General features: G+C 36.7%; 10 protein-coding genes and 2 long non-coding RNA genes across 24 annotated transcripts; 5 read left to right on the forward strand and 7 right to left on the reverse strand.

The window, feature by feature from the left end:
- Positions 1–5,061: 5,061 nt before the first annotated feature.
- On the reverse strand, positions 5,062–42,796 carry xxylt1 (xyloside xylosyltransferase 1). Of its 2 annotated transcripts, none has more exons than XM_026221566.1 (5): positions 42,602–42,796; positions 41,624–42,119; positions 34,891–35,038; positions 24,514–24,646; positions 5,062–8,016 (listed from the first exon to the last, which is right to left on the reverse strand). In XM_026221566.1, the coding sequence occupies exons 2-5, from the start codon at positions 42,107–42,109 to the stop codon at positions 7,620–7,622; spliced, it is 1,164 nt and encodes a 387-aa protein (XP_026077351.1). In that variant the 5' UTR covers positions 42,110–42,119; positions 42,602–42,796; the 3' UTR covers positions 5,062–7,619. The 2 variants fall into 2 exon arrangements, with proteins under 2 accessions (XP_026077351.1, XP_026077350.1); XM_026221565.1 differs by having other exon boundaries at positions 41,624–42,170.
- A 179-nt stretch (positions 42,797–42,975) lies between these two features.
- Positions 42,976–62,089, reverse strand: LOC113055327 (phosphatidylinositol 4,5-bisphosphate 3-kinase catalytic subunit alpha isoform-like). 5 transcript variants are annotated; one of them, XR_003277514.1, is made up of 22 exons: positions 61,754–62,089; positions 60,841–60,949; positions 59,204–59,615; positions 58,668–58,877; positions 56,411–56,661; positions 55,768–56,013; positions 55,483–55,568; positions 54,804–54,909; positions 53,326–53,478; positions 52,865–52,999; positions 51,556–51,680; positions 51,218–51,464; positions 51,032–51,135; positions 50,732–50,903; positions 49,916–50,022; positions 49,356–49,477; positions 49,192–49,270; positions 48,882–49,052; positions 48,660–48,777; positions 48,415–48,569; positions 46,648–47,432; positions 42,976–45,950 (listed from the first exon to the last, which is right to left on the reverse strand). XR_003277514.1 is itself a non-coding variant. In XM_026221562.1 (22 exons), the coding sequence occupies exons 4-22, from the start codon at positions 59,553–59,555 to the stop codon at positions 47,162–47,164; spliced, it is 3,210 nt and encodes a 1,069-aa protein (XP_026077347.1). In that variant the 5' UTR covers positions 59,556–59,615; positions 59,734–59,790; positions 60,841–60,949; positions 61,754–62,089; the 3' UTR covers positions 42,976–47,161. The 5 variants fall into 5 exon arrangements, 4 of the variants coding, with proteins under 4 accessions (XP_026077347.1, XP_026077345.1, XP_026077348.1 ...); XM_026221562.1 differs by adding an exon at positions 59,734–59,790 and having other exon boundaries at positions 42,976–47,432; XM_026221560.1 differs by having other exon boundaries at positions 42,976–47,432.
- Positions 62,090–63,232: 1,143 nt separating this feature from the next.
- zmat3 (zinc finger, matrin-type 3) lies at positions 63,233–76,602 on the forward strand. Its single transcript, XM_026221568.1, has 6 exons — positions 63,233–63,388; positions 65,675–66,030; positions 66,262–66,408; positions 69,633–69,799; positions 71,853–71,938; positions 73,533–76,602. The coding sequence occupies exons 1-6, from the start codon at positions 63,271–63,273 to the stop codon at positions 73,739–73,741; spliced, it is 1,083 nt and encodes a 360-aa protein (XP_026077353.1). The 5' UTR covers positions 63,233–63,270; the 3' UTR covers positions 73,742–76,602.
- A 3,435-nt stretch (positions 76,603–80,037) lies between these two features.
- On the reverse strand, positions 80,038–93,074 carry pfkfb4a (6-phosphofructo-2-kinase/fructose-2,6-biphosphatase 4a). Of its 4 annotated transcripts, none has more exons than XM_026221571.1 (14): positions 92,922–93,074; positions 88,532–88,648; positions 88,307–88,403; positions 88,135–88,201; positions 87,906–87,980; positions 87,768–87,824; positions 87,565–87,686; positions 87,275–87,482; positions 86,815–86,961; positions 86,629–86,733; positions 84,501–84,630; positions 84,308–84,370; positions 84,158–84,222; positions 80,038–81,477 (listed from the first exon to the last, which is right to left on the reverse strand). In XM_026221571.1, the coding sequence occupies exons 1-14, from the start codon at positions 92,968–92,970 to the stop codon at positions 81,418–81,420; spliced, it is 1,362 nt and encodes a 453-aa protein (XP_026077356.1). In that variant the 5' UTR covers positions 92,971–93,074; the 3' UTR covers positions 80,038–81,417. The 4 variants fall into 4 exon arrangements, with proteins under 4 accessions (XP_026077356.1, XP_026077354.1, XP_026077357.1 ...); XM_026221569.1 differs by lacking the exon at positions 92,922–93,074 and adding an exon at positions 89,477–90,257; XM_026221572.1 differs by lacking the exon at positions 80,038–81,477 and adding an exon at positions 82,195–82,941.
- A 3,260-nt stretch (positions 93,075–96,334) lies between these two features.
- LOC113055334 (MAP kinase-activated protein kinase 2-like) lies at positions 96,335–108,858 on the reverse strand. The gene is made up of 10 exons (XM_026221574.1): positions 108,158–108,858; positions 101,726–101,865; positions 100,692–100,756; positions 100,048–100,127; positions 99,789–99,915; positions 99,546–99,621; positions 99,311–99,435; positions 98,468–98,553; positions 98,299–98,379; positions 96,335–97,339 (listed from the first exon to the last, which is right to left on the reverse strand). The coding sequence occupies exons 1-10, from the start codon at positions 108,452–108,454 to the stop codon at positions 97,184–97,186; spliced, it is 1,233 nt and encodes a 410-aa protein (XP_026077359.1). The 5' UTR covers positions 108,455–108,858; the 3' UTR covers positions 96,335–97,183.
- A 5,716-nt stretch (positions 108,859–114,574) lies between these two features.
- Positions 114,575–122,016, reverse strand: LOC113055336 (uncharacterized). Of its 2 annotated transcripts, XR_003277519.1 has the most exons (5): positions 121,927–122,016; positions 115,482–115,592; positions 115,225–115,389; positions 114,966–115,115; positions 114,575–114,791 (listed from the first exon to the last, which is right to left on the reverse strand). It is a non-coding gene; the product is annotated as an uncharacterized LOC113055336 (long non-coding RNA). The 2 variants fall into 2 exon arrangements; XR_003277518.1 differs by having other exon boundaries at positions 114,575–115,115.
- On the reverse strand, positions 119,799–121,764 carry LOC113055335 (uncharacterized). Its single transcript, XR_003277517.1, has 4 exons — positions 121,646–121,764; positions 120,936–121,107; positions 120,552–120,850; positions 119,799–120,366 (listed from the first exon to the last, which is right to left on the reverse strand). It is a non-coding gene; the product is annotated as an uncharacterized LOC113055335 (long non-coding RNA).
- Positions 122,017–145,699: 23,683 nt separating the features above from the next.
- LOC113055338 (netrin-4-like) lies at positions 145,700–153,547 on the forward strand. Its single transcript, XM_026221577.1, has 10 exons — positions 145,700–146,251; positions 146,625–147,085; positions 147,625–147,933; positions 148,154–148,280; positions 148,899–149,087; positions 149,909–150,125; positions 150,570–150,697; positions 151,405–151,473; positions 151,582–151,752; positions 151,840–153,547. The coding sequence occupies exons 1-10, from the start codon at positions 146,164–146,166 to the stop codon at positions 151,974–151,976; spliced, it is 1,896 nt and encodes a 631-aa protein (XP_026077362.1). The 5' UTR covers positions 145,700–146,163; the 3' UTR covers positions 151,977–153,547.
- On the reverse strand, positions 152,549–154,846 carry LOC113055337 (mitochondrial intermembrane space import and assembly protein 40-like). Its single transcript, XM_026221575.1, has 3 exons — positions 154,677–154,846; positions 153,972–154,070; positions 152,549–153,895 (listed from the first exon to the last, which is right to left on the reverse strand). The coding sequence occupies exons 1-3, from the start codon at positions 154,696–154,698 to the stop codon at positions 153,567–153,569; spliced, it is 450 nt and encodes a 149-aa protein (XP_026077360.1). The 5' UTR covers positions 154,699–154,846; the 3' UTR covers positions 152,549–153,566.
- A 10,565-nt stretch (positions 154,847–165,411) lies between these two features.
- Positions 165,412–206,953, forward strand: LOC113055339 (sodium-coupled neutral amino acid transporter 3). Of its 2 annotated transcripts, XM_026221578.1 has the most exons (17): positions 165,412–165,753; positions 180,604–180,789; positions 181,753–181,785; positions 181,947–182,043; positions 182,157–182,272; positions 187,697–187,770; positions 188,371–188,463; positions 189,312–189,393; positions 193,496–193,578; positions 193,769–193,827; positions 195,768–195,932; positions 197,155–197,234; positions 199,405–199,505; positions 201,568–201,692; positions 201,857–202,001; positions 202,600–202,703; positions 203,601–206,953. In XM_026221578.1, exons 2-17 carry the CDS (start codon positions 180,686–180,688, stop codon positions 203,703–203,705), a joined length of 1,566 nt encoding a protein of 521 aa, XP_026077363.1. In that variant the 5' UTR covers positions 165,412–165,753; positions 180,604–180,685; the 3' UTR covers positions 203,706–206,953. The 2 variants fall into 2 exon arrangements, with proteins under 2 accessions (XP_026077363.1, XP_026077364.1); XM_026221579.1 differs by lacking the exon at positions 181,753–181,785 and having other exon boundaries at positions 165,413–165,753.
- Positions 206,954–208,912: 1,959 nt separating this feature from the next.
- LOC113055340 (guanine nucleotide-binding protein G(i) subunit alpha-2-like) lies at positions 208,913–261,308 on the forward strand. Of its 3 annotated transcripts, XM_026221582.1 has the most exons (11): positions 208,913–209,166; positions 209,246–209,330; positions 209,503–209,755; positions 248,970–249,012; positions 250,726–250,867; positions 253,862–254,022; positions 256,386–256,514; positions 257,957–258,086; positions 258,412–258,565; positions 260,130–260,347; positions 260,439–261,308. In XM_026221582.1, the coding sequence occupies exons 3-10, from the start codon at positions 209,638–209,640 to the stop codon at positions 260,318–260,320; spliced, it is 1,068 nt and encodes a 355-aa protein (XP_026077367.1). In that variant the 5' UTR covers positions 208,913–209,166; positions 209,246–209,330; positions 209,503–209,637; the 3' UTR covers positions 260,321–260,347; positions 260,439–261,308. The 3 variants fall into 3 exon arrangements, with proteins under 3 accessions (XP_026077367.1, XP_026077366.1, XP_026077365.1); XM_026221581.1 differs by having other exon boundaries at positions 208,913–209,330; XM_026221580.1 differs by having other exon boundaries at positions 209,246–209,755.
- Positions 261,309–266,813: 5,505 nt separating this feature from the next.
- On the forward strand, positions 266,814–270,303 carry inka1a (inka box actin regulator 1a). Its single transcript, XM_026221583.1, has 3 exons — positions 266,814–266,916; positions 267,096–267,141; positions 269,282–270,303. Exons 2-3 carry the CDS (start codon positions 267,139–267,141, stop codon positions 270,203–270,205), a joined length of 927 nt encoding a protein of 308 aa, XP_026077368.1. The 5' UTR covers positions 266,814–266,916; positions 267,096–267,138; the 3' UTR covers positions 270,206–270,303.
- The last annotated feature ends 18,055 nt before the right edge of the window (positions 270,304–288,358 follow it).

Below are 288,358 nucleotides of genomic sequence, written 5' to 3' on the forward strand. Positions count from 1 at the left end.
AAAGTGCGACTTACAGTCCGGAAAATACGGTAGTTCAAGCTGATGTTAAATGGGAAAACTGGTAGGAGAATCTGGAAAACCTTGACACACATATCCAACCACAATTGTAACCAGCGTGGTTTTAAAATATAGAGTCCCATAGACCATTATGCACTCAGAACTGACTTCGCCCCATTTACTCCAGTCTGCATCTACTTCAGGGAACATTTCCCATCTCCATTACCAACAACATGTGTCCCTGGTCTGTAAGATCAGCCATTAGTCTCTTGTGATTTGTCTCTACTAACTTTGCACAACTAGACTTTACATTCACTTTCTCTCCTTTTTTTGTTGCTCAGTTTTGCTGTTTGCTTTGGGTCATTGTCATGTTGGAAGGCAAACCTTCTTCACACTGACAACTCTCTGGCAGAGGGCAGCAGATTTTCCTCAAGAATTCGACGGTATTGTGCCCCATCCATTTTTCCCATCTTGACAAGTGCTCCAGCCCCTGCTGCAGAGAAACACTCCCATAACAGGATACCTCCACCTCCATGCTTTAATGAAGGAATGCTGTAATTTGGATGTTGAGCTGTACTGGATTTCCGCCAGACACACTGTTTGGTGTTGTGGCTAAATAATTCAATTTTAGTCTTATCTCATTTAAAATCTTCAATGTTGTTTTTCGCAAAGCTCAGTTGTGACTGCATGGCACCAATGCAAGCCACATCTGTGGAGAATCTGTGATATTGTTGTCCCATGCATACAATAACGTTCTTTGCCATAAATTCCAAAAAACACTGATAAAGCAATTACACAAGATCATTAAATGTACCTTAAGATGTTTGTTCATGCTTATTTCATGCTGTAACTCCTACTAAATGGTAGTAAAGTGGAAGGGATGACCGCTTTTAAACATGCACTGCGTTGCCGCTTGAACTGAGGCACCTACACATGTCAAAATGGCATTTATTATTTGAATTTCCAGATACAATTGACAGAATTTGAAAGATGAGACTTTTGTTTGTTTCAGTGCATCAAAACAGAGCTTATTATGATTATTTGTGATTAAAACTTGAAAAAAATAACACTGTATTCGTCATGTACACATGTGTATCGAGCTGAAAGACACATACCGAAAATCTGAGGTATCTTACTGCCTTCAAACTTTTGAATGGCACTATATTACATAAAGAGACCATTTTTTCCCAAATCTAGTTTAGGCGGACATTATTTAGTTGGACATCCCGTTTCAATCTGCAATATATTACATTATATTGTAAGGCTTTAATTTGTCCATCAGTCTGAGTTTTTCAGTTGTCTTACTTACAAACAAAAAACCATATAATGTTCACAGAGACTGTGCAAGAACAGTAAATCCCTGCATTAATTTATCGATGATCACACTGCTGTCATCTCAACCCAATCAGTATGTCGCATAAATCAGGCCAAGAATCGCCCATAAAAGGTGAAAACTGTGCTGAAGGGCACTTTGTTAAAGAGTTAAAAGAAAGAAAAGCAGAAAAATCTATTTCAACTGCCAGGGAAGATCAATTGCAGACATCAATATTTCATTAATATTTCATCTCATATGGCGATCACTCTTCACCTCAAGGCTGCAGCGCAATAAAGAATAATTATTTGAAGATTGCTGTGTTATTTTTCCACACATTAAGTTTTTAGAAAGCTGTGTGTGATGGTGCCTTATGAGACCTGCAGTTCCGGCAGCGTTTCTCAGTGATGGGAAGATTATGAAACCTACATAACAGAAACACCTTAATTTGTTGACCTTTAAAGGTCAGAGAAACTGAGATATCTGTACCTGAAATATGGCGTTTATATGTGAAAATCAAGGACATCCAAATACCCTTTAAATGTCCGGACTGAGATCCATCTGAGGGTATATGAGTATAGACGTGATACTTCTGTCACCATGTTCCCATTTCCTCCTCCATACGGACATGGCAACAGACCGTCAGCGTTCAGTCATTATGGTGAGCGGTGACTCAACAAGCTAAAGGCACATGTGTGAGAACAGCAGGCTATTGATAACACACACATTCATCAGCTCAAGTCTCTTCTCCAAAGCCAAACCAATTTACTTAACTGTTTGAAAGTATAGGGGGAGTATGATTTTTATGCTCTTATGCTCATCAAGCATTATTCCTATGATTCAAAGCTACATTTTCAGTATCATTAATCCAGTTTTCAGTGTCACAAGATACTTTAGAAATCATTATAATATGCTGATAAAAAAATAAAAATTCATTATGAATGTCAGTTTGGTCAATGTAATAAGTCTTTGCTGAAGTAGTAATTTGTTTCTAATAATACTGTCAATCACCAGACTGCCATATTTAAAAAATCAGGCTTTGTCTTAAGACGGCACAGAATGACTTCCATCATTGGCTGGGCATAAAGTTCATGGAAGCATATCACACCTGGGTCATTTAACATCATTACCCTGGACCATCATTTTTGAAACTCAGTTTCAGGCTGAATGCAGAGCTTTCATTTCATCAGGCAGAAATCCAATGATATCTATCACCTACATTTCACATGGCTAACTGACTTCTGGAGAAAAAAAAAATAAGACTGCTGAATTTGCCCTCAGATTTCCTGAAAACATGTACCAAATATGTTAAAACATACATAAGACACATGCATCATTGCATTACAAATTAGATGTTAACATTTTGTTTGAAAAAAGTTCAAGTCTATGATAATGTGGTCCCTAAATATGTTCAAAAGAGCACATTTTGTCTTCATAACATTCTGGTGCCTAGTCTGAATTCAGTAAAAAAAAGTCAGACCACTCTTAGAAGAATAATAGCACACAATTTGATATCTAATATCTTATATATTGTCCTACTCACTTTCTGTTCAAACCTTGTCTACCAATTCTCAATGGGACACATCCTGTCTTTTCTTACCTCCCCAGGTTTTTAGGTAGTGCTGCAATTCAATAAGATTTCATCAGGACATTTCTGATGAGATCTTATACCCCACAGCACTTCTGCCAACAACCAGAGATCTAAGGAGAATAAAACGAAAGATGTGAAATTATGTTAATTTGGGTGCATTTCAATTTCACAGGTCCCCAATGTTCAGAACAGTGAGTTACAGCACCAGTCTGAATGTGTCCCATCAAATAATAGAACTAAAGTAAATTGGATGTCCAATGTTCTGCCAATTCCAATCTGTAGGATAATAACATTATATGAAAAATCATAAATTAGCTCATGCAAAAATGAAAATTCTGTCATTATTTATCTTCCATTATGTCAATTCAAATCTGTAAGACTCACTTTCTTTCATCTGTATTTTGAAGAATGTTTTGTAGACTACAAACACTGTTTGAAACAAAAACAGGCATAAATTCAAATATGCATGCAATGGACATCATGTTGAATAAGTAACTGGTAAAAATGGTATGAATGTCTTGAGAGCTAAATAGTGTATATTTAGTTCTAAAGAATCATACTAACACTTGCAGGATCATTCATTTTATAATAACACACCTGCACACAATTTTATATAACTCACTTCCAGATTTATAGGACAAACAAACAAAAGATGCACCTGGTGCTTCCATGACAATAAGGAAACAAAAATATCAGGATTCAATTTTAGGAGTAGAAAAATAGGTTAGTGTGCTACATTAATGTAGGTCAGTGCTGCCCTCACCTGCAGTTTTCTGAGTGTGAGCAAAGCCCAAATGACCGACATCTTACTGACAACTGAGGGCCTGAGGAGACGGGGGACAAAACACATCATTTAATCCAGCTGAAATGGAGGACTCGGCTCTGTTCATGCCCCTTACAGGCTTTAAAAATGTCATCCGTGACGTTATTCAGCTTATTGAGTTACACAGAGCAGTGCACGAGTGTCATGGCGACATATAAGCTTTAAATTATGGGTAATTAATGATATATTGAATGGGACGAGGTGCACGAGTCTGACCCACATTGGCTGCAGTTTGCTCCGAGTGAATGTATTTACCCAAAAAGCTGGCATCCATCAAGATAAGAGTTTACACCGCAAACACCTCAGTACAGAAATTATTTACGGTTTAATGACAAAGATGCATTTGTGTTGATCAACTAATAACCAGCAATATGTGAACTAAAACATGACTTTTGCTAGGGTTAAAGTTTAAGGATTTAAAGTAATTGTTCACACTAATGATTTGCTATGCCAAACTGAAATAATGTTATTAAATTTCAATAAACGTTGAATGAGGGATGCACAGATCGAAAATGTGGTCAATACAGATCATTTTGATTGGTTTTATTTTAAAGCTGATAATGGGCCAATAAATGCCCATTATATACAAAATTGTATCTGAATTAATTAAAAATAAAACAATTTAAATCAATAGTTTTAAAAACAAAAAGAAAATCTAAGCATCGCAACACTATAATGTAATTACACTATAAAAAATACACATTACATTTGTTTTGATTTGTTGAATGAAGATTGCTACCATTCTAAAGATTGCAGTCAGAAAAAAAAAATATTATTATTATTTTTTTTGTCATTTATGATCATCAAGGCTGACTTCATTTGAAATACAGTAAAAACAATGAAATATCACTGCAATTTAAAACGAATCACCTATTTTGAGAAAAATTATTTCCTGTGATGGCAATGCTGAATTTCTTTTCCAGTAAATGTTACTCCAGTTTTCAGTGTCACATGATCCTACATGATACATAAATCGTGTACATACAGGTCTCCAAAAAACAACTCTAGGGCATAAGAAACACAGAGCAATGGGACAAAAGATGATTCTCTGAAGCAGCTGACAAACAAGAAGAAAAAGCATGATTCTGTTGTGAGGCGACAGAATTTAGGTCACAACACTGTTTTGATTTCTTCGACGCTCATGCTGCAAAACATTGCCAGCTCAGACAATGCTGTGAAAATTGGGAGCTGAAAGTGGGATAAAGGACACAGGCCTCCGCACAACACATAAGGACGCTTGATCAAATAACCAAAACACAACCTGGATATTCAACTGGAGAGCCATCTAACAATTGTGAGAGCTCCACTTCAGAAAGAAACTGCTACAACAAGCAAAAACATGTCGACTACTGCTCATTTTTAATGCATAAAGAAAGAGAAATGTAATAGGAGCTTAAGAAAAAGAAGGAATTTTATTCAGACCACCAATACATTTGAATGGAGAGAATGATATATTAGATATATTACAAATGTGATTTTCCTTCACTTCTGGAATTCTGTTCATTCGTTTTAATACATTCAATTTCTATGACACAACATTTATTACAAAACAAGTGTGTTTTTTACATTCAACACTCAAATTTGTACGACAAACAGATGGATCTTTAGAAAGAAAAACCTGCACTATAAAAAAAAAATTAAAATTTCCTTCTACTAAAACTTGTTTTGTTCCATCAATATTCCCTGAGAGATTCCTTTGGGGGGGGGATGTTCATGGAAAACAAGGTAAACAAAATACACGTTCATACTGTACCGACTGTTGCTGTGAATTGAATGCAACAATTTAGTCTTTGTGAGCCTATCGTTCAAAATACGGGGTGAGTAAGATTTAATTTTTTTAGAAATCCATACATTTATTCAGAAAGGATGCATCAAAAGTGAATTTCAAATTTCAAATAAATGCTGCTCTTTCTATTCATTAAATAATCCTACAAAATCGTACCAGTTTCCACCAAAAATATTAAGCAAAACATAATAATAAGAAATGTTTCTACGTTTTAAAATACATTCAAAGAGTAAACTGTTCTTTTAAATTGTAATCATATTTTACAATATTACTGTTTTACTGATCAATAAATGCACCCCGGTGAGCATAAGAGACTTCCCTCAAAAACATTACAAATCGTTTCTACCCCCAACTTTTAAATCGATAACGTACAAATTACACTTTACAGAGAAATGTGCCTTTGCACATCTTTCAGGAATGGGATCCAATGAAAATGAATACATAAGAAAGAAAACAGGAAAAAGTGTGAATACTTCATGTGACTGCACTAGCAAATTAAAGGTTAACTAGTTAAACATTTTGCTTTAACTTGATCAGGCAAAAGCTAGTGTAAAATGGTTAGACAAAACATGACCGCACTCCCAACAAAGCAAAAAACGAATTCTTTGAAAATCCCAAAGACACGCAGTCCTTAACCTCACAAAACTGGACCAAGAAGAGCTTGAAGTGGGATTTCATGGCTGCCTGCCAACACATGTGAGGCCTCATTATCAGTTCTTTCTCTCCGTCTGTTGATTTGACATTGCACAGGTTATAGCGAGCGTTTCACACAATCCCACAGAGCTTCGCCAACAGCAACATCGCTCAAAAAATGCCAGCCAACCACAACAGCTAGTGCTCTGCCTTCAAAATATAGCGTATATCCCCTTCAAGCCAGAGGCTGTTCCCTTTGGAATTCTCCAGCAAATCCCACTTCCCCATTTCTCAGGCGGATCAGAGCACCTCAGCAAGAATGTTTTCTAGATGAGACCACTGATCAGATGTTCTAGATGCTATCTTGGCTGTTCTAAGGCGATTCAGTTGCACATCACAGAGAAAACGGATTTCCAACATCAGCGCATAAAAACTTAGGAAAGTGGGTCAACAACCCTTTCCACCCTGCTTTCATCACTGCATAAAAGCAGAGGAACGAAGGATTGCATTGAAAATATAACCAGTAAAAATATACGCATCAGCTCTGTCCACTTTTTAAAGCATGCATTCGGAAGATAAGTGGCACCTCAATGTGACTGCAAGAGTGCAACTGCACCTGCAAACAAGAAAAGACTCTCTGATTGGCTCCTTCTCTGCTGTCTAAGAGCGATTTGATGAGACTCTTGCATGAGGAAATTCAGACTACTGAGAGTCAAAGCCGCACTGCATTATTTAAACAGAGAAAAGCAACTGGTATTTAAAGGGATAGTCCACCCAAAAATGAAAATTACCCCAAGATCTACTCACCCTCAAGCCATCCTAGGTGTATATGACTTTCTTCTTTCAGACGAATACAGAGTTATATTACTAAATATCCTGGCTCTTCCCAGCTTTATAACTGCAGTGAATGGGGGTCGAGATTTTTTAAGTCCAAAAAAGTGCATCCATCCGTCATATAAAGTGCTCCCCATGGCTCTGTGGGGTTAATAAAGGTCTTCTGAAATGAAGCGATGTATTTGTGTACAAAAAAAATATCAGTAACGTTATAAACTGTAATCTCTAGTTTTCGCTAACTGTCGTACTGTGCACACGTTCACGAGAGAGTGGCATTCCAGCGGATGACGTAGGACATTTTTTACATAACTCTGATTGTGTTTGTCTAAAAGAAGAAAGACATAAAAAACCTAAGACGGCTTGAGGGTGAGTAAATCATGGGGCAATTTTCATTTTTGGAGTCAGAGACTTTTAGTAAGTTTGGAAAGGCTTCAACAGCCTCAGCGGTGTTAAATGAATGATTCATGTGGTAATGGCTGGGTTATACTGTGTAAATGTGATTAGTCATGGGAATGCTGCATTATAAGCACCTCTAACAACAAGCGCCTTTTTCCTTTCAGGCCACTTGATTTAAAATTTGTTCAAGATGTGCAACCAAAAGAATTTAATCGAAAAGTTAGCATTCAAAGACGCAGTTTGAACCTCAGTCATCAGGTATGGGAGTGTTGCAATTGCCGTGGTAGATGTGCACCGGCCCATCGCAGTGATAGTACAGCTGGAAGACGTCACCATACCCGTGTTCCCTCCACCATGTGCAAAGCTGTCGGTTCCAGCCACAGGAAAGTGGGTAAAAGAGTTCCCTGTGCTCCATCCCGATCATTGTGAAGAAATCCTGATCGCCCAGGTGCCCCCGAAAGTGGTATTTCTCCGCAAGGCGAGCCACCCGCTCGGGCTCCAGAAGCTGGTTGTATAAGGTAGAGTGACGCATGGCTTCAAGGTTCAGAAGCATTACACCGCTGTTGAAGCCAGGCAGACCATCTGGTGGAGGGTCACCCACATAGGACTTGGGGTTCTCTTTGCGGTACTGCCAGAAAGTGTGCCTACAACACACAGAGAAGACAATGCAAAGAAGAATTTAAGAGTGTTACTATCATACCTAGGTTTACAGATGTGAACAAACCCATAATTTGACCATGTAACCCATCCCACATTCAAGGCAAAAAATGACACATTAACTCATGCAGCTGGTTGAGGAGAGGTCTGCTATTACTTCAAGTGATCAGACTGATGAGTCCACCTTTTGGATAGATCAATAAATAAATAAAACCATTAAATTAAATAATGAAACTATTCTAATAAAGTAGAAGAAATGTAAGTGAAATTTTTTAAATTGTAAAAAAAAAAAAAAATCTATTAAATTAATATTTCACCTTTTGCAACAAAAAAAATATTAAAATTAAATAAAGTATAAAATGTATAATAATAATAATTATAATAAAACAGTGGCACTTGCAATGGAGGAAAAAAAAATAATAATAATATTATTTTTGACATCTAGCAACGACCCAAGACATAGAAACCACCTAGCAATGCAATTAATACCATTGACAACATTTCTGCAAAAGCATAATATAGGACTATAGGTACAACATTTCTGGACAAAAATATGATTCTGCTCATGTTTTTGTTCTCAAGCTCAATATTTTTGCAAACAGAGCTGTTTCTAGCTAAAGTATTAATAACCAGCGCGACAGACAGTACAGCTGTTTCAGACAGTAGAGACTTGTGAAAAATAGAGAAGCTTTAAAAACAATAAATAAATAAATAGAATACAAAATTCAAAAGAACACAGAAAACAGCAGAAGAACTATAGTTAAGGTCTAGGATGCATAAATAAAAAAAAGTAAAAGCAAGCATGAAAGCCTAACAATGTTTATTCATAATAACTCTGAAATATGTAGACAGTCAAGTTGGAAACAGAAAAATGAAGTCTTGAGACTTGAACATGAGATTGATTGACCCAAGGCTGTAAGCCTGAGGCGAACTCAACCTATAGACTGAGGCATGTGGAAAATCAGCATGCAGACTGGTTTAAGTCCAAGACCATGCACTGCTCATAACGAAAAACCGTGGACTGCTGAAACCAAGCTTATTCAAAGCAGCTTTGATCCATCAAGTCAATGCCCCCTGCAGGGAGTTCCTCAGAGGTTCCCCTGAAGTTCATAGATGCTCTCTTGCGTTAAAAAAGCCCAAGCTGGGAAGGAAACAACAAAGAGATTTGTGAAGCTGCTGCTCCTGGACTGTTCATTTGACAGCAGGAGAACAGACCCAGACAGGATGACACAATCTTAAAGCTTTTATCTTTCTCCCAGAGACTCCAATTTAGTGCAACTCCAGTCCATGGGAGCATTTCAGAGAGAACGCTTGCTGGAATCAACAGGGGCACAGGTAAACAAGAACATGACTGCAACATGAACTCAGAGCGCCCTACCAGCGCTTTGATGGAGCTGCTCAAAGAGCTTCATGAGATTCCTGTTCTCCAAGAAGTCTTTCAAATAAAGCTGAGGTACAAAGTTAGCATTATGTGCATTTTTTTATATAAAGGACTTGTTCTGCTTTTTTTTTTAATGCAGACAACATAAATTTACATGTGAATTAAATTATGTCAGATAAGGGACAAAGAAGTACGCTTTTTGTAGAAGCAATTCACAACCAACGAGTAAAAATTTGGTCACCGTTTGCTTACCATCATGTCATTCCACACTTGAATTTCTTTCTAAAGTGGAACAATCTGAGAAATCTGAGAAATCCAAAAGCTCCAAAAAAAACAAACAGAAAAAAAACAAACAATATAACAGTATGGCTGCAACTAACAATTATTTGTATATTTAATGAATCATAAATCATATATATATTTTGTGTGTGTGTGTGTGGATTTGAGAGCAATAACAGATTTTCAGTAAAAAATAAAAATAAAAAAAAATAAATAAATAAACACTTCTCCATGTGTTCATGGGTTAAATGGAATATTTGTCCTTGCTTACTGATTTTTGATTGGAAAAGAGCAGCAAAATAATTCTTCACATACTTAAAGTTCCACAGAAAAAAGTCATACTGGACTGCAATGACAAGAGAAAATTACGATTATCATTTCGGGGTGAGCTATTACTTAGATTAAGATGAATGCAACCTCAGTGCAAACACTATAAACAGCAAGAAGAAGAGTGCTCAAACATTCCGTGCATCTCTTTCCCTTTAATTCCAGCACCTGAGGATCTGAGGTGGCATGACACAGAATATTTAGGCCACCCTCTGCGAGTCTTCTTCTAATGAAATATTGATGAGATACAGCACGCTGAAAAACGCTGCATGTCAGATGTAAGGGCATGGCTGAGGCACTCTGGGTCATGATGAACATGTGACTGTGCCATCCTTAACGAATGAAGCAAAAGAAAGATCCCAATTATAGCTGCGTTATTCAGTCTTTAAATGGGATTGGTGAAGTCAGAGTTGAAAACAGCAGGTGTCATCACCACGCAAAAGCGCATGAACAGCGTGGGTTGAGACAGCAGAATTGCAACTTCCTGTGCTGTCATTTCAGTCCAGCATCGGCACTTTAACACAAACAACTTTTCCCTGCTGTTTAACAGCCTCCTCCATTAACTCCAGAGGAATGTCACACGGCACTTCCACATTTCATGTCTAGTTTTAGTGTCTTTTTTTACAAGTGGGAAAGACTTTGTCTGTTTGAGAGGATGTACGTGCTCTGCAGCACAAATCTAGGAGAATTCATCACCATTAACAACTGGATGGCATTTTTCTGTACGTGTGACTCAGGAAAGGAAATGAGTATTGGCCATATGCAAACAAGTAAACCATACAGTGGTATTTTACCAACTAAAAAAATGTCAAGTTTTCAAATAAAGCAATCTGATTGGCTGCAGCTTTAGGGGTGCTTTACAGTTAGGGCAGGCTGTTATGAAATGTTTGAGGCAGCTTTTTTTTTTTCATCACTTCATCTTTTTTTGCCATTCGTCCTCAGTCATTTCTCTCACCGTTCAGCACACACCTGCCACTGGGAGATGACCTGCTATTTGCCTCAAGCAAAGAAAGTCAAGCACCCATTTGAAATATGTCAAATAGCAGCTCTCGAAAAAAATGAAAGAACAATCTGTGCCAAGCTGTGTTTTACGCGAAAAAAAAAACAACAAAAAAAACACACATTGTAAATTAAACAATTTAAATTATGTATAAAGTGTATAAAAAAATTATACATAAAATATGTAAAATATGCTTTTATATGAGAAACGAATTTAATGCAGTACTGAAATCTATCAGTACAAATTGTGTAGTGCAATAAAATATTTTATTCAATTTTTGCATATGCTTTAAGCTACGAATGATCAAATTCAATTATGTGTATTATGTGTATCAGTATGAGTTGCTTCTTATATCAAATGCCCCAAATTGGCAACTTACATATTTCCTTAACCATTAGGATGCTGCCTTATAAGTTAGCTCACAAAGCTACACTCCAAAACATATTTAGACATTAGACAAACTCAAACAATGGTACCAAAGGGATAAGAATAATGAAGTCCTCTGGGAACAGGGACCAAAGTTCAAAAGTTTACTGCCGGCTGACCGTGCAACTTTTAATCTCAACAAAGCCCTTGCTAAAGTTCAAAGCTGAATACGGTTATCTGATCTGCGATGATCTATGATACAGACACAAGAAGCTGATATTCGATCAGCGTCATCATGAGCATCCCAATGACTATAAACTCAAGTACAATGATTAACTTACTCCTACAACTACAAGTCTCAAGAGAACCTACAAAACAACAACAACAGAATATCAAACACAAAAGATGCTTTTACTATTAAATCGGTGTGGTAAGTGGAGATAAGAGTGGATGGTATTCCCAGTGAAGCATGCGAACAGAAGAAGGAAGAGGAATCTTATGCAACAGGTTTGTGAATTATTAAACACCGCACTCTGAGAAGCCAGTTGAATTTTAATGCATCATCAAAGATGAGCATTTCATCGGTGTTGGCAACCGCTGAACGAGGCCACGGGAAGCCCTATCCATCAACGCTCAGCTCTAGATGTCAGAAACTAACTGGGATGGAGGAAAAGAATGATTGGAGGTAGAGAACAGACAGGAAAGAAACAAGCCTGATGGAGGGAAAAATGGGAAATAAATCCTTGTGAAAACCTAAATGAGTTCTGGCAAAAAAAAATCGGAGATCTTTTTTGATCGGAGAAAAAACAAGATCAGATTTTTGGTCGGATGGTATTTCCATAATAACACTCTTTGAATGCAAGTGGATCATAATTGAATAACATACCAAATAACAAAAAAACGAAATCTCTCTTGTTCATAGATTCCCATGATGCAGAAAATTTGGACAGAATCGCTGAATCAAGTAAAAAAAAAATCTATTTCTGTGAATAATAAATACAAAAACACATTTTGTTGTTATGTTACACCCCACCGAAATTACATTTGGGTTTAACTTGAAGAAACGACAGAAATATTTTGCTACTTCACAGTACAATGTACTTCACAAAATATGTATTACATCATAAAATACAGAATCCAGAAACACTGAAGAAAAAAAAAAGCTCATTTTATATAGATTACTATTATTATGTTAAAATTTCAGATTGATGAATTCAACTGTCTAGACGTACTTCCTGATTATTTAAATATTATACCTTTAAAATTGAATCCAGAAATATTAAGATGGAAAACACAGGATGTGGGAAGAAATAACATTTCATGAATGTATTTCATTGGACCCCATGTTCCCTGATGGCACAGCACTAGCTTCTCTGTAAAATCTCTGCTTAAATGCAAACACAATTCATCAAAAGTCCTGACATGATGTTTATGCCAGGCCAACTGGTTCAGAGAGCAAGAGTACCTTCCAAACAATGTTAAAGCTCAGAGCAGAGAAAGAACAGAGAGAGAAAAACTGGGGGAAGAAAAAAAAAAAGCAGCGGTAATGACGTGGTGCCAAATACAGTAAGTGAGAGCAGGATGGGCACAGATGCAGTAAGTGACGTAGATCCGGAGCCGGACTGTTTACGGACTGGACACGGCTCTTAATTTGCAGACCCTGAGGCTGGACAAAGCCCTCTGGTTACATGGGAGTACTGATAGAAATCTGTTTGTATAGACTGGAGTACTCTCAGCACTACCACAAGGCTCGGCTGTTTCTGCAATCACTTCCTGTCCTGAAAGAAAAAAGCCTGGCATGAGCTCAAAAAAATAACTGGAACATATTAACGACTGGTATGGCTCTCCAATGAATGTTCTCACATCATCAAAACCCTGATACTGGAAAAATAAAGCTTCTGATCTCTTTATATTTCACATGGAAGTAGGTTTGACAGACTGACTGGAAATTGAGTAAGACCTCAACAGAAAAACAACAAAACACACAGCCCAGTGTAGTAAGTAGATTCCCGCGGCCCATAAAAACAGTCACTAATGAGGAACGTCTCTCAAAGCCGTGATTCCCACTTACTTCCATTATATGACTGACAGACTACAGCAGTTTGAGTTAAAAATCTTTGTTTGTGTTCTTTTGAAGAAAGAAAGTCACCTACGTATTGGATTTTTGAGGGAACTATCCCTTTAAGTCAAAACGGAGACAAAAATATTTAATAATTTTGACAAGAGATTCCAATTTATATTTGTGATAAAAAGTCAAAATGATGAGATTCTAATTCATGAATTATTTTTTACATCAGTATTTACCTCAGAATTGTAACTTTTATGTATACTTTAGTGTAAAAACATAAGTCTCGTGACTGTCATAATTACAAATGCATGATTATTTTTTCTTATGTGGTGGAAATGTGTTTCAATACAGTGTATATACACATGCATCCAAGGAAAAGTCTATAATTTATAATAATTACCCTGGTAAAAAGTGATTTCCTTTATAGGTGGCTCATATTTTATCTTAGCTCTTTGGTGACACTGCTGTCTAAGCAAACAAGTACAATACAAAAAAGTATTAAAGTTGTTTGTAGTAGAAATAGAAATAGAGACAGAGAAATAGAAATAGAGACAGTCACTGTTTGTGTAACAATGTCTATAAATAATTTTCACGCAAAGAAAAAATGTAAATTCCTTTGTAATTCACGCTCTCTTTAGATTTTCATAGCTTAAAAAATAATGATTTAAAAAATGTGCAATGTGACCATAAAAAAAAAAATAATAATAATAATAATATATATATATATATATTATATTAGTGCTGTCAAAATTAGCGCGTTAACGCATTCGATTAATTTGAAATATTTAACGCGTTAAAAAAAAATAACGCAATTAGCGCGGTTGCAGTTTTTTTTTTATTTCCAGTTGTGGCCTATGTGTGTTCAACGTGCAAAGAAATATGGATAAGACCAAGGAAGGACTTTTAGACGGAAAGTTTCAGTATAAAACTCTGCCGGATTACTCTTCAGTCTGCCACAAGAAACATTACTCTTCATTTATTCTGCCACAAGAAACAGCAACATTAAAATCATGAACTCAAATGTCATTGTTTAAAAAAAACAAAAAAAACAATGACTGTAACAGTGCGTTAATCAGACCTTTCTGTAACGCTAACGTTAATAAGCTTAAACGAAATAACGAAATAATTGTGTAGCGGAGTATTTTTTGTACACAGTGCCGCGAACTGTCAATCACTCCTGTGCGCGTGCATCACTGTCCTCCTCAGCTGCAGCAACTTGCGCTCTCTCTCTTCATCAAGCTTTAAAACAAAAAGGGGACAAAAAGATCATATTGTCTTTGTGCATAGGCTATAGATTAATTAGATAAATGAATATCTAAATTTGTGCCTTGCCGTCTATGGTATTTTTTTAGAACTTAGAAAAAAGATGCTGCAGCCAATGAACAGCCAGCGGGGGCTGCAGGACGATTCAACCTCCGCAGACAGTTTTTAATGTTTATCAGACAATACATACTCAAGATTTTGCTTTAGTATAACTCACAAAGAGTTTCACACACCTTCTCCGGCCACGTTGAGTTGTTGACACTTAACAGTGGGAAAAGCGACACATGCGCTATTCACTTGTATAACTTAAGGGTGAATGGGTAATGTAGTTTCTGCTCTGGGTGGGATGAATTAGGAAGCTCGCATTGTGAAGGGCGCTCTGAAAATCGGCAGTGCAGGTAAAAGATTAAAACCTCTATTAAAACAGATGTCCAAATGAGCGTACCGGTACGCTACAAGCACGTTCTGGGCGCACGGAGAGGTGGCGGTACGCTCAAGAGCTATATTTGGAAGTGGCGGTACTGAGTACTGGTGCGTACCGGCCCACTTAAAGCACTGGCAATGACTATACTTTGGAATTTTTTTGCAGTCCACTTAGAATTCAACATGGAAATCATTTTTGTTTTTTATTGGCATTGATTGTTTTGAAATTCAAATGGTACTTACATGCCTGTGTTTTTATTTCTGTAATAAATATGGCTTTCAAGCCAACAGTTAATTTGGAGAATATTGATGGTTTAGTTAAACAAAAATTCCAATAAACAATCATATTTTGAATTTAAATAGTTTCTTTGTCTTGAGATTACATTAATTATTTACATTTTACATTTACATATCCAAAAAGTTTCAGTCTTTTAATTGCGATTAATCGCGATTAATTTTAAAAAATTGTGCGATTAATTAGTTAATTTTTTTTAATCGATTGACAGCACTAATATATATATATATATTTTTTTTTTTTCAGGGAAAGCTTCATCATCAGACAAGCAGGAATTCCAGATATCCTGTGAGCACACAGACTGCCAAATCTGCACATGCCAAGATTACTGACAAACTACGTCCAGCTGGAGCATTGAGCAAACATTGCAAAATTCTTCAGTCTAATGAACAATCTGTAGTCACAGTGATTGAGAAGACATAAACATATAGGCTATGAAGCTGAGAGAGGTTTAAGTGTGTAATGACTGAACATGTGTAAAGTAAAACAAGACTGACAGCGCTGTAATTAATGCAGACAGCAGACAGACAGTTGACGGCTCACATCAGAGATAATGACACAAAAACACTGCTTAAACGATAGACACTGGACAAGTGCTCAGCAACAATACACCAGACAAGCATGCACACACAGCAAAAGAACATCAACAACAGAGAACACTGGCACAAAAACAGTTAAAAAAAGTACACTGTCAGTCAAGACCGAACACACTGGACATCACAAACCATTGCTGGCAGGACATGTGGCACCATCTACTAGAAAGTCTGCTTGGCCATAGAGTTAATAAAAAAGAAAGAATGAAAAAAAAATGCTAGCATTGTTTTATAAAATGAATTTTACACAGTAGGAATGCCAAAGTTAAAAGGAGAAACTTGAATGAAAAATGTATTAAAGGAGCATTCCGTAGGTTCTGAAATTTCTAACCGTTACTGACACCATTGGCCGTTAGAGGAACTGCAGCCAGTCTCATGCTCGTTCTCAGTGCGCAGAGGAGCAGGCTCTTTTTTTTTTTTTTTTTTTTTTTTTTTTTTTACTTTGAGGAGTGTCCGTGGGTGTCTGAATTGTGCTGGAGGCTGGTCACTTCTTTCCATCCGCAGAGTCCATTTGAAAACACTATTGCCGCTGTTTACTATAAGGGCTGGCGTGCCGTACGGTTGTAAGCCCAAATAGACAAGAACGCGCATGACTTCACATTTTGTGAATTTTCACGCCAATTCGGGCCCGACTGCTCCACACACAATTGAGCCTACAGGCTGATAGAGGCAACCGTAGTGGACAGTCGAGGTGTCATTCTCTTTTTACATCATGGTTGGCTCATACATGTACAATTGAAAACTCTATCTCAAAGATTTTTTTAAGTAAAAACCTCCACATAGCTCCTTTAATATAATGTAACACAGCAATTTAATGAATTTGATAGCTTTACGTATTTGATAGTTTTATTTCTATTTCTACTGTTGGAAAAGTTGTTAATTATGGGATTCAGCTCTAGCTCTAAACAAAAAACGGGAGATAATCACATAAATGTTATTATTAATATCAAACACTACTGTTTAGCAACAGCAATAATTTCTTTTAAAAAATCTTATTTTTATCTAGCAAGGATGCATTAAATTAACCACAAGCAACTTCAGGTCATTTAGAATTTTCCAAAATATTTCAAATAAATGCTGTTCTTTTTAATTGTATTATTCTATTCATTAAAGAATCCCAAAAAAAGTATCAGAATTAACTAAAATAAAACAAAAGATACTTTACATTGCCAAAATATTTCACAATATCAATATTTTACTGTATTTTGATCAAATGCAGCCTTGGGGAGAACAACAAGCTTCTTTAAAAATAATTAATTATAAAAATAAAATAAAAATTATTTTTCCCCTTACTTTTGAACCATACTGCACATGCATATTTGTGTAACACAATCTTGGTATCAAACGGCATCATATAAACTATTCCTTGAATCAAAAGGATGGTCCTTAATGAATCCGTTTAGTAAAATACAATTTGAATGGATATTTGTGTCCTTATATATATGCTGTGATAACATTCAAAAAGGCACATAAGGTGGTGCTATATTATAAATCCTCCGTGTAACACCACTCTTCAGCCATGACTATAAACTGCAACAAATACAACCAAGAGCTCAAAGCCAGCTGTCTGGGTTCACATCCTTCTTTCTCTGTCACAGATGCAGGAATACCAGCATAAAGCAGAGCTGCCCTGTGCTTTGTTTGCATACAGATCTGCTGTGCTCAAACCACGCTGTCAAGCATTCTAGTGCACGTTCAGCACGAGGCATCATGCTTCCCATTAGACGCTTGCTTACAAACAGCCTTGAGGTCCTGACCTGTCGTGTTTGTGTTTTGAATAGGATGTACGCACAATGAGGGTGGAAAAAATGCCGTCTGTCAGACATGAAGGTCTCAGAGTATCCTCAATATCTAAAGCTACTGTACTAATCACTGACTTACGGTAATCAAAACCCTTCTAGCCAAAATGACTAGAGATATGGATGTATGATTAATTGTATTTATTCAACATTAAAAAATAATGGCAGCACTGAATAATTAATCATGAAAACCTAAGAAAATGTGTCAAAATTCTGGCTAGTAATACCAATGAGCCAATTTCATGTTATAGCCAATAAGCAATATTTTAAATAAAAATAATTTTATGCAAGTACATAGTAGTTATATATATAGTGTTGGACCAATTCATGTTTTAAAAGATGAACTCTAAAGTCACATTTCAAATTATTTCAACATAAAAAATAATTCAGAGATATCTTGAACATTGGCTGGTGGACAATATGGAATCCAAAAACCTGATACTACACAAATTTACTTTAAAGACACAATGGTAACGGTGCAGTAACTTAGATCAGTTTGTTTGAATAGATTTTAATATTCAAATATTTCACTTTGTGTCAAATTAGGGGATTTACGTTTCAGGAGCAAATGGTGCAATTTAATATGCATTCATAATGTGAAATCTGCGTGTGTGGAACGTGCAGTGAAACCAGCACCCACAGCTGGAGGAAGACCTTTGGTTACAGAGATAGATGTCTACAGACCTCGTCAGTGGTCGAAAGAAACCACATATCAACAAGATCAAAACATGACCTTGCAATGTTGCAAACTTGCACCAAATCGTAAGCAGCCTAAAAAAGACAGCAGTATCAAGGCAGTCTCAAAACTGCAAAGGTCTTCCCGGATCATTTACAAGAGACTTCTCTGCTCGGAACAACTAATCTCCATGCAGGCCTTACGAAAACTGCTCATCAGGCCAAGCAATAAATAAATAAACATAAGCGAATCACCATTTATGTCTGAGCTCCACAGGGAGGCAAAGGGTGTGTATAATTGCTGACATATTGAAGCTCTCAATCCGATTAGTGAATTCCCAGCTCGGTGTTTGCACTCAGACCACTGGCACGCTGCCATGCACCATTGGGTGTCCTGGTCGGAACAGAGGCCGCTGGAAGGGAGAGGCTCACAGCTGAGATACGAGGGCTCCAGTGAGCCTTCAGATTCACTCAGCTTTTCTGTCCTGCTTCGTGCATTACATACAGGCAACAAAAATGAGTCAAATATGATAAATCTCCACAGTAGTGTTAATTTTATTTTTATTTGAAAAAGATGTTTCAGAAGATTCTGGGATGGCGTGGCTATCTGACTTCATGCTGGTATTAAATGTCCAACATTAATGAACCCCATCAATTCCCAATGGATATAAATAATATATAAGTAAATATATAGTAAGTTCTTGTTTGTCTAATTGAATATCTCATGTTCAAAATTATGCAAGAATAATGCATTGCAAATAACGTCTCATGCTGACTTTTGAAGGTCTGAGACAGCAACCAAAAGGTTGTAGGTTCAATCCCATTGGAAGCATGAAGCCAGGTACTGCTTTTACACAGCATATAAAAGATACAAAAAACAAAAAATAAAAACAACAAAAAATACACATTAACTTGAAAAGCAAGTTACTTTCGTAGAATATACAGTATATGGAATTTATTTATTATTTTGTAATATTTTATATAAATTTAAACAAACATCTGTGAGATTTAAGCTTAGAGAAATAAAAATATGACTCAATATCATATACAATTTTGCTTCTCAACAAGATTTGATATTTTCACTGGCCAAGAAAGAAAAAATTATCTGTAAATGAATTTTGCTGAAATAGTTCTATTTTTAAGCAATAAATATATAATCTAAATAATATAATAGTAAATATAATGTATATTGCATAAAATAATATAACATTTCTTAATTTCAAATATTATATTAAACCTTCAAATCTTAAAAGTAATGCATCTCTAACTATGTTTTAAAGAGCCACACAGATGGGAAATCAAAAATTACCTGTATTACAGTGTATGATGTAGCTGTCCATCAGTGTAAACAATGTGCAAAGTAATCAAACCAAAAAGTACACGATTTATAAATTTATTGGCTTCATAAGTAAGGAGTTGACTCTGAATCGCTGAAACGAGTCGTTATAGATTTCAAATCTTTTGCCCATCTCTATGTACGTCACTAGGAGAACTTTGCATAATAATCTCCGCCTACCGTCTTGGGAGAAACGAACTCTGACCTGCCCCACCCCCCACACAGACGCTCTGGTTGGTGTGATAGCATCATGTCGAGGAGACAGATTTTCAAAGCGTTTGGCCATAAAAGAGGGTTCATTACCAACTTTATTTAGAACAACGAGCATCTCCGAATCACAACGTGAAGTATGATTATGAAGTTATGTGTTTGTTTTCTCCCGAGCGTCTTATCAGTATGTGTGCTGTCTGCAGCCTGTCTGCGCTGATCTTCATTTACAAACACGTCATTAAAATGAAGTGTAACTCCGTGAATACTCAACGAAGAGACATGAGAGAGATATCTATAGAAAGCTTGACATGTCTACTTTAAAACTAAACAAGTGCTGCCGAACAGATATTCTTTGATAAAGTAATCCATATGAAAACAACGCTATGTCTGTTTTTCATGTCTCCCTTCGTTATATGTGACCACGCCCCCGCGCTGAACGCGCTATTCAGATTCAGATTCAAACTGAAGCGCGCGGTTTGAATACACCCACACAGAAGAAAAAGCAGCGAGACTGTTCAAGTTTTTTTATTTTACTGTTTGCTTCAGATGAGAGGAATAAGACATAATTCACCCCAAACAGATGCTAACACATAGTTTATCGTGGAGGTGTGTGCGGAACAACCAATCAAACCTGACTATGTCAGTTGACCAATCAGAACACAGTATGCTACCGAAAGGTGGGGTTTAAGGAAACTGAATCTTTTAAACAGCTTCGCGAGAACCGTTTGGGGATCTCTGAGAATTGAGGTAATTTTAAAATGATATTTTGACAAAATGACAATGTTTTTTAACCTTGGATGGATTTAAACCTAATGTACAGGACTTATAAACAGTGATAGGAAGCTTAGAATTTTCATCTTACTGGCTCTTTAAATAATCTATATTTGAGAAAAACTTTCAGAAGGGGAACCCAAAAAAGTTAAACCCACCACAGCAGAAGATTCTGGCTTATCATTTGTTTCTAAAGTCTCACTTCATTAGCTAAAATGCACATTAGATAAAATAACTCTAAACGAGCTAAAGAAGATCTCTGAAGAAAAACAGCGGTCTCTATCTTCAGTTCTGCTGTGTGTTCTTGCAGAAAGACTAATGAAACAACACCGAAAGAACCACGCACCTCAGAGCCAGGAGACGTCTAAACATCCCGCATCAGTGGAAACAAGAGCTCTCTGGGAGCCTAGGGAGCATCGCAAACAAAGTGTAAGGCCTCTGCCAGTCAGGGAGAAGGCTTGGAAAAGAGTTCAAAGTTAATTACAGTGGCCTAGTGGGTCTTTGTGATGGCACAGGTGTTAGATGTTGCCACGCTGCTGCTGCTACTTACACACCACTGACTTCTCAATGGTTGATCATGCTCTTTTTCTCCTCAGTTGTTTATGTAGTTCTGTCTGAATGAAGTCAGAGAACTGTCGTGGAAAACCTGCACTCTGTTGAGGAGAAAAAACACTCACAGGGACTCACAGGGTCTATTTTAATACTCTCACAGGGACTGTTTTTCTTTTATCCAGAAACGATGTTAGCTCTTCACACAGAAGAGCACCTGATCACTTCCCTGACCCTCTTAACTTCAAAACGGTGAACAGACAGATGAAAATTCACGTGAAAACATGATGAGATGTTAGTTAGTAATGCTTGTATGGGTGAATGAAAAAAATTGAGAACTTACGACACTAGGTTAGGAAAGGTCACATCAACTACACTACTCAAAATTTATACCGCTCTTTGGAATCCTTGATTGTGATTGGTTGAAATAAAACTTGATATAAATCACACTAAATTATATAATCATTCAAGACAACTGACCACAGCTCTAACCAATGTTTGGTATTGGTAAGATTTTTAAAGAAGCTTCTTATGCTCAACGAGGGCTGAATTTATTTGATAAAAAAAAAAGTTTTTTCACTACAATGAATTTTTAGTAGTACTACAATAGGTTAACACAAAATATTTCAAAATGTAAATTTATTCCTGTGTTGACATTACTCAATATTCCAGTCTTCAGGGTCACGTGATCCTTCAGAAATCATTCTAACATGCTGATTTGCTGCTCAAGAAACATTTCTTATTATTATGCATGTTGAAAATAGCTGTGCTACTTTAATATTTTTGTAGAGCCCATTACACTTTTTTTCAGGTTTCTATCATGAATAGAAAGTTGTATAGAAAAATTAAAGGCATTTATAAATTGAAATAGAACTCTTCTTCAACATTTTAAATGTCTTAAGTATCATTTTCGATCAATTTAATGCACTCTTGCAGAATAAAATTTCCAAAAAAAAAAAAAGGTTTGACTGACCCCCAAACTTTTAAATGTCTAGTTTTTTTTATTAACTTTAACTTTATTTTGTAAGAAGAAAGAATGTGTAATGTAAGTAGTTTCCCATTTGGTTCCTCACCATGCACTCGGTGTTTATTTGATAAACAGCTGACTGTACAGAACTTTTCGTTGTTGTTGTTACTTAGAAGAAACTTTTTAAAAATAAAAAAAAACTTAATGTGTACTTTTCTCTCATTTTTTGGTGATTACCATCCAATTATGTTTTCGATGAAGGCTAAACTACAGGCTGAAACAACAATGGAGTGAGTAAAACATCAAGGTTTTCAGTTCTGGGTGAAGTATTCTTTTAACATAGAGATGTACTTGCTACGACTTGCTGGTTTCTTATATAAGGACTTGGCTTGTGGCCCTCACTGAGGTGAGGCAGGTCTGATGGGAATATTTATGGGAAGCCTCATTCAACAAGGGACCAGTGCTGACAACAGCGCAATCTACTTTCATACTGTGAAGTACAATGGTAAATTGCTCATTAATCAACATCAACATTAATCTGATCTAATAATTTGATTAAAACATGTCTGTATGCTCAATCATGCAAATCTTGACACTTTTCGGTTAAAGATCCTGGTAATTAAAGCCGTTTAAGCACGTTTGTGCCTGTATAAGTAAGCCGAAAAGTGTATCAACTATGAAAAAGTCGGTTTAAACAAGACCGGCTTGCTTCAAAGAAGACACAACAACACTGTAGGGTTTGTGTTTTTTTTTTTTAAGGCCACAAGCCCCTACAGTCTCTCTCTCACACAGAGAAATCACACAAACAAAGCAACCAGAAAAAACAGCCTACTTTGTGAATTCTTATCACCAATCTGAGAATCCTCCTCATGTTTCGGTGTCTAAACACTGGAGCTATTAGAAACGGTTTCCTGAAAGCTCTAGTCACACGATGGTTCTTGGAAAAAACTGTGAAAAGAATTCCACCTCTATTCAGTTCCCAGTTTCATGCCCAGCTTGATTTTGCCAGGCCACAAGACAGATCAGACCATTTCGACATTCTGTTGAGTATGCGATGTGAACCAAGACGACAGGTTGTCCAAAGACTCTTTCAGATTATGGAAAAGCTGTTTTGATCAAACTGTACAGTAGAACTTTGCCAATCTCATCCATTTTGCAAAATCAAAGTGCACCTCTATTTTATTTCCATGTTATATACAGTATAAATGATATACGGTATAGATCATACTAGCTTAATGACACAAAACAGTACCGTGATGATACCATGGTAATGTATCAGATGGGAACACTATGACATTTTGATATATACCATGAGGCTAAATGATCATGGACCTCCATTTTTACATTGTTCTTCAAAGAATACCATTGTACTACCATCATGTTGTACAAAACAATGTGATATTATAGTACTTTTTATATGGAAAGTATTTGTAATGTTAACTGAAACTATAAAAAAATATAGCTGAAATGAAATATAAAAATTTTATTAAAAAAGTTGCATTGGCAGCTAACACTTAAGCTTAATAAACCTACTAAAAATACTTAAGCTTGAACTGAAATAAAGTTACAAAGAAATATTTTAAAAAAATATCTAATTTCAAAAGCACATAAAATTACTAAAACTAGAATTAAATTGAAAATTTGAATTCACTGCAAGTCGCTTCGGATAAGTGTCTGCCAAATAAATAAATGTACATGCAAATGTAAAATATAAAAAAATACTATTATAGAAAATAAATAATACTAAAATAACACTGAAATGCATTGCATGTTAAAATTAGTTTCAAGTTATAATTATAGTTATATTATTTTCACATATTTAAAATATATTTTCTTTTTTAATTATATTTTCTCAAAAACAACATTATAATGCACAGTATGAAAAAAAAACATTTAAAGACTCCTTTTAAATGTAACTACTATAGATTCATAATGTTTTTAAAGATTTATTTTAGGCTAATATTAGATGATGGCAAAAGTAATCTAAAATGTATACATTGGGGAAATGAGCATGTACAATTAAATATCAACATCAGCCGTTAACCGATATGGTACCGATATATTGTACAGCACTTTTTTCCTACTTTCTGGTATGAATGCAGCAGATTTATTGGTAAGGATCATATAAATGTGAAAACTGTGGACGCAATTACTTTTCTGTATGCAGAGCTATGTCAGATACCTGTAAACTGGCTGCATTTCACGTGCAATTCCAATGACAGCCTCCACAGGGAAATGGTTAAACTCTTGGAAGAGGTCTCTGATGTTGTTTCTGAATTTGAGGTCCAGGTCCAACTGAACAATGTGCTTCAGTTCTAGGGGGCGAAAGAAAGAGAAAGTAAAGCAAATCTGTATGAAATTAATGAACACCAAAATAATCACATCATACAAGTTGTGAGCAGTGTTCCATGTGGTAAATCAGATATACAATATTGTTAATATTGCAGAAAACCCATAACTTGAATGAACAAATGATGGAACATCATCATCCGGAGGGGTTTTCTCACGTCGGATGGCCTCATGTGAGCACACTGAACAACAAAGCCCTCAAGACAACATTCTGGATGCACTATTGTGGAGAAGAGGCCACACACACAATGACATACATTCAGAAAGCAAAACATAGGAGGCCAAAACTATGCTTGTTGTAATTAGAACAATGAAAAGAGAGCGGCCAGCCGAAGCTGTTTAGTTGGTCAGGCATTTCACCCTGACATCTCTCCAAACAATCACCGGAAACTGGACGAATCAATATGAACGATCTCAGCACTCCCCTCCAAACACACAGGCTGACTACAAAACACTTCATGAGCAATGCTAAAATCACGACAAGGGCTGAATTTGTATGAAACAGGAAGCAAATCTATAGTGTATGGAGATCAAAAACTTAAAACTTAAATGTAACTTTTTTATAATGTTCAAATCATTTATCCCATCCCAGTTTAATGAGCTGTGTTAAGAACTCTTTTTTCAGGGCTCCTAAACATTTTCCATTTCAAAATTCCGTACTTTTCCAAAATCAAATTTCCAAACCTCTTCATAGATTTTCAGATCATATTTAACATAAATGGTTCATAGAGCATTTAGCAGTCATCTGTAAATATTTTTATTTTTTCAGTGGTTTTTTCATAGATTTTCTCAAAGTGATTACATACAGAATCCCTTATATAAAAAATTATAATTAAATAAATTTTTTACATGCTTTTACATGCACAAAAAAAAAAATTGCCTTTGAGATACTTCATATGCACATGGGAATATTTTGCATGCGTACGCATTACAATTTCTAGTTTTATATAACTTAATTCCTTTGTGTATCACTGCCATCTTATTATGAATAAAACGAAAGCATGGATGCACATAAATTAACAGATATACCTGCTCAAAATGTTGCTTTTGTTATGGTAGTACCTATAATATAAAGGCCTAACATCCAATTTAACACCTGCTCTGTGGTGGTGGAGAAACCATGACACGAAACAGGTTGATGGCATAACTTTTACCAAGTTTAGGGTCTATAAAAAAAGAAAAAGTTTTTATGATTTGGCTTTCATTGGGCCAAGATTTCCATAACCAAGGCCTCAGGTCTCCTCAATGCATAGTCTGTGGCGACCAAGAAACCATCCTGTGTTTTTTTTTTTTTTTTGACTAGTCAACTTGAAAATGTAATTACAACATGATTCAAGTAGCTTTTTCTTTACTAAACCTCTAATTAAAGAAAATTCTATTCCAAGCGCACAAACTTGTCTTATACATATTATGTGTTCAGAAATAATACTGTAAAAACAATGAACAGCAGCTTTCAGACTGATGTCATCATGATGCAAACATGAAATATCAGACATGCAGAAGCAGTTTTTTACAGGCTTTCATTTGATTGCACTGCTTTTCCGGAGTTTATCCTGCTCTTGTGTCTCTTGCATCGTCTCATGCATGAAACCCACTCTAAAAACACGCCGCTCAAGTTAAAGGAAGTTTAACCCCCATCTTCCTGCATTTTTTTTTCTATGCAACTGCCTGTATCACATCTTTGTCAACACAAAAGTGCATTCTGTGTGAATGGCGCTTAGGGCTATATTTATGGTCCTTCACAGTGCGCATCACATGTGCTCTGACATCGTTCTTTTCTCTTTATTGTTAACATTGACATTCCTTGATTTCTAAAAAATGTAATTGGCAAAACATTAAATTCAAATTAATCCATAAAATGGGAAAATCACACAGCCCTACTTCTAACCTATATTTTGCATAATAAAAATTGCACCTTGAATTCATTCAGTCATATTTAGCGATCACAGAGGAATAAAAAAAAAAAAACAGCCATGAAACCTCACTTCTTGTACAATAAATTTATTTTCATTAATTTCCAGTATTAAAAAAAAAGTCTGGAAACACTTTTATTTTTCCATACTCTGCTTTCTTTTTTCCATACTTTTCCAGACCAGGAAAATACTTAAAACAAATTCCATACTTTTCCAAACCCCGTATGAAGCCTGTTTTTTTATTAGGCTAATACTTTTCAGTAAGGATGCATCAAATTGATCAGAAGTAACAGTAAAGACATTTAGAATGTTATGAAAGATTCAAATAAATGCTATACTTTTTAGGGGTGCTCCGATCACGATCGGCCGATCGTTATGCGCATCTCGTCAGTAAAGCCGGTTCTCTAATCAGCCGTTAATTCCATCAGGTGCCTGATTTCACATAGAGCAGCTGTTACTACACAGAGCCGTTGTTAATAGAGAAGATGCGCAAATCACGTTAATTTTCAGCGTTTATTGGCGCATCTGTGTAGTAACAGCTGCTCTATGTGAAATCACGCACCTGATGGAATTAACCGTTGATTAGAGAACCGGCTTTACTGACGAGATGCGCATAACGATCGGCCGATCGTGATCGGAGCACCCCTAATACTTTTGATTGTTCAATTCATTAAATAATCCTGAAAAAACTATCACAGTTTTCACACAAAAAGCAGCACAACTGTTTTCAACATTGATAATAATAATAAAAAATGTCTCTTGAGCAAATCAGTGTATTAGAAAGATTTCTGAAGAATCACATGAAGACTGGAGTAATGATGCTGAAAAGCTTTACCAGCACAGCAATAAATTACATTTTACAATATATTGAAAAAAAAAAAAGTAAATTGGAAAATTATTTACATTTTCTTTTATAAAATGCAGCCTTGATAAGCAAATTATCTGTTAACATGAGCTAATGCACTGTGAACTAACATGAACAACGAAAAATTGCATGTCTTAAAGATGAAAAATGCTGTAAAAAAGTTAGTTCTGCATTGCTAATGCATCAACTAATGTTAAGAAAAAAGAACTTACTGTTAACCATAATGATTTTTTCTATTGTACATTATTTTGTTCTGACATGACTATATTTAGCAGAGCACTATTAAAATCAACAACAAAAACAGGCAGTGTAGCCTTATAATATTGTGATGTTACTTATTTGCCATAATAAAAATAATTATCAGCTATTATCACCATCCAAAATTTTTATAACAAAGTCTGGCAGTTGTAAATAGTATTCAGTTTGGTGCCAAAAGTAGTGCTGAAACTTCTGAAATTGAAAAACCAATGAAATGATCAAATCCCAAAGGCCAAACTCAACTCGCAGTTTGAACAAGGACCATTTTTACCATCCAAAACAGAGTTGCTTACAAACTCCAAAAAACAAAATCCATGCGTCACAGTATACCAGATCAAAAGAGGAACAATCGCTTTGGGCAGGATGAGCCACAGAGGCTTGGTGTGCACTGGAGGGCATGTCAGCAAGCAGGTTAAAATGCGCCTTTGAAGCATTAACCACTGCACTAATTCATCTCATTGGGCCTCTGCAGCCTGAAGCCATAATGCCTTTCAAGGAACGGGTCCACATTAAGTTCACCAGCTCCATCATGGCCCAGGGTGCTGGAGATATGCCTATTGAGCCTCATAAACACATTTTCTAGTTTTAGCGGAGTACATACACATCTAGGACATTCACAGCAGGTTTACAGGCAAGGGAAAACACAGTTGAACATGCTCAAAAATAGCCTAGTCATCTAAAATGACTAGGGGCGCCAAAGCTTGACATACTTTTAAAAGAGTGGCTGTGTTTTACAGAGGTAAGACTTTTGTACTAGCTTTTAACAGCATCATCTTGGGAGATATTTGACTCTTTCGGGTTTTTCCTTATTTTTAGATATAATCCTCTTGCAAATGTACTGTGTATTCACAATTTGAAACCCTATTAAGGTGAATAACAAGTAATCCAAGTAATCTACTTTACTTTCCTCACTAAAAGTATGGAGCAGGTGGAATTCCATCTGTTCTCTGTGGATTATGGCTTTGTCGTCTTTCTCAGTGAAAACAACATCATGTGATATAGCCTGATAGAGGTCAACCTCTTTTTGAGATTAAAACCTGGTTTTATCTGGACATTCTCCATCAGCAAGGAAATTTCTCAAGTGGTAAAAGAATACAGGTGCATCTGAATAAATTAGAATATCGTGGAAAAGTTCATTTCAGTAATTCAACTTAAATTGTGAAACTTGAATATTAAATAAATTCAGTGCACACAGACTGAAGTATTCTAATTCTATGGTTCTTTTAATTGTGATGATTTTGGCTCACATTTAACAAAAAAACCCCAATTCAATTCATCTCAGCAAATTAGAATATGGTGACATGCCAATCAACTATTCAACTCAAAACACATGCAAAGGTTTCCTGAGCCCTCAAAATGGTCTCTCAGTTTGGTTCAGTAGGTTACACAATCATGGGGAAGACTGCTGATCTGACAGTTGTCCAGAAGACGATCATTGACTCCCTTCAGAAGAAGGGTAAGCCACAAACATTCATTGCCAAAGAAGCTGGCTATTCACAGAGTGCTGTATCCAAGCATGTTAACAGAAAGTTGAGTGGAATGAAAAAGTGTGGAAGAAAAAGATGCACAACCAACCAAGAGAACCACAGCCTTATGAGGATTGTCAAAGCAAAGTCGATTCAAGAATTTGAGTTAACTTCACAAGGAATGGACTGAGGCTGGGGTCAAGGCATCAAAGGCCACCACACACAGACGTGTCAAGGAATTTGCTGAACCTCAGTCAATGTCAGAGGTGTCTTACCTGGGCTAAGGAGAAGAAGAACTGGACTGTCGCCCATTGGTCCAAAGTCCTCTTTTCAGGGGAGAGCAAGTTTTGTATTTCATTTAGAAACCAAGGTCCTAGACTCTGGAGGAAGGGTTGAGAAGCTCATAGCCCAAGTTGCTTGAAGTCCCGTGTTAACTTTCCACAGTCTGTGATGATCTAGGGTGCAATGTCATCTGTTGGTGTTGGTCCATTGTGTTTTTTGAAATCCAAAGTCACTGCACCCGCTTACCAAGAAATTTTGGAACATTTTATGCTTCCTTCTACTGACCAGATTTTTGAAGATGCTGATTTCTTTTTTTAAAAGCACCAAAAGTTGGTTAAATGACCATGGTTTTGGTGTGCTTGACTAACAAGCAAACTCACCAGATCTGAACCCCATGAAGAATCTATGGGGCATTTTCAAGAGGAAAATAAGAAACAAAAGATCAACAAAATGAAGATGAGCTGAAGGCCACTGTCAAAGAAACCTTGGCGTCCATACCACCTCTAATAACTTAACCTAAAAATTTAAATGAAAACTGAAAATATAAAAATTAAAAACTGATTATTAATATTAATAAATACTATAAATACTGAATGTTATTTTAAAAATAAAACAAATCTATTAAGATATTTTGTAAATTTCCCACTGTAAATAAAACAAAACTTAATTTTTGATTAGTGATATGCATTGCTAATAATTCATTTGGACAACTTCAAAGGCGATTTTCTCAGTATTTTGATTTTTTTTTGCACCCTCAGATTCCAGCTTTCCAAATAGTTATATCTCTGCCAAATATTGTCTGATCCTAATAAACCATACATCAATGGAAATCTTGCTTATTCAGGGTTCAGGGTCACAAATATATTTTATCTCTGTGGTGACGTGCCAGACAGCCCTTTCAACACTAAAATGTCACTGGACCTCACCTTATGTATTTTTAAAAAAAAGTTTTGAATCATCTCTCACAACCATAAAAAGCTGCAGTCTAATAAATGTTTGCTATGGCTCAAAAACAGGCAGAGCTGTTCTGATTTGTTTTGTGATTGATAGGCATTCTTGTTATTTCATGTCTGGTTAGTAAACAGTTTTAACCTGTATAGCAGCTTGTGTTGAAACCTCCAATAGATCAATGGCATCAAGAACATGACATCACTGGGAATAAACATTTAAATATCTACCTTTAGATGTTCTTGTTGATCTGTTTACCACACTCTAAAAAATGCTTGGTTGTTTCAACCCAACTTTGGGTCAAATTTAATTTCAAAATTTAACTCAACAGCTGGGTTAGTCCATATTTGACCCAAAGTTGTGTTGAAACAACCCAACATTTTATCTGAGTGGTGACAGACACAATAAAAACAACTGCTAAGAACCCCAAAGTAGCAGACTTTGTTGACAAACACATTGTTCTTGAAACAGCGAAAGAGTTTTAAAACATAGGCTTTCTGTTCCCTCACGAGCTGCCGAACACATGCCACTGCTTCACAATAAAAGAAGATTCATAGCCACTTGAAACAAGGGCCAATTATTTTCACAGCTCCTGTTGTCACTTGGGCTATGCAGTTAATATACCAGCTCGCCTTTAGGCACAATGTTCCTTTAATGAACAGCAAAATCCCTCACAGCAATATGACAGAACATAAAACTAGAGCATTTATTTTTAATAACCGCAACCAGGTTTCAGAAGAACAAAGAAAAAAAAAGTCATTAAAAAAAAAAAAAAAAAAAAAACTAATCTTGCTCCGTTAGACCTCATTTTTGCTCAGTAGGTCAGTGGTCTTCCAGGGATCACGGTCTAAAGTGAGACGGATGGTGTCAGTCTATTCCTCAGGGCTCACTTATGCAGCCTCTCAGCGGGCTGGTATTGACCGCCCTGTTGCTAAAGAGTCGATGACCGGAATAAGCCTGGCGGGAGAGACGGGGGGAGAGAGACAGACCTCCTCCGGATGTACAGAGAAATCAGAGTAATCAGGATGAAATTCCTTAAGGTGGGTTTGAGTAGCTAGTCAGCGGGTCAAAGTGAATAAAAAGTCACCAAAAACCATGAACACTTTTAATCTGTCTGTGGAACACACAAGGTGAACAGCCATGGTCATTCTGAACTACTACTGTATGGAAAGTGAAGAGCTTTCAAAATAACTTCCACAATTATTTTCATATGGGCTTGGAACAAAATAAGAGTTAATAATTAGTGAATTTAATGCAGAGATTTATTTCGAAGTACAATATGAACAACAAACCATTAAAGAAGATTCAGACGAACAACAAAGCAAAAATGTAGATGGCATAAAACATTTAAAAAAGTGAAATGGTAGCACTTTATAATTAGGTTCTCCATTGGTTAATGCATTAGGTAACTAACACCACACAACCATTTTTATTCAAAAGTAACAGTAAATGTCACTCACTAAAGATTTACATTTCAAATAAATGTCGTACTTTTGAACTTTACTCAAAGAATGATAACTAATAAGAAGAAATCCTCTGTAAGCAGCAAATCAGCATATTAGAATGATTTCTGAAGGACGATGCTAAAAATTCAGCATTGTCAAAGCAATGAATTACATTTTAAAATATATTAAAATAGAAAACAGTTACTTTAAATTCTAATAACTGTTTTACTGTATTGAGCAAATGAATACAGCCTTTATGAGCATTAGGGACTTGTTTCAAAAACATATTTAAAAATCTGACTCACCACAATCGTTAAAAGTGTTTTGTAAATAGTTAAGTTACTAGTGAGATATTTTCTTGATAAATGTTTACAAGATGCTGAATGTGAATTTGCCTGATTGGATCAATGCATTTATGCCTTATCGGATCAAAGAAACAGAAGGGTACATAAAAAAAAAGAGACCGTACTGACAAACTGCACAAACTGTATCTAAACTTTCTGAACGTGCGTTGCTTATCCAATTGTGAGGACTTGAATCAATACGGAGAGTATTCATATACACACCTGGCTAATTTCCATTTCAATGACCTACAGGAGAACAAAGTGAGATGACCTACTTCCAGTCAACCTCCAAACTGTTTGTCTCTCTCAGAAATTCAAAACGTGCAAGTAACAACTCAATCATAAAAAAGTCCAAGACACATTCTCGCCACAGGCCACGCTCTCAACTCCCTTTCAAGCTTCCACACACAAACAAACGCACACGTCATTTCGACAGCATGTTTTAGCACCCCTGCAGATATAAATGGCTCAATTCTGAAATCACAGGCTCTACACGACCCACTGAATCAAGCTGAAAAGTGTACAACTCAGGAGAGAGTTTCTGACCAAGTAGATGCACATATTAAACACGCACACATTCAAAGGGTACTGACTTTAAAAGGAACAAAAACTCCACGATTGAGCAACAAGCTATCGATTTCCGAATCTTACGTTTCTAAAGCATTTCATTTCAGATATCTTCTCAGTGAGAATGGACTCAAAGGCCAGACAGAAATTCGCAAACAAATCGACCCGAACATCCCTGGTGGCCTTACTAAAGTGCTGGCAGCGGTTTTCAGTGAATCTCAGTTCGCAGAATGTGCATTCATTCTAAACGTTCCAATTCCCAGGGTCCACTATAGGTTCAGAGAGTTGTTGCTAGTTCAGACTTTTTATTTTCCACAGGTGGCATCTGACATCTTTAAGGCATTCTGGTGCAGTGGTGACTGAGGTGAGTGAACTCATGCGTAGTGTCTCCAAAGGTCACTGGCCAAAGAAAACTATTTCAGAGCAACAAGTTGAACAACAAGGGAGAGACTATAAGCTGTATTATAATTTTAGAATTAAATTTAATCACTTAAAATGCTTTTGAATTCCATTTAGACCTTTCAGTAAAAAATAACTGACTATAGCTTTAATAAATAAATAAACAATGCTTACTAAAGATGCAAAGCACTTAGCATTCAGTTTGGGTGTGCATTGATTTTAACACTAATGTCTGTTAATCTAAATCAAGAACATAATACTGTATAGAAGTAAAAAATATATATATTTATTGAACTTGTATAATTAAATATTTGCTAATATTTGATTTAATCTTTTTAATATGAATTTATTTAAATAGAATCAGCGTAAATCTGTTATTTGGATGTTTCTCAAATCACGCTAATAAAATGTAAAAAAAAATTGCACAATAGAAGCATTTTCAGACTTTTGGCTTAAAAGGACAGTTTAAAATATTTTTATCGTCAATGAAGAAAAGATACTGCAGAGTGATGCAAGAAACATAAGCTAGCACCGCTATGTAGAAAATTTGTCAGATATCCACTTTAATGTTCATTATGAAAAAATCTCAAATGGATACCCATTTGTTTTAGCGTGAGAAAGAGTGAGAGATTGAGTGGCCGATGGCTATGTGTGCGAGAAGCAGCAGTGTCACAGAGGACGATCGACTGAACCGTCCCGCCCCGTCCTGCCCCCCTCCCTCCATCCTCTCTGCCCAGCACCGTGCCATGTGCCAATTCAGCACCTGTGAGTGAGTCGGCACATCTGACACCATCAGCGGCCTCGTTTCCAAATCCATTCACGGCCTGACTTATTGAGGGCCGCTTTCAGATGGCCGGATGTACTGACCTTTAGAATACATGGTTAAAATGTGAGGAGGAAGTGTGAAGGGGAAGTTTACATGAACACCGAATGTTCTGCAGCTGCCACTTTTGAAATGGAAAAGTTGGGTCACAATACATTTAAGAAAAAGTGGCTTAGTCCTAATTTAATCAGGATAATAATTATGACTTTATAAACAGACAGATTATAACTTGTAAACATAAACTGGAAGTGCTAAAGGTGACAAAATCAAAATTGCATGAAAAGTTTAAACAAAACAAATTTGTCTATTCACTTAAAAATATATGATTTAATAGAGCACTTAGAAATGAGCAAGAGTTATACACTATACACGAAAAATAAAATAAAAAATACACCAAAATAATAATTAAATGTTATTATTAAAGTATTAATTTGAGTATACTTGTTGAGTATATCTGTTTTTAATTACATTTAAATTTTAAATTATTAATTTTTTTTATCAATAATCATAATAGAGTATAATTTAGCTTGATTTTAAAAGTTTTATTTAATAACCTGCTTTCTCAAGGTTTAAAAAAAATTGAAGAAAAAAAAACTATACTACTACTAATAAAAGTATAATTTTTGGTTTGATTTTTGGTATAATCATTAAAAACATGTCTTCTCAACAATTAAAACAAAGAACAAAAAACCACATAAAAATCATGGCCTTTATGTGGTTCGATGTCTTTATTATTGCAATTTCGTTTTTTGAACCTTTTATTGTCGACAAAGCTGAAATTTGTCACGACTCTACCATACAATATAAGCTCAGCATAACAAAAATCAACAGCAAACCAAAAGTTTCGATTGCTTTTCTTATGCCTATTAACAACTCAACACATCAAGTCACGCAGCTCACCTGCAGGCATGATGCGATGCATGGCCACCGACAGGAAGAAGATGGCGTCACTATAGTACGCGCCAGAACCTGCACTAAAGTGTTTCTGCATGGCCTCCACGATGGGGAATAATTTCTCAGTAAGGGCATCTACATTGTGAAACACCACCTGGAATAGACAACAGACAATATCTGTGTTAAACAAGGGTATTTTTGTGACCCTAGTGAAACTGACACTACATATTTGTAGATTTGTGCATGGAAGAACGGGAGTGAGCTGTATTTCTACCCTTCGCTGGGGTTTTGGCACTAAGATTTCATTCTAAGGTGTTCACTATTTGGCTCAGTGAACCTTGACAGGTGTCTTTTACTGTTCCTTTCATTGAAAACACACAATACCAGTGTTTGTCTGCAGTGAAATCGGCCCCCCAATCCTGCTCTGCAATGCAAGGCTTTGGCGTCGACTCAATTCGTACAATCAGATAATGTGTATCTAATGCTAAGTTGCACAAAGAGGATTGATGTGGCGGGGTGAGGGGGGCTGTTCATTCATCACAGATTTCCCATTAAGGTTTTGATTCCAAAGGTAATATGTTTCTGCCATAGAATTAGAATTCCACCTTCAGTTGGCGAAACAAAAGCACTAATTCAGCACAAGCTCAAATTCAAGAAACACATTCGATACTACAACAAAGTTTAGTCTCATTTGTGTGGAAGAAAGTGCAAAAGTACAGTTACACAAATATTTGTTGTATATAAAAGGCAGATTTTCTCCGAAACACAGTTTCTTCAAAAAGTCCGAAATTTTTGAAAAATAAAAGCGACCTCACATTGTCATGTCACGTCATGCTTACACACTGCCTCCAAAACTTTCATCCATCAAAAAAATTCAGATCAAGGTTACATTTTTTGCATTTTCGCATCCGTAGCATGCATTTTGATAGAAAAGAATGGTGAATACAAAAAAACGAAAAACACATGCAAAAGACCTTAAATCTTTAGTTTTTTTACTTACAGAATGTGCTTCTCTTTTCAGTCAAAAGATATGATCCAATGTAATAAAATATCTGTTGCAAACTCAAAAATTCCAAATAGAATTAGAGAATGTCAATAAAGAATGTCATTCAAAAGTTTGGGATTCCTGAAAGAACCAAAGACACATTCAATTGTTCAAAAATGACAGCAAAACATTTTTAAGGTTAAAAAATATTTTTACTTTCCATTCATCATAAAAACCTGAAAAAAAAAGTATCTCAGTTTCCACAAAAACAGAAGCACAATGTTTTCAACAATGAAAACTAAAAATAAATGTTTCTTAAGCAGCAAATCAGTATATTAGAATGATTTCTGAAGAAGCATATATTACTGAAGACTGGAGTAATGCAAAAAGCTCAACATTTAGTTTTGTCATATAGGAATAAATTACATTTTAAAATAGATTTAAATACAAAACTTATTTAAAATTACAAATATATATATATATATATATATATATATATATATATATATATATATATATATTTATTTATTTATTTATTTCACAATACTATTGTTTTTACTGTATTTTCTATCAAATAAATACAGTCTTTGTGAGTATAATACATTTTAAAAAACAAATGCTCAAATATCAAGTTTGGGAGCAACGCATTTAATATTCTATCACAGTTTATTTGTGATATCACCTTTAAAGCCACTGGTAAATAATGCAGAAGCAGTTAGAAATAACAGGAAACTTGTTTATAAGAACTTCAAAGAGGACTGATTCATTCATTTCAGTTCCAATAAAACTGCCATTTCACTTCAAGAGAAGTAATAAATAGGAACTGAAACTAAACCAGTAAATGCTATGCTCATTTTATAGATTGAGTAACTGCAGGAATCGACTAACTCTTCCAGGAATTTGTATGAGTTTCAGAGTGTAGCCGCAGACAGAGCTCAGTGTAATCTCTATTACTAGCACATGAACTACTGTGCAATATTCATTTAAAGGCTTCTGACAGTGTTAAAGGGTTAGTTCACCCAAAAATTTAAATAAGGCCATAAATTACTCACCTAGAAGTCTTCCTAGGTGTATATGACAGAATCTTTTAGACGAATTCAGTCAGAGCTATTTTTAAAATTGTCTTTGATCTTTCAAGCTGTTTGATGCCAATCAGCAGATGTTGCACTGCATAATTTCAAGAGAAGTTTAATAAAAAGCGCATCTTTAAAAAAAAAAGTGCCTCACAAGGCCCCCGGGGGCTGAACCTCCGACATTCTTCTTTACAAAAATTTACTTCTCTAGTTTTGTACTTCTAAAGGGGCGGTCACACTAGCCTTTGAACGTGCGAAATTATTTCGGACACCGCTGCGAATATGGGCGGGAGGAAGATATAACGGTCCCCCCTCAGTTATCACAACATGGATTAATATTTGCTTGTACTGTGTCTTTTGCAACGGCGTCGAAAGCGTCTTATTATATTGTACTCTCTGTCTCTCTCGCTCTCTATATAAGTATATACACACTAAACAATAAATTTTTTTAAATAAAATGAGCACTTCCTTCATTTTTTTATTTCTGTACAGAGAGGTCACGCAGTGAGATATCGATCATCTACTGGTCACACGACTTCACGTGATGCGAATTCGCAGGTCAGAGTTCACCAAGCTTGAACTTTCGAACGCAGTGAAAGGCGAAATTTTTCGCATGAGCCTGCTTTTCTGGTCTGACGCATTCCCATGCGTATGAATGGAAGTCAATGAAACGAAAAGTGCAGTGTGACCGCCACTTAAGTAGTGACCATATATCTGTGGTCATATATCTTTAAAGGCAAAAAATCAGTTAGACCAGATAGTAAAATGGTCTGGCCGTTTGATAGGTGAGTCTAAACCAGGAGTGGCTTCCCTGTATACCAAACAGTTACAAAGGATGGCCTTCTCAATCCTAGATGATGACTCTCACCCCCTGCACAGTTTCAGTTATTGCCGTCTGCGAGGAGGTATAAAGTCCCAAGGTGTAGAACAAAAAGATATAAGAGCAGCTTCGTACCAAATGTGATTAATATGATCAACAAAGTGTAGAGGTGGTTCTTAGAAATGTTGTACTAGGGTTTTATGAATTTTATCTTTTTTTTTTTTTTTTGAGAGCACTTTACTCAGTATGAGTATTTACTTATTTGTCCCTATGTGTTGTGGAGTGTTCTGTGTTGTGTGTTTTTGTATTGGATGCCACAGTTATTGCACTGTAAAACAAATTTACCTACGTGTACAATAAAAGTAACCTAACCTAACTATTGTTTTGTTTTGATCTCTCCCCTGCATTTCTGCATGCATCACTTCTGAGCGATGAATGCGCAAAGCCGAACTCCTACGTCATCCGCCTGGAGCTGCTTCCGTCTACAGCATGTGAGGGCAAGCTACATTAAAGTGATTATTACGTTCTGAATATGGATGTTTTTCTGAATTTTCTGAGTTGAATTGATTCACTACAAGACAAGACACTTTTTTTTTTTTAACGGATGTGCTTTTTATCAAACTTCTCTTGGACCGATACAGCGCAACACCCACTGAGTGGCAACCAACAGCTTGAAAGATTTAAAAAAAAAAAATTTTTTACTCTGATTGGATTCGTCTAAAAAAAGAAAAGTCATATGCACCTAGGTTGACTTCAGGGTGAGTTGGCTTAATTCTCATTTTGGGGTGAACTAACCCTTTAATGCCCATGGGGACTCGGAGCAGAGCCTGATGGTCATTTTATGCGTTTCTAACTTTCCAAATAGTTCTGGAGGTGTGATCTATAAAAAAGTTAGACTGTGTATGCATAAATATCACTGACAATCTGAATGTTCCGTGAAGGGATTCTAACATCATAGTCATTGAGAATATGTTCGCCATATCTAAACTAAAAAGCACCATGTCAAAGTGAAGTTATCAAATAGAATGAACAACATCACTTCAATATACTTCATAGAATACCATGATACTACTATGGTAAACCATGCTTTAAATCAGTTTAGCATGATGGCCATTTTAAAATGCAATATGTGACCACCATCTACCTCTATCTGCCAGTGCAGTAAACACCAACAGTCAAAGAATGCAACACTTAAATCATTAAGCTTTCACACGCTTCTTTCAGTTTCCCTTAGAGAGCTCAAAGAATGACCCCTAATGATCCCCAGAAGAAGCTGATGGTGCCTACATCCCTTCCTCGAGAACACATGTCTGATGAACTCATTCTGGTTCCCTCTCATGTCATGAGACTGTGTGGGAGTCTGGGAGCCTACAGTTACAGTGGAACTTTCCACACGCTCTGTGTCTGCCCAGTTCAGTTTTAAAAGCGAGACCAGGTTCAGTCTATAGCCCGCAGACAAAGACAGTCTGCCCTATAAACCACATGCTGCCCCAACCACATAATTATATCTAAAATAACTATATGCTTGTGAATGGATTATTATTAATGTTATTATTGTATATACATTGTATGTCGGCACATCTAATAATCTAATCTAATATAATACAATAAAATCAAATAATTTTTAGTTTTACATTAGTTTTGAACCATTATAAAAAATGATTATTATTATTATTATTGCTACTACTACAATTACCGTATTTTTCGGACTATAAGTCGCACCTGAGTATAAGTCGCATCAGTCCAGAACTACGTCATGATGAGGAAAAAAACATATATAAGTCGCACTGGACTATAAGTCGCATTTATTTAAAACCAAGCACCAAGAGAAAACATTACTGTCTAGAGCCGCGAGAGGGCGCTCTATGCTGCTCATTGGTAGGCTACAGGAGCAATCAGCAGCATAGAGCGCTCTCTAGCGGCTGTAGATGGTAATGTTTTCTCTCGGTTCATTACTCTTGGTTCATGTCAAATTAATTTTGATAAGTCGCACCTGACTATAAGTCGCAGGACCAGCCAAACTATGAAGAAAAGTGTGACTTATAGTCCGGAAAATACGGTAGTGCTGTATTTAAGTTTTCATTCAGTTTCACTCGATAATCATAAAACTTGCTCATAGTATGAATTATTATGCGCTGCTGTAATTTAGATAAAAATGCTTTCTCTTACATAATGCTTTTGGCAGCAATAAAAACAATTAATTGTCACTAAAAACAGAATGCCGTCTTATTTGTAATTCCAAAACATCTATATAAACTGCTGTTTTGTGAATCTGCGTGCATATGTGTGTGTAAACGGTTTTAATCGAAATGTTACAGCACATGTTGGGGTGGGTAGTAATGATGATTATAGGATGTTGCATTAAGCCAAATACTCATTATCTCATTGTGTGCATGTGTGTGTGTATTGAAAAGAGTCAGGATTAAAGGAAGGTAATCTGAACCTCAGTCTCACAGCATCCCTGCTGCTAAACTGAGCTACTGTCCATCCGCCTGTCCAGGACAGAGGATCAGCCTCCACTAATGCCCGGCAACAGGGCCGTTGCTAGGCAGAAACACTGCTGTCTGCTCACTACATGAACCAGATCGATCTAATCAATCATATGAGAAAAAAAATCTGAAACTCAAAAAGTCCGGTGACAACCTGACCAACTATCTCTCTGAACTAGGCCAAGTTTACTTAATGGTAATAAAGACAAATCCTCTACGGCAGGATCAGAACAAAGATCCTGAAGCTCAAAGAGGAATCACAAAAAGCCATTGTGGTAGAGTAACACTGCCCCCGTGTAACCGACATACAGCCATTTCTCTGAAAACCCTCAAAAAAAAAAATACTTCAGTTACTAAAACATGATTTATTGTACCATTAGGGTCAGTAAATTGTCAAAGCATTTTCATTTTTTTGTGTTCAAATGTACCATAATTTTGTGAAAAGAAAATGATTTCCATCTTTTAGAGTGTAAATCACATTTACAATGACTTTTAAGTAGCAAATTATGCTTATCTCAAAAATATCCACAAAAAATAAAGACATTCTCAATGTCATAATATTTACGTGCTCACAGAATGACCCTAGTTGTTATGATGAACTAAAAGATCAGTTCCAGAGCGTGAGCGGCCCTGAGGGAGCACTGCTGTATGAGAGCTGCGTGTTGTTCTTCTGTGAGCTGATCTAAAGGAAAAGTCTGCTGCGTGACCTCTAGTCCTGTGGATGATGTGTGCAAAGCAACTGTCTGAGTTCAGCTTTCCTGCACTGCCATCTGCTGTGCTTAGAAAACGCAGAAAATGTCTTCATGCATAAAAAAAAAATAAAAATAAAAAAAGGGTCCAAATTTAAGGTTACAAACCAAACCTCTTGTTGGCAACTTAAACTAAAACATACAGTACTGAATATTATTTTATATTATATTATATTATGTATAGTATGTCTATATAATAAAGAAATAACTACTGTAATACTAATAATAAACCAACAACAGTATATGCATACTGGTTTTTGAATTTGTTTTTTATCTATTTATTTGTAAAGATATATGTATTATGTAAAGTATGTTTATTTTATATAATATAATAAAACAATATTATAAATAACTAATGAAAATAATACTTATTTTGTGTTTTCTATTATTATTTCCTATTATTATTATTACACACAATTTACAGCATGTTTTATGTAATCTAACATAATAATTATAATATAAATGTATCAGAAGGGGATTATTGCAAGTACTACTACTACTCTAAATAACAACAACACATTGTTATTATCATTGAAATCTATTTTAAAGACATCAAAACATGAGATAAACACACTGAAAAACATGAAGCACACTGAAAAACATGATAGGGTCACTGTACATACCTCGTACCGGAAAGTTGCATCCAGGAGAAGTTCAGGAAGCATCTTCTCCCCCAGCTCCTGACTACCTACATCAGAGACGTAATGGAGAACCAGCATCTCGTCCTCCAGGAAGCGTCCGTGTTTGACCATGGAGCGCATGGCCACCTGGAACTTCTTCTGCAAGCTCAAGCTCTTGTAAACCTTGGTGAACATCATGAGAGCATGAAATCGTGATGGCTTTCCATCCAGGTCATCTCCAGTTCCAGTTCTGCTTTCTGAACGTCCAGACCGGATGTCAATGGAAAGATCTGCATCATCACGGTTGCTGTTGTGGCTTGCTTGTGTTTCCTTGATCCGTTTTGTGGTGCTCGAGAAGTTCTGCTTTTCGGAGCCAAAGTAGTAGAAGGCCACCACTGCCAAGGCTGCAGCAAAGAGCAGCATGATCTGATAAGACCTAAATGTGCTGATCCTTCCCATGGTGACTGACAGCACCCGCAGGACACCCATGGATCCACTTCTACATGCACAAAATAGATCTTATTGACAGTTCCTAGACTCCGATTACACCCTTAGTGCAAGAAACAAGAATTAATCAATGACATTTTCTAAAGATTCATCTAATGACACCATATTTGTTTTGAGAGGTTAAAGCAAAGAGGATACAGCCTGTTCATCACAGAAATCTGTCAAATGACTTCAGAAGATTTATAATAATTATTATAAATCATATATGACAGCTTTATATAATAACATATAACGATATGGGCACATTTCATGAAATTTTTTGTGTTGTTGTCAGACCGATAGAACATCACGTAGAGCAAATTGAGACATAATTAGGAGGACAGCTTCAAACAAAAAATCTTCAAAAGTGTCAGGTCTGCTGAAGTCAGTAGCGGAGCGTTTTAGGTTTGCAGATCCATACATGTATATCTATTCAGCTCGCTGCAGGATGGCATGTAAACAAGTTACTGAACATGATGGCACGGAGTCACTTACCGCCGTCACGTGACGCGTTCAGCAACGCGCGACAACATCAGAGTCCTTCACTACTGCCGGAAGCAAGCGGTCTAGCAGTCGATCACCAAAGAACGAAGGTACAAATACATTGGCAAAGACAGAGGAAATGTGCAGACAGGAGACATATAAACACTTGCGCGTCTTACACAACCGGAAGTCAATTAGTTCATAATAAAAGTCTCGCAGTCACGTGATAACGTTATACAGTCTATGGGTACATCCAGAGCCATACACATATATATCTATGGGGTACATCAAACTCCTTTTTTATTTTTGATATTGTTTTCCTGTTATTAAAACAAAAATACATGGACATGTATATAATCAGACAGATCCACACACAAAAAAAAAAATCTTGAAATACGTTTATTTGTACATAGTCACATTACACTCAAAATATTGAAGACAGACTGGATACAAAGCTACTTTTGAATTGAGGTGCACAATGAAACCGAATAGAAATGAAGATGAGGCTTTGTAACTGACGGCAGTTTATAGATGGTTTCAACTGAGTGCAGTCATAGGCCAAAAATCCCTTATATCTACCAAAAAAAAAAAAAAAAAAAATTATAATAATAATCCAAGGGCAATTTTTTCAACTTTTCTCTTTTTTCTATTTTTCCCCCCACTTTTTCATGCAAGGAAGAAAGGAGGTAAAGAAAGTATTTTGCCCTCTATATATAATTTTCTAATAGTGATAGTAAAGAAAATCATATATTTATGACATCATAATTCAACACATAAATGAGTAAAATGCGACAGCAATACAGAGAGAAATGTAAACACTCAAAGCATAAAAAAATAACAAATAAAACACGCTTTGACCTTCCATTAAATAGAATTTTCTATATCTTCCATCTTTTACACTTCACATAATAGCAAACAAATTTAAACGTTTGTTTTTCTTTGAATTTAAATGGTATTTTTTTCTCTCTTTTTATTGGTGCAGTGGAGTTTCTAACTGTAGAGAGACTCCAACCCAAACCATGGAAACATTCACAATCGGTATGAAATTGCCTATGCAAGTAAACCTTCAGTGCTATGAAACATTGACGGCATCGTAGTCGACACAAAGACCGCTCCAAGCGATGATTTTCAAGTACAACAAATAAACATTTTGTCGTTTAACTCCTTTTTTTTCTCATTTTCCTTTGTAATACAAAAGACTTCAGAATTTCTGCATCTCAATAGTTTGTTTGAAAGTCATTAAAATTATTAAAAAGTAAATTACAAAGCTACTGATCACATTAGACGTTTGTGAATGGGCTTTTAAGCGGGTCCAGCCCAAGTAGATCTGTAACCTGTACAGACAAAAACACGTAGTGAAAAGAACCATGCAATAAATGGCTTTAGGAGAGCTAACATAAGGCTGCTTACTATGACTAAGCTCTAATGTAACGGATCTCAGTTAAATGAGCACATAGGTTTAAAAACACATGCAGGAGACTAAAGCATCCCTTGGGAGCGAAGGCAAAGAGAGAAAGAACAGAGGAATACAAAGTGCTAGAACCACTTGCAAACATCAGCCTGACACCCAAGTGTATACCTGTTCATTTGTTTTCTGCATATAAGTTACAACTGTAAAAAAAAAAAATAATAATAAAAAATAGTAAGTACTCAGGACACTATTTTAAACTTAAAAGCAGTACAAAAACAAACCATCTTTCATCATGATTTGCACTGTTTGATGCTGCCCAATATTCAAGCTGAATTCCGGCTCTGGAAAGACCTCATCAAACTGTAATGTGGAAATGAGCATATGTCGTTTCCTTAAGTTCCTACGTCGACCAATCAGATCTTCATCTGATCATTTAGATCTCAGGTGGTTATGAAAGTAAGATCACTGCTTTTCCTTTCGAGGAAAACACAAGAATAATAGTGCCTTTTCACAGCTTTAAAAGTAATGCATGACAGGGGCTTGGATTAACTGACCAAAAAAATAAAAATAAATTAGATTTGTGTCCAATGAGATAATTCCGCCTAAAAAGAAAACAGTCACCATTTACTCACCCTCACGTCACTTCAAACACAAATGGAAGTAAATATTTACTTTTTCCAATAAAATTCAATTAGGTCCAACGTTGCATTAAAATATCTTTATAGAGTTCCAAAGAAAATAGAAAAAGGTTTGGAAAAGCATGAGCGTGAGTAAATGTTGTTTTTTTTGGGGTGTGATAATTATATTGGATACGATCGGTTCTTGAATCTCACATCACAATCTGGTTCAAGACGGCGAAACTAAAGTGTTATTGGGATTCAAAAAGCTGGCCAATCAACAGGACGAAGGGAGCAGGTTGAACGTAACACTGCTATCACGGCCTCTTGCAAGGCACTTAACCTGACTCAAGAGGATGCTCCTTAGTTCATTTGAAAAGAACAAATAAATAAAAAAAATACCCTTACTTCCTCTTCTTTAGTTTGCTCAGCCCTGTAAGACCACATCTGAGACATCTGCACCATGAAACATTCATGGCACATTGCCTTCACTAATGAAAAAAAGAGACAATGAGGGGAAACAGTGCATGTATATATACACATATATATCTGTATATAAATGTATCTGTTCTGTTCTAATGCACTGTACTGTCATCGTAAATTATTTTACCAGTCATCCATTTAAAGCTTCTAAAAGCCATTGATCTAAAACATCCATTTCGTCCAAAAATCTTTCAACATAATGTTTAACTACATAGCACCATTTGTTTTAAAGAAACAGTCCAGCCCAAAATAACCCTTATTTCATTCAAAACCTGTATGACTAACTTTCTCTGTGAAACACAAAAAAAATTTTTGAAGAATGATGAAAACTAGTGTCAGTTTCCATTGACTTCAGTGGTATTTTTCTTTGTCCATTCTTTAGAAGTCAATTTTGGTTTAGATCCCAACATTTACAGTAAATAAAATAATTTTCTTTTTTGGGTGGACTATCCCTTTAATGCTTCGTGCACAATATACAGGTGGCATCTGTTTAAAAGAAAAAAAGGCAGGCTAAAAAGGAAAGGCCTAGCCAGCTTTAGTGTAGTAGAATAAATTACCCAGAGTCAACGGAAGGGGAGAAGAAGCGGTGGTTTTGTCTTTCCTAACTACCCAGTGTCAAAGCACCAACAAGTGTTTGCTTTCCTGTGGCATGCAAGGACACGTGGAGAAGAATATCCATGCATACTAAGCGATTGTATTAAGGCTTCATATCTGCACGCTGCCAGGGCATCTGATAGGACAATCGTTATTCTGCGCTGCTCAATCGCACTGGACAACCGAGAAAACACAGAGACGATAACCTGGATTCCCTTGATGTTTCACACACTGGCACTGGAAAAACATCATTGATCTGTAAGGAATAAAAATAAAGATATTTGTCCTGATTAGTGATAAACTGATACATTTCCAGCCAGGCTGATTCATTTGCCAATATATGACTATTACTATAACCCATCGGTATTGGCTGACAGTGAAAATAAACACTACGTAATTTGCTTCAAACTGAATACTCGGGGGTATATAGTGTGTAAAATAAGGGAAATACTTAATCAGCACTTATCTGCTTATATATCACCATCAGTACTAGCCATATAAAAAAAAAAAAAAAAATGTAGAGCTAAAATGAATATTTCTTTCTATCATGGAGGGTCTGCACGGTTATTGTCTAGTGAGTTACGTGCATATCGAGAACACAAACCATGTCTCTGAAAAGTCCGTATAAGGAGTACAAGACTCGTGTAGTGCTACGGTGAGGCCAAAATGTGAGTTCATAATAAAAAGGAAATAAAAAAATATTCACATCCAGTGCATAATAAGGTATTCAGGCTATCATTTTAGCTCACTGTGCATATAAGGAAGAAAAGAGAACGAAACCTTATCATCTGTCTATTACAAAAACCTGTGTGGCCAACTGAACTCAAAGAACAGGAACGCAATTTGAAAATCAGCACCATCAGATTCGTACTGCTATGCCTCGGCTGCCTTTCAGGGGATTTAGAGTCGCTTTTGAGAGGAAAGGCCAGGTAGCAGACCAGAAAGTTTCATACCCTGTTTTTCTAGTGTTCTCAGAGGTTCCGTGCATATTAGAAGGCATTTGTAGTTTTAAACAGGAAGACATGAACATCCCCACAAAAGCTCCTGAAGAGTGCAGAACGTTTTTTTTTTTTTTTTTTTGTCTTTGAAGGTTTGTTTTCCGCAGAACAATTGTAAGAAGTAATAATAATAAGAAGAATTTAATCTCCAGGAGAAGAGCAGCACAATGGGGAGAGAAAAAAAAAAAAAAAAACTGTAGGACAAAACCCCAGCTCTATTATACAACCACTCTGGACAATGATGGGCAGGAGTTGCCTCATATAAGGTAAAACACAAACAAAAACCAAGAGGAGGACAAAAAACATGTCCTTCCAGGTTGTTTTAGTGCTCTGAAGGTCATTTGTACATGAGGTTTGGGTGCTATGATTCTTCATGGCATAAAACAGGCAGTGCTTCCTACAAAAAGGGTTTTGTTTCTGCCCTGTTATCCTGCCCCAAATTCCACCAGGGGCTGGGATCGGTGTCGGCTCAGTTTTGGGCATGGTGCCGGATGGTGTGAAAGATCCAGTCCATCTTGGTGGTCCATCCACCATGGTGAGCGTCATTCATCTGCTTCATGAAATAGTCTAAGGCCTCTTGCTCTGTTTTGTCCAGTGCCAGGGTCTTTCGGATATAAGCGATGTCGTCAAAGGACTGCAGCTCTGGCATGCCTGAGCCCAGCATCATGGAGAAGAGATTTATGAAAAGGTTGGCATGCTGTCTGATAGCCAAGTAAGCCTTGTAGCACATCTCCTGGAACCTACAGGGGGAGACAGTGAGATGTTCAGCTACCCTGCTGCATGTAAATAAAGTCCAAAAACACAGAAAGGAGTACTGGGATTATTAAATGAGTTTTTGGTTAAATTCCATAAATGAGGTCTGTGGCTAACACAAGCTCAAAGTCCAATAGCTCAATTTATTTTTATTCTACAAATTAAATTACACCACGTTAGTGATTTCTTAAAACGTTAAGGTTTATTGAAAAAGCCAGTAGCTAAGGCTACGTCCCCACAAAGCCAGAGCTTAGCCCAATCCAATCTTTTTTCCCCTCGTTCTAAAAAACAAATCCCGTCCACACGACGTCGCATCAAGAAATATCTGCGTACCCAAAAAAACAGTTTAATCGACAGAAAACGATGAAGTATACTTATGCCAGATCAGGATGTGGCGCTGCATTTTTGCCACAGAGATACACTAAAAAACTTTTTTTGCAGTGGGCCGCGCAAACATATGTGTTTGGTTGTGTGGGCAGCGAGTTGAAAAAGGTTGTGAACCACTGCTCTACATTAAAAAAATATAAATAAACAAAATTTTGATGAGCTCAAAACCTGTTTTTAAAGGCACTTTCAAAGCCTGTCCTTCCATTAGACTATTTCATCATTGGGTTATTTCACTGCTACTCCTCTGACACACACTGATACAAATCCTGCTTCTTTTTTTTTTTAAGCCTACTTTGAGTCCCAAATGAAGCGGAGATTTGTAAGAAAGAGGAAGTCTGGAGAAGTGGCAGGAAACTTGGCAGCCGGCTTGCTGTCAGAGTATTGTTGGAGGAGGAAAGGCTGCTGGGATGGAGGCCCAGGAGGCCCATTTTGAAAGCCTCTATTGTTCAACTCAATCTCTAACTGTCTCGGATAGTTAGCTGCCTGCCAGTTACTATGTTAATGTTGAAACACAAACGATTTGTTTCTGCTAAGCTAACACTGGAAAATAATGTGTAATGCTTCCAACACACACATACGCACCTCTCAAACTCTCTGGTTTTAGTGCACTCTTGGGTCCCTCCTTTGCTGATCACAATTAAGAAATCTTGAGTTAACACAAACGGCACTCGCTCTCGCTTGTAACCAAACTTCTTCTTCTTGTGGTCCAAAAAGTGACCAAAATCTATATGAAACAGCTGCAGGAACACAAGCAAAAGGTCAATATGAGGATACTGATCATGAAAATGTTTCATTGGCATTAAGGGATCTAAAGATCAAGTTTATACCTGCCCATCATCCTTCACCATGATGTTACTGTTGTGTCTGTCACCGATGCCCAGAATGAAAGTAGCCACACAATAGCCAGCGCACGATCGTGTAAACAAGTCGATGGCCATGTCGTACCTATTAACACAGATCAATCCGTTACTAGATATTTGAATACTAGCTATTTGAATCTAATTTTCTATTTAATAGTGAAAATAATTATTCAAATATTTGCCACTCACATCTCGCCCCTATTCTTGTCCTTCAGCCACTGATGCAATGTTGAACTGTTAAACTGAAGCGCACCTTTTAGACCTCCTTTACACTGAATCTGCATGATGGTGTGGGAACTTCTAACCACCTCAATGAGACCCACGCAGTCTCCAATAGACAAGCAGCCATAGGGGAGCATTCTGGGATAATAGAGTTAATAGAAAATCTTTTCAAAATCACTCATGACAAATTAAGATTAATAATCTGGTAACTACTATTTATATGACTGAACAATGTTTTGGTTACCAGGCAAGAGGTTTAAACCCTTTGCCCACATACCTCAGGTCCAGCCCCTGATTTTGCCAAATGTTCTCCATTATTCTGATGATCTGTAGTGTCAGCATGTCTTGCCGCAGGTCTGAGGAAAGGAAAAGTTTACCATACAAAATAAAGACATCCATACTAAAAAAAGATTTTTATTCTTGTGTATTTTTTCTTCTGACCATCCCCATTCTTAAAGATGATCTCATTGTTTTGGAAGAGCAGTTCGGACATGATGTCAGGATTTTCCCAGTTCAGCCAGAGCGGTCTCTTGGCAGAGGACATAATTCTGCAGTCTTCAAGTCTAACAGGCAAACAGAAAAACAAGTCAGCAATCAAACAGACTACGGTTCAGAAGCATGTGGTCAGTTTAATTTTTTGCTCACCAAGACTGCATTTATCCACTCAAAAATTCAGTAATATTGTGAAATTTGATTCAAATTTCAAAAAACTGTTTTCTATTTTAATATATTTTAAAATGTTATTTATTCCTGTGATTTTTCAGAAATCATTCTAATAAGCTAATTTGCTATTCAAGAAACATTTATTAATATCAATGTTGAAAACGGTAACCGGTTCTAAACCGTAGGAAATTCAAAAGAACAGCACTGATTAGAAAAAGACCATTTAGTAACATTATAAATGTCTTGACTGCCATGCTTAATGTTGCCGTAAAACTGACATGTCTGCTAAATGAAAATACATTCTCTCAGCAGTAAATACTGCACAGTGCGGGACTCACCGTAGATTACCCAGCTGGTGGGCGGGGTTGAGCGGAGAGGTGAAATTTTGGAGGGCATCCATGAAGTCTGGTCGCTTCATCTGCTCCACCAGGAACTTCATTTGCACCTGAAAAACCAAAACAAATACACTTTAAAATAAAAGTCAGTCGATAGATAAAAATATCATTCTAAAGTCAACATCAGAGCAATGGATGATCTTAGATTTTTCGTTAATATTATTGATTTTTCTATTTTCTACTGCCCTATTATCGATTTGCCACTACACCAGGAGGCAGGTGCAATAAAAAAATAAAAATAAAAATGCATTTATCGATAGTTTTATCACATATTAAAAATGACTACTTCTTGATCATTTTTGTTCCATAATTAATAACTACAAGTTTTTAATTTTAATTGTTATAATTTTTTTTTTTTTTTTTATATCAAACTGCAGATTCATGAATCTTTTTATCCACATGCCAACAGCTGCTTACTTGATTTATTTTTTTCAATTTATTTATACATTTCCCAGTTGTTTTCCTTATTCCTTAACTGATTTTTCAATGAAATAATTGATTTGAGCCCCCATTAGATCAAAAGAGCTTATCCAACCTTATTCACAACAAATGCAAAACAACTTAATTGGCTAATGAACTTAAGGCTTAACTACTTAACATCAAGTGGGATGTTTATTTTAATGCCTGAATGCTTTTTAAAGATCACCTCACAGAATAGACATTGTATGCTCCATAAAGACTCCTAATATAACCTCACATGCCCATGCAACTATCTACGGTACTTTTAGGTGAGGTGAGAAGGTCAAGGGCTGAGTTTACCTTCTGGGTTTCATCCTTCTTCTCCTGTTTGAGAATGTCTGTGAGGTTGATGAGCTTCTCCATGGCTTCCACCTGTCTGCTCAGGTGCTTCAGGTACATGCCACATGCCCGACAGTATGACTCCAGCAGCAGACCAAACCGCTGACTCACGGTTTTATTGTGCATTTCTGACCTGCAACCGCACAAGATAGGTTACAACTTTGAACTTCATTTGGAACTTCAGAAACATGGTCATGATGTTTAGGTCATTGTACGTAAAAACCCTGATAGAAAAGAGAACAAAAAGAGGAAATCTCTTACTTTAAATGCCAAAAGAAGAAGTGCCCAATCCTCTGGTTGGTAAGAGCTTTTTTCAGCAGAAATCGCACCAGTGGGTTATCAAGATACTGCTCATACTTCAAAACCTTCAACAAATGTAAAGTGAAACATTGAAAAAAAACTTAAAAGTAAACATAAATAATGAATAAATGATTATATCAGTCTTACCTGAACCAACTGAATGAGGTACTGCGAGAGTTTGTCATCTGTCAGATACTTCTCAAGGCACCGGACTGCGAAGTCTCGGATCATTGGATCAGGATAGTTACAGTCAAGCAGCTCCATGGCTTGTTCCGGCTTTATTGCGGGCCAGTCTTTAAGAAGGCAAAACATCTGTGCAACTTCATCCCTGGAATTCCACTTCACCGCCAGAAGAATCTTGGGCAGGATATCTGGAATATTTACACAATACTGCCTAGAGTAAAAGAAACACAAATACAGTTTTAAATAAACTTTTCTACCAAGAGGCACCAAAATGAGTAGAGCAAATGGGGACGTTAAACTACCGGTGTCTCCATAAGAAGTCTTTTTCCTGCTCAGTGATCTCAGAGAGCGGGTCCCTGTTGCTCAGCTGTCGAAGTTGCTCTATATCAGCCTCCGTCATGGCATGGTCTCGCGCGAGTCTGCTGCTCTGTAAGTCAGATGAGAAACTCAATTTTAATATCAGAACAACTTAGAAAGAAAAATAAATTCGGTCATATTTTATTAATGATTAACATTCACTTAATAATATTGAAAATATTGTAATATTAACAAATATATTCATTTTCTCCATTTTATTTTATACACATAAGCATTCAAAAGTTTTGGGTCAGAAAGAATTACGAAATGTATTCTTTTACTCAGAAATGGCACTTGTTATTTAAATATTAGGGGTGCTCCGATCACGATCGGCCGATCGTTAATGCGCATCTCGTCAGTAAAGCCGGTTCTCTAATCAGCGGTAAATTCCATCAGGTGAGTGATTTCTGTTACTACACAGAGCCGTTGTTAACTGAGAAGATGCGCCAAAAAACGCTGAAAATGAAGTGGATTTGCGCATCTTCTCTATTAACAACATCTCTGTGTAGTAACAGCTGCTCTATGTGAAATCACGCTCCTGATGGAATTAACCGCTGATTAGAGAACCGGCTTTACTGACGAGATGCGCGTTAACGATCGGCCGATCATGATCGGAACACCCCTATTAAATATTCCACTAGACTATTTCAATATTGCGTTTCTTTAGCAGCATAATAAAAGTATAATTTGACAATGTGAAAATTCAGCTGTCATCACAGGAATAGATTACATTTAATTAATAGAAAACAGTTATTTGAAATTGTAATATTTCACAATATTTCACAGTAAGATACTTTTTTTTTTTTTTTTTTTAAGTACTCAAATTCTGGAACAACGGTGTCCTTTCAATGTGAATAAACCTTAATAACGGTTCAGAAATGAGCTTTTGAGCAACAATCTTTGTAAGACAGACCTAATATGACCTCTGTTGTCATTAAACAATGGTGTCTGCTTTTGTAGAATTGATGCATCAGTGATTTTAACAAGATAGCAGTAGTTTTAAAGCCTTGAAGTGATTAAGCCTCCAGGATTCATGCCATGCTGCTAAAAAAAATTTACTGTCACTGCTGAGATCTATTTCAAAACCAAATGAATGAACATGATAATTAATAACTGGAATAATGACACGGACTCGTGAGGTGATTGTAGAAAGTGACAGATGTTTCTCATGCTCCTCAGGCTTGTAAAGGGTATTAATAGCAGCAGGAAGTGTGTCAGAATTATTAATTAATTAGGATGTGTGTGTAAGCTCACCTGTCCAGACTGACAGTAATTGTATCCCATCTCCCTGGATATTATCCAGTTAGCATGATCCTCAATCGTGGCCATGTCAGGGTACTTTACAGGGGAGCTGAAATAGTCGAACTCCAGCTCCAGACATGGGGTTTCCTAGAGTAAATATAAATCAATAAATGAAATATACAGCAAAACACATTAACAAATCAAGTAACTAAATAACATTTTACTAAGAACTAATACGATTTTAGCATCCATGCAGATACACTACTGAATTTTGCATTAAGGCCATTAGATCTTTCTTGTAAATAAAAAATAACCAAATAATTTAAATAAACACTATAAATATACTGAATAAACAGATTTGGAACATACGCTCTTGATTAACCATGTCAGCTCAGATTAGACAACACAGAGGAATCGTATTAGAGCTTATTAAAGTGTCCCAGTGTTCAAAGAGGTTATGCAAGAGAGGAAACCTTATTAGGGTTGGAGCCTGTGACCCCAATCGGGTTGAGGAGGTCTTCTAGGCCGTGTGGTACTGGCCACAGGTTCAGTGCCATCTTTCCTGAGACCAGAGTGTGTGTGTAGTCAAACAAGTTGACGTTTCCCCAGGCCAGTGGACAGTGCTCCTGTAGAAGATCATTTAAATGTTCATTTCAAAGCCCTCTGAAGCAAACACTATTAGAACAATTTTTTTATCAATTAACGTTATTTTTAGAAATAATTTAATTTTAGTTTTGTTATGTGCTTTTGTCTATTTATTTTTTTAAATAGTTTTTTGTTTTTTTCTATTTCTATTTAGCTTGAACTTATTTTTATTTCAGGTTTAATTGCAGGCATTTCAGTATTTCAACAAACTTATTTGTCACCCTGGACCACAAAACCAAGTTGATGGGGTATATTTTTAGCAAAAACATTAATATGGGTCAAAATTATATTTTTCTTTAATGCCAAAAATCATTAGGATATCAAGTATAGATCATGTTCCAGGAAGATATTTTGTAAATTTGATTAGTAATATGCATTGCTAAGAACGTCATCAAGGCGATTTTCTCAGTATTTCGATTTTTTTGCACCCTCAGATTCCAGATTTTCAAATAGTTGCATCTCAGCCAAATATGGTCCGATCCTAATAAACCATACATCAATGGAAAGCTTATTTATTCAGCTTTCATGTGATATTTAAATCTCTGGTTTTGTGGTCCATGGTCACATTTTCAGTTGCTAAGGCAACACAAGTTTCTTTTAATGTACATTCTCTTTGATAATGTATATTTTATTTAAGATTTATTTCAATTAACAAAAACTATTTTAATAGTTTTAGGGTTCTTTCACACTTGGTTCACTTGCCTGGTCTCAACCCGAGTTCGATTGCTCCCCCCTCTGGACTGCGTTCATATTATATTATGTGAATCCGAACCACGATTCGTTTGTGTACTCAAGCCATCAGCTGTTTACCCCATTGCTTAGTGACGACAGCGCAGGAGAAGGCGGCAAATGCATAACATTGATTTACGTTTTTGAACCAATCTTAATACGCACTTACGTCTGTAATATGAATGTACTGCAAAAGCCCTAAAGATCAATGAAGGCACACAAAAATACTACATCTAGCCCTCTGTCTGCAGCGCGTCAGTCACGCTCATCCGGAAAGTAAGTGAAACACAAACAAACAACATTTTTATCAAATAATACGTCGGTTAATTTCTGCGATTTGGTACGATTGCGTTCCCATCAGCAGTGAACCCTACCGGAGTTCACATGAACCGTACCCCAGACCACCCTTTTTAAGCGGACATGGGTACGGTTCATGGGTGCGCACCCGAGATTGGAAGACAGCGTTCATATCATCCAAACGAACCGAACTGACATCAATCGAACCTGGGTGCGCACCAAAAGTTCTAGAGTGAAAGCACCCTTAGTTTATCATAACAACAGAAAACCAAATCATCACCTCTTTTGCCCCCTTCCTTCCTTTCACAGAGCAGATGGAGAGACAGAGCCGAGCTGCCCGGGGGATGTCGGGAATGTACATGTCATAGGTTAGCCACTCGTTCCACCTGGAGACAGAAATAGAAAATGCGATAAAAAAAATTTAAATATAGAATTTTGCATTTCAAATATCTAACACTTTTGAAAGTCATAATACTGGGCATGACATCAGGGGTCGGCCAACCTTCAGCCACCACTGGCATGGTGAGGGCAATCGCTGGCAAGAGAATTAGTATGACCAATTACCATGTGGCCAGGGCCAACAAGACTGAGGAAAATCTATTTACTTGTGCTTCCCACTAACAGCATGGACTTAGTCGTTGAAGTTGGATGGTACAAAGCCACTTACACTTAGGAATTGTGAGTATATATGTAGCAATTACATTCCATGAAAGTAAAATTTTATTCTGTGTAATAAAATGAATATATAATGGAATGCACCAAAAAATGTATTGAACAAAATGTGCATTTTGTCATATATATACTTTCATCCATGAAATTAGGCTGCTTTTAGAAGAGATGTAAACTGCAAAATACATACTAATAATTGCAAGACAGAATTATGAGATAAAAAGTCCCGACACTTTCACTCAGTAATGCATCAAATGCAGTAGCAGATACGACCAGTGATTGCACGGTACCTTGGGTTTGAACACGGCACACGCTGTGTATTGACATTATCACACAACTGTTCTCCACCATGGTAGATCCCCGTCCGCACATAAATCTGAAACAAAAGGTAAAAACTAATTAGCAAACAGCCTCTCAGATTAAGCAAATACTAGTGCAGAAAATGATAAGAAACAACACCCAAACCAGCTTCCTGTTCTTTGGCAGTATGAAACTTCTCCTACCTTACTAAACACTTCCCATTCATTTTGTATAATAAAAGACTTTCAGAATATAAGAAGACATCAGATAAGCACCTTGTCAATGTCCCGAATATTCACATTGACGTATGTGGCACAAAGGACACGTATCCTTAGAGTGCTGTTAATGGTCCAGAGGGATTTGGTGGAGGCCTCTCCGTTCATGTAAGGCGTGGCGGTGGAGATGCGGCGGGCGTAGGAGGGCATGGTGAAGTTGTCCATAGGCAGCTGAGAGTAAAGACTGTCCTTGGACATTAGCATGAGGTTTGGCAGCCGATTCAGCATAATGCAACTCCGTACATACTGACAGAAACAGAAACAGAGAGATATTTTGTACATAAAGCCACATAAATAGCACATCTCAAGTCATCCAAAATCTCCAGAGCTATTTTTAGTGTCCTAAACACTAATTACTTTTTGATGGGATGATTTTAACTTCAAATGCAGCCAGATACTCACACTACTCATTTGCATTCTGTGTACTGGCTGGTTTTGAGATAATGAAAGCCTGGAACAAACACATGACTAGTGCCAAAACCCTGAAAAAATCTTGAGATGACTACAAATTTCAGATGGCTAATTAATCAGTGCCCAGTATGAAACTACAAATCTGTACTCAAGATAAAAATATCATGAGAACATGCATAAAAAAAGTATATGAATTCATAAACAGAATAAAAAGACCAAACAGTCTAGATACCTTGTACTGACTAATGGGGTACTTTTCCAACAGGTACTCGTCACAGCCGCAGACTTTCAGGATGTATTTGCCCTGATATTCTTGCACGCACATCTTTAGCTGCTCGGCGGACAGCAGCATGCTCCTGGTCTTTTTCCTGATGGCTTCAGCGATCACATGTTCAGGTACGCAATCGTGATTGATTTTTAGTGTGTATTTTTGCTTGTCGTTGTTGGGAGAGACAATCACCCAGATGACCACAATGATTTGACCTACCACACAAAGAAGACCAGAGTGTTAACAGGAACAGCATTACTGAATTGAGTCCTTCAAGCATTAAGCATGAGAGAACAAACAATTAATCCCACATGCCAACTGAGTGTGTTAAAAAGAAAGGCTGGATATTGAATGCATCCCAATGAAGTTGTCATGGAATGAACTTAATGGAGTTAAGTTGGTTGTTCATGCATTCCTCCAGGGTAAGAGGAAACAGAGGAGCGAAAGCAAAAAACAAGCATCATATGCTTCATGACTACTACTATTACAACAGAGGCCCATTCGCATATGAAAGAAAACAACATGGCTGCACTACAAAACTTTCTGGAATGACTCTACACTGTGAAGATTACCACTGGCCTCAGGGTAGAAACCATAAAGAAACATTCCATGTTATTTCCAACCTCAGAATCAAGGTGCCGCATCTGTGGCATGTTGTTGATAACCACAGCCAATTATGTTGACTGGTCTTTCAATTTGTATCAACAAAAACACAATGAAAGCCTAGCAGGCAGTTGGGTAGCAGTATTATTACATGTATAAAACATGTCAAAAGTGACAGTTCAATAATGTGCTAGCATGAGACTAGTGTGGTAAATCATTATATCAAATATAAAATCTGTATTTTCAGCTCGACTATATTTGAAATATTTTTATTTATATATATATTACTCAACATTTCCTTTATTATGAACTTTTAACTCACTGTAAAATAAAGATTAAAAAAGATAAAAAATGTATTTATCTGAGTAATGATGCAAACTAATTGTTAAATCAATCAATATAGAATTTAAAAACCTAAACAAGGTTACTTTTGCATAATATACCCAGAGGAATAACAGAAAAGGACCTAGAACCATAATTAGGGTTGTCAACTTCAGAGAATTTAAATAAGGGACAACTGTGACTGTGTATGGGAAAATAAGTGGCAGAATAAGGGACGCTTAAAATATCTGTTCTGTATCACAAAGTATGTCATTTCCTTGTCTACAGTTAAGTATGTGTATAAAAGGTTGTCAGAAATGATCACAACAGTTGCTTAACCTATGTACTTTTATTTTTAAAATAAGGTTTGATATCATTATACCTTATTTTAAAATGTAAAATTAAACCTGACAACAAATGTCAAGCATGTTACATGCAAAGCATCAGCCTGAGTAAATTTGACCACTATAGAATTGTGACAAGTGGTGTAGTAATTTAGTAGGTGAATATACTGTGAAATTAAATACAAAATTTAAAGGATAACAATAGAACGTCTATGAAATGTCAGCCAATAAAGGTCTTAAAGCCTTCCTTGATTAGCTACGTTCTCAATTCATACAATGATTTATGCATAAAGAATGATTCAATTAGTTATTTGTATGGTCTAAAGTCTAGACGGTCAAACAGCGTATGCCTGTGAATACGGGTCAAACTGCAGTCCATACAGCTTCATACGGTACGCTTCTCTAATGCACTAAATATGGGACAATTCCATGTTATACGGAAGGGTTGGAAACCCTAACCGGAATACACCGTTCTGCAGTTGAGTTCTGCAAATTCTGCCCACAGAAATTACATTGGTAAGTCAAAAGCAGAAGTGCCTAAAAAAGTTCAAAAGAAGGTCATAGTTCAAGAAAGACTTTTTTAGCTCTTGAGGAAAATGTGAGTATGCATGGCCAAACACCATTCAAAATCTCAATGTTAGGTTTTTCTGAGTAGTTCCCATGTTGTTATGCGTTTTCTCGGTGGACTTTCAAGCCACCTAGCAACTGTATAATGTCTCGGCCAAAGGGAAATTCTAAGTCTGTTCACTTAAGTAATAGCCTTGCATAATTCGAGGTATCATACCCATTCAACAGAGGGCGGGACAAGTTACGCCAAAGATTACAACTTAAAACCACTAATACCAATAATGTTTTACCGTAGAATTCATGCAAGTAAATGACAACATGCCATTTGGTCCAAAAAATTGAAATGAAAAATAATCCAGAATATTTTTGTAAAAGAACAAACCTACCTTTGTCTAATTTGCCAAATATATGCTTTGGAAGCTCTGATGAAGACTCCACGTTAGGAGGATAAACATACAGCGCTCGACTGTGTGACCCACTGGCATCTCGCAGCTCTACTGAGTCTTTGCAGACATTAAGAATATTTCTCCTAAAGTCCTGCACCTCAGGATCCTTCACTAGATCAAACTCGCACACCGGCATGCCGATGGCAAAACCTGAAACACATAAAAAAAAACACCATCTTAGAACAAGGTAGGAAGAAGAAAGAGAGGTCTTTCATCTCAAATTTCTCTGAAAAATACTTGAGATAAATCAAAGACAATAACTTTCAAAAGTTTTTTACACTTCAATGTTAACTGATTTGAAAATGCATTAAAAGGAAATACCGGTAGTAATATTCTGAATTGATATTGGTAGTGTATGTTCTTCTGAAATAGGGATGTGAAATGTATTACTGAATTTCCGTTTTAAATTAGTTTCAAGTCATGCAAATATGCATATGGTTATTAAAAGAAAAACCAGCCAACGTGTGAGGTCTTACCAATTTCTCTGTTGAGGATTTTTTCCTCTCTGTTCCCTACTGGTTCTATGACCTTTAGGAAGGGCTGGAACAGCCGAAGGTCGCAAAGTCTTCTCGTCTCATCGTAGAACTCCTCACGCTCCGCCTCTTGCGTTACACTGACGAAAATATAGGACGTCTCCTCCTGCAGCAGGTGGTGGAGGGGGTACTTCCTTGCCTCCTTAAACAGTTCATGTTTGATTGTGATGAGGGTGGCCTCCCGCAGGCACTCTAGTGTCAAGATCATGCCATTGGGCAGTAGACAGTCTACCAGAATCCTGGGGGGCATCAAATGGATGCCCCATAGTTCCCCCGAGGAGGGTCTTGGAGGCATGGTGTGTAGTCCTCACAGTCTTTAACAGCGGGGGGGAAAAAACTCCAACCTCTTCTTCACCTGAGGGAGAACAGGATGCAAAAAGTTTGATTTGGCAACATGTTTGACATCATGCACTGTTTTTAATAACAACAAAAATCAACGGAAAAGACAAAATGTTTAGCATTGCAAACTACACCTCAGATAAAGAAGTCAGCTAGTCCCAAAAGAAACAAATTAGGTCTTGAAAGACAAACTGCAACAAACAGGAACATAGATCGCAAAAAGCATAATAAACAAAAGTGATGCTACTGATTGACCTGTGTTATTATTTCAGGTTTAACCTACTGATATCAAGGATCATATAAAACATTTGGGCTCTGTAAGATGTTTCCACAAAAATCTTAAGCAGCACAACTGTTTTCAACATTGATAATACATTTAAGCAGCAAATCAGCATATTAAAACAATTTTTGAAGGATCATGTGACACTAAAGACTGTAATTGTGGCTGCAAAAAAAAAAAAAAAAAATCACTGAAATAAATAGCCTTTTAAAAAATATTAAAACGTTTTAAATTTTAATAACATTAAAATATAACTTTTACAATATTACTGTTTTTTTTACTGTATTTTTCATTAAAAAGCAGCTTTGGTAAGCATAAGAGACTTCTTTTAGAAGCGTTTTTAAAAATCTTACCAATCCCAAAGTTTTGAATGATACCCAAATGACACACAATAGTGACATCAATGAAGCCAATAGAATCATTTAATGCGGTCACATCACTGACATCAGTCTTAATAAATAAATAAAACATCCTTACAGGAAGTTCAGTACAACCCAACAACAATGAGTCACTGAGCAATGACAGAAATGTATCACTGTGAGAGAGGAGAGATATTTCCACATAACATAGAGCCAAAAACATTGAGGAACTTCATACTGAAGTGGATGACTTGTCTTTCCCAGAAAACATGAGAGAAAAAACAGACACCCATATGCATCTCCTAGGTATAAGGCTGCTAAAAGCGATTCACCAATCTGACAGACTGCACTTTTCACCATGTTAATGCGTGATCTGAAATTATTGGATTTTAAAACTAGGCCATGTGAGATGAACATGTCAGATCGTTTGTCCTGACTATACTCCAATGTAGTTCTGCCAGTTTATTCATGTAAAACACCATGCAAATGTGCGAATCTTGGGAACACCACCCTTTCACACTTTTTATTGCTAGACATCTCTTCAGAGTAAAAAGAAAGCAGATGAATTCATATTTCCATAAGATGGTGGTATTGGTGCTTACCTGATTCTGATGTTAGGGCTGCTTGTAAATGTCCATCATAGTTCAGACTTTCATCTGATCTGTTTGTTTTATAACTTCTCTTTAGGTCCAGTTAATTATTCTGTAACAACTGAAAGGAGGACACTCATTTAGTGTCTAGTGGAAAGTGGACTAACAACTCCAACAAACCTCCACGGCAGTGTTAAGAGACACAAATGGGAAGATAAAGAGATTATGAGGTTTATCATGCTTGCATATGAAAGGACCAAGCCACAATGGCAGAGAATCAGTTGCTAAAATTAAATGTCTATAAACTGCATATAAGTCGGATCAATTTTTATTGTCATTAATCAAAACAAATAACACCTGAATCGTGACGGAGTAGAAACATGAGCTAAAGTGTCTATAAACCGGCTTCCTACTAACGTTACACCGCTAAACAAGTGTTTCATAAAAAAAAAAGGTTAATTTTATAACAAGAACGTTTAAACAGTTTAGTTCATTTAAGAAAAAAATATATATCTTATTAAAGCAGAAACATATTCTGAATGTTCATATACATGACATAATTAACGTTAGTCAGCTAGCAATACCAGACATAACACACTAATTAAAAGGAAACTGTTAAAGAGCTTAAAATTTCAAAAATAAAATGAGATCTTGGTTAGCGTATAAATAATTCATAAAGATTGATTATTTCTTAAAACATTAAGATGTTGATTACTTTAGCCACCTAGCCGGTAACGTTAGGCTAATCCGCTAGACTATCCCGATAATTTCAGATAAAAAAAAAACAAATGCAGTAATATCCCCCGCAAAGAGTATAGTCAGAAAAAACACATAAACTTTAAAATACCACCAGCTTGGTTATTCAAACGATAAAGGAATAAACACATATCTCACGTTTATATGTATAGCTAATATGGGTATGTACCGGAGAGCTGTTGTTAGGTAATCCGCTGTTGGTGTTCAGTCGCTCGGTCAGGGCTGTAATTCCAGCGCGGGGCGTTGCTGGGCCTCTAGCCACCCCACTCTGACACGCACCGCCTCTCCATCATCACAGCAGCAGCGGCGGATCGCGAGCGATGTTTTGAAACAAATCATTCATCACCGAGGGAGAACGACGAAATACATGCTGTTCAATATCCCATGGATTCGATAAAAATAGCAAGAAACGCTGTCACGACGGAATAAGGGAGGATCCTGGGAATAAAACAGCACCAAAGTGGCCAAATAGAAGAGGGAGGGTGACTGCTAAAGAGAGAGTGAGTGAGTGAGTGAGAGAGAGAGAGAGAGAGAGAGAGAGAGAGAGAATGACAAACCAATTGCACAGCATTTTTTCCCTTCTTCAGTCGATCATCCCGCTATGGTACAGCCATATGTTCAACAAACACATGCTAAACAAGCGAAATTAAGTGTGGATTGTTAATCTCTCGAAAAATCCCTAGAAATCGTAAATATTATATTTTAATGCCATCTTCAGGCTGCAAATATATGCGCAAAATGTGTCTTTATGTAGACTACTTGATGCTGTACAAAAGGCACGCAGGAATTGCATAAATGTTGACCCCGAATGTAATAATGATTGGTAATGAATAGACAAATATTTAAAATATTAAATTATGAATACATTAGACTGCATAAGCAACTTTTCTGAATTATCTTCATCCTTGTCTTTACAGATAGCCTATGCCGTTTTTTTTCATCCGTACTAATTTTGATCTATAGTTGCATATATAATTATAGGCATTTAATAATAAGTAGTAGTAGTAATTTGTTTATTGACACTATTATTTCTTTCTTTCGAGACGTGTAAAATACAGAGAAATTACTCTGTATTTTTATTATAAATTAAAGAACTTAGTTAAAAGTCATGGGCCTTGCTAAAAAATGCATTCACAAGCTTTAATACGTTTTCACAATTATATGTAAAAGTAATTTTAAAGTTGAATCTCAGTTTATTGTTGATCATTGCAATAGTTATTAACTTTGTAGTTTGAACATCTAAATGGATGTTTAAGGAGCAAAAAGTAGCCTTGAATAAAATTAAATTTCTCGTTCAAATGTACTTAAATTGTATAGATAAAAGTAATGAAGTACACTAACTCAAGTAGGCACTTAACATCTTCTCATTGCGCGTGCTGAATCGTCAATCTGATTCTCACAGCTATAGGAAATGGACTGTACCAACTAGGATGCGGGAGACGTTACTATAAATTGCACAATATTTCCGACCATTGTAGTTGTGATTACGAATACGGTTTTCCAATATATGTATTAGCATAATTCAAAAATCCCCTATCTCATTTATCCAACTTTTCCTAGTATTTCTAGTGTTTTGGAAACCGTATATGATTGAAAATACCCCTCTGTTGGACGTTTGAAGCATGCGGCGCACGTCTAGCTTGAAGAAGTTGAGCAGTAGAAAGAGCTTGAAAGGATGCAGGGAAGATGGCGATGAATGTAAAGAACAGAGATGCTTTTTATTCAAGTGCTGACTATTGCAATATCTACAGCTCTCAGCCTGTAAACTATGGAGACTGCAGCCATTATTTCCCCCGGATGACAGGTAAAATGAGACAATGTTTTCGAAATGATTTTCAGTGCATTGCGCTATAACTGAATGTTCTGCATCACATTTGCTTTGCACGGCAAATGTTTAAAACAGGACTTTATTAGGGCCCGATCTTTATTTTTAAATAATGGATATATTTATGGGAAGAAAGATCTTGATGTCAGCCTAAACCACTGACAGATTGAGAATTAACATCCCTATAAGGATGAACATCCCTAAAGGATCATCGCACATTAAAAATGTTAATGGAATGTTATGTATATGACAAACACATTTATAATGTCACTGAGATTCTTCAGAAGCAGAAATTATTTCTTTGCTATCCCACTCTATTTCTATGTGATTATATACTATTTAATCTCATTTTATGTGTTTGCCTTAGCTCAAGCTTATTCCTTAAATAGAAAATTATGCAGAAAAGAGTATGAGGGACATGCAAGATGAGTTACGATTTTTGCTTAATCCTCCCAACAGGAGTCCATAAAGTCACAATTTGCAGCCCATGTCCTCACAAAACACAAGGTAACACAAGGTTACAAATGTGATTTTATTTAAGATGACTCTTTGGCAGTATAATTAGCGAGGCCATAAAGGACATAAAATGCTAAATGTCTATGTATTTCACATATAAAGGACTCTGCAAATCATGGGTGAAGTATTAAAGTGGTTTTTATAATTGGTGAGACACTGTACAGCTCTGGTAATGCACTGAATTCTATAAGACAATACAGAAAGACAAAATGTGTGATGATCTTAATCGTGAACTTAGACATGCAGAATGTCCCTTAAGCACAGAGAGCAACCAGGCATGTAATGCATTTATTCTGATCTGATCTGTCTGATCTGATGCTGTCAAAGAACAATGCATGTACAATGCATGAACAGCTTGGAAGTGCAGTGTTGAGTGCTAGTACTGTTTTACCTTCTCATGTGCCCTGCATACCTTGCATTATAGTTGCCCAACGAGAACAATCCTCCCTAAGTCTGATGAAAGTTCAGATGTTTGTTTTCGTACTCCAACTAAACTTTGCATTGCTTCTAAAAAACAGTATATGTAATCTGAATGGAGAGCAGGTATGTGTCCCTGACCTTGAGTTGGGACTGTAGGTTCCACTTAAACCTATTTCTGGACTTGTATTCTCTGATGACCAAGAGATATGTGAAGTGATGAAGAATGAGAAGAAATGAGGAGAATATAAAATGGTAGGCCATTGAAATCTTTTTAATAGTGCAAATGATGATGCAGAGAGTAAGACAAGGTTATCTTTTATTTATTGTTCGCCGGTGTGGATGCCAATATAGTTATCTTTGTATTTATAGTTAACATTACTGCTCCTGGTGTGAACGGGCTGTAAATATTTATAATAAACATTGCGATATTCCATAAAAACGATCAGCTTTGATTTAAATGTGCCATCCAACTTCTGACTAAACCAATTATGACAGTTTGTGGGGTGGGATTAACAAATTTACCAAACATATGGGGACAGGGATGACATTTGGGAAACCTGTTTAGAATCCATTTTTATTGAAAATAAAACACAGAAAATGAAAATATGTTAACAGCTCCATTTATGGAGATAAACATTATGCTATTTAAGAATTCCAAGTAGTGCCTTCCTAATTCCGACACCGTCCAGGCAACCGGAAACAGAACCATTTGGCGCATTCTTATGTCTATTTTGGTCAGCTGAATCATTGTTGTCATGATCCCGTCGGAACTGATAGACTGGAAATATATCACACAGCCACGAAACAGCTGCCTCTCCCACCCCCCACTTGCTCGGCCTCAGATCTGCCGGAGCACCGAACGTGCACTGAGTTCAGGAGACAGGAGTCAGCCCTAATCAGATCCACAGAAGGCCATACTGCAAAGATTTACTCTTGCTCCGTGAAGATATAGTATCTTAAAATAGCTAATTTGCTGAACTAAAAATGTATGTGGCCTTTACATCTCATCTCATCCTTCACTATTAAAAATATTGTTCCATTAAGAAACCTGTGCATCCAAGGAAACTTTCCATTGCACAAAAGGTTCCTAATAGTGAAAAATGGGTATTGAAGTCTGAGTGAACTGGAAGATGCAATAGAGTTTACTTCAGTATTGTGTTCCTACAGTATTCAATGGAAAAAAAATTAGAGGGTGAGGCTTGACTTTCTGCCTAAGTCATCAAAAGAGAAGAAACAAGATTCCACAAGAGAAGCACATTTTCAGGTTTTTCAGGCATTTAAAGTTCAGATTCTCATTCTGATACCTAAATTCTGTCATTTGGCTTCCAGGTCCGGACCCTGTTTTAAAACCACCTCTTAGCTTGTTATGTCATCAGCCGCCTCAGCCCTTCCAGGCCATGACCCCGATCCAAAACCTCAGTCCCCCGCCGATGATGATGCTGCCGGACCCCTTGCGTTTCCCACACTGCACTCCTCTAGCCATAAAGCCACCCCCTCACCTCCAGTTGCCACCCAACCTGCCCATCCCAGCACCCCCCGTCCTCAGTCCCAAGCCCCCTGAAGAAGACGGCCAGGCGGTGGGTGCTGACCAGGAAGCCACTCTGGAGGAGCTCTGCAAGCCTCTATACTGTAAGCTCTGTAACGTCACTCTCAACTCTGCCCAACAAGCTCAGGCACATTATCAGGTAATCTAAAACTTATGTTATGTTTATGGGTATGTAAATAAGATGAAGAAATAGTACATAATTGCACAAAGCTGTGTTTATGTCAAAAAGGTGGCATTACTGTATGTTAACAAATCGGGAGTTTTTACATGTGGTTTGGTTTTGGTTTCTTTCAGGTAGTTGTTTTTCTTGTTTAAATCTCTGCTGCAATTAAGAAGAAAGCATGTAATCAATTCATTGTTTTGTCTATAGGGGAAAAACCACAGTAAGAAGCTGCGCAATTTTTATGCTGGCAGCCAGCAGCCACCTCCCATTAGAATAGCAGAGGTAGTAGAGCCAGTTTCCCAGCAACCCTCAGCCACTCCACCCACAGATTCTGCAAACGCGACTGCCAACCAGGTACTTATGACTCTTATCTGGTGCATTTCTGTGTTTTTTTTTTCAAGCTGTTTGGGAATAGGTCTGGACGATGAAAAAATAAAGCAACATTGTAAATGCACATCAATAGATTAGTTATACTTTTTTGTCATGTGACACACGTGTCATTTATTTGCCAATAGCAGCATCATACAAAATCGCAAATGTTTGGATTGTCCACCTCGGCCGAACATAATGATATTGGTGAATTTGAATTTGGGGCGGAGCTACCTGTTTGTCTGACCAGTGGCAGATGAAGAGGTTTTGAAACTTTTTTACGTTTTTGATTGTTTTTGTCATTTGTTGTAGTAGCATCTCTAAAATAAACACCACAAAAATTAAATTAGAGATGGTGAATTTGAAAGCAGTCTCCCAAGTTCACCAATGAAGCATTTATTTGATAAAAATACAGTAGAAACATTAATAATAATATTGTAATAGTAATATTGTGAAATATTACTACAATTTATTCCTGTGATCATTACTCCAGTCTCCAATGTCACATAATCCTTCAGAAATTATTTAAATATGCTGATTTGCAGCTTAAGAATTATTATTACTATTATTACTATGATTATCCAGTCCCTCCAGAAAAACACGATTATGCGATCGCTTGATTTAATGCATAATCAGCCAAAGGCCGCATATTTATGCGGGGTCGCATTTTTTTAAAATACGGCGCTCTTTTGCTGCATAAATTGCAGATTTCAGGAAGCAAAATATGCGGGGCTAGCATTATTTCATAATCCCTGTATTTTCGTTGCAAAAAACTCACATATATGTTAGCAGAAAGTTGAAAAATGTTGTGTTAACTTCACACAAGTAAAGCGCCTTTTTCCCCATATTGCCATGGGAACCTTATGAAGTGACGTAATTACGTGACGTGAACATCATCTGCAAACCCCGCGGCAGGGCCGTGCACAGACCTTTTGAGGGGCATGTGCTGAAACTGAAAAAGGGCACCCTCCCCCCCTTTTTTAATATCAAGATTATTTAGTAAGCCTGCATAAAAGGAAGAAATGGTCACATCTTCATGACAAATTCAATAATACAAAATAATAGTCTCAAAAGCTTTAGATTTATTCACGATTAATAACAACCATAATAATAATATTAGATAATTAGACAATATAGATAAACAGGGTTTTAAGGGCTTCTTTAAACCTAATACAACAGCAACCTTCTGTGAGCCATGTATCTTGCAAAAATTTGATACTGTGGTGGACCAGGGATGTTGGTCTCTTGAAGGTCTCTTATTCACTACACTTTCCCTAAAATAAGCCAGCAATGAAAAAGTAAATAAAAATAGTGAAAAGTACAGTTGCAATGAAAAGCATTTCTGAAGGATCATGTGACACTGAAGAGTACTGAACTGGAGTAATGATGCTGAAAATTCAGCTTTGATCACAAAAATAAATTACATTTTAAAATATTCAAATAGAAAACAGTTATTTAAAATTGTAAAAATATTACACAATATTACTGATTTTGCTGTATTTTGGATCAAATAAATGAAGCCTTGGAATGAATAATGAATTACATTCTAAATATATAAAGATTTCAGTGATCTTCTGTAATTTTTTTTTTTTTAGTTACTACTACATTACTGTAGTAAAACAATGTTTTACAACATTTTATACATGTGAGAACGAGTGGTGAGTATACCATAACATGATTATCCTAAATGTTAATAAATTAAGTGTATCAGCAATCATAAATCAAAAAAGAAATTTATTATCAGGTGAAGAGGATCACTCGTCGCTTTGTGTAAGTTCCAGTACGAAACAGCGCGGGGGCGCACCTGTTATGATTTTCCGATGGTAAAAACAAATTATATGTTGTTGTATTACTTATCAATATATCGTATACCAGCGAATGTGTGCAAATGTGATTTTTTTTTTCTGTCCGTCATTAAAACGGCGACGGCGCCTGCCGCTGCTGGCATCACATTACATTTTCTTCTAGGTTACAAATTAGTTTTTGTAGCTAAATAGACGGATTCATTGATTCAATGAATATAGAGGGGGCGGAGTTATCAGTTTACTGACAGCTTGAGGATCGAATAAGATTTACACAAGCTCGTTTTAAGAACTTTCATTTGATAAATATTTGTAAAACAGACAGACAGACGTAAAGGGTGACCGATAGCATTGATAAAAAAATAAATAAAAAAAACACCACCAAAAAAAAAAAGTGTAAGGGCAAAAAGGGCATGTGCTCTGCACAGGTTGAGCCCTACCTGTGCACGTGCCTGCCTCGCGGTGAAACCAGGGTGAAACTTGAAGCGCGCAAATCATTCTTATTTGCCAACAAAAATAAGCGCAAAAGAACGTGCAAAGTAGTTTCCCGATTTGTTACATGACAGTGGAGCCAAATTATATTGCGAGAACTTTCGAAAACTGCGGTTTGATGAAAAGGAGAAAAAAAGGTGATTCCCCAACACCCCCTTCTCACTAGGCTACTAACACTGTTGTAGTTTCATTCAGAAGTTGATGCAACGTTACAGTTGTAAGATTGCATTTTTTTGTTACAGAACAGTACCGAAAACTTACAGTTGTAATTATATTAGTAGTATGTAAAATAATTTACGTTGCAGTAAGAGATTGCAAGTTAAATATTCTGTGATTTAGTATGCCCGCTTATCATAGGAAGTAATAAGAAATTACTCTTTACATTAAGGTAGAAGCCTAGTGAGAAAAAGGTGTTGGGGGAATCACCTTTTTTCTCTTTTTCATCAAACCGCAGTTTTTGCAAGTTCACGCAATTTCATCGCATAAAATAGCAAAAATATCCCGCATATTCCATCGCATTTTTTTAAGAAAACGTGGATTTTTGGATTTTTGCCCGCAACAATCACAAAAATTTTTTGCGTTTTTCTGTAGGGAATGATTATCACTGTTCAAAACAGTTGTGCAGCTTAAAATTTTTGTGGAAACCGTGATTCTTTTTTTCAGGATATTTGATGATTAGAAGTTCAAAAGAACAGCATTTATTTTAAGTATTTTGAAATATTTTGTTACATTATAAACGTCTTCACGGTCACTTTAACTTAAAGCGTCCTTGCTTATTAAAATTACCAATTTCTTAAAAAAAAAAAAAATTTCAACAGTTGTTTATCCGGCGGGATAGTAATCAAAGACATCCCTGTAGATGCACACCCCGCTCTACTCTTTCTAAAAGCTCTACTGTCATTGTCCCATCTGCAGCCAGTCTCTAAGGGCGCTAGCAGAGTCATACTGGCCACAGAAAATGACTACTGCAAGCTGTGTGATGCTTCCTTCAGCTCCCCCGCTGTGGCCCAGGCACACTACCAGGGCAAGAACCACGCCAAAAGACTGCGGCTGGCCGAGGCGCAGCAGAACGCCACGTCCTTGTGAGTCTGTCACACCCATGAGCTCCCACATAAAACAACAGTTCAACTTGGAAAAGCCTTGAATGTTTGTGGGTGGTGTCTTTTTTTAATTTTTTTATGAGACATCAGTTATGCAGTTGGTCACGGGGTGATATCAGAGGCCTGAAGTCAAAACCTGAAGTCATGACCCCTATTGTAGCATATATTGAGAGGGGTTTGTGGGTAGTTGATATGAAAATAGTTTCAGGAAGTTAAAATATATCTAGGATATAGATCTTAATCAAAAGGAAATCCATGTGCACATTATGCATCAACTAGTTAGTAGTTTTGCATGGAGGAGGAGGTTTTCCTGTTAACTTAATCTGCAGGCTGTTTTTTGCATTGATAAGTGGGGCGCTCATTTTAATGCCACTGTGGCCAGAGTTGGGCGGTCCTGATAACAAACCCAGGAAGATACATCCTGTTTCACTCCAAACGTCTGATTGTGTCTGAGCAAACATGTCTATTGCTAGTTAAACTAGGTTTGAATCCTTAATAATTCAAAACAAAACAAATTAGTAAGCAGCAGGGCTGGATGAAAATACATTATATATCCACAGTGATTATTGTTAGCGATATACAATTTATTCTTCAGGATCTTAGAGATTAAATTGCTTTATTTTCATTTGACCACTAGTTGAATGTCATTAAAATGAGCATTGTTTTATTTATTCATTTATCTTTATTATTATTCATTATATATATTTGTCATTTAAATAATTTCATGATCCGTACTTGCTTGTTATTTGCAAGCATGCGAGTGTTTTTTCATATTGTGTCTGATTTAAATTTCAGTAGCAAAAATGCTGCTAGAGTTTGAATTATCCAACAATTCATTTGCATTATAACTCAAATATTCACAGAAGTCTTTGAGTAGCATTTTTCTACATATTCAGATATTTTAGAGAGGATGTTTGTAAGTAAATATTGTTATTTTGTTATTTTTTTAATTCTTATTGTTGTATTATAATGTTATATTTATGGATAGATGTGTAATCTTTCCATATATGTGACCATGTACCACAAAACCAGTCATTAGGGTCAATTTTTCAAAACTTAGATTTAGAACTCTTCTGAAAGCTGAATAAATAAACTTTCCATTTATTTATGGTTTGTTTGGATAGGACAATATTTGGCTGAGATACAACTATTTGAATATCTGGAATCTGAGGATGCAAAAATAAATCTAAATATTGAGAAAATCGCCTTTAAAGTTGTCCAGATGACTTCTTAGCAATGCATATTACTAAACAAAAAAGTTTTTATATATTTACAGTAGGAAATTTACTAAATGATCTTTATTTAATCTCCTTATGATTTTTGGCATAAAAGAAAAAAATCAATTTGACTCATACAATTTATTTTTGGCTTTTGCTACAAATATACCACAGTGACCAAGACTGGTTTTGCGGTCACATATGAAAAAATTTTAGTAAGCATTTTTGTAGTTAAATACTGTTATTTTATAGCAGTGTTGTCATAATGTATTGTTATTTGAATGGATATACATGTGATTTTCCAATATATAAAACATTTTTAGAAAGCATTTTTGTAGTTAAAGGGAACATAACACACATAGTTTCTTCTAATCTCATGTTAATCTTGAGTACCTATAGAGTAGTACCGCACCTTTCATATCTTAGAGGAGTCTTTGGTTTTATCAGATTTGTAAAGGAAAGTTAAAGCTTTACTCTTCTTTCCTAAAACAAGCTCTTGGCGGCATGCTGTGGGCAGAGCTTAAGAGTCACGAGCATGCACAGCTTTTTGCGTAGCAATTGTGTGCAAGCTGTGACATCAACATACATAACAAAGAAAGTAACAAGAAATTTATTGACTTAATATTCATTTGTTTATAAATCAATAAATTTTTAATGTCACTTTAATACTGTGAATTCTTGTTTATCTTGGCTTTGATTTAAAGTGTATTTCTCTTCATGATTAATCTTAGATACAGTGGTTTAGTTAAAATAATAGAAATTGAATTGCTCATCCATTATTAGTGGTAATTCATGTTTTCTTTTACTGTGTTTTCCAGAGACACTCAGAGACGGCCACGGAAAGAAGGATACGAGTACCGATTAATGAAGAACCGTAGGGTTCAGAACAACACTGCCATGCCAGGTACTGTCCACACAGATTGATCTCAACCTATACTTTAGGAGAGATGGATTTTTGTCATCATGTGATCTTGCCCCGATTTCTGCTCAGTGGTGCAAGCTATGGTGCAAAATGGTGCCTCCATTTGTGATCAGTGTTTTGGCAGCAGAGCGCTTGGCAGCTGCGCGTGTTAGTTTGCAGGCCTGTGCTAATGCTAGTCTCGCTAAATGCAGGCCAGACGCCAAGGCTTTGGTCTTTGTAAGCCGATACTCCACCCCACGTCAGCCCGAGCTCATGAACGTCACCCACACGATGGCAGATCTCAATCCCAAACATGCCCCCTTTGCCCCGTGATCCCGTCCTCACATATGCATGAAAACACACACCTTTGCATTCTAAATATTCTGATATTTTTTTGTAAATGTAAAAATAACTAAATAAGCACTTTTTCAAAAATTATATTTCTATTAATTAAAATGCTTAAGGTTAATCATTAGACTTTTATCTGGCGAATGTGAGTTTGCTGAACCAGTGTGTCTCTCTACACTGAGGTGTGCAGGAAGAGGGCTGATGTTTGCCTTGTGTGAGGGTCATCTGCAGAATAGACCCATGATGAGCCACAAAGTGTGTGTGCCAGGGTTGGGAAATGAAGTTTTCTTCCTCAAAATGTTATTAAAATAATTATTTTCTAATGTAATAAAACATGTCAATTAAATGCAAATTTGTACAGGTGCCACTGGGAGTTTTTGTGCACAACTTAAATTCCACTTTAAATTATAATTATAATTTGAATCCTGCTTACCTTGTTTCAAATTTAATGCGAATTCAGTAAGTTAATTGAAATTGAAAAAGCATTTTCAGTTCAGTTCTGAATTATGCATGTATTAAATATAGTTATTTTCCAACATAATGGGTTTGTATAATCTGGTCATGCTTGTTTTTTCTTTATTTATTCTTGTACATATACACTGCCGTTCAAAAGTTTGGGGTCAGTAAGATTTTTTTCTCTTAGACTATATTAAAAAAAGAAAATACATACAAAATAAATACAAAAATACAGCAAAAACTGTTATATTATGAAATATTATTACATTTAAAAAGTAATGTAATGTCTTTAATGTAATTTATTCCTTTAATGTGAAGCTGAATTTCCAGCATCATTACTCCAGTCTTCAGTGTCACATGATTCTTCAGAAAACATTCTAATCTGCTGTTTTGCTATGCAAGAAACATTTCTTATTATTACCAATGTTAGAAACAGTTGTAATGCTTAAAATTTTCATGGAAACCGTGATACATTGATTTAGGGTTCTTTGATGAATAGAACATTTAAATTAACAGTTGATGTATTAATGGATTATAAATTTGATTTATTTAAAATTGTATCTTTTGTAACATTTTAAATGTTTAATCTTATTTTTGCTCAGTTTGATGCACCTTTGCTGAATAGAATAATTAATTTCTAAAAAAAAAAAAATTAAGGTTGAGTAAACATGAAAATAAGCGTTTCCATTTCAATGTGTATTTCATCACCTTATAATATCTGCTTAGTCATGTAACCATTAATTTGAAGTTTAATTTATTCACATGACCTGACATGTTTCCTGTGCTGTTTCAGGCCCTTACTACAACCCCCGGCCGAGGCAGCGTATCCCACGAGACCTTGCGATGTGTGTCACACCCAGCGGGCAGTTCTATTGCTCAATGTGTAACTCAGGAGCCAGTGAGGAAGCAGAGTTTCGTTTACACCTGGAGAGCAAGCAGCATAAAAGCAGAGTGTCCGAGCAACGCTACCGTAGCGAGATGGAGAATCTGGGATACACTTAAGAGACAGCCAATAAGTGATTCCCAGATCCTGAGGAAATGATCTTGAAATTTTGGAAATAGCCACTTTTGTTTATAAATGTAAGATGACGTTTTTTTTAAGTGTGTTATTCTAGAAGCAATTTATTAGCTAAAATTAGCACACAATGCAGAGCAAACATTTATTTTGAACCAGACAACAGGTCTATTGGAAAGTTCTAGGAAGCTTTATTTAATAAGAGATATCTAACAAAACGTTTTAAACGCACGTAAGCACAGCTTTAGGCTCAGTCTTATCCTATCATGCTTATCCGAGATCATCTTTTGAGCAAATACACAAATCTATTGCAGTATACTGCAATATTGGGGATTTGAAACTTTCAGTAGGGATCTCTGTAAATGTCTAGCCTTTTTTTATTGTAATTTATTTAAAATGTTCTCCAACATGCTTTGGAGAGATAACAAGTGTTAAAAAAAAAAAAAAAACAGTTGTTTGTTTTCCAGCTGTTTTTGCGTGCAATTGATGCCTCAGAAATGGACAAATCTAGCAGCAGTCAGTTACCTAAACAAACAGAAGTGGCAATCCTACTCACTCTGAGCCGTAGATTCACTGTGTTTCTTAAGGAGCTACAGAACGCACACTCTGCCGATCAGATTAGAGACAGCATTCCCAGGAGAATCCACACGGGGAGTCTCCGGTGTGCCTGCTGAATGTATTATGAAAGCAATGACAATAGATCTACGTCTGTCTGTCATCTAGCACATGTTTACTAGATGTAGTGGGAGTTTTTAAATCTGATAAACAACATTTAGTCTATCTTGGGGTGTACGTCTAATATTGTTAACCAGCATGCTTCAGTGCGAAATAATTTGGGTGATTTCTGTTTATTTTCATCTTGGATTATCTCCAGGGAATCTCTCCCCACACTAAAGGGAGAAATGGAAAACATGGCTATTTTGAATAAGGTCTGTGCCATGCCCCCTACCTCAGTCATTACCTTCTGACTTAGTAGTTTTTAAGTTGGCCTACCAAAGCGTATCTGAGAAATGCTTTAATATTTTTACATTTTGTCTCCAATATTTACTGAGGAAACCATGACCTTTGATGGAATCGTTCACCCTAAAATAAAAATTTGCTGAAATCGAATTCACCCTCAAGCCATACAAGATGTAGATGAGTTTGTTTCTTCATCCAAGCAGATTTAGATAAATTTAGCCTTAGCTACATAATTTGCTCACCAATGGTTTTTATCAGCTGTTCGGACTTTCTTTCTGACGGCACCCATTCACTGCAGAGGATCCATTGGTGAACAAGTGATGCAATACAAAATTCAAACTCATCTGCATATTTGATGGCCTGAGGGTGAGTAAATTTTAAGTAACTTTTCATGTTTAGGTGAATTATTCATTTTAAGGGGTTATATTGGGACAAGTAGGAGCCATAAAAAAAATATTATTTTTAAACTACTTTGTTTTTTTGTTCATGGATGCACGATTGCATGCATAAACATTGCCCTTGCCCTATTTTATCACTTAAAAATTATTTTATAAAATACTTTTTCAATATTATAAACAGAAGAAGTGACACAGTTTAACTCTTGCTGTTTTTGTTGCTCTTAAATAAGCTATAAAATCACTCTTCAGAGTTGTAGTCCATTGTCGCTAAATGTTTGCGATTGTAATTCTTCTCTGATTTAGTATTAGTTCTGCATGAAATTGTTGCTGCCTGTACATATTAAGAGGACAATTACGCTGCAAGAAAATGACTACTGCAGAACTGAATTGCACTTAAGAAATGGAAAAGACAGTATTGTGATAAGTCAAATTACTACACAGTCATCTATGTTCTTTCAAATCAAATGTTTACAGTAGGAATCATCACAAGGGACTTATGGGAGAGCTTGACGGACTAATGGACTCATAGGAGCGGTGAAGACATCTTAAATGTGCCTCGGAGTATAAAGCCTACTCAACTGTGATGTTGAACATTTCATGTTCTGCTTTGCATATCTTTCCAGTTGGAGGGACTTGCAGTCTGGCATAACAAGCAATGTTTTGTGTATTAAAATACTGACCATTTATGTCAAGCTCTTTTTATATAAATGTGGTGATTTGTTTCATATGTATATATTGATATACATTTAAAAAGGTCACTTTGCATTTTAAACATGATAATGCTAATCTAATTATTCCATAAAATGCACCATTGATCATCAGTGTGATGCTTTGATGGTAGAAATTGTTTAGGGGTTTGCCACTTGCATTGGACAAATACAACAGAAAGGCAAGAGGAAATGCAATCAGAACATGTTGCATGCCGGACTAGAACCTGCATTATCTATATAAGCACTACAGCTATAAAAACTCTGGTGGTGTTTTCTACTGGTAGCCATTGTATTTGCACCCAGAGATTCAAGCCATATCCTGTTTTGTGTTTTGTATGCTCAGGAAGTTGTGACCCTATCTGGATACAGACCTTCCCAAAGGACGCCAACAGGGACACATGATTCTCCCCAAATGGAGATTCCAACAGTCTATTCCCTTCGAGCAATTCACGATTGTTCGCCCTTTCATAAATACATCTGTTTAAATTAGTTATTATCGAGTCCTATTGTTTTGTAAAGGATTAGCAGAAACATTTTAGTGTCTTTTAAAGACGTTTTTATATAATGGTTGCCTTTTCATGTTCATTAAAGGACTACGTGCAATACAGATGATGTGATATTTATCTGACCTCTTCCTTTTTTCCCTCGAGATGTATTAAACAGTGGTTCAGTGTCTTGAATGTACAGTACAGATGAAAGAACATTCTAACTTTATTGTAAAGAGTCCTGGAACTCTGGAGTTTTGAACAGAATATAATGTATTAATAAAATATTTAATAATAAAAAAAACCCAGAGTGTATCTGTAATATATACTGGGATGGAAATTTCTGTTCATGCCCTGGTTGGATGTGTTGCCATGAAACTAGCTTTATATGTATTTATCAATAAATTGGATCAGAACAAGGATGGAAATATATTTGTAATGATTTTGATAAAAATATTTATTTTTACATGATTCCATATAAATAATAAATAGTTTTACCAACACTAATATTAAAGACATTCCATGTACAACTATTTTATTTTACAAGTACTATAGTACATACAGCTTGTATTTATGCAAATTTAGTTATGACTCAACCCAGCTCTCATTAGCTATCCTTGACTCCATTGGCTTGTTTTAGGAGAACAAAACATAGTTTCTCCATTCCAGTAATGACATTCTTAAGCACACTGTTTGCTCACCCCACCCATAAGTCTGTGGGAATGCAGAAATGCTGAAATGAGTGGGATGCATTGTACGGGGCCAAGTCAACTGACAAACTTGTGGCCTGTTTTTTAAATTGTGTGTATGGCTGAGGTCCTGTGGGAAAAGTGACAGCTGGAACAGGGGACAGTAAATCTGGGAATTCCAGTAGCATCAGCTGAGATGAACAGATGTGGAAGTTTTTGATTCTAATGAAAGTGTTTTTTTTTTTCTGATCACAGGCAAAGTTATTAGATATGTACACATTGTTTCATGATATTAAAAAAAGTACATAGCGTTTTCAACAAAAATGTTGGTTACCCTTTAGAATAGGTAACATTTGTTAACTATTAACTATGACATTTCTCTCAATAAATTCTTAATTTGCTGCCTATTAATAATTAGTAAGGTAGTTGTTAGGTTTTGGTATTGGGTAAGATTAGGGATGTAGAATAGTCAAATAGAACAAGGCATTAATATGTTCTTAATTAGCGCTAATACATTGCTAATATTCTAGCAATATACATGCTAATAAGCAACTAATAGGTGTTACCTATTCTAAAGTGTTACCAAAATTTTCAAGTATTTTTGCTAAATATTTTTTTCTTAAGAAATTATAATAAAAGATTTGATATTGAATAAATAAATACACTAAAACTAAACTAAATTTTAAAACTATAAAACTAAATAAAAATTGGATAATCTAATTGGCCTGCTCAGTCTTGTCGAATGAATAAGAATCGTGAAAAAAGAAAAACAAAATTGTATCACGGTATCCACAAAAATATTAAGCAGCACTGTAACAGAACTGTTTTCAACATTGACCATGATAACAAATGTTTCTTGAGTACCAAATCAACAGACAACACGTGGCAGGACCTACGCATAGTCGCAATGCTACTTTAGATTTAATCAGCAGAGTGATGATATCTCGGCTCATTATCTAGCCTCGTGTATACTCCATATAGTCAAAGCTGCAAATTCATCTCCTAGTTACAAATATGGTAGAGCCATCACTTCTACAACAAAAGACGTATATGTATATGTTTCAGTTCCTCAGCATATCCACTATAGCTTCGAAAAACCTGATGGTGTAACAGAAACTATTCACTCACTTTTCTCGCACATTAGACATTGTTGCTCCTTTAAATTTGAAGAAGGTTAAGGAAAACAGTTTGACACTATGCGATAATGAGCACACTCGTGCCCTAAAGAGAAATGGAAAACAAAACTAGAGGTATTTCATATTGCATAGAGGGAAAATACTTCTACATACACAAAAACATTTAGATTTGATTACTTTTTATCTCTTTTAGAAGAAAACAAACACAACCTCAGGTATTTATTCAATACCATGGCTAAATTGTACAGACATTTCCCAACAGCACAGCAGTAATCACTTTCTGAACTTCTTTCCAAGATCAATACTATTAGAGATAAAATTATAACCAGCCTACATCAGACAGTGCACTATAGATTCCCTGGAGAATAATTTCACACATTTTCTGCTATATGACAAGAAAAGTTGTAAAAACTTAATAAATAATCTAAACCAAAAACATTTTTTTAGACCCTATATAATTTAAGCTATATATCCTCTTTTGAATATTATTAATTTATCATTGCATTTTTCCATCTTTAAAATATTTCTAAATTACGACCTATGCTCTCGATGTCAAATGCAGAAACGTTAATAATGCATTCATGACTTGAGCTTAGATTATTGTAATGCTTCACTGGGTGGTTGTTCTGAGTACTTAATAAACAAATTCTGGTCTAAACTGCAGCAGCCAGAGTTCTTACTAGGACCAGGAAGTATGATCTGTCAACTCTGTGGCTCCCAATTAAAAATATCCTCATCCTGTCTGTTATTACATGCATGATGAAATGTATTGTATTGCATGTATATACATGCATGTATTCTCTCATGTTCTGTTAACAGTCTACATGGAGAGGAAGTGAGTCTGATGTCATGGTGTGCATTCGACGGCTTGTGGCTAAAAACACAAACATTTGTGGAGATGGTAATTGATTTCAGGAAGAAAAACGCCCACCTCCTTCCTCTAAAAAATCTATTTTCCACCTTCAGCACACAACAACAAAACATTATTATAGCAATTACATTATTATTATTTTTACTTACTACTTTGCTGTGGTGTTTAATCTATTATTTATCTATTTATTTGTGTTTTTTTAATTAATTATTATGTATTTATTTTAATCTTTAAACATTTACAATAACCCACTAGCATTTTCTTGTTCTTTCTTTATTTTAGTTTCTTGTATTTTATTATTTACTTCAATATTTTAATAGTTTTTTTAGTAGTTATTTTTATACTGTTTTCTACTCCCTTGTGCTTTATTTATTTACTTATTTTTTTATTTATTTGAATACATTTTTATCTATTCATTCATGCTATTATCTATCATATTTTATCCATTTATTTATTTTCATCTTATTTTCTATTTATTAGATTTTACATCTTGTACAGTTTTTCTCTACACATTTCCACGGACCCTCTAGCAGTCTCTTGTGGCCCTCTTACTAAACCTCAAACACACACACACACACCATGAGGCCAAAAGAGTAATTTACGGGGACACAGCTTTTACGACATCAGTCTTAATTAGAAAACATGTTATACAGCAGTTTACAGGAAGTGCACCCTCTGAGAAATGAAAGGAATGTATCTCTATGCCTACGAGAGATGAGATACTTTACTCAACACAGAGCCATAAAAATTTGGCACTTCATGAAGAGAATTACTTGTTTGTGTCCTGCTAAAAGGCAGTAACTCAACCCGAAAGACACCCATAGATTTCCCTTGGGTGTAAAGCCCCTCAAAGACAACTACTAGTTTACTTTAACTTTTGAGTTAATATGCCTATTCTAGATTTATGAATTTTTAAATATAAATGTGAATATATATGTAAATACTGTACATACAAACATACATACATACAAAGAGAGAGAGAGAGAGAGAGAGAGAGAGAGAGAGACATCATAAAAAAATACTTAAAAAATAGAAAATCACCACAAAAGGTTTATTCAAGGAGGAGATAAAATTCAAACACACAAACACAGATTGCATTTTCAACAGTACAAAAAAAAAAAATCCATGTAATTTGACATCAAATATATTATTTTCCCATGATGCGGTACAATATGTCTCTTTGTTATGTCAACATGGTGTAGCAATATGACAAATGATTTGGATACACAGTATATACAAGGAATTTAAATCTGTGATTATTTACTTTTAATGGACTACTACTTCAAAACTTCAAAATATATATTTCTAGTGTGATACTGGCACCAAAACAATCATAAAATTACTTACTCCAGAAAATCTCATTTAAATAGTCAAGATCTGTTTCAAATGCACAGTATATATCACAGAACTCTTTGGACATGGTTTGAGACAGGCAACAATTCAGTCAACCTATACCTATGTTATACTGGATGAAAGGAATTACAGATAAAACGGACAGACCCAGATAAACTTAGAGTTTAATACTATATTTGAATCCTTATATGGAAATGGATATAGATGAATCATTGTTGAACATATTTAAAATCGTGAATACAAATTCCGAGACTTTTATCTTGTTCCCAAAATTGTTAATGTAACAAAACAGCTTATGCTTCTCTCACAAGCACTTCAATTTCTCAGAAACATGCAGTTAAAATCACTGTTGGAAAGTCAGAATATTCTGCAGTTATTCTAAACAAAAAGTACATGATATAAAAATACCTGCCCGAACAGCTCACTGTTGATTTAAAATAACTAACACTTCAATCAACAATTAGTGTCTGAATTTAAATGTCAGGTGGATATTTATATCTAAACTCTTAAAGAACATAAAAAAGAAGATAAATAAAGTCACTCTATCTTTAGAGAAGATGAAGGACATTTTTTGACACAATGAGTGTTTTCTCAGGTTTGTATGTTCACAGGCACAAAAACACACACATTTTGACATCCATCCCTCAAAATAACAGAGAGATTTCCTTTTAGATTTGACAAAATGAGAGCACTATTAAAGGAGCAGCAAAATAACATACCTGCAGATCCCATTGGTGTAACTGGCATATCTGTAAATATATGTATATCACACATACATATAAGAGCCATCGTAAAAAGAAATGTAACATCCACCTAAAACCCATATTTCCCAAAACACGATCTTCCAGGTTATGTGTATCTCATGCCACGGGTCTTTCAAAACATGGAGTGAGAAACCATATACTTTATACAGTCAGTAGAAATCTTACGGCAACTAATTAACCAGTTAACATGAAAAACCAGAACCTGACCAGGGGTCTGTCTGAAGGCAGGGTCGACCTTTAGTAATGGTAAGCCCAGGCTTGCATGAGAGACACTGGAGAAGATGCAGTGGTTGTAGGTCAGAAGTGAGGCGGGACGGTCTGTAGGGCGTCTTCGGCAGTGCGGTGTACATTAACATTCTAGGAAGAAAACCAGAAAATGACATACCATTACATTGCTGTGCTTTTCAAAAACTCCTTGTTATCTTAAAACATAAACTTTTTTTTTTTAACTGGTACTGGTAAAGTTCTTTTTAAACAACACTCAAACGCATTTATATATACCGTATTTTTCGGACTATAAGTCGCACCTGAGTATAAGTCGCATTTCTTTAGAACCAAGAGAAAACATTACCGTCTCCAGCCGCGAGAGGGCGCTCTATGTCTTCGGTGTAGACGACAGGAGCACTGAGCAGAATAGAGCGCCCTCTCGCGGCTGTAGACGGTAATGTTTTCTATTGGTTCATTTCTCTTGGTTCATGTCAAATTAATTTTGATAAATATGTCATACCTATAAGTCGCAGGACCAGCCAAACTATGAAAAAAAGTGCGACTTATAGTCCGGAAAATACGGTATATATAGCACGGAGGTCAAAGATCATGGGACCAAGTGAGGGGTGATATACAATGACAGAAATAGATCTGATATCATTAGCTCAATATCTCCATCCTGACTCTGCCCTTTGAGTTCAGGTCAAAGTCTATTGACATAACTCACATTACGGTCCCTGTCTTGTTTGTCTGTCATATTCATATTTTTGTCTTATTGCAGTGTGGTGCAGTTATGTTTTAGAAGTTTTTCGGTCTTTGTTCTTCAGCGACAGTCAGAATTGTGGGTGAATGTAAAGAGAGACAGGATTTCACTATTTAAATACATTTTATTAGCATCGCAAACAGGCATTACAGTAGAGATTTTTCCTCCTCCTCAGTTACCAGAAGAAGAGAGTTTCACATCATAACATTCCTTAGTGTTTCAAAAAAACTGAAAGATTTACTATAAATTATTACCGTACGTAAATATCTAAAATGATCTAAAATGTCTGCAAGATAAGGCTCTACTTAATCTGCTTCAAATTTGACCTATACATGATACACATATGAACTTTTAAGACAATAATGTCAAATTAACCAGCCAAATCCCTAATTAATTTACATTTGCATTACTTTACACGTGCATCATAAATAAATATCACATGCGACTGGAGTGACTGGTGTTCTTTCATAGCAGCAGTTACATTTGCGTGCAGCAGGAACTGAAGAACATCAGTGCGCATTCATTATAAAGTGCAATTTAGTATTAACACGTTGTCAATGAACACAAAAACACATTCTGAAATAACTTTGAACAATTTCTGTACATATTCTGTACAATTTCTGTTCTTCACTTCTGAGTTGTAATTCAAACGGCATTTACTGAGCTGTAAAAATGGCCCGATTTTAGAAAATGCCACAGAAGCGTTGAGGAATGTATGAATGTCTACATTCCTAAGAAAGGGGGATGGGAATGGCATAATGGTGTGTGAGAAAGAGAGGAACGAGGTACTGTCAGTGATGATCTGGCACTGTTAACAAAGCCTCTTCCGGCAGCCGTGACACATCTACGTTCTGTTTGAAGCAAACACAGGGAATGACGTCACATATTAACAGATGAGGTAAGTGGGTGACGACGGTGTATTAGAACCGTGAAAAACTTCACGGAAGAATCAGTGCACACACTTATAAAGACAGCAAGTCCTAAACAATGACCTCAGCTTATCCCTAGTCACATAATCATTAGACATTTTGACTAGTTTTAGATTACTTTTGATCTAATTTGTTTATGACGTTGATTTGAAAAGGTTTATCTTGTACTTTATTAATATAATAAATTAAATTCTTTGTTACCAATTAAAATAAAGTGCATTAAACATTGCATTACGTCCTGGTTTCCCAAACTGTGGTTTCTGAGGGAACTACAGGGGGTTTGTAAACTGCTAATGCTAATAATTAATTAAATCATAAAAAAAATTATGACTATGAAATGTCTAAAAGCTGTAGGCTTAGTAAAAAAAAAAAAAAAATTCACAAAAAAAAATATTAATTAGGAGAAATAATTTTTTTATTTATTAATAATTTATTGCAGTTGTGTGAATAATATGTAATCAATCAAAAAGTAAACATACAAGTAATCATAATATAATCTATAATAAATTTTTGGAAACTGATTATGTAATACAGATTACATATAATCATTTTTATTTATATATATATATATACACACACACACATATACACACACACACACACATATATACATATATGTATATGTAAATATATATATATATAAAATAAAAAAAGAATAAATATGAAAAAAGGCACAATAAAATAACTAAAACTTATATTAAAATGAAAAAAAAAAAATAATAATAATAATAATAATTAATAAATTAAAACAAAATAACACCAAATTCAAATCTGAGCGATACTAAAAAAGTGCTAAAAACCACTGGACAAGAAAAAAAGAATAATAATTTAAAGTGAAAAAGCAGCAGTATGGAGAAAAAAAGAAGAATAAAAAAATATTTTGAACTGTAATCTGGCATGCTGCAGTACATCTAATAACGCTAATAGGTAAAATCATCAGTGAATCCAACACCACATCTTTCATGCAACAGCCGAAGCTCAGGAGACCACAAAGCTTAATCACTTTATTATACAGAAGAGCTTTCAAGCATAACTACAGACTGACTGCACACTTTCCCTTGAGTTAAAACAGGCGGGGAGGCTTTTTAACCACCAGTCTGACTGACATGCTCAGTGGATCTGTGTTTGTGAGTCTTACCGATGGTCTGTCTCTGTGCGTATTCACAGCATCCACGTTCAAACAGACTGACTCCACCTTACAACCTGAAGACCCAGAGTGATTCACAATCAAGATCTGAATAGCATTATATAAAACAATGTCTATATTAGTTAAGAGAGGGTGTCTTACCATAGGCCATTGGTGTTAACTTCAATACTGTGTGTAGAGTGCATTTCAGGTAAGGCAATTCCTCTGTACACCGAATAAATAGACTTTCAATTATTACTTAGAATGCTATTTTAAATGCATTAATCATCAGTACAACTGTGCAAGTGATTTGAGATTTAAAAAGAGACATGAGTACTGTCACATCGGTCATTACCTGCAGTCTTGTCCAGAAAGTAGGCCAGCAGGCATCTCATGACGGCCTGATGACAGATGACTAGAACGTTTTCCTGCCGCTCTAACTCCATAATCACAGGTTCCAGCCGTTGGACCAAGTCTTCATAAGACTGTGAGGAGAATACTGGATTACAACACTGTTCCGTTTACCATATAACGGTCACATCACACACATATGCAAACATTAAAGGCTGAACAAAATCAGCAGCAGGGATACTACACTGAATATTTGTACTAGGGTTGGGCTGATAGACGATGCCATCATCCATTGCCGATGGCTGATAGACAAAATGATGTTGCACCGGAATCGTGATCCACCCCTACGCTTTTTTTTTTAAATGCACGATCCATCCTTTCTTTTTTGTTGTTTTACCATCACTTTCGAGATCATACGCACTCTATTTATACCATGAAGAACCAGTACTTCCCACACATTTTACAAGATTATATGTTTGTCAGTGGTGTTAAGTATCTGCAAAACATTCGCCATCGTCCTCCATAAAAAAGCGACCATTGAAAAACATTTGAAATTTGTGTCAGCACGTAATAAATAGAACGCGACAGCAGTTTACTGTCAGGAATTTGTGGTGCCATGCTGCACCGCATCCATGTAGACAGCATCACTGATTATAATGAGTTCTATTGACTGATCTATATACAATGAATCTCTATTACAGATCAGTGGTTCTATATTATTTTGTCGCGTCACGCCGCGCCGCTCGCATACGATGTAGACAGGGTGTTAGGAATTGTTGGTTGTTTTCCCTAATAAGGATTCAAGCTTCGAGCACATCCGCTAACTATACTCCACCCCCCCTCACCGATGTCATCATCCATCGCGATGTTTTGCTGTAGACATCATCCGACGCAAAATTTGTAGACATCGCCCAACCCTAATTTGAACCTCTAAAAGTGAATTTATCATATTAAAAGATTGTGAAACTGTAGAATTATTATTCATAATATAAAAATTAGAAAACAGAAATAATATAAAACAGAATTATTAAATGAAAACTTGAAATGGAAATTAGAAATGTTGCCTTGGCAACTAACTGAAATAAAATAAATTTTAAATAAAGTACTAAATTTATTAAAATAAAAATAAAGACAATTAGAAATAAAAAAAGAAAAATAAAGATGACAAAATGCACATAATAAAAAAGTAATCTTAAACTAAAATAGGAATGAAAATAGAATATAGAAAAATAAAAGCTAGTTCAACATATTAATAAATACTACAATAGTACTAAAATAATAAGGTTTTTCAATACGTTGTAACAACAATTACACAATCTCTGACATAGTTTTCACTAAGCACTAACCATTTAATTTGTAATATACAAACAAATTATACTGAATGGTTTGAGACCTACAATTAAACATAAATGTTTTGATAATACTCAGTTAGAATTTTCCCAACAGATCACATCATGTTCACAGAAACCTTTCTCATAACTAAAACTGACAAGCAGATGAAATGTTTCTAACTGAATTGATACGGAATCAAAACCGATGTTAGTACAGTGTTAAAACACCCTTATGTACAGCACTGAAATAAATGCACAGTTAAACACAAGACACCAGGACCTTGCACCCAATCTTTATCTAATATAGTGCTTTAATGCTCTCCGAGTAAACAGGTTCAAGATATTGATCTAAATGAGAACTGCTTGCTCTGAAGAACAAACACGCTCCCAACTAGACAGATGAGAGGAGCAACTGGAAGTGTGTATGTGCCGGCTGAGAGTAATAGTGTTGTGTACACGGTCAGAGCAATAACAGTTCATAAAAACACGCCCTTTTGGAACAGTGTCAAAACAGACTTGTTTACTCCATTTCTGAATATTTGACTGGTGACTAACCCTTAAAATAATTGCTAACAGACAGTCTAGCAACCAGCAACATTTCTTTGATGGCTGTTTAATGCACTAAAGAGTGAGGAAAACCTGTTTGTCACCAAAGGGACATAAAAGAGCAATTCAAACTCTGAATGCTAAAATATCACGCCATCATGAATAAGGCCATTAACACTCATGATGTCAATTAAAATGCTATGCACAATTAAATAATGCACTGACTGAAAGAAAGCGGATTTGAAGTAAACCGACCTCTCCTTTGGGATAGCGATACCGGTATTTGTCCTGGTCACGTAATGCAAACTCCAGTGGATATCTCTGCTGGATCTCCTCATACATGAGCTCCTCACAAACACCCTAAACACACACAGATCGAACAGTGTCAATTAACACAATATCCCCAAAATAAAGTTCCCCATTTATAAACAACAGACTCACGGCATCGATTTCATTGAGCGCTTTCCACTGTTCATATTGCACACCCAGAGCTTCTGCCGTCTGTATGGTCCTCTTCATCTGACTCGTCCACACCTTCAGGTCCCGTATATTCTGCGACTGGATAAACTGGCCCAAAGCCTTAGCAAACTGAGAAGGAATGTGAAAAAAAAAACGTAGGCTAAAATGAATAACGAACACAAAAAAAGCAGAGAAACGGTCATACCCGAATGGATTGTTTAGTGTCTGATCTAATTAAAACTGATAAGCAGATAATCATTTGCATGTTACATAACCTTTTGAATATGTTATATATAACATATGCATCAGAACCTTAACAATAAAATATTTCTGGCCTGATTTTATTACGCTTTCATGTTATTTCAAGACCATCAAACCAATTTTGTGCTTGTTAGTTACACTAGAAATTATAAGTGCATGTAAACAGGCCTCTAGAGCTTACCTCCTTTCCCCTGGCCGAGAGCCCTGAGTCTCCACCGATACGACCTTTGATGTTCAGATCACTCTCTCCATGCCGGCACAGGTAGATGGAGCGGGGCGTGATGTGGATATTCATAAGGTAGTATACGATTCGGCTCTGTATGTGGTCCTGAACCCGGTTCACCAGGTACCGCCGTCCCACGTCTATGATCTTAATGAACGAAAGGTCCCTGAACACACCAAAAACAGAACATGTGAAACCGATAGACTCACAGGTTGAATTAAGTTCAGCAGAACCAAAATGGCATGTACCTGTCCAGCTCCTCATCCAGCGGCTGATAAGAGTTCTCATAACATTTGATCCTCTTCATAAAGTCTGCAACGGCCTCTTCTGTGTTACAGTGCGTGTAGTCTGGACTGCCCAACTTCACTTGCTGAACACCAAGACCACAAATTCAGACCAAAAACAAGGTGGGATGAAGATATTGAAGATATTCCGCAGGTCTGAGACTTACCACAATGTTCTCCGCAATAACATCCGGGTCTTCGCATACAGATTCCACGAAGAAAACCTGAGGGGTGTGAAAAGAGGGTTTTAAAAAAGCGAACACATGAGAGAAACCCCTTTAAATGAATGATCCCATATCCAGCACCTTGAAACCATTCTGCTCTGCAAATCTGATGATCGTCTCTCTCCTTTCTCTGGTTGTGTTTGTGGCATCAAAAACCTGAAGATTGTGAAGCAAAACAGGTAAATGCATAAAAACAATGAAATGTTCAATTGCAACTAAAGAAAGACAATGACTTGTACTTGAACACTGTATTTGCAACCATAACATTTTCTATTCTATTCAATGCATTTACAAATAATGTTTTCCTTACCGCCACCTGACCGCCTTCATCTGTGAGGAACTGCCGTACATCATTGAGAGCTGCCAATGCACACTGCCTAGAAGAGTCAAGGTATCAAATGAGCTTCTGGGCGTTTTTAGCATTTAGCAGTTTCATTTCACGTTTGGATTGGTCACCTCTGATACAAAAAGCAATGTCTTACTTCCTGATTTTAAGCCCCTCTTCATTGTCTGGCCGAAAGAACTCAAAGGATTTGTAGATCTTCACACATTCACGTCTGTACTGTCCCACGTTAAACTCTGCAGGGGTGAAACATCAAGATAAACCGGTTTCAGAATGAGCAAAGCCACTAATATTCAACAATAAATTCATGGCCAGAATTTTCAACCACATTTTACAGTCTAATCACACTGCAAATGCTGCGTACCTTTTGTTGGAACATCAATCCAGTTGAGGTAGCGTGTCAGTTTCTTGGAGATGTAGGTCTTTCCTCTGGCTGGGAGACCAACGGTTACTATAAGTGTGGGGCAGTTGGTCATGCATACTGTAAGAGCAAAAAAAAAAAAACATAGAAAAAACTTAGCAGAGATGTTTAACAATAATATTTATCCACATACTGCAGGTGAACTGTCAATCACCACACCATAAGGTGTAAATAACAAAAGTGTTTTTTCATCTGTGTGCAGTTTGGGCAAACTTTTTATTGCTGTAATAAAATCAGTGTGTTGTCATTGTAGATCACAAGTCATTTCATTATCTCCACATAAAATTGCATATAATCATAACAATGTCAACATAGTCCTGCAATTTAAAATGGGTGAAAATGACATGTTGGTCTGTACAATGTTCATGTTAAACATTTAGAGTAATATTTAGCCGTTGAAATATGTTAGAGCACATCATAACAGATAATGTATAGATGAAAAATGCATATTTATTTACTTATTTTTAAATTCCATGTATTTTAATAATTTCCATAACCTTCACTGGCTTGTAAAACAATTTTTAAATTGCCTTACATTCCCAGGTTTTCCATAAATGTGGGGATTTTGAAGCGATATGAAATAATGGCACTGTACATTTTTGATATATGTAGGTATATATATTTTTTATATTATTGAAATTATAATTATGACATATTTATAGTTTATATGAATCTGCTTTTACCAGTGAACTATCGAGTATTACGTAACAATTTAAAGTGTTATTAATGAATGTTATAGCCTACATAAATACAAATACATCTACCGGATACGTTTTATTAAAACAATGAAGTGTAATCAAACAAAGAGTCTCTGGAACTGTCCACAGTCCAGCTGTAAACCTGACTCCAGCATCAATGTCCGGCTCACATCCTTTCACCCACACTTACCCTTTCTTTGACTTATGTGTCTCTCTGGAAGGCCGTTTGTGGAGGATGGCACCCATATTTTCTTTAAAGGAGTCTGCGTGAGTTCTCGGGTGAGACTATTTCCGCATTGCTCCGTGTTGTCCTCTGTTACATTCATTATATTCGTCGTCTCTACACACGAACGTCCATAATCATCAGTGCGCACTAAAGACAGCGCTGAAGAACGTCATGAGACTGGAGAACAACACTACCGTAACGACACGAAAAAAGGCGCACCTTAAAAATAAACTACACTTTACCATAATGTCTGGTGTAATTTACCTAGTGATTAAAATATATAAATATACGGTAATTCGGTATAAAACAGAGAATTAGTAGTGTAGCGGATTGGTCTATATATGTGTTTATATTTTAATACTTCTAAAGAACTTTGAACTTAGCTGTTGAAAAGATTTTCTGTACTTTTCTGTCTATGGTCGCATGGTGTCTGTTACTTTTCTCAGCGCTAATATGGATGAACCAATCATAATCGATTAAGGTTGCTGCAGCTCCAGCGTATTTATTTATTTATTTGATTTGTTTGTACGTTACCGTTATTTAGATTAAAGTTGTTATTACATTATTATTAGTGTACAAATGCCTCCAGTAAGACAAAATCGTTCTGACCTGAGAATGTTGCAAGAATAACTTTCATATCGTTATTAATAGCTAGGCTACTTCGTTTACGTTATACAAAACATTATAGATTTTACATAAAAAAGACGTGTACCAAAACCTGAAGGTGGATATTTTTATAATTACAGTATAATAAAGGGCAGTTCACTTTCTAAAGCAAATAAAAAAAATAAAAATAAAAAAAAACCCCAAAGACATGTTTTTTTTTTTTTTTAGCAAAATTTTGATCATGCTTATAATTTAGAGGTTGTTTTATAGGGCATGTTTTAGGTAACTCTATTGTTATAAAACATTGCTTGTCCAAGCGGCTCTGTGAGGTACTGGACAAATAGATTTAATATTAATTTTCAAAGAATTTAGAAATGTAAAATATATACATTGACGCTCAAAAGATTGGGATAAGTAAGATTTGTAAGATTTGTACTGTCTTTTAAAGAAGTCTCTTCTGCTCATCACGGCTGATCAGAAATACAGAAATATTATTGCAATTTAGTTTTGCTGCTTAATATTTTTTTGGGGAACCTGTGATACTTTTCTCAGGATTCTTTTGATGAATAAAAAGTTCAAAATTAACAGCATTTAACTTAATTTAACCATACACTACCATTCAAAAGTTTAGGGTAAGTAATTTTTTCTTTTACATTTTTTTAAAGAAAATAATGCTTTTGTTCTACAAGGATGAGTTAAATTGATTAAAAAATATATAATAAAGACTTAAATTGTTAGAAAAGATTTATATTTTAAATAAATGCTGTTCTTTTAAACTTTATTCATCAAATAAACCTGAAAGAAAAAAAAAATTGGTTCCAAAAAAATATTAAGCAGCACAACTATTTCCAACATTGATAATATATCAGCATAATAACAAAAAAAACATTAGAAATCTTACTGATCACAAACTTTTAAACAGCAGTGTATGTTTCAGAGTTAAATTACTAAATTAAATTAAATGTACAATTAAACTGTTGAAACAAACTAGTGATGTCAGTGGCTACACTGATCAGGGAGATTTTCAATGGCCTTTGCAGGGTGCTGGCAAGTTATAACTTGGATAATCCGATTTCACCAGATTTGATTTTATGAATCACTGGTCTATCTTGTAAAACATGTTTTAACAATAACATTTGGAAATAATCAGAATGCTTGTAATAAAAACAGCTATATAAAATGGAAAACAATGCTAATTAGGTCAAAGTTCACCTTCAAAATTAGCAGCTTAACAGACCATAGACACAACCTAAACTTAAACATTTAAACACTACATTTCAAGAAAACAATGTTGTTGCGGTCAGTTACAAAAATGCATATTTTAAGGTTTAAAAAAAAAAATCCCAGAACCTTTTCTTACATTTTCTTAAAAGTGAGACATGATGCTATACACATATCGACCACTAGATGGCAGACATCTTGAGAGATATGGATTGTGGGGATTTGACTTGAGCTGTGCGCAGAGCTTGATAATAATAGTGATTTGTGAGAAACAGTGTATATTTATATCAGTGTGCAGTCTGCACTTACATAAAGCTAAAAGATCATTAAGATTACAAGGCTGCACAATGTCAGATTGCTTTTTACAGCACACACATCAATAGATCATCTTAAATTAAGGGACAATTTCACATTTGCAAAATGTATTCTACTTAAAAACAAATGTGCATATAGATGTAACAGATTTTACGTTTTCATTTTCATTTCTTTATTAAAATAAAGAATACAAAATTTAAGTGTATGACAAATCTTGCAACTGAGATTGAGCTGCTCTACAAGAGGAATTAGTAAACCACAAAACCTCAACAATCATGCATTCACTTCCAATTCTAGATTTTATACAAATCTACTGTCAAACTATGAAACACAGTTAGTAATTCTGAGCCATTAATCAGCAGATTTCCAAATAAAACTAGGTCCGGCGTGGCTAAAAAGTGAACAAGTGGGTGTGGGATGTGCTGATATCATTCTACAAACAACAAATCATGACCTGCTCATCTGGTCCCACGCTAGTAAACAACAATCATTATACTGCCATTGTACAAAATTTCTGATATGTAATTAGGCCTATACTGGTTTTATTTCTGATGTGAAACTTACTGTCATTCTCATCACAATGGACTGAATGAACCTACAAACATTTTATTACCAGCCCAGATTGTTAGCAATTACAACACACCAACATCCTTATTTTCCAGCCATTTATACAAATCTGGAACAAATGCAATTGCAGCTCAGCTGTGTCCGTTATAATGTCTCATTTGCTGTTAACTTTAATTAAAGAATGCCTCTTATTTAGGTCTTCTCTCTAGGTCACAATTTTCTATTTTTACTACCCGACACGCTGCAGTTTACCTCCATGTCAGTAATGCAACAAACATGGCCATGATTTGACCTCAACTCCACACTCTTGTACAGCATGGGTGACATGCACAACACAAACACTCCTGAGAAAATACACAAAACGCAATGAAATCGACCACATGCGACCTCGATGCATGTCAATGTGTGCAGCACATGACCTAAACACTGTGTGCTTATCTCCATTCATTCAAATGCATTACACAGAACACAGCGTTAGTTTATTTTTAGACCATGTGCATGGTTTTGTACTCGCATAGGTTACGCTAGTATACGATTAAGAGGCCATTTATATAATGCTACTGTTCAAATAAACGGCTCGTGGGCTCTCGAGTCCAACACACACGCGCCTACGTGACAGAGTCTTGTTTACTTCTTCCTCCTCGCGCACAAAATACCAGCTCCTTCCGCTAAAGAACAGCCATAACCGCATGTCCCTTACCCCTCTTATCCAGATCCTGCGTGTTTTTTGACCGGCTGGCTCCCCTCATTGTTCGCGTTTGGTATCTTAGTGCTTTAGTTTGTGATGCTCGAGCCTTGAGGTATAAAGGAGAAGTATGTGAAAACACAAGCGCACACACCCACTGATTGACAGGTGGCGCAGCCAATCGCTGCGAGGCAGCGACCAGGGACACGCCCACCTCTCATTAGAAAGTTTGTTGATACTGTTGCGCAGTGTTAAGCAATGCTAAGACGTTATACTGGAATGTGTTACAATTTAATCAACGATTACACTCGAGCCGTTGTTTGCAGGTTTAAAGAAAAGAGATGGGGTTTTTTTGAACGCCCAAAAACGATTTAATTTCATAGGACAGTGTTTTATTTATTTTGATAGATAGATAGATAGATAGATAGATAGATAGATAGATAGATAGATAGATAGATACTATTTTTAATTCTTATATAGTTAACTATATAATATTATATATGCTATTTATATGTAAAAATGGGGATAAAGTATTATATATTAATGTGTACTAAATTACACTAAATTATCCTATACATGTCATTTATTTTATAAAGTATTATACATGATTTTTTGGTGAAATCACACACACACACACACACACACACACACACACACACACACACACACACACACACACACACACACATATAAAATAACTACATAATATGTTTTTTGGGGGAAATATTACCTTGATTTACAATAGTTTGTTTTGGAGCAAAACGAAATCTTTATGTATTACATTCAATTTATTTAGAAAATAATATTATGTAAGTATATAAAATCTTGAATTGCAATGTATACATACAGTAAAAATGTATAGAGGAATTTATTTATATAGTTTATGTATTTTATATAGTTCTTTAAGATATTGATTTACAATGTAATGTTTCATATAATCATATAATTAATGCAATGTTCCTTAGGATGTATATAAGACATACATGGGTATCTTATATACATCCCAAATCCTGTATATGACTTATATGAAAGTACTATTGTTGTAGCTATAGGTATATTAAGATTTAATGAAAAAAAATTATAAATATGTGTGTGTGTGTGTGTGTGTTTCACTGCTTTTATAAGAACTTACACCATTAGGTGTAGAATCATTTCTAACCTAATTTAATAAGACCTACATGGCCGACTAATGCAGGAGAGGTGTTTTAATTACACGCTGTCTCTCAGGATGTCTCAGCTACATTAGGAACTTGACCTGCTGGATGCTGCAGTGCTTCTGCATTCCAAAAACATATTTAGACACACTTAGACATATTTAGTACAGTGGAACATGTCGCTCACATAGCCACATGTCCCATAGTAAAGCATCAGTAAAGACAGACAGAGCTGTGGACACAGGCCAAGTCAGGACACAGGTCACTATAAATACACAAAGCTGATTTGAGCTTGACTTGCAGTCAATATCAGTCAATGTTTTAGTTTCTTGTTAATTGCAGTGCTTTCTGGTAAGACAAAAGTGTGACACTAGTCACAGTTACGCTCAGACTGGAACAAAGCAGGGCATGAAATTGTGATGAGGGTATGAAATGAAGAAGGGCCCTATAGGAACAGGATGTAAATGTGATCTGGTGCACACACACACACACACTTACGTCAACATAAGCTTGTGATCTCGCCATAGACAGCACACTGTTTTTACATTGACAATATAACCGTAGCAAAAATTGTGGAAATATTTGGGTAGTCTGAATATTTGCATTGTCACCAAGGAAAAAAAAGGCATAACAGATCAACATTAAAGTTTGGAGAAGACTGAAAATAAAAACACAACTTGTGACAACAGATCCTGACCTTTCCGTGTCTGTCCGGAACATTCTTTATAAAAGTCACAGTGATTAGTGACCCAGCACAACTCGTACCCCATTCCTGGCTCTCACGGCACGGACGTGCTCTTGAGCAGAATGATCTCATTGATTTGTTTTGAACAGAGTCAGTTCATACCATTATACAGTATAATTAATGAAAAACAGTTATATATATATATAAACTCTGTTCCATGTTCTTACAGTATATTGGTCTGAATATCTTATTTTTAGTTGGTGTTTTTATGCAAAACAAAGAGATTTAAACAAACTCGGGCGAAACTCACATTATGAAATAAATGTTTTTCTCCAATGCATGTTGGCCATAAGTATTGGCATGCCTAGAAATTTAGCACACCAGGGTGACTAGAAGCATGAAATTGTCCAACCATGACTTCCTGGTACACAGGATTATAAATATAACGAAAACAAAGGCCAAAATCCCTTAATCATCCAGCACAAGGAGTAAAACCAAAGAATACTGTATAGCGCTCTGATGTGCAGAAAAAGATTGCTGAGCTTCACAAAATAGAAAGTTACTTTAAAATAAAAATAGCTGAAAATCCTTCATCACTTAGATTTTTGCCACCACAAAATCAGACTTAAGCACCATCGTTCTGAGGTTAAATACAGATTTAAAATTACTTTCCATTGTTTTATTTCAATTTTAGGTATATATTGTTTTATAATTTAGCAAATTCTTGTCATGAAATGTGGTAGAAAAGGATGTTTGACATTTATCATATATTTTGATTGTTGATGTCATTGTCCTGTGTATTGCGGGGGGAAACACATGTTTAGTAATGATTTATGATTGTGACTGCAGTAACTTGTTCACTGGTACTTTTCATAAAACAATTTCAAAATACCATTTCAAAACAGCTTTGCCTGTAATAGTTTTCAACCACAGACTCGGCACAGGCACTTGTTCCTTAAACTTCAGCTGGCAGAAACTAGGGGAAAGGTCACTGTTAAGTGGTCATCTAAATACGTTCACTAGAAAGTGGTCCGCTATCAGCCAGAAGAATGATGGCTTTGTACCAAAACGCTGTGTGATAAGTGTTATTTATAAACCACATGCAGTGCCTGACCACAGAGAAAACAGAGCATTTAGCACAGGCTGCTTCCAAGTGAACAGTTTTCGGTCAGTTTTCTACAGTGAAACATTTTTTAAAAGTTAAAATGGGAAAACATTCCTTCTCACAATCTACTCAGCTTTGTAGTAATAATCATCATAAAAAGTGTTAAGTACCTGTGGGAAATCCTAGTATTTCATCATCATAATAGTCTGAATAGGTAATTATTTCTGACTAATGCAAATTCTGGCAACCAAAATATTAAACAGCTGAATGTTTGAGATGGTGAAAGGAGAGATCTAGTATGTGGATGTCAGCTTCTCTAGAACTGACTGGTCCACTAAAGGAATAAAGCCTGTAGAAAATGTCTGAGGTCAGGTTTTTAGTAATGCAGATGTTGATGAGTTCAGGTTCAGGAAATGACTCACTGCATCAAAAAGCACCACATCTCGCAACACAAGGAATATTGTGAAACACTTCTAGTCAGACATACAATTCCTTTTGGAAATGCATTTAGACTTTTTATTTGCAGTAGAAAGGGCCCAAAAGAAAGCCCAAAGCAACATCAAATTAAAGGAAAAGTTTACCCCAAAAAATGAACATTTTCTGAAAATGTTCTCACCCTCGAGCCATCCAAGATGTAGATCAGTTTAAAAACATGGATTTGTTTCATACAAACATGCAGCTTTTCACTTCAAAAGACATTCATTGATAAACTGGAGTGGTTGTGACTCTCTTATTCTGACGGCACCCATTCACTGCAGAAGATCCATTGGTGAGCAAATGTAATGCTTACTTTCTCCAAATCTGCTCTGATGAAGAAACAAACCCATCTACATCTTGAATGGCCTGAGGTTACATTTGAGTACATTTTCAGCAATCTCTTTTTTGTGTGAGAACTATTCCTTTAAGTCTCTGGAGTGGTCTGCATGATCAGCTTGATGAGACTTCGACACATAGAAACACATCTTATACAAATACACATATATAACACATACATAGTGTGACCAGTGCACATCAAGTAATAGATTAGTACACAAAACATTAATGAAAACTTACAGCATACACACACACAGCTGAAGGATTTTAAAGCAGCTTTTTAAAGTCTTCTTCACTGCTGGTGATAGAAACAAGGACTTCCTCTGTGTACATGTGCATTGCAAATTTTCTTGTTTATCAACAAAATTGTCTCCTGTTCTTGCCTCTTCGCTCAGTCCTCAGCTCTTCTTTGGAGAGTCCATCAATTTCCTCATGCTTCCACTCTTGCTCTTGACTCCGTTTATCTGCTCTTGCACTTTCCTTCATGTCACTGATTTATCTATTCTTCATCCCCAGTCCCTCATTGGTTACTGCATCCACTTCCTCCACTCTTCTGTCCCGTTTCTGCTTTCTTGCGTCTCTTGTTAAGCAAGGGGTTACTGGAGGCATTCAAGTCCTTAATCTTCACCTGCTCGTAATCGACACGCATGGTGGCCAGTGCACTGGTTAACTCTTCCTACAAACCAAGAGACAGAAAAAAAGGTGAAAAATGTAAATAGTATAACATAAATAGTTGTTTTTTCATATATATATATATATATATTTGAAAGCTTTTATCTATACCAGCATTATTATTATTAATAAAACATATAACATATTTATATGTATGAAATTAAAAATAAACCCTAATAATAATAATAATAATAATAATAATAACAATTATTTATTTAAATGGCTGAATTCTTTTAATTCCATAATCTATAAATTTAAATAGCATAACATTTATGTTATTTTGTATTACTATTGTGTGTGTGTGTGTGTGTGTGTTTGTGTACAATTTAAAAATATTCATCACCATCATCATTAATAATAATAATAATAATAATAATGATTTGTTTAAATAACATTGATAGCTTTTTTTTAGATGTTGTTCATGAGTCTCTGTTGTTATTGACTGTAATTGGGCATCTGAATAAAAAAAATTAAGTGCTTTAATATTTTATCTGCCTTTTTTGAAAAATTCATGGATAACAACAATAATCATGGATAACAACAATTTAGCATTAAAAACACTATTATGACTAAAGAGCTTACACATACTAGTGGATTAACCATTACAGAAAAATAAAAAAATTGTTTGGTAATCAACAATACTGTTGTGTAAGCTGTAGCACAAACCTTAGATTGAGTAGTGGTGGTTTAATAAGTGTGTTAAGCACTATATATACTGTGTATGTATGTACTATATATATGTACTGTGGCAATAAAGTTACTCAGTTGTTTTATTCTGCTGTGTGGCTCCCTCTTGAGGATACAGATGGTATTACAGAAAATAATGGCCTCAGAGTGTATTCATTCCTCAGCATCAGATATTACATAAAAATAACAATATAGAGTGACAAAGACACTTAAATGATAACATTATTCTAAAGAGGTAGTGTAATTCTTTCAATGTGCACTGCATGGTGTGCTCACCTTGACCTCGTCCCACATCTCGCTGTCTTCTGTCAGCACTCGTGTGGTATGGAGAGGTGTTTGAGGAACCACCATGGATTGCTAAAAGAAACATTTCAGTGTTTCATATCACTGTATATGCAGAGCAAATATATCCAGAGAAACACACAGAATCAGCTGAAATACTCACATTGATCCACGGGTGGTTCATGAATTGTTCAATGGTCATTCTTTCATTAGGGTCGGTCTTCAATAGCTTGTGAATCAACTGTTTGGCTGGAGGAGAAGAATATTATATATGTAAGGGGAACATGATTGTTTAGGTCCCCATAATCTAGATCAGGGCTGTAGGGGTCCAAAAAAAAAAAACAGGTTGGGAAATACTGGATCAAACACCAGTGTGAACAGAATTGAGAACCAGAGTGAATTTACAGACACAGTCAGAATATCTGAGGCATTTATTAATATTTGCAACATACTGCAAACACCGTCTGGAGCAATCCGTATGTTCCGTTCCATAAATTACAATTTTTGAATTGTTCTCTTTTGACGTCACATGTAAACATAAGACAACGCTGCTGACTTGCATTTAAGATTGTAAGTATGAAAATTAAGCAGGATGTATTATTAGACATAATTAATAATTCAACTTAAAATATATAATAAATTAAGATCATTTAATTATCCCTAGGGATAAAAAAAATACTTGCGAAAATAATTATATTGCTCAATATGCAGTATATATTTCTAATTGTATGAATGTTTCTAATGCTCAGTAAATGAAATAAAATAAAAATAACTGAAAAAGGCAATAAAAAACAAAGTAGGATAACTATGAAAAAAATTTACTTTGCACTGAAATATTGAAAGCTATAATTATTTATAACCATGCATGCATAAAACAAGTCTATTATTACATGTAGTCATGAAGATAGCAATAAAAAAAAAACAAAGCGATACTGCCCTCTGGTGGTGAACAGGCTACATGAGGTTTGCACCCATCAACCTCATGTAGACATAAAATGCATCTCACCCTCCTCAGACACTTCAGCCCACTCTGGTTTGGGAAACTCGTACTGGCCCATGCGAATCCGCCGCTTCATTCCTGGTGAAATGGCCTGTCCTGTGTTGGAGTAGAAGGGTGGGAATCCACACAACCTTCATGCATCAGAAAGAGGAACAAACCAGTTTCATCTAGTTTAGTAGACATTTAAAATGAGGTACACCACAGCTTTAATTTACCACTTAAGGTAGCAATATATACTCACAGGATGTACATGATCACTCCCAGAGACCACATATCGCATGATTTGTCGTATTTCTCAGGGCCTAAAACCTCTGGTGCTGGAGACCCATATTAAGACAGAAAAACACACACGTTAGTTAGCATTAGTACACCAAGTGTTATTCTGTTTACATTACATATACAAACAAAACTCAGTCTTAGTCTCCGTTTAAAGAGAGGTAAAGAATGCACCTCTCATGATAAGAGTGACATTCCTCTCACTGACCTACATAATACGGCGTGTAGCAGGGCGTCTGTAAGAGGTTATTCAGTGAAGTCTCTTTAGCGAAGCCAAAATCTGTTAGTTTGAGAACTCCAGTGTCTGCTTTTCTATTGTAGAGAAGGTTCTCTGGCTGATGGGGGTATAGAGAAACTCAAAATATTGTCAACAATGACACAAATATTCCAGTTTACCTGAATACCTGACTTGAATATAATCGTATTCTTATCCTTACAGATGGTAGTTCTAGTAACAGTCATGTTACCTTGATGTCTCTGTGTGCAATGTTCATGTTGTGCAGATACTGGATGGCTGTGCCGATGTCTCTCATGATCCCAGATGCCTCTGCAGGCACAGAACAGAGGGACTACAGATGTCATTTCATGATTATAAGTGTAACTTCTACTCAGTTCCTGCCTCAGAATATCAGTCAAGTTTACAATTCAATGGCTTCTTCAAGAAATGACTGACTACTTAGCTAACTTACTAACTAACCAACTGAAATCTAATCATAATCATAACTTACTAACTAACAAACCAATGTAGCTTGGTAAATAGCCTCATCATAACCATATTTAGTTAACAAACTTACTAACCAACAGAAAGCATATAGAATTATTGCTAGCAAATAAACGTTTCAACTTAATTGATATTGCATAAAGAAAAAGACTAACTAAACAAACAAGGGAAAATATATTTGTATTATAGTTGTTTATATATATATATATATATATATATATATACACACAAACACACAGACACACACACACACACACATATATAAAGTCGATCAGCTAACCAACTAAATAAGTATGTGTGTGTGTTTGTGGTAACATAAATCTATATTTGCATCGTACATATCCTGTGTGTTTGTGTGTGCTGTGAAACACAGTGGCACAGAAAACCCACCTCGTTCGGTGAAGGCTTGGTCTCCTCTGGCCTGGATTCTGCTGAAGAGCTCTCCCCCCTCCATACTGACACAACACGCACACACACACACACACACACACACACAAACACAAACACACACACACACACACATTTTCTAATTATACGGCTTAATGCACAAATACACAATCACAATAAGCTGAGTTTCTTTCCCAGCTAAGCATGTGAAAACAACAACTTGGCTTTATGGCTATAAAATGATGTGAATCATATTATTGCCAAAATGTCCGAAAGCAAGAGGGAAACAGGAAAGTTGTTTTAATTAAGGGATGGAACATTCGTCTCTGTGAATGCTGGACTATGACGGTCCCTCTCTGCTCCTCTGAGTGCTGCTTTCACAGTGAGAGTGAATGAGACACTCTCAGACTGCTCAGACACCTCAGATAAAGCACATCACTTAATACAGCACTCAAAGCCACCGTTCGATTAAACAGCATGAAATAAAAATCAAAATGGTGTGGTTTTAAGTCCATGTCTATTAGCTTTGAGGCTGAAACTAAGAATCTACAGGCTGTCTTTTCTGGAAAATGATATACTCATGTTGGACTGCACCAATTTCCGTTTAATAAGACGTTTTCTAGAACGAGAATGCCCCGTTCCCCTAAATCTACTGGCTATTTAACAAAGAGACATTTAATATGTTCCAGTAAAAAAAAAACATCATCAGCACATTTTAAAGAAGTTTATATAGTCTTGTGTTTGCTGTTACTGGAAAAATGCAGTCCAAACAAAGGAGAAAAATAATTGAGATATTACCAGTGAAAAAGAGAACTGAAACTATTGTTCATTCAGAGCAAGACTGTGACAGAAGATCACATGATATCAAAAAAATACAGGAAAAAACCCCCACAGCAATATGTTCTGTTTTTCCTTTTGTGTCTTTATAAGAAAGAAATGTCATTAGTCAAGGACATCGACTAAAGAGCTGTGTTATTTTTGCCATGGGAAATTATTTTTATGATGGAAAATTATGTTTTACCACTGACAGGGCTTACCATTCCATAATTATGAGAAGACACTTTTTCCCACGATACATGTTTTCATAGAGACTGAGTATCCGAACAATATGTGGCCCCCCAGATACTCGCCAGTGCAGTTCCACTTCTCTTTGGGCTTTGGGACACTCGTACAGAATCTACAAAAATTAGAAAAAAGATGCACACTGTCAGTCTTTCATATTTTAGAAAAATGTATACACTACTGTTCAAAAATTTGGGTCAAAAAATAACAATAATTATATTAAATATATATAAAAATTTAATTTGATAACACTTCAGAATAGGAAACACTCATTCACTATTAACTACGACTTTCTCTCAATAAATTCCTAATTTGCTGCTTATTAACTAGTCACGTAGTTTTAAGTTTAGGTAGAATTAGGGATGTAGAATAAGGTCATGTAGGATAAGGTATTTATATGTGCTTAATTAGTACAAATAAATGGCGAATATCCTAGTAATATGCATGCTAATAAGCAACTAGTTAAGAGTCCCTAAAATAAAGTGTTACCTTGAATTTTAAACAAAACATAAAAAAAGGATTTGTTCACATCATCTATGGCCTTTGCATCTGTGGCAATTAACCGCATTGTTCTGAACCTGGAACATTCCTTGCTGCCCATTAAAGAAGAACAGTTATGCAATAGAATAGAACATTTCTATTCATATAAAGCAGTTTACCACACAGAGTCCAGAAAGTAATTAATTGTTTTCACTGTGTGCTCGTCCTTTCTCTCCCCGTAAGTGGTACGTCCAGCACATGGCATGCACTAGAACAGTATGAGACCTTGACATTGCACATGCATCGCATCAGAGTGTATTTTTGGGGTCTGAAACCTTCCACTGCAGCAACACCCAGTGTAACTTCTTGGTTGAGATCCTTTTAGTGTTTGTGTCCCTTTTAGGCAACATGATGTCTATGATCAATTGATACAGACTGTAGTAGTTTTATAAATAGTTTACTGATGTCAGCAGGTATTTACAAAACCCAGGAAGGTATGGGAATATAATCATATAGGAAGTCTTAAAGGAACAGTTCACCCAAAAATGAACAGATTTAAATCCTCTGCAGTGGATGGGTGCCATCAGAATGAGAGTTCAAACAGCAGATAAAAACAAGATAAAAACAAGTAACTAATGACTTGTGAAGTGAGAAGCTGTGGGTTTGTAATAAACAAACTTTTCTTTAAACCATTTTAAATTTAATACAAAGTCTAAAATATGACTTTTTAATTTTAATACGAGGCTGTTTTGTTCCTTCAATCTGACGACACCCACTCACTGCAGATGATCCATTGGTGAGCAAGAAATGTAATGCTAAACTTCTTCAAATCTGTTTTCAACTTTAACTCATCTACATATTGGATCACCTATGGGTGGGTGCAATTTCAGTATATTTTCAATTTTGGGTGAACTATTCATTTAAAGTAGTGGGGGGAACCCAAAAAGAGTAACATTTTGTCACCGTATACACACCCACACATTGTTCCAAACCTATATAACTTTATGTCTTTCTTCTGCGGATCATGAAAGAAGATATTTTAAAGATTATTTCAAAAGTGTTTGTCCACTAAATCAAGAAGTCAGTCATTGACTTTCACTGAAGGTGGCGAAAAACTAAGACAATCCTAAAATATCTTACTTTGTGTTTATTACTCTTGATCTCAAACTATTTTTGACTTGAATAAAACCAGTTAAGGCAGATGCCATCAGCACATAAAACAAATGACTAGCAAAGAAATGTGCTATTTCCATTTACACACTTTTATAAAGTTTATCAATTGTTTACATACAAGCAAACAGAAATAGGGTTCTGGTTTTAATTTCTATCAGTTAAAGCCCAACAGCTGTTTGAACCACTTACAGAGGTGTGAATTGCATGCAACTTGATTTGACCCCCACCCACGTTGTCTCCGTCTCTGCAGCTGATAACCAAAGTTCATAATGTGTGTGTATATGTATGTGTGGGTGAAAAAGAGACTAGCTTTAGCTTTCTGACTAGCTGCAGCCGAAAGACAGTTTGAGTCATTTAACAGAGATTGCCCGTGGGATGGAGTTTCAAGGGCAGTGTTGTAAATGACTGACTGGAGTAACCTTTATAGTTCAGTCCTGATTCAGAGATACAGGAACCACCTACAGAAACCTGCTATAGAATCACAGTGAAACAGACGTCAGGAAAATCCTTTTACAACAATAACAGAATAGAAGTTGTGGTTGGAAGAAAACCACGAGAGTATCAGATAACACACACACACACACACACACAATAATTCACATGTGCACTGGTTTTGCTGCATAAGCTTCATGGGTAATCATGTTAAATGATTAATTTCTAAGGAGCAACAGCATCTATTATTATGAATGCAAGCACTTTCTGGTGCTAACAAACAAGTTAACTTACAAAGAACTCTTAGAGGAGTTTTCTAAGAAATGTATTACTGTTATTGTTCACATGCTTATTACGGTTAAGTATTAAACTAGAAAAAAAAAACGTATTATTATCAGTTGTGATGCTGAATATTTTAGAAATATATAAAATAGAAAGCATTTAGAACAAAATGTATGTATCACTTTTGAAAAATACTTTACTCATGGGAGAAAGCAGATGTGCGACCATGTATTACAAATGAGTCAGATCTAATTTTGAGTCCGCTTTTTCAGTTTACAATGATCTCAATTAAGGCCAGTACACTAATGCATAATCGCATTTGCGATGAAATCAATCAGTTTGCTGAATTCACAGAAACATAAAAAGACAATCTATGCAACAGGGATTGATTGCAGAATACACGATGGCTAAATTGACAGGTTCAATCTTTATGACTAGCCTGGATTTAATAAACTCAGCAGTAAAATTAACTTTGAGAAAAATCTCTTAGCTTAGCTCTTAGCTTATTTATACTTTGAAATTACTTTTGTTCGTGTAGCTTAGTCAGATTGATGCATTCAATATTGTCAGTAAAATAAAATCAGTTTATTTAGATGTTAAGGGCATTTTATTATTTTTCAGTTAGCATATATATTTATAATAGCACTTAACGTAACCAAAAGTTTTCTGTGACCACAGTTTCCTTAAAAAACAGAGCGGGGAATCACATTTACTAGAAACCACTATATTTCAGTTTCAGCCCAGAAACGTGTGGGGGTTTTGCGTTCTGGTCTGTTTTCTCATTTGAAGCGGCTCAGCTTGATTAATTTGGGGTCAGCGTAATCATAACCATCTCACACTTGGTTCTTGGTCAAACAGAGACACGCATGAGTGTTTACGTTACTTTGTGTTTGTCCAGGTCATATTTTACGATTACACGTGAAACATGACACTCTCATCTGTCTAAAATAAGACTCTTGTTAAAGACACCACAGTATTACACAGCATTCTGCTGCTTTATAAAAAACTATTCTCATCTCATGTAACCCTATACTCTTTTAGGTCTATTGTAAAAAAAAAATCACTGAATACTAATGAGATAGAGTTTGAATTTAATTCATAGCCCAAATTTTCGTACACAAACTGCTACAGCATAAAACTGACCCTACTAAAAAATGATCTTCTATAGACAATTTGGCAGCTCTTGCAAATACGTCATACAGAGCTGTCACACTCTGCCTTCTCTGTTTCTCCCTTGGGGGAAACAAATTTCATCACCCTTTCTTAGAAAACATCAAGCGCCTACCAGATGAACCTTGTGGCACCCTCGGAAATATACCAGGATTGAACAATATCTGCCTGGATCCTGAATGTAGAATCTGTGCGGAAATATGAACTCGAACACTGAACAGTGAGAGTGGCAGTGCCAGGGCTGTAATATGAACCAGTCGAGCATGCAGTATAGCTGACAGCACAATGGGAACGGTGAAAGGCCATTGAACAGGGCTCACACATCTTTCATTGCAATTTTACCACCATGTTGCTTCATTAAGTTACAATAAATACTGTTAAACATTAAACAAAGTTCTGATTTTGTCACAGAATTTGTAACAAAAACATAACTTATATTATAATAATTATTTATACTTTTTTTATAATTTATATAATATTTTATAAAGACAGAATTCTGAACAGACATGATTGTTATAGAAAAGAAATTATTTAAACAACAAAAATTAAGAAATTTATATTTTGTTCATATTCAATATTTCTTATAGGATAGAAAATTCTGTCCTATAGTTGTCATACAAATTCAGCATTTTAAATAATATATACATTTTCACATTATGTAAATCTAGATTTTTTAGTTTTTTATTTTATTATTATTATTATTTTTGGCTAGGAAGAAATTGGCCTTTTAAATTAGGATTGGTTCCTTTTCTAAATGTTAATTTCTAATGTTGTAGACCAGGAACCTTAAACTAACCTCAATCAAGGGATCAATAACCCCTACTCCACCGGACCATGCAGGGTACAGTCTCTGCAAGACAGAGACCCAATGGGAGCGTAATAAATAAATCTCAGGGGTTCAGTCAAGCTGTAAGATATCTTTTCATTGTTGGCAACTGTTCAAATCCAATGTGGGAAATCAAGAATGAATTGAATGAGTTAGATTTAAAGGTTGGCTTCTATTCAGCTAAACAGCGTGATTTAAACAGCACATATACACTCACGTTCATAGCCTTCAACATACTACTTAATTAAAAGACTGCCAAGATGGACAGCTCTGCCCTATGCCTATTTACCCTGTGATTAAAAAGCAACGAGGATATTGAGCAATAAATTACTCTTGAATGACTCAGGTCAATTGGATTTTCATTGTACCCCAGCACAATGAGTTTCATTTAGGATAGCATAACTCTCAACACAATAAGCATCAAAAGTGCCTTCTTTATTTTAGACTGTGCCATTTTCATAATAATAAGCAATGCCTGTACCACTCTCAAGAATTATTTGGGATGGTATGTCAGTTGAGAATAAATAAGTCTCTGCATTTTGACTTCGTGTGATATTAAAATCCTTAACTTAACTACTCGGGTCAGCTGCTGTTTATACCTTTTTAGACATCTTCCACTAAATTGTAAAACAGAGAGAACAGGTGCAGTCCAGACTTGCAAAATATTAGATGGCCTGAAAAACTTCAGATGAGCAGGGAAGTTTATGAGCTCTAATTGCTTCACAACATAAAAAGATTAGATGTATCATTCCCTGAATCTTTGGTACACTTTGCATCTCTTCGTTTTTTCTTCACCTACAGTGCCCTATTGTAATTTAAATAACGGATTGGACTAGGCAAATTTCCTCAAAAAGATTTTAAATAAACCCTAATGTGTTAATTTATCTTTATTTGGATATATTACTATAGAGATTTAGATTTAAAATGAACATGACATTTTATAAGTTGAATCAGAGTGACTTAATATGAATAAATAAATAAATCCAATATAATAAATAGTGAATTAATATTAAATAAAAAATAAAATTATATTCCTTATGTCTTCTTTTCTTCTCCTTATGTGCATATTCGGTTCTTCTGATTCAGCTGGATTATACTGGACACTAAATCCCTGTCCACGATGGCACTCGGGTGACGTGTTTCCATTGCTCCTGCCTGAGTGCTGTGTGTCACACGCTATCTCCATAAAGAGCCAAGTCAGATTTGGCAAGCCTTTAACTAGTGGCCCTCCAGTTTCTAGGAACCTCAGCACTGTTTGTAACTCCAGCAAGTGACCCTTTACACGACGTACGGTACCATGATGATACACGCAAAATGTTGGGGACATTTGAGACAAGTAAATTAACTGTTTTTCTGTAAAATCAGATGAATGAATACATAACAAATTACTTTCTTGATTAACAAGGCTAAACTCCTGTAGCTCAAGCAACACCTACAGCAAATTAATGTTCATTAGAAAATTAGGTTGCACATTTTACAGGATGTGCATTTATCTATACTCAGAGTGTACTTATTAATACTGGATAATGGGTTAGGGTTCAGTTTGGGGGTTGGTCCGGGGTTAGTAGCTAGTTATTAACCTGTTATTGTAATTACTATAACAAGTACATACATGCAGAACAGTAGTGCTACTGAAAAGTTAACTTTATTTTAAACTGTTTTTACAAATCTGTCATATTTGACATGGACTTTATGTAACTGTCATCTAACAAAATTCTGTGCAGGGCTCTCAAACCTTTCCACTGATGTGATTTCCTCCGAATTTTTCAGTCATTCATGATTCACGACTAATGAAAATGTTAAATTTAATGTTAAAAAGACCCATAATTTTAATAGGTCTATAGAAAATGAGTTAATGTCCATGATATCTGTTAACTACCCGTTGTGCTTAATATTTTGAGGCTTAAGGACTGCTTTTGAAGCAAAGCCACATTTATCGGATCAGGTTAACAGGTTCATAATGTCAACTTGCCGAGAAACATATCTTACGAGTTGATTTAACTATCCCATTGTATCCCCATTACAACATGTGTGTGTGATTTACCTTAAGCGCGCACTTTTGTCCGGTTTTCTTGTTATAGCACTCCATAACTTTGCCGTTAATACCCAGACCTAACACTTGACTTGAGATTTTGTAGTCATCAGTCACAGCATAGCGCTTGATTTCCAGTTTGGGGTAAACGGGCAGGGGGAACTGAGTGGAGTCTGTGTCCGTGGACTCGTTCTCGGGGTGAGACGCGGCGCTCTCGCTCGCTTCGGGCTTCTCGCTTTGCGCTTCGGGCTTTGGCTCTGGCTCGGACGCGTCCGCGTTGTCCGTTTGAGACTTGCCATCCTGGAGCATCTTTCAGTGCAGATGAGATTAAGCTATCAGACACTCAACGTGGCTCAAGAGGGTCCTTTAAAATCCACAGATAAACTATCCGCTGTCACTGAGTGACGCTGTTCCGAAAATACACTGCTGAAGAATTCCTGTGATAACTGACGCTCACAGAATTACCAGCACTGGGCCACTTATATCCAGAAACATATAAGTAAAACGCCAGTTTCAACATCACCAGAAATATTAAAATACATTTAAAAAATCCATTAAATTATGGGAATGAATTCCAAAACAATTATATCTAATAATAAAAGTCTTATTCGCGTTCAGTAGAAAAGTTCCAAGTTAAAAGTGTCAGTAATTAAAAAGAAAGTCTTAACCTGAGGAGTTCCTGTCATTGACTGTATAGCCGCTGTGTGCGCGCGCGTTCACATGGGGTCAGTGAGTGTCTATTGCGGAAGCGCGAGCTTCTAAACCCCTTCTCTCTTAAAGGAGACGCGCACATTTATTGTGACAGCTCTTGATCGAGATAAACTAAGCAACTATTCCCGTAGGCACCAAGTCTAATCATGCATTAATCTGACTTTTAGGTCATGTTAATACCCCCCAAAACAAAATAAAATCAATTAAAAATAAATTAAATACATAAGTTATATAATATGTTCGTCAATGAGCTTGAAAGTTAATAATATTAAAAAAGTTAATATCTGTTAGTTAAATACCTACATATCTAAATTTGATCATTTAAAAATGTAAGGGACTTTAAAAAAGTTTAGGTTATGATGGTGTCATGTTTATCTGTGCTCTTATTATAGTGTCAACACAGTTGTGTCTGCATGTCCCAGTTCAACCGCATTTTGACACCTCAGTAAATTTCCAAGTAAAGTGAAATGAGTTTGCTTAGTAAGGTGCATTACCATCATGTAAATGTACTGATGTGGCATTTATATTAAATGCATACAGTATAATACAGAAGTCTGTCTGTCTAATGTTTACTGCAATGTTGTTATTGTTTTTATAGCTAAATCAATTAAGATTGTTTTCATTAATTAAATGTGAAATAAAACAAAATATACAGTGGCATGTGGAAGTATGGGAACCCCTTGTGGAATCTGTGAAAATGTGAATAATTTTCAAAAAATTACATAGATCATACTAAATGCATGTTATGTTATGTTTATTTAGTACTGTTCCGAGCAAGATATTTCAAATAAAAGATGTTTTCATATAGTCGACAAAAAAAAAAAAAAAAAAACTTTTTAAAAACACCATTCAAAAGTTTGTAAACTCCCCTTGGTTCTTAAAACTGTGTGTGGTAACCTGGATGATCTACTACTGTTTTTCGGTTTAGTTGTTCATGAGTCTCTTGTTTGTTCTGTACAGCATATTTGAAACCATTCCAGCAGTGACTGAATGATTCTGAGATCCATCTTTTCACACTGAGGACAATTGAGAGACTCAAACACTATTAAAAATGGTTCCAACATTAACTGATGCTCCAGAAGGAAACACAATGCATCAAGAGCCTTCTTGGAATTTGAAGAACAAAGTAAATTGTACTTAATTTGTGTTCCGGGAAACATGCAAGTATCTTCTGTTGCTTCTGAAGGGCAGAACTAAATGGGGAAAAATTACATTTCAACAAATTTTGGACATCCTCATCCTGTTGCATCATGTTTCCTTTTGGAGCATCGGTGAATGTTTGAACCATTTTTAATGGTTGTTTGAGTCCCTCAGTTGTCCTCAGTGTGATAAGATGGATCTCAAAATCATACAGTCACTGCTGGAAATGGTTCAAATATGCTAAAGATACTGGAAAACTGAAGAATCTGCAGGACCTTAAAGATTTTTCTGAAGAACAGTTCTCAGTTTAACTGTTCAGGACAAACACGGGACACATGCACAACCATCACAAAACAGAAAGACAGTTGTGGATCATCCAGGTAACAGCACACAGTATTGAGAACCAAGGGTTCCCAAACTTTTGAGTGGGGTTATTTTAATAATCTAAGTAATTTTGTTTTTCTTTTATGTACAGTATATTACTCAGGACAGTACTAAATACAAAAAACATGCATTTAGTATGATCTCTGTTCATTTGTTAAAATTATTAACATTTTCTCAGATTCTGCAAGGGGTTCTCAAATTTTTGCATAAAATTTTTGCATAAAGATGATGACAAAAAAGCACATAAAATTTCTGAAACTTGAATTAAAATAAAAATGAAAACAGAAAATATAAGTTCAAATTCAATTTATTCAAAATATGAAATATGAAATACTATGATACACTATCCTTGTGATATACTAAAATATTAATAAAAACGATGCTATAAATATTGCATGACATCATTTGTATGAGTCCAATTCATGGTTTGCATGAGGGTCCCAAGATTTAGTACCGCACTACATCCATGCATTAGACTGTTACACAAAATAAATAAACACATCTTAACTGACAGTGTATACAGTGTAACTTTTTTGTCATTATATATATTTCCCATGTTGCTTTAAAGGGACACTAAGTAGGAATTACTCCCATCTAGTGGTGAAATTGTATTTTGCATTCAAACTAATTTTGCTCTCCAGCGCCTTGCTTTTTCAAATGCGCGTTGCATCTACGGTAGGCGATATGTACCAAAAAGGTTTGACAGGATGTCTTCTAATAGCACTTCGTCGAGTTTTCCTTCAGGTGAACAGGTGTGTTATTTCAAACAAACTGCAACATGACAACTAACAAACGAATGTTACAGTATGAATTACTCACTGTGGAAAACATGAAATATTGTAATTAGTAGTTATGTCTTCTTTATTCGTTATATTTTCTGAATAATGTGCATTGTTAGACATAAAAAAAATATTGTAATATAGATTGTAACACTGACTTACCTGTCGAGAAGAAAACTGGCCACTTCAGCGTCTCTTTTGAAATCTTTATCAAGCATTAGCTCTTTCCACCTAGAAAAAGCTTCCCCGACATTAACTCTTGTTTTCTGTAATCTACGGTCACGTTTCCTTTTACGTTCTATTTTTGACTGTTTTGGCGACTATGTTTTCTTCTCCTGTGGCGCGGCATATGTATGGTCCATAATAAGAATGCAATCCAGACTTTTAAACTTGCCGGTGCAGTTTCAAGCGCCTCTCACTGCTCTGCACCTGCGTTTCTGGCTCTGACCGAAAACGCGTTGGGGAAACGCTTAGTACTTTTTGTCCCTCTCTGCTATTATAGTTTTGCAAGATGGCGGAACTACATGGAAGCCTCCGTCGACCTACCCGTCCCATGTATATAAAGATAATAAATTCTTCATTTACCAGGATTAGTTTAAACATTGGCATAGGTATTTGTACACCATTGAGGGCATATTTATGAATAAAAATATTGATTTTAGATAATAAAATACCTAAAAAGTTACTTATTGTCCCTTTAAGCTTTTATATATGAATAAGGATTTGTGTCTAGTAGTCAAGAGCCCAACTCAGCGCCACACCCTGTTTGATCCAGTGCCCTTGGGTGCGATCTGTGGGCAGCTCAAATGCCATTGCTGTACATAGTTGTTTGAGAGCCCGGTGGTTGAAAGAATTCCTGTGGAAGAAAAACAAAACTTTTCAGATCTCTGTGGTAAAATACAAACCATATTTTCACATTAAAAAAGGTCAATGCAAGAAACCCTTGCTCCTGAAAGCAAATTATGCACCTTAAAGTCAAAAGCAATGGTTTCAATTGAGACAAAGTTCTGCAGGGTTCCTGTGAGGAAAGTCTGGGGAAAGAAGAACACACTGATCTAGAATACAGCAGGAATGCCATAGGAGATCCAGTTCTGCACAAAGCTTATGCACTGGACCAGACCTGACACCCATGAAGCCAATGACTTAAGAGACGGATATGCCTGGGAAAACAATAAAAGAAGAATATTATGCTACCTGTGTCCCATTACAATATTTCAAATAAGATTCCATAGACATGACATTGCAACAAAAACACTCATTCCACAAATTGAGTGCATGTCTTGCATGGTTAACATTCAGGAGATTCTTGCCTTGGCCTTCAATGGTTCTCGAACAGCACTGATGAATAGACAACAGCTCCAGTTCAAATGACATCATCCCCCAACCCTTCAAAGCCTTTTGAAAAAACACCTTATTATATCTATGAGAATGATAGAGAGAGTGTTTAGAGACTAATACATTTTTCTGTTTATATATATATATATATATATATATATACACACACACACACACATATATATATACACATATATATATATACACACATACATTTTTTTTTACTTTTTTTCCTCAATAAACATTTCTTATTATTATCAATTTAAAAAACAGTTGTGATGCTTAATATTTTTGTGAAAACATATACTATTTGCTGAATAAAAATATGAATGTCTTTTTTATTTTTACCTTTTAAAAGTTATTATACATTTAAATGGCTTTGTATATCATTTATACATTCATTAAGCACATTTTATTCATATATTGAATACGTGTAAAAGAGAAACTTGCCTTATAATCTCCTGAACCAGGAAAGTGTTCATAGATTCTTCATACATCACTGGGTATTTATTCATGACCTCCTGCACATTAATGAGACTGGGAATGATCTACACAATCCCCTCCTCTATGATCTCGATGTGTAGAAGAGAAAAAAGACACATTAAACCAAAAAGGCATATGCATTTTACATCACAGATGTTAAGCATGATCTATAATTGTTAGCGCTGTAGTCGCTATAGTAAAACACATGGATACTACTTGTTGCAAATTAAATGCATGGCTGTTTGAAATATTGCACAAACAAGTGGCCTTCTAAAACTATAGACTATCTATGTAGGTTGGTTTCACTATGTAATCCTCGCTGAAGTGATTTTTTTTTTTAATGTATTTGAAATATATCTCATATGCTCACGAAGACTGCATTTATTTGATTAGACACACAGTAAACAGCGATATTGTGTTTTATTGTAAATACTATTATAATTTAAAATAACGATTTTCTTTTTTAATGTATTTTAAAATGTATTTTATTCCTGTGATGTAAAGCTGTATTTTCAGCAGAGATTCCTCCAGTTTCAGTGTCACATGATTCTAAAGAAGTCTTTATAATTTGCTGATTTGGGTGCTCAAAAATACTGCTTTTATTTATTTTAGTTTTCTTGAAAAGTTTAACAATCTAAACTTGTTTACTTTTATTTGTAATCAATTTAACATATCATTGCTAAAAAAAAAAAAAAAAAAACTTTATGACCCCAAACATTTGCGGAGAGTTTAGGATGTAACTCTCAGTTGTTTGTCACATGACCCCCATTGTTTATTTCCCCCGCAGTATAATTCAGAAGCGGAACCGAGAGGAAGAGCCAGAAAAAAGGATTGTTCACTAATTATTGCCTATACAATGCCTTGCAGATGAGTGCACAATATAAGCAAGGCAATTGCAATTAAGTGGTTCACTCAGAATTCAGACACTATATAAAACCAATATAGTTCACTATATAGGTGATGGAAGTGGTTTCAGACAGTTTTAGCACATTTCACTTCTTTACTGTAAGCTATAACAAAAATACAAATACATATATAAAGACTTAAAAAAGTTATTAAAACATACACACTAAAGGCAAGTACTTGCACTAAAGATATGATCTGGAAGTTTACGTTGTTATGACACTAGTGTAATGTTGAATATTTACGTCAATTGGTTGGAGTGAGCCTGTAGGTCAAGTACGTCACAGTTCTTTAGAAGGTGGCATAGAAAACTGCAGTCTTTCAGGAACTTTAAATAGCAACGTAATTAGCACTAAGGTGGAAAGTCATCTTTTGTTAGCATTCGTCTTCTCAAAAAATGAGTCTAAACCACTGTCCCACTCGCCTGGAAGAGGCTCCCTGTTCACACAGATACACTTATAAAATGAGTATCTAAACCTGACATCCACAATAACAATAATAGAAGGGCATATTTTCACCTGCTTTCTTTAAGTTGGCAAAGCCACTGATGAAAATCCCCAGGAACCAGACCTGTGGCATCAATGTCACTCTCAGTTGCCTCAGCAGCAGTAACTTTAGCCTGAAAAATCACTTATTAATTTTAGATTTCTACAGCAGATGCTAAAATAGATAGAAAGCAGATTTAGCTCTTCTAGAAAGGAAGACAAAGGTTTTTCCTTCAGACATAGCGGAATTTCTTCGGCTTCGACTTTGGAGGCCGCAAGCATTCTTATCAGTTCAGGATATGACCTTCAATCTCTTTTATCTCCTGTTTTATGTGTACGTTACTCACAATGAGTTAGATCTTTGCCCTTTCCAGACCGGGTCTCTCTTCAGCAGCGAGACACCCTTGTAGCTGATCCTCTAGCCCACTGTTTGAACACGGACATAAACCCAACACGTGAAATTCAGAATCCACCTCACAGCCTAAAAACTTTTTAAAAAAAAACATGCTTGAAGCCAGAATGTTCAGAATGTCATTTGGTGGCTGTAGCACTTTTTGTGCCTTATTTTATGATTTATGCACACTAAACAGTGATGTGTACCTGTCGTAGGAGCACAGGGTCCAAAGCAGGGTCTAGCTCCTCCCCAACATTCTCCAGCGAGCAGGACTTTTCAAAGTGGATAGCATTTTCGAAACTATGCAGAAAGTCTCTGTCACTCAGCTTCATCACAGCTAATGTGTTATCACGCTCCTGCAGAAACAGAACAAAAACAAAGACCATGAGAAAAGGCAGAAAAAAAATGAGTACACATGCATTGCTTGCACCGACAGGAGGATAACAGAATATATGACGTATGCACCTCAACGGCATCATTCTTTTTCAGCGACTTTAGGCTAGCGAGGGCAGGAAGCGCTTCATTCAGATCTCTCTGAGCGTCATCAGCGATGGCATGTGACTTTTCAATGGCTTTAGCCTCCTCAGCCTGCACCGCTACACAGGTCTCCTCAGCTTCCACTGTGTCTTCCTACACACATAACACATAACGCAGGCAACAAAAATCAATACTGGATTTTAATAATTCTTGTTTGCATTTATACTTTTTTTTTTTTCATTCACTTAAATTTTCTCCATGGTGATCACAGTGTCCTTGGCTGCTTCCTGCAGCTGATGCCTCATCATCTCCAACTCTTCCTGCATCTTGCTCACATCCTCTGCTGTACTCAGCAACTACACCAAGAAGTTTTTTTTTTTTTTTTTTTTTTTTTTTTTTTTTTTTGATGTAAACTTTTATTAATTAGCAAGATCAAAATTACATGTATAAAACAAACATTATACATGATATAGACAAACATTACACATGAAATAAACAATTTCACACTAGGGGGCTGTATCCACATAGGCTACTAATTTATATAAAAATATTAAAGCGTTTACAAACTTTCACTGTTTTAATTGCTTTTTGTTTCAATGAAAATCGTATAGTATCAATATAATGCTCCATTTCCTTCCTAAAAGAGATAAAACAAGGTTTTTTGCATGAGAACTTACATTTGTGAATATGAAATTTTGCATGTAAAACAATAAGATTGATGATGTAAACGTTTTCTTTGCTGTTTTCCAACATACCAAATAATACATATTTCCATAACAAAACAAAATGATGATCGATATTCTGCACAATAAAATCGCATAGATTTTGCCAAAATAGTTTTACAAAAGGGCAATGCCAAAACAAATGTACCACAGTTTCAGGGCAACTAACACAAAAAGAGCAACTAATATCAATATCAGATTTGAATTTTACCAAATAATGTTTGGCTGGGTAAATCCTGTGTATAATTTTGAATGATACTTCCTTAACCTTGTTTGTAATCAAATATTTATTAGGTATTAACCAAACCTTTTTCCAAACAATATTGTCTGTCAGGCGATTCCAATAAGAATTAACGTAAGGCAAAGACACAATATCTCGTTGAAATAAAGCTCTTATGGAACTGTTGTGTGATTTTAAAGAAAAACAGATGTTACCTATATAAGAACTCATTACATTAGGCAGAGACCACTGTTGGATGTTGATTCTTGTCTGATGTCTAAATAACATGCAAACTTCAGGAGAAATAGCCCCAAAAACTTTGGCATAGTCCCCTGGTGTAACAGGAATCTTATACTGTGCCAAGAACTCTCCATAAGTAAAAAGAAAACCATTCAAATTAAATAACTGATCCACCAATATGATGCCATTATCAAACCAGTGTTTCAGATAAAGTGATTTGTGTTTATATATTATATCCTTATTATTCCATATATAGTATCTATGAGGAGAAAAATTGTGCTTGTGGATCAAAGACCATGATAAAAAGGCCTGACGGTGAAATTCAGCTAGTTTAGCTGGTATTTTATCAATATTATAATTACAGCTAAGAAAAAAATGAATACCACCCAATTTTGATAGAATATGGGAGGGAATAAAACACCAAATGGAATTAGGATTTTTAACAATTTGTTTAAGCCAATTAATCTTACATGTATTATTCAATGTAGCAAAGTCCAAAACATTTAAGCCACCATTCTCATATGAATTCATAATAACTGTCTTCTTTATGTAATGTATTTTATTTTTCCAAATGAAATCAATCAATATTTTGTCAATTTCTTTACATAGTTTTTTATCAAGATGTAAAGCCATTGCTGCATACATAAGTCTAGAAATACCCTCTGCCTTTGTAATTAAAACTCTACCCCTTAAAGAGAGGTCTCTTATTAGCCAATGATTTAACTTTTTTTTAGTTTTTTCAATAATAGAACTAAAATTCAGCAAGCACCTTCTTTTCTGGTCTTTGGTTATCAATATTCCAAGATATTGAACCTCATTCTTTAAGGGAATACCATTATAGTTATTTTTGAGACATTCCTTTATGGCCATAAGCTCACATTTAGCCAAATTTAAGTATACCCCAGATGCTTTTGAAAATTCGCCAATTAGATCAGTTGCCACAGATATCTGATTCTCATTTTGAATAAAGAGAGTAGTGTCATCGGCTAATTGTGTAATTTTTATCTCTCTATCAATAATGGTAATACCTCTCAGTGGGCTTGATATAATATGAGAGGAAAGAAGCTGACTTACTAACAAAAAGAGGTATGGAGATACTGGGCAGCCCTGCCTAATACCTTTGGAAATATCAAATCTAGGGGAAGTACCATTAAATAACTTTATAGAACAGTTACCATTTTTGTAAAGGGTTTTGATTGCTGTAGAAAAAAAAAATTCCAAAATCAAATTTCTTTAGAGTATCAAGGATAAACTGATGTTCTACAGAATCAAAAGCTTTACAAAAATCTAAAAATAATATAAAACCATTATCATTAATCAGATCTGAATAGTCCAAAATGTCCAAAACTAATCGTATATTATTTGTTATGTGCCGATTTTTCATGAATCCTGATTGCGATTCATCGATTACTGAATCTAAAGTTTTTTTCAATCTTCCAGCTAAAATTAGGGCCAGCAGTTTATAATCATTATTCAATAAACAAATAGGGCGCCAATTATCAATATACTGTCTGTCTTTATTTGGTTTGGGAAGCAATACAATTAAACCTTGTGTTAAAGTAGGTGGAAGACACTGTTTTTTTGTACTTTCAACAAAAACCTCTAAAAGAAAGGGAGCCAATTCCTTTGAAAACAATTTGTACAATTCTGATGTCAGGCCATCAGTACCTGGTGATTTGGAATTTTTCAAATGATTAATTGCATCCATCAGCTCGCAAATTGTAACAGGTCTGTCACAAAGTTCCTTTTCAGTTCTATTAATAGGTTTAATCTGCAACGAATTCAAAAAGGCTTCGGCTGACACCTGAGAGTAACTAGATGTATACAATTTTTTATAAAATTCACTACAATATTGAGAAATAACTGTATGATCATCTGTTATAACCCCATTAATATTTAATTTATTAATGGTGTTATAAACAAAGTTCCGCTTTTCTAAATTAAAAAAATAATGTGAATTTTGTTCCCCTGCTTCAAGCCACTTTTTTCTGGAACGAATAAAGGCACCTTCAGCTTTTTTCTTATACAAATCATCTAGTTTAATTGATAACTCAGCCATTTCTAGTTTTTCATCCTCTAAAAGAGAGTCTGGATGTCTCTGAGACAAATTTGTTATCCTTGTTATTATTCTAATTTCTTTGTCACGTTTACTTTTGGCCATGAAGGAACCATACTTTCTCATATATTTGCCAATTTCAAACTTTAGAAGTTCCCAATTTTTACCAAAGGCATTTTCCAATTTAGCTTTAAACCAAAACCTACAAATCAGATCTTTAACTTTATTTTGGACCTCATTATGCAGCAAGAGGGAATTATTAAGTTTCCAATATGAGATATTTGCATTATGGTTTTTGGAGTGCAGATTCACATTTATATAGATGGCTTTATGATCTGTTAAAGGAGTATGTAAAATATCTACTTTGACCCCATCTTTATTAAAACTTTCTGAAATTAACCAATAATCTATTCTGGATAGATTAGAGCCAGATTTATTACTCCATGTGAAGGCTATGTCATTAGGGTGTTTAACTCTCCAGATATCTTCTAAATTAAATTTGTCCATGAACATTTTTAGATTCATATTTATTGAATTTGATCGACCTGGTGGCCATTTATCTTTAGTACAGTCCTGAATAATGTTAAAATCCCCTCCCATTATTATATAAGCATTTGGATATTTATCCAGCCAACCTTCAAAGGTGTTCCCTACAGCCCCCAAAAGGCTATCATTCTCTGGTTTCCTGTTGTATCCATAAACATTAGCTGTTATAATAAACGTACCATTACAATTGAGTAACAGACAAACAAAATGACCTTCAGGATCACTTACAGACTGCACTACTTCCCCATTAAATCTATTCTTGAGTGTTATTACCCCAGCTGAATGTTCAGAACCATTAGAGAACTACACCAAGAAGTCCTCGCTGCAGACTGTAGCGCGTTGACGTCACGTATCGACGTCACGTATGTGTTTCCCGCGCATGCGCAAAGTGAGGCCAGGTATGTCTCTAACACGCATGCGTGTGTAATTTGCATTGCGTGGTGACGTTAGGTGTTTTCGCGTCGTGTGACTTAATACATCAGTAAAACGCATGCGCATTCTTAACAGAATAGCCCATACCAATAAAATAGATAAGTATTTAAAAACTCTAAACAGTAAAAGGCATATCCATGATTTTAATCATGTCTCATCTGAGGTAAAAATATACGGAATTAGAGTGTTTATTCTGTAGCCTAATATCTGTGTAGTAATATATATATATACATATACATATATACATTCTGTTGAGCAGTACTACACTGTGTAGCTATATTGTAACATTACACTACACTTTAATTGAACCTTTCTTTATTTCTTTTAATCTGTCCTCTGTCCTGGTTCTTGTTTATTTATTTAGTATAATTTTATACATGCTTCTGTTACTTTGACAATTCTGCATGTGAAATATTTATGCCAATAAAGTATTTTTCAGTTAAATTGACAACATACTTTATATTTTCAGTGTCTGCTTCCCATTTTATGCATCTTGCCTCCAAAAACCAAACTGATAACAGTAATCTTTTTTTTATTGCAAAGTACAAAACAAAATATAATTGTGTGTGTGTACATATATGATTGAGAGAGAGAGAGAGAGAGAGAGAGAGAGAGAAAGAGAGAAAGAGAGATTACAATTATAAACATGACACATGAGAAAGAAAAAAGAAACTGCATCTGCACCTACACATTCTAAAATTCACCTCCATCTTTAATAAAACAATCAACTGAGTAGTAGCCCTCAAAGTCTTTGTAGGAATAAAATCCACGCAGGACTCCCCTCCTGCCATTCCCAACATAGCCAGGTGGGCAGTCTTTGAATGTTTCATGGCACCATAGGCACTGGGTCAGTGAATACGGCACCCGGAACTCCTGTCTGTATCCTACAGAAAATGCACTCCAGTTCACGACACCTAATTTACATAAAAGAAAAAACAATATTTAAACAAAATCAAATCATTTTGAAGAAAGGCAAAAGAGTCATACAAGGTAAAGATTTTTAATATATTTTGAAATATATTATAGCTGTCTGAGCAGAAGCTGCAGGCAGAGATGTGAAGGTACTCAAAGGAGATGGAAGTGGTGGTCCCTTACATACTTTGGGTTGATACAGTGGAGTACTGGGCGTGGGAGACACAGACGTGCGTGGTTCACTTGGAGAAGGCTGAGGTTAAAGAAGGGGTGCTGTCTGAGCAGAAGCTGCAGGCAGAGGTGTATTACCAATCAGAACCATGGGTGATGGAGTTCTTTGTGGAGATGGAAACTTTTGTTTCTTTTGCTTGCATTTTGTAAGATGGATGTTAAATTGTGCTTTTCGTATGATTGTAGCAGAACAATAGCAGCAATGAAAATGAGAAACATCTCTGCATTTTAAGCTGCATCTTATGATAATAAAATCTGAAATTTACAACAACAAAAAAAACAGTGTAAAACACATATCCACTCACAAAACCATGTTTATGGATGTTCAAACACTACACACCTTCTTCACGAACAGCTGTTTTCAGATGATCCTGCACATGCTTCGTGACACTGTAGAAGTCCACTGGTTTGTAGACCCAGGTCTCACAAAATGGGCAGTGATATTTATCACAGCATGAGATGCACTGTTCTATTGTTATCTTTTCTCCTTTTCTGAGGACTGTAGTATGCATCTAAACAAAAGAACATTTACAGTCAAGTTAAGGTTTCTATATGTCAGATTTAAATGAACTCTGTCAGTCACACAAAGGTAAATTGACACACTTTACAAGGATGAGATTTTTAGTGAAAACACTTTACAATAAGCTGTCAATGGTTAATATTAGTTAACAATGAACAATAAATGTTACAGTATCTATTAATCTTTGATAATGTTAGTTAATGAAAAAGATGACAAATACAAAAACAACACATGCAACAATCAGTGACATTAGCCTACTTTATTAATGCAAGTCTTTCTGCTCTATTTAAATACATCTCTAAAGGCTAATTTGTCGGCGAAAAAATACTTTTAAAGACCCTTTAACAGACCAGCAGCAGAATCCCTGTCACTTTGAATCCTAACATATATCATAACACATGTCATAAATGTCTGAAATCGCAATTGCAATATACGATTATGACCAAAGCATCGTTGCAATTAAAAGCCGTTAACACAAACACACATTGTTTTTAAGAAAACATAAGTAAGTTAATATTTTTTTGACTTACTGCCAACGAATCTCGAATCCACCATACATCCGGAAGTGAATGAACCTGTACATGCGCAGTAACCCTAGGTATATAGCGCTTCTATACTCCTTGGTAACGCCAATAGCTGTGTCCAAATTGCGCAGTAAACACATACGTGACGTACGTACGTGACGTCACCGCGCTACAGTCTGCAGCGACGGGTGTCTCAACTACACACATATACAGTACACACACAATCATAAAACACGTTTGTAGATAGTGTAGGATGGTTAGGAACAATTAGAAGTTTCCCAAATCACCTTGTCCATGCCAGTTTTCATTGGCTGTCGAGTGCTGTGCATAGACAGTAAAAGAAATGGACACAGCGACCCCATTGGAACTCAATTGAGACAAGCCCATTTTTAGCGTTTTTTTTAGCACTTCCGTTTCTGACGCGCAGACTCAAACTAAGCTTGATGACGTCAGCAACCTGTCTGACAGATGTAAATGTTCTAGTAGCTGTGCGTGCAAACTGCCATCATTAATCTTGCAGAGACGGCGAGCTTGAGCGGGGAGTTCTTTGGCGTGAGTGAGCAGGATTAAGAACTCTGGTTAATTATTTTGTGTAGTATTTTAAAAGGTAACGCCAGTACGCCAAATTAAGGCAATTGCCTGCGAACTTCTCCTCCTGTCTGTACGGTAATGCGACAGAGAGTCGAGTGGTTATGATGCAATCGTTAGCCTATTTTTACAAAAACTGTTTCTACGGGGCCATAATGTAACATAGAAGGTAATGAAGCCCTTTATACATTGTCGTGTATCTTTAGAAATAAATAATGGACAAATGGAGTCTTTAAACGCCTCAGATGTAAAGTTATTGCTGTAAAAAGTGATGCTAAAATGAATGGGATGTCAATGGGATGCCACTGAAAGTTTTCTGATTCTTAAGAATAATTATTAATAATTTTCGCTGCTATGACAGAAAATTAATTTGAAAATCATAAAATATCGTAAAGGGTTTCATTACGTAAAGGGAACAATCTATTTAACACTGCCTTGGGCAATTCTTTAAAGCTACTCCATCTATAAATTGGTAGTTATATCACAAACAATTGACTGTTATTTAGACAACAAAAATAGCAACATATTCACTGTAATAAATTATAAAAGAAGGACGTTCCTAAACTAGAAAACAACATTTACCGCCGCCCACTGTGTGATAAGGGAATCCGTGTGTCCACCACAACAAATTAGTTAGCCTCATTGACTTTGTATGTGTGTTGTTTCCGTGGTGCCGACACGTAATTTCAACACATTCCGTGCCACCACCACGTTTATCGCATACCTGTCAAGTTTTGGATTTGAAAATAAGGGAAATTTTCCAGCGCACATTGCGAGCAGTCCCACCACCCCAACAAAGCTCCAGTATCCCTTACATTTTAAGACGGGTGTTATAGCCCAAATTAAAACACAAAATGGTATATATGAAGAGCATTTATTTAAAGGCTTATTTGCATATTTTCTGTTAATTTAACATTGATGTCTTTACATTTACATTTTATTTTAATTCCACACATTCTTTTCATTTCATATTGCTTTTCTTTAACAGTTTTTCTTTTCATTTCACATAACTTTTCTTTTACTCCTTTAGTGAGTTGTTGTACCAATTTGTTGCAGACTTTGCATTCTTTAAAAAAAGTAAATTCGCTGTCCCATTTATCACGGTATTTACACATGGGTTTTGGTTTTTTGGCAGGTGTGCCTTCACTCTCTATTGTAGCATCCATCATCCGTCTCTGTTTTTTCTTTTGTTGTTGTTGTTTTTCCCACGTTATAACTCATGTCATCTGACCTCACACACCCCTCGCGACAGGCTACTACAGGTGGGAGTTATCGCGAGACTAGTGACAGAGCTCAGATTGGGAATGTTTTTATTATTATTATTTTATTAATAACGCAGGTAAAAAAATTAATAAATAAAAATACGGGAGATTTACGGGAAAATACTAATACGGGAGGACGGCGGGAAAGAAGGGTAAAATACGTGACTTTCCCGGCCAAAACGGGATACTTGACAGGTATGGTTTATCGGGATCAAGGGTTCGTGTTCATTTCACGCATTTCTTTGAGATCAGGTTGCCCAGCTTCTTCTGGCCAATCAGAGATGAAAAGATTCCGAGGAGATGTGTTCAGGTTACTAACTGTTGTGGCAGGAAAGTTCAGTACTGCTCACACTTCTGGACACCATCTGATGGATCTCAACATACATCGGTGGCTATAAAGAGAGACAAAAGGTTAGTTTTAAGCTCTTGTATACATTTACAAACGCACACCAGATAAATGTACTGCCCGGGACACTTCCACTACTGGACTGTAGATGGAGACAGAGAACAGAGGTCATGAGATGCAAGAACAGGTTCACTGTATGTTGCAAGCTGAAATATCATTGTGTCTTTCTAACAAACGAGACAACAGACAAATAATAACTTTCACTAAAACTAAAAACAACAGTTTCTGTATAGTGTACCTGTAGCAGTGAAATACCAATACATGTAATAATGTCAAAAGGAAACCTCATCCAGAGAACAGTTTGGATGCTGCTGCAGATTCTCTTAACAGGCCGTGAGGTTAGCTTTTGTGGGCTGCTGGCCCATGTCCTGAACCACAGGTTTCATGGGAGTCAGGATACGTTTCAGCTTCTCAGATCTATACAGATTTGGCACATCGCCTGAGTTCAGGATGTTATTCACATCATCCAGGAAAGATTCATTCTTAATCTGAAAACCAGCAGGTAAGACAGAAGAAATGTGTTAGACTTGGACAGCAAGCTGTTGTATGTTTGCCAATAGTGTCCAGTGATTTTCTTGCAGATAAATCTTTCAGGAACATAGGAACATTGAACGTTGAAGATCACGTGGAACAGTGGACTGGAGAAAAGGCTGCAGAAAATCCATCTTTGCCATCATAGTAATAAATTACATTTTAAAATAAATCCAAACGGAAGCCAGTTATTTTAAATAGTAATAATATTTGACAACATTTGTGTGTTTACTGTATTTTTGATCAAATTAAAAACAGCCTTAGTGAGCATAAGCGACTCAGAAAATCAGAAAATCTGTGTTCTACAATGAATCCAAAGATGAGGTCTTTAATTCAGTGTATCACTTATGGATGGTTTCCAAATGGACATGTGAATAAATGACTGAATATTCAATATGATGCTGTGATATAATGGCAGGAGTCACACTGTAATCATTTCTTTGTGGGTGGCCATGTATTAAGACATTTATGAGCCAATGATCAAAAGTTATTACTGTAACTAAAGTTTAAGATCTGGCTAGTGTCTACTTTCAAATGTTTACAAAACCAAAAAAAAATAAAAAATAATAATGATTCCTTTGTGTATAAATAATGTATCTATTGTAAAATTATGCATTTGTATTATGTCACGGTTTATTAGATGTGTTCAGATAGCTGGTATTGATATTGAACGTTGCTCGCATATGTGTTCCAGGCATGACATAATAATTCTTTTCAGTTCTACATGGGTGGCAGAGCAAAAGGTTTACAGGCAAAAAATCTGGTACTGATGTCAAAAATGATAATGTTTAAATACAGTTTCAAATCAGTGGGTCAATACTTCTGGTTTTGATAAAATAAAGCCTTATTCATCTGACTCTCATTAGTGATGCTAATTATATTTTAACTGCTCTGCAGCTCTCACGTGTATGTGGAAAGCCTGGTAAGGGACTAGTGTCCACTGCCGCCAACTCCTAACAGTAAAAAATAAATAAAACTTTACTCAGCCGGTAGACCTTGACAGGCACGGGAAACATGAAATGCCCATATAAGACTGGCTGGAATGGGACCACCTCATTAATCTCCCACCCAAACTCCTGTATGTGAGAGTGGAGGAGTTGGTCAAACCACTTCCTGTCCTCATCACTGACCAGTCGATCCTGGAGCACCCTGCAGCTCCCGTGATACCAAAACTGCAATAGCTGTATTTTATTCTGAAGAAACAGAGATGACACAAAAGATTTTATGAAGATTTGAATAGATAAAACATGAAATACCTCAATTTTCCCAGCCGCTGCCATCAGGATGCCCTGGTAGACTTCTGAGATGCTGAATGTAAAGTGGGATTTAGCAGGTGTGGGTAAGAGAGCAGAGGTAATAATAGTGGAGTACACAATGATGATTGCATCAACTAGTGACTCATTGAACTGGGATTTTCTCTAGAAACCATAGATACAAAATGATTTTGTGAGAGAAAATGCATTTTGGGAGTGTGACATATACAGGACAATACACCAATATAAGCTCAATGCTGACATTGAACTTTGACTCATTCCAGAAATTATATTTGTAAATCTCAAAAAGAAATCTGACATTTAGTGCTTTATCTCTTTCTCTTCATTCTCTCTGGATTTTTTTTTTCTCTGTTTCTTTTTTCCTCTCTTTTTTTCTAAATGTAAAAAAATAAATAAAAGAAAATAAAAAATAGGCAAATCAGAACATCAAAAACATTCTCATTTAAAATGCTACCAAAGCTTCTGACAGGTGTTTCCTGTTGAAAACCCACCTTCATACCTAGATGCCCTCATGATGACTGTCACTCACCCATCCAGTTCCCCAGGATGGTGGAGAAGATCGTTCTCTTGTTGGCGTCCTCCATTTCAGTGAAGGACAGGAAGCTGAAGTGGTAGTTGAAGCGTAGAGTGATGGGATTCCTGTTCATTCCTGTTCTGTTCAGACACACACGCACACACACACACACACACCAGTTTGACCATGAATAAATTGGTTTAACCAATGAAATACCAAAATGTTCTCTGACCTCTCATGGGATGAAGGGCTGAAAGAAACAGTCCAGCAGTTTGAGCAGAGAGCAGATTTGATAAGGTCCTGAGGCAACACACAACAACACTTCAAAAACTTGATAGACAATAAACCACATACCTTTCATTATCTTCACTTTCATATGATCAACAGATTTTGATCAGCAGATCAGTAGACCACTTAATTAAATTTATTCTGTTTAATTTAAAAATAAATCTATATTCAAAAATAAAAATATTTAAAAAACTACAGGACCAATCATCACACGAGGTTCCTAAACATTGTCAGAAAAACACAGAAAATGATTATAGTTACACAAAGGCGTTACAGCACAGAGAGACAAATAGTGGCCATTAACAGAAATTGTCAAACGTCAGAGAGCTTGATGATCTCTGCAGAACTTAGACAAAGTTTCTTGTTGTCATCCAGAACCGTGTTCATGTTCACGATCCATACAGCTTCCACAGGTCCATCAAACATGTACCACTTCTTCTCCTGGTCCATCGAGGCAGCTCCATCTCCAATGAGACAAGACAGTATACCGTATGTATTGTAATTAAACAGTGTGTGTTAATTTTAACAACCTATTTTTTCCCCCTTTATTAAAGGAATATAGTTCACCCCAAAAAATTAATTACTCCATGATTTATTCACTCTCAAGTCATCCTAGGTGTATGTGACTTTCTTCTTTCAGACGAATACAATCTAAGTTATATAAAAAACAATGTCCTGGTTCTTCCAAGCTTTCACTGCCATTATAAAGCTTGAAATAGCTGTGTCAACCTGACAGTGTCGTTAATACAAAACTGCACTCACCACTCATGAGTAATGGGATAAATCTTCAATCTGTGCTACATGACTAAAGAGAGCAGAGGAAAATTTCAACACCCATTATGCACTTTTGATTTTGGTGCTGCCCCTGGAACGAATGAATGACACACAGTTTTCTTATGTGCCTTATAAATACATCTGAAAAACAACTTCATGGGAAAATATTGCACTCGCTTGCTCAATAGCATATTCTTTTCCAGCCTCCTGAGTCAGAGTATCACGGTTTTTATAAAGCTGTGCCCTTTCCTGACACTCTTTCAGCTGCTTGCTCACTCTCCACACATCATTTGCCATCTCATGAGCTCTCCCAAGGTTTGTGTAACCAGATATCCAGCCACTGTCATCTGAACAGAGGTGACTTAATTGCAATGCCCAGAGTGACTATTCTCTCTCTCTATCTGGTTAAGGATCATGCAGGGCCAAGCTATTGCTGTCCATCTGCAGAACATTTAGTAATTTAGGAGCTCAGCTACTGAAGAAAACAGCTTACTAACTCAGATCTGAACCCAGATGTGTAGAATGGCTGATTTTAGATTAGCAGTTTAAAGCAACTGTATTAAAACACTATTAAAATAAATTGCGAAGCAATGATGAACTCACTTCTCATTGGCATCTTTATCAGAGAGACTGTAGAAGAATTAACCTCTTAGATCATAATTAGACATAGCTTTGGACAAACTCTCCTGCAGGAGGCATTAGTAGAAGAAGACAGAGAAAAAGTTCTTCAGCATTAAGTGCAAAAATGCAATCTAAATCCTTTTAAAATACTATAGGGACTTTAAGCAATAGATGCTAATGTAAAGGCAATGGCGACAGGAACTAAAGTGTTAACTGCCATTGCCAAAGAGCACAACATTTCTAAGCAACAATAAAGAGGACAGCGTTATGCAGTGGTTCCCAACCATGTTCCTGGAGGCCCCCCAACACTGTACATTTCAATGCAGCTGGGTTTCTCAGCCAGCTTTTTGCTGATGGTTTTACACTCATTACATGCCTGAAACACACACATAATAGTAAATAACAGCAATATATTCAGATTTGATAAATATGCTTCTAGTCCTGATGAACACCCTGCATCTGTTGAAGTGACCTCAGGGTGAGTCGGTCCAGCACTGCATCTGTGAGGTCTCCGCGTTTCTCCACCAGACTTTGCCGATGATGATGGCAGAAGGGATGGACCGATTTAAAAGTTCCATCTCCTTCAGGTGCTCCAGTACTTCCTGTTTCACTTCCTGAACAGTCTGTCTCTTCTGACTGTGCAAACGTCGAGACACACAAACATAGGGTATGAAATCAGGCGAGCGTGATGTGAACACACACCCAGAGCAGTGGGCAGCCATTTATGCTGCGGCGCCCGGGGAGGAGCTGGGGGTTTGATGCCTTGCTCAAGGGCACCTAAGTCATGGTATTGAAGGTGGAGAGAGAACTGTACATTCACTCCCCCCACCCACAATTCCTGCCGGCCCGGGACTCGAACTCACAACCCTTCGATTGGGAGTCTCGGGCAGGCAGGAATTGTTAACATCCTTGTTGATTCTGGAACAACATTCCAATCAACCAATCAGAATTGAGATATAACTTTTCAGAAAATATCTGTTTTAGACTTTGAATCAGAGTTAGGTGCTTCGACACCCTTGTTAATCAGCTATTATTTCCCACTGATTTTAGTAATAAATTATTGGTAGGGTTAGGTTTAGGGTTAGGGATTGGGTTTAGTCTAAATTTTTGGACAATAATGTTGATCCAGGATGATCAGAAGATGTTGATCCAGGAACATGTCTTACTTGGCAAAATCACGGCGACCATGAAATCAGGGTATTACAGTGTATAGCACACTGGTCTCTCAGTTCATAAAAAATGCAAACAAAGGGCCTCACTGATGCTTTCCCTCAGATTCTTGGCTTATCCAACGACTGCAGGTTCTTTATTCATCTGAGTGAATGGGAACGAACAAAAAACAGAACAAAACCTTCATATAACTGTAAAAATGTATATTTCATTTTTACCAACCAATTTATGGTCACCGATTTAGTTAAAGTTCAACATAAAAGTTATTTATGTACAAGGGACAAGATAGGGAAACTTGTCTAATTGGTATGTTGTGTGTGGACAGGATCATCAAAATTGGAAAAAAAAGGATAATAACTGTTTAAAATAACCAAGGTTTGTGAAGGGCTATTTGAACAGGGCTTCTCTCTGTCTTCCATTCAAAATAGGTTTTCCATCAGAATCCCGAAGCCATCCATGACAGTCCACTTCATGCACCAAGTACTCCTTCTTCTCCTGACTGTATTGTAGCAGCCCAACCGACTGCCAAGAATACTCCAAAGCTGGGCTCTCTGGATCCACTACAGTACAAGTCAAACATATGAAGAACAGACATTTCATTTTCCCCACATGTGCCCATATGGCTCCCAATGGATAAGATGAATTTATTTTCAGAAGGAACATCAAGACAAATGATGGGATCCATTTGAGTACAATATGTCAGGTATTTCCAGAGAGTTTAGACAGCACTGTACCAGGTGGTGTACTGTTTTTGTCGGCAATAGGGCATTGGCAGGAACGGGCTTGCGGTCGATGGATCCTTGCCCAAATCCTAAAGCCAGCCATTTCTCTGGAGTACGGCAGTCACAATACTCATTGATGAATATCTGGTGTTACACAAAGCACGTTAATGGACAAAAAATGTACACACTTGTACACAACACACAATTATGCAGCCAATGAAACAGAAAAGGTGCAGGATTTTAATCTGAAGCATCTACATGGACACCAAAATTAGGGAATAAAAGCCATCTGTAAACAATAAATGTAGTGAAAAAATATTAACGTTTCATTAAGCAGTATACAAGCAACATGCATGACCTCCAGAGACAGGGAGCTGGTTAACTCATCTCATTTTTGAGCATCATCCGGTTGGAGTCAATGCCTAGCTCTGCCAAAAGATCATTATTATCCAACTTCTGCGTCTGAGAATTATTATTATTATTATTATTATTATTATTATTATTATTATTATTATTATTATTATTATTATTATTATTAATGTTGAAAACAGTTATGCTGCTTAATATTTTTGTGGATTTTCTTCAGCATTTTTTAATGAATAAAAAGTTTTTTAAAAAACAGCATTTAGTCAAATTAGAAATTATTTGTAACATTATAAATGTCTTTACTACGACTTCTGATCAGGTTAATAAATCCAGGCTGAATAGAAGTATTAATTTCTTTGAAAAAAAAAAAAATTTGAACAATAGTGTATTTTTAAATAATACAAAATACAAATGATTTACAGCAGAACATAAGTTGAGGCCATACCCTCTTTGCAAGTGACTGTTTTTTTTAACCTAGCATAATTTTATTCATGTTTTTTTTTAGTTTTTTTTTGAGAAAACAGGCCTGAGGCTCATTTTTGGGTTCTGACCCACCAGTTGAGAAGCACTGGTTCAAGATGTTTATATGAACTGCTCACCTATCACTCTCAATCTTATGGGGCAAATGTCCTGGGGGCAAACACAAGGCATCTGAACTTTAGGAAGTAGAACTGCAATACTCTCAGTCAATGTCTGACTCTCAGTGACAGTTTTATCAACTGTCCCGAATCCCAAACATTTCAAAGCATTTATAGTTTTGTACTTCCATAGTTAATGGCAGTAATTATGACCTAATGCACTGGAATGGGCGTAGAGTGATCTCAACCCATCCGTTCTCTTTTCATCTCATCCTGTGTAATTGTACTCTTATGGTTCTGAATGACCCACAGGGATCCTCACACTCCTGGGTCAAAAGGTCACAGAATCCTGCCCCATTTCCCAGCGGAGATCATAACCAACACACACCTTCGCCCCCGCTGGCCCTGCATGTCATCCTGAGTGTGTTCACTGAAGCGTGCATCAATTACTTCATGTGCCTGAAATCATGTGTCATTCCCAGAAGGTGTCTTGCAAACCCAAAGACAGGCTTGTTTAAGGTCAGAGGTCAAGTGCATGTGTGAAATTCAAAATGAGGAACCAGAGATGCCTTCTCACTTAGCATGGGAGATAACTGCCATCATTGTAAAAGGACTCAAAAGAACATGACAGACTGACAGATCATTAAGGAGATTCATCAGATCATTAAGTCAACAGGTTAAAAAGTTAATGGCAGCAGAGGAAAGACTTGCCAATTAACAACACAAGAGTGATACTTTGCCTCAAGCTACCAATATCCGCTCCATTTACTCTCCTCAAATGGCCACGAACTGAGGCAGTCACAAGTTGTCAGTTTCAGTAGAGGAAAATAAAGAACACTCTCTATGCCATAACAGATTTAGGCACACAATTCAATGCTCCCTTTCTGATTAAGGTTAACATGTTACATAATACAGACTTATGATACACTGATTTTTAACACATAATACTGCATTCATAAAGCAAACCTTTTGGTGATTGTAAGTTACTCCCATAATTCTTCCAAAGTGTCATTGGTTGTAGAAAAGAGGTGGATAAGGGCGTAGGGAATCAGCCAGAAAACTACAAAGGACAACAAACATGTCACAGGGAACAGGAAAATGTAATATTTATATATTTTTTATTTAATTCATAATTTATTTATATAAAAAATTAGCATTTGTGTGTGCTAATATATATACATGTATATATATATATATATATATATATATATATATATATATATATATATATATATATATATATAATTTTATTTGAAAAAATATTTATGACATTTTTCTTGAAAATATAAAATCTTTTATTATTCTATTCTTGTATTTCATTATTTATTTATTAGTTTTTATCTGATTCTATTTTGAATTTATTTGCTTTTATTATTTCTTTTATTTTGATTGAATGTGCATGACACAATGCATGGATGTAAGACCATGGATGTGGTTCATTCATGGTCACCAAAATCTTGTTAGATTTCAGTTTGTCACATGCCGAACTTATAACCACATTTCTGTCAAATGTGATCAAATTTCTGTAAATCATACTACTCGCACAAAATTGTGTGTCCTCCCCTCCAGCACTTATATAGTTGCATCATGAGACATCGAAGCTCACTGTATCTGTAAATCTGTATCTGCTCACTGTAAAGGCAGATGCAGCAGGCACATCTTGTCGTTAGCTCCAAACACCTGCCAGCAATTAATGACTAATAGCTTTGGCCTACAGCATTACAGGGCTCTTTGAACAAGACAGATGAGATTTCAGATGAGATCTCTAGTGTGTTTAATCCTCAAAACAGAGAAGTGATTCAATTCTGTGAACCAAAATCAGGGCAGATTGGTCCCCCCAAGTGTTTGAGGGCATTGTTAAGCTTCAGATGAAAGACATTTCTGATAAAACGATGCACAACTGGGACTTTCAAATGTCAACAGAAGAAACTACGCCAGTATCAAGAAGAAAATCAGACTTTCGAAGTAGGGCCAGGAAATAACTCAAACGGTCTGGGCTACTTTCAATTCACGATTACTAGGATTATATACCATACTGAATAACACAGAATTGTACTATATTAAAGGAGGATATTAATTATGAAAAAAGCAATTATGATTATGACTATTTATATTTTCATAACTTTGTGTTATAATTTAAACTTTTATATCATACTTTTTCCATTTTCCCATTAGCTAAATAATTAAACATTGTTTAAAAAAGATATATATTTTTAAAATAATAATGATTATTTTATTGATTTTTTGCAATAATTAAGACTACTTAAATGCACTTAAAAGTGTACTTAAACGCATCTGTGTACTTATATTTGTGTACTTAAATGAGGGCCACACTGCGACTGTCTTACACATATACACGTGGTATGAGGGAGGTTAGCTAACTTCCTTCTGCTGACTTTTTAATTGTACTGTCCATTATATGTCATGGTCTTGTCATGATCCTGTCTCTATCTCTCTCTTCTTCTCCCTCTGTCTCCCCCTGCTGGTTTTTTCCCCTCCTGTCTCCCTCGCTCTTCGCTTCTGTGTCACAGCTGTCTTCACTTCTCATTAAGATAATTCCCCCTCCACCTGGTTCTCATCTTGCCTTGTTATTTGGGCTACTTCTACCCTCTCGTTCCCGTGTCTCATTGTCAGATTGTTACTTCCGTATGAAGCCGTTGCCTTTGGCATCCGTGTTAGCTGTTGGTCTCGTCCTGTCCTGTCTAGTCGGGGTGAAGTTAGTTGTCTACTATCGTTACCTGTACTTTTCTGTGCTCACCCATTATACCCCACAGAACCTTACCTGCTGTTCTTCGCCGCGGCCGCTCCGCACTGCGAGCTCCGATCCCCGGCTCTCCCCTGAGCCCAGTCAAAGCCTCCATCTCGCCAGCCTTCTGGTTGTTCCTGCCACGGAGGTTTTCTGTGTTAGTTTAACCCAGCCTTCGGGTCTTCCTTAGTTTTCATCTTTGTACTCCTTAGTTGGATTTTCCTGTGGCTTTCCTTTGTTGGATTAAAGACTGTCATTTTGCCCTCGCATTTGAGTCCTCTCTCTTCAATACCCATCACAGAACAATCTGACCACGATGGACTCAGCGAGTGGCAGTCCGTTCCAGACCGCCGTTGAGCACCAGGGCGTCCTCCTCGGGAGGCATGAGGAGGACATCCCCGCTACCCGACACGCCGTCGGTTCTTTGGCTGCCCAAATGTCCGAGCTGTCCAGCCAGGTCCACAACCTGCGTCTCCAGCCTTCCGCCTCTTATTCTCCTCCGGGTCAGACGGAGCCTCGGATAAACAATCCTCCGGTCTATTCGGGTGAGCCAACTCAGTGCCGCGCTTTCCTTACCCAGTGTGAGGTGGTTTTCTCGCTCCAGCCCGTTACATATGCTAAGGAGAGGGCCAAGGTGGCTTTCGTTCTGTCACTCCTCCATGGGCGGGCTCGCGAATGGGGAACGGCCAACTGGGAGACGGAGGCAGAGTGCACCTCAACCTTTGAGCGCTTCAAGGAGGAGATGATCCGGGTCTTCGACCGTTCCGCCTACGGAGAGGAGGCGTCCCGTCGGCTTTCCACACTCCGGCAGGGAAGACGATCCGTGCCGGATTTCTCCGTTGAGTTCCGGGCCCTCGCTACCACCTGTGGGTGGAACCAACCCGCACTGACTGCTCGCTTCCTGGAGGGCTTGTCTCCAGAGGTGCGGGACGAGGTCCTCGTCCGTGAAATCCCCGCCCGGCTCGACGACCTTATCGACCTGGCCATCCGGGTGGAGAGACGGTTTGATCAGCGCCGTCGTGCTCATCGCCTAGAGGAGAGTCTCTTCTCGCCGCCTCGAGTCCGCCCCTCCCACTCAGAACCGGAACCCATGCAGCTGGGTGGCCTGCATATTTCGCCTAAGGAGCGTCAGAGGAGGATCTCTAACCGCCTCTGCATGTACTGTGCTAGTGCCTCTCACTTTGTGTTTTCGTGTCCGGTAAAAGCCAACGCTCGCCAGTAGGAGGAGGGTTACTGGCGAGCGCTACCACTAAGACCATCCCTTCCACTTCCTGCACGATACTTCCAGCGCATCTCCAGTGGGCGGGGTCGTCAGCCTCCTGTGCGGCCTTGATCGACTCTGGGGCCGAGGGAAACTTTTTGGATGAGAAGTGGGCGCTCCAACAAGGTATTCCGCTCACACCGCTAAGAGACTCCACCTCTTTATTTGCCCTTGATGGCAGCGCCCTACCTAGGGTACAGAAACAGACTATCCCATTAACTCTAACCATTTCTGGCAACCACAAAGAGACAGTTTCCTTTTTTATTTTTCAGTCTCCTTTTACCCCTTTAGTACTGGGGCACCCTTGGTTAGAACTTCACAATCCACACATTGACTGGGCTAGGGGGTCTGTTTTGTCTTGGAAGTTGTCGTGTCATGTTAAGTGTTTAGCCTCGGCTGTTCCCCCCGTGTCTTCTGTTTCTGTGTTGCAGGAGGAGACGGGAGATCTGACTGGGGTTCCGGAGGAGTATCACGATTTGCGAGGGGTTTTCAGCCGTTCTCGAGCCATGTCTCTTCCGCCCCACCGTCCGTATGACTGCGCTATTGATCTCCGCCCGGGGACCACGCCCCCTCGGGGTAGGCTCTATTCTCTTTCTGCTCCCGAACGGGAGGCTTTAGAGAATTATTTATCTGAGTCTCTCAGCGCCGGCACAATCGTTCCGTCCTCGTCGCCTGCCGGCGCCGGATTCTTTTTTGTTAAGAAGAAAGACGGTTCTTTACGCCCATGCATTGATTATCGGGGGCTGAACGACATCACGATTAAGAATCGTTACCCCTTGCCACTGATGTCCTCAGCCTTCGATATCCTGCAGGGGGCAAAAGTCTTTACCAAGCTCGACCTACGTAACGCCTACCATCTCGTACGCATTCGGGAGGGGGACGAGTGGAAGACCGCCTTTAACACGCCCCTCGGCCACTTCGAGTATAGGGTCCTCCCCTTCGGATTGGTTAACGCCCCCGCTGTCTTTCAGGCTCTGATCAATGACGTCCTTCGGGATATGCTCAATTTATTCGTTTTTGTCTATCTCGATGACATTTTGATTTTTTCGCCCTCTCTCCAGGTTCATGTGCAGCACGTTCGCCGCGTTCTCCAACGTTTGCTTGAGAATCGACTCTTTGTTAAGGCCGAGAAGTGCTCCTTTCATGCTTCGTCTATAACGTTTTTAGGCTCCGTTATCTCGGCAGAGGGGATCAAAATGGACCCTACCAAGGTCCAGGCCGTGCTCGATTGGCCCGTCCCTGAGTCTCGTGTCTCGCTACAGCGCTTTCTCGGTTTTGCTAATTTTTATCGCCGCTTTATACGCAACTTCAGTCAGGTGGCCGCGCCACTCACTGCCCTCACTTCGGTTAAGTCTCGTTTCAGTTGGTCCGGTTCTGCGCAGGAGGCGTTTGACCGGCTAAAGACCCTTTTTACGTCCGCACCCATCCTCCGCACCCCAGATAGCTCAAGACAGTTTATCGTTGAGGTCGATGCCTCCGAGGTGGGGGTGGGAGCCGTTCTTTCCCAGCGGTCAGCGTCGGATAATAAGATACACCCTTGCGCGTACTTCTCCCATCGCCTTTCCCCCGCTGAACGTAATTATGATGTCGGGAATCGAGAGCTCCTCGCCATCCGCCTGGCATTGGGTGAGTGGCGGCAGTGGTTAGAGGGATCCGCTGTTCCTTTTATTGTTTTCACGGATCATCGCAATTTAGAATACATTCGCTCCGCCAAGAGATTGAACTCGCGTCAGGCTCGCTGGGCCCTTTTCTTTACGCGTTTTGATTTTGTCATTTCATACCGTCCGGGCTCTAAGAACGGTAAACCAGATGCGTTGTCTCGACTCTTCGATCCCTCGATCGGCCGCACCCCCCGAGAGGAGATTATCCCTTCCGGTCGGGTGGTGGGGGCTACGGTCTGGGGGATCGAGAGACAGGTTAAACGCGCTCTCTCTCACGTCGCTACTCCCCGTAACTGCCCTAGGGGCAGCCTCTTTGTCCCAATTCCCACACGATTAGCGGTTCTTCAATGGGCCCATTCTTCTAGACTAGCGGTTCATCCCGGTGCTCGAGGCACTGTCGCATTTATCCGCCAGCGTTTCTGGTGGCCCTCTTTAGAACGTGATGCGCGCCGCTTTATCGCTGCCTGCTCTGTCTGTGCCCAAACCAAAGCAGGCAACTCTCCGCCTGCTGGTCTTCTCCGACCGCTACCTGTTCCCTCTCGCCCGTGGTCCCATATAGCTCTCGACTTTATCACCGGTCTTCCGCCCTCAGCCGGCAAGACTGTCATCCTGACGGTAGTCGACCGCTTCTCAAAATCGGCGCACTTCATTCCTCTTATCAAACTGCCCTCTGCGAAGGAAACGGCCCAGATTATGATTGATAATGTGTTTAAGTATCACGGGTTGCCCACCGACGTCGTGTCCGATAGGGGTCCGCAATTCGCCTCGCAGTTCTGGAGAGAATTTTGCCGTCTCATAGGGGCCACTGCTAGCCTTTCCTCGGGTTTTCACCCACAGACTAACGGCCAGGCCGAGCGAGCCAATCAGATTGTTGCCCGCATGCTCCGCAGTCTAGCCTTTCGCAATCCCTCATCTTGGGTCGAACAGCTTTCCTGGGCTGAGTATGCTCATAATTCCCTCCCCTCCTCGGCCTCTGGTATCTCTCCCTTTCAGTGTTGCCTCGGCTATCAACCGCCCTTATTTTCGTCCCAAGAGACCGATTCTCACTGCCCGTCCGTTCAGACCTTTATCAGTCGCTGTAAACGAACCTGGAAGAGGGTGAGATCCGCACTTTGTCGTTCTAAGAGACGCATGTGCGTGGCTGCCAATAAATCGCGTGTCAAGAGTCCTCGCTATGCCGCGGGTCAGAAGGTTTGGCTTTCTACATCTAATTTACCCCTCCAGTCTGACTCCCGTAAACTGGCTCCCCGCTTCATCGGGCCGTTCCGCATTGTCAAGATCGTTAACCCTGTCGCCGTCAAACTCCGGTTGCCGCATAATCTTCGTCGTGTTCACCCGGTGTTTCACGTCTCCTGCATTAAACCGACCTCTCGCTCCCCCCCTCCCACGTCCTTCTCTGCCGTTCGTATCGAAGACTCCCCGGTCTACACCGTCCGCAGGATCATAGATAGGCGGCGTCGGGGTCGTGGATACCAATACTTAGTCGATTGGCAGGGGTATGGTCCTGAGGAGAGGAGTTGGGTCTCCCCTAAGGATATCCTGGACCCCTCGCTCATTGATGATTTCCTCCGGTCTCGCCAGCATTTCCCCGCTGGAGCGCCTGGAGGCGCTCTTTGAGGAGAGGGTACTGTCATGGTCTTGTCATGATCCTGTCTCTATCTCTCTCTTCTTCTCCCTCTGTCTCCCCCTGCTGGTTTTTTCCCCTCCTGTCTCCCTCGCTCTTCGCTTCTGTGTCACAGCTGTCTTCACTTCTCATTAAGATAATTCCCCCTCCACCTGGTTCTCATCTTGCCTTGTTATTTGGGCTACTTCTACCCTCTCGTTCCCGTGTCTCATTGTCAGATTGTTACTTCCGTATGAAGCCGTTGCCTTTGGCATCCGTGTTAGCTGTTGGTCTCGTCCTGTCCTGTCTAGTCGGGGTGAAGTTAGTTGTCTACTATCGTTACCTGTACTTTTCTGTGCTCACCCATTATACCCCACAGAACCTTACCTGCTGTTCTTCGCCGCGGCCGCTCCGCACTGCGAGCTCCGATCCCCGGCTCTCCCCTGAGCCCAGTCAAAGCCTCCATCTCGCCAGCCTTCTGGTTGTTCCTGCCACGGAGGTTTTCTGTGTTAGTTTAACCCAGCCTTCGGGTCTTCCTTAGTTTTCATCTTTGTACTCCTTAGTTGGATTTTCCTGTGGCTTTCCTTTGTTGGATTAAAGACTGTCATTTTGCCCTCGCATTTGAGTCCTCTCTCTTCAATACCCATCACATTATATCCGTCCACACAATTGTTCTGTGGAACTTACCCACAAAAGAAGCCGCTTTCTTCTAGCCAATCTCTAATTTACACCCCTCATCTGCCCTGCTTTATTCCACATGCGTTTGTGGGTGTCATGCCTGCTTGAGTGTGACTCCTATTTTGCAGTAATGAAAGCAACATGTGCTTCTAACTTTAGCAGCTCATGATACCCAGATGTTGGTTTTGGAGAGCTGCAGAGGTGGGCCCCCAGCTTCCCAGTGTCACATCGCTAAAGAGCCATGGAAGAATATGAGGCTTCTCCATAAAGTCCACATCTTAGGATCTGATTTGTGTTTTTAGACCGCTGGGCTCTGTTTTATCTCAGTGAGCAAACACATCAAAGATTGCAAATAGCGTTTAAGCTGGTATTTGTTCCACAGTAGAACATATAAAACACATACACGTCTTCCATAACAACGCATAATCTAGCTTTAGCAGATAATGTTCAATTTTACCATTAGCTAATTGGTTAAACATGGTGCCTAGTAGGGTTTTAAACAGCCCTGCAGCGGTACATGACCGTCATCTGTTCTATTTAATGGGTGAAATATATACACCATCAGGTCAGTGAGTGTCACACTGTAGTACTCCAAGCCTGTGTGTTTTACGAGAGAATAAAAAAGAGCTGCGGCCTGAAATGACAACGCTTTTTGCCAGACCAGACAGGCTTAGTGGCTTTAACGTTGACCCGCATGTCCTTTGAATGATCATTATGGGGTCAGATGAGATCACGGGGTGGATACCTGGCAAGCATGTGGTCTTAAAAAAGAAAGGTTTTAATTTTTGGTGATGAGATTAGGCATGTTTTCAGTTACTAATAGACATCTGGGCACAGTTCAGGAATCACACTAGAAACCCCCTAATCCTAAGTATTGAATTTATGAAACAAAAACTTATTTAAAAAGAGAAGAAGAAGAGGGACAATGAGACACCAAATTAGGGAACCAAAAACAGAATACCACAGAGATTTGGAGGGAAATTTTATTTAATTTACTTTACTTAGAATTAATATTACCATAAAAAAATCAATAAAATGAATAAAAGATGTATTACAATATGTATTAAGAATTCAATTAAAAATTGAAATATAATACTTATATAATAATTGAATAAAATTGCAACATTAAATTATAGTAAAATTATAATATTAAATAATATAGAACTTATTATAATATAATATAGCCAACAGAAATATAAAATAACTTATTGAATCTTTGAGAGCAAATAACAAATATTAACATAGTTATTTAAAATAGTATGTATTCTAATAAAATAATCATTTAAAATATCATATCATAAAATTAAATCAGTCAGATAAAATTATTAAATAACTTGCTGATTCTTTGACATATAATAATAAAAATTTAAAATGTAAACAAAAAAAATCATTATAATATGTATTAACATACAAAATTATACTTAAAATAAAATTGCTATATTAAATATTCTATAATTAAATATATATATATATATATATATATATATATATATATATATATATATATATATATATATATATATATATATATAATAAAGAAAATAAAATGATAAAATAGTTTGCTGCAACACACAGGTATAAATCATAAAGGGTTTGCGTTATTTATTAATGGCACTCCAGTCTATACCATGCCTCCTTACTTTTAAAAGGACCCCGGGGTCTACAGGGAAATGTATACTCCAGTGTTGCACATTTTCCCTGTACAGCTTGCGTTAGTTACAGTCCAGACCGTTCATAGTCATTAATATCTTGTAGAGATCATTTAGAAAACTAGAAGGTTATTGCTGCAGTAGCATACAGAGTTTACCCTCAACGATAAGACTTGGAAATGGCTAAATCCCTCGGTAAGCACTTGTCTTATTTACTTACCAAACCCCTATGAAGGATGTAGGGTGTGTGCCTGTGGATGTTTATACAGACCTCCATATATGAGGGAAGCTTTACTCCGCTCAAATAAAATGTGGTTTCAGCTGCGTCAGTACAGCAGGGCACTACCATTCAGGCTCAAACCTCTTCAATCAAAACCAACCCTGTCTCTCATTCCTGCGTCTTAAGACCTAATAATGATGTATTTAATGGATTTGGAACGCTGGCACATGTGCGAGTGTTTATGTGCAACGAATCCCATCATACACAAACATACCGTTGCATGCTCACCCATTCACATGTATAAACAGTGACATGAGCTACTACATGGAATGGTTATCTATACACAATAAACATTAGCGATGCTGGAGACATGCAAGCATGCATGTAGTCACACAATTGCTTTGGCAAGCTTCCTACATGTTCCACGGGGGCTCCGGACTGTCATGGCTGTTCATCTGGCCTCTATCAGCACCCAGCCTGACAACTTAATCTCAGTCATTCATTCTCACAGATCAAAGAGCATGCTGTAATTTAAATCTATTACCCATGTATAAAGACATTCGCCTGTTGTGAGCCACTCTCATACACATAGACAAACATATGCACAAATGTTTGCAAACAGATATGCAAAGACCATCACAGCCCACCATATTTTGCCTCATAATTTAGACTTTTTATAACTATTAATCTGTGACCCAAAATGTATACTTTTTATTTTATAATTTTTTTGTCATAATTTCAATTTCTTTTTATCACAGGATTTTTTTTGTCTTAATTTTGACTGTCATAATCATGCCTTTTTTAAATCTCATAATTGTTTTGCATGTGATAATTTAGACTTTTTATGTCAAAATAATATTTTTTTATGTATGGTTACATTAACATATCCTAGGAAACAGCAGTCTAACTTTGACATTTATACTGATGTCTGCGTTACATAAATTAAGCCTAACTTATAAGTCTGTCCTATAAGTGGGGTTATTTATCATGGTGAAGATTTCCCACATACTTTATTGTTAATATTGCTTTCATAGGGTTATACAGAATGAAACGTTTCAGTTTTAGAACACAACAACAATCAATCTGAGCAGCACTTTCCACATTAAATATCAAACAGTGACGAAAAAACCTATGATCTGAAATAAGGTAGAAAATCTGATATATATGTTGTGTGCTTTGTTCATTCAATCAATAATATTCACACAGCAAATTTGCAGATAAGAATGACAGTCCTGGAATTGAAACACCATAGGTAAAAACTGAACAGTGTAACACATGGAAAAAGATAAAACAACATTTAGAATGATACAGTTTAACAATTTAAAGTGTGAAAAGTCTACAACATTGGCAAAATCTGGCCAACACACACAAACCTTCCCAAATATTGGAAAGCTGATATAAATGAATACTGTGCAAATAATTGCTTGCCATTTAAATTCCTTTCCTGTGGAGAAAGTAGTCTTTCCCTTGTCTTGTTCAACAATACAGCAATACACTGTTTTCTGCAAATGTTTTAATGAGTGGCTGAAAAGCTTTATTGGCTGCAGGCTGGTTGAAACCCAATTATTTTCCCAGCATTTTCAATGAACCATTTTTTATGAGCTGAACTGTGTGAGGCAAATGGTGGTCACAGACCCCCAAATACAGTAAAACTGCACATTTTAGACTGGCCTTTTATTGTTGCCATCCCAAGGCACACCTGTGCAATAATCATGCTGTCTAATCAGCATCTTGATATGCCACAACTGTGAGGTGGATGGATAATCTTGGCAAAGGAGAAGTGCTCACTAACACAGATTTAGACAGATTTGTGAACAATATTTGAGAGAAAGAGGTCTTTTGTGTACTCATAAAAAATGGTTGCGTTTCTAATTTTGTTCAGTATATATAGGCCTACCTTAAAGAAACCATAAACTTGTATTTTTTTTTGTTTTTTTTGTTTTTTTGTTTACAGAAGCTAACAATCTCCTTCACAAAAGATAGTTGTTATTTCATAACATCTGATCAGGGATGCCAACTGTGTCATCTGTTTTATTTCTAGGTGGAAATGGCTGTTTCTGTTTTTGGCATGTGCTCAGTCAGTGGATATAATGTGTGCTACACTGATAGCCTAAGGCTCATCCAGTAGACCAGACATCCCCGACACGCTTACAAAATACAACCTTGAGTCCTAGTCACTAAAGTTGCTGTATTATCCCTAATTTGTAATGCCACAGAAGAAAACATGGGAACAGCCAGAGGAACCCCACACAGTTAAACTTCTGAATTAAACTGTTGCAGTGACATCTGGTCATATTTGACCATGTATGATATCAGTTACAACAGAAAATGGGATATTATAATGAGGTTTCTTTGTCTGCACAATATAAATCATTTATCAATATACTGCTGACAAACACGAAACAAAAATGCTGTGTTTTTGGCTGTAATTTCCTCCTCTGTTCAACAAAATGACTTAAAGTACACACATTTAAAGGCACACACATACAATTACAATTAATGCCAGTTAAAAAGTTGAAAGCTTTCTAAATCAAACCTTCTTAAAAAGACAGATTCATCCATTTTCCACATTTGGACGTAATAAATATTAATAGCTCACAGATAATACACCATCAATAGGATTAACATGATCCCCAATAAAGATAGTTATTTCTTATGTAGTCTGTAGGGCGGCAGAAAGTCCCAGAGTTGGAATGATGTGAGGTTTGGAGATGAAGGTCTGCTCTCTGAGCTCTTTTTTATGACCTGGAGGGCAGCCAGCCGCTGTAGTGAGTGTCAGAGAGGAGAATGAAAGCATGAAGAGATATATGTAGGATATGAGAGCAGGGAAGGAAAATTAATAAAGAGCAGATATAGAGAAATCAAAGAAGTATAATTAAACTCATGCAAAAGATGAGGATTCAAAAAAGTAAGAAATAATGAGCAGTGACTGTATAAGCATAGACTGACACTGACTTAAATTAAATTATATTAAACAAACTGGCAATGTTTATTTGTATGTTGGTCATTAGCTTTGAAAATAGCAAATAGATTATTGCTCATCTTCTGTAATGACTGAACATGAAACTGGCTTGGAACATGCATGGTGCATTTCATTTACATTTGAACAGATATGTTGTTTGTGTATGTGTAAGGTGGGATTGTCAGGTCAGTCACTCTGTAAAAAATAAATAGGACACAAAGGTATTAATACGAATTAGTCTTCTGAATAAATTTATTTTACAGGTGTTTTACCTGTATTTTGGATTTTTGCACATCATTGCATTGTGTGGAGAAAATTTTTTCTTGTTTCTTTTCTTCTTCTTCTTTTTCTTACAGTGTATATGTGCACCTAATTTAGTTCAAAAGAACATAGAAAATATGCAAGGGTGCTTTTTAGAAATTCTCACATATTGTAAACATCTTTAAAGTGACTACACTTAAACTTTGCTATGGATAAAACCAAAGATTAAATTTGAGCTGTTTATGTCAATGCATGTGGCTTTGAAATTTTAACCTCTTATGTAGCCTTTATGTTTAGTAAAACATCATAAAACCATTGTCTTTATTTGTGAACAACAGTTCCCTTTCAAACGTTTTTTTTTCACTGCGTCGCTGACTAATCGTCAGTTCTTGCCGAGGCCAGAACACCTTCTAAGAGTCTCACGCTCGCTCTCCAACCCTTTCACTTAACTCTGAGTGATGGAAGTTCCATTCAAGCTGGGTCTGTCCTTCCCTTTCAATACGTGCCCTAGCAAACTATCTCTGTGATAGCAGACCGACATAAGAGCGTTTCTCCTCTCCTCATTACCACAAATGTCAGTTCCTAGCCCCAATTCGGTGAACTACCATTTGAAAAGCATATATACCCATCCAGCTTGGAAAGCTATCCCGGATGTGTCAAGTTGGATCTAAAAATCATTGAACAATGGCTACTTCAGTTCGCTCGCAGGCCACTTTGCTTCAGAGGTATCATTCAAACTTTGGTACGGGACAACGATGCTCATGTTCTCGGGTCCGAAGGACAAACACTGTTTGCAAAACAAGAATTGGAAACTGTTCTATCTAACTGTAATTCCTTGTTCTCAAGTATCAAGTACTTATATTTGATAGAAAAATGTGATACTAGTCTTTGCCATCTGATTATGTCAAAGAGAGGCTGAGGAGACTTATTCTGAACTTCAGTCAAATTCATTTTCATATGGTTTTCATCTCAACTCAAAGCAGAAAGTTCGGGATAGTTTAGCTCTAACTACATGTAATACTTTTCAAAATATACACTGCCTCCTCCTTTAATTTCACAAGTATGTACAGCATGTATGATTTCAACAACAACCAGGCAGAAACATTCGTCCAATGACTTTATTCTTTATACACCTATTGGAGTCCACATATAGTTTTGTGTGTATTTAGAATTTACTTTAAATGAAACATCAAAGGCACCCATAATACAGAACTACTGCAGTTCAAAACCAGGAGGAAAAGGCTCGTAAAGTAACATCTCTCACCCCATTAGGGAGAGCAGGTTTTGGTGCTGGTATAATGTGTAGACAGTTTCTGGAATTCTCCATGTGGCTGGATCACATTAACTTTGTTCTTCAACCCCCGGGGAATCTGACCGAACTGTAACTCACACATGCACTCACCTGCAGAATCACCAAATAAAAGACCCAGAAATTCATTAGAGCTTTGTGTAAAAGAAATATATTGCAAACGTTTCAGTAAATTCATAAATGTAGCTTTTTTTTTGTAAAATATTTTATTAGTTAATTTAATTTGAATAACAACAATAGACTCTAGCATTGTTATACTAGCTAATGTATTCAACTCATGTTTTTTATATATATTTTCATTTCTTGTTTCACTGGACTGGCATGAGGGTGAATACATTGTCAACAGTTTAATTTCTGGTAAAAAAAATGGTTATGTATGTATATCCATTTTCTGCATTTTTCTATTATCTTTTCATTTCACAGGATGATTTCTTCAGATATAGGACTTTCAGAAGCATGTATCTCAACCATAATCATGTCTAGTACAGACGTTAACAAAATGTAATCAAGATCACTTGTTTGATGTCGGCAGGGAATTGCACTAGTGTAGCATTCCACTGTGGGGCACTAGAGAGAGCTCCTCTTCGATCCGTTCAACGCTTCGGATACTACGAGTTTCAGGCCACTGGATCACAGTCATTCATCCGTGCTGTTGGGAAGCTGGAACAACGCTTCGCGTTACGGATAGGTGCGACACACTGTTTTTAGCAATGTGACTTGCGCAGTTTTGTCCTTCTTTTACCTTCAGTTTGAAAGGACTGTCATGTACAGGCACAGAAAGGACAATAGTTCGCCCTTCATCTGAATGCACAAAAACAACAACGTTAAGGGAATGAACCGCGAGCCGTTTGGACAGGTGCATCCCAGAACACCACCATCATCACAAACGATTTCTTACTGACTCACTGTGAAGATGGATTACCAGCAGCTGTATTCCCTGCAACTTTTCATGCAAACTCTGTTTCCAAACAGACCGTGAAGATCTCTCTAAACTGAACTGACCATGCATTGGGACATGATGGTTTATCTATTCTTCTAACTATGGATAACTAACCTGCCTTTACATCCAGACTGCTAAACATGAAACATCTCAGGAGACCTCAGTTTGTGATGGTGATACTGAAGTGCACAGTGATCTTATTTCCTGCATCCCTGCAGGGTTTTACTGGCAAGTGATGGAAAGCAATCTATCTATCTATGTGTGTGTGTGTGTGTGTTTGTGTATTTTAATCCATTTTATATTGAACAATTTTAAGTATTATTATTATTTACTAATTTGTATCTTTATATGATATTAAACTTTACTTCTCTGCAGCATTTGCAAGAGAAATGACACAGTTTTTGGTTCTGCGAAAGCCCTGCTGTGAGCTATAGTACATTAAAGGCACAGGTTGTCAAACATTGTGCTGTGACATGCCAGAACCTGACTTGTAGTGTTTACAGAAGTTCAGTGTTCAAAACTGGTGCATTTCAAATCATCAGCATGAAAGTTTCTCTGGATTTATTTTTGAATGCATGTGCATGTTCCCTCTTTTACACAGAGTCCAGATGTGATGGCCGTGCTTGCAGCCCACCTATAGGTAACTTGGCCAGTGGCAGGACCCTTTTCACGCTGACTAGCTGCTGCACTAATAGCTCTTCCTGTCTGCCAACCCAGCCACACTGTCTAGCAGAGCTCCATCCTCCTGCCCTCATGGCCGATGACCCGTTTATTCATCCAGATACTTGGTGGGGCTCCGCAGCGGCCACTGGAGAACAGGAAGAAATCCGTCTTGACTTGGAGACACGATTCTGCATGAGTCACGTTGTGATGCTGTTCCGTTCCCCGCGTCCTGCTGCTATGAGGTTGGAACGCTCGCAGGACTTCGGCCAGACCTGGGAGACACTAAAGCTGTTTGCCAGAAACTGCACTGAGATGTTCGGGCTTCCTGATGATGTAAGTCAACCTGGATCTCTCTGCACTTCCAGATATTCCAGTGCGGTCCCCTGCAGCCGAGGAGAGGTACGGAAGGAAATAACGTCTCTAAAGCACCACAAAACATCTTTCTTTTTTTGGTAAATTGCAATTTTGCAGTAGCTTTAAATGTGAAGCATGTAAGCATGATCAACCTTCAAATGGCTTGAAATGATCCATTTTAAACAACGTTACAACCAAATATTCCCTCATTTGAGTACAGCTATTTAAATCTAAGTATTTTAAATCTGTCTAATGCTTTTTAAAGGGACAGTTCACCCAAAAAGGAAAGTTCTATCATCATTTACTTCCTCTCATGCCATTCCAAACTTTTTTCTGTGTAACATCAGAACATAACAGTTCGAACAGGATCCCATTGACTTCCATAGTATGTTTTGTCCGTATTATGGAAGTCAGTAGGACCAGTTTGGTTACCAACATTTTTCGAAATATCTTCTTTTGTGTTCCATGGAAGAAACAAAGTCAAGAGGGGGGTAAATGATGACAGAATTGTAATTTTTCGGTGTTTTGTCCTTGTGAATACGGTAATTCATAATTATTTGTTTCGAACTTTTTTTCTACTGTAGATCATATTCCGGTCCTTAGGATTAGGAAGTGGGATTGTTGATCCCTACAGTCCTGAAGCACTGTCCCGTCTTACAGTGACTAACCTACGAATACAGCTATTAAAATCTCAACAGTGTCCCATCTCGAAAGAACAGTGGAGTGTCCCGGAGCAGCCAAACCTGCCTCCAACGCCAAGTTCTGATCCTCAGGATTCAACCCCATTTGCTGTGTACTCTCTTTTGGCTAAAGGGACATGTTTGTGTCATGGCCACGCTGAACATTGCCTTCCTGAAAATGAAGGACAAGACAGCCTGCAACCCAGTAAAGTGGTAAGTGATTTTTAGGACGAACGGCATCGCAGCCCCCTGTAAGGGCCAGAATGAATGACATGAATGTGTGAGTGAATGTGTGAAGCAACTTGCTTCCTCTTCTGCATACTTGAGGGTGTATGTGCACTCACCCAGCATTTAGGAGAATACAATGTGGGCTGTTATATGTAGAGCTTGATTGGGCAGCAACTTGAAAGTGAATCATTCCTCTGGAGTGCAGGTGTCTGGCAAGTGTGCGTGTACCCACCACACAGCTGGCGAGCACTGCGAGAGATGTGCCCCGCTCTACAACAACCAGCCCTGGAGATCGGCCAACGGAAGCAGCGGCGAGAGCAACCCATGCCAAAGTGAGTGCATCTACTGTATGTGTTGATTCAGCCTTAAATTCCTTTAATCCTAGAAAATGGTATTGTGCTAAGGAAGGCCTTTCTATCTTTTTATCATGTCATAATTAGTGGCGCTTTCTAATGCAGCAGGGATTGAAGCCATATCCAAGAACCACAAAAATGAAAATTCTTTAATCATTTTCTCACCCTCAAGTTGTTCCAAACCTGTATGAGGTTCCTTCTTCTGTTGAACATTAGATATTTTGAAGAAAGTGGTAAACCAAACATTTGCTGGTCCCATAGTCAATTGCTGGACTTCCATTCTATTGAATAAAATACAGAAACTGTTTGGTAATTACAATTATTACAGTTAAAAAAAGGATTTGTAAATAAATAAATCAGGTGAGAATCATATTAAGAACAGTAGAACAGAATACTTAATTTTAAAATTGGAGGTGCAAACTCTTATTCGTCAAGAAAATTTTCCACTTAGATTACAGTACAAAAAGCTGTTAAAAGACTTTCATTTGACAATAGAAATGTCAAGGGGCATTTCTCATGTTCTTGGATGATTCTTTGATCCATACTGTCTCTTTATCTCTGTAAGTTTTCCTCTGTGTTTTCTTTTTGTTGCTGAAGAGTGTGAATGTCACGGACACGCAGCGAGCTGCCACTTCTCCCAGCGTGTGTGGCTGTTGACAGGGGGCAGTAGCGGGGGCGTCTGTGACAACTGCCTGCATAACACTGTGGGCCGCCGGTGCCAGCGCTGTCGCCCCGGGTACCACCGCCACCCTGCCAGACCCCTCAACTCCCCGCATGCTTGCATACGTAAGACAGTTAGAAAGGGATAAACAGAAAAGGACAACAAGATCTCAAAGGGTTCTGCCCTCAAATAATTATTCCTAACTGAACCTAGAATTGACTTTACTTCATTACAGCATATTCTTGGTCTATAATAAAATTTGTATTTAAAATTTGAAGTTAAATCTGCAGTCTTCAATCGACATATAACTTCTTGTTTTTCTAAAATTGCTTTTGTGTCACGGTTTTCACCTGGTGGACAATACAGTATCAAAAATTGGAAACTATATTTGAAGAAGATAAAAATTTGAGGGGTAAAAAGGCACATTTAAGAATCTAAAAATGATAAAAAATAGTTGTGGGGCTGGATGGATATCTAATTTTAAAGGGTTGCTGCAACTGGACTTGTTACACTTAAATAAGAATGTGTAAGAATTTAAACTGTAGTTTAAAAGACTTTAATTTCATCTGGTGGACAATATCAAAAAAGAGAAAATAGGAAAAATATATTTTAAAACATAAATAAGACTAATATCATTTAGAATAAAATAAGCCACCCCGCTTATCCTTAACAATATCTTAACAACCACTTAGCATTCTTAAGCACTCTTTATTTTCTAAAAAAAAAAAAAAAAAAAAAAAAAAAATATATATATATATATATATATATATATATATATATATATATATATATATATATATATATATATTGTATCAAAAAACAACCATTTACAGTTTTTTATTGCTTCCTAGTGGTGGCACTGGCAGTATGAAACAATCCACTAAAGTCACTCAAAAGCAGTGGGGAGAGCTGATGAACCAATGACCAAAGATCTTTTCTATGACAGGATGCTGGTGTGACCCGGTTGGTTCGGTGATAGTACAGTCTGGTGACGGGACACCATGGTGCCATCCGAGAAGTGGACAGTGCCACTGTAAAGCTGGTGTGGGTGGCAGCACCTGCAGCCCCTGTCTAGCAGGGTACTGGGGTTTCGGAGAGGAGGGCTGTGAATCTTGTGTGTGCCCTTTGACCTGTGATCCCATCACAGGTCATTGCCTAGACAGGTCAGACTAAATTTTCAGTTCTTTCTAAATTTACCATTCGGGATTTGAAACTTAAATACTGAGCATTGGTCATTTTAAATTCAAATATCTGGTTTTAATGACTTTGGTAACACTTTAGTGTAGGGTACAATTCTCACTAATAACTAGTTCCTTATTAGCATGCCTATTATTAATATAATAGTTTATTAGTGCTTATAAAGTACATATAATGCATGACATCCATAATCCTACCCAATACCCTAAACTTAACAACTACCTTATATACTATTAATAAGCAGCAATTTAGGAGTTAATTAATGCAAAAGTCATAGTTAATGGTTAGTTAATAGTGAGAATTGGACCCTAAAATAAAGTGTTACCATGACTTTCATTTTGATTGCATACACCTGTTGGAGATTTTGAAATACCATTGGCTTTTATTGTCGTGTCATTTTTCTTTTACAGCAAAGGTAGTGTCAAGCTTTACAATGTACCAATTGGGGGGGAAATTCCTGAACTGTCCCACTTTAAACCTCAAGAGGACGAGACGGCGTGGCCTAGAGAACTGGCTGTCTCTGCATTGTACCATACAGGTGAGTTGACTACAGTAATAAAACAATCCACACGAACAGCGGCTATTGGAAACCACAGCAGGAAATTTGACTTTAGGATGTGGCTATTCAAAAATTTGGCTTTTCGTGGTTGCTTCAACTGTAAAAATACATATGTGATATTTCTTATTATATAATTAGCATCAAATAAACAATTTAATTCTTATTCTCAGAGATTACATTTTTTTTTAAAGTGATTGCACAACGAACAATTAGGTGGCGATATGCACTAAGTATATAAATGACCATTGAACAAAACAAGAAGAAAGAATCAGTATGGCACTTTGGTTTACATGGTGACTCGTCGATTCTTCACTCTGTTAAGAATTTCTTGTATGTTAGCTGTAAATATACTCTTCTGAGGGTAAGTTAACCTTGCTTTCTAAAATACACCCCAGGTCATCCCGAAAAAAAAAAGAGAAGTAAATATAAATATACTTTTAAGCCAATTTTGGGACCATTTTGCATTGTGACTTTATTTTTATGATGAATTGTAAATATATATATATATATATATATATATATATATGCACAATTAAACTACATGTGTTCAAATCTTAATCCTAAAAATGCACTTCCTTTTATTTCTGGAAAACACCATTTCTATGACCAGGATGTGTTTTTGTGAGATTAAATACGTTAATATGTATACACAGAACCTTTGAAATGGTTGTAAAATTTATTTACAGGGAAGTGCAGCTGTAAGGAAAAGAAGCTGAAAAGTGTGTCAGATCTTTGCAAGATAAAACAGGCATATGGTGAGGATTTGTTTTAGTGTTTTTTCATGCTATGAATCGATTCTGTTGTCATTTTCTGTCTAAACATTTAAATCTCATGATAAAATTGACTGTTTGTGGCGTTCATAGTGATCAGAGCCAGTGTGCTGTCAGCTCATGATAAAGGCACACACGCAGTTGTCCTGGTGAAAGTAAGGAAGGTGTTTCGTTCGGGAAAACTGCCCCTCTCCCAGGGAACACACAGTCTCTACCCGCTCTCCTGGACCAGCCGTGGCTGCACCTGTCCCATCCTCAACCCAGGTACAGCACTTGACATCTATTAGGGTCACAGCTTTGATTCAGTGTAGTTTGCCATGGGAGTAGTGACTGTTCTGTCTCCATATTTAGGTGGTAACTATCTACTAGCAGGTCCTGAAGATGTTGACGCAGGACGGCTACTGGTCTCCATGCAAAGTCTAGTAGTCCTCTGGACCCCCATCCTGGGCTTTCAGGTCACAGAAGCACTGCATCAGGGCTGCCTTTGAGCACGACTTTACCCACATGTACAGCAGCACAAGCCCTTACTGGAAGTGATGCAACTGTACCAAAGCAGGCAGCTGGATCCTAAATGGACCAGGACCACCGGATACAACTGAAATGGAATGTGCATAATTAGTTATCCACATTGCAAGTTGTTGCATGGCAACTTTCACATAACAGTCACTTAGAATAACTGTAATTGCCATACAGCACAACTGTGGTCATCTTGGTGGCTGTTGACATGTGGACATGACACAACATGGTTATGGCTTTAATAAGACTGATCATAACGGTTTCTGTACTCCTTCCTCTGTAGTTTTTAGATTATCGTCATCAAAAATTAGTAAGTTGAAGAAATTAATGGACTTTATAAAAGGAAGCCAGTGAATCCAAATGACTGCAGGACATTTTTGTGATTCATTCATACTTTTGTATTTTATGTGCTTTTTCTTACTACATTCAAGTCAAATGTTTTTAAAAATGCAATTGCGTCACAACTGTAAAATGAAAAACAAAAGGTACAGACTGACTGATTCAAATTCTCCCAGTGCTTACGCATGATTTGGACTCAGTATCATATGTTTTATTCAAAGTTTTTTTTATTTCAGAGATACACATATATCACAGATGAAAAGATGATAAGGTTTCTTGTTTAATCAAATCAAGAAAAATCACAACAAGGCTTTGAATGACAAACCAAACCCAAGAGTTGTTCTTTGATAAACAGCTAGATTTGTAAATTCCATTGACTGAATATATAATAACCAACATAAGCTTAATATTTCAGTGTTACAAAAGGATTTGATATCAGCACAATTGAAAACAGTTTAATGTTGGCAAGTGTTGAAAATGGACCTAGAAACAGCCCTCGATGTTTAGATACTTCCAAGTTGAACAAAACCTACCAGTCTTTGGATCAAGAGATATTTGCATGTTCTTACTAAACAGAAGATCTGCTCGTTTATAATGTGTATTTGTTTCACCATTATAATAGTGAACGCCAACAAATTATGAATGTATCATCATCAGTTGACAAGTAAGGCTACTAGTTCGCTCACTCACAACCCTGATGTTTATATTGGTATGCAGCCGTGGGCTACTTGCATTCGAACACATCAGCAACAGAACATTTCTTCGTCATAAAATTGATTAATCATGTTCTACAACAAAAAGAGCACATGAAATGTTTATAGACTTGTTAGTGGAGTATCTGGAGTATCTAAAAAGGCCTTTGATCTGCTGTAGAACACAAATCACACATGCTTAGCTTAGACTGTGGAGCAAATAATAACCGAAAAATACAAAGCCGGATGTTTCAAATGGCAGCTAATGTTGCACAGGCCAAGTGCAAACTCATCTGCCACTCATACAGGTCCTCAAAACAAATTTTTTATAGGTCCCTTAAGTGCATATTAATGTCATTTGGATGTTTTTAATTACAAAAACTGATGTTTAAGGGCTTCCTGCATCTCTGTGCATCATGCAGTCAGGTGGAGAGCATTGTTCCAGTGGCATAGTTAGATATTATCTCTTCATACTCGAAAGTGGAGCTGTCTCTGCTGTGAGGTGTGGAGGGAATGAAACTAAAATAAATATTAGCTAGCTGCTAGATTTTTTGTGGTTGCTGGTGTGGAATCAGGAGAGGATGTAGGAAAAGAGTCAGTGGAAGTGGATGCAGTGGGTGCATTGTCGGCCCCACCAGAGGGGGCGCTGTCGTCATCTTCCTGAGGGTAGAGCTCAGGGTATTTCTGCATACATTCCTGCATACTCCGGAAGTTTTCCACACAATCTGAACCCTTTAACTCCTCTTTACTATAGTGGAAACAAGAAAAGGCTTCTTTGAACTGTTGTCCACAAGGGCCACTGGCCATACCGCCCAAACACGGGCAGTTCCAGTTTATATCACCATTAGGGAGAATGAGACCTGTTGGATTAAAAGAAAGGAGTGTAAAAATGAGTATCCTAGACACAACATAAATAGTATCAGATTAAAAACGTACCTTGATCCTCATACGGATCATTTGGATCATCTTCAATAAGCTCAGCATTACTGGGTGCTTCATGATCCTCCTTAGTGACAAATATGACGCGATCTTTACCTAGTAAGAGAAATAAAGTAAAGGATAACATGTAGTTTTTGGGGGGATCAAACAGTCAGCCACTGAAAATCATATATTAACTGACCTCTATACCAGTGTCAATATTATTAAAAAATATCATAATGTGTTCATAATGAATGAATGATGCATTTGATGGACTGAGGTTAAGAACTTTACAGGTTATGACCTTGTAGGCACCTGCTACACGAAGGGTGACACACAACATAGCTGTGATGACTGAATGACTGCATCAAAATAAATCGGATGTACGAATCATGGAAAACGTATTGCATTACACTTGAAATTCATGGTTTATTGAGCGCTTGCTGACTCTGGTTAACTCGAATTCTCATCTGTAATTCCACCAACAATTCAATAATTCATCAGTATGACTATACACAAACATTAGATAATATAACACGACATACTTGACCACATCTGAAAAGATTAGTTGCAGTTCAAGATAAATATTTAAATAACTGATATTATCAAGCATGGCTGGCGAGAGTAACTTAACTTTAAGGGCACGAGAACTAGCTGCACTGCTAAACCACAATGAAAGATGGGTATAATGAGTTTAAACGGTCCGATTTAATTTAGCTATACCTTCCTGTTTGCAGTACGACATGTCTGCTGACAGATCCGTCTGATCGCCGTTTATCCGATCAATGAATCTAAAACACCGGCACAATGATCAAGCCACACGCCTGTTACATCAACTCCAGCATGGAGGCAGCTACCGCAACCAGGTGACGTCACAGCCGGATTAATCAAAATAAAAGTCTCCATTACATTTCAAAATAAAGGTAAAGGAACTAACGTTAACGCTTCCTTCTTCTTCGGTAATTTTTTTTGGTAGTTTGCAATCAAATACATTTTTTTTTTTGTGTACATTTTAGATGTACACGTTTAAACTTATACGTACAGATTATATTGTTTTATTCTTTTTAAACTGTGAAAATGCATCTAAAACGAATTAATTCATTTAAAAAACGTATATGATAATCCAAGCACAGACTCAAGTAATCACAAACGGATTTAAAAAAAAATATTTAAAGTTTAGATAAAGTAACACTTTAAAATAACACTTTTCAATTGGACTTTTAATTAATTAATTAATTATTATTATTATTATTATTATTATTATTATTATTATTAATAATAATAATAACAATAATAATAATAATAATTATTATTATTATTATTATTAATTTTACAAAGGGTCATTTTCAGTCTAACACTATTTGTTAAAATAGGAAAATGTTGTGACATTGTGTGCATTTAGGATAAATACACTGCAAGCTATGACATTGACCATTTTAGTCACAAAATGTGGTGGAAATGCTGTTTGAAAATCAGAGAGGAAAAAACTAAACAAAAATGATTAATTTGTCATATTGGACATTTTTAGCAGTGTCTAACGAGAGTTTGAAAAGGGCGTTTAATTGGTACATTAAAGTTTTAGAAACAACCAAATATATTTGTTAAATAATAATTTTAAGACAATTTACGATTTCTTGTACAGTTTCCTGCACTGTAAACAATGAATCATGGGTCTTGTAATTTTCAATTAAAAATTAAGGTGACAAATAAAAATAGTGTGTATACTTTATTAAAGAAATTGTGGTTTAGTGTTGTATAGAAAAAATTTAGACATTTTTACGAATAAAACCAAGAGATATGTGTACGGGCCAGTCTCTTCTTTATTACTTTGGAAATCTCAGTCTCTGGAGACTGAACAGTTGCAGCTGTTTTACTGTCATGGCCTCAGATTACACTGACAGCTAGTCAGGAAACGGCGTACAGGCTCTGTTTTACTAACCAAGGCTAATTCTGCTGCTCCTGTGCTTTTATGCTGACAGCTTTTTACCCACACACCTTATTACAGAAGACAGACCCTGAGCAACACAAACAGGGCCTAATTCTTATATTGGTATGTGATATGTTGGGTTGTTGAGAGGTTTTATACTTGATACTTTTTAAATGGAAAAAGTTCACTGGGGTTTGAAATTGTATTACTAATTCTTAAATACGGTTAAAAAATTTTACTGGGTACTTTAAATTGGGAGGTGGGAAAATGGGGGTGGGGGGAGGGGTATGGATTCCATATCATTACATTTTTATGTGTGTACATTTCTTAATAGGTCAATTTAACCCTTCTAATTAAATTTTTAATACTGTGTTTTGGTAGAGACAAATTTGGGGAAAGGACAAATATTTTAAACCTTTTGAAAATATAATTTGAGAATTAACTGTACAATTAGAAATGTGTACTTTGGATATTACAATTTTCATACATACAAATTTATTGGAAAAACAAAAAATTCAAGACATTTTGTACTCTGACTTTGGATCAATTGTGTAAAATGCCTTATACACACAAGGTATTTTAATATTAATTTACCTCTAGGTGGCAGTGTCTGTTGTGTATTACTGCTTTTAGGCTTAATGACAGTGATTCTTAAGTGGTAGTAGAGAAACATTTGCTTTCTCTGATTAATGTCATAAAATATCACGAACTATCATTATTATAACAAATAATACAATTTAAAAAAAAAAAAAAAAAAAAAAAGGAAAAAGAGAAATATTTTCCATCCGCTTCATAAACCTCTCCTGCCTGTACATCTTGTTTGCTGTTTCCTCTTGCCTTCAGAACATCTATTTTTGTTTAAATGTAATTTTGTAAAATAAAACCGTATGGGTTTGGAACGGCATCAGAACTACTGTATTTTTTTAAACTTTTTTTCTGAGCCTGTGTGGTAAGCTTTGCTGCAATTGGAAACCGTCTTGCCAAAAAAAGGCACTTTTAGGATATGATGAATATGAGAGATAATTATAGTGTTCTAATGCTAGAAATCCCTTGCTTTCATTTACAAAACAGCTCTACTGTGTGTGTGTAAAATAAATAGGGCATTCTTGAATTTATTGAAGTTGTGTAGGCGGTCTGTTACTTGCTTGAAGGGCTCCTGCTCTTTGACTGACTATCAGAATGCTTAATTGCTTCTGTCTGTGTTGTGTGTGCTCATGTTGGAATTGCGTGTCCAACTGTCTTTTTGTTATTTGCTACATGTGTGTGCAGACTGTATACTACTGTATAGACATTAATTCTTAAAAACCCTTTCAGATAATGTAATATTTAGTTCAGTCTAAAGCAAGCAGTTAAAACAAAGGCAGATTTTCACAGATTGGTGGGTGGCTGTCTGGCAGTCTCACACTTTGCCTTTCTTTATACAGCCTGAGTCCCCAGACGTTGCCTCATGGACGCTCTGTTCCGTTCTTCATGATCTGTCCACAGCGTTTGTCATTCAACCAGTGCAAGCAGGCAATTGCGGATGGACAATTGTTTTAGTCACAACAAGAGAAAAAAAAATCCCTATTGCTTTTGCACTGAGAAATATCATACATGATGAATATGTTGTTTTAGAGGAATGCACTGAAATTCACCACACTCTTAAAAATAAAGGGCCAGAAAGGGTTAATATATATTTGTATTTTATTTGTTAGATAATTTTACAATTAAGCTATAGAATACAACCAATTTTGGTTCCTCAAATCTGCTAGTGAACGGTTCTTAAAATAAGTGTTTTTTTGTTAGTTTTTGGTTTTTGTTTAGTTTCATGTTAATGATTTAAAGAATTGTCCGATGGAAAGGTTATATGTATTTTAAAAGTTCTTCATGGAACCATCAAAGCCAGAATTATTATTTTTTTTTATAGAGTATTCAATCTTTCAATACTTTAACATAGTAAATAACCAGGTCTGAAATTGAAGTTGGTCTCTGTGTGACCTTTATTTTTATTCTCTTGCCCAATGAACATTTACAGCAGTTATGAATATAATTATGAGGGCTCCATTTCCTCAACCTTTACAAGAAAAATAAAATTGCTTGGGTCCTGTCATCAGATTAGTCTGGGCTCAGAAGCGTATTAATTTTCCTCAGCTTTTTTTCCATTTTAACCCAACCCAGCTCTCCTTATTCTCAATATAGTTTCAGTAGTGGCAGTTTTTATGCTTAGGGGCTGTTGAGGAATGTATTTAAAAATGAACCTGAAACAAATAACCTGAATATGTGTATTTAATTCTCCCTCATCTTGAAGCAGCAAGGGGTCAGCTAATATTTTATAGATTATAGTCATAGCACCTGTGGTGTTCCATGTCCTTTACTTCGGTCTGCACCAAAAGTCTGAATGCCTGAAAAAGAGAATGTCTATATACAGAATTCATAAAAGCAAGGATATCCAGGTGGCTGACATAAAATACTAGTAGAGACCTCAAGCCGTTATCCAGAGTTATTGATTGTGGTTTTGTGGCTTTACAGCAGCTGTCTTTTCTCACTGTATTTATGATGAATGGTTTAAACACTTCTCCACAACTGTCTGTCTGAGTACAAAATGTGATAGTCATTAAAGTGCTTTCAAGCTGTAGTGACATGATAAATGCAAGAACGCATTATGTTTTTTGACATTTCTTTCCCATTCTGTCACATATCTATTATCTAATCCAGTGGTTCTTAATTCCAGCCCTTGAGGACCACCCCCTGTACATTTTCTATGTATCTCCTATCACATCAGATGTTTGTTCTATTCGACTGAAAAGTGCCCTGCAAAGTGGATATAATGATTCCTGTCTTATTGGCAACGATTGTGTTGGTTGTCTTTTGGACAAATGTCAAGTCAGCAGTGTTCCCCATGATTGTGTAACCTACAGAACTAGACTGAGAAACCATTTAAAGGTTTTGAGTTAATTAGCTGATTAGAGTGTGGCACCAGGTGTCTTCAGTAGTGAACCTTTTCACAATATTCTAATTTTCTGAGATACTGAATTTGGGGTTTTCCTTAGTTGTCAGTTATAAACATCAAAATTAAAAGAAATAATTATTTGAATTATATCAGTCTGTGTGTAATAAATGAAACTAATATACAAGTTTCACTTTTTGAATGGAATTAGTGAAATAAATCAACTTTTTGATGATATTCTAATTATATGACCAGCACCTGTATAAGAATGAGCTAAATTCTGAGTTTTGTTTCCCACTTACAATTCAGACAGCTATCTATCTAAAACAAAGAGGAACCCTAAGCTCATCAGTCTTTGTGTAAGTGCTGTTCTTTGCTAATCTGAGCCCCATCTGATTCATTCTCATAGAATTAAAAGGTTAAGGTCTTTTTAAGGACAACAGTTCTCAAATGAATGTACGTATGCCAGTGTCCCTCAAAGGCCACCGAATCCCTTGAGAAAGTTGGACACTGTTGTGAAACATAGATAGTTACATGAGGGCATTTGACCCTCGCCGCTTCCAGAGAGATTGATTTACCAGAAACAATCATAAGTTACTATGGGTTGCAAGCAGAGACTATGCTATTGGACACGTGTTTCTCTTTCAAGATCCCTGAATAGTTGACAACAGATGAAAAAAGCATCACATTAACTTATAGATGTCACAAAATCACTTGTTTCTAGAGTGTTACCAGGGCATTTCTTTGCAGTTGCCAAGGTGTTCCGAGTGGTTGTTATGTGCAGTTCTGGGTAGATTACTAACTGCAGTCCATTGCTGATTCCAAATTACGTAACAAAAATTGTAGTTAGTAACATAATCCATTACATTACATATTTTCGATTAATATAGTCATACTACTTTTTAATTACATTTAGTTTTAGTTGTGTGATGTTGAAATGTTGAGAACCCTTTTTAAAAAAAATGAAAGATCTTTGTAAATCCGGTGGTCAAATGCTGTTTGACCCCTCAATTTTCTGTGCAATTACAGCCACCTGGTAACTCTATTGTGTGAATGATATGTAATCAGTGAAAGTGCTGTAGTCTGATTACAAGTATTTTAAAATGTAATGTAATCTAATTACAAGTACTTAATTTTTGGCATCTGATTATGTGATTCAGATTACATGTAATCAGGTTTCATCATTTGCTTGTTGTTCTGGGGTGGTTACTATCTTGGTTCCAGGGCTATGCTATGTGATTACTATAATGTTCTTTGTGGTTGCTATGGTGTTGCAATGTGATTTCTATCATAGTTCCAAGGCTTTTCTGTGTCTTTGCTGTTCTAAATAATCTAAATTGATTTTTTTTTTTTTTTTTTACACCAAGCGTCTTTGTAAAACTCTCACTTGTATCTTTGAGCTAATTGTACTTGGACTGGTTTAATTTATGTGCAAGACAAATCTAGACACATTACACAGACATAATCCCTCACATCCCTTCCCCGCTGACCCTTTGGAACAGTCTGTCCTCGGGTGGCTCTGTTCTGTAGTTTTAGTGGTCTGGCTTCAGTTCAATGGGAACTTGGAGATGGTTTGGGTTTCTCAGTGTGTTGAGCCAACTGCGGTCACTGTAATTTTTCCTTGTCTGTGACTGTGTTATGTCCCTGGAAAGTAATGTTTTTTTCGTCAGCATTAATCATTGAATATTATGCATGTATAAACTTAAAAATGTTTATTATAGACTGACCTTCTCCCACCACTGGTTTGAAATTGGGTGTTTTGGTTAATTACAGGGTTCATTTCCTGATGTCCACTTACAGTGATGATCAAGGTTTTTATAGCAAAAATATAAATACATACATTACAATTCAAATAGGAAATATTTGCTTATGCTAAGATAGGCTGCATTTATTTGATAAAAATACAATAAAAACAGTAATATTGTCAAATATTTTTAATGTTTTCAAATCCATTTTTTTCCTCTGATGGTAATGCTAAATCTTCAGCTGCCTTTACTCCAGTCTTAAGTTTCAAAATGTTTCTGTTCAAGAAAATTTATTTTATTATTGTTTCGTTATTAATGTTGAAAACAGCTACTGCTTAATATTTTTTTTGTAGAAAACCATGATGTATTTTACATTTTAAAACAACAGCATTTATTTGAAATAGAAGTCTTTTGTAACATTATGTCTTTAGAGTCAGTTTTAATTAATGTGTTATTGATGAATAAAAAACAAAAGTGTATACATTTTATATATAATCCCACACACTCTCTCTCTCTCTCTCTCTGACCTGTGGGATTAAACGGGCAGTTTTTTATACTTTGCTTTGATGCTCCTATATAAATTCCATGGAGGTCAATAAAACAAGAAAGCAATCAGTTATCATTCCTGTTCATCTCAATGGCAATTGCTTATCTGATGAAAATCTAAATTAAGCCCAAATCTCTTACAACATTATGAAAACAGGATGTTTCAACACCACATGTAGCCTTTTAGCCAGTTTGACTGAAGTGACTGAAAGCATCGGTTATTTTTTATATAATTTTTTTTTGTAATGTGGGTTTTTATGTGTTAGTGTATTCGTCTGTTTGAAATCAGCTAGTTGTAAAAGTAAAAGTGTCTTCATTGTGCCTTAAGCTCTTTTATTTCCAAGCATCAGTGAAAATCTGATTTTTCATTGTGTGATCATTTCTGCATGTGTTTATTGGTGATTGAAGCATTTCGGGCTTCCTTCAAATGTCCCCAATAACCCTAAAACAGATGAGACACAAAGAAAAACTGTAATACTGTATATTTAAAGCCATGTAGCAGTGATTCAAGCCGGCGGTTCATCTCATACAGTTCCTGCAGCTGTCTAAATGAACAACATCTGAACCCAATAAACTCTATAAAGTCACAGACACAGACTTCATTTGTGGAAGATAAATTTATTCTTATTATTATTTTAATCTGGTTTTACTTTTGAGACTCTTTGGGGTTGTATTGTGGGGTTATATTGTATCTGCTCTTGCACTGTGGATTTACTTTTGCTTCAAATTGTCTCACTAGACACCTAACATTTTGGACTTGAAGCTCTTTGCCCTAAAATTACTTGACCTGATTTTATTTTCAGTAACCACTGGCTTAACTTCAGGCTTTGCATTCATTTTTCTGTGTAAATGAAAATGTTTAATTTAAACTATATCAGATCACCATAACAGGATGTTACAATTTGTGTAAAATTGGAGTATCATAGTTCAGAGACCAATTGTTACCACCTGCATTTGTTGCTACAATCACAGTGTTTGAAAAAAAAGAAGAAAAAACTTGAACTGAAAGGAAAAATCGCAGGCCGTGTGAAGACCTGTGGGGGAGCGAGGGGGTTTGACTGGGTGGGTGGGGGTTGTCTGCTCTCTGAACTTACTCTCTGACCTATGATATACAGAGAAGAACAACAAACAAACATGACGTTTGTGATATGACAGATGTCTAATGTTGATAAACTGTTCAAAGACTGATGTGCTGCTGCTCTAGACTGTATTATGGCAGTGTTTAGAGGTGCTGCACCTTCCTTTTCTTAGCACTAGATCTGAGAGCTTTTTCTCCCATGTCATTGGGTATTATAGTAACCTGGAATAACTGGAATGTTTGCTGTTAAAATTTTACATTTTATGATATATGAAGCTATTATTTGTTTTGTATAAAATATATATATATATATAAATATATACAATGATTTTATTATATCTTGTATTTTTGTTATATATTTTTTATTATTTTTTAAAACATCAAAAACTGGTGGTGTGTGTTAGCTGCTGTGTGTACACTGCTGTGTGTGTGCACTTGGATAGGTTAAACGCAGAGCACAGATTCTGAGTATGGGTATTCTGAGTATTCGGAGTATGTTTTAACTTTCTTTCTTTAGTGTCTTTTTTTCTCTTATTAACATTAAATTGAATAACCCCGTAAAGGGATAATTCACCCAGAAACAGAAATGCTGTCATCATCTATTCACTCTCATGTTGTTGTAATATTATGCAATATTATATATATATATATATATATATATATATATATATATATATATATATATATATATATATATATATATATATGTATATATATATATATATATATATATATGTATATATATATATATATATATATATATATATATATATATATATATATATAATATTGCATAATACAAATCAATAGGGTCCATGTTGTTTCCGCAGAAGAAATTTGTCACAATTGCGTTGGAAAGAAGAAACTAAGTCATGCAGGTGTGAAAGCTGCTAGCTCTGCTATGCAATATGAATTACCAGAGGTCCAGTTAACCCCAAACTTTTCATTGTCAGGCATGATTAGTTTTTCGCTACTGTTTGTTAGTAAAGCCAGTTTCTGTGTAACAAGCCACGTGGCAAGTATTTTCAAGACTACAGCATGAAAGAATGGTCTAGATGAAAACCTCTGCAGTATTACTGCAAACTTAGACCTAACACAGTAACCCAGCCACATAATCCTGATGGGTTCTGATTAAAATAACAACAAAAACATTCAGTTTCTTTTCATTATTTATAAAAAACTGAGAGAGGGATTATGCAAACATTTCATCAAAATGTGATTAGAATTATGTATCTTAGGGTTTCTGGGAAATGTTTCTCTCTCTAGAACAGTATAAAAAAGGCCCTCCCCCATCAGAACTCGGGGTGGGCTGTAAAAACCAACCTTGATTGAGTTTGATCATTACGTCCAACAACAAGATAACACAACGGAGTTAATTATCTGTGCTGGATTTTATTTCCTCCTCCCTCGTTATCTTAAATAGGGGTGCTGGGCCAAGCTTTTACCTTAAAAAGATTCATGGTACTGGCTAACAGATTGTGTAACGGATCTGAATTTACACAAGTAATGTATGTTGTGGCTGGGATATGGAGCCTACTTGTGTCTAAAGTAATTATCTCACACTTTCAAAAACAGCAATATTCTAAGTCAGAGATTTAACTGTAGTGCTGTCACTTTTAAACAACTGAAAAATATTAAAACATAAGATCTAGTGTTTTTTTCATGTTTAATTAATCTTTTGTTAAAAAATCTAAATCAAACATTAAAACTATATAATCTTTTACAACAACAGAATCATTTTAATATCATGGAAAATGTGGTAGTTTCACGGTAAACAAAAAGCAGGCTTTATTTACTCAAAGCATTTGAACTGAATGCAGAAGAAAATAAATTCCATCGGAATCTTCTGTCTCAGAATAGAGTTCAGAATAGCATCCAATGAAATAAAAAAATAAAAGTTGTAAACAAAGATTACTAGAGTATGTTTTACAAGAAAATACTTTTTCTGTTTTTATACTTCAAAATGTTTATGTTTTATTCAGTGTTACCATTTCTTTCTTTGAAATTTACTACCAATTTCTGAACAAAAAATAGTTTTAAAGTAAATTTTCATTCTAACATGCTACTCTCACTATTTATGCCATACTGAAGTGAAAATTCAAAAGTACCAAACAGGGCACAAAAAAGGTGCAAAGACGTTTTTTTTAATCATATCATATACAGATTGCACATAAGTTCTCATTATAGATCCTTTTATTTCATAAAAAATAAAATAAAAATAAATCCTCAAAAATATTAAATGCAAGGCTGTATATGAATTCTCACAATTCCTGGTGAGGTTGTTAAGGATATGAGTATTTCAGTCACCCGCTGTGCGGAGGTACACACTGTCCCCCAAAGGCTGTCCGGAGATCCTCACTGCTGTGCTACATGCGTGATATGGACGCAGCTGTGTGACACACCTGGGACCAGTACAGCAGGGCACAGTGGTTGGGGATATGCCTCTGCCTTTAAGATCTCGCTCCCCATAGCCACAGCACAGTGTGACATCCACACTCAATATTAAACCGGCCTTTGAAGTCATTGAATTGTTAGGGATTTGTCCTATTTGTATATCCTTGCTATGCGCCCACAATCACATGCAGGATATAAACTTGTGTCTATTATTTACTTAATGTATAGAGCCATATGTTGCACACATGCTGTCGCCCCTATAGTCTGCCTAAAATACAGAGTTAGATGCTGCTTACCTCTCCAATAACTTGCAGGCTTAATGGATCCCATAATGACCTGTATCTGAATCCAAATTAACCACAATTTTCCCTAATCAACAGAATGCACATGCTGTAGAAAATCTGAGCCAAAAAAAAAGCAATTTGCTGTTCTACACCACATCCAAATCATTACAGGAATAATTGTGGAGAATTTAGTGGCAAACATGCACGTTCAGATTTTTCAGATTATGTATTCAGATAGCAAAAATGCAATGTGTGAAAGTTACCCTGGATTTCAAATTATAAAAATGTAAATATTAAGCATTTAAAGTACATATTGCATAATTTTAGATAGATAGATAGATAGATAGATAGATAGATAGATAGATAGATAGATAGATAGATAGATAGATAGATAGATAGATAGATAGATAGACGGCGCTCTTTTCTAGCGTCCATCAACACTCCATCAGCAGCAAAGCAAGCAAGCGGTGGCAGGTTGTGTATGACTGAATTCTGACGTCGCCCCATATAGATAGTCAGCCAATCAAATTTGAGCGGGCGCTCCACACGCTGAACGCACCGGTTAAATCAGCTCACGCACTACAGGCTTCAAGGGAGCGTTGCGTCCAGTGTGTGACGAAGGTTCAATAGAATTATTTAATTGGTCGCGGCTCGGTCTAGACAATCGGAGGCAGGGAAACTGAAGAGTCGTCACAGCCCAGTTTAAAACCCCGTCAAACCGACTCACGGGCTCCACGTCAATGAGAATAACGGCAGTAATTCACGGAGGACGGTCCTCACATCTCCATCCTCAAGTTCTGGCGTGGTAACGTTACATATCTTATCTGAGGTAAACTACGGAGAGAGCTTCATCTGAAGGACATTTCTCAGATATTCATCACCATCAAAAATATCCGTCCGGTAAGACTGAACATTTTTAATATTCTTTCATAGATACAATACATGTCGTGGTTTCCCATATTTTTAGTCCGTTGCGACACACGTCTTGTAAAAATGGCATTATAATTTCTCAAAGGACATAGAAAACTATTGCCCCTGTGACTGATGAACGCCTTAAACGTGTTTGTAAAATATACGTTAATAATTTGTTCTACGTGCGTTAATTAATTGTGTGGATTATTTAAATGTCAGTGTGTAAATAGTAATTTCTGTCGCTTAGTAACAGCAGAAACTTTCCTGTGTGTTAAAATGTCTCAAATCCTGGTACGGTGTCTACCTACACAGCATTTTTGGCCATCCTAGGTGCGCGTGCAGATTTCAAAACTAAATAGTTATCGTCTTCGATGCCCCCAGGAAGTCTGCACGCCCCCAGAATTACCCAAAGATGCTAAGTAACGTTAGACAGGTCAGTAGGGTTTGAGAGACACTGTCAATAACAAATCATGAAATATCAGTGTGGTCCATCTGCTTGTAATAAATGAACAAAAGTCTTAAATATTAGCCTGTAATATCTATATTAATAAAAGTCAATATTATATATATATATATATATATATATATATATATATATATATATATATATATATATATATATATATATATATATACTGTAGGTATTTATTCGCTACTGAGCAAAGTAAAAAAAGAAATGTTTGTTTTGTGACAATCATAAAATCAGAGGAAAAAACCATAGACCCTCATGACTGTGTCAAGGTCTGTAAATTGTTAAAAAACAGATATTTAGGATTTTTACAAAGAAACACTTTTTCATATAGAAAACAAAAAATATAAAACTTGTATAAATTATATTATATATTAACTTTCTAAGAACTACCTGCTTGTGTAGGTTGATAACTAGTATGTTTATACCTAACCTCTCTCTGTCATCAAAGTTCTTTTTTTTTTTTTTACGGGTTCATGTTAAGACTCATTACATGACAGTTTCTTTTTGTATGAATGGACAATGGTTACTTTATTTCCTGTGTGCACCTGTGCCTTTGTATAAGTATCATCCCAGAGCGTCTGTAGATGCGACCCAGCAGGAGTGACCTAGGTGAAGCTGAGATATTCAGTATCGTGTGTTCACTCTGTAGGGCACGTCAGGTGATAGATTAAGGCACTGAAGGTGCTGTGCTTTAACCAGTGATTAGCTGAGGAAGAGTGAATGCACGATTTCCCTGTCTCTTTCTCCTAATAATTGATTTCTCTCTAGTCCTGTCATTTTGAATGCACCTCGTCTTAGATGTTTGTTCTTCCTGTGTCCCAGTTATCTAAAGTGACACTTTACAAATCAAGATAACAGGTGAATACAGGAAATATGATTCTTATGTGGACATATACTGTACCTACATTATTACTGTTTTTCTTATTGTATGCCCCTGAAATACACAGAAATGTCATTGGAACAAGCCCTTAGGACACTCGAAAAACGAATCAAGTTTAGAGTTTCAAAGGTGGTTCAATAGGAAATGCCTCAACAAAGGTTATTTATTCTTATCTTATGGCATCTTGGGATGGCTATTTATTTTGTATTTGATATAGAATTAAATTTAAGCGTGACATGAAATCAAACATTAGAAGTGATTTACTAGGATGGGTCAGATCTGAACCATGTCAGCCATAGTAGATTAGTCTGATCTTTGTACTATCAGTACAGCTGGTTTTTCACTGCTGCTGAATGAAAATGAAAAGCAGACATTTATTTGCTTAATATGTGTGAAATGTGAATAATAGTGTGCTGCAAGAGAGTTTGAATCCGTAAAGATGCATGGTTTTTATGACTCAAGGTGACTTTGTTTTTCTTAAAGGAATATTTCCCCCCAAAATGAAAATGTACTCACTGTTGGCCCTTCCAAGATGTAGATGAGTTTGTTTCTTCATCAGAAGAGATTTGAAGGAATTTAGCATCACATCAATTGCTCACCAGTGGATCCTCTGCAGTGAATGGGTGCCGTCAGAATGACAGTCCAAACAGCTGATAAAAATACACAGTAATCCACAAGGAATCCACATGACTCCAGTCCATCAGTTAATGTCTTGTGAAATGGAAATGTGTGTGTTTGTAATAAATCAGTAGAGAAATATGCACAAATCAAGCACAGTTTATAAGTGAAAACAGTCTAAGCCATTGTTAAACAAATATGTCGGTGGACTTTCACTGTGGTGAAAAGACAACAGGGGATGGACTTTTTCATCAGCTGTTTGGACTCTGATTCTGACGGCACCCATTCACTGTTGAGTATCCACTGTTGAGCAAGTGATGTAATGCTACATTTCTCCAAATCTAGAGAAACAAAACTAGCTTACATCTCGGATAGCCTGAGAGTGAGTACATTTTCAGCCAGTCTTCATTTTTGGGTGAACTTTAATGTAATTTTATTTTATTTTAAATATGTAAGATAGTAGATCATTTATTGATGGACAAAATTTTGGACCTATCATTCGTTTTAAAATTCCCAGAGCGTTAGATTCAGAAGTTGAATAACAACATTGATTAGCACTCTTCGTGTGTAGAAAGAAAGGACGAAAGGACGTTATTAAACAGATAGAGCGCAGCATGGTCTGTTATCACTGGTTCTGTTGAAAGCACTTCACATCCCAAGCAGATTGTGAGAGTTGTTGTGACAGCTCTGAGTAGGGTCAATTGTGTGCCTGGAGTGGGCTGAAAACACAGCCAGAACTTCCATTACTACACAATGTAAGACGTCTATTGTATGATGCCCCACTTGCGGATACATGTTCTGTTTCACAATTTATACAAATATTTATAGTAAGCAAGTCATAATTGTGCGTCGCTGAGGTTTTAAATGGATTCTTGTTAATTATTAAGTAGGGACGAGCAGAGAGTGTTTCTAACCTGCAATTAGTTAACAGTTTATCCAATTAGAAATGTGCTACATGGTGATATTTTATGTGACCAGGACCATTATTAAGTAATAGCAGAACAGAAGTTGTAAAATAAAAGTTGCATCTGAAATCATAGGTACTGAATTCACGTACTACATTTGTCATGTTGTCATTGTCATGTGATGATCAGTGTCCCTTCACTGCCAATCACATCTCCTCTCCCGTGGCTTCATTGGATAGTAAAATGTCTGTCGAATGTACATTCCAGAATCTCTGTGGTAGGGGTCAATCAGGGTACTTTTCACCTACTACTATTTTTTGAATGCCATGAATTTGGACATAGCCTTTGTATGGAAGTATGCATATTCAGACATATTCAGTGCCTGTGTAGAACAGTATACAGGACAAAAACAGTTATTTTTCCTATTTTACTGTCTGTTTTTAATTGAATATTTTCTATGTTGTGTGCTTAACCTTTTGAATTGAAATAATTGATGTGTGGGATAATTATTTTGAACACATTCATTATTATCAATATTTAATTCATGTTTGAATAAATCCGTAATTTTTTTATTTGTCAGCCACCATTTAAATGTTTATATTTCAAAAAACGAATTGGAGTCGAAATATAATTATGTAATTTTAAGTTAAGTTAGTATTAAAACTTCAATATTACAACAACTTTGAGTAATTTTTAAGTGTTTGTATACAAATCAGCAAATTTCCTTTAAATTATCCTTTACCTAATATACATCCAAAATAATCCATATTGAATAGAATTGAATCAAAATCGAAATCAAATTACGTACAAATTTTAACATTTATGTCAAAACCCAGCCCCTATTAGTTGCAAATTTAAATAAATAAATAAATAAACAAAATGTGTGCAACTGTATTTTAGTTTAAGGTGCCTTAATATCGCCTTTGTGTAATGATTCAGTGTGAATAAATTTAGTTAATTTCAGCAGCTTTGTTGACAAAACTCTTTTCTGTGTCATATCATGTGTCATTGGTCCAATTTCCATCTTTGGGAGTCAGTATTTCTTGGGAACTGGCCAATCAGGTTGTAGATCTACACTGTAGTGTTGGCAGAGCAGCATTGTTGTCCAACATTCAGATTTAGTCAGAGCGTTTTTTCTGGAGTCTAGCAGTCTAACTGGCTGACTTAACGATTTTTAATGCATCCATACTGAGTGCATGATTCAGATTCCACTGGAAAACAAGATCCAGTTTCCTTTTTTGGATCTGTTGAAGTTGAATCATCTGGTCTTGTTCAAACCAGTTAACCAAGTGGTTTTGGCAGTCAGTCACATGTACAGTATTGCTTTTGGACACAGCACACATCAAGGCACACATTAACCGCCCCCCCCCCCCCTTCTATCATTTACTCACCATAATTCCAAACCTGTGTAAAATAAGAAAAAGAAAAAAAAAAAGGGTAAATGATGACTGAATAGTTCACACATTTAAAAACCTCTTGAACCCTAAAGCCTACTCATAAGTCTATAATATTATCTATAATAATAACAAATCATTTACCAAAATTAAAATAATGTAATTTACTTTAAATTATTGGATAAAGGTTTTGACTGAATGGAACTCAGATTACAATGCCGTTAATTCTTGCCAAGTATGCTGCAAGTCAATGAAACATTTGTCTCTCTCTATTCATCCAATAGTGTTATTGTAAGAGAGGAAATTAATGCTTAGGGTCCTTTGTCTTGAGACCTTGAATGTGATTGGCGGTCTCTTGACGTGATCAGATGAACATCGGCTTCTGATTGGTCGCTCTGGTTCATCAGAGGTGCCAGCAGTATATAGATTTGCCATCTGGTCACGGTGACATCCCCTCACAATCTTCTGCTCTCACCACGTGACTCCGGAGAAGAACATCAGGGAAGACAGGAGAGGATGTCCCTTTGTTTGGGGCTGGTGTGTGGACACTGGCACAGAATGGTGTTTGATGGGCCGACCTGAAATGATACGCCCTGTTTGGACCACTGTTACTTTCTTCTATTGTTGCAGACATGCCAACATGTGGAGGCTTCCCTCATCTGCAGAGCGCCTGACTGACTCAACACTGCCTCAGTGTTCTCCTCGACAATCAGTGCCACACAATAACTTCCTGACAGCGAAACATGCCCCTACTCACCGGAAATGGCAGCTGTATGGAGAAGCTGTGAAGGGAAAACAAATATGGCACGGCCTCTGAACATGTAGTGAAATTAAAATAAGACACATTCTTATTGAAGATGGAGCCTTTTTCCAGTGAGCAGGATATAATTACTCAAACTTGATTGTTCTTGATATTAATTATGGGATTTATAGAGTGAGTACTTTCACTTGATTTAACTCTCTCAATACTTCTAGCCACTTTTTTATCTTATTACATTTTTTTAATGTCATAGCCTTATATAATAAAAATAAAAAAAATAAAAAAGGAACAATAATAAGTTGCATACTTTTTTCTAGGTTTTCAAGCTTTAAATATTTTCTCTCACAAAACTATAAAAAATTATGGAAAAAATAAAGCAGATATAATGAGATTGATTACAAGTACAGATACAATTTTTAAGTAGGTTAGTTAGTTTGGCTGTAGTGCACAGTAAACCAACATAACATGAAAAAGAATCATGACAAGAATGTGGATCTTATCTGGTTAGGGTCAGCTACCCATAATGCAATGTGTGAATGGATCTCAATATCTATTCTAAGGTGTTTTTTTTTTTTTTTTACAGTGATTTATCAACTTCGGTGCAGTCAGGCAGTAGCATTTAATCTCTGCATTTTTTATGCAATCACATGCTCTCTTTCTTCATGCCATCATTTTATACAATCTGGATTAATGCGAGAGCTTACCAGCACATCCCTTGTTCCTTCCCTTTTCCTGACATTTATTTGTTTATTTACAGCTTACTAAAGTAATGAAATCTCTCATGTTAGTCACACTTTTTAATCTGTCCCTTCTCACTGGCTAAGACTTTATTCTTCACACAAAGGGTTCATCCAAAAAAAAATCTTGTAACTTTAAGCAGCCTAACAGGGAAGTTGTGGCCTAATGGTTAGAGATTTGGACTCTTAATCCAAAGGTTGCGAGTTTGAGTCTCGGGAATGGAACCTCAGTAACTGATTTGAAACCATTTTAGGTCTACTATTTGTAAGTGGTCTGTGTTTTATCTGTGCTTAGTTTGTGCATGTGTGATGTTGACTCCACTACCTGTGGCCATCTCAGTGATGGGACATGAGCAGCCCCGATAAGATGTGGAGCACAGGAATATAAATTACATTTGCAATGAGTCACACTTCACGCTGCCTCCGGGGAAAGAGACACAGAAAGCATTTGGGCAGGAAAGAGTGAGTGAAGGTGAGTAGGGATGGAAAAAGAGGCCAGGCAAAGCTCATAATGATAACCAATGCCTGATGCCTGTGATGTCTCCAAGCCCTCCAGTGTGGCAGCCGACATGAAAAAGCTCTTCACCAAGATCTAACAGATTCATTCTGAGCCTGAAGCTTCTTTCTGAGATGACAGCAAGAGAGTTTGCCGGGGATAAATGAGATCTGCTGAATCTCCTTGCTGGAAAGCTGCGCTGGAAGTATGTGACGTACAACCATGTGACGATCATCCCCTCCCAAAGGAGATGCACCTGCATGCATTATTTTGCAGTACACTTGCTTTATTTGCCTGTACACTTAAAAAAAATGCTGAGTCAAAAAAATTAAAAACCATTTCTGGGTTATTTGGCAATCTAGCGTTGGGTAAATAATGATTTTGGACAGAACACATGCTGGGTTATTTTGACCCAGGTTGTTGGGTTTCATACATTAAAGCTGCAGTAGGTAACTTTTGTAAAAATATATTGTTTACATATTTGTCAAACCTTTCATTATGTCCTGACAGTAGAATATGAGACAGACAATCTGTGAAAAAATCAAGCTCCTCTGGCTCCTCCCAGTGGTCCTATTGCCATTTGCAGAAAGTCATCCGCTCCCGGTAAGAAACAACCAATCAGAGCTGCGGTCCGCAACTTTGTTTGTGTTCAAAATGTAGAAAAATTTATATAATAAGCGAGTAGCTACACCATGAATCCATTTTCCAAACCTTGTTTTTAGCTTGTCCTGAATCACTAGGGTGCACCTATAATAAGTGTTTATATTCGGACTATTTTAGATTGCTTCGGGGGGTACCGCGGCGGAGTAACCCAGTACCTTTGTGATTCTTCATAGACATAAACAGAGAGAAGTAGTTCCGGCTACGATGTTCTTCCGCAAGACGCAAGCAGTTCTGTTTATTAACTGCTAGAGCGTCAAAAGTTCCTTACCGCAGCTTTAACCCATTTGCTTTTCGTTGTTTTTTGACAGTGCTGGGTCAGTCAACCATTTGAAGGGTTTTCATTTTAAATAATAAAAATTCACTCTAATATCTGGTCCGCCTGTCGTTCTATCTATCTATCTATCTACCTATATATAGGAGAAGAACAGTTGTCCTGTATGTTTTTTTTTTTATTCAATGGCTGTGCAGTCTTTTTTAACCATAAAATGCTCAAAAACAATCAGACAACGTCAATCTTATATTCATTTTTGAAAAGTTACATCAAAAATAGCTTCACCTTGTGTTATCTCGTCTGTCAGATTTAAGTTTGCGACAAACGCAAAGTACGACCACAGCTGCGACAATAGCGCAATAGATCAGTAGCGCTCCTGTTGTAATTAGTGGAGCGAATGGAAACATTGTTACACAATGATGTCACCTCTTGTTTAGCCCTGGTTAAAATATATATATATTTCTTTTTTATACTTTCTATCAAAGAATCCTGAAAAAAAAATGTATCAAGGATTCCACAAAACAAAAAAATAAATATTAAACAGCATGTAATATAAATGTTTAAAATAAAATGATTCTTGCAAATCAGCATATTTGAAGTAATGGCTGTGTAATTAATATATTTAATTTAGAATATATTAAAATGGAGCTGTTATTTTAAATTGTAATAATATTTACACAATATTACTGTTTTGGTTGTACGTCTAATCAAATACAGTCTTGGTGAGCATATAGCAAAAAAAAAAAAAAATAGTGAACGTTTTCATGTTATTTGTCAGATTAAAAGAGGGATGAAGGGTTGACAGTTGATGTCTAAATTGGTGTACTTGGAATTAATCTCCATCAGACAGATCTCATTAATCACTGAGTCCTCAAACCCTCTCCAGATGAAGAGAAAAAGAGGAGTGAAGTGCAGTACATATGAAGATGAGCACTAGACTATGATCAGCAAAGGATAACAAATGACATTTGAGTAGCTCTAATGTTTTAACTTTGATGTTTTTGATTCTTGGTGCAGTTTGACGCAATGTATTCCATTTGATCCAGCATCATCCTGTGTGGACTGGTGTACTTGTAGACTTCTTGTGAGGGCCTTCCCCAAGCCTTTGTGACAGCCATTATGAACTTGGGCTGCTTGATATTTGAAAGAACTGACATTGCATTATTTTGTTTTTACACTAAAATGATCCCCAACACATAACACTCTGTTTATTATAAACCTGTGCTGCACTTTTGCTGCCGCTTTAAATTCTCCATCTCCTTGCATGGAAATACGGCTGTTTGTAAACAAATCTGTGGTAAAATGAAGGACCAAGTTCTTACTGACACAGTCTGGAACTTAATAAAAAATAAAGTTCATCCATTCTTTCCAAAGGCAATGCAAAGACCACAACCTTTTTCCACAAGTGTCTTGTTGTCTTTGGAGCATCTTTATCATATGATTTATGGGTAAACCTGCATTTGCCTCACTCGTTATTTACACTTCATGCATGAGAGTGATGTAGAAGCAGGTGTTGATCATCATCTGCAGAGGCGGGGTTTAGTCACACTATTACGTCATGAAGTGGCACATTCTACATACTGTTGTTTTGGCAGACTGGCTTCCATATACCGTATTTTTCGGACTATAAGTCGCACCTAAGTATAAGTCGCATCAGTTCAAAAATACATCATGACGAGGAAAAAAACATACATAAGTCGCACTGGACTATAAGTCGCATTTAAGAGAAAACGTTACCATTTACAGCCGCGAGAGGGCGCTCCATGTTTTCAGGTAGAGGCTACAGGAGCACTGAGCAGCATAGAGTGCCCTCTCATGGCTGTAGATTGTAATGTTTTTTCTTGGTTAATTTCTCTTGGTTCATGTCAATTAATTTTGATAAATAAGTCGCACCTTACTATAAGTCGCAGGACCAGCCAAACTATGAATAAAAGTGTTAAGCTGTTTTTAGACTAACAAGAAAGTTTAGAGTTCTGATGTTTTTATACAGTGACCTCTTATATGTCAACAGATTTTTGATTTCTCAGTTCATGACCCCTTTAAAGCTGTAAAAAATGGTTCTGAAAGTGAACAATATTGTCATAGTTTGTCAAAGTCTCATAAAATTAGAATGATTATTTAAACTTTATAGTTATCATTATCATTATTTTCCTTGGTGTGAACGGGTCTTTTAAAAAAAATCAACTAGCCTTCACTTAGGTTAAACAGCAATTACTTAAACCCTCAACTGAATTTTGCATTGAAATACAAGGTGTTTTTATTTTGTCAGTCAGAAATTCTATTTTCATCCTTGACACGCTTGTTTATGTCTTGTTTCTGGATCTGTTTCTTCCACAGCTGACTGTTATCCACACACTTCAGCATTAGCCTTGACAGAACGTCTGCTCTTCATATCACAGGATGAACGGTGTGATGCTAGCGTTATACATCTCTGCTTGTCACATGACTGAGTGTGAATGTTCTGTGCTATTTTTGACGGCGAATGAAGGCATGTTTATGCTGCAGTCAGGCGGGCATGTGATGCTGTTCTAATCCAGTTTAGTCCCCGTGTGACGGCTTTGAAAAATCCAACAGATTCTGCACTCGTGTGCATGTGTGTTGGATTGTGTTTGTGGAGTATGACTCATGTAAAACATTGCTGTATTAGCTGCACTTCTAAAATAGGAGAGAAATCTCATAGTCTGTTTAATCTCCTCCATTTCTCTTGTGGAGGGAATTGTATGATTATACCAACATACAGATATTAAAGTAATAATGACTCTAAATGAAAATTCTTTCATCATTTACTCAATCTCATGTCATTACAAACCTGTATGACTTTAATTCTTCTGTGGAATCGGGCTGTATTTGCTGTTTTTTCCATTGAATGTGAAGTAAATTGAGGCAGTCAGGCTCCACAAATCACATCTCTCATTCACATTAATGAGGTGTACAAATGACTTTTTATGATGCTTTTTGTCATTTTTGGATCTCGACAATAATAGTTATGCAAAGAAAAAAAGTTCTGCTTGAACATTCTGTAGTATTACTATTTTTGTGTTTTCCTGCTGAATATGGTCATTTGTGTTTGTGATTTTTGTTTTGTTACTGTCTTTCTCCAAGAGAAGAGCCCCTTAAATTTTCCCAATAAATAAAGCTAAAACAAGTCTCCCATAATGTTGTTTTAGTAATAACCTTATTATTATTATTTTATTTTTTTTCTGGGAAAAGAGTGAATATAACAGAATACCATTAATCTGAGATTATAATCCAGATGGTAGGAAGGACAGAGGGCTGTTTGCAGCAGTTCCAAATCCTTCATCAGTTAATTAAAGACCTGAAGCTTTTGACTGAGAAATTACCATGGATATCACAATGTATATTTAACAAATTGAATAGCAGAAGTGTGTGAGTATATACCAGATACACACAGCTGGTATGTCTGTTAGCAATCACACAGCAGGCATCATTTAAGAGCAGGACACCAAACCACAAACAAGGCTCACACACATCTGAAAGCTGAGGGCAAACGTTCCAGTGCTGTGTAAACCCCTGGACCGAGTGACGTCCTGATGCAGCTCTGCCCACGTCACTGAAGCCGTAGAGTTGCGTCAGCTGTCTCACAGGTCTTGCTGTGTTTAGGGGGGTGCAAGATTTTCTCTTTTTTTTGCTCATCTTTCTTTCTGTCTCACTTCATCTCATATTGGCTTTCATTTCATTTTTGTAAATAAGATTCTGTGCTATTTGGAGACAAAGTGATATTTCTCTCACATTATTTGGGTCATTTTAGGACTGTTTCACCCTAGAAAGTCAAGCTGTGCCTGCATTAAACACTGTCCCCAGAAGAGATGTACTTCTTTTGTTATTAGTATTAAACATACAGTAGATGCACAACTTTTATTCAGCAAGGACTTATTAAATTGATCAAAAGACATTTGTAATGTTACATAAGATATCTATTTCAAATAAATGCTGTTCATTAAAGAATTTTGGGAAAAATATATGTATCATGTTTTCCATGAAAGTATTAAGCAGCCTAACTGATTTTAATAATAATGTTACGAATAATAATAATACTTTTGAGCAACAAACCAGCATATCGCTTATTATCTTTAAAGCTTTAAATATGGAGATTTTTCTTTAAAAAAATGCATCGACTCGCTTCAGGAGGTCATGGAGCACTTTTTATGATTGGTGGAATCAGTTTGTTGGACTTTATAGGACTATCGAATATCACCCATTCACTGCCATTATAAAGCTTGGAAGACCCCAGGCATTTTTATATATTACTCCAATTGTAATCATTTGAAAGAAGAAAGTCATATACACATAGGATGGTTTGAGGGTGAGTAAATTATAGGGTAATTTTCATTTTTGGATAAAACAATCCCTTTAATGACTTTCCACCTCTTGCTCTAATCCATTCGATTTCTTCCTCTTTCGCACTCAAATTTTTGCTGCTGTTGAATCCCATGATGGAGTGGGATGAACCAGTCTTAATAATAGTAATTTATAGACACTTTAAACACATTCGTAGGCTGTTTTTAATGAACATTGATTTGCCGATGTAGCACTTTCAATAAGTGCTTTTCACAGACCCAGAGCTAAATCAGCTCCTGACAAAACCACATCAGCTCACAACAAATGCAGCGTTCATGCTTTTCTGCATGTGACTGCTTGATGTCATGCAGACATAATGAGTACAGATTAGCATGTCCCAGCCTCTATTTGAGAATGTGGGACATTGTTACATCAGTAGGGAGGCGATGTTACGACTCTTCGGAAGTGTGCGTCTGTTCTAGCGGGTTTAGTCTAGATGGGCAATTGAAAGCAGGCTGCTTTAAGTATTTAATCTGTGAATAAACTTCTCATTATTCAAGAAACCTAAGCTATGACCCAGTTGGCAATGCCGTTTCTTCCCCAGTGTGTTTAGTAGTTGCCAGACATCGGAGGAGAATGAAAACAAAATCTGTTTGTGTTTTTCAGACCCGGTTGAAAGTCGTCGCATGTTCCGGCGCAAATCGAATGCAGTGGCTATTATGTGTTTGAATATGCAACAATGGGACCTGTTACGGTTCGCTCAATTGACTCCGCCCAAAGCCTTGAAATCCTCTGGCCAATCATGTGTAACCGTCTATTTGTTACGTTTAGGCCAGTGTCTGTCTGATTAGCGGAGTGCATGAAGGACAGGCTGGTTCTCCATTCAGCATCTTGGCACAGACCTCTGCCCCCATCATAGGCCCGCTTCCCAATTCATGATGCATTCACAAATGTAAGGTTCAACGTTTTTTTGGGGGATTTGGAAGCCCAATGAATTACCTTTTCAGCCCTTCAAGTGCCCTGGCGAGTTTGAGCCAAGGAGGCCCCACTGGTATAATGATGCTTGGCACAATCACCCTTCTGTTCCTCCAACCCTGTTCCCAGGAAACCACACAGTATGCCCAATTGTGTACCGTGCTTTGCTGCCCAACCGCATTTCTCTCGGCGTGAATGCGCAGCAAGCCGGGTAACGTGGAATCTCGCTGGATTATCCAGAGTTTATCTTCTCAGAGTTCACACCGATTCGTTTTCAGCTCAAGTTTGCGGGGCGTAGCGGGGAAACACGAGGGGTTAGAAGACAGAAAAGGAGCTAGATGGAGGGGGAACTTGAGGTTATGCCAGCCCAGAGTTTTAAGCATGAAGAGAGCATGGCTGTTATGTTAAGCTTCTCCTAATTAAAAGCAAAGGAATGGGAAGAAAGCAGTAAAAAAAAGAAAAGCTGAATGAACGATAAATGAACAAAGAGGAGCAGAACTGGATTTGAGCTGGTCATAGCTGGTTGTACTGGCTTCCTCAATGGGCTCGCTGGTTTGGAGTGTAGGCTCCCTCCCTTCCTCTTCTCCCTTACTTCTGTTTTTCCTTTATATCTACTGTGATACTAAGTCTTCGTCCTTTCAGACCAGGATTGGGTATACCAGGGGGCCAAATGGGAGCCTGGAGACCCATGTCAGCTTGTGCTTTCAGGACTCAGCACTCCAACAGGTCCATCGTAAGCAGCCACAGGGAGTCATGCACCAATGAAGGCAGGATGAGACCACAAAAACAGCTATAGAGACATCAGGAGCCATATAGTGAAAGGAGGAAAGCAAGAACAACACCTCTCAGTAGAGTCAGGAAAGTGATGACTTATTCAGTTGTACAGTATCGGTGCAAAAGGTTACTGGCTGTTTTGCAAAGTTAATTTGGCAGTGGCAGAGATTTGATGGAGCTGTTTTGTCATGCAAGAAGAAGAAACACATGAATGAAATACAGAGAGCCAAAGTCTTAGAGGAAGTTCTGTCTGTCTCTAAGGCCTGTAAAGGAAAGACATTTTTTTATTCTGTCATTCAGAGTCTGTCTTGACGAACCTTCCTTTTTCTGTTATAAAAAATTATACTTATTGCAGTTATACGAATTTCTTTCTTTTTTTTCTTCATTATAACGGTGTCTACCCCAGACACAAGGATTCAAAATGCCAATGCATTTGTCCTACGTGTCACAAGTAATGAAGGTGCATTGTATTTTTTTGTGCCACACGGCTAGCATCCGGTGTTGATGTAAGTCTCCTTCCCCCTATGCAATTTTTAATTACAATTCTATTTCAAATTAATTTCAACTTAGAAAAATTATAAGAAAATTGTAAATTATAATAAAAGATATCTAAAAATTCTATTCAAACTGTTTCTCCAAGATGGTAGTTCACATGAAAACTAACCATAGAGAAAACGCAGATCACATTAAAGGGTTAGTTCACCCAAAAATTAAAGTTTTATCATTAATGACTCACCCTCATGACATTCCAAACCCGTAAGACCTCCGTTCATCTTCGGAACACAGTTTAAGATATTTTAGATTTAGTCCGAGAGCTCTCAGTCCCTCCATTGAAAACGTATGTATGGTATACTGTCCATGTCCAGAAAGTTAAGAAAAACATCATCAAAGTAGTCCATGTGACATCAGAGGGTCAGTTAGAATTTGTTGAAGCATTGAAAATTCATTTTGGTCCCAAAATAACAAAAATTACGACTTTATTCAGCATTGTCTTCTCTTCCGGGTCTGTTGTGAGTGCGACTGCACTGTTTTTGTTATTGAGCGCACCAGAAAACATGTCAGCAATGTCGTCCGTCAACAGGAACAGCAGTCACACTCATTTTTGGCTGAACTAACCCTTTAATGCATGCTATATCAACCCTAGTGGCAACATTGAGAATGCAGCACGTGCTTGTGCTTAAAGTCAGCGTGACATCAGAATTAACTTTTCTTTTTGAAGTGTTTATTATAAATAATTTATCCCAGGCATCATTATTCGTTTAAAAAATGCATACACCCCATGTAACAATCTGATGTATTCACAATATCAAGTGCTGCCTCCCCCCAAGTTTGAGGGGCCGTTTCACTTGAATATGCATCATAATATTGAAGAAAATACAATCGCGATTTCTGAGTCTTTCTGTCTGAGAACTGTCGTCTTCTGAAAAATAAAAAAAAACAACAACAACTGAATTAAGTGAGCCTAGAGGTTCACATCACTACCCTTTTTTAAGGTCTTACATAACATGTACCTTTATTGCTCCATTTTACACAGATGAACACACCATTTCTCCTTTGATCAATATGTACTGGTTTTTGCATGCTTTTCTCACAGGGAAACAAGGGACCGACACAAAGTTTCTCTATAGATCATCCTCTCACACACGCACACTTGAAGACTGAATCACTCTGAAAGCATGGAGCCCGCTGAGATGAACGCTATCCCCAATGGAAAGGGGCACGAAGCTGGAGAGGAGACAACTGCAATTGCAATAAAAAGCCAATCAGAGGATGCAGCTCAGTAAGTATTCACTCAAGGGTGCAATTTAATGTCGTCTGATTAAGGATGGTTTATTGTCAGTCATCCAATGTGTGTGGATTTTGTAATACAGTTTCAGTTGGTATAAGCTTTATCATTCAATCCATCATTCAGTCGATCATGGGGTGCCTTAAGCTTTTGCTAGCACATGTGTACAGTATGTGTGAACATCAGTGTGTGTTTTTGCTGTATCTTCCAGCTAGCATTAAAGCTTCCAGTCATGTTGCCTTTATAAGGTGAAGCCTGTCTGTCATCACTGTCTTAAATGTCACTGAACAGCACAGTTCAGTCATCACTGGGCACATTCAGTAGCACTGATGTTATGCTCTCATAACTGTGTTCACAGATCCAATGTGTCTGTGATTGTGTTGGTGTTTTCATGCAAATTACTGCATATGGGTGCTTCTTCAACTACAGGAACTTTTTATGTGGCAACAATAGATTTTTAGTAAAACTAACTTTGTTCTTTAGGTTATATTTGTTCTTTAGGGCACATTGAAATACAAATACTATATTATCTATAATACCCATTATCAGATTAAGATAAAATACATTGAATGCTGGCTATGAAGTTAGCCTTAACAAGACAAAAGCAATTTCATGTAAAAATGTTGCAAAATGCATAATTATTTGGTTTAGAAAAAAATAGAATGCTCCTCTGAAGCAAAATATATATTAGTGAGAATGCAAAAAATTGTCCTTTAAGGTAATTCTTTTTTTTCTCTCTGCAAGACTTAAAAGTGTCTTTAGTTGAAGAAACACCTGCATGTTCTTTTATATGCAAAACAAATTCACACTGCATGTAGAAGAACCCCTCGCCTTCACATAAGCAAATCAAATCACTTTCTCCTGATTGTGGCCACACATGCCTTCAGTGGTGTTTATCTAAGAATGTGTTCATGTCTCTTGTGCTCTCGTGGATGCGGCTCCTACATTGCTCTGTAGGGAACTTGTACCAAATAGCACTGAAAATGCAAGGTTTGTCATACAGAGAGCAGAAACATTAGCAAACAAAACAGTTTTTTTTTTCATGCACTTTTAAATAAAGCACCCACATTAAATTAGTGCTTTGGTGACATTAACCCTTTATTAAATTTCACTGCCAGGCAGTCCCTTATGTGTGTTATGTGTGTCTATAGCACTGACAGAACTCCAGGTAATGCAGAGGCAAACCTGGCAGAAAGCTCAGAGTTCACGTCCAACGCAGATGACAAGAAAGCCCCTCACTTCACGGATGTGAGTTGAACTTTTGCTAAAATTTCATGTATGGCATTTTGTGAATGTGCCAGACAAGATAATATTTTTTCAGATGTGAATATGTGGACTAATTGCTCTGTTGTTCCTTTTAGTTTGAGGGAAAGACTTCTTTCGGGATGTCCGTCTTCAATTTGGGAAACGCCATCATGGGAAGTGGAATTCTGGGATTAGCGTATGCAATGGCCAACACAGGCATTGTCCTCTTTATGTAAGTTACAGATTTAGGTTTCACTCTATACATTCAGTTTGTAAGGGAAATGCCTTAATGGAGAATATATAGTTCACTTTGAGCTAGAAAGAATAAATGAATTGTGCGTTTGATACCTTCATAAACCACTTTGTGGAGAAGCATTAGAGCCAGAATTGATCATGTTTTTTTATTGCAGGTCAAACATCTGATATTTTATTGAGAATTAAAGCCATTGTTGTTCTTGCTGAATATGTATGCTAATGAGTTTATTGTAGTGTTTATTAATAAGCTAATTCAATTGTCATCATGCTGTTAATTGATCATATTAATGAATCCTTATGAAGTACTTGCTTTGTCTTGCACAATAACTCTGTTCCCTATATTTCATTCAATGTATACCACAATTCTAAAATTTGGTATCAGTAAGACATTTGTTTGATAGAAAGAAATTAGTACTTTTTTCAGCAAAATGTATCACAATGCCACAGCTTCCCTACAGTTTGTTAGTTGTCATGATCTATGTTCAATCCCATTCTGTGAACTGTTGTTCCCACTGTTTTAATCCTCTAGTAGAGCAGCTTTTTTTAAATTTTTTTTTTTAGAAAAGTCAGATTGCCAGAGCGATTTGTTTCCTGAATAACCTTCAGTAAGTATAGCTGAGCGGGTTGTACCAGGACACTCACTTTGCACGGGAGCTCTGCATTCACACCAAACGCTGTATTAGTTTTGTTAACAAAGAGTCTGTCCTCTACTGTAGGCATGATCTGTAAGGTCTGTGCTACTAAACATGGGTCTCTGCTGTGATCATGAAGATTAGGTTATACATGCTTTATGAAAACCAGTCAGGCCTTTTAATCTGGGTTGAGGCTTTCTTTCTTTTCCTTTCTGAAAGGGCTTTGGGTTTGAGCTGTTTGGTGTGACTGGGGTTCTGCGATATTTGGCACACTTGAACTCTCCATACTCCCGATTCTTTACGTGTGGTACCTACTCTAACTATTAAGTTTATGGGATTTTTTTTAGACCTTGCTATGCGGATATCATTGTGGAGTTTTAGGATATGATGTACTGTATGCTAGTATAATAATTTGTATTCTTTTATTTGCTTTATGGCTTATCATGACCATTTGATACTCTATAGGCTATCATAAATTTTATGCTGATTTGAATTGTATATATTGTATATAGAGGAAGATAGAGGACAGATTCTGAAATGCTGATGTTGGGTTTTGCCCCTGTGTGAGCTGTGGGTTGACTTCAGGCTCGATTTTGTGTGCCACTTTGAATCTTGGCAGCGGTTCTCTAGAGGCGATAGTGAATCTATGACTCCCGGAAGTACACAACATCACAAACAAGGACAACTTATGAATATCTAGCATCACAAAACAACAGTCAGTGAGATTAAATGGACAGCAAACTGAGGCTCCTGCTCTCAGATCTCCTGAGAAAAAGAGCCCAGTAAACACACATTTGTCTCCTGTGGAGTTTCAGAATAGATTTCATCAAATTATCATATACAGTATTGTTCAAAATAATAGCAGTACAATGTGACTAACCAGAATAATCAAGGTTTTTCGTATATTTTTTTATTGCTACGTGGCAAACAAGTTACCAGTAGGTTCAGTAGATTCTCAGAAAACAAATGAGACCCAGCATTCATGATATGCACGCTCTTAAGGCTGTGCAATTGGGCAATTAGTTGAATTAGTTGAAAGGGGTGTGTTCAAAAAAATAGCAGTGTGGCATTCAATCACTGAGGTCATCAATTTTGTGAAGAAACAGGTGTGAATCAGGTGGCCCCTATTTAAGGATGAAGCCAACACTTGTTGAACATGCATTTGAAAGCTGAGGAAAATGGGTCGTTCAAGACATTGTTCAGAAGAACAGCGTACTTTGATTAAAAAGTTGATTAGAGAGGGGAAAACCTATAAAGAGGTGCAAAAAATGATAGGCTGTTCAGCTAAAATGATCTCCAATGCCTTAAAATGGAGAGCAAAACCAGAGAGACGTGGAAGAAAACGGAAGACAACCATCAAAATGGATAGAAGAATAACCAGAATGGCAAAGGCTCAGCCAATGATCACCTCCAGGATGATCAAAGACAGTCTGGAGTTACCTGTAAGTACTGTGACAGTTAGAAGACGTCTGTGTGAAGCTAATCTATTTTCAAGAATCCCCCGCAAAGTCCCTCTGTTAAAAAAAAGGCATGTGCAGAAGAGGTTACAATTTGCCAAAGAACACATCAACTGGCCTAAAGAGAAATGGAGGAACATTTTGTGGACTGATGAGAGTAAAATTGTTCTTTTTGGGTCCAAGGGCCACAGGCAGTTTGTGAGACGACCCCCAAACTCTGAATTCAAGCCACAGTACACAGTGAAGACAGTGAAGCATGGAAGTGCAAGCATCATGATATGGGCATGTTTCTCCTACTATGGTGTTGGGCCTATTTATCGCATACCAGGGATCATGGATCAGTTTGCATATGTTAAAATACTTGAAGAGGTCATGTTGCCCTATGCTGAAGAGGACATGCCCTTGAAATGGTTGTTTCAACAAGACAATGACCCAAAACACACTAGTAAACGGGCAAAGTCTTGGTTCCAAACCAACAAAATTAATGTTATGGAGTGGCCAGCCCAATCTCCAGACCTTAATCCAATTGAGAACTTGTGGGGTGATATCAAAAATGCTGTTTCTGAAGCAAAACCAAGAAATGTGAATGAATTGTGGAATGTTGTTAAAGAATCATGGAGAGGAATAACAGCTGAGAGGTGCCACAAGTTGGTTGACTCCATGCCACACAGATGTCAAGCAGTTTTAAAAAACTGTGGTCATACAACTAAATATTAGTTTAGTGATTCACAGGATTGCTAAATCCCAGAAAAAAAAAATGTTTGTACAAAATAGTTTTGAGTTTGTACAGTCAAAGGTAGACACTGCTATTTTTTTGAACACACCCCTTTCAACTAATTGCCCAATTGCACAGCCTTAAGAGCGTGCATATCATGAATGCTGGGTCTTGTTTGTTTTCTGACAATCTACTGAACCTACTGGTAACTTGTTTGCCATGTAGCAATAAAAAATATACTAAAAACCTTGATTATTCTGGTTAGTCACATTGTACTGCTATTATTTTGAACAATACTGTATATTCATATGTGTATTTGCTTCTATTTTTTAAATTATTTTTTAAAGAAAATTAAGGAGAAGCATCTTGGACAATGCTATTACCTAAATTATCTGGTGGCTCCATTGGTTGTCTTCGAAAGAGCAGCTCTTTGTGGAAGATTATGACAAAGAGAAAAATCCCCAACTTCCTGTGGCTTACTGGGACATGTTATTGCTCAAGGACATGCATTTATTTCATGTTCCTGGAATAAAAGACATGTTTATGAGACACGTCTCAAAACAGTGGGAGCATGAATTATGTTATACAAGTAGATACACCAAAAAGATTAATTTAAATATCTGTAGCACCATGGAGTGATTTTCTCCATTGAAATAATCTTTAATAGCATCCTTGACAGAGTACTGCTGGATTCTCAATGAACATTGTGCTTGAGTCATCCACTTCTTCTTTCATTTGCTTAAGATGTGTTTATCCATTAATTTAAGAACTGATGAAGCCACTTGGATAAACAGTCTTCGGTAAATGGAGACACACATCCAGACACTTCTGAATAAATTGTGTGTGATCCAAAATTAACAGTAATTTGTCATCAGGTTCTTACAAGGCATTCTAGCACCATAGCATTCAAGACTGGTCTTGATCTCAGATTTGACGCTCTTGGAAAAATGTTTAATATGGCAAATGATTTGAGTTAAATTTTGAGTATTAATACAATATCATTCTGTGCTGAAATTAATCAACAGAAAAAAATTATCTAATTAATTTTTTTTTTTGATTTTCCTCATGTGTATCTATACCTTTCAAAAGTTTGGGGTCGGTAAGATTATTTGTGAAAAAAATGAATTAATATTTTTATTCAGCAAGGAAACACTGATCAAAAGACTTTTATAATTACTAAATATATTATTTTAAATAAACCTTGTTCTTTTCTATTCATCCAATACATTTAAAGACTCAAGTAAGCAGAGTGTTGCAATTCAGTCACTTATGAGATTTCATTTCAGTTAGGAAGCTTTCGAAAGCAGCAACTAGCTTTTGGAACAGATATAACTGCTAAATTAAGACGTTTTTTCTTTGTCTTTTGGAGATTGGATGATATCGAATTTCTCATCACGATCAGCTGATGTCTGGATACTGAACTGAGCATAGTGCCTTCATTCAAGCCACCTGCATCCACTAACACACTGCAGCTGGTGAACAAATCACATGTTCTGTCTCTGATATTTCACATTTTTTTTATCTCATAATGCTGCCTCCTCCAGTGTAATTTGTTATTAAATGCGAGTGATTAGCTGTACTAGTTGTGCTCCACTTATTTAAACATTTGTGGAATGTTAGTCAAGGCTGGGAGTTTATTTTTTATGCTGATTATCCAGTTCAGAGCTTGAGTAAGTCCAGCCACCGGCATTTCAAGCAGAACTGCACTCGTTGACTTCTCCTCCTGCAGTTCAGCCACGTCATTTGGAAAAAAGCAGGAAAAAGGAAAACGTGAGAAAGTGTGGAGTTGAAACTGAGTGCTTGGCAGAGAAGACCTGGTCAGTAAAGATGCCAAGACATTCTAAATCTAGGAAAAGGAACTAAACGGGACATTTGTATGGAGGAAAAAGAGTCAGTAGAGCGTATTTCGGGTTCCCAGCTTGAGATGTTTGTCCAGATGTTGGCAACTGGAGGGTGCCATTGCACTTATGAGCTATCTGTGACTTTTCTGTGATTACGATGTCTAGTATTTTTCCACTTTACTGAGACTATAGCCTCTTTTCAGCTCTTAGAATTAGGCCTGTAAATATTATTTTTGTTTTGTTCTATATTCGATATATTAATATTAACATAGCATATTTATTAATGACAGATATACAGTGGCATTAGTTTCTTTTTTTATTCAACATTTTTAAAATTATAAATACAAGAAATCAAATAAAAAATAATAATAAATAATCATAGAAAATGTATATACATTTAATTTGTAATTTATATGTATGTAGATACTGTAATTTAAATAAGCAACAATACAAGATTTCTTTAATGGTTTTCAATAGTAAAAATGCACATTTTGAGAAAGTGTTGGACTGTTGGCAGTGTAATTATATTCTATGATTGACATAAATTCCTTTTTATGATTTATTTTTTTCATAAATGGCATACATATATTTAATTTCTTGTTTTTATCCTATATACTTTGCCCTGAGTGGGATTATCCCATGTGTGCTTTGAGCCCTTTCAGTTGAGTACATATGAACCAAAGGCTGTTTAACAGTAAATGTAACACATTGACGTTTGGTACCAGTTGCACTTATTTAGTTCTCTCTTTCTTTCAGAATTCTCCTCACTGTTATCGCTGGTCTGTCTTCATACTCCATTCACCTGCTGCTCAAATCTTCAGGCGTTGTGGGTGAGTATTTCATCATGCTGACCCAGTACCAGTTTAAAGCGCTCCTCTGTAGTCAAGACTATAATTTGGATATGAAGACTGTTCCTGAACCTTTACCCTGCTAAAATGAAGAGCTGATTTAAATGGAGGTGTTAACTGATGTGACCGTGCTCTCGCTGTTGGCTCAGTGACCATCTGCCTCACTCCTCTGTGAGAGATTTTAATTGGCCAGAATATTTCTGGTGTACATTAGGCTAAAAATAGCCGAGCGTCTGCTGTGCTTGATCAATTGTGCCTGTCATTGTCAGTGCTATATCAGCTATAAGCCCATGGTTACATTGTTTCCACAAACCCATGTTTACCACATGGTTACCTTGAAAAACTAACAAATCTTACATATACTGTGATATCCATAATAATTAATTAATTTGAATAACTTTCAAATGAATATTATAAAACAGAACCTGCTTTAAAAACAGAATCTGTTTTAACTAGTAAGACTATATTACTTGGATTATTTTTATCACATACACCTTTAAATGTATTGTTGTTATTCAGAGGAAGAAGTTTTGTTTTTCAGATGGGCAATGCATGAATTTCACGTTTTTTCTTTTTTGTCAGGCATTAGAGCTTATGAACAACTGGGCTTCCGAGCCTTTGGGACTCCAGGCAAGATGGCTGCCGGCATTGCGATCACCCTGCAGAATATTGGAGGTGAGACTCTGTCCAACATCACAATGTTTGGCTTTGTGACCCATGAAGGGCACCGCACACATGTCCACCTCTGCAGAGAGAGTGAATGGACTTAGATAGCAATGTCGTTCTTTTATTTATTCTCTAGGTCATTATGCTCTAGGTCAGCGGTTCACAATTCAATCCTCACGAGAAAAGTAAATCTACTGTAGAACTGATTCTCTTCTTTACTGTGACATTTGCTTCCAGGTTAATAACCACAATCCTATGGAGTAGGTCTGGGCAAAAAAAAATAGATTTTGCAATTTATCATGTTTTAAAATGACGTTGATTCGATATCGATTCTCTAAAGCCACGAATTGATCACTTCCAGGATTTATTTCAACACGCATATAAAAAAACGTTATGAGAAAATGTGAAATTTACTCTCATTACTCTTCTCCACTAACGTTGGATGTCACCCTTATCTACTTTGCACTATGCTACAACGGAAAGCCTGTCGTTCATTAAGTGCTTCTCATGGCGGAGATAGTCTTGATGAGAACCAAGAACAAAGCCATACTCGTGATTTGCAATGCTCGGGTGAAATGCTGTAGGAATACCATAAATCTGCAGAAGCATTTAATATCACGCATAAGGCGCCATTATTTCCACAATCATTTTTTTCACATTTGTTTACTAATCTAACGTACACACATACTAAAGCGCGGATATCAATAGCATTTGTATTAAAACTATATTCACTGCATGTAAAAAAAAAAATTGAGAATCGAATCTGGATGTTTACTGTATATGTGAGTGTGTGTGTGTTTGTGTGTGCATCTTACAGCCATTCTCTCTCTCTCTCTCTCTCTCTCTCTCTCTCATAGCCATGTCCAGCTACTTGTACATAGTAAAGTATGAGTTTCCACTGGTTATCCAGGCTTTTCTCAAGGTGGATAATCCATCAGGGTGAGTATACACGTTTTTGTGTGTTTAAAGTTGTGTTTTAGTTCCCAGTAAGCAACACAAATACTTCTCCTTGTTTTTTTTCCACTCTTAATTGGGCACATCAAGACTTTGTTACCATGTGGCCTGTTTCAAGCATGTTAGGGAATCGGCACACAGAAAGATTTACTAAAAAGACTACTAAAACATGAGATCTGGTTAATGTACACAATTGTTTCTAATAGATAACAGAGACATGAAAATGAAAAAATGAATAAATGAAGTCGGCTGTTTCAAATGTTTCTCTTGAGAAAAAGACTAATGTTGCACAAGTCTAAAAACTCTTTAGTTTTAAAACCTTTTAAGGTCTTAACAATGTCTCAAACTGTGGTTATGCGGTTTTTAAAAGTCTTCAAATGTTTTTGAATGAAGTCTCTTTTGCTCACCAAGACTGCATTTATTTGATAAAAATGTATTATTCGAAACTTTTGACTGGTAATTTATATGAAACACAACTAAGAGCTCCATGACAGCAATAAAAATGTCCTTTGGGATGAAAAATGTTGAGAAAGAGAGAGCGAAAGCAGCGTGTGGGCATGTCTTGCACTAAAGGCCAAAAACTAAAAAGGTTGTTTGATTAGTCAAGTCTGCAAAAGCATCTCTTTCAATGGCATTTATTTTTATTTTTGTCACATACCAGCCTTTCATTGTGGGCAAGAAGGTTTTATCGTTAGCAACCACATCAGTTTGGCCCCTGGTTACGATTACTGCCAATTTGTGTATATGTGTGAGCTGTGCAGTTTCTGTCTGATCAATAGCTCCCTGAAGATTTCTGAGACACACAGTAAAACCCTCCAGCACAATTGTGTGAAAGTGAGTGTGTGGTAGTAGAACTATGATAGATGGACTAGATTTGATGAGAACAGGTTTGTATTCGTGTGAAGGTCAGATTTCTCCTAATTATAACACTCGGTTGCCCAGCCAATGAGTGTGTGTGTGTGTGTGATGGTCCATGACGCAAGCCGACTGCAGATGCGATGACTGGAGTTCGGCTCGACAGAAGGCCTGTACACACACTCTGGAGGACATCTCAAAAACTCCACAGAAACGACCTTTGGCTGCCTCATTTGAATTCCTCACCTCTCCAGGCGAGCGAGGAGGATCACGAAGCAGTAAACAGCGACTATTCATTTCAGATTTAGCAGGCAGTGCCCATGAATCTAGATGTGTGACAGCTTGTGTAAATGAACATCAGTAGGAAAGTTTTCTAAAAGGACCTTATAGTCATTGTTGACATTATATTTAATTTGACACACATATAAATAAGGTTGAAAGATAAACAGTCCGTTCAGTAAATTGTACTTATGTGTATATTCATGTCAGCCAGAGAGACAAATATGTAACAGACTTTGATTATATGCACATCAGAACCATTCAAATGTTTGGGGTCGGTAACATTTTGAAAATGTTTTTGAAAGAAGTCGCTTAAGCTCATAGAGGCTTAATGTATTTGATCAAATATACACGAAAAGCCTTAATATTCAGAAATTATTACAGTTTAAAATAACAGTTTTCTATTTCATTATATATATATATATATATATATATATATATATATATATATATATAAAAACATAAAAACATTTTTAACCTGATCTCACGAAGGTGTGTATAAATAGTAGGCAAAAAAATGAAAAATTGTTGTATTGATATGCAAAAATGCACTTTGGCGTGCATATGCTATGTGATGGGTAGATTTAGGATTTTGTGCTAGATGCATTTTGTATGGACGCCAACAAATTTAATATCATATGCATGTGAAAACTGCATACTATATACATGCCAAATAAATACATACGTACCAATGCACTCCAAAGTCCGTTTTTGCGTATCAGTACCATGAGTTTTTTTATTTGTCAAACTATACGCATTTTCATGATGCTGGGCTCAAATTTTAAGCACTGACACTCTACATTGTCACATGATCCTTCAGAAATCATTCTAATATGTTTATATAAACATTACATATTATAGTCAACATTACATATTAGTGTAATGTTGCTTAATATTATTCAGAAAAAAAAATCTGTATTATTTGAATAGAAGATTCAAAAGAACAGCATTTATTTGAAATAGAAATATTTTGTAATATAATAAATGTATTTTTTGTTACTTTTGATTAATGCATCCATACTAAATAAAAGTATACATTTCATAAAAAAAAAGAAAAAAAAAGAAATTGAAGGCTGCTATAAACTGAACCGAACCGAAAGAATGTGAAATAAGGCAACATCTGTTTTACGCTACTTTAACACATCAAAATGATTTTGAATTCATGTCAACTTCATTTTTGCAAGTTGTATGAGAAGTCAAAATGACTCATAGAGCCAACTAGATTATATTAGGCAACAACTAAAGTTTAAACTTTTAAGCTGTAGTGCTGTGGACATTTTTGACAGTCTAGATATTTTTATTAGCAATGGGAACACATTTTTAACAGCAATTTGGTTCTGATATGCGAATGACGGCAGTGCAAATAAAAGACAGAAAGCTGTTGTGTGTGTCAAAGTGGTTGTTTTCTTCTTTTCCTGTCTTGCTATTTGGCAGGACCACAATTTATGCACTGTATTAAGTCACTTCGGTAAGAAAGTTGGTTAAAAGCTTGCATATAAATGTGTTCATTTTGCACCCAGACATGTCCTCATCCAGACTAGACGTGAAGAGGTGGGTGGGGTGCAGAACTTTTGAGAGAAAGTGTGTTCAGGCGAGTGTTGGCATGCCTCTCTACAACTGACTCACACTACTGCCCATGTGAAAATCCTGTGGCAGAAAATGAACATCGCACACATGGATCCTGAGCCAACCAGTACCAGAGTCAAGTCCAGTTTAGATTGACCTCCCGAAATAACTTTGTTTTAGCGCTGCTGACCATGCCTGGCATCTTTCACCTCACTGAGATCATACCTTATCTCCACTTAATAAAATCCACACTCGACTGAACGTCTTTGGCTTGATGGAGTAGCTCCATTGTCTCATATCAAGCTGCATTTCCGGACAGGGTACCAGCTGTCCCTTATAAGTCTCTCAGTCTCTTTGTCGTTCATAGCTTCTTTGAGAGATGCCATGTATTTGGTCTTAATGGGGGTCAGAATAACAAGATTAGCAGCTTTAGGACGAGTTAGAGAGGGAGAGGATTTCCTCTAAATTGGCCTGTGTTTGAGCTCAAGGGTTTGAGGCTAAATAGCTGCTCAGTCACACATCACAAAACATTTAAAAGGAAATGCACTGATCACTCCCTCAAAATAATGCCCACCTCCCTGTCATGGTTTTGTTCAGTAACATGATCGATGCATTGCACCGTAAGCCATTTAAAGAACACACTCTAGTAAGCAGTCATTTATTATTATGAAAATGTAATTCATTAGTAATAATTAATAAGAGAACCACTGCTCCGTATGCAAATGCACGAGGGAAATGTTAAACGGTCAGTATTTTTAAAAGCAATAAGTCACTTGAAACCATACAGTGGTTTCATTACAGTTAATGGGTGTTTTTTATTTTTTGCATGACACCCCTTGAGCATTGTAAAATCACTGTAACACACAGCATTGATTGTGTTTCTAAAACAGCAGCAAGAGCGATATGAAACAAATTTGAAACATAATGTTTAGTGAATGAATGCATGAGTATTAATAATCACAATAAAAAAAATCTTCCACAATAAGGTAGTAAAACAAATTTTTCCTTTATTTTTCTATGTAGCTTTATTTTTATTTCAGTTTTAGGTTTAGTCATTTTAGTACTTCTTTAACTTATTTTAGTTGTCAAGGATGCATTTTAAATATTAAGTTTTTAAGTTACATTTTTTTTCCACCTAATATTTATATTTTATTTTCTGATTTATTTCAATTAACAAAACTATTTTAGTTTTTAATAGTTTAGTTTACAATAACAACACTGGGAAGAATACATTATGACCATCATTTTTATCTGTGGCAAGCAAGATTACAATCCTTACTATTTGAAGGAAATGTTAATTCACATAGAGTTGTCTAGTGTGGATAAAAGGTTGTTTTGAACCATTTATAATTTAGTTTTTGTCTGTTTTCTGTGATTTATTTGGCAGGGAGTGGTATTTAAATGGCAATTACCTGGTCGTCATTGTATCATGCACTGTCATCTTGCCGCTGACTTTAATGAAGCAGCTTGGTAAGTCGTCTCATACTTATGACTCATGTGTCTAATTGCACACACCTGCTCACAACTTCCTGTCTGCTCATCTGCCTAATGTAAAATGGTATTATTCATGTTTTATTGCATTGTGACAGTATTGCCCAGATCAGACTGCTCACAGAGGTGTTGTGGGTAATTGTCACCTATTCATAACACTGTGTTTCAGGGTACCTGGGCTACACCAGCGGTTTCTCTCTCAGCTGTATGGTCTTCTTCCTTATTGCGGTATGTTTGTTGCTCTTGTTAAATGAATTGTTCACCTGAAAATGAATATTTTATTTGTATATCCTCATGTCCTCCTTCTATGACTTGCTTTTTTCATGCAGCTGGTGGTTTGAACTTCTTTATGAAAAACTGCTCTAGACATTTTGTGCAACTGTGTTGCTCAGAAGCAAGATTTAATGCTGCTGTGGCTTCGTTTCAAATTATTTTTTGCTGGTGGATCAAAAATGGACAAAGTAACATAAGTTTCTCAATATTAATTGTTGGATAGATGAAACAAAACCACTCACGATTATGCAGTATTGCTGAAATACATATTGTTTTGTGTTCCACAAAAGACGTCATACATATTTAAAACAACATGAGCAAGTAAATGATGACATAATTTTGGGGGGAATTATCCTTTTAAATATGTTTTATTCAGTTGTCACGTGTTGCTTCGTATTCCAATCACGAAGCAGAAAGCTATTTTGAAATTTCTCTGTGAATACTGTGCTGAGAGCGTGAACATTCATATTTAATCTTGATACAGTTCCAATTAGCAGTTTATAAATGTTAAAGTAAGCTGGGTGATTTAAGGATGTGCTCGTGTTTTCCACTAGCAGGACCAGCGAGTGATGCTGTGTGAATGACTTGTATTTTTAGACTGGGGTTGTGTTTGGTGCACCTCACTGACCTGGTTTTGGAGGGGAGCTTTATTCCTTGAACACAGGTTTCACTCTTTCTGTCCTGGTTTCTGTGTGTGTGTGTGTGTGTGTGTGCATGTTTTTGTGACATATCAGGACACAACTCTGTATGACATGGTTATGACACAGGTATTACAAGGAGAGGGTCATTTTTCAAAATGCTTATGAACCATACAGAATGAGTTTTTTTGAGAAAGTAAAAATGCACAAAGTTTCCTGTGAGGGTTAGGGTTAGGTGTAGGGTTGGTGTACAGTATAAAAACCATTACGCCTATGGGATGTCCCCACTTTTCACAAAAACAATCATGTGTGTGTGTGTGTGTGTGGCATTGGCTGGGCCACATATTCAAGCTGGATTCATGAAACTGTCCGGTCTTTACATCATGGTCCTGTCTGAATATGATAATATTGCCTCTTTCTTCTTCTCTTGATTTACCATCCCTGCTGTGATTCAGATAAGCACCAAATGAAAAGACACAATGGCTATAGAGCCACCTCAACTTACTCTCTTTCATCTGACTCGGATAGATGACATTATAAAGCAGTGATGTGAGATCTTTCAGGATTAAAGGTCTCATATCTTGAGAAACCACACACACATACACACTGTACACATACATATATAAAATGTATAATGTATGAAAATGATGTAATTCAGTAATTCATAACTCAGAAATACGATCCTTTGAAACTAAACAGTAAACGTGACTCATCCTTGGATTTCTGACTTTATAAAACTAAATAGATAAACAAATGATTACCTACATTTACAACAATGCTTATTTTTAGGTTTAAACCAGTAACGTATAAAAGAGTAGTAAAAAATAAAATCTTTTTTTAATATATATATATACTGTATATATTGTGTGTTTTGTTGAATATCATATTTGGTACATCAGGCTTTTATGGCTCATATAGTTTTATATCAGAGAATGTGGAGCTCAATTTGAAGAGGAAAAGTCAGACATCAGAAGGCATGTAGCTGATTGAGTGCAAGAAGTTTTGATGTTGATCATTTAAATTCCAAATAGAATTTTAGAAATCAGATATGACATAAAAGGCTTTATAGGATTAAAAACATGTCCCATTTAATTATGAGGGACAGAAAGCGAGTTCAGTTTATGAAAAAAAAAACAGAGTGACTTACTGTAAGTGGAGCCTAAGGGGAAAAACTATTAAACGATGACATGAATCCATGAAAACTAACTGCAAACTATGCAAGACTTGTTAATTTCTCAATCTCTTGTCTCCTTCCAGGTGATCTATAAGAAGTTCCAGGTGAAATGTCCTTTTGATGATTATGTCTATAACAGGACAGTTTTGGGCTTTAACACGAGTGTGGCGGCTGACCCTGGAGGAGTGGAGATGACCCCAGAGGGTGACCCTGGCTGCACCCCCCACCTCTTTAACCTCAACTCACAGGTATATCTTTGAGTAACTTAGAATATAAATATACTGAAATCATTCTTATGAGTCATGTGATATAAGACTTTATGCCAAATGACACACACTAGTTCCCAATGAACTCAAACTGCATAAAAATAATCTGGATTTTCAGCTTATGTTATGATAATATATTCAATTCAAATTGAAAAAAGATGAAAAAGACTGGTGTTTCTCGCTACCTTTCTGATGCTCTCTTACTTATAGGAAACAAAAATCATAAACATGTCCTTGAAGTGACAGTTCATCCAAAATAAATCATGTGTCATCATCTGTTTACCCTCATGTCATTTAAAACCCATCATGTCATGTCTTTTATTAAACATTTATGTCCCGTAAGAAATTAAGAGAAACATCTGAGACATAAATAAGACTACAGTAAAAAAAAAAAAGATTACTTCTATTCCGTAATGATGCATTAAATTGATCAAAAGTTACACTAATTTATAATGTTACGGAGGTTTCAATTGTAACTTTCTATTCAACCAAGAATCCTGAAAAAAAAAACATTTCCACAAAAGAAATTGCATTTTAATATATTTTAACATAGAAAAATAATAATAATATTTCACATTACACATTATTTTTTTATTGTATTTTTGATCAAATAAATGCAGCCTTGGTGAGCATGAATGACTAAACTCAAAAACTAAAAAAAAAAAAAAAAACTAAAATTAAAATTAAATCTAACCAACACAAACTTTTGAATGATAATGTAGATGAGCAATAACATACATCCATTCATTCATCCTACTTAAACTATGGATCTTTTGTCTGGTTAATGTAGTCTTCGGTCAGCACAGGCTTTTTAAGATGGGTTACCCAAACACATTCTTATTTATTGCAGTCTATGGCCTATATTCCTTCATTATTCATGTCTTAAGTATAATCACATCCTCTTCACATACATAAGTGTCAACTCACACATCACCATGTGCATTTTTCCCCACATGTCCTTTACTGTCAGGCTAATGAATGCCAAAGACTGTAGTCAGGAGTGTTCAGCTCAATCTGTCTCTATGTGCATCTTAAATGAGCCCAGGCCTGAGCTCTGTCCAAGTCTGACTTAATCACAGCTACAATTAGCTCTCTGTAATGTGCTACAATGTTTAATGGGCTTTAAAGTGTGGGGTTTGGGCTTTATGGTTGCTGCTGTTGTATCCATGGTGATGTGACGTGGTTGATTTCTGTGTGTTTTTAGACAGCCTACACGGTTCCCATCCTGGCGTTCGCGTTCGTGTGCCACCCCGAGGTGCTGCCAATTTACACAGAGCTACGCAAGTAGGTGGCAAGTTCTCTCGCAGGACTAAAATCACAGATGAGTCATGTTGTGCATATGGATGCTATTACACTGGGTAAAGCTATTCATCTGCTTCACTGTCCAGATAGCTATGCTTTAACCAGTCTGTAATTAACATATTTGCTCACAGACATTCAAGGAATATTATGGGTTTGATACAAGTTAAGCCCAACTGACAGCACCTGTGGCATACTTTTTGCATAATTTTCATAAAAAAAGCAAATCTGGGTAACACTTTAGAATAAGGTTCCATTAGTTAATGTTAGTTAACTACTTTCGTTAACATGAACTAATCAAGAACAATCCTTCTACAGCATTTATAAATCTTAGTTCATGTTAATTTCAACATTTACTAATGCATTATTTAAATCAAAAGTTGTGCTTGTTAACATTAGTTAATGCACTGTGAATTACCATGAACTAACAATGAATAACTGTATTTTCATTAACTAACATTAACGAAGATGAATAAATACAGTAATAAATGTATTATTCATTGTTTGCTCATGTTAATTAATACATTAACTAACATTAACTAATGGAACCTTATTCTAAAGTGTTACCAAATCTGGATTACAGTGAGGCGCTTGCAATGGAAGTAAATGGGGTTTAGCTACATAACTTAAGCAATATGCATGTTAACATGGTTTAGTGTAAAAAAAAAAAAAAAAAAAAAACTTTCTTTTTAAAGTTTTACCAGAGCCTGTCTGTGGAGAGCCTTCCCACTCCCTATTAAGTCCTATTGTACCGAATTTTGGTTGCAGTACCACCAGAGCTCCACTGGGGGCGATCGCCATGAGCGCAAAATGAATGGGAGTCTATGGGGCTAGACGGCTAAATTTGTCCCTTTCACTCAATTGCCGTTGCCGTTGACAGATCTCAGATCTGATTGTAGGTTTCGCAAGTTCAACATGGGTTATAGGTCAAAAGTTGAATGAACTTTCTTACAGGCTGAGTTGCCCATAACACAATGAATGTGAATGTATATGACGTCATTGACACTTTAAAAGACTTTTTAAAGCAAATAAGTGACTCTAAAAAATCTAACACCCAGCAATGTGTAATTTATTAGCATCTCCTTTCGAATACAACATTCAAATTACTAGACAAAAAATTATTTCTTGAGAAAAGTGGATTTTGAGGGGTATACCGCCATTGACCTCCATTCATTCCGCGCTCGTCCTGTGAGCGCCCTCATATGGAATCAGAGTGGAACTGCAACCAGTTCAGAAGCCGGAAGTGTAGTGAGAGTGAAACTTCTCGCCATATTAGATGTTCTCTGGTTTTACTGTCGTTCAAAAGTTTGGGTTCAGTTGTTTTTTTGTTTGTTTTTTTATTAAATTAATACTTTTATTCAGCAAGGGTGAATTCAAAAGTGAAAAGACCATTGCCTTGTGACAAAAGTTGTAATAAATTCTGTTCTTTTTAACTTTTTATTAATCAAATAATCCTTGAAAAAATGTATCACTGTTTCCACAAAATTATTGTTCCAACATTGATAATATCAAGAAATATTTATTGCACAGCAAATCAGTATATTAGAATGATTTCTGAAGGATTATGTGACCCTGAAGACTGGAGTAATGATGCTGAAAATTCAGCTTTACCAACTCACGAATAAATTACATTTCAAAATACATTAAAAAAGAAAACAGTTATTTTAGATTGCAATAATAATTCACAATATTATTGTTTTTACTATATTTTGATAAAAAAAAAGCAGACCTGGTGAGCAAAATAGACTTCTTTCAAAAACATTTAAAGTCTTATTGACTCCAAACTTTTGAACAGTAGTGTATTTCCAATTTTACAACTTTGTTTCCATGATAATGCCTAACACCCTAAAACCCAAAAATGACTTTACAAAATGATGCGCACAACTTCTCTGCAAGGTAAACTCAATTTTAGCTTTTTTATGCCACAAAACCCAAAATATTTCTAAGTACATTCAAAAAAGGTTCAACATTCTATTATGAATCGACTTTAAAATGGCAAAACAGGCAATTAATATAAATATTTCTGCCTTATCAGAGAATTTATATGAGACTGAAGTGTCTTGACTTTACGAACTTTATGAACTGACATTTTAGGTTTGAGTGCATTAGTTTGTAACAAATGTTTTTTTCATATCCTTATATTCTTCAATTTCAGCCCCACAAAAACAAAGATGCAACACGTTTCCAACATCTCCATTGGAGTCATGTACATCATGTACCTCCTGGCTGCTCTCTTCGGGTATCTGACCTTCATTGGTGAGGCCTATTACTATATTTGCATTCTTTCTTCATGCATATAGTGACGAGTTTCTCAGTGAAGATAGAAAATGAGTACCACGATGACAGCAAGAAGTGACAATAAAAATATAAGTCGGATTGTAGTGGCATTTGTAGAATTGGGGACATATTAAGGTTTGGTCACACTTACCATTGCCATACTTAGATGTAGAAGATAGGAAGGAGACAGAATGCACTGCACTATTTTAAACTAGATGGAGTATCTTAAATGCACGTGTACATAATCCAAAAATGTATAATTGCTGCAAAAAGAACGTGCAAAAATATGTCCCGTGTGAATGTTCTCTAAGAATACCAATCAAAATGCAGATATTGTGCCAACAGAGAGGCAATATGTCTCCAACTGTTTCCATGTATCTAAAAGTTTTTGGTCTGTCATAGTCATTTGGATCTTTTAGGCCAAAGATAACATTCAGAGGCTGATTTTGGACTTTCTTGGATGACTAATAGAGAATAAATCAAACATCTAGGACCAGGGATGAAGAGCAAGGCAGGAGTGCTGTATTTAACAGAGCATGAAGCAGCAGAGAATGATAGTTGCCATGATTGCTGATGGTCATTTGGTCATCCAGGACAGCTTCCTGCCCTTTTATACATCAGGAGGAGACAGCAGTGTGACTAAGCTGAGATGGAGAGAGTGGAGGAGGTTTTGTTGAGGAGAAAAGGGAGGTGAGACCTGTCAGGATGGATGTGCTGAGTGGTCATTCAAGTTGAGATGTCAGAGGCCAGCCCAGATCAGTGTGACTGCAGTGGAAAAGAACCAGACAAGAGTGTCTTTTTTAGGTACAAGATTTTAAAATTCACCCTAAAGTTTTCAGAGCATTTGAAGTGTCAGAGCAGACAGAGACCTGCTTAGCTGTCAGCATGTGTTTCCTGAGGTCACAGATCTAATCATCTGTTTCAACAAATCAGTGTTTCATGCAAGGTCATGTTGGAGTAGTATTAGCACTCCATCTAGTGGCTATTTTGCATGAATAAAAACTAAATTCCACTGTGAGCAGAAAAAGAGTAATCTATGGTTCCCGAAGAGTTGATTTACATACAATTCCATTCAAAGGTTTAGAGTCTTTATTATTATTATTATTTTTTTTTTTTGAAAGTCTCTTATGCTGACCAAGGCTGCATTTATTTAAACAAAAAATAGTAAAAACGATACAATTTAAATTTATGCATTTAGCAGATGCTTTTATCCAAAGCGACTTACAGTGCATTCAGGCTATCAATTTTTACCTATCATGTGTTCCCGGGGAATCGAACCCCCAACCTTGCGCTTGAGAGATTTAAATCACTATTCTGATTTAATGCTCAAGAAACAAATGTTAAAAATATTTTTGCTGCTTCATATTTAATTAATATATTTAATATTTTTTATATGCATAAATATAATAATATTTAATATATTTGAAACTGTAATACACTTTTTGCTTTAGAATTCTTTGAGCACAAAAGATTAAAAGAATAGCATTTATTTGAAGCATAATTTTTGCAGCAGTTCAGTTTAATCAGACCAAATTTATGTGTCCTTGCTGAATGTAGTTTATATATGCAGTATAAATATCTAGCTATCTATCAAAAAATAAATAAATAAAATAAAATAAAATTTCACTGAACCCAATCTTTTGAAAAATAACAAAAGTATATAAAATAGTTATAAATGACATTCATTTTGGTGACATTCATTTGTGATCAAATGTTTCAATTCAATCCAATGTCCCAGCTATAGCGAACAGACTCATTTAGGGTTAAAACCTAAAAATACTGTAGCAGTCTGTTTAATTTAAATAAATTAAACACTTTATTAAAAGCGAGAGTTTTTTGTGGTTGCCCCCAGATTTGGGTTGTTAGGTGGTCCACAGTTTTTTTTTTTTTTTTTTTTTGCTGTTGAAATATTCCAAAAAATTCAAAATGTTAAATTATTTTTATTAAGAATGATCTTCATTGAATACTTTTTTTCTATTAATAATACATTTAAAATGAAATTGAACTTAATATTACATTTAAATTATTGTATTGTGTGTAGATAAGGTGGAAGCTGAGCTGTTGCACACCTACAGTCGAATAGATCCGTACGACACACTCATCCTGTGCGTCCGTCTGGCTGTACTCACTGCCGTCACACTCACTGTGCCCATCGTGCTGTTTCCTGTGAGTTACACACACACACACACACACACACTATTTTAAACCTTTACAATTTTAAATAAACTACATCTTATCAGGTTACAGCTTTGTTAGAGGAGTCAGGATTGGATGACAGGCAGCATTTCAATATCTGATTTCAATGCTTTCCCTTTCGATGCATTTCTCAGGTAAGGAGGGCAATTCAGCAGTTGTTCTTCCCAAATAAAACCTTCTGGTGGCCACGTCACATTGTCATAGCTATCAGCCTCCTCACCCTCATCAACTTACTGGTCATCTTCGCCCCGAACATCCTGGGCATCTTCGGAGTCATCGGTGGGTTTGATCCTCTCGGCTCTTGAGTGATGTTATTCTGGTCTCTTTATAGCACTAGTTGGATTCTCTCTCTCTCTCTCTCTCTCTCTCTCTCTCTCTCTCTCTCTCTTTGAGTGTGAGAGCCATGTACAGTGTCCTTAAGTGTCACCATGCCAACCTCAAGAACCTCACCATTGCTTTATCTCCACATGCATTAAAGTCTTAAACTATTAAACTGTATGCAGAGTCCCAGCTGTGCATAAATCCACTCCTGACAGCATTATTAATCGGAATTATTAATTGGAACGTGTATATAATTATCAGCATATTCCCATTATGCTTTTTCTTTTATTACATTCAAGTTTCTCCTGGTCTCACACTTAACTCTATTAAACACTAATTGTTTCTCCACTTCTTGTGAGTTTTACCTAGCTCAGAGAAGAATGGCCACTATTGTTCTCTTGGGCCAACAACCATGAGAAATCTCTCAATAACTATGGCTTATGCAACTTGAATAGCTTTAGCTCAGTTTAGACTTTGTCCCGAGGCATGATGTTAGGGAAGTATGAAGGTTTCGGTTTACAGTAAGTAAGTGTGTACATGTGTTTATTTTCTGTAGGTGCCACGTCCGCGCCGTGCCTCATCTTTATATTTCCGGCTGTGTTTTACATCCGCATTGTTCCCAAGGAAGAGGAACCTATGCGCTCAGCACCGAAAATTCTTGTAAGTACTTGGACATACTGTATTTGATTTCTCCCCATTCATCCACAGTGGGATCTAGTTTCTGACCTCTTGTAGAAATGTAGATGCTTTGAAAACGTCCACACTATAAGATTGAGATCCTCTGAAAACGAATCATGCTAAGAGCTTCATAAATCCCTTGGCTAAATCCTTGTGACCCAAAACTATTGTAAACTAGTAAACTAATTCCCCTTAAGTTCTAGCAAACAGCAGGAATCTGGGGATGTTGGGTGAAACCTGAACATATAAGTGTTGAGTTTCTGAATCTCATGAAAACTGCCAACACATATCCAGGTTATAATTAACCCCAAAATCCAAAGAAAAAAATGTGTGTACTGTATATTAAAAAAAAATAATAATAAAAGCCTTTTTTTAGAGCCATTAAGTTGTTGTTGTTGTCTTTTCATGGTGGGATTATTTACATGAAATTAAAGCATATTTTCTCCCTTACTTCACACTGTAAAATTACATTTTAAATTAAATATTTAACTTATGCTCATTTAAAAAAAGATTAAGTATTTAGTGCATGACACAATGTTCTGAAAATTGGCTTTATTAGGTTTGCACATTTTATTTATTTCACTTTGACACAGACATTTCTTCATAATGTGCAATCCATGTTATTTTTTAGATGACGCATTTGATTAATGCAAAATGTGCTTAATATTAAAATCAAGCACATGAAAATGGCACAGTGTAGAAAAAATCTTAACGTTCTAAAAACTGGCTTCATTTAGTTTGCAAATTCTATTGTATTGTATTTTGACCCAGATATTTCACAATATGCACCCAGTCATTTATTTATTTATTTAGATGACGCAGTTTATTAATCATTTTGGCAATGCTGTTTATAATCATGTCCCTCTCTTTCTTTTATAGGCTGCTTGCTTTGCCTTTTTAGGAGTCCTATTTATGGTAATGAGCATCAGCTTCATCATCATTGATTGGACATCAGGGAGCAGCAAAGGAAGCAGTGGTCATTAGGCCTCACCCTCTAATGGTTTATGCTTTTTAATATTACTTTCGGGTCAGTAGTTGGGTAGGATGCATAATCTCTCATTGATCAGTCACCAGAGTAGTACCAGATTCCTAGCTGTAATTGCATTCAATCAATCCGTTATTTGGCCGTGTGACCTGCATGTGCTGTAAATGGGGTCTTGACCCATCTCGGACCAACATTTAATCGATTTAAAGGCCATCCGCTTCCAAAAAGGAGTGGAAATAGTTTGTTTTAAAGCAGGGAGACAACAACCAGAGAAGATTACCAGAACTAAAGAATTGAAGCCCATGATCTTTAGTTTGTGCCATAGTAACAGCACATGCAGTATGCAGGGTTTACAAACAAAAAGGGATTTTGCATTCTAACCAAATGGACTCATCAGCTTGCCCAACCTCCCATCCGGCCCTTCATATTATAACCTTTGACCTCTGATCTTCGGCCACATTCACAAGAGATTAGAAATCTCAGTAAGCGCTCAGTTCTTACGGGAGGAATGGTGGATATTAAAGTGTTTAGTTCATCATATCTCATCTTAGATATAGCAATACTCTGTGCAATAGCTGTGAGATATCTGAAACTGAAGGCTGTTGAGAGGCGACACACGACCTCGTCCAGAATTCTTGAAGGAGACTTGATTTGGCCGCAGTCTATTACACAATTTCAAATGTATGCAAATTGTTCCTATAGATGTACGTCAAAATTGTATATGGATTTAGAATGTTTATTCTTTCTACAATAGTTAGAGATAAATATATTAGTAGATATATGGACATAAATATATATGATATATCTATATTTAAGTATTCCCATTCCACTGGTGTTCCAAATACTATTCAGCTAAAAAAGATTTTGATTTAAAAAGACAGAAAGGCACATTTGAAATATTCTTCTTTTTTTAGGAATACTACTGTTGCGATGGGAAAGCACAGATTGGAAAGCACAGTTTATGATAGGGTCAGGTTCTAATGATCCCATGAGTCCTGCTGACAGAATGACTTCGAAACACTCTCTGGATTTATATGCAGAGAAAACCAAAAACACAGATTCACAGGGTCTTCTCCTTTACTGGAGAAACAAATGTGGTGCATTGATGCACATAAATGTTTTAGTTACAGGGCAAAATGGTCGTACATGTGGTAACCTTGCCCGGTGGAAGCTGATTGGTTTTGCTTCTAGATAGGCTTTAAAAGAAGAGGCTATTAACCCAAGTAGATGGATGATTTTGGAGATGGGTTCCCACACAGGCTCATTCCGCGATTACTGAATCCTTAAACTATAGCACTTTCAGTTGAAGCACAACTTCTGCTCAATCTCCTGACCTAGTGACCCAGTTATGACTTGTCACATAATCATAGATTAATATATTTTGTAGACAGATATATGAACAAAGCCTATGTACTACAAATTGTAAATTGTACGAAGAAAAGAGTAACGTGCGGACGTCTAACATGGTACATTAATATTTTAAAGTTTGTAAGTGAAACTCGTCAGCTTAAAACAAAAATAAAGAAAAAAATAAAACTATATAAATCAAGCCCTTACTGGCCCATAATGATCTTAGTGGTAACACTGTGGTGTTTTAGTTTGTGAATGTGTGTGTTCTCTCCTCTTCTTGCTTATGAAGAAAGAATACTTAAGTCAGTGAATGTACTGTAATGGACTATAAGATATCTAAATGAAATGTGCATTTCAATTGTGGTACTATTTTATTCATTTTTGACTGTTTAATTCATGTTTAATGGATAGACCAGCCACACATATAGCAAAAACATCATATCTGTGAACCAGTATTAACATAGTTACATATCTCAGTATCTTCTTTCAGTATTTTAAATGTCCCTTGTGATGCATCAAGGGCTTGTCAGACAGCAAAGGCACTGTAATATATTCTAAATTACAATATGAACTTCCTTGTTGAAAAAAATGCCTTGTTTATCATGGTCGGAAAATATATCGAGAATTGAATGATTAAATATGTCTGTATGATTGATGGAGTGCACCATTGAAATAACCCACCGAGTCATTTTTTGGTAATAAAGCGTTTAGTTGTGTGTTCTGGTGATGATGAGATGTTATGTATTTAGTGGTGTAATGCCTCACACACACCAATGTGGTTTCTTAAGCACAAGAGTGTTCCATTGTTTTAGCAGTGTGTGTTAATGTGTGTTCACATGCCTGAGAACTAAATGTGCCAGTTGTTAATGAATTGCCAGTATCTGTGATTAAGTATACCAGTGGCTCTACATGATTCTTGATTGCTCAAAGTCTGAACATGTCTTTAAAAGTAGAAGTGTGAATCTGCCCAGGCTGCATATCACCCCGAAATCAGATGACAAAAAATTACTTACATACTTTTGTTCAGCCAGGATGCATTAAATTGACAAAAAGATGTGCTTTATAGTCATCATTCACTGAGAGCAACTGTAATTTTGATTTGATAATGCTTGTGATCATTCTTTAAAGAGAGTATGATGCTTGTGAGTATTTTTAAGAAGAAACGTCTCCTGTTTGAAGTATTCACTGCATAAAAAAATGATTTTATGATGAAGGTAGTTTAGGTTTACCAGTAAGATCTAATTAACTTACTATCGTATAGCACAAAGTACGAAGCTTTAATATCAATGATGAATCACGGATAAATATTGTTCCCTTTATAAAAGTACAATCTGTTTGTTGCAACCAGCATTACCAGTGGTGCACCAGAAACTGCCCTGAACAATAAGATCCCCCATAATGCTGTGCTTCCATCCCCAGGCTTTCTCATGCACAGCTTACGTCTGGGCTGACAGCAGCATTTTTTTAAGCACCTGCCGATCATACAATTATATGATCTCCAGATCAGGTATTACAAAGTAGCAGAAGGGGCAAGAATTGAATTGTCTTTTTAGCAGCTGTGTACTTGTGTCCAGTCAGCGTGATGTTTCCCTTGTGATGTAATGAAAGTGTCATCTGTTTGTAACAGTTTATATGAATTCATTGACAGCATTTATACACAATGTACATAAATGTAAACCCTTTATATTATAAGCACATCTATAGTTTGTATATTGTAAATAGTCAGATGATGTTGAGTCTGATGATTAAAACGTAATAATTTTTAAAAATGCTTTTTAAAAGCCAGTTTTTGTCTTTATTTTCTTTATTCTCAGTATTGAGTACATTGCTGGCAGTTAATGTACTGTAAACAATGTTCAAATCAAAAAAAGAATAAATAATATTCATTCATTCTCGATTCAGTCTACAGCTGTATTTCTCATGTTCATGCAAGTGTTTATATGATGTCTCTGTGGCTCACTGAGGTAAAGGGGAATTAAATGCATTGTTTATGTGCCATTTAGCAGATCTCTATAAAGCAATGCTACACTAATCGCAGGTTCAGATGAAGTGTCTTTTTCAAGAGCGCAGTGGTCTGAAAGCAGTTCCTTGAATCAAACCTGCAGATCTTTTCTTCCACCCTCAGCAGCTGTCTCTTTTCCATCCTGCTGATGGTCCACCTAAATCTAAAGCTGTTTATGTCAAAACAGAATCTTGCCTAGAAACAGCAGTTCCCTAAAAACTTTCATATGATTTGTTTCCTCATGCTCTTCTCAAAATGGACAGAGCATTTTTGTTAATAATGTATTCAAACACATCCAATCTGACATGCATGCTGAATTCCAAATATTAATAATAATAATAATTTAAAAATACATTTAATATACATCCCATCAATACACTCCTCAAAATAAAGGTTCATAATTGGTAAGAAAAACCTTACCATGGAACCTTTCTCTGTTCTTCACCCTGACAAATATTTTTATCTCTTAAGAAGGTTCATTTAAAGATACTTTGGGAAACCAAAAATGTTTATTCAATGTCATTTCTACAATTGCTCTAATTTATCTAATTTTGTTTCTCTGTGCATGTGTAATCTGGTCATTTTACCGCAAGTAATTTATGCAATTTATAGACTTTTATAATTTTTATTTTAAGTTCTGTTTACCCACATTGTTTTAATGTAAGAATTGTGCATTTGAAACTTGAATGTGCAAGACTTCCAGTGTTTTTTTTTATTTTATTTATTTATTTATTGCGGTACAAAACAGCTCGTTGTGCTGCTGTTCGATACAGACGTTATTTCTTCTATTATTTTACACATTGGTTTGTAGCGCAAATAGTTTTACCGTTTACTACACTATTTTAAAAATAAAATAAGGCGGATAAGACAAATCAAATCAAATCAAATCAAATCATCAAGTCTTTGCATCTGAGATAAAAAAAAAATGTTAGTATAAAGTATAAATAAATAGATATAATTTCTGACACACGGGGGCGCATGAAACGCAGTGATATGTCTAGCGCTGATCAAATCTGCCCAAACGCTGGAAACGCATTAAATATGGAAAAATCATTGCGGGGCTGCGGGCACATTAAACAAGGTTTCTAATCCTACCGGAGCAAAAATCACACAGAACACTTGCCGAAATCACTGCTTCAAAACAAAAGACATTTGTGACAGAGGCCCTAAAGAATGTCATTTGCCATCATTGAATGGTAAACAAGAGAAAATCAGCTGTAGCCTAATATACACACACCACACAGGCCATTTCGTCCAAAGAAACCTCCAAAAATAGATATTCTTATAGATATATGCAATAAATACATTAATAAATACCACATTTAAAAGTAAAAGTTTAAATGAATGAGTACAGGGAAATTATTAATAGACTGCTTAGAGTATATATATATTTCTAAATATATTTCTTAAGGCCCTAAAGAATGTCATTTGGCATCATTGAACGGCAAATAAGAGAAAGTCAGCTGTAGCCTAATATACACACACCACACAGGCCATTTCGTCCAAAGAAACCTCCAAAAAATAGTTATTCTTATAGATATGTGCAACTAAATACATGAATAAATACCAAATTTAAAAGTAAAAGTTTAAATGAATGAGTACAGGGAAAAAATTATTAATAGACCGCTTAGAGTATATATATATATATATATATATATATATATATATATATATATATATATATATATATATATATATATATATATTTCTGTAATTAATTAGCAGTTATTTTGTTATTCAAGTGAATCTAAATATTTAAAGCATTTAAACCGGAATACTGCGGAAAACTACATTTCCCATGAACACCCGCGGTGGGCGTATCAGAGAGGCTGGCTGGCGTTGCTCGAGGAGCCCAACAGTTCTAAACGGTCTTCTGCTGTGTGGCAGAGAGCAACTTCTCAGCAGTCTGGGTGTGGCGTTTTAAAAAAACTGAAATAAATCAGAGACCGCTCAGCGTTAGCTACTTAACGGCGCATGTTATTCAAACCCCTCGTCGATCAGTGGACGGAATAACCGGGGATTTTTGCATTTTCTGACTCATTCAGTTTCTTGTCGCCGATTGTCTCATATTTCGGTTTGCTGTTCTACTCAATATCTGAACACGAGCGGTAAATATCAATTTTATTTTTTATTTTTTTCGCAAACTTTTATGGATTTGTGGACATAGGTTTTGTTTTTCTTTCCCAGTCCGCGTGATGTAAAAACTCCAGCGTCTGGCTAACGTTAACGTTACTTCATCTCTCTTGGAAGTCTAAACGTCAACAGATTCCAGGTGTTGTTCTAATCTCAGTATCTCAAATATATGAATTCATCTTTTATCCTAATCCCAGAACGTCTTTTGAAAGATTTTTTTCGGACGTTTTGGATTTAACGTTACTAGTTTCTAAAGGACATTTCCCCTCCTTGGACTTACGACAGTCTTTTTTCTTCTTTTTTTTTCAAAGCCTAAAGAGGAAGTTAGGCACGGAAGACACTTTAAAAAAACTCCAGACGCTTTGAAAGGTCAATACCTTTAAGTTTTTTTTTTCTCCTAAATCTAAACCCATAAATCCGTCGCCCTGAAGCGTGCATTCGGAACCATGGGCTGCACCGTGAGCCAGGAAGATAAAGTCGCGGCCGAGCGATCCAAAATGATTGACAGGAATCTGCGCGAGGACGGAGAGAAAGCAGCCAAAGAAGTGAAACTGCTGTTGTTGGGTAAGTGACGGGTCACACAGATAACGGTCAGCGACTCGCTGCTGCAGGAAAATATAACTCTTTGTAGCACTTCGTCACACCGATAAGTGTTTGATTAAAAAACTAGTTTTGAACGCGTTTGGAACAGAAATTGAGATGTTTTTGTGAAGTTTCTAGATAACGTATGAACCTCAGGTTTCCTCCTCAGGTGTGGCTTGCGAGAAACTGTTGATTTGAAGAAAAAAAACAACAACAACTAACGTTATGATAAAACAAGCGTTTACTTGTTTGGCAGTTTAGGTGCCACATACTTTTCTAAATCTTGTTTTTCAGGTATTAAGTTTTTTATATTATTATTATTATTATTTTACTCCAATTGTGACCTGAGGCATGTCAGAATTGGTTGAGATAAGCTTGTCATTTGAGAAGATTAGTTACTCAATAAGTGTATGTGCTGTGAAATATGATGACGTTCATTTTTGGCACTCAACTATGGAGCCAGAAGAGTCTCAATAAAGATAAATGCACACACTACAGTCACATATGCACACACATGATTCATACATGCACACACATGATTCATAAATACACACACAAGATGCACAAATGCGCAAAAAATTCACAAATGCACACACAAAATTTAAAAAGCACAGAAGATTCACAAATGCATACAAAATTCAGAAATGCACACAAAAATCAGAAATACACACACAATTTAGAAATGCAAACAACATTTACAAATGCACTCAAGATTCACAAATGCACAGGACAAGATTCAGAAATGTATTTCTGATGCACACACACATATATCTTGATTCACAAACAGCTTGCGGTCTGTGAACTTCACTGCATTTGTGTGTGAATTTTGAGACTCCCCTGACTTGGCTCGACACACAAATGCTTTTTTTTAAACAGGGAATGATCAGCAACCAATCAGATATCTCCCTTGTTTTAGCCAATCACAAGAATGCACCCCATGTGGGGGGATTGTTTACTTATAAGCCAATCACATGAATGTGTTCACACAGCAATTGTATTAAATTGTATGAAAATACAGATGTTTAGATTACAATTCAGGTTTATTTTTTATTATTTTTTACTAAATATAAATTTAAAAATGTCTCAATACATATAGCCCAGTGACTGCAGAAAAAAAGTTAGCCATGGATTCATAAATTTGCAATTATTTCATTTTATTGAAATATTTTAATGAAAGTAAAAAAAAAAAAATGTTTAAACCTTTTTGAATATTTAAATATATCTAAATATTCTTTTGGATGCAATATAGAAGTCACTTTAATTATAATATTCAGTCCCTACATGAAGAGAGAGTCAGTGGTCCGCTGCAAGAGGAAAGTGGCTCTCTGGCTGCGAAAAGTGGGTCTCCGGCTGTCGTTTGCTTAGGAAAGTGAGTTGATCGCTGCATGAGGAAAGTGAATCGTTCGCTGAGGAAAGTGAGTCGCTCGCTGGGTGAGGAAAGTGAGTCGTTCGCTGGGTGAGGAAAGTGAGTCGTTCGCTGCGTGACTCGTGAGGAAAGTGAATCGTTCGCTGAGGAAAGTGAGTCGCTCGCTGGGTGAGGAAAGTGAGTCGTTCGCTGCGTGACTCGTGAGGAAAGTGAATCGTTCGCTGAGGAAAGTGAGTCGTTCGCTGGGTGAGGAAAGTGAGTCGTTCGCTGCGTGACTCGTGAGGAAAGTGAATCGTTCGCTGAGGAAAGTGAGTCGCTCGCTGGGTGAGGAAAGTGAGTCGCTCGCTGGGTGAGGAAAGTGAGTCGTTCGCTGGGTGAGGAAAGTGAGTCGTTCGCTGCGTGACTCGTGAGGAAAGTGAATCGTTTGCTGAGGAAAGTGAGTCGCTCGCTGGGTGAGGAAAGTGAGTCGTTCGCTGCGTGACTCGTGAGGAAAGTGAGTCGTTCGCTGCGCAAAGTGAGTCGCCGGCTGTGTGAGGTAAGTGAGTCGTTCGCTGAGGAAAGTGAGTCGTTCGCTGATTGGCTTATAAGTAAACAATCCCCCACGTGGGGTGCATTCTTGTGATTGGCTAAAACAAGGGAGATATCTGATTGGTTGCAGATCATTCCCTGTTTAAAAAAAGGCATTTGTGTGTCGAGCCAAGTCAGGGGAGTCTCAAAATTCACACACAAATGCAGTGAAGTTCACAGACCGCAAGCAGTTTGTAAATCAAGATATATGTGTGTGTGCATCAGAAATACATTTCTGAATCTTGTCCTGTGCATTTGTGAATCTTGAGTGCATTTGTAAATGTTGTTTGCATTTCTAAATTGTGTGTGTATTTCTGAATTTTGTGTGCATTTCTGAATTTTGTATGCATTTGTGAATCTTCTGTGCTTTTTAAATTTTGTGTGTGCATTTGTGAATTTTGTGTGCATTTGTGTATCCTGTGTGTGTATTTATGAATTATGTGTGTGCATGTATGAATCCTATGTGTGCATATGTGACTGTAGTGTGTGCATTTATCTTTATTGAGACTCTTCTGGCTCCATACTCAACAGGTTAGTATTATTGCTTCAGAAGGTAGCTCTGCCAGTTAAAAGTCTAGACACACCTACTCTTTATGAAATTATGACGTATTTTCCACATTATAGAGTAATAGTAAAGTCATCACAACACAATGCCACAAATGGAAGAATGAAAATTTTGTAGCAAGCTCAAAATGTAAAATAAATAAATAATAGTAGCTACCCTTATTCAAATTACATTTATGCATTTAACACATACTTTTATCCAAAGCGACTTAAATTGCATTCTAGGGACATATATATATATAAAAAAAAAAAAAAAATTATTAGTGTCTTCTTTTCCTGGGAATCGAACCCATGATCTTGTTGTTACAATTCATTTTTGAATTGTGCATCCTGGGCTGGGTTGCTTTATAAAACTTATGTTTGCTGCGCACATACATGGTTTTTGGTCATTTGGTTCAAACATCCGTTTTAAGGGTGTGATTTAGATCAAAAGCTGTCTAAGAATCTGAGAAACAGATTGACTGTGATGTGCCCAACCTTCTGCCTGGTAGTGTGTGAAACTTTCCCAATCGCAGAAAAACCAAAGTACATTGATGTGGAAACTGCTTATTTCAGTGTGACTTTAAGGGGTAGAGGTTGAGGTAATGTTTTGACAGTGCCTGTGGTCACTCTCAACATCTCTTGTTGTGCAGCATTGCCGCACATATTCACACTCCGTGTGCACTTTGGCCTGGTCCAAACTGTTTTAACAGAAATGAAGGAAATCTGTCAGGGGAATGTTTTTGGAAGGCTTAGAGCCCAAACAGAAGCCAGGAACATCCGCCCTGAGCCAAAGAAAGTGCTGAGAGTATATTTTTGGCAGGGGCTGTGTATTGTACTGCTTTGTGTGTTTGTTAAGGACTGAGAAATTAAATACTTTGTGTGGAGCTTTTTATAGGGAGTTCTCAAGCCGTTCGAATTTTACTTTATGAAGTCAGAAAATTGCTTTGGCGTACCACTTAGTTGACTTTTAAAAGCATATGTGATGGAGACAACGTCATGCCCAGCAGTTTTTGGACTTGCATGGTCATTTTGTTTGGTTATCCCATTAAATATGTCAAACACAACATGTTAGTTATCCTTCGTAATGGTATTTGTGGCAGGTGAATATGAAATGTTTAATACAATGAATATGAATATTTTGCCATTTGTATAAGTAATTGAATGTATTTTTTTCCTTACATATGTATGAGAAACACTTGCAGGATCATATAGAAGAGAATCCATTTTACATGCTAGTCACAAAAACCTGAAAACTCATCATGATTTTGTTCCTGATATTTTTTTTTTTTTTTTGGTATCTTTATGCGAGGAATATTTCACATTTTAAGGAGAAGCTTTAGGTGTCATAGATCAACTTTAATATGGTAACATTCCCACTCAGACTGGTTCTTTTAATTTGTGTATTAAATTTGGACCAAAACTTTAAGCTTTCTATTGAGTCAGTTGTCTTGTGAGTCTGCAAGACACCTACTCGGTCAAGTAACAGCGAATAATCCTAATAATGTTTCTTGTGTCAGTTACTACATTTAATTCTAGGTCTCAGTGGGCTGTGCTCTAATAGCAGACATGGAGAGTAAACACTAGGTTAGGGATTTGAGTCACTGTCTGAGGAAGTTTAAATGATTAAATCTTTTAACCCTTAAACTACTTCTGATGCCAGGAAAGACCTCTGGTTTGACAGTGCACAACACTAAAGATTTTTTGGGCCAGTGGTGAAATTTTTACTGGTCCTGAAGCAGTAAAGGAGCAGTGGCCTGATTGTCCCGAATGTCTTTCACGCTGGCCCCGGGCCATCGGGCAGTCGTTATTGTCGAGCCCTGTTTGGGAAAGACATGTTTAGTCTCAAATCATGTCCTAACCACACACATTGTGTTAAAAAGTATCTTTTCCACATTAATCTTGAGTTTTGTCCTAACCAGCTGCAATGGGAATTTCTATTTTCTTGCATTGTCGTGGCTGGAACTACAGCATACAAACTATGACAATACTAATCTAAGGTAGAGATTATGTGCTTTATTCAATGTTAAAATTATCTGATTGTTATTTGAATATCATTTTGCGTGCCCCTTATAGCCATATTGAAAGCAACAATAGATCTTGAAAATAAATTAAAGCAAATGTGAACTAGATGCAAACCAACAAGTTTGTTCCATAACAAAGGTATAAGCCACTCAGTATATACTTAAAATAATATAAAAAAAGTTTAATATTTATAAATTGGATTATAAACATCAGTTTAATTGCAGAGTGGATCTGCCCCAATGTTATTCTGAACGGCTGTGATTATTGATGTATTCTGTGCTGGGTGATATGCTCCATAGTAATATCATCCTATTGTTAGTTAGCTTGTAAGTTAGCAGATACACAGTATTTTCATACTAATTTATTTAACTATTTACTTACTTAGTTTCATAGCTGGAGAGTGAACCAACTACAGGGTAAGGCTAAACGCAGCCTAATGTTAGTGTAATTTATTAACTAAATATTTTTTATATGACTGAATTTGTATTTAACATAACAATTTAATAGAAACATTATAATTTACTGATTAAAATGCTTACATTTTCTCAGTTAATCAAGCAGCAGCTACAGGAAATGAGCAAAGAACATTTAGAATATCAGAGATAATCATCACTGTCTTCAAGTGTGTCGTGAGTTTATACACTTTAAAAAACACTCCTGTTAATCAGTGAAGATATCTACACTGCATGACGAAAAAATGTTCTATACTTACATCGCACGTAAATCTGCACTTTGTTGTTTAGGTTGAGAGAATTCATGAGCGAGCAGAAGTCTGAACAACAAAACTCCTGTGTTTCAGCGATGACTAATCTGAGCTCTGAACGGAATCATGTGTGATTACTTATAACACACAACACTGTAAAAATGCAGAAAAACTAATATGATGAAACAAATAAGCCCTAATATGAATTACATTGTATTGCAAGCTTGTGTTTGTTATTGTCAAAGGTGTCAGCCGCAGGTGATATCTCTGACTATCATCGATACATGATACTATCGTCTATAGGGCTGAAATGATTAGTCAACATTATCGTAAAATCCAGTCACGTTTATTTATATTGTACTTTATGCAATAGCCTTAAATCAGTCAGTGTCGCTTTCAGTTAGAATTACAACCTGATTTTCTGTTATAAAGTGATTGTTTGCTTTTTAGAGATCAAATCTTGATCTAGCTACAGACTGTTTTGATTATCATAACCTTATACTGTCTTTTAAGAGAGATTATGTTATGAATAAAGTAGTTTATTAAAAATAAAGCATCACATCACTCACTTTATTTCGTTTCTTATCCACTTACAAAAGGAGATGTTAGGCAGAATGATGTCATTCAGTTACTTTTCCATTAAGCTAATTGAATAGTGAATGAGAGTTTCTCTGTCATCTCATTTAGTGTGCCAAATATGTTTATTTATATACATTTATTGTATAATTGTAATTACATAATTTGACTTTCAAATGTTGATGTGCTTACCTTTATTTATTTGATAGAAGAAAAAAAAATTATATATATATATATATATATATTTTTAGTTATCTGCAAAAGTTGAATAATCAAAGTTTACTTATTAATCATTGAAATAATCTGATTAATCGATTATCAAAATAATCGTTTGTTGATCCCCTAATCGTCTGCACAACGCTGATAGCCTTGGCACGTCTGGTATTGACAGACAAATTGCTTGTCACTGGAATCTTGTTGCGTCGCATCTGGTCAGGACACTTTCACACAGGCTGATGTCTCTCTGGTCTTTCCAAACTCAAACTTTTGGTTTAGAGGGAAGTGTTGCAAGGCTTAGATGGATGATGGACTATTTTTAGTTTGTGGCAGATGTAGGGAAGAGTTGTATTTCCAGGCTCCCAGAACTCTTGAGTTTAGGCCTTAGATGAAGTTTGAGGCTTTTAACTTTATCTCCCCTTAAACAAATTTCTGAAACTCTTTTAATGATAAGCTTCTGTTGCTGCTTTTCCCTCTTAATTCCAAGAATGATTCTTTAGCTGGGCTTACACTTTATGTTTTGAACTTTGTTCAAATGTAATCTCCAGTGAATTCCAGCACATATTGCTCCGATTATTTTTTTATAGTACCGGATTGTTCTAACTGCCTTTGTTTTTTCACCTTTGCAAGAGAAATATTCATTTGTGTCTTTGTAGTCATCACCCTTAAAGCATGGACAAGTCTGAACATCTCCCACACTATTGCTTGCAGCATGAGTTTACTTGAAATGCTTGGTTAAATTTATGAAACATCATGTTCAAGCAATAATATAATAACATATCATAATATGTTTAAATTAATTAGATAAATAGTTTTCAGAGTTCCTGTACTGTAGCCAATAATTTTATTCTTATCAAATTGCAAAAGTTCCAGACAGAATATAGTCAAGTGTGTAATATGCATCCGTTATGCGAGCTACCCTGAACCTATTTTACAGGTTTGACAGAACCTGTTGAACTGATTTCTGCTTTCGTCTCTTTGGTTTTGCCATCGGGCTTAATAGTGTTGATGGTGATAAATGGAGCGAGAATAACTCCCACAACACAATCCTGTGTGCGGTGTTTTTTGTTTTTTTTTACACTCTTACTGTACCAACAGATAAATGCAGACAGGCATTTGGCAAAAGGCCCCAGAACAAACAAACGGACACACAAACTCATTATGGCCTTTTGGTGCTGGCTGTAACAGTTTTACACCACATGGAAATCACGTTTTGCATTTACACGCCTTATTTGCTTTCTCTGTTGATCGCTAGTGGAAAAAGCTGTTCGGTCCATTTAGGATTCCACTGTAAAGCTGTCACGGGTCTAGAGGCATATCTCTATCTATCTGTCTGTCTGTCTGTCTGTCTGTCTGTCTGTCTGTCATTGAGTAGTCTTGTTTGAATGAACTTTTATATTTAATATATTTAATTTTAAATGCAAAATCACTTTGTCAGATGGCAGGTAATAAAATAATAGCATGTATTATGTAAAAATGTTTGCACATGCAAGACAAACTGTTTACAAATTTGGCAAACTTTCCCTAACTGCTGTGCCCTTGTTAATTTTGGGTTTGGAAGTTGATCATTAAGCTGATGTGAAAAATGGCCTCATAATTCCCTTGTGAGTTTGCAAGCTCTGATGAACAGTGCGTTTAAGACTAGTGTTGTCGAAAGTACAGATGTCTAAAATGTAAAAAATGTGATGATACCAGTATTTCCCATTAGCTTTTTGAATTTAGATTTGAATTTGGGCACAGAAAACAAATAAAAGCATTTGAAAGCCGTGTCTATCAGCGAATCTGTCTATGATATATTAGGGATCCGCTGATAGACATGGCTTTCAAATGTTTCCTTGTGTATCTTTGTAAGCGCTCGGTGAAGAGTGATTTTAAACATTTTTTTTTTTATTTAACTACTGACATCAGTATTTCAGACTAATGAAATCAGACTGCATCTCTGCTCTAAAGGTTTTTTATGTCAGACGAGCTCAACGATCCATCACAACGTTCTCAACTATTTCCTCAAAGCAAGGTCAGAACACACAACTAGTCCCTGTTATTCCAGAAAGGTTTTGCTCTAACACATACGTCTGCTTTTGCATTATTTTGTGAAGTGTGATAATTCCATATACAGTGATTTCATGTGTGGCTAAACTTTTTATGTTATCTGTTTGGTGTGTTTGGCATTTTTTTGGGGGGGGACTGGAGTGATAGTGGAGCATTTAAAGCAGCAGGGAACTTCACACTGCTCCAGAGATCTGAAGCCCATAGTGGTTAGTAAAATTTGCAAGCGGAAAAATAGCTCCTTTCTCTGTAGGCAAATCTCCTGAATGCTTAGAGATTTTATCAAGTATTTGCCAGATTCTTTTATAAAAGCCAGATTCTTTTATTTAATTTTTTTAATAAATAGGTCTCCCAGAAGCAAAATTGTCATCATTTACTCAGCCTCATGTCATTATAAACCCGCCCCCCACCCCAAAGGTCAAGTTAATTTTTATTTAATTGTATTTTCTCTAAACCATCAGATCACAACAGAAGTCATTTAAAGTTACCGTTCCTATAGAACATGTCTATACCTTGTTCTTTTATTAAACAAACTAAATGGCCTTATGTTATTTATCTTATTTCTTGCCTCTGCTCTCAAATCTCACTTGCATTTAAGTCCATTTAAATATAGTGGCAGCAGGTTTGACATAAGTGACTTTAAAGAATAGTTTTTGCTTATAAACGTAGCTATATATTTGCTTGTACTGAAATTGTTGTCAAACTTTCCGCTGAATTTGAATGGTCTCAAAAACCATTGAGATTTCAGTGTCATTGACGTCAAACCTTGTGAACCATCTTGACATGCTTAATTTGAATGGATATGAATACAAATGGCATGAGGGTGTGTAAACGATGACAAAATTTCCATTTGTAGCAGACCACTAAGAAATCAATGTCGATCAGACCCATTGTGTGCATGTATCATCTATGTGTTCAGATTTGATTCCCTGTTGCCACTAAAACCAGACAAATTCTTTCCACGTTCATGATAGAAAACAATATTTTTGATGATAATGGTGAGTTCTACAGTCAAGCAGTCTGTCAAAAAGCCTTTCCTTTCTGACCTTTTCTGCTCTCCTCAGAATAAATTTGATTAAAGTCTTTGTATTTGCTCTTTATCAGCTTTCGTTATAGGGTCTGAGAAGTGGAAATTGCCCCCTGGCTCCATTTTACACCAGGACCAGAGCTTGTTCGCTGTCTCTCACTTTGGTCTGCTCTAGGTGGGAATACAGTGCTCTGCCACACTGTTGTAAGAGCAACAAGAACGTTGGCAGAGATGTGCAAGGTTCCTGTAAATGAAGGGGTAGATCACAGACACTGGCCTGGCCATCTGTTTGTGTGAAGCCGGGGCGAGGTGTTGTTGACATTGTTCAGGCTTGCTCTTTGCTAAAAATGGCAGATGATTGTGCAGCACAATGTACTTTTATTTGAAAGTAGGAAATTAAATCTGTATGAGATGGAACATGTTGTATATGTTTCTGAACAGACCAATATCACCCTGCCATCCTGTAAACGAGAATCTGCATGACTGCATGTCCCCTTCACTGAACCGTCTCCCTTCGTCTGTGAGGAGGGTGAGAACAAGAACACTCTTTGTTTACTTCAATCTGACCCATAAGAACTAGCGACGTGCAGCTATTGTAAAGTGTGACGACTGAGAAAGCACTTTGGGGGGAAAAACAGCTTTATCTCGATTCTTTGCCAGAACTTGATGAAATGCACTGAACAGAAGTTCATAACCTCTTACAGTCATCAGGAGGTGAAAGGTAGGGCTGCATGATTATATGACAAAAATCGTAATTTACGATTTATTGTCTTGAAATTGTAATTGTGATCAATTATTAATTACAATGAAAACAATTTACCTTGAATGCTTGTACCATTGTTTGAAGCAACTTCAAGGCTGAAAACATTTAAACTGAAAAACTTTTATTGCTCATTTCTATAGTACGAAGCCTCAAACGTCAACTATTCATTGGATTGATTTCTTCTTTAAATAAGAAAATATATAAATTATTTAAAGATATGTATCGTATTACAATGTTAAACAAAAGTATAATTAAAACAATGGAGAAACCCTTAAGATATTCTGTAGAAAGAAAAAAAAACACATCTTAAGCACTCAGAATAACATAAGTGGACAACGATTATTGCCTTTTTGGCATCCATAATTGTAATTGTGATTAGAAATTTGATTAATTGTGCAGCCTTAGTGAAAGGTCACCTCTTTAGTGTGTTTACATTGACTGTTTTACCTCAGGAAATGGCAGATAGATAGCATTTCACCTTATGTAATCAGCTTCCTTTATTCATTGAACGTTGGGGTAGGATGTGTATAACTAAAGTGGGACACATGTGTGCCTTGTGAGTAAAAGCCTCTCCATTTGTGGATTTTTACACTGACGAGAAATCTCCTTGAGCTACAAAAAAAAAAAAAAAGTAAACAATATTGTATGGAGCAGCATGGAATAGCATTTACTACACAGAGCCATAGTTCACTGACAAGCTACACAAAATTGCATTCATACTAACAGACGATATAATCGTGCAATAATAAAAGAAATCATTCTGAGATTATGAAAGCTGTTTGCATAGCTTCTCCATGAACTATGGCTCTGTGTTAGTAAATGTTGTTCTATCTGAAAGCATGTGAAAATACCACATTTAATAACATGTTTTTAATCTAAAATCACTTCATAACATAAGACGAGTGTTAGAAATAAATCCTTCTGTGAGATGATGTGGCTTTTTACACAGAATAAGGCACACAACATATTTCATCATATTCTAAGCTGTGATAAAGGCTATTTTGATTAGCATTGCATTATTATATACTATATTAAAAATTCTAAGACAAACTCAGATAAAACATATGTTGTAGTCATGTGTTTATTAGTCATGTTGAATCAATGAAAGCAGTTAAATCTTCTGTTTGTTCAGCAACCGCTATAGGGATTTTCTGATTTTTTCTGCCGGGCGTATTTGGAGTTTTTTTTTTTTTTTTTGTGTGTGTGCTAGAGCGCCCTCTGGCCTTCAGATAGAGATTTACTACTGATCACAGAACTGTGCTTCACTGAACGATACGCATGACAATCGCAGCTTCTGCCTAATCACGATTAATCACCTTTGCACCTTTAATCATGCAGCCCTATCACAAACCTTTAAATTATTATTATTATTATTATTATTATTATTTTAATCCAAAAATACATTGCATTGCTGACAGGAAATCGGTTGCAAATGTCATAATGTTGAGTTCAAGCTATTTTCCCTCATATTAGATATGCTTTTTCTGTAGGCTGTAAAATCACAAGACTGACTGACGTCCACATATTTCAATTTGTTGAAAGAACAAATTTTAATTTGAGTTTAAAATCTAAGGAGTTAATCTAATACCAAAGTTTTTATTAAGTAGACTGTGATCTCTTATCACTAATACTTGATTGGGATGGCCGAGTACAAGATCATTTGATGTTTGCTTTTGTACCAAGTTTCATGATAATCTGACATCAACATACCCCATAGTAGCTTGTTATGAACTGCTCTGTTGATTACAGTTTGTAATTAGCCACAGATTTATCTCATTTTTTTAAGTGAAGGGTTCATTAAACTAGACTCTCTCCTTGACAGTAACGAGAGTGAGACGGCGAGGTGTGCAGCACTGGCAGGTCTTTGTTCTCGGGACTTTGGGGCATGAAGGGATGGTGCCAGTAGCTGGGGAGAAGAAAGATCAGCCAGCTTAGTCTCAGAGGTGCAGTGTGGAGGGGGTGAAAATTAAACACACTGAAACTCCCATTTCCTTTTTAGCCTATTGTATGTCTGCACTGGCCCACTAACGTTTCCGTTTGCTTCTTACAGAGCAAAGCACAAAATCAATTAAAGCTCTTTCTCATTCCTGCATCAACATACTCTCTTGACTGTGTGGTCGGCTGGTTGAGATTAGTGAGGTTGATTAGTTTATCAATCTTTTTTCAGGGATGCACCAAAATTCCTCCTGCTAAAAAATGGCACCACCCAGCAGTGTTCAGCATGTGGGTTTCACTCTCTAGCCGTCGTCACTGAGTGTGACGCTCCACTCAATATTTTGCTCTATGACTGTGCGTTATGTTGAGTTGCTCTTGTCCCATGCGAATGCTTTACTTGTGTACCATGGTGCTACTGTGCTGAAACATAGTGTTATACAGCTGCACTGGGCTACGCTGCTAAATTAGACTATATATTATTTGGATAAAAAAAAAATCAGATAAATCTGATTCTGTTTCACAGAACTGAAAAAAAAAACAAAATTAATATATTTTCCATCCAGTTTTATTGCTTTACTTTCATTAAACGTTTTTTTTAATTCTGTATCATTAAAATTATTAAGGTAAATTTTAAATGTCTTCCAACATCATTTTATATTCTTTAATAAAACAAGAAAGAATTATTTGGTTTTCAGCCAAGTGCATCCAAAAATGTTGGTTTTGGCCCAGAATTTTAATTTCGTTGCATCCCTACGTTTTTCGTTTTGTCTTAATCTGTCAATCTCCTTCCAACTGTTTTTGAATGACAGAACATGTCTTATGTGCACACTCTGTAAAAACGTGACTAATCCGTGTTTATGAATATGACCAGCATAATAACACCCACTTGCTAGTTGATTATAAAAACAAGTAGTTTTGCACATCCCTACTTTAGGTTTATTTTGGTGTTCTGATTTAGCATTGTGGCGAGATCCAATTTCGAGGTCCAAATGGCCATGCTGTGCCTGATTTCTTTTACACATTCAGTCCTGTCCCCATAGCTGATGTGCAGCCCTAATTGGTATAATGTCTTCCTTTCAGTTTTGATTTAATGGCTGCTCAACAGACACAGGCACAAGTTTGTGCCTGTGCCTTTTGCTTGGCCCTTTTCCCCTCATTTGGTCAATTCAACCTGTTCAAGTCGCATTGATTTTAATCATCATTGAGAGTCTGGAGCTTGTATACAGCCACAGAATGGCCACTAACCGTAACCTGGGCCTCCTGATTTGTTATTTTTAGTGACCTGGGAAACATTTGTTATATCTACCCAGATCCCTGGAGGATGCACAAAACCAGCAGCCATATATAAAGCCTTTATGGCATTCTCAACCGAAGCAGCCGTTTGCCGTCTCAAAAGCTGGTTTTCAGGAATGATGTCATTTCCTGTTCCCTCAAACCACTTCCTCTTTTGGCTTGTCACAGCTAGTGCCGAGACTGAGGTTGGTGCTATCCCTTTGTTCATTAAGTACAGGAAGCTAACACACCCATCCTGTTGAACGATTTTCACTCATTCAGGGGCAATTTGAGTAAAAAAAGAAGAAGAAAAAAAAGCACAATTTAAATCCTAGTCATCTCAGCTAGACCTTCTTCACAAGTGTCGTAAACAAGAACATATCACTCCAATTCTCGGATCTCTGCACTGGTTGCTGGTTCCCCAGAGAATAGACTTAAAAATTCTCCTTTTTGTATGTCTTTACATAATCTAGCTCCTGTCTACTGAACTTCAGTACACTCCGTCCAGAAACCTAAGATCATGCGACCAGGCTCTGCTGGTAGTCCCTCACTCTTGACTCCAGCGTGCATTTGCAGTGGCGGCCAACATGGCTCCTATGACAATAAGAACCAGGTGCTTGAACATTTTGTCCTCTTTAGGGTCTTATCTTGTGACATCACGTCCTGTTTTAAATTCATTTGCGTGTCTTTGGTCCCTGTTGAGTTTAAATATCAGTCGGACTTCACCGGAGTACATTTGAAAGTAGATTGATATCCACTTCTTTAGGCTTTTTCCACTAGTTTAGTTCGAATGGCAGTGATTACACTTATTCAAATGAGTTCCAGATTTGTTTGTTTTAATCTAACCAAACCTGTCAGGTGTAAACACGTCCGAAGAGTTGGTTTATTATTATTATTATTATTTCAGTAATTGTGTATTTCTTAGATTTCAGTGAAAGCATAAATGTTACTAGGAAGTTAGTTTTCTTTTTGGAGTGAACAACTCAGTTGAGATCACTTCTCCCTTCTGTCAGTTTTCAAGCACGTCACATGCCCATTAGTGCAGCGAGCACATCCGCTCAGATGTCAGGACTCAAGGCTTATTCTCAGTCTTAAAATCAGGCTTTACAGTCACAGCCAATAAATATTATTTTAGCATTGCACAGAAAGTGCTAAGCTGTGCAACAGACTGGAAAGTAATCATATTTATACTGTCATACTGTTCAGATTATCCTGTCTGCACTTTACAGTGAGATCATGTTTATCTAATATAGCTCTAGTAACTGACATCTACTTCACAATGTAATAAAACTTGTGATGCAAATTCAATGGTTGACTATCCAATTGCATGCAATTGCACTTGGCAAAATGTGGTTTGCTTCACCTTTGGTCCAGAACTGCATCTCATGGAAATAACGTAACTGCATAAAAAAAAATCAGCCTTTTTTGAGTATGAGCTTATTTAGATGATCTGCTGTTACATTAGTGTTAGTGTTGCTTGGTCAAATATGGTTGATCTGTGTGCTTTGGTATAGATTGTTTTGCAAGCAGAAAAGAAGAGGAAGTGCTTGTATGTTTATTACCCGACTGTCTCGTGTAGTCTTTCTTTTTTTTTTGAATGTGCAAAACCTTTCACTTCCATCATGCTTCTCGTGTCTCAACACGCACACACAAAATCAAAGTGTGTGTGAGCGTGCTAATGATAGTGTACTTCTTAGCGTCGTTTTTGACACATCTGTAATTCTAACTTTGATTGTCACCCTTTGCTTTGTGATGGAGTTCTGTTGACGTGCCACACACGTAGATCCGTTCTGCAGGAGGATTAGATGGGCTTCAGGAAGCCTTTCATTAAAGCTGGCAGGCTTGTGTCTCTACTGCTGATAAGGTGGAGCGGGCAGGGCATGGTGCCCGGAAATGCCCTGTGGAGCCGTTACACACATTCACGGGTGCCATGATGCACTCCCTGCCTTTGTGATGTGCTACAAATGTGCAATCCTTCCTTTAGCTCTCTTGTGAGAGTCTCATCAGAAGCAGGAGGAAGTTTTGTGTGTGTCTGCTGTAAGTCATAAACATTCTTGACCTTTTCTGGACTTTCCCAAACACGTGATTGTCAGCGATGGATCAGAGTTGGTCATTGCCATAAACACTCTGACCCTTGTGGTTTTTAATATGTATTTGGTAAGGAAAGTGTGGCTATTACGATTGCTCATTCATGGGGTTGTAATTTGTCCCAATTAAAGTATTGCATAACCTACACTCCTTGTGCCGCAAACTTGAAAGCCATTTCAATTTGGGTTTTGCCGGGTTTTGTATTGTGTATCGATGATAGTCATAGATATTGTTCTCTGGCTGATGCCTTTGACGATGTCAAGACAATTAATATTAATAATATCATTAGGCTCGTAATACATCATTAACATTTTTTCCAAAAAGTTGCAGCAGAGAGGTTGCAGTCATACCTTATTGTTTCAGAGTTACACAACTTCCTGCTTTCAACTTCCTGCTTTAATCCAATATGTGTCAGGAGCAATAGCAATCTGAGTCACACTGTGACAAGCTCTGACAGTCCATTCTCATGATAACTCATTGGTTTGATTGTTTTTTCATTATAATAATAATAATAATAATAATACTTTACATTTATATAGCGCTTTTTTTCTAGACACTCAAAGCGCTTTACATAGACAGGGGGTATCTCCTCATCCACCACCAGTGTGCAGCATCCACCTGGATGATGCGACGGCAGCCATATTGCGCCAGAACGCCCACCACACACCAGCTTACTGGTGGAGAGGAGACAGAGTGATGAAGCCAATCAGTAGATATGGGGATTGTTAGGAGGCCATGATGGTCAGAGACCAATGGGCGAATTTAGCCAGGATGCCGAGGTCACACCTCTACTCTTTCCGAAAGACATCCTGGGATTTTTAATGACCACAGAGAGTCAGGACCTCGGTTTAACGTCTCATCCGAAGGACGGTGCTTGTTGACAGTATAGTGTCCCCATCACTACACTGGGGCGCTAGGACCCACACAGACCACAGGGTGAGCACCCCCTGCTGGCCTCACTAGCACCTCTTCCAGCAGCAACCTAGTTTTCTCAGGAGGTCTCCCATCCAGGTACTGACCAGGCTCAGCCCTGCTTAGCTTCAGTGGGCAACCGGTCTTGGGCTCCAGGGTGATATGGCTGCCGATGGGTGTAGGTGGCGAATGATGTGTGAGTACGGTGCCACTGCTGCCTGAATCTGTGCCCTCTTATCTCGGACAACCTAGGTCGTCATCAGCCTGCCGCTGAGAGGACGATTACTAGATGGATTAAGTAAGAACTTCATCTCAACGAAGAGAAAATCCCTCGATGTTTGATTAGACACGAGGAAGGATGATAAAGACTGCGCTTCCTAAGTACTTAGCAAATTAATCGTGCAGGGGAATGAACTGCAAAAATGAGATGGCTTTAGATAACATGATGAAGTGATTTCAGTCCTTTTTTTTTTTTTTTGACTGTCGCTTACATCTGGATGGTTTCAATGTATCATATTAGTATTTTTTTTGTTGTTGTTTTTTTTTTTTTTTTTTTTCAGGTATGTTTAAAGCTGCAGTAGGTAACTTTTGTAAAAATATATTTTTTACATATTTATTAAACCTGTCATTATGTCCTGACAGTAGAATATGAGACAGATAATCTGTGAAAAATCAAGCTCCTCTGGATCCTCCCAGTGGTCCTATTGCAATTTGCAGTAATACATCGCTCCTGTTAAGAAACAACCAATCAGAGCTGCGGTCCGCAACTTTATTTGTGTTCAAAATGTAGAAAAATGTATATAATAAGCGAGTACACCATGAATCCATTTTCCAAACCGTGTTTCTGGGGTGCACCTATAATAAGTGTTTATATTCTGACTATTTTAGATTGCTTCGGGGGTACCGCGGCGGAGTAACCCAGTACCTTTGTGATTCTTCATAGACATAAACAGAGAGAAGTAGTTCCGGCTACGATGTTCTCCCGCAAGACGCAAGCAGTTCTGTTTATTAACCGCTAGAGCGTCAAAAGTTACCGACTGCAGCTTTAATGTCAGAGATTGAGATTTGCATATCAGTTTTTTTTTCTTTTATTTATTGTGATATTCAATATACTTTAAGTTGATATTTAACTGTGCGTGCTCATTTCCCATTCGATTAGCTTTGCTACCATCTAATGTACTAATCTTTGAAAACAAACATTAGAATTTAAAGGATTAGTTCACTTGACATCTGTAGGTTTCAGGACCATAGAGAAACACTGGAAAATGAAAACGTTCATTTTCTGGTTGTCATACAAAAGCAGATCTACATTTCAGTGCCTCTCCATATTAAACTGGTTAAATGTAAACTTAACTTAATCTTACCCTGCAGTACATGAACAGTGTTGTTGTGTGCATTTGTGTATTGTGCATTTGTCCTAACTGATCCTCAAAGTTCTTCATGTATGATTTATAAAGTTAGTGAGACCTGGTTTTCACTGGGAGGAGAAAGTGTGTGTCATAAGGAGGAGGGATTTCAGCCAGTTGAGAGAGGAATGGAGAGAGACTCTGTTTGGGGTTGGAAAGGGTGCAGAATGCAGCTGGGGCTGGCCAGCAGTACTGAGGGCTTTGTGATTTGTAATTATGTCGTAGTCCGCAGGCCTGTGGTTTCGTGCCCTTCCACAGAAAGACTCTTTGTGGGGCAGCATAACGTGAGCAGACTGTGAAAACTTTTAGAGAGAGAGGAGTACGGCTGCAGCCCTCAAAGATCCACCCACATAATGAGAGAGAAAGTGAGTGAAAGAGGAGCGCTTTCCCCTTAAGTTGTCTGAGACTTTACTATCATCTCATCAGCCTTAACATCTTGATTTTTGATTTATGCGTTTCAGTTCTAGTGAATGTGATCTGATGACTGTGAATTTATGACATTGTTCATGAAAGTTTTCCTAAGAATAGTGCTGCTGTACCTTTGAACAGTCTGTGTCAGGGCTGTTCCTCCACCGCTGGGCTAATCATTAGCTTGGGCCAGCTGTGTTTCACACATCTCCAGTAGCAGGAGACGGGACACAGAGATCAATAATGGCAGGATACACAGCTACCTGATTGTGAGAGCTCTAGGGCAATGAGAAGTGCATGAGAGAGAGAGAAGAAAGGGCTGTGATGGGGAGAAAAGAGAATGTAAATACATATATACTTACGTGAGATTTCTAAATGCTGTGATTCAGTGTTTTGCAACAGGTGACAAATAACGTGTCATGCTCCCTGATGTCAGTGAGCCACAATTATAAGGTTGTGTACTTTTACAGTAAGTGAAACTCATCACAGAAAATATATATTTTTTGTTGTGTTCTGCTTTAGTATTAAAGTAGAAGTGACACAATGGTGATGATAGCTTTTAATCTTTGGGTGTACTGTCCCTTTAATGAAATACAGCACTTCAAAAAAACGAACTATGCTTATTTCTTCACGATCTTGCTTCCATTGAATCCCTAGCCTCGAGTGCAAAGGTTCTTTAAACAAGACAGAAATGCAGGAAACAGTGAGCAAGGGCAAGACAACCATGTGATTACACAAAGCACGTAAGAGTTGAGCTGTGTATGTTCCAAAGAGAAAGCTTGTCGAGGCTGTCTAGAATAAAAGACCCATTTTATAGTCGGCATGAGCGCTGGAAACCTGAGCTTTTCAAGGTTAAAGTGTCGTTCCAACTACATGCACATGAGACACTGAGTGCCTGACCCACTGCTACATTAATTTTCTCACACATACTGGTGCATGTCAGTTGCATATATATCATAAACGACAATCAACAAATTAGATTCAAGCTTGCCGTCATTATAATAGTGAGCAAGAGCTGGGTTCTGGAAGTAAACATTTGAAGAACATTTTAAAGCCATTCATTTGCATTATTTCGATTTTTGTATATATATATATATATATATATTTATAATTTTTTTTAAATTTTTTTTATCGTTTAATTTCAGAATTCTTATCAGAAAAACTATGTGACCCTCATTAGAGCTGTTTAGAACACAGTCTTGTACCTTTATTAATGTTTATTTTGTGATTTATTTATTTTTAAGTTTTTTTTTTTCACATCAAAACTTGTAATGTTACTTACTTCCTAGCTGATTTTTTTGATTCATGTCAAGTCTTTAACTAAGACATTATTAAAAACCCAGTGAGAAAACCCAACCAAGGTTGCTGAAAAAATGTCCAAAAGATGTTTTGAAAAAGGTTGCTTACTACTGTTTCCTTGCATACATATTTGTCATGGTTGTCCCTGTATAAAGTTGATACCCTTGTACAGCTTTGCCACCCTGAACGACTCCGAGGTTAGTGATGTTCTTTTTCCCCTTAAAGCTTCTTTTAGTCTTTCCCTTTGAAGCCTGGAATTACAATCTGCCACACACACACACACACACACACACACACACACAGACTCACAACTCAAATCCACATGCTCCCTCCTAAAATGAGTTTTCCCTGCCTTCGCTTTTGTAACCATGGATACGGCTACAGGAAAGCCACCTTGAAGGGCCTGTCGGTGCAGAACTTCCATTAAATGAAATTAATTAGCAGCTGAAAACTAAAACAAGATTTCTTATGCTAATAAAACATGCCTCTGATTCAGAAAGCAGGACTTAGATTGTTTTTAAGCATCAGTCGGCAAAGTCATTATCTATTGTAATTCATACCACAAATTCTTCAGGATATTAATGGGTAGCTGTAGAGCAATTCTCTTTTCATAATTTTTTCTGTCCCTTGGGACTGAGAGCTATAGAACCATATTTCCTTCCGCATTTTGCTCATTTTGATGCAGTTTTTGTAATGTTACACACACATCCTCAATATAGAAGACTAGAAGTGCAGTTCTAGTTGAGATTCTGTTAATGTTTTTTAAATGTCCCAAGTGCAGCGATCATAAAACTAATGCAACATACCCACTTTCTTTAAAGTCCTGTTGCAAGGAAGTTTGTGACAAAGGAATACAAATGTGTATTTGCCTGTAGCGTTTAAGCGTTCTTGGAGCGAAGAGCTGAGGAGAATGTTTTATTTTCAGCATTGCCTTGTTTATATGAATCACAGAAAACCAGGCTCCTTGCCTCAAACTTCATGAAGCAAACAATGGAAAGTCAGATGTCCGTTTCTCTTCATCCTCTTCACTCTTCGTCCTTCAGTCAGGCATTCTCCGTTTTTTGCTTGAGGTGGAGTAAAGGTGGCCATCTACATTTGTCATGAGACTGTGCCTGAGGCAGTAACTTCTCCTAAGTGAGTTTGCCAAAAGCTGACGGACAGATGTGGTTCGATTTGTATTCTGCAAAAGAAGAAAAGTCAGCATTGACCCGTGCTCAAGTTAACTGTTGAGTCAGGAGTGCTTTAAACGCCAACTTGTGTTGCAGTGAGGTACAATAGGGTGCAGAAGTGACTGTCTTTAGCGTTATCGGTGTTACAGTACTGTGGAAACACTAATGTAGGGCAAATATTCTGTGTGCATCCAGAACCGGAAGGGTTGGGGCAGAACCTTCACACTAGCTTCCTGTGAGGAAGGAAGTATATTTGGATAGTGACACTGTTTCACCCTATCAGTGATCCAAAACAAATAGCTCTCTACAAGCACCAACTGTGATGAATGAATAACAGACATCAAATTGTAATTTATTATATAATGAGACTGAGCAGCCCTTCAAAATCTTTTAACACCAAACAAAGATGGGAAAACTACCAGAATCTCGCTTTGATTTGAGGAACAATATTACAAAGTTGTGACGCCATCCTTCTCCCTGAAATGCAGGAATGAAATGTGTAAGACGGGAGTTTTGGCTTTTTATAAATCAGTGTTGCCCTTGTTGACAGGAAGTGCTTTGGTTTGGAAATGTTTTAGGAAGACTCGGGATTTGGAAAGTCATATTTGGACAGAATGGAGAAAGTTGAACGGTTAACTTAGAAAGCTGGTTGAAAAAATGAACCATCTAGTGGTTTTGAGAGGCATATTTCCTCGCACTTTTTGTTTTTGTTTTCACCATTATGTTTTGTTTAGCTTGCAAGAACCTTGTTCTTAATTCTCTATACTCGTCTAATCATTTCTGCAGAAACATTTGTGGCTGATTTTACACTTCACTAGGGTCTGGCTGAGGTGACGTCTCTCAGATGTAATTAAAGATGTAAAAGTCACTGTTGTTTTTGTTTTGCACATCTGCTCTCCACCCGATTTATTTACTACAGGGAATTCCGGAAATCGCCTTCCCTTCATTGTGCTTGTTAGTTTCGTCCAAATGAATGAATAAATTTGCGAGTTGTTGAGGAAAGCTGTGTGAAGACAGAGTGAGCATTTAAAATAAATATATATAAATGAATACCAGAAGACTTTTGCACTCTCTCTGTCTATATTATGAAAACTGGTAAATATAACAGTGAAATTCCATAATAGTAATTCCAAACGGCTACAGCCTATGCTTCTCTATCCAAACATCAGTGGTTGAGTAAGTGCATTTCTGCAGCTATCACAATCACAAACAATACAGTCGAGATCTCATGACAGAACACAGACCAGCAGAACAACACTTTCTTTAGATCACTAAACTCCAGCTTAGTAGTGTTTTCAGATCATCTCAGCGGTGCTTCCACAATGAGGAGCAAGCACGTGTGCATGGTTGCCAGATTGTTTAAAATAAGCAAACACCAGGCAGAAAATGTATCCTCGTAACAGCGAAGCTCTGATTCGAAGTTTCAAACTCTTGTTATCTGGCAACCGCTCTCATGAAAGATTGTAGAGGTGCATAGAGCAGTCTGCAGTTACATGTTCCTTTTTTGGACATTTGGCACGTTCTCTTTGGAAAGTATGCTTGAATTTGAAATATTCTATATTCCTTATATTTTCAAATTTTACATCGTCGTCTAAATTAATTCCATATAATCGCTAATATTCGATACATCGCCCAGCCCTAATATATGCATTCTAAAAGTTAAATCGTACTTTAACATAAAATAGTTTTTGTTCCACAGAAGAAAATATTGATTTAGAACAGTAAGAGTGTGAATACATGACACAATTTTAATTTTAGGGGTAACTCTCCCTCAAAAAAAATATTACAAAACACTTAAAGACCCTTCTTTGCAAGTCAGAATCATTTTGGGCGCATCTGTTCTTTGACTCAAAACCTCAACTTCCCTTCAGCTCCATCTCACAGATTGGCACGTTGAAACACACCCCATCCCCTTCCTGTGTGAATGTTCATCAATCCATGTCAAAGTGTTTTAATGTAAAGTCACTTCAGTTTGTTTGTTGCTCAACCAGCTCGGTGTCCTCTGTCACACTTATATCATGTCAGAGATTTACCTTACCGTTACTAGCATTAAATAACTGTATCCACCCCTCTGTTTGTTGTGCCCTCAGACTAAAGCACGTAGTTGTGTTTTCACAACTAAAGAGGTCAGCGATAGCAATCATTCACTGCAGTAACCACCAAAGACTGTAAGACCCTGAGAACCTATCTCTAATCTTGTCTTATTGTGCATGTAATATTTCACATGCAGGGCATCTTTCACAAGAAAATGGGACATCACATAATATATGCTACATCAAGTTTTTTGGGGGATTTACGCCACTTTTGTCATGCCACTTGGGCACAGTCAGACAAGAGTTTCACTAAATTAATCATAGAAGTTTATGCTTTTGATAAAAGTGCATCAGACTTCATCATTTTGGCTTTTGATGTATATCTTGAAATGCCCTGTAATTGTTTTTGAACACACATAAACTGAGACAGGGTTAGCTAGGTCTAGCTGCGATGTTTGTTTATGTGAGACCGCTGTGACATTTGTTTCAAAAGACAACAGGCCTGTTTATGTGGGTGAAAGAGAGCGATAGAAAGACAGAAAATTGAAGTGTGACACAAAGCGCTGGGAAAAAGGGATTTCACAATAATACAGCCATTCACCAAAGTGTTGACTGCAGACAGCTGTTTGCACATTCAGTGAGGAGAAACTTTCAGACTTCAGTTGTTAGGAGTTTTTTTTTATTTTTACCTATTTCAGTCTTTTTTTGCAAGCTGTTATTTTGCTGTTCCCAGACACATTCTTTGTAGAATTAATATCCCATGCGAGACATAATTTACAGATGTGGTTCGTTGCAGTTTGTCCGTTTTATGTTTTTGTAACATGACTGAACTTGTGAAGAATGATGGATAGATGGCAAGAGAGAGGCTAGAACTGTGGCAGTGGTCAGAACTGTGGCAGTTGTCAGCTGCATTTGAGAGAGAGGGAGACTCCTTGAAAGGAAACCAAATAAACAAAAGAACAGTATAGAAAATCGAGCAGTAGCAGGGTTGAGGGCCATGTGAGGTTCAGGGGAAGGTTGTCTCTCACAATGCCATCCCTGTCAGTGCAGCGGGGGAAATCACTCCGTATTCCTTTTGCGTACTGTCAGGCCTCTCCGCCAAACCATTCGGCAGGTGCTGCTACACGTTCCCCTTACTGATCTGAGGTCAGTTATGTAATTCTTTATTTTTTATATTTAAAGCTGTGAGAAACGGGGTTCTGGTGAGTAAAAGTATTCTAAGATCACGATCCATGAGCCACTAAATATATTTTTGGCTTGAAAAGTCGTATGTTGACTTAAGAATGTAGTGATGGTGTAAAGCATGCTGTTTGTTTAATAGCTGTGATTTACTGTACCATGTAATTGTCTCTCAGGACAATTAAGAGAATTTTATTCCTCTCTGTACTTTTACAAATCTCTCCTTTTCCTTCCTCCCCCAGACACAGTTTGGTTTTTCTCTTACTCTAGTCTAAATCAGATTACTTGAGAACAGCCCAAATATAAGATGGAACTAATATACCTGTTCTTCAGGGCCTCTTATCTCACTCCCTTTGTGGCCCGAGGGGTCCTGTGATGGATAATGATCCTGATCTGTCAGTGCTCTTGGCTTCTGAACACTGCCCGAACAGACCCGGCAGGAGATCAAGTCTATCTGTCGGCTTGTCTTTGCAGGATCGCCCTTAGGTAATGCCTGGTCATAACCTTTCAGCCAGATTGAATATCATCAGCTCATCAGCCATTTATCTATTCCTTTAATCTTTTAGAAAGGTAAATGGTATGTTAGATGCCATGTGAAATGGCAGCTGACCCAAAGCATAGTCTACATTTCAAAATTAGTATTTGAAATGATGCTTTAAGAGTGCCACAAGTAATACTTGAACACTGTAGGTCTGGCGCGAGACCTTTAGGCCTTTTATAAATATTTTTACTCTAACCACACTACTTCATGTGTTTTTTTTTCTGAATTTGGCTGGCTAGAGGCTACTATGGCAGTGCAAATGGGACTAAACTTCCTGTATGAGTCCTGTTATCAGACATGTTTTCTTTCTGAGAATCTGTCCCTGATCTAAAACCGTAAGTCCTGCAAAGCATCAATACCTGTTTACCATTCTCATCAAGGAAATTAAAATTGAATGACAGGAACAATAAGGAAATATTGATGGATTGGGCTTTGCTTGTTTGACACAACATATTGTTCCTGTAGGCTGAAAACATGTGTGTGCATCTGAGGACTTGGCAAATTATGCTGTTTTGAGAAGTTCACTTGATGCTATTTGAGATACCGACATTTCTTCTCGAAACTCCTGTTTCCCAGTTCCCGTCGGGTATAGACCCCTGAGAGACGGCTGGCTTGTTCCCAAATCATTGCTTTTCAATCTACAATGTGACGCAAGAGCCATTAGCCCGGCTTGTTTGGGCAGAATGATTTCAGAAGCATCACTGGGAACTGGAAGTAATGCGTAGCTCATCTGTCAGTACGGAGCTGGCTGTTTAAACCTGAGGTTAAATAAATAATCATTTGAGACAGATAACAGGTGCTGTAGTTTTTAAATTGCTTATGGTTGCATTGCAAAAAGGGGGATGTAAAATTGAATGTGGGTGAGGCAAGACCCACCCACTTTTTAAGACCAATGATATTGGACCCACTCACTTTTACCGTCTCTAATTGAGCGCATATGTCTGTTCTCTTTTCAGAGTGCCATCAGTCAAATCCATTCCACTTTAGGGATGCCCTTATAAGTTAGGCTCTACTTCCCTTTTTACTACAGTCTCCACTTGGTTCATTCAGAGTCCATATGAATTAAACTCCATTTTCACTACTCACATCTGCTGCACTCTTGCGACATGGCAAGGTAAACAAAGTTTGGCAATTGACAAGTAATTGACAATTAGGCAATATAGCCTTCATAATCGCAGAACTGCAGCATAGTGTAGTGAATGTGGCTCAATCTGAAATGAGCAATATTTTGCAACACATGATCAACTGTATAAATAATTACATTAACATCAGTCGTAAGATTGATCACTTTACATTTGACCTGCATTTGTGAAAACAAAACCATAATAATAATAAACCCTTATTTAACAGCTTCTTTATAAACACTAATTCAGTATGTTAACGTTTTGTGCCCAGCAGTGTAAATTTGATATTACTTGCATAGTTGCTTGGTGTCACCCACTGCTCTTAAAAAAAAAATGACAAGACTTTCCTTTCCACTTCAAAGCTAATATAATCTTTAAATTAGAAAAATAGATCAGTTTCCTCAGAGACACACCTTAACCTTGCATTATCTTTCATTAGGCTTTAATTCATCTTTCTGCTTCCACACTGCCATGTTACCGTCAATGCTGCATGGTTTAAAATAGCTCCTGTATCTATAGCTGCTTACCTGAAGAGAGGAATGAAAGGGGTGTTAATAATCACAGGTGACTGTGGATAAAAGGTGTTATTAGCACCTTTTTGCATATCATATTTGCATGTGTAGAAAACTTGCTATTGAGAAAAAGAAACCTTTATTATCTCTGTTTAAAAAGTTTATGCATTATTTTTACCCATATATTCAGAAAATGAAAAGTACTCATGAAAAGTTTTGTCAGGATTTGGGATATGATAGTAGTTTGTCTTCAGGGAACTGAAAGTGTTTCCCTACAGTGCCCAGGCCTTGTAAGCAGCTGGCCTCCATCCATCTGCGTCTAACCTCTGACAAGCTTTAACCTGAGCTCAGGGTCTGGAGATCATCAGTCCTGAGCCACAGATGCCTTTTGAACTCCAGTTTCATTTGAAGAGATGAAAAGCAGATATTTTCACTTCTGCTTACACCCGGTTTCAGATGTAAAAGAGTATTGTTGGTGCTTTTCTACAAATGTAAAGTTTGTGTTGTTTATTTGAATCCTTACTATGGTATTCAGTGTTACTGGCATTAGCCCGAATACATGACTTGCCCACGTGATTAATAGTGGGCTGCCCCCATTGTCCTTTTGCTTTTTTACAGAAATAAAAACCATTTAGTTCAGTTAGACAAAGATTGCTACAATTGTAAACTGAAAGCATCTGCTCTGCTCCATTTCACTGATCAGTCAGATTTCACTGATCACATGAAGAAGTGAGAGAGGCGTTTGTTTGTTTGTGTGTGGCTGTCTGGAGTCTTTTTCTTTCTTCCCTTAGGGCTTCAAGGCAACCTGGAGCGCCAGACAGACTTCTTCCTTTGATAGATGGCCTTTCAGGCGGAATTAATTATGAAGTACAACGCTTGTGTGTGTGCTGTCCTTTGCTCAAGTGTGTGTATGAACAGGCATATGTCAATACACTGCTTCGGTTGCTTTTTTTTCAGTCTGGCATGCTTCATTTCTTTTCATGTCCTTGTTAGTGGTGGACGGATATTGTTTTTTTTTTTTTTTTACTGCCGATACGTTGGAAAGCATTGGGGCGATAAATCAATATGTGTATATTTGTGTGTGTGTTTGTTTGTCTATATATATATATATATATATATATATATATATATATATATATATATATTTATAAAACAGGACTGATAAACAAGTAATATTAACTGACTTACATTTTGGATAGTTTTATATAAATAAAACTACAAAAAAAAGTTCTCAGCAAAGCCACAGCAGCACGGTCCTGTTAACAACGACAGTAAACAAGAGCCTTTCTCAGTGCCGTCAAAATAAAAGTCTGGTGCGCCACATCGGTCAAGCAGAAAAATGTATCTTACCACTAGTCTTTGTGTCTCCTCATCTTTTAGCTTAAGTGTCTCTGTCTGTGTTGATTTTATTCATAAATTCACTATTTATTTCTGTATGTTTTTCTATATTTGAGCTGAACCATTTTTAGGAAAGATAATGATTGAACAATCTGATGTTCTGTGTTGAAGAGCATATCTGTGCCCCCCCCGCCGAGCAATAATGATATTTTACTAATGCATTGCCTGGCATGGGATATTGCCATGGCTTTATTAAGCTCTTCTCTGTGCCTAGAGCAGGAATCAAACACAGGGCTCTCATAGATTTCAAAGATACTTCACAAATGTGTCTGTCTAATAAAAGCTAGAATTAATACAAGCATGTTATCGAATTCTCAAAGAAATGACAATCCAGTAATGATCTATAGAAGTGCTTGTTGTAGGTAGGGGTGCACCGATCAAGATCGCCCGGTCATTAATGCGCATCTCGTCTGTAAAGCCGGTTCTCTAATCAGCGATAAAGAAGATGCGCAGATAAACGCTGAAAATGAATTTGCGCATCTTCTCAGTTAACAGCGGCTCTATGTGAAATCACGCACCTGATGGAATTTAACACTGGTTAGAGAACCGGCTTTACTGACGAGATGCGCATTAATGATCGCCCGATCTTGATCGGTGCACCCCTAATTGTAGGCGCCTGGTATCTTGTAAAAATACCTTGCAGAAATTAGGAATGAGTCACAAAGTAGTGAACTAACTAGACAGCACAACAAAATATATTCAGAAATTCTTACTATAATTTTATATAATTTATTTGTAATCAGCGTCTGATCAAACCTGAAAGCCTGTGAAGCCTGATGCATCCAGAAAAAAATTAATTGTATATTTATTCTTCTTGCCTAACCTTAGAACCACAAGTACAGTTGATATGAGAAAACAGAAGGTTGTCCCTCAGTACCAGCAGTATTAAGCAGGATGGAAACGCAGTCACTTTTTCTCATGTTTTCTTTACGCTCTCTTTCTTTTGCTCTCTCACATTAATTTTTTTCTTACTTATGCTTTGTCGACGTTATCCATAATTTATTTGTGTGTGTTCAGGAGGCCAGCTCGCTAATGGAAGTATGCATAATTCATTCATCATGCTTTTATTGGAGCCTCTGGTGGCCCAGTCCAAGACTCGAGTACAGCTTCTGTTCCATGAAATGCAAAAATATGGGGGAATCCATGGATTCCACAATATGACATATTAACTTCTCTGAGTCATAAAAATATGATTCAGCCATTACTCTAGTTTTCATGTCACGTGATCCTTTAGAAATCATTCGAACATGCTGATTGGTAATACAGTTCTTATCAATGTTGAAAACAGTTGGGCTGCGTAATATGTTTGTAGAAAACATGATACATTCAAGGTTCAAGGTCCTAAGATAAAGTTCAAAAGAATAGAATTCATTTGAAGTAAAACATATATTTTTACTTCAAAAATACTCAAAAAAATACTCAATAATTTTTAATTTATATAATATTATTTTATTCATATATTTTCATTAATAATTTTAATTTAAGATCGGCTTAATTAAATCATTTACAAGTGTTGTATATAAATAAATATTTAAAGTTTTTAAATCTGCCCATGCCATATGCTGTTTTATTATTTATGTGCAAGTCTTGGCCAAATGGTTTGAGAGTCATACTCATAATCCCAAGGTTGTGGGTTCGAGTCTCGTATCGGTGGGTATTGTCGGTTTGGGGGAGTGAGTGTACAGCGCTCTCTTCCACTTTCAATACCACGACTGAGGTGTCCTTGAGCAAGGCACTGAACTCCCAACTGTTTCCCGGGCACCACAGCAAAAATGGCTGCTCACTGCTCCGGGTGTGTGTGTGTGTGTGTGTGTGTGTGTGTGTGTGTTCACTGCTGTGTGTGTGCACTAATGATGGGATAATAGCCAAGCAATAATTCAGAGTATGTCATATCATACTTGACCATGTCACTTTTACTTTATGTATCGATAATTTAACACTGCTAGTGTAGTTCCACTATTTGGAGGAGTACTTTCTTGTCTACACAATGAAATCCAACTGTGAAAGTTTTCAGATTAACCTTTGTTTCAGCATCTTTCTTTTCTAAAGTGGTAAAGTTTCCTCCTCTAAAACAATTGCAGTTTAAGCACCAGGAAGCATCTTAAGTGCCTTTTCACATTCATGCTTTTCTTGACTCGAATGAGCTTCTGGTTTTATGTTTATGTCTGTAGTTGGTTTATCCTATTGTATATATGTATATAGTTCATTGTATAGAACTGAATTGTCTCCGGACAGTCACAAGCTTTTGTTCTTTTGTCCTGTTGCAGCTGTGAAATTAAAGAGGATTTCCTGTTTGTGGAGTTAATCAAATCTTGATCTGCGTGTCAGCACAATCTAAGATGGAAGAAACAGTCTCCTCAGATAAGGGCCCACATGGCTAAATGATTTTTACATGCTTAAAGCATCAGCGGTGCACATATTGTTCTGTCTGTCTCTCTCTTGAATAAATGCCAGCATGCTTTCAAACTGGCCAATCGCCTGGTTTTGTTTAGTCAGATCTGCAACGAGATTGTGCCAAATGCTTAGACTCCCCCCACACATCCGTGTTTATCTACGCTCATTCATCCCTGGACTATAAAACTCCGTGTGGAGCGACTCTTGATGGAAATAGGATGGACTGATTTTAGAAAGTCACTTATCTATGAGCTTTACTTTTGAAATTACTAAGTGATATCTGCATACTCCGCAGACAGACATGTTGTTCTTTCTGCTCAGATCTGACATTTTACCTATTAACAGCAACTCCGTCTGACCCCTCAGCCAGTGCACGGGATGCAGTCTCCAACCTTTTATTGTCATCAGTGTTAATTTCGTTGACTAAATATTTTCGTCATTATTTTCGTCACAAATATATTTTTGCGGACGAAAACGAAACGAAAACTAAAAAAGAAGGCACTGATGGAGACTAAAACTATGACTAAATTGATTGACATTATCGTCAACGAATAAAGGACGAGACGAAAATAGACTGTGACGAAAATCAAATCAGCAGACGGGAGAGATGCGAGGAATGAACAAAAGAACCGGCAAAACGGAACAGGCGAGACTGCATGAGAGAAGAGAACCAATCCGAGCCTGACTTATTGAGACGTGAAGGTTTTCAGTTTTTAAATGAGCTCCCGGGAAGTCGGCATTCGAAGAGGTGATGTCTAAAAGAGCGACAAAATGTCCACAGCTCACTTCACGTTTGACGACGAACAAAACAAAACAAAGCGTAAAGCACGCGGAGCGCTCATTCGTGGCAAGAACACAACCAATTTGAAAAGACATTTACAGACGAGCCACCTGGACATTTTCTCAAATGTAATTTCACAACGATGTTCTTTTGTTTATTGAGCTGAGCAAAACTGGAAAACTGCAGTGCTTAAATGTTGTAGCATTAAATATTACGAACTGAAAAGTACTGTAAAATAGCCCCTTCTTTAAGTTAGATGCTAATACGTAATATTATGATACATACATTTGATTAATACTAATGTTTAGTATATTTTATAATGTTCTACTTGTTGACAATATCACAAATATTTCTATATTAGTCATGTGAAACGTGAATGTTCACATCCTATCATTATACATACTAATCTAACAATATTGTAGTATTTACAATATTGCTAGACAAATGAATACCTTATAAAATCTTGTTACTTTTTTATCCACCCAACTTATTAAATATTTACTTTAAATGTATGCACTTATTGTTCAGCTCAGCTGTAAGCTTTAAGGTCCTGGACCTAACTTTATTTTTCTTTTATTGATGGTCAATTGGCAGCTAGTTATTGTTTACATTATAATGACAGTGTTTGTTGCTGCATAAAAGCTTTTGAATTGAAATAAAGACACAGTTGTGTTGAAATAAAGTTGAATTTGTGTTTTATATATTTTGGTTAAGTTTGTTTCCTATACCAGCTGTAAAAAATTGTCTAGTAAGTCTGTTATTGATTTTAGTCTTATTTTAGTCGACTAAAATACCAAGCAATTTTAGTCGACTAAAATACCAAGCAATTTTTGTCGACTAAAATTAAAACAAATCAGATGACTAAAACTTGACTAAAACTACAAAGAATTATAGTCAAAAGACTAAGACTAAAACTAAATTAAAATTTTGTGTCAAAATTAACACTGATTGTCATATGTGTATCGATCACCACAAATAGAACGGTTGCCAAGCGGATGAGGGCTTAAACTGAGGCTAGTGTCACACAGGAGCAGACGGTCTGATCAACCAACATATAAAGTGACTGAACACAGTTTGTTTTCTTTTTATGTCATTTACTGGACAGATTTATCTGAAATAGATTATAACCTTTACACAATATAAGACTTAAAATTCTCTTTATTATCGTAGTAGAAATTAGTGCTTGGCGGTATACCGGTGCATACCGAATACCGTTGTTTATTGTTCTTAGGATATGAATTTTCAAAATGCCACAATACCAGTGTCATTTAAATAATGTTCGAAACACATCTGAGAAGGGTCTCTTTTCAGTGTTGCACTGTGGCGAGGACACAGCTGTATGTGTTACTAATAGTGAAAGTTCCAAACCTTAAGCTGCAGAACTAGTAGAACATGACGACACAGAAAAACCTGTCCACAATATCCACTGACCAACACACTTATCCCCCGCCGCTGCCATCAGCTCCCGCACCTCACACAAACAAACGTGAACTTTCAGATGCTTTTAGCTGCTTTTTCCCATATAATATGTATGAATGCATGCTGCAGTGTTTCCTACAGCCTTGTTTATTCAATGAAGTCAAAGCCTTATGGAAAATCTATTTGTGGCAGTCAGTTTTGATATTTTGGCGGCCCGCCACAAATCAATCAATGCATGGGAAACCCTGTTTGGATGAACCTTAGCTATGATTCAGTTGGAAGATGTTACCAGTGCTGCCCTGCGAGTGCAAGATCTGACTCTCCCAGCACAATGTCGTTACAAATGTGTTTCCAATCACCTGTTGCTTACTGACTGTTTGAAATTATGAATATGAGCATAGTTTGTCTGTTAAAAATAAGCACAAATTTTTTGTTTATTTGTTGTTTCTCAGACACCGGCAGTGCACTACATGAGACGAAAAAAATTAATATAGCCAAAAATGAAATTTTTACTGTGGAAATAGCATTGAGTTCGCTGAGCATGCTTTTATGTTGTGTGAACAAAAGCACACTGCATATCTTTTCATATCAATCCGTGAAATAAACTATGTGCATGCAGAGTTGTGGTCAGTTAAGTCACAGAGTTACCACAAAGCCGATTAAAAATCAGTAGAAAATGTCTGCCGATTTTTGGCCTTTTTTATTATTATTATTCGCCATTGGCCGATTGTGCTGCTATTTATAGGCAGGCACATGGCGAGCAGCTAAGTGTTGTTGCGGAGCTCCATCTGAGGCTGTGTGAGAGACAGAAGAGCTCACACTCTGCAGCAGCGGAGTGTGTGTCAGGGCAATACAACCCATTTCGAAAGCATAATTACCTTTACCCTATTGGAATTGATGCCGGAAAGTTACCATATTCATAAGTGCAACAAGTCCATTGCATAAGAAAGTAGAAACATGTTCAATTTAGACGAAACTTCTGGTCTCATTATAAAATGCACATTAAATTTCTTCATGAAATGTGTGTTTATCCAACAATATCCTCCACGATGTACTGGGGAAACCGCTATATCTCTGCTCCAACTGTGCCTCCTGCTGGCAGAGAATTAATTTTCTGTCTGTGGGAAAAACTAGTATCTGTCAGTAAATATAAACAAAAAGCATGCTTCAGAACTGTTTTGAGAAGGTGCTTAAGTTTTGAGCCAAGTATTACTATACGAAATTGGGCTACTACTACTATTACTATCTTATACCCTGCAAAAAGAATTTCACTCACTTTTATGAGATGAATGTGAAAAAAGAAAAGAAAATTGGCCAAACATATCGGCCAAAATATCGGCATTATATATCGGCCATTGACTGCCCTGATTCCAAAATATCGGCATCGACCAGTGAAAAACCCATATCAGTCAACCGCTAAAGATATATATAATAAGATAGAGATAGAGATATATATATATAAAATAATACTATTTTTAGTTTGTTTAAAGTCGGTCAGGCAAATACATGCCAAACATAATAGTTTTGAGGAAGCACTTGCTTTTTTGGAGTCCGTAAGATTTTCTCTGCTACATGAACCTTTTTGATGCATTTGATGTTTTTTGTATTTGTTGAGAGGTGTTTCTTTAGATGAGTTAGACTGGAGAGCTCAGGGGAGATCTGCCTTCTGCCAGGAGACTTCAAGGCCTCTGGGCTGCTGCTTGCTTGTTTCGAGATTTTCACACTTACACACACACACACACACTCAATGCTCCGTCCTTCTGCTGTCTGCCTAGATTAATGAGACCAGTGTCATACTTAGCTCAGCCAAACACACAAACTCACTCTCACGTATTCGCAAGGGCCCTGAAGGCAGGTGTTTAATAGATATTACTCGGTGCATGATCTCTAACCAAGCACTTTATTTACATCAACACGCCTCTCAATGGACCGGTTGGAGTCATTAGGTAACAATACGCTTCTCTAATTAAACGTCTCATGAGCTGGCAGAAGATGGAGATTTTGCAGCTGGATAATTATCTGAATTTTCACTTCTTATTTTTAGTGTTCATTTTTTTAATTGATTTTCAAGGGCATGTGTGATATTTGCATGTGGTGAGTGGACACATGGTCACAGGTCATGAGAATGACCGTCATGCTCCTAAATGAATTGAAGCTAAGGTTGTTGTTTAACTCTCACACATGGTATTGCAGACTCTTTCCTCTGTTGTCTCTTGAAGTCTGTGTGAGGCCTCTTGTAGACCTACTTTACTGCTCATGCTAGACACTGCCTGAGGTCTTATTGATTTCTCTCTTATTTATTGTCTTCTGCTTTATTATTGCACTCTTAACAAATATGTGTTGAACAAACTCATCCTGGACTGGTTTTGCTATGGACATGATCCAGTCAAATCATGTGGTTTGTTGAGAAGAGCTGTGCTGTTACTTTTCTAAGCAACTTGTGGATGATAAAATGGGCCTTCCATTAAAGACTTTCATGGACTTTAATGTTAAGGAGGACTATAGACCAGAATCTGTTTGAGTGTTTAATGGTGTATTCACACCTGTCTTGTTTGGTTCGATTAAATCGAACTCAAGTTAATTTCCCCTCTTGGTGCAAACCTTTTTGGTAGGTATGTATGCAACAATTGCACTTGGGTGCGGACCGAACAACTGCACAAAGAACCAGCTGAAGAGGTGGTCTCAGTCTGCTTCCAAATGAACTCTGGTAGGGTTCATTTTAGGTTTGAATATGACCCTACCTAGATCCAGCCCAATTGCAGAAATCATGCTCAGAAACCGACAGCTTGCACATAAATTGCTGTTCTTTGCGTTTCAATGGCTTAAATCACTTGTTTTTAAACCACAGTGCTTTAAAAAACACACGGAAATGATGAGTTTGCACAGAAACGTGATGTGAGCATGCTAAATAGGCTACAGCTTGCCGCAAAATGATCATCATATTAAGAGATATTTTAATCACTTAAGTTAGTCTCGCACTGAAGTTAATGATCCTGACCCTCCATCTCATCATTGGACAGGCCTTTAAAAAGAAACTCATCTTTACGGATTACATAATAATAAGAGTATTTGTCTTGGATTTTAATTATTTAGTTTTGTAGTCATTTACAGCTTTCTATAGGTATATTTATTTCTGTAAGGAAAATATTTGCTGAGTTTCGGTTCATTTTTGTGACGCATTCCCGAAATGACAAGCACATATTATGTTTTCTTTATTTTCCATTCTTTGTTTTCTGTGTGTCCAAACTTTTGGTCTGTACTGTGTGTGTGTGTGTGTGTGTGTGTTCTATTGTTCAACAGAATGTACATAGCCTAGTACTACTACTAAAATGAAACTATTTAAGGAATAATCACACAACATTTCCTCCATGTTTTATTTTTAATAGTAAGTCCCCTTTGTTTACCAAAAAAATTAGTTTGCTTAATTTTCAATGATAAAAAGAATGAATAGGGCTGCTTCGATCACGATCGGCCGATCATTAATGCGCATCTCGTCAGTAAAGCCGGTTCTCTAATCAGCGGTAAATTCCATCAGGTGCGTGATTTCACATAGAGCAGCTGTGTGTGTGGCTGGTTCATCTGGAAATGTTGTGACCTAAATGATGGTAAACAGTGGCATTGCTGTCCACACAAACCCAGAGCCACACTCCCACTGGCCTCTGTTTTTCTCTTCCCACACCCTTGGATACATATAAACACACACCAGTGATGCGCGGGTTGATCCAAGATAAGCTCGGTCCCACAGTTACCCACAGTTACGAGTCATCCAAAAATAATTGTAATGATATTTGGGTCGCGGTCGGTCGGGTCGTTTGAAATAAAGATGACAATTTAACCTTTGTAATTTCTCAAAATTCAGTATGAACACATACCCTTATGGTACACAACATATACAGTATAATGTTTTAATCAAGTTATTATTCATTTAATTTTTTTTATGTATGTGTACATTAAAAGTCCCATTCTGGCAGTGCAAATGATCTGGAACTAAATGAAGATTGACATTTTGGCATCATGATGTGTTTTGGCATACATTAGATCTGACCAGAGGGTGATAATCCAAGCTGGGGAAAAAATTAAAGCCATAAATAAGCAGACAAATACATTTTTTAGACAGCTCAATAAACGGCTGACGGTTTTATCCATTTACTAGATATAAACTAAGGCATAAAAACAGTCCAGTACAGGGCATCATCAGTCTGCGGTCTCTGCCGGTACATTGATCTAGCCGCATCAAAAGTGTTTGACCGTTTTCACAATATCTTTTTCATTGCCGATTCATTATCCAGCGGTGGGTTTAGCTGGCAAATAATATTACAAATGACCCCCGAGGCACTGCAAGGATGTTCAGCACTTATGAAACCTTCACTTCATTAATCCAAAGTATCCGGTTTGTAAGTGTGTGGTTATGTATGTATTATGTGAAAGACTGCACAATTCATAAATTGCTGCTTTCTTGTTCCTTTTTTTAAACAATTGCCACGAAACGGTTCACTACAATATTAAGCGATGTGGTCACAACTAATTTTAGTAAGATGTATTGTTTATTTAACATCACTCTGCACAGCGAATCCTAATGGAAATTGCTTGTTCTTTTGTCTCAGCTCTCAAGATTGTAGTTATGCCCAACAGGATGCAGTCATTTGTGTTTATGTTTTAGATTATGCTTAGATTATGCTGTCCCACAGCTCTGACACATTTATATATTTTAACCCTATAACTGTGTTATACTTACTATTTAAACTATTTAAAACGCCAATTTGCTGCTGCCGTTTTTGAATTTGATCATGAATCCCTGAATAATTTTTTTTTTTTTTTTCACCTGATCAGGTCTAACACATTTGTAATAATTAAAAAAAAAAACATTTATGTATTGTTTAAATTCTTTGTTCAGATCAGATTATTAGCCCAGCATTCCCATTAGACTAGCTTGTAAACATCAGAGCAGAAGAAAAATAAGAACGAGTGAGATGAATTTATTAAGGGAACAGTCAGAGAGATCACGCTCTGCTTGTAAAAGCCTGGAGATTCCTAGAATTTGAGCAGAAAAAGGAGCTAATGCCTAGCAACCGCATCACTAAGGGTGGAGAGCTGTGGCCAAGTCTGTCTGCTGGAGCAGTGAATACAAAAACCCAGAGGACGGATTGAGTGAGTGCGAGAGCAAGAACTAAAGTCTGTTTGAATGAGATTAGATGGATCACACGCATGATCTTAGCCTTTTAAATAAGTACATTACTTTCTTATTATTTCATAATGCAGTTAAGAGACCGTAACACTATTTAAGTGATGGCCAAGCTAGACAATAAGACAGGCAGAGTGGACCTAGACAGATGTGTACTGTGATAACCTGGGTCGCAGCTGCAGCAAAAAAAAAAAAAAAAAAGTGAATTATTCTCGCCTCCTGTGTGAACCTGTGTACCTCAGACCATTATGTCCACAAAAACCATTATGTCCAGATCAGGAGTGCACACCTGAGCTCACTGCCACATCGCTCTACTGTATTGGTGCACCTCTCATTAGCGTAGCCTATGTTGTCATTTGCACACCCACACCTGCCCTCAGATTTGAGGTACCGCAACTGTGTGAGAACCAATGCAAAGCAAAAACAACACCTGATACCAGGCCATACCAGAGTCTGTCTGGGTTCAAAGGTAACGTGAAATGTAAAAATATATATATATATATATATATATTCATTTAGCTGTCCCATCTCTGTCCTCTGAGGGATCGGGCACAATACAAGTTTGCCAAGTATGGCAATAATTATATTCTTGTCCATATCATCAGACTATGCAATTGTTTGTTTAATTGAGTTGTTGAAACTGTAAACGTGCACTGCAGTTTTGTCGTCTGCAACTTTAAATGCTCAAGCTCTTGTTGTTGATTACTTCCATACTATGGAAAACAAAAATTGTATGGAGGTCAATGGCTACCAGCAACTGTTAGGTTACCAACATTCTTTCTTAATATCTTTATATTATATGTGTTATGGTTAGTTGTAGTGATGCCTATATAATATACAACTAATGTAATGTAGAGTGTACTTCTCAAAGTAGTAGTAGTAATAAAACTAATATGAAATAAATTAAACCTTATTTTTAAAGAATATCATACAATTTTAACACATCACACGGTTTTAAACGTAAACCTCTGTTGTGCATCACTTTGTTTTCCTAACAATAAAATGAAATGTTAAAGTTTTCCTTTGTTAAAACTTAAAAAATTGTTAATGTTTTATGCCTTCATTTGGTAACCACTATTTTTGATCATAAGTTTGTATAAAATCTTTACAATTACAATAATCATGAGAATAATCATTAAGCATAAATCATCACTTTGTTAAAGTTTTATGATTCAGTTGATTAGACATGCTTTTTGATTAAAAAAAATTGATTAAACCTTTAAATTGGAATCCAGAAAAATAAAAACAATTAAAAGAATATGATGAAGAATAAAATGTAAATTGAAATAACTGATTTCATAAGGCCCTTTTATAGTTAAATGCCTTGGTGGGAACAGCCTTTAACACTAACTTTCTAAACATGCAGTAGCTGCAAAAATCTCTCAAATGAAAGCCACAAACTGATGCTTGTCTGCAGTCTGAACGGCTGCCATCTCTGTAAGATGTGGGAGATCTGATTTTGCATGTTTTAGGTGTTGATAGCAGCTGCTCAAGTGTGAAGTCGTCTCTTCACTTAGAATAAGTGGGTGTGAGCATGTGGCATGTTGACAGGTGTGCAAACGCTGTGATTTTGAACTCACAGACACGCACAGAGGCTTTCTTTACTTTAGTTTTTCTTTTTTTTTTTAGGCTTTCCTCTTTGTGCGTCTTCGGATACCATTTCATTGGAGTCTGAGGGCAGTTTTCCGCTCAGTTTGCAATCTGTGTGTGTTTAGAGTTGTGTAAGAGGGCCACAGACTGATGTCCGGAGGGCAGCACTACATCTCAGAGCTGCAAGTCATGTGACACGCTCCCCAACGCGCAAATGTGCCAGTCCGTATCAGATATGTCTTTGTGACGCATAGATGTTTGTTTTTGAGATGTTAGAAGGTGCTTGTGGGAGCTTGTTGATCCTAGCTTATGGCGGTTATGTTTTGTGTGTTTATATAAATGATTTCAAATGAGGGAGTTGTATGTCAGATGAGTAGCGTGCCCCTGCTGGCCTGTGGAAAATACCTAGATAAGGCCCCGTTTCCTGTTTGAGAAGCACTCAGACATCTCTATTAAAGGCTAAACTTAAAAAAACACCGGGTTTGGGAGAGGGTGGAACACTGAAGATCGGCAGCTGAGTCAGCAAAGCTTGAGGAACTGGAAGTATAGGACACACACACACACACACACACACACTGCTACAGGGTGGGCATTAGCACTAAGACTCGGACTAGATGGAGGGAAAAAACATACACTGTGAGCTTGCTTTCCTCTCGGAAGTGAAGTGTGTGCATGAGTGTGTTGTTTGTATTAACCTTGTTTTCTTTGTGTTTTTGTCACAGGTGCTGGAGAATCGGGGAAGAGCACCATTGTAAAACAGATGAAGTGAGTGAACAATGTTTTCTCTTCTCTCTTTCAGACTCTTACTCTCTCTGTGCCAGTGTCTGACACTGGCGTGGATGGTATGAGAGGGAACAGCTGCAACTCTATAGTGGAAAAATGTTAAAAAAAGACTATTTTCTTTCTCAAACACATCCATTCAAATGCCACATTGGCAGTTTTTTGCCCCATCAATAGTTAATGAACTCAAAGTGCACATACTCACAAACAAACCCCAGAGCTCCAAGTCTTAATTAGTGTTTAGAATCGTTCATTTCAATGAATCCGTTCAGTCATCAACTTGAACATGTTGCCTTTCAGGTAGCTAGTAACAGATTTTTTCTTATACATCCGACTGAAATAGGTTATTAAAAATAATGTATTTATTCTCACATAGAGGTCGTCTCACAGCAACTTACCTACCTAGAGAGGATTTTTGAACATCATACAATTAAATGAATGTTAAAAACGCAACACTGATGGCTAAAAATGCTGTCTAGTAGATAACCTGTGTCTTCCTTGCTCACACACACATAAACAGCTGTGGATGTGCGAGTGTGTGTGTAATCGGGCCCCTGGCAGCAGTTAATACTGTTTATCTGACCTTGCCCTCTGCTGCTCGTCTTACGCCTCTCTTTCCCAAAGTAGTTTGACACTCTAATCACTCTGATGGAAAATGTGTTGTACTCCTCCTCATCACTGAATGCATCCCAACACACACACTCTGATCTGGGGCACAATCGCAGCATTCACATAATTGAATTAAATTATTATAAAATTACTTTACAATTTAGTTGTGCTTTGTTATATTGGAGAGAGTTGTCTGTGTTTTCCCCTTAAAGGTGTTTTAAATGCTATCTGAGTGTCGTTTGAGTGAGTGAGCTGGCTCTCTGGTTCTGTCCATCCTCATGAGCCAGAGCTGACTGTATTAAAAAATTTTTTTTTAAATAGATTTGCAGTCTGACAAGATCCACAAGGCAATTCCTACCAGCACTTCAAATCAATTCAGTGGCTAAGTTTCATCCACTGCAAAAGCCTGCAGATATTAATACATTTTATATTGCATCTGTATACTTCTGCCAGGCTTTGGTTTAAAACCTAATGCTCTTAACTCTCTGTCTCCGCCATCCTGACTTTGTGCTCGGTTTTAGTTTTATTTATTTATTTTTGTTCATATTATAGAAAGCTGTTTATGTTAGCTTTTTCTTGTGGAATGTAACTTTCATATTTATTTTGCTGTATATTTATATTTATTATTTAGTTTGTGGTTGGTAATATTTTTAATGATGTTAAAAGAAGTCCGTATTTGATCCAAATAGGGAAGAAAAAAAAACACCAACAATAAAATCATAATATTGTTTAAATATGATATATTATATTAGATAAATATCATGTTATAATATTGTTTTTCATAATAAAAGTATTTAACAGTATTTTAAAAGTTTTTAACAATGTAAAAGGTTTTACTGTAATTTTGATAGTTAATGCACTATTGCTAAATTTAAATATTAATTTCTATCTAACAAAGTCTTACCCTAAACGTTTTAATTTATATAGATAGATAGATAGATTTATAAAGTAGTATTTATAATAGATAGGTAGGTAGGTAGGTAGGTTTATAAAGTAGTGTGTGTATATATTATTTATTTATTGCACATTAAAAGACTACAAGTCCAAATTGAATGAGGTTGATTGCTCATCTGTGTGTCCGTTCTGCAGGATTATCCATGAGGATGGCTACTCAGAGGACGAGTGCAAGCAGTATCGAGCAGTGGTCTACAGTAACACCATCCAGTCCATCATGGCCATCATTAAAGCCATGAGCAACCTCAAGATCGAATATGAGGACAGTGCCAGAGCGGTGAGTACACACAGTGTTCCCTCAGCAAATAAAGCACACACGCAGTTTTACACACACACTCAGATTATCTCAGATGCCCGCCAGCCTCAGATGATCCTTCCCTCGTCACAAAGCCAGACGTCTGACTGTCGGCAAGTCTGGTCAGCAGAGCACCGTGACTAGGTCTTACTTATAAGTTTGGTGAGATTTTTACAACGTTTTTTAAAGAAAGTCTCGTATGCTCACCAAGGCTGCATTTATTTGATCAAAAATACTATTCTATTATTCAAATACATTTTTTTTTACCTCCAAGAGATGGGAAGATGAAGTGTGAAAGAAGGGAAAAATTGAATGAGGAAGTGAGAGTGTTAGCTTTCTAGCTTGGATCTAAAGCGCATCTGATCTGCTCTGGAGAAACAGATATCTATCAGCACAAATTTGTCCTTGCTAAATAGCAGAATTCATGATGTTAAACCAGATTTACAGTGAATGTACAGGGTTAACGCTGACTAAATACACGGAAGTAGGATGCAGGAGTCTTGAGATGTGTTATTAAAAGTCAAACTTGTAACTTGTCACAGCATCTTAAAAAGCAGCACTCTTGGTGCAGAGGATACAGTGAAGAATATGGCTCCTTTAAACCAACACATGCGGTTTATTTTCAGTGTGCAGCAGCAGTTTAATTAGACGGGTGATGGGAGAGATGGGTTATTGTGTCTCTGCTCTGGGAATAGAGCTGTAAAGTGCTGTTAGAGAGGCTAACAACATCTCTCCATCACATTTAATTAGTGAGAGCGAGATATGTTAGAGACAGTCCCTTAAGTGTCTCTCTTTCTTTCGCATTTATGAGGCACTCGATATAAGGTATGCAAAACTTCTAACTAATAAGTCAGTGGCTCCTCTCAATAACTAGTCTGTGTTAGGAAAACCCTGTGTAATTAAGCTAGATCAGGGTCATGGCCACCAAAAACCAGTCAGAAGCATTTGTGAGCTGTTTATCAAGGGTGTCAGACTCATTTTAGGTTGAGGACTGCCTGGTAAAAACATCTTGTTAAGGCTAAAATCTATTAATTTATTAAACCTTGGTGTATATATACAGATCAACACATGCTTTTATCAGACTAATGATTTCCAGAATAAATTTTATACTGCTTTAATAATTAAATTGGAAACATACAGTATAAGCCAGTCTTGGTGTTGGTGTCATCGCACTGACAATAACAATTAAATTACAGTTAAACATTACAGTAGTATTATTTCTTATATTTTATATTTTTATTTATATATCAAGAAAAAAAATTGCAATTAGATTTTTTTTTTTTCACCAAATCATGCAGCCCTGCAGACCTTGTGGATTTCTGTAAGGCAGTAGAGACATTATCCATTTATACCCCCACCCCCCCAAAAAAAGGTTAAATTTCTGAATAGAGTGGACCTCACAAACCACCATCTTGACCATACCTTTATTTGATTTGATCCTGTTAAGGCTGATTTATACTTCTGTGTCAGACCTATGCCTCAGCCTTTACGCCGTAGGCTATTTTTTGGAGAGGTGCATGTAAGGGAGTGCGGTGTAAGGGAGTGCGTCTATGCATAAGCTATGGAGTAGGTCCGACACAGAAGTATAAATCAGCCTTTACTCCTTAACTTCATCAAAAGCATTGAGTGCCCAGTGCTGTGTGTAAAACAGGAAGTGGAATATCGGCCAGTGTACCTTTTTAAATCGTATGAGTGAGTGCATGTGTTAACCATAAGTCAGAGTTTGAGCAGTGTGCTTTAGACATGTAGAAAACCACGTCCCATGGGGCTGATTCCTCTCTCTCTCTCTCTCTCTCTCTCTATTTCGCTCTCTCTTCTCTTAAGGCCATAAATCTTTTAAAAGGCCTGTAACCATCCTCTCCTCTCTCTGTTCATATCAGTTGGCTTTTTTCCACCACCAAGTAAAAGAACCTACAGTATTCCTGTTTCAGGAGATTTTCAAACATTCCTTGAATTTACAAGCTATTCAACTTTTTAAATTGTGAAACACCGTGTTGTTTCACCTTAACGAGGTCTGCAATCTACAGCAGCACACAGTTTAAGAGTTCATCACATCTCCTTGAAGCACAGGGTCGGTCTCTCAGCCCATCACTTCTGTTCATGGCTCCCATGTTCCACCCCAGGGTTGACTTCCTGTGACCTAGATCAGCTCCGTGGTGGGAGGGGTTTGGCGTGAGGCTCCATTCCTACAACATGTACTCTAGGAGGAGAGAGACAGATATGTAGGTAGACGGTTATTTTTGTAGCTCTGAGAGAAGCACAGAGGGAAACATGTGGGAGACAGACAGACAGGCTGCAAAAACAGATCGAGACTCCAGTCTGAGATGTGATCGTAGAATCACGAGGTGAGAGCTAGTCATAGGCTCCTTCTCTCCCTATGCGTTTTTGTCTCAGGGGATGCATCTCACATTTGTATTTTGCACTTTTGACCTGTTTGGTCACCCCCACACAGTACACATGCACACGTGCTCACACAGCAACAACCACAAAAATATCCCTCCTCCCAGAATGCCACCATACAACCAGTCTCTCCTCATGATAATGGATGTATAGATAATGCAAAGGGACACTTAATATTTATTTTTACCTATATTGACTTAAATCAGGTTTACTAACAAGTGCTACCATTTTGGGGTTTAAACAATGTTTAACGGGAAATTACAGCAACAACAATAATAATCTATTATTGTTACTTTCATTATTATTCTTGTTTTTTTTATTCAAATATATATTATTATTTTAAATTTTAGAAATACTTACAAATATAAAAATGTAATTGTGATTAATGTGTAGCAAGTTCTGAGTTACTTTCCAGCTGCTGTGAGGTAATCTTTTCATATTGCAGATTATTCATAGTTGATGAAATGGGTTAGACTTAATAAATCTGCCTCGCACGCCTAATACTTTTGCACATGATGCATACTAAGTGTTAATGTGCGTTTTTCAAATAGATCTGTTTATTCCTTTATTATATAGGATGATGCACGTCAGTTGTTTTCCCTGGCCGGACCGGCAGAGGAACAGGGCATCCTGCCAGAGGATCTGTCCAATGTCGTCACCAGACTGTGGGCTGATGGAGGGGTACAGAACTGCTTCACCCGCGCCAGAGAGTATCAGCTCAATGACTCCGCTGCATAGTGAGTTCTCTCTCTCCATTATTGGGCAGAAAGATATTGACCAATGGCCATTCGTCAATATTCATGGTATGCAAATGTAATAACTCATAATGCTCAGCATGACAGATGATAAATATGCATTTAGAGATATAACAGGGTGGTACCTTACCACATCATTGGTGTGTTTTTTTTTTTTAGAAATTAAAACACATTTTCTAATATAATTATTATTATTTATTTTTTATAGACACCAAAACTGTTCTGCTATAGATCAGAATAATAAGAGTTCCTCTTTAAATGAGGGCCAAAACAAAGCTGGAATTTACTCAATAGTGCCTTTAAATTTAAAAGGAACTGAAAGATGAAAACGTGTGATGAGAATAGGCAGGATCAGATCGATACGTCAAATGGAGCAGAAACTCTGCCACAAACAGTCAACAGTCCGTTGAGAAACCAATTGCTAATAAATGGAGGGAAGGCCTGGGTCAGGATTTCCATGAATTTTCCCATGCTTGATACACTCAGAATCAATCTGGGGTAGATGGAGCGTTCCCTCACAGGGGATCACGGTCAATTTGCACTTGAAATAGGAAATGAATGATGATGTCATTTGCTGGTGGGAAAAGAGATTATGGAAGGATAGAGGGAGTGCTAATCTTAGTTTTCATAATATTTTGTTGATTTTGCTGGGTTCGGCAGATGTTTATGTGAGAGGGTTTATGGCCTGTGTGTGTGTGGGTGGAGAGAAGTGTGGTTTTACAGAGGCCGCCACTGCTTCTCCAACCTCAAAACAGAGCCTAACATGACTGTATTGACAAGAATAGCAAAACCTCCTTGAGGAGAGATGCAGACTATATAAAAATTATAATTAGCTCATAATAATACCGTGAATAAAAATAGAAAGCCCTCACAAAGACAACAGAGTTCAGACACTTACATTGTTCAAAAATATTGAAAAGCTTTTCTTTTGAATTTCATATTGATCAAAGAATTCTGAAAATAATGTATCATGGTAACCCTAAAAATATTAAGCACCACAGCTGTTTTCAACATTGATAATAATAAGAAATGTTTCTTGAGCACCAAGTCAGCATTTTAAAATTATTTCTGATGAATCATGTGACACTGAAGACTGGAGTAATGATGCTGAAAATTCAGCTTTGCATCACAGGAATACATTACATTTGAAAATGTATTCAAATCCAAAGATTTACATTTTAATAATATTTCACAGTATTATTGTTTTTACTGTAGTATTGATCAAATAAATTCAGCCTTGGTGATGATGAGAGAATGCTTTCAAAAACATGAACAAATCTTAAAGACCTTAAGCCTTGGAGCAGTTGTGTGTAAAAACTGTGGCTTCTGTAAATGTTTTACACTGCTTTTTCTGTTTGTATGGTAGACATTAAAGGGGTCATGAACTGAAAAATTCCCTTGATCTTTTGACATTTAAAGGGGTCATATGATGCAATTTCTGGTTTTCCTTTTCTCTTTGGAGTGTTACAAGCTGTTTGTGAATAGATAAGATCCCTAAAGTTGCACAGACTAAAGTCCCAAACCCAAAGAGATCTTCTTAATAAAAGTTAAGAGTCGTCCATGCCCTCCTAAGACACCTCGTTTAAACATGCCCCCTTGTCTACGTCACTGTTTTGGAAGATTGGCATAACACTGCCCAAATGTTTATGCAAAGAAAGAAGGCAGAACTTTGATTCTCGCTGTAATTCTGTTGCCACCGCCGCCGTGTCGTGAATATGCATAAGAACTTGCTTCTTTGTTCACTTCATTTCACCTCAGATTCATTAGACACAAACTGTTCTCTAGAAAAAAAATGTATGCTTTAGTGTTAAGATTAGTTTTCGCTGTACAGTTGTGTCGTAATGGGATTGTACGGCATTAGGAGAAGCAATAACATTCAGTGTTGCTGGCAGGAGTTCTTGCCTACACAGCTGATCCAAGCTGTGTTACTGTTGGGCTTCATTAGCCTTTGATTGGCAGCTGAATGAAAAATCTGCATCGTCACTGTTGCAGCCTCATCCTATAATATAATAAATAAAGGCTTAATATAAAAGTAAATGGACATTTTCATAATTTGCTTTGGCTTTAGCATAGTATATAATATAAAAGGCAATTATTTTGTGTGTTTTTTTTAAGCCTAATATTTTTTTCATACTATATTTCTTCCTACATATTTAGGAAGGATGCCATCATATTTGGTGCTTCTTGACACCAAAGATGTAGTTTTATGCAATAGTGAGCATACCTAAAGTGTGTCTGGATATTTGGATGCAAATTTGCAAATACATTAATGAAATACAGTGTTATAAAGAAGAACGAAATGTATTTTTTTTTACAAGCTAATGTTTTGTTACCATCCTTTGCAGTTATCTAAATGACATGGAGAGGATAGCTAAAGCAGACTACATCCCAACTCAGCAGGACGTGCTGAGGACCAGAGTGAAGACCACTGGCATCGTAGAGACACATTTCACCTTCAAAGACCTGCATTTCAAGTGAGAAACCTCTCTGCACTAGATGTCTTTATCTCGCTCTGATTTTAACAGATTTTATTCACACTTTCTAGTATGCACGCTAACGTATGTTGACACATTCACATTTTAAACAACCCATCTGCCCAATCTAACAGCCTCTACTATTTCTGTTAGCTAGCAACACCCTCTCTAGCCCTCACTGGAATCAAGGAATTAATTCTGTGCCATCATGAGGTTTTGGGATTAATTTCCCTTAAACCTGTTGAGGGCGTTCGGTTTGGAGAGTTTATGGGATTAAACTGGTCTGGAATGATTCTCTTTGAATGCGTCTGCTTTAATCTACAGAAGAAATGTCAGCCCAACCTTTAGAAAGATCAAACACAAGCCAGCTGTCCAAGATGCTATTACTTTATTTCATCTTATGTAAATCATATTATGTATCGTGTGTAAAAAAGCAAAAGCCACATAAGAGGGAAGATAATTACGGAATTTCCTAGAAATGCCAATGACGTCTTTTCCAGGTCGACATGTTTATAAAGTCAAGCGTGTGACAGGCAGAAATGAACGACTCCTGCAATAGACAGGAAGCCCTAGCTCTTCCATCCTCCCACCCTGTCTCACCCATCCTACTTTAAACCTGGCCATTACCATAGAAACAAAGCCCTGACTCAAAGGTCAACAAATGCCAGTGACACACATAAACGGCCAGACCTAAAGAAGAAGGGGCATAGTAAATCTCTCACTAATACTGAGTCAGCAACTCAACCATTCTGCATTAAAAATGTCCCACGGATATCCAGTCGACAAAAACAAACTCCTGGGAAAATATGATTTGTGGAAACTAGTAAACTGTAAATGTAAAATTAGTTATTGTCATTACATCCTCAGGCCTTTTCTAAACCATGTGACTTTCATTTTTTTATTTGTTCCAAATCTTTAGAAATCTAGAAATATCACTGTAAAATCCCCACATTTAAAAAAAAGAAATGCATTAAAACAGTAATAGAGCTTAGAAACAGTCCATTCACCTTGTACCATATATTAGTAAATAATTTTGTTTTAAGCCAGTACAATGAGTTTTACTAAGGAACTGATTTAAATAGAAGTTATCGTTTCCTAAAATCTTTCTCTCTGCCATAACATATTCCAACTTGTGTGCTGCCGTTAAGGAATGTTGAAAGGGACCAAGGTGTTTTTATGTCTTTGTTTTTGACAATTTATGGATGAAACCTCTATGTATTTGGATTGACATGACAGAAAATGATGGCAGTATGATATATTAAACACTTATTTTGCCTATTGCATCATTATTGCTCTTGTTAAATTAAATAAGCTTGTTTGGCTGATCAGACTTGCTTTATTTGTTTAATCAGCTAATTTTCACCTTGACATATCATTGATTTCTTTAAGATATGTCCTTTCATACTGCTGACCATTTCTATGGGTCTGCTGTCACTGTGTAGGATGTTTGATGTTGGCGGTCAGCGTTCAGAGAGAAAGAAGTGGATCCACTGTTTCGAAGGGGTGACGGCCATTATCTTCTGTGTGGCCATGAGCGCGTATGACCTGGTGCTGGCTGAGGATGAAGAAATGGTGAGACCCGCTTTACCCCAGATTAGTCGATTATTAAGTCAGAACTAAGTAATATAGTGGCTGGACTTTTTTTCAGGATTCTTTGATGAATAACAAAACTACTAAAAATAGTATTTATTTTGAAAAAGACATCTTTTGTAACATTAAAAAGATCTTTACTGTCACTTTTGATCAGTTTAATGCATCCTCGCTGAAAAAAGTGGGATTAAAATCTTACTGACCTCAAACTTTTGAACAGTGGTGTAGCTGCGTTATAGTTCAAGCCGTCATTCATCAGAATAGGTCAAGCTCCTGAATACTGACACATCTCTTAATTCCACCACAGAATCGAATGCACGAAAGTATGAAACTCTTCGACAGCATCTGTAATAACAAGTGGTTCACCGAGACCTCCATCATCCTGTTCCTCAACAAGAAGGATCTGTTTGAGCAGAAGATCACACACAGCCCCTTGACCATCTGCTTCCCTGAGTACACAGGTACTATAAAACAACCACCCACCCACCCAATAAATCATTTCAATCAAGTGCACAAGTGCTCCAGGAGTGCTTTTGAGTGCTGCCGTTCAATACCTCGCAAACTCTTGCTTTACCTATGCATTAAAGACAGAAGAAATCAATATGGACCTCTCCATGGACCTTTAATAATGGTACCTGGTTTTGTGCAATAAAGATAAAGAAATTATGGATATTAATATATCAGACAAAACAGTTGTTCTGCCAAGCAATATAGTTCATAAACTATAGTTCATAGGCTTTTTAATGCTACACGTTACTTAGCCATTTAGCAACCTGCATTAATAAGAATGTGCTTTTGTGCTCTGCACATAAGTTGAAACAGTTTTATAATACTTATCAGTTCATGTTTTTCTTAAGAAAAAAAAATCATAATAACATACTCCATTTTTTGAAAACAACTTCTGACTTAAAGGAATAGTTCTCCCAAAAATGAAAATGTACTCGTCTTCAGGCCATGTAGAGGACTTTGTTTCTTCACCAGAACAGTTTGGAGAAATGTAGTGTTACATCACTTGATCACCAGTGGTTCCTCTGCAGTGAACAAGTGTGGGGTTAAAATAAAAACATCACAATAATCCAAGTGTAGAGTAGGGTATGTCTTTATTGTCCGCCATGGTGGAAATTCTTCCACGTAATTCACTCGATTCCAGTCCATCAGTCAACAGTTTGTGAAATGAAAGGCTGTGTGTTTGTAAGTCCATCAAGGTGTTTTCAATCTGCTGCTTCCAGTTAAAACACAAGTTTTCCATCCAGAGTACTTGCAGTGAAAACGTTGTCTCCTCTGAACAAGAAGAAATATGGACAGTTCAAGCATATGTTTACAAGCTTTAAAACAGTCCAAAAATTTCCTGAACAAATGAGTCTTGAGATTTCAATGTGAGAGGACAACAGGAGATTGAACTTTGACTGGAGGAAGCGTTCTTATGGATTATAGACTGTTTTGGCCTGAAGCAACAATTGAAAGTTAAAATGCCTTGATGGATTTGTTTCTTACAAACACGCAGCTTTCATTGTTGGGTGAACTATTCATTTAACCAAGGGCTGTACAGACTGGGGGAAAAAAATATTTTAACCAATAATATTGTCAAGCTGAATATTAACTTCCATTTAGAAATGCATCACATTACAGATGTGAAGTATGTTTCTAATGCCATTTTCATGTTGTCTTTAAAATGTACACATTTTCCATGTTAAAATCAGACCAATCTAAACCGGTTTTATTCTGGTATGTCCAGCCTCTGTGAGGCTATTCACTTCGTGTTCATCAAGGGGTTTATTTAAATTAGGGCAGCAATTGATTATATCCCGTGCAGCCTTGTGCGTGGGACATCAGTCTTAACACAGGACAGGCCGCTCTACTGATATCGATCAAGTGGAAGAGGTCACGTGTCATTTTAGTGATCAGTATGAATGCGCTGTTCTCCCTTTTCCTTGGATTTAGTTTTTTCGGCTCCTGTCTCACTTTCTGTGTTTGTCCTCCCCTACGGTTTTTTCATTGTGCTTTGTGTTTCCCCTCTCTCGCAAGGTGACAACAACTACGACAAGGCCGCCGAATACATCCGCATCAAGTTTGAGGACCTGAACAAGAAGAAAGAAACGAAGGAGATTTACCCTCACTTCACCTGTGCCACAGATACGAAGAACGTGCAGTTCGTTTTCGACGCTGTCACCGACGTCATCATCAAAAACAACCTGAAGGATTGTGGGCTCTTCTAGAGCACGAAAACAGGAAGATGAGTTGAGGTACGAATAAACACTCAAACCAGAGCGTCCCTCCTAGTTGGACTACATTGGTTTCCAAACTACTCGTAACTTATTTCTCTTCCTCTTTCAGATTACTTGAACAGTTTTAATGACCAGAGGAAGTTGGGGTGTTATACGTCCTGAGCGACTCCTGTTTCCATACGATGACTGATAGCTCAGAGGAGCCCGACACGATTTCAACGATTGCCAACGACCTTAGCCTCTGTTCTCCCGCCCTCTCAACACTGTCCCAGCGTTGTATTTGACATTTAATATCTGTATTAACTCCTTGGGCTTTGACCACAAATCACCAACTGTTGTATTATGCTTTGTCCATTTTTGTTTGTCTTCTTTCCTTTTGTTAATTTGTTTCTTTTGTTCATTTCAGAGTAATAGCAGAGGCAACAAAATGTTTTATACGATCCTTTCACTTTTCTCTAGGGAATATGATGTGCAAATTTTATTAAACTTTTAATTGCATAATGCTTATTTTTTTAAAAACCAACAGGTGTTAGATATAAGGTATGATTGAAAAAGGAAAGCGCTTTTTTATGATGTTTACATGACGACCTTGTTGATAGAAAAACGGAAAGTTGTCCTGCATGATAGAAGATAGCAAATATATCAATACATGTAATCAGTTCACATGAGAGTAACATTCCTTTTTAAGAATACATTTGAATAAGAACAAAAAAATAATAAAACATAAAAAGCACAAAAAAAATGAGGAAAGAACTGCTGATATGTAACTGATATTTAAAGTATGTACATAGCAGTATCTAACAGTCTTTTTTCCTTCTCCTTTATCTTCCCGTTCTTCTTTCTAGTATTCTGTTTGTGCCTTGACTTTATTCTCTCCCCATCTGTCCTGTTCTACTGTTCGTAAACATTTCTGCTCCAGAATTTTCACATGATCTAAGAATGAATAGTAATTAATGGAAATCTAATTGAAAAGAAAAGGTAGTGTTTTTGTTTCCTTTTTTTTTTTTGGTAAAGATAAATTCTTTTGAAAGACCTATATAATGATTTAATTTAAATAAAAGTTCATTCACTAGATGAAGTTGTGCCAACTGTGATTTTTATTTCAAGTGTACTTTTCTGGAGGTTAATAAGTTCACATCAGTGGTTGAATAATTCATTTAATATCCAATCGCAGTAATTAAATACACATTTAAGAGCTTGCTGTAGGGCATCAACTGGAACATTTTCTAATTTTAACATAATGTTCTCTAGCTGATTTTGGCTATCCATTACCTGGAGAGATCTGAAAGAACATTAACTAACTTAATTATTTAAGAACATTGAGATTCATTTCTTTTTTGAGCTCAGATCGCAGGAAGACGAGGCTCTAACCAACATCTCTCCCACACTGCTGAATTTAACAAGTAACAGTCCTGTTACTGTGGAAAATCATCTCTGGTTAATTAATCACCATGTTCAGAACATATGCTTCTCAAAAATATAATTACATTCATTTGGAAATGTCTCTTATGCTGTAATCTAACCTGGGACTTTTCCATAAAAAACCTCTACAATGAAATGAAAGGAAAATACTGTTTTGAGATCTGAACTAAATTTAGGGATTAGAGAGTGGAAGATTTGACCATCATGCACTTTTTTATGCTGACTTTGGACAGACTGCCATCTAACGACTGCTTTGTGAAATGACAGCATTGTATCAATTTTACAACTAAATCTACATAATCTCACTTCTCAGAAACAGGTTTAGCAACATGTCCCAGCTTGTCATTGTGATCTGATGCCAATGGATGTTCAGTCCTTTCACCGTTAGCTTGTGTGCTAAAAAGATCACAAATAAAACAAGAACAGCAACATAAACCTGAGAAACCACTGTAAAAAAAATTGAGCTCGCCTGTCATTAGCTAGAAGCTCAATGAGATCTTTTGTTCTTCAAACTGACACACTGTGTACACCAAAGAATGAACGACAGATCTTACATATTCAAATAAAAACTAGTAGCTTACTAAAACTGATTTTCTTCATAGATTCCAAATTAAGGAACTTCAAAGGCTGATTGATGTCTTTGAATGCCGCGTCTCGCTGATTTTCAGCTTCTTGCGCATGCGCGCCTTAATTTGGTGTTCACGTCATCATCTGTACTTGTTTTCTAGCTGATGTAGTTATACTAACTAGAAGTTAAAAGTATTTTAAAAAAAAAATACTGAGAAAATGAAATACATTTGTCATGTGACCATAACAAGTTCAGAGAATCAAGTAACATGCAAATGATACTTAATTATTCAAATATTTATTTTTACTTCTAGTAACAAAAGATGACAACAAAGGGTTTGTTAATTTGTGAATTTTAATGTGTTTGAAGACATCAGCCTTCCAAAGACATCGCAATACATAACCTACAGGGTGATAATTCAAATAAAAATGAACAATAGTCGATGCTCTGTTGAAACACTTCTTAAACCTAAAATAACTTTTGGAGCAGTCAAATGTTGTTTAGCCGCCTGACTGAAGACTGATCTCTGGGTGAATGCCCACAAAACTAGAAGACTTTCTGAGTGTATATCACTAGGCTGTTTTAGACAGCAACATTTAAAAGATGAAAAAGAGAAATAAGGGAAAATCTGTAAATTATGAATAATTAATTGCTATTGTTTACAATATGTAATCACATAGGCTAATCTATAAATAAGTAATATGTAGTCTGATTAAAATGTAATTTAATCTAATTACAAATATGTAATAATTGGAATCGGATTACGTAATCCATATTACATGTAATCAGTTCTGATCGCAGTGACATGATACAAGCTTTGAAATCGCCTACCCAACCTTTAATACAATGCTTAACAAATGTTTTAACGACATTTTTGTTTACTCTTGTACAATAACCATTTGTAATACATTTGTAGTACATTTCAGACAAGTTTTAAGGACATTCTTATTTCTTTGTTCTGTGTTGGGTCACCACTCCATATCCAAAGTAAATCTTGGCTCTGTATGAGTTTAGAAGCAGTGGTTTAAAGTTTAAAGCTTCAAGCATTAATAAGTTAGTGTTATGTATATCTTAATTTAGTACATGCCCTACCTGAACTTGTACAGTGATGTCAGTAGCTCCAGTCCATTAGTTCTGTCTACATCCTGGTCAAAACCCACAGTTTGAAGTTTTATCATGTAATTATGCTTTTCCTCCAAATCCAGTTCTGTGCCCAAGTACAGCTGTCCTACAGATTGAGAAAGCAGGACCGATGTAGCTGGAAAATGTGATTATTGTGGAGGGCAATTGGAATAATTGTTTAAAATTATGTTTTGAGTATAATGGACCATTTATGAAGCATTTAAGTTGGAGTGATCCATATGACCTCACCTCCGACTGGTTCAATGGCAAAACGTGAGTCTCCTGAGATGGCTACTGAAGGACTTAAAGTGCAAGTCTCGATCGACTGCATTCACCATGATGATCCCATGTCCGGCATCTTCTGGGACGGACAGCACCAATAGACCCACAATTTGAGGGTCAAACTAATTTATTGGAGTGATGCTGACCCAGGATCTGGATTTTAGCTGGAAGGAAAATGGATTGGGATCATTTTTGACAGCAGTTTATATAGATTGTAAATGCCTTTTAGTTCATGTAAGGTCATACAGTATGAATGTATAGCTTGAATGTGAATTTGTCAATTGAAACAAAAATGTACTGTTTGTCAGTGAATTAATTCCCATATGGTGGAAACAGAGTACATTTATTTCTTCTGTTGAACACAAAATAGGATATTATGAAGAATGCTTTAGACCAAACAGCTGTGGTTATCCATTGACTTCCATTGCATTTTTCCCTTACTGTGCCTAAATTACTACTAATAACAGATAACTTATCAAAATTAATTAAAATGTCTTCTTTTGTGTTCCACAGACGAAAGAAATATACACAGGTCAATTTGGGGATGAGTAAATTGTGGCTAAACACGAGTCCTCTATTCTGTTTATACTATTGCTTTCTCCATTAAAAAGAAATCTGGTCTGAATCAGGAGAGAAATATGCACAGATCACAGACTGTTTACAAGCAGAAGCAGCTCTAAACAAATATGTTGGTGGATTTTGATGTGACAGGACAACAGAGGATGGAGTTAACAGACATGTTATTATGGATTGGTATACTGGACGGAAGCAATGGTTTGAAGTTAAAATGCCATAAATATAGATTTTTTCAGTTCAGATGAACTAAATGTAATGTAAAATAAATAATATATTCTAGAACATGAATACATTTTGGTTTGATATCAAAACCACAATAAGTTAAAATAAGCCAATTACATATAAAATCAAATAAAAACTTACTTGTTTTATTTCCAGTGGTTGTTAGGACATAAAAAAAATAATGTTTATGTTAGAAAATCACACTTCATTACATTTTTAAATATTGCACTATACATATATACAAATCAAAATTAAATATTTAACTGTTAAAAAAGAAAATGTATAGCTTGAATGCACTGTAAGTTGCTTTGGATAAAAGCATTTTAAATGCATAAATGTAAATGTTAAACACAAATACTACCAGATGGCTTAGATTTAATTTATAATATATTGGTAAAACTAAGCTGTACAAAGTGAATTATTTGACAGAGATAAGAAGATGATACAACAAACATTGGTAATCCTCAGTTTAGAAAGTGCAGCTCAAGTAGAAATGAAGTTCTCTCTTGATATATTTGGAGATTTGAGCATGTTTTTGCACTCCTTTAATTGTTTGGAAGTGTGAATTACTAGATGTGTTAATGTGAAGAAGTTTAAGATCTGGTTAGGTCAAACTTTGTCCTTACTCTTTACAGAGGTGAAGAACAAACTGACTGTAGACCCATATGTTATTATCATTGTGAATATTAAGAGATACATTTAAGAAGTATGTTGTTGGGTTGTTTCTGTTTGAAGAAGGCAAAGAAATGCATCTTAAAGACATGCCCAGGTTACTGAAAGGATGTGCTTAACCTTGTACATTAAAGTTTACTGCTTCAGGAAAATCACTTGAACAGTCTGGGTGAAGTGGCCATCCCTAAACACAATGGCTGGAGCTGCTTGTTTAGTTAACTGCTCACACGTTTTCCTATATGCAAATTAGATGGCCACATTTCAGGTTTGCATCACAAAAGGATCAACGTTATTGCCATGTCATGTTTTTGTGTGTGCCTGATAGTCCTCACAACTTATTAAGCCCCTTTCACGCAACACGTTGTTCACTGAAAAGTGCTGTATTTGTGTTATCGTTGCCAAAGTTAACGTGCCTATCGTTTTCGTTCCCTTTACGGGAAATCACTGAATCTAACGATCCTGGAACAATTGCCGCTTTTGTCGAGCTGCCGCAATTGTCACAGATTAGGATGGGAAAAAAATAAAGAATGGAGACATGAATGGAAATGGAAAGATTTTTCTCTAATTACAATAAACTCCTAGACAGTGCCATCAAACCCATGTGGAGGCTTTGTTGGTGTTTCATTGCATTGCAAAATAGTATTTTCTCAGAACTAAGTTCATTTTATGAACCATATTTGTGATATAAATGACGGGATTTGAATGAATCATTTTTTAAAAACCGGTTTTTATCATACCTAAAAGTTCAAAAGAATCGATTCGCAAACGCTGCAGTGTTTTCTCAGACCACCAGAGGACGCTGCTCCACACGCCGTGGATCCCACTCACTCTTTAAATGCAGCATTAGAAGCGTCTTTGGAACAGCAGCTTTAACTTATTCAAGTAAAACAAAAATAAAGATGGAAAAATGAAGTGGATTCTCAAATTATCAGTTTAGGGTGAAGCTTTTTCTTTTAATGATGCACAAATGTCTGCTTAAATGTATAGATTTATTTCAAGCATATGACTTTTAGAATCAAATAAAGAGTAAGGCATCAATTAAGATGTGACTCTTGTTATTATGCACCTTTCAACATTTCACACGATTTAAAGACATTTGCAACAGGCAGGAATATCGATTAAAAGTACGCAAATAATAACAAAATACATAAATAATCAGTCGTTTTCTTTATAGATAGATAGATAGATAGATAGATAGATAGATAGATAGATAGATAGATAGATAGATAGATAGATAGATAGATAGATAGATAGTCAGTCATTCTCTTTATACAGTATCTATATTTATATTTTTTATAGTGAAGCTGCTTAGAAATGTAAAGCACTACAGAAATAAAGCTGACTTTAAGTGTTTAAATTGAAAAAAAAAACACGCAGATAGATAGATAGATTTTATTTTCAAGCAGTTCAAACAAGAATGTCGTCTTGAATAAAATTGTATATTGTCTGTGGTACTTTGGCATTTTTTAATATATTCATAATTTGAGAGGGAGGAAAAGAGCGCTCAGATTTTAGTCGAGCTCTGATTGGCTTCCGGTGAGATGATTTGATTGGATGGCTCTGCGATGCTGCGCTGTGATTGGCTGAGACGCGAGTGTTGGAATGACACAGACGCACATATGCGCTTGTCTGCAGTGAGGGGCTCATGATCTGGAGTTTGAGTCACAAGAGCCGCATCTACAGTCTGGATTGCTCTGAATAGTGTTTTTGTCTCACAACAAATGTAAGTCCAAGACTCGATTCTACCTTTGAACTGCTTCATGCTTGATTTTATCTGACACAAGTACTAATGTCTTGTTTTTCCAGTTTTTCAAATGTAGAAAAAAAGTAATTTATTTATTTATTTTGCTTAATTTATTTCCTTTTGCAAAACGTTTTATAAAACTTTCATTTCTGTTTCAGGAGCATCTAAACTTGTGGATTTGACTGTCATAATTTCAGAATCATGGTAAGCATGCCTCAAATCATCACCTCTCCACAATCATTAGGACTGTGTTTACTCAGTCAAACTGCACTGATTGGACATCACTTTACATTGTGTGCTGCAAAGGATTAGTTACTGTGAAGAAATGTCATGACAAATTGACAAATGAAACTGGATTACTGTGCTGTTTTTGGTCAGTTATAAGACATTTGGGTTTGTGGTTAATCTCTCAATTACATAGTACTAAAACACCAAACATTGCAGTACCATTGTTTTTGAGTTAGGTCTAACTTTTTGTTTACAATTTCACTTTGAGAATTCTAGACACTATTTGATATGGCTTTTTGATATGTAGATTTTAATGTCTATGCACCTGCAAACTACCTTCACTATTTAATGCAAAGTAATTGATTCACTATTTCAAATCAGTAAGCTATGCTCTTCCGTTTTTTTATGATTATGATTTATGTGTATATTTGTGCACAAATGGCATGGATCGAAGGTGTGGTAATTACTTTATTGAAAAGTAGTATTCCAGGTGTGGCTAGTAAAAGGTTTATTCCAACTGATTTTGATACGAGGGTAGTAGTCATCCATCCTTTTGATAGCTGGGTGTGAGTGCACATGAGGTGCATTCATCGGTCGGTGTGTGTTCACTGCTCTGTGTTTGCACTTTGGATGGGTTAAATGCAGAGCACGAATTCCGATTATGGTCAGGGTCACCATTAGGGATGGGCATGATTAATCGACGATCGATAATTGATCGTTAAGATTTTCCTCGATCATGTTAATTTGTTATCGATTAATCTAAAGCATTTTTTTTAATCTAATGCAGGTTGCGTTGCGTAGTGCGAGTCTTCAAGCAATTAAATGAATTTCACTGTGTGGCAGCAATTAAATATTTTACCACCATGGGGCAATATTTGACACCCTACTCGGTTATCTGTGATCTTCCGTTTTGATTTCAAAGAATAATCATGAAGATGTCACGGCGAAGTGTGGCGTGGGACCATTTTGATTTAAAAAGCGAACTAGTTAACTGCAAACATTGCGATACCGTGTTTAAGTACAACACGGCCACGGCTCAAATGATGTACCTGTGCATCCCGGCAAATTTTCATGAGGCTCTGTCTACAGTCTTTGTCTCCGCTGGTCGTCATGTACAAACATTTCATTAAAATGAACCGTAACTCCGTGAATACTCAACGAAGAGACATGAGAGAGATATCTATAGAAAGCCTGGAATGTCTACTTTTAAACTAAACAAGTGCTTCCGAAAAACAAATATTCTGAGATAAAGTAATCCATATGAAAACAACGCAATGTCTGTTTTTCATATCTTCCTTCATTATATTTAATGTGACCACGCCCCCGCGCTTAACGCGCTATTCAGATTCAAACTGAAGCGCGCGCTTGAATACGCCCACACAGAAGAAAAGGCAGCGAGACTGTTCTTCAAGTTTTTATTTTATTTTACTGTTTGCTTCGCGATGAGAAGACTAAGACATAATTCACCCCAAAAAGATGTGATGTGGTTGATGATTTGAGAAATGGATTTCCTCACAAAAAAGAATGAAGCACTTTATTCAGACTCAAAACGCATATATGCGTTAATCGACTCGAAAGGGTTAAGAACGCCTGCTAGCAGCTGCAGGTTCCGCTGCTTTAGAGCACTGCATATGCACGCGGATATATGTTCGGTTTGCCTGAACGTAGTTTAACTGTCTGCCACAAGTTGATCTTGTAATAAAGGTCTCACCGAGGAAAAACACGCTGTATTTTTGTATTCATTGCATTTTTTTATTATAAAAATTAAATAATTATAAAAATATTAATGATTAATCGATAGTCGATCGTTAATTCTCCCGACGATCGACTAAGAAAATTTAATCGAATGCCCATCCCTAGTCACCATACTTGGGTGTATGTCTCATCACTTTCACTTTTTTCATATTTATAAAATAAGCACTTTTTAAATGTAGTACAATTTATATATATATATATATATTTTATTCAGTTTTTTATATATATATTAAAATATATGTATTATTATTATAATAAAATTAAATGCATTTTTAAGATGTAGTACGAATGTTTTCATAAAAAACTTTATTCTGAAATTTTGCACCCAATAGTCTTACCATGTCTTTCTGTCTTTTTGCAGTTGTGTCTGCAGGAGTCAAGTGACTGTCTGCGGGAACAGATGCGTTATATGATGAGATCCCTGCAGGATCTAAAACATTTGCGGCGGAGCTGTGCAGCGCCCCCCATTGGACCTCCAGTGAGATTGCGTGCTTGTAAGCAGCTGATAGCCCAACGGGAACGGCGAGCACGGTTGAGGATCAGCGACGCCAGTGAGGCGAGCAGTTACGACTCTGCCTGTTGTCTGTCTAGCTCTTTGGAAGAGGAGGCATCTACAGACAGCCCATCGTCTGAAAGCTCACCGAGCAGCGAGCGGAGTCTAGAGTTTGATTCGGGCTACTCTGAGGCCTCCTGGCAGGATGAAGGAGTGGTGTTACGGCGCACCAAAAACATCAGAGTATCTTCATCTGCATGTCTTCGCACCAACCAGCCTCCCAACACTCAAGTGCGCCCTAAGTCCACCTCTGATGCTTGCCTGGAAAGTTGGACATCCTTTGAGACCGCAAGTGACCCTGACGACTGGACTACATCGCTACTGACGCGCGGACGTAACAGACAGCCGCTTGTGCTGGGAGACAACAGTTTTGCTGATCTCATTCAGAACTGGATGGACTTACCAGAATGCCCCGAACAGACTGAACAAAAGCACAGTTCTGGACGCAGTTTCGCTAAAGACTTCTTAGTAAATGTCAAACGCAGGATAGCTGGGATTTCACGGAGCACCGATGGGAGAAGAAAGTCGTCAGATGTTACAAAACTGAGCAAATCAATTGTGGCTCCCAAACGATTTTCTTGCCAGGTTGATGTACAGCACAAAACGCCGTTCTTCTATAAATCCCACACAGGCCTGAACGAACTGGACACAGATTTCTACCAGTTTGCGGCATTAACGAAATCTGGAAGCAGAATGCCCATTGTCTGTAATGATATTATTGGGTACATATGACTACAGTTGTGACATTATTTTTATTATATTATAATTTTTTTAAGAAAAGCTTTGTCCGTAATCCTGTGTAAAGTGCAAAAAAAATAAAAAACATAAAAAATAAAAGTATTGGTCATTTGCATTGGTCCTAACTGATCTAAACACATTAAGAGATAATGTTCGCTCAGGCTGTCATTATCACAAAATAAACCCAGACAGGGTGAACAGGGCCCAGACATGAAGAGAAGGAGTCCTTTATCACTCTGAAAGGGTTTATTTTGTGATAACGACAGGATTAATGTACATTATCAAGCTGTATTTACACTTAAACACCGCTGCTCAAAGGTTTGGAGTCAGTATGACACATTAAACTGATTGGAAGTGACAATTCTATTTACAATCAATTATGACAAACATTTTATTAATCAAAGCATTTTAAAATAATGTATCACAGTTTCCATAAAAACAATAAGCAGCACAGCTGTTTTCAAAACTGATAATTAGAAATGTTTCTTGAACAATAATTATTAGGATGCCTTCTGAAGACTGGGGTAATGAGGCTGAAAATGCAGCTTTATCATTACAGGAATAAAGTACATTTTAAAATATATTTAATTAGAAGAGCGTTTAAAATTGTAATAATATTTCACAGTATTATATACTATATGTTGCAACATAATACTATATAATATATAATAGTATATAGTATTATGTTGCAAGCAAAAAAATACATTCTATTATATTAACAAGAACATTTTTTTTATGTGCTGTGCCTGTACTTGTTCAGTTATATCCTTGAACTAGTTTTTGTGATTATAAACAGCTGAAAGTATTTTTAGCAGCTTACAGCAGTGGACAGGAACGTGTTGTTCCTTGGACTACAAGTTCTTGCTTTTTGGCGTCTCTGGAGGGGAAAAAGAAGTCGAGCAGAAAGCTCTTTAGTGAAGGTAAAGAGGGGCTGTATCAACATGAATATCTCAGGTGGCCCCGGCAGCAAGTGTTAAATGAGGTAACCCTGCTTGCGTCCCTTTACAACCGCATGGGGAACAATTTGCAGCAGCTGGATGGAGGATGAAGACGTTGACTTTAGCTTCATTAGGGTTCAGAGTGCCTCGGCTATCAGACTAATGCATCCTGCGACACCGCAGCTTGTGCAAACTCACATGAATAAGTCTGTTTAAAGACTTATTAATCATTTTTCCTACACGCTGAAGGCTGTTCTCACCGTTTGACATCAGAGTTAATGAATCAAGATTTGTGAGCTAATAACCCCCTCCACATCAGAGTTAATGAATCAAGATTTGTGAGCTAATAACAGGAATTAATGACAAATGCATAACTGCCTGCTGTACTGATCTCAGACCAGCGGAACAGATACTGTAAGAGGAGAAAAAAGAATCAGTATGTTGTTTATCTTGGCCTTTGTGTGGAAAAAGTGAATTATTGCACCAGTAAGATCAGGCCTTGTCCCTAAACTGTCTTAAGTTACCAAGCTTATAAAAGACACTTTATATTTAAGGCTTTTTGTTTTTCCATTGAGGGTACATGGAACAGATGGACTGAGTTTCTGCTGTACAAGTGGAAACAGTTCGAGCACTTAGAGCTTAGAGAGGAATACATTACAGCCAAAGTGTGCCTTGTCAGTCGCTGTAAGAATATCCAGGAGCCTTGTGTCTCACTCCTGCAGAATTTTGGCAATGGGACTTCGAAAAATGTCCAAAATGATTCTAATAACTTAAGGAGAAAAACAAAAGACTCATAACAGAGCCAGGGTAACTTGAACATTTCATGTTTATGCATGGAAAAAGCATGACATTCATTGACACTATAGTAGCACTATAGAGGTGATTAGCGTAATATATATATATATATATATATATATATATATATATATATATATATATATATATATATATATATATATATATATATATATATATATATATATATTTTTTTTTTTTTATAGTCGGTTATCTTTTTGCAACAGTTTGAAGTGGAAGTAAATCTTGCATAGCTATTTAAATGATTAGACACACTTATAGCTAATTATCTGAATTGTAACACATCTGGTTTAAATGACAGAGACATTTAAAATAATCTATCGCCAGTGGTTTGTTATAGCCAGAGTAATGCAGTATGCATGTTTAGTATATACAACTCTTCTGCATGCTTGCAATGCATTCGCCAGGCATTTGTGTACTTGTCTACAGCTTGTTTCCAGCCTAAGTCTGACAGCGTCTTATGTTGTCACAACATTTATTTAGCTGTAAAGACTGAAATGTGAAATGTTGATATTGTAAGATTCCTCACATGCATGGAAGCTCCATCCACTGGAGGTGTTTGCGGCCTGTGTCTGAAAGCTGAAGTGCAAAAGCAAGCGTTGAATGTGTGTCAGCCCTTACAGCGTGTAAGTGTGTGTGGAGTGTGTTAATTGAAGTAAACGTGTAAGTTTGCAGGGGCCAGATGTCAGTGCTTTCAGACTGTGTGCTGTGGGGTCAGCCGTTCAACCAGTCAACCCAGACCAGACACACAGAGACAGAATCATCACCTCTGTCTGTGTTGACAAACACTGTGAAGAAGCTCCCAGTCCCTTCTCAAATACATTTCAAATTAACAACAGCACATGTTCGCCACTGGCACTGTGTGCGTACCACAATCACTGACTTCCCTGTGACCATTCCCAAAAAGCATTTCGACAACCTCCAGTGAAACACTGATGTCACTTTAGACCGATGTCCAAGTGTCAACACCTGTGTCAATGGTGCAGTTAACCTCAAATCCTCTGCTCATCTATTTAAATAGTCAATTCAGGTTTGGATTAACTGGTTTATGAACAATTTGATAGATTAAAATAAGTAAGGAAGCTTAAACATAAAAGGAAATGTGGTGTAAAATTAATTTGACTGTTATAACGTGAGGGGAACTCCCTATCTAATGGGTATTTATTTCTTACAAATTTCAGTACGCAATGGAAATTGTGGCTGTTTTTCCACAGTTCCCTTGAAACTGGAAAAGTACGCCACCAGGAAGTGTCATCAAACCCCTTGGAAGGCTGAAACATTTCTAAAGACCGTGACTGGTGAAATAGGGTGAATTAAACACAAGGAAGAAAACATGTTCAGACTCGCTGGCTAATACTTGTTGTCTGTGTATGTGTCAGCTGCTATTCTTCAAAAGAAAACTGTCCTATTTTTGTGTGTGCCTTTTCTTTACATAGGCTACACCTCCACTCATCCCCCCTCATTGAAAGCAGAGTTCACCTCTTGAATTAATATACTAGTCAGTCAACCAGTCGCTAATGGCCTGGCAATGTCAGGATAATGTTAATGCACACATTAGCGCTTTGTGAATGTGTAAAGACTTATACGGTACTGCTTGTAAATGTTCTTCGCTGCCTAATTGGATAAGAGGGTCTTGATGTCTGTCAGCCATTAGTGATGGACAATGGCATCATATGTGCGCCCAATCAGATTTCAGTGCATTTGGGCTCACTCGAATTGTATGTTTCTATATAAAAAAAAACACACACACACACAACTGTGTTTTTGTATCAGCAAGATCTAAGCTACATTTTGAAAGGAGAAAGCATTAACACACTGCATTTATATCATTATGTCGAGAGCTGTAACACATCTTGGAGGTGAACTAAAATGTGCACAGGCAGACTTTCATAGACATTTATATGTTGTCACATATATGTATTTTACTTTATGAAATGTCATAAGATTGAGTAAAATTATGCAACCATAAAATTGTAGAGTGCTAAATAGTTGTCATATGTTGCATTGCACTGTGGAAAATACGCTGTTAATGAGTAGGAATGTGATATGGCGACCACCAATGGGAATGAATATTGAACAGGATCTGTTGGCAAGGCATTCTGGGTGATTCTGATTCATACCTCGGACAATTCATGGAAGCAACACAAATGTTGCATTTGTTATTTATGGTATTTCTTGTAATGTTCTTTCTGTCTCTGTCTTGCGCACACACGGTACGACATCTGCCACTTTTCGAACCCAGGTGAATGTGATGAATGCCCATCTCTCTGCAGGACCTCTGGGTAAACACAGTGGATTCTGGGTAAACAAGAATCAGTCAGAAAGAAGACCAAAGCTGTCACTCAGAGGTCAATCCCTCCCCTCCTTCAGAAAGTACTACCTTCTGCAGAGAAAAGAACATTTATTTGCTATCGACAGTATTCAAACAAATTCATTATTGCACTTCTTAAATATATCGAGGGCAAAATTGTGTTTTTCGGGACATTTAAATGAACTATAAGTCTCTCATTGATCAAATTCAACCACAAAGGATTCATAATAAAACTATGCTCTGTTTAATGTCAAAGCAACCCTTCTGATGTTCCATATCCATTCTAGGTGGATTTGTAACCTCATCTGTAACCCAACGGTGAAGTTCATGGCAAAGAATCAGACCAGTAGGCAGAACCAGCAGTATATCCCACAAGGCTTTGCAGTGTTACTCATAAGTTCTCATGGTCATGAGGAAGGCTAAACATGGCCTTCAGGGTCACAGGCCATTTCCCTCTGCTGGCCAAACATGATCTTTCACAGGTCAATAATAAATTGTTAAGTCTCTGCTATGAAGTGGTAATACTCACAGACCGTGGTTTATTTTTCTTAATTTGGGGAATGTAAATCTGGGTCAGGGTTGATCTGCATGGTTAACTGTGTGAATGTTGCTTTGTATTTTTAAGTCACAATCATGAACAGAAATGTGTTTGGTGTGCTGTTTCAAATCAGTCTCACCATATAGCTACTTGTAAGTATTGTAAAAATATTGTGGATTTTTATTCTTTCATGTTTGCTTTTTTTAGTTTAAATATTAAGAATTTGCACGAGTGTTTTTGTATGTGAACGTGCGCTCGTGCACAAATGTTGGTATGAGGGGTCGTACGTGATTTTCTGTCATACCATGGTCCTACTATATATTATTTGCAAAGTGTTAGTACTGAGATAAGTTACTGGACAGTCGTGTGTGATTACTAGTATTATTAAGGTTGAATATCATATCTGTGGTTGAGGCAGACAAAGTCTCCTGTATCTGCCAAGGTATCACAATGAAGACAGATGATTGTCTAATGCCAAAAGTTAAGTGGAGGGAAAGGGGTTTTCTACTGAAAGAGAATAACACAGGATAAGATGAGGAATGAGTACAAAAGTTAGCTAATATTGGTTGCTTCTTTTCTTAGGGTTTGGTTTTTGAGCCTTTAAACCAACTCCTTGTTTGCTTTCACTTATGTTTCTCCTTCACTACATCTGAATATGAACTTGTGCATAAGAGCAGATCTTCTGCGGAAATGTGTGTATGTGTGTGTGTCTGTCTGTGTGGTGAGTAGCAGAAGCCTTCAGGCAGTTCCTCATTACAAATCCAAAATCAGTGGAGTCACGTTCAGTGCATCAGTATCAGGCATGATCTGGATTGGCTTCGGTTCAGTGGACTTGTGGAAAAAGAGGAAGAAAAGACATAACTTTGGCCTACAGATGCACAGACACACCTAATTTAGGAAGAATGGAAAAACACATGCACACTTCTGGACACAGTTTGTGTTACTTCTTTCACTGGGTTTCACTGTTGTTTAGAAGTTTCAGTCATGTCATTTTCCTGATTGAATTTCTGATAAAACCATAAAGCTGAACTAAACTTAATAGTAAACCTGTACAAATCTGCCAGATTTGTGACATATTTTCTTCCATATTGTCAAATATAACCGATCTGTGGAAATGGATTGTAGATTGGTTGGAGGCAGAGAAATAAACAGGGTTTATAAAATAATTAAAGAAGTCAGTTTTACTGGAAGATCAAGTTTTGAGTATAAATGCATGGATTAATCGGTGCACAGTAAGATCAGTAAAATGCATTTAGAAAACAGATAGATTTCCATTTCTTGCTTACTTTAATGTTTAATTTCTCTTAGTTTCTCCTTTCTGAGATTCTGTTATGTTTCTCATGAGTAAAATAAAGAACAATTGTATTTAAAGAAAGATGTATTTTACTTTAATTGGGTAAACATCTGCAAATTATAAGCATACAGTTTGTGGGACTAAGAGCTTTTTTTTTTTGATGCAAGAATAGCCAACAAATTTATGAATATCACAACAGTGTTGTGAACTGAGCTGTGTCACGTGTTTCAGGTCAGAGGTGAGACTGTGTTTGTTTGAAAGTTTATTCATCTTTACAGCCACCATAAGCAGAAGGTGCCACTGTGGACACACAGAGGGAATACTCCACATTCCTCCATGTCTTTGCTATGAAGATCAGTTTGTGTGTTTGTTCTGAATAGCCAAATGGAAGCTTTTAGATTCTTTTTCGCTCTAGGTGACTGTTGTGTTTACTTTACTTAAACAACAACACATGTTGCATATTTTATTTATTTGTGCGTAGACACCTATTTTATCCTATTGTACACCTATTGTTGTTTTCTTATTATTATTGTTCCTTCTTCTTCTTCTTCTTCTTACTCTGCTCTGGAAGTCTATGGTAGGCCATAGATCCGCTTGCGGGACAATTATGAAATTTGGCACACTGGTAGAGAACAGTCTCATCATTAACCACAGCAAATTTGGAGTCCCTAACTCAAACTCTTTAGTGCCACCAACAGGTCTCATTTTTCTGCTAATAACATTTAAACTGTAAGGTCTAAAAGCAAAATTCTTTTTCCTCTGTTACCTTCACTCATACTGAGTCAAATGCATATCAAAGTTTACATTTTTACGGCTCAGTATTTTTCACAATTTTGAATTATCCCCCCCAAAAATCGACTTTTTCAGACTTGTCTTAGATGGTTTGTTAAATTTTCACCAAGATTGGCTTAGATCATCTTCAGAGCATTCTGGCTAAAATATATCAAACGTTTTTTTCTTATACCAAACCGTTTTTGGAATGCGCGCTAACTAATTTAAATAAATTTATGTAAAAATGGACATGATGATAGATCTCCACAATGCTTTAGCCGATTCTGACCAAATTTGTTATGTGTCATAACAAGCATGACCAGAGGGCATGTTTCGGGGAGACCTTAAAACTTCTCATTTTTTTGATAAGTGCTTCTCATTATAAGTTTGGAAAAATGGTTGCCACATGCCTTTGCGATTTCAGTTTTATTTCAGTTAATCCTTATTTTACTGCATATTTTTACTAAATCAGCACCTCTAAAGGCTGACAAATTATGTGTCCCAGAGCTTGTGACGATATTTATTCAACATTATATAACAAAATATGACATTCAAAGCTGCCATTAGTAAATCTGTTATAAAAAATAAAAAAAACGGCCTGAAATAATGTTAAGTGCCTAAAACATCCTGTCCTTCCCCTTCCCATTTAATCATTCATAGGAGTCATCAGCATATGAAAGCCAGTCGCACTTGACGTGTTAAGCTTTGCACTTGCATAATATGTTATAATATGATCACATTCATTCATATTTATCTGGACCTGAAGAATCAAGAGGTCTTATGAACAACACGAGTCACCACAATGTAGGCCATGACCTCTATTGACCCACAAAATCTTGCATTAGAAAAGAAAACTGGTTCTCTCAGAGCCTGGCTGATTTATGAAACACAGGACATGGTTTGGAATGGAGGAGTGGATGTTCTTCTGGTCTTGCAATAATTGGGATGGGACTCGTAGTGATAAGGACACACACACACTCTCTTTATTTCTCACACACACAGAGCTGGTTCTGTTGAGCTCTGTGGCTGGCTGCAGGGGTGTAAAGTGCAGATGAACAGTGAGTGACTGCTGGTGGTGACCGTGATGTCACCCTGTGTGGTCACATAAAGACTGGCTTTGGGAGACAGGAAGCTGAGGTCAGAGCCCCGACCCTGATGCGGAGCGGCGCTGTGGTGGACAGCAGAATAGAAACATCAAGTGTCCCACTGCAGTCGCATAGAAGAGACTTTGTGGGTGTGGGTGTGTGTTTGTGTCTTCTTGGACTTCCTGTGTGTTTGTTAGAATATTCCATCCAAATTTGAGCTTTTTTATTGTTCTGTTGCTCTTATTGTTCTTCTTTATTAAACTCAAGCTGTAATGGACAGCTTTTCAAGGGATGCATGATGTTACTGGATGATATGAAATACAAAAGATTCAAGGAATGCATGAAGTTACTGGCCTAAACTAGATAAGATGTTTTTAAGTCAGTTTTTATTTAATCAGTAACAGTATTTAATTGTGCTTGCTCATTTCCTATATTCTTACATTTAGATTACGGCACAAATCCTTAAAGTATTTTAACACCAAACCAGACATGATGGTTTGAATTTTGTCCTCAGACAACAACGTTAAGGCAGTAGCATTCTCATTAAGCTGAACACATGGCGATCATTGCTAAGCCTGAGTGATGATGTACTGTAATACTGCATTGATGCTCTCTCTGGGTCAAGCTCAATAGCTCTTGTATAAAAGCTGTCTGCTCGTCTGGATAGAGAGAGGAATAGAGAGAGAGATAGGGAAAAGGGGTAAAAGAGAGTGAAAAAGGGTCTTGACCTATATGACCTTTAGGTGTAGATAATTATCTTTTTCACAACTAGAGCATTAACATTCTTGCCCTCTCTCTCTCTCTCTCTCTCTCTCTCTATGTATATATATATATATATATATATATATATATATATATATATATATATATATATATATATATTTATATATTGTTACTTTGAAGAGTAAACAGCTTTTAAATTTAAGACATAAGAACACTTTATTAGATCATGTTAAATATTCCGCCGGGAATACTGTTATCAGCGTGTACTTTTAAAAAGTAAAAATTTGGTGTCTTCTCTTCTAGTGACCTAAAATTTGCACGGTGGTGTTTATTCTTGGTGAGTTGACAGGTGAGAGGAATAGATGGCAAGTGTGAGCGGGCCACTTTCCTACACCTGGACACCTACAACCTCAAACTTGCCTGTCAAACCATAGAACACACACATGAAAACTGTAAACATTAAACTGTGCACACAAGCCCAACTGCCAAACACACACACACTCATGTGTATACACACTTATATGTATAGCTGAAGCAGAGAAAAAATAGTGAGATTCAGTTCCAAAACCTAGTAAGCTTGTTTAAATATTCAGCTACCTTCTGAGACAGACCATTAATGACTGATTTGAAATGCCCTAATGCAGCAACTCTTTTAATGTGTCTTACAAAGAATGAATTCCACTAAGAATTTGTGTAAGAGTATTGTTAAGCTAACAGCTAAGCCAGTAAGCACAAAAGACATAGTAAATATATTTTTTCAAAATTTGAATACTCAACTCTCTTTCATAAACTCGTTTCACAGAGCTAGTTGCAATGCACTCTGGGACTGTCTTGTCACTTGCTGTTAGAGTTGGGCCATAAAAAGACATCTTATAAAAACAGCCCTATAGAAACCTCATGTTGCTCACTAGGTTTTGGAACAAAGCTAGTCTTCACATCGGTAAAAGTACGAACTTTACTGACTGTAAAAGTAATTAGTGGTTTTATCAAAAGTATCGCTCACAACTGCAAAAATATTTTGACTAATAGCAGTTTCGCTAGCTTTTCATGTAATTTCACTCTGTACAACATATGTAGCACAAAGGACGGAGGTTTTTCTTGGAAGACACTGATTCAAGTTCTGTCAGTCACGTTGGCTAGTATTTCAAGTACTGCTGGTTAAGAAGAAACAAATAAAAAACGGTAAACACAACAGGTTTGGTAAGAAATTACTGATATGTGTAAACCCTTTAGAATCGTTACATTTTCAATTTTGCAGCTTCCGAAAATATTGACTCTTTTATAATGTTGTATATTAAACATCACACAAATCATCAGTAGGCCATACACTTGCTTGATCAGAAATTTAAGCCATAATAAGCCCTTTCGGGAAAAATGAAAGAATCCCTTGTGTTTCAGTATACCACTCTTTCTTCATTTTCCTTTTATAGTCTCTTAATGCAATAAGGAAGAACAAGTTAAAACTGCTTAAAATAATTTGAGTCACACATTCACAATCTCCTCTAAGCAGTCATGTGGGGGATTGTCTTGTGTCCCTAGCCTGAATTGCACTTATTTAACACAGCATCATTTGATTACATTATTAAAAAAATAGATAATATCCAATCTAATGAGTTTAAGGGTCAGTTTGTCTTACAGAAACCAACACAATGTCCTCTGATTTCCCTTAACTGATGATTTTCAGGACTTGACCCTGTTTGGGTGTATTCCTGGCAGGTGGGCCTCATAGGTGATATTTTAGAGCTAATATTAGCATCTAAACCCAATTTGTGCAAACCAGTCTACAAGGGCAATGTCACACCTGAAGGAGTACAGTCACGTTATGACATCTGTGTTTTAACGGTGTAACAGACTGAGTGTGTGAAATGAGATGAGTCAGCGAGTCAATGACAGTAGCGATGGATTGTGCGTATCGACTGTTGTGGCTATACCTGCAAAACCAGCTACACACGCAGAAGAGGAGGAAAATGCATCTAAAATTTGCATACAGAAAATCCCACCATTAACTGTATAGGTGTTATAATAATAATTTATTTTTTATATTTTCTTAAAAATTGCAAATGGTACTTGTCATGCAAAACTGACCGCTGCCATGTCAGAGTTAGCTTGACTTTCTCAGTATTGTTTATGCAATTGCTAAGGTGTTTTGAGCAGTGTCTTGGTCATTTCTAAGGAGTTCTGTGGCTTGGTTGTTGCTCGGCTAAAATGAAATGAGCTGATAAGTTGTACAGCAAAATAAATAATAGATAAATAATAGATAAAATAGATATTAATTGTGATTCTTATATACAGTATAAAGAAATATTGTGTGTGTGTGTGTGTTTGTGTGTGTGTGTGTTAGCAGGATGAGATGGGGTCATATCATTCATGACCATGCTGGCCTTCTCTTCTTTTCATTGGGCACGTGGGTAGCCATAGGACAGACGACATCAATAGCTCCAAACATCTGAAAACACAGACTGACCACTGTCTGCCTAATTAGCCTGACCAGTGATCTGACCCTACACTGCCCCTCCTGAGAGCCCGTCAGCCATAACTGTCCGCTGCATGACACCACACACACACACACACACACACACACACACACACACACACACACACTGGCTTTCACTTTACTCAAAAGTGAAACTGAGTGACACTGCACTCTTACACAAATGATTCTCCTCAGCATTTCATCTAGTGTACAAGACACTTTTCATATCCACAGCCATTACCAGAAGTAGGGTATATATATATATACATATATTTGCATAAAGTGCTATTTTGAATGCTAGTGTTTTTTTTTTAAAGCTGATTGGTTTACTGAATAATTTAAATTAACTATATCCTCAAACATGAACTGTTTATACACAATCACAAATGGTTCACATTAACACAATAGACAGAAGATTGTTTTTATAGCTGGTACAAACATGTAAAATATGCTCCAGCTAGGATTTAGCAATAGACAAAATAGTTAATCACAGTTAGTAGACCATCAACACCCCTCTGACATGATTTCACTGGTATGTGGAGTCGTGTTTGTTGGTGTTGATTTTTACCTATACAGATTACATGACCCTTTCTACAACTTGGCAATCGTAAATGTGATAAGAATATTTATTTTAGTGTTTAGGCTAACATAAATACAAGCATGTCATTTTGTTAAGTCTTTCCTTTTAAATCACTTTATGAAACCCATTATTGAATTGGTAGGTTTACATTTACTCTGTATGGTAGCTTTCTCTTTCCTGGGAATTCTCATTCAGGTCAAACCCCTCATGCCTTCAGATATACAGTCACGACAGACTAAACACGGCAAGTTTAGGCAGTGACATAAGTTTTGTGTTTTGCAAGTTTGGCTACTTAAGCTGTTGTGGTGTTCATTCACATTGTTTCTAAAATATTATGTAGAGTGGTAATAATAATAAACTAATTTAACTAATAAACTAATAAACTAATTAAACTTTTTTTTTTATCCTGACACAAAATGACCACCAAACATTAATTGGCCATTCATATCAGCAGCACATGTGAAAGTGTGAGTGAGAACTAGTCGGGTGAAATCACTATCATACTAATTAGAGACATCTGGAAAATCATTTGTTCGGAGAAGAAAAAGTAAAACCCTACCATGAGTCCTGTGTTGTGCCAACAGTGAAGCGTTCTGAGACCATTCATGTGTGGAGTTGGTTCTCAACCAGGTGAGTGGGCTCTCTCATAATTCTGCTCAAAAACACTGCCACGAATAAAGAATGGTATCAAACATCCTTCAAGAGTGATGACTGACTTCCATTGATCCATGAGAAATTTAATGATGATCTGTGCATTTTCAGCGTGATGGCGCACCATGTCACAAAGCAAGAGTAATAAAGTGGCTCGACGATCATACATTGAAATTTTCAACTCCCTGGATCGAGAACCTGTGGTCAGTCCTCAAAAAGCCCAGAAGCTATCAGGAAGGCTAGATCGAATTGCATCATTTATGAAGAACCAGGGTCAACACTGTAAGTCTTGATTCATATTCTTTTGACAATAAGAGCATTTAAAAAATATATAACATAGAAATGTGTAAATTACTCTACAAATACTGAAGCAGCAAACTTCACAAAATACAAAATTTGCCACTGACAAACCTTTTGGCCTTTATTGTACATCACCGCTAGATATCGGAGTAAACCCTAAAGTGACATTTACAAAGAGATTCTTAGCTTGTATTTTGGGAAATTTGTTGGTCTGTCCTGTTGATTAATGTGTTACTCCCTATTGTTCATGTATATGAAAGTCATGCACAACAATGATCTCCCAAAACCTGTAATTTAAATATTACATCTTGACGTGTATTCATCCTGCATTGTTTGTGCAATATATGATAGCACAAAGCAAGTGGTTTAATTTAGAGATCACACTACTAATTTTCAAAGTGATTAGTTTTATCTAGCAGGCTTTAAATCAAGTGCAAAAAATATATATAAAAATCATTAAAGGAAGTACCCAATGTTAGGATGTTTGTGTGGGTGTGTGATATATTTTTTTTTTTGTTGTTGAACTGTCAAAAAGCAACTGGCAGGTTTCACATTATCAACATGAATTTATTTGCTGACACCTGTAGGCTGTTCAGTGCCAAGGACAATTCCAAGTGTTGATTAGGATTGGCCATACCTGTTGATGCTTGCTCCCCAGTGTCTTAAACAAGATGGGACAAGTTAATGCATGATGAAGTCATTAACTATTGCATGTTTGCTATTTTATATTCCGCTCACTCGGTATCAGATGCAGATATGCTTTAACAAAACATGCAAATAAAACATTGTTTGATACCTTATTTAATGAGTACTTCATTTTTAATAATAATTGTCAGTCCAGCTGTCAATGAACACGCATGAAGATGACGATAAGCAGTCTTTAATAAATCTACATATGCTGTGGGTAAATCCAAGCAAGAGAAGGCAGGAGACACACATAACATTGACTATACTGGACAAACTCAAACCGAACAGATAGGAACTTAAATACACAGACCAAACTAGGATAATTAACAAGACAGACCTGAACATAATGAAGGATTCAAATCAGAAACCATCTAGACAGAAATCCGAATGCTGTCCACATACACACTGAAAAAATGTGTAAACGAGCTTCTGACCAGAATGTGATCCGACATCATGCAAAATGCTCGTGAACTGTCAGGAAAAAAAGATGAAGACCCATGTTGAGACTAGTAAGACTCCAACACTTATCTTTGCTCCATGACTGAAAATGCTTTTCAAAAGAAAACCCAGCACTTCAGGCTGACTTTGCACCAGGCCATTCTCTGCAGACTTATTTAAATATTGCGCGGGAAAGACCGATCCAATATCCAGATAGAAAAGTCAGATAATGTTGCTAAGTGTAAATCCACCGTGTTCTGATTGATTGATCCGATCAGCTTGTTAATGCCAAGTATAAATGCAGCCTTATTGTAGCTTGTGATGCAGCACTTTATCTTTCAATATATTGATAAAGTCCAAAATAAATTGTTGCATTAATTTTTTTTTGCAATTAAACTGCATTATCCATACCAGTATAAAAAATCTGAATTAATTTATTCACCAATCAGCTCACAATGGCATCACTGACATCAAATATGGTCTGATATGTCTTTATGTGGCTTATTTTTGTATATGCAATTGAGATTTGATAGATGCGGTGGAGGGAAATATTTTTTGTGATTTTCAGTTCCTTTTTGAATAAAACGGCTTACTGTATGCTCTTGGTATATGGAAGAGCTGAGTCAACATTTAGCTAAACTGCGTTTTTGTGTTCACCAGAAGAAAGTAAGTTTGGAGTATAATGTTTCGGAGTTTGTGTGTAAATACTGACTCAACTTACCTTTTTAACTGATCGTACTCCTTAAAAGTGAGGTTTATTTCAACACAGTTAATTTATCTTTAGGACACCATAAACCTTTTTTAGAGAATCTAGCTTCAGACTTTCTTTCATGTTGATAAGCAAATTAGTGAGGCAAAGAGCTAGTTAGACATGAGTTCAATACAAAAGTCATAAGTGTCCCTCATCAGTGTGATCATATAAGTGCCAGATTGTTTGCTTTGTAATCCACTTCCTAACATATTTTATTTAGCATCTGGGCAGTCAGTGGCCCTGATTAAAGAGAAACAGATTCTCTTTAAAAGAAAAGGAGTGAGTCTTTAATGTGGCATGCTGAGAAGTCACACAAAATGGTATTACCCAGACCCTGGAGGCATCCGTCCACGTTACCACTCTTTAAAAATAGCCACTCTCTTCTCCCACTAAACACATTAGCATTTAAACGGCGGTCATGCGGATAGCATTTTCTCCTCTTGTGCCATTCTTCTCCTTTTTATGTACCCTTGCAAACAGAAGGGCTTTGACTAAAACTAAAATATTCGTTGTCAATTTTGACTTTTATGTATGTCACATTGTGCTTTTATTTATTTTTTTCCTATTCCAGCATTACGTCAACACAAATAATCGGCACTGTCTGCTTTGAGTTTCCTTGATGAATTCACTTTTGATTGCTTTTTCTGTTTATTTCAGTGTTTTTTGAACATCTGTTAGATGGTGGTCTGTAGCAGTCTCTGGATTGGAGCCGTTTTTAGTAGCTCTGATGACAGATCTGAATAAATAAAGACATTTTGATGTTACAGGCCACAGGAAATGGGGCTCACTTTTGACCTTTGACCCGGGATGTAGCACAGGGTCTGGTTTTGGAGTGTGTGTTTGTGCTTGTGTCTGGCTGCGAATGGTCTAGCAGGATGGTATGTGTATATATGCATCACTATAACCTACACTATTCGCTTCGGGAAGGGGACGCCATTTGTAGGGATTCCAAACTTTGAACGAAAATGAACAACTGAATCTCTTTCAAAGGTCCTTTCCAGAAGTCAGTTAGTGAAGGGAACGTGCGACGTTCACTTCACGGAAGTGATTTCCATTTGTGATAATGTGATCTTCAGTTAGGAGATCTTGCGATGCTTTTTAAAGCAAAGTAGGGGTTGATTTTGAGTTCACATACAAATGTAAATAGAATAGGCTTATTCAATCACCGCACCCTTTAAAGGACATACTTCACTTTGAAGGGAGTAGGGCATAGGGATGCTCACATCCGTTTGAAATTCGCCCATTATGTTGTTGGTTAGCAACATGTTAAAGTCGAAATTTACTGGATTAAGCTGTGATACAACGACAGTCAGAGAAACTGACTTTGAATAATGATGGTGTTCCCCTTTGGGACCCAGCAGATGTCTACTTTATTTTTTGCATTAAACTTTGCCTGCTGGGTCAGACTGAACTGAAAGGGACCAGCTGTTTTGAATCTTGGCTCTGTCTGATGGTTCTGAAGGGATTGTAATTTAAGGGTGTATGTATTTCAATAAGTAAGTTAAGTGGGTGCTGGTTTTACAGCATTATGTTGCTTTTCAGATCTCGAATAAGAGAGTTATGATAAATTAGATACTGATGACCTAATATACTGTATCTATATCTTGTCCCAGACTTTTATGGGTTATATTGCTCGAGAGTAAGTATGTTAATGTTTGTTTTTCATTTTCTGTCTCAGTAATGACTGATTTGAAAAGTTGAAAGTTTTCTGATAGTATAATAATTTGAGATAAAATGGTTAAAATAGCTGAAATATGGATGCACAAAATGCTGAATGAATTTCTCAGATCCCCAAATGCTAAAAAAATGCAGAATAATAAATAAGCATATGCATAACCTGAAAATGAATAAATAAATAAAATATTTTTTATGACATTATCAGGAGATGAATGGATATGTTTTCCTCGGCCTGCACTGGTATTGCTGAAATTATTGTTTCTAGTCCTTATGTCTCGTTCTTCTTGATTAAGAGAAGAACTGTAAATCTGAGCAGGCCAGCTAACCTCGGCTGTTCACTACTGGGTTAAGTGCAGTCACCACACCAATTTACCCCAAATCCCTCGTGTGTTCCACCTCCACTGCTGTCCTCGTATCCAGTTACAACTAAACTGTGCAGTTCTCACACCTGACCGCACACCCCCCATCTACATGCAGTGAATGGTTCATGGGGTGCCTGTGTGTATACAGAAGTGTATACTCAAAGTTTTGTGTAAGTATGATTTTAATGTGTTTAAAAAAAGTTGCACATGCTCACCAAGGCTGCAATTATTTGATCAAGTATTAAGGTATATATAAACTGTATTGTGTAATCTTATTAAAAGTCTTCTGTTTTGATATATATTTTAAAATTTAATTTATTTCTGTAAGGCAAATCATTACTCCAGTCTTTGTTAACACATGATTCTTCAGAAATTATTCTTATATGCTGATTTGCTGCTCAAGAAACATTTATAATTGTTTTTAGAAATGTTTCATTTTCATCTGTTTAACTGTCCTTGCTGATTAAAAGTATTGATTTCGTAAAAGAAAATCACTGACTCCAAACATTTGAACAGTAGTGTGTATACTAGGGTTATATTGTATATGTATATGCATAATACTGTGTTTTATGTATTTTGTTGTGAGGTAAGGGCCCTTCTCTGACTCTGTAGGAGATCATTTGCATGGTTCTGAAGTATAGAAAGCTGCTTTCAACATTATGGACCTCCAGCTAGACTGTCAGCATCACATAATGAGGATGAACACACACTCATATTCACCCCACATAGCATTCATAGCAAAAAACACCAATTAGACGATAGAAATAGCAATCAATTTGACAGCTGAGAGGAAGAGATTGAAAAGCCACATATGAGATTCACATGCCTTTATTCTCTGCCTCTCCCCCCTTTATGTTTGCTCTTTCATCTCTTATATATTATTAGAGATAGTATTATTAGGAAGGTCTATTGTGTGTGTGTGTGTGTGGAAGCACATTTAGAGCCTTGATTAGAGCCATAGATTAGACAGTGTGCTGTGAAAAGAAAGAGATGCACATGTCTTAATTAGGACTCTTTCAGGGCTTCAGGCCACTAAATTGCAGCCACATGCCCTAGTACACGCACACACACACACACTGACTTTTCTTTTTTCATATTTTATGCTATCTATCATTTGTTTGTTCAATGTTAATAACCAACCACAGTTTTATTCTGGAAACGATAGCTATGGTGTGGATGGAAATTATAGTAACCAGTCAGTTTTTATTTTCTGAACTCTTCCCACTCTATCTGTGTTAATAAGGCAGATAGTCAACTGTGCAGCTTCAGTGACTGTTACAGATCCTATTTTATATGTATTAATCGCTAACTCATCTAACTGAGAACAGAGAGCATTTGCAGCAATGGTTTGTTTGAGGATGCACTGAGCTGTTCACCCTCCTTTTATTAACACTTTATTACAAGCTATTCAGAGAGAAAATGCCTCTTTGAGCTCTGTCAAAGCGCCTGTTTATTCTCTGGATCACTTGGTGTACAAATACAGGCAAAATCTGAGAATCAGAATGATATACTGTTGTCCGTGTTTCCAGCAGCCTGTTACAGAAACATCCCTGCTGCCGCTGCCAAAACTGCAGTGCGTCCCGGCACTGTGCAGCTCTGCTGAGGAGATCCAGATTGAGTGCAAGCAAACACACCCCATAATTTCACCCCTGGATCTGCTGTGCGTGCATGACACTCAAATAGATCTTTCTTGATTTCTTGGGCGTTTCAAGTGACACAACCACACAGATTTTCAGTGTCGGACTGAGATAG

This window comes from Carassius auratus, chromosome 36, assembly GCF_003368295.1.
Source record: "Carassius auratus strain Wakin chromosome 36, ASM336829v1, whole genome shotgun sequence".
Lineage (NCBI taxonomy): Eukaryota > Metazoa > Chordata > Actinopteri > Cypriniformes > Cyprinidae > Carassius > Carassius auratus.

Excerpts from the sequence above, each read along its gene's own strand:
- LOC113055337 (XM_026221575.1), bottom strand. The coding sequence starts at position 154,698 with ATGTCGTACTGCAAACAGGAAG. Across the intron at positions 154,071-154,676 it reads GTCGTACTGCAAACAGGAAG|GTAAAGATCGCGTCATATTT; the intron begins GTATAGCTAAAT and ends TTCTCTTACTAG. Across the intron at positions 153,896-153,971 it reads TGATCCGTATGAGGATCAAG|GTCTCATTCTCCCTAATGGT; the intron begins GTACGTTTTTAA and ends TTAATCCAACAG.
- LOC113055334 (XM_026221574.1), bottom strand. The coding sequence starts at position 108,454 with ATGCTCCAGGATGGCAAGTCTCAAACGGACAACGCGGACGCGTCCGAG. Across the intron at positions 100,757-101,725 it reads CTTCTCATAATTATGGAATG|TATGGAGGGGGGAGAGCTCT; the intron begins GTAAGCCCTGTC and ends GTGTTGTGTCAG. Across the intron at positions 98,554-99,310 it reads GGCTGAAGTGTCTGAGGAGG|CCAAACAGTTGATTCACAAG; the intron begins GTGAGATGCATT and ends CTTCTCCTCCAG.
- LOC113055340 (XM_026221581.1), top strand. The coding sequence starts at position 209,638 with ATGGGCTGCACCGTGAGCCAGGAAGATAAAGTCGCGGCCGAGCGATCC. Across the intron at positions 249,013-250,725 it reads ACCATTGTAAAACAGATGAA|GATTATCCATGAGGATGGCT; the intron begins GTGAGTGAACAA and ends TCCGTTCTGCAG. Across the intron at positions 258,566-260,129 it reads CTGCTTCCCTGAGTACACAG|GTGACAACAACTACGACAAG; the intron begins GTACTATAAAAC and ends CTCTCTCGCAAG.
- LOC113055327 (XM_026221564.1), bottom strand. The coding sequence starts at position 59,555 with ATGCCTCCAAGACCCTCCTCGGGGGAACTATGGGGCATCCATTTGATG. Across the intron at positions 55,569-55,767 it reads ATATTCGGGACATTGACAAG|ATTTATGTGCGGACGGGGAT; the intron begins GTGCTTATCTGA and ends CTTTTGTTTCAG. Across the intron at positions 50,904-51,031 it reads TTCTTCTTTTGGCATTTAAA|GTCAGAAATGCACAATAAAA; the intron begins GTAAGAGATTTC and ends GTGCGGTTGCAG.
- xxylt1 (XM_026221566.1), bottom strand. The coding sequence starts at position 42,109 with ATGGGTGTCCTGCGGGTGCTGTCAGTCACCATGGGAAGGATCAGCACA. Across the intron at positions 24,647-34,890 it reads GCATCGCATCATGCCTGCAG|AACTGAAGCACATTGTTCAG; the intron begins GTGAGCTGCGTG and ends TTCGCCCCCTAG. Across the intron at positions 8,017-24,513 it reads GAAATGCAGCCAGTTTACAG|GCACACTTTCTGGCAGTACC; the intron begins GTATCTGACATA and ends TGTGTGTTGTAG.
- zmat3 (XM_026221568.1), top strand. The coding sequence starts at position 63,271 with ATGGCGATGAATGTAAAGAACAGAGATGCTTTTTATTCAAGTGCTGAC. Across the intron at positions 66,409-69,632 it reads CAAACGCGACTGCCAACCAG|CCAGTCTCTAAGGGCGCTAG; the intron begins GTACTTATGACT and ends TCCCATCTGCAG. Across the intron at positions 69,800-71,852 it reads CAGCAGAACGCCACGTCCTT|AGACACTCAGAGACGGCCAC; the intron begins GTGAGTCTGTCA and ends TGTGTTTTCCAG.
- pfkfb4a (XM_026221569.1), bottom strand. The coding sequence starts at position 89,612 with ATGAATGTAACAGAGGACAACACGGAGCAATGCGGAAATAGTCTCACC. Across the intron at positions 84,631-86,628 it reads ATCGCTATCCCAAAGGAGAG|TCTTATGAAGACTTGGTCCA; the intron begins GTCGGTTTACTT and ends TTCTCCTCACAG. Across the intron at positions 84,371-84,500 it reads CTTTCTGGACAAGACTGCAG|AGGAATTGCCTTACCTGAAA; the intron begins GTAATGACCGAT and ends TTCGGTGTACAG.
- LOC113055338 (XM_026221577.1), top strand. The coding sequence starts at position 146,164 with ATGAAACATCTCAGGAGACCTCAGTTTGTGATGGTGATACTGAAGTGC. Across the intron at positions 150,698-151,404 it reads CTCTGCATTGTACCATACAG|GGAAGTGCAGCTGTAAGGAA; the intron begins GTGAGTTGACTA and ends ATTTATTTACAG. Across the intron at positions 151,753-151,839 it reads CTGTCCCATCCTCAACCCAG|GTGGTAACTATCTACTAGCA; the intron begins GTACAGCACTTG and ends CTCCATATTTAG.
- LOC113055339 (XM_026221578.1), top strand. The coding sequence starts at position 180,686 with ATGGAGCCCGCTGAGATGAACGCTATCCCCAATGGAAAGGGGCACGAA. Across the intron at positions 193,579-193,768 it reads GACTTTAATGAAGCAGCTTG|GGTACCTGGGCTACACCAGC; the intron begins GTAAGTCGTCTC and ends ACTGTGTTTCAG. Across the intron at positions 199,506-201,567 it reads CGGGTATCTGACCTTCATTG|ATAAGGTGGAAGCTGAGCTG; the intron begins GTGAGGCCTATT and ends TATTGTGTGTAG.